Genomic DNA, 208,293 nt, shown 5'->3' on the forward strand with positions numbered 1-208,293 from the left:
ATTGAAAAAAGTAACTTCCAGGTAACTTCACATTACTTATTGCATAATTTTCACCTACATATCTATTACTATTAAAATTCAATTTAATCCGAGACGCTCAAAAATTATTTCAGGTTTGGCAACACTGCGTGTTATTTTTGTGATGACGTCAGTTTGCTTTTATAATAGACAGATTATATGCTTATAGCACCGAAGAATATGCTGAAATAATTTTCATGTACATATGGTTACTGCAATGGCAATAGTCGTCATCAGCACGAGAATATCAAGAAAGGTACCCACATAGGCAACAACCCCATCATAAAATTTTTGCCGGATCCTTCAGAAGATTGCGAGAAACAGGTAATCCAGCTCCAGCAAAAGCTATTCGACCGCATGAAGTTAACGTAGAGAACGAAGAAGCTGTAATTAATTCTGTTATTGACAATCCTGGAATTAGCGCTCGAAAAGTAGCACATAATCTGTATTTAAGTTAAACTTTTGTATAGAGTGTATTGAACCGCGAAGTCTTTCATCCCTATCATCTACAGCCTATTTAGGCTATACATCCAGGAGATGCACAGCAGTGATTAGTATTTTGTCATTGGTTGTTACAGCAGCATGCCCAAAACAATGATTTTATTTCATGTGTTAGCTGGTCTGGTGAATCGAGTTTTACACGAGATGGAATAAACAATTTCGATAATGAGCATGTCTGGACATTACAAAATCCGCATGCGATTAAGCTAAGGAGATTTCAGCAACGTTTCCGCATCAACGTTTGGGGCGGAACTTTTAACAATTTACTAGACTTCCATGTACCCGATAAACTCTTAAATGCAGATTCCCACAGAAATTTTTTGAATAATGCATTTTCATTTACTTGGGAGAATATGCCGCTTAAAATAATTCAAAATATCTAATAGCAGCATGATGGTGCACCACCAGATTATTGGGAAGCGGTAGTTGTCAGGTAGTTGAATATTTTGAAAATAAGTGGATTGGTAACATCGGCTAAGTTTCATAGCCATCGCGATCTCCCGACTTAAATCCTTTGGATTTTTACTTATGGGGTCATATGAAACAAATTTTGTACTAAGAGACAATTAACACGGGAGAATAGTTGTTAGATAGAATACAGCTGCTGTTGCTACAAGAAATCGCCCAGATATGTTGATTTGGATGAAAAATTCATTACTTCACCGTTGTGAACCATATATTCTGAGCAACTGCTATGATATTTTTACTTTTAACTGTAGCATTTGTATAATTTTAGTAATAAATAGGTAATATGCAGAAAACTTGAAGTCCTCTCAATTCTTAAATAACAGAAATCGAACATAAACCTATATGAAGTTTTTTTCTTAAAATGATCTTGCCTTTCATCTGCCTCACTTTGTCGGTAAGTTAAAAAATCGTCTTGTATACACCGAAAAAAGGGTTTTATTAAGATAAAACTAAACCAAATTCGACCTAGAGATTGGCGTCTTTGGATAGGTCCAAAAGATCCTCTTCTCTTACTAGAGAAAAATAAATTTGTTAAAAAATATTATAAATAACTGGATTGAGGAGTGTATTGTTTGATAAGGTCCTATTCTTTTGCGAGAAAGTAAAGTTTCTTTACCAATTTTATGTATAATTAAACCTAATTCGCAAACTTTAAATAAAGAAAATGGAGTATGTGTACGAGGCATTTTTTGAAAAAATGCTTTATTTTCAAAAGTAGACCTGTCCGTTAGTGAGGAAGGTACAACCCTCGCAGTTGGCACAGTTGTATTATCATTTGTTTTCACGAATACTACCTTCGTTTGCTATATGTACTTCTGTAAGAGGTCATGGGAAAAGTTATCGTTTGGAATCGAAAAGGGATGCCTGGTCTGTCATACCTTGATATAAAAGTAGCCCCCCTTCGGTAGTTCTCTATACTTATACTCACTCTATAATAAAGTTTATATAGAGAAGTTAATTTGCCGTGGAACGCTGAAAGTCTAGCAGAACTCCAAGTTAGGTAACTGCGTCAGAAAACGAGCGGATAACTGTTTTAAATTGTTGGAAAATGATCCCAATTGTAATCCCCCCTGCTTTGTTAACTTTCGGAGTTCGCAGCAAAAAAGTAGTTAGCTATGCTTCAAATCGCAGTAAACTTTTAATTGGACACGCGGTAGTTCTCAACTTTGCTTTTTAAGTGGACAAATATGAACATTTTCCTTTACATATGTAAAAGAGTAAAATTATTGAACACATTAGTCCCCAGACAAAACATGACAAGCTTTATGCCTCATAGTTAAATTGAGTAACCTTTTCAACTTTCATATTTATGTACATAAATGATGATAACTTTAATAATTAAGAGCCCTTGCGCCACATAAAGGGCAAATTCCTAATGAAATATGTAGGGTATAACTCAGATTCTTGGGACTCCCAACTGTCATAATAGCACTTATTGTTATCTGTAAAGCACGTTTTACTACCACCGTATAAACAGGACTAAAGCTGGATTTATGTTTGCTTTATAGGGAAATATTAGGAAATCTACATAATGCGGTGAATTTTCCTTCTCATAAATTTTTTTCATTTAACCCATAAGTTATATAATCAATTTTTCAAGGAATGCTACGATTCTCTCTAGGTGAGGTGCTCAATGTGGCATATGTATCTCAAGGAGGACTTGTGGAGCATATACCTGCATTAGCTATGATAATGCATGTGGGAAGAACATTCGTGAAGTCACTTACCGAAACGCGATATGAATTATCAATTTTGCGCTAAGAGGAAAACAATATTTCGCACTGTAAAATGAAATAATTAAGACATTCTTGAGCCTTCGAGGTGTGACGTCATTAATCCCGTAGCGCGGAACTACATACGTTTTTGCTGCGTTTGGAAAACTAAGAGGTCGAAGCATGCGAATCGGTCAATCCGCGACGTGCCGCCGATTTTTCGCTAGAGTGAAATAACACATAGGATTAACTATCTCACGATCTTCATATTTGTCACATCGGGAAAGTATTACACAATGTATCAGAAAAGTTACAATTTGCTCTAAATCAGTCTCAGCGCTTAGGCGCGACAATAAACGAAAAGTCCCGGAAAGTAGTTCAGGTTAAGTGGTGTTCTGGAAGATGTAATCACAGTTGCGGTAAATTGCCATTGTCGGATTTTCTTGTAGCAGATATGGTGGTTTCATTGGGTCTAAGCTTAATTTAGTTCCACATGCATTTACTCGAAAGTTCATAATTTGGTTAGTTGGGACAACCACTTCATGAGTAGTTAACCACCGGCACTGATAAGAAAGTTAGGTCGATTTTTTGTGCTTCGGTAAAGAGAAAGCGGCTTCGCCTATCAGCTCGCTTGAAACCTATACTATAAATGAATTGATCGTATCCAAGAGCCCCCCTAGGAGCAATTTTAAGCCTGTAAATCCGGAACTTTGAGATTTATTTCCAATCTACAGGAAAAAAATCAATCTAAAAACTGCAAAAACCAGTCCAAAAACTAGTTTTTCACGTTGTATTTTTTTTTTTTTTTGAACTTGGAATAATTTAAAATCCACAATACTAAACAATGGGAATATTACGTTTGCAGAGGGCAGTAGGCTGAAGTCATAATTGCTCCTGGATAAATCTCCGTTTTTTCATTACACTTGTTTTCAGCTGCTGCTCCCTTTCATCCAGAGCCACGCAAGGCTCGATCCGAAAATTTGCATCCCTTGCAAATAACTATCAACAACCGCAAAATTACATTGAAATATGTCAAGCGGTTTACCAAAAGTTGATATTATAATTTTTTTTTTTTAATAAAATTATACCATCACTAGTTTTTATATTTCGGAACAGTGCTAAGGGGGAAAATGCTGTTTTGCTAGCTTTACGTCCTGACAGTGGTAGTATTTCCCAACTTAAAAACCGCTCTGTAGTTAGATTGCATGTGAAAATCGATTTCAACTCGTAGCACCAACGAACTTTAAAAAATTATATTTTTGATTGTCGCACAGTTAAAGGCAAAGGTCGCTAATATTTGTAAATGCAGAGCAATATAGGAATAAATTGATTTATAATGCATCACTAAGTCAATATAAATTCCGCCATGAAATTAATTTAATGCCTACCTATAAGCACCGTGTTGGTGAGGTCTTGAAAGCCACATAGCGCTGGATAGAATGCTTTATTAACCATATTAATATTCCGCAGGCATCTTCGACTGGACCTTCGGTTTGACTGAATATCCCTATTGAAAATTCCGGTCATGGCGACTGTATTGGGGCTGCTATTGCTGATAACCCCAGAGAAGCGATGAAAGTAGTTAGCATAATTTTGGGTTTTGGGGCATATTGAAGTAGACAACTTTTCAACTCCGTATTTTTAAGTAATTGTTCAACATATCCTTTTGAAGTTGCAACGTCTCCTTTCTCCATAACTCCATTTAATTGTCTGGAAGCACGTACAAATAATCAGCATCATGTGTTCCCCACTTAAAACGATCGTTAATGGGGGTTTGGATTGACTTTTTTGGAAAAGTCTAAATCACTCAAAGAGACCCCAAACTGAAATTTATAGTTTTACCCTGCTAATTCTTGAAAGAGGTCTAATGAGCTTTTAAGTCCTGGATTAGTTCAGGGCTTTTGCCCACGGTTTGAACGCAATTTTCGGGCGTTTGAAAGTTAAACCGAATGGTGAAAGTCATGCACTTTACATTTTAAATTGCTATATGTAGGAGAATTTTACACATCTACTCCCAGAGATTTTCACTGTTGGCTCAGATGAAAATTAACAATAAAATAAATATGTTTCCATTTTAATTTTAATGGAAATTTGAATTTTTGGAAAGTTAACTGGAAGTTGGAGCTGATGTTTAAAACAGAAAAATAGAACGAATCATAAAAGAGCATATTTACGGGTAATGTTGAACCGGATTTATTTAATTAAAATTTTTAATTACCTTTGTGCGGAAATTAAATTTAACGTTAATGCTGGGATTGTTGCTTATTTAAAAGTGGCCATACACTTTTTTATTTGTTACTTGTAACAGACAATGGCATCAGTAAAGGCAATTTTAACTTGTCTCCTCCATAGAGAAAACCACTATTTTCTGAATATTTCTTTTCTGGTAGGTTGACAATCTTAACAAATTATTTTTCCTGAGGAAGCCTGAAGAATCTGAAAAGTGCGATTTTGAGAAATCCACATTCTGTGACCCATCACTTATTACTGCTTAAACTCTTTGAAGATGATAAAATAAGCTTAATTTTTTAAAATCGATAATTCGAAAACTTTGCCATTAAGTGTGACATTGAGCAAAGTTTTGGATCATGAAATAGGTCTTGCCTTTCACAAAATGATTAAAAACAAATTCAAAAGATAGATACCTAATCAGAGCCCGGCAAGATTGATTAGCAACAACATTACAATATCAGTTACTGTAGTGTTCGACTCACCGGCCACAAATCAAGAAAGGGAAAACAGATCTACCTGAAAAGTATGAAATAAAATGAGGTACGGTAAGAGTAGGGTAGTTTCACTAGTTCTTTCATAAATATCCGAAATACGATATCAGAATCCGAAACAATGGTAGCAAACAAAAAAGTGTGTAAATTAAATAAAGAACTCAGGTGTTTAAGACGAAACAATCAGTAAAACCACAAAAAGGGGGGAGTGGGGGGGAAGGATGCTTAACGCTAGAAGAGAATAGTTCCTTACGCCCTGTAGGTTCTCGCAATCAGTTGGCACATCCCATGATGAAGGCCCTAAAAGATTGGCTGTCTTCCCAATTTGTGCTAGATATCTCATGAACTTTATAAGTTGTAAACAATAAATCAATTTTAAAAAATTTGATATCTTCCTTCTATCCCGAAAATGAAGTTTTTGCGAATTTACATTTTGATGAATTTCTTTTATTACTTTTAGAAGTTTTATGAAGTGTTAAAGTGATGCTAGAAAAAAGTGAAACACCCCGTAAAACCCATATACATATGTATATTCAATACTACAACATAATTTATTTACTTTTGTTCAAGAACTTATCAATTTCATAGATTTTTTAGCTAAAGTACCCAAGAAAATCTATCCCCAAATCGGGAAAAAATCGTTGTATATTACCCAATATTTATTTCTAAAAGCTATACCTCCTAATTTAGGACATGATTCAATGGTTAATGATGATGTTAGGAATTTTTGCAGACTTTTTTACTAAGACATAAAAAAAATCCGCTTTTTTTAAGGAGAACTCAGAATTTGTACTCCTACAGCCGTAGTCGAATAGAGAATTAGAGAATAGAGGTTTATGGTAGCTCTTTACAATTATCATTCCACAATAAATTAGAATGATATCAATCATCATTTCATAATAAACTGATGACAGGTAAGTCTAATAGCATCATTCTGCACTTCTTGTTTTGCAACTTTATTGATATGGTTTAAATTAGGATACTCTGTGTATCAAATATTAATAAATGAAATATAATATACGTATATGAATAAGTTTAGTATTGCATACCTTCTTGATAACAGCAATAATATGTAAGATAAATCTTGGAAATTGCAGAGAGCTTACTAAATTCTCAGCTACTTTATCCGGTTATCGTCCAAACACCCGCTAGCTAGCCTCGACCGGAGAGTGTCGTGGGGTGGTTTCCAAGATATTAAAGATAGGCGCCTCCCCCTTTTCATTGAACGGACGATTTATTTTCTGCGAAAAATAATTTGGAATTTTTAGCATTTATGCAGAAGCAGCTATAATGAATATGAAGTTAGTAATAAAATTATAAAGTGAAAATTTGCAAGCAAATCTACTTTGCTGCCATTCCACTAGTTGGTACAGATAATAGAAGCACAAATAGATAGAGAATATAGAAATAGGTAGAGAATGAAATTCAACATCACTAGCCACAAAATAAAACTGATAATTGAAGGTATGAAGCACTAAATGAGATTTAGCTTTGAAATGGAAGTCGAAATCAACATGTGAAAAAAATGCAAGTAAGTTTCCTATTTTTGCAGAGAGGGATTGCAAAATCACTTTCACCAAGTGCGTAAGTGCGGCAGCTTCGTCACTGTCCTTTTGTCTGAGATTTTTTTAACTTTGATTCATCTTTCCGAACTATCAAAGTTGTCATAGAAAAAATGATGGAAAAAATAGGACAGAAATTAATATGAAGGAAGTAAAAATTCTAAAATAGTAATTTGCAAACTAATCTGTTTTACGTCCCTTACATTGATTGTAATAAAGATAAGATAAGAGAGTATTTGAGAAAAGCACAACTAGAAACAACTACTTCGAGGGCTATTACCCTTACTAACATTGAACTACGACATTATTCACCTCAAGGAGCGAAGAATTTACATCACCTATCAAATGCTATGGTTACCACTATAGAGTTTAAGTAAATAGAAAATGTATTTTTCAAATTTCAACTATTTTTCACAGACAATAAATCTTCTATTCCAGATACATATAACGCTTTCGCTCATTGAGGCAAATAGTGTAGTTGAATGTCGGTGGAGGTATTAGTCCTCGAAGTAGTTACTGTTGTTTGCCTACTTCTCAAATCCTTTTGTGTTTGATCTTTTATTACCCTTCATGGAATTATCGCAAATCAGATTTGTTTGTAAATTACCATTTTTTGATTTTACTTTTTTTAAAAAGTAGTTTTATATTCACTGTTCAAAAACGCGCAAGAACTTCCGCTTTATTTTGTGACTATTTAAACTCAATTTAATTCGCTATCTATTTGTAACAATCAATTACAACCGGTAGAATAGCAGCAAAGCCGATTTACTTGCAAATTTCTATTTTCTACTTTTCCTTCTTACTTCTCATTCATTGTACCTAATTCTGTGTAAACGCTAAAAATTTCTTAAATTAAACTTAAACAATTTTTTGCCGAAAATAAATCTTCTTTTCAATTAAATTCCTAACTTAAATCCTAATTTTAAACCTCTTAGTAAGTGCAATAAATCTACCACGAATTTCTTTAAAGGAAAAAGCGCGAAATTATTTTATAAGGTACACTAATATAGCAAGTCGAGCAACATTTAGGTCACCACACTGGCTTATTAAGACTCGTAAACACAGGAGCAACAAGGAGCAATATTTGTCAAGGCAACATGTCAAGAAATTCTTCGGTGTAGATTCTCTATTTCCAACACTAATAACATGTTTATCCGGACTAAAAATGTCTTAAAAAAATTTGAGATTTCACAGACACTTAATTTCTCATTTCTATACAACATTACTATCTGCTATTGTTCGATTTTCTAATCAGTTCCTCTTAGAATCCTCCCTCCTAGATTCTGAGAACAAAGTTCATATACGTTAACAAAGGTCTTCAGACGAAAACCCTAGTTAACATGTTAACAGTTTCGGGCGAGAACCCTTGTTGCCCTTGGTAGAAGATGAATTTTATTCTCAAATGGTTTTAACTAAGAATAGTATACAATTCCATCACTCCAACAACAATTATACTAAGATGTAATATTGTGTAGGTCCGGAATGATAGTTTCCACAAATGTCTTTTGAACTTTAAGAGTTAGAGAGGAGAACTCTAGAACTATTTTTATAGTTTAACACCTAGTATTTCGAAAGTAAACCATATTTCTAGAGCATTTTTATTCGTATATTTTTATGTAGAATATTTTGAATCCCCTGTATGCACGGTGACTCATAATTAAGTTTAAAGCTTTTAAGGATCGATTCATCGTTTCAAAATATTTTAAAAAATTGTTATAAGCTTTTGCCGAAAAATTAATGAGGAGATAGGGGTTAATTCTTCATATTGACTCACTGAAATTTAAACCCCTGTTTAGAATTTCTCCCAATTATTATAATCAAATAATAGCCTATGCTAACGTGCAAACTATGCCAAAAATGGTTGATGTAGCTTTAAATGTTTTAAAGGGATACAGTATAATTCGGTTTTTGCCGGTCATGTTCAAATGACCGTAACCAAGGCGAGGCATTTTTAGTCCAAAATTTAGAAGAAGTTTTTTTAACGGTGTTTAGTCGAGGAATCGATCCCGAAAGCTTTAAGCCTAATTATGCCTCACTCCGTGTTGTAGATCTTCTACTTAAGTATAAGAAGAAATGCAATATCGTAATTGAAAAAACTGAAATATAAAAATAAATCGCAAATATGAGGGAAATACAACGAATGCCTCCAGTTCAACAAGTTTTAATTTAGAATGCGAATGGGAGAACAATGTTTGATCAGTTTTAGAACATAATTGTTAATTTAATAACACTGGTAAACGAAAATGATTTTTTTTGTAATCTGAATAACACAAGGAGTTTATTATGAAAAACTCGCCGAAAAAGTCGAAAATGGCCTTGAATTTTTTGTATCACTGGTATTTTTTTTGCTCAAGTCATTGTTTTCTACCGAAATATAACGACAGGTGTATTTTACTACCAATTTTAAATGTAGATTAGAATGTAATTTTCGATGTTGTATAGCGATATTTTGTTCCTGAAATGTGTCCCTTAACGATGTCCAGCAATACTCAGCAAGCAAAGTGACTCTCCATTTGCCTTGATATCGTTTTTCCATGGCAGAAATGTCTCGGTGAAACCGTTCCTTTTGCTTGTCACTTACTGCATCCAAATTTTCGGGAAAGAAATCAAGGCGAGAGTCCAGAAAGTGAATTTTGAGAGACATGCTACATTTCATTCCTTTATAAGCAATAAGTAAGTCACTGACATATTGTAATTGTCAGCTTTCACGTTTTCAAAGAAAATTTTTAACAACTGATTTAAAAGCGTCTCAAGCTCGTAATTCAGCTCCATTTAGCATATTATCAGATATTTAATCTTACATTATTTCCCTTATTTGTGAATCCACGAATATGCTCTCTATAGTTTTTGCTTCACTAAGCCTCCGAAATTTTTGTTGTAGATACAAGAATCCTCCCCAATTCCGATCCATTGCTTTAACAAAATTCTTCATGATTCCCAATTTAATATGTAAAGGTGGGAGTAATATCTTTTTGAGATTAACTAGTGGTTCATGTGTAACATTTTTTAGTTCCAGAGTTAGTGCCTCACGTTATAGCCACCCCTTCTGTACATAATGTAATCTTGTGCACGGCTGTCCTATTCGCAAAGGAAATAATAGTATTTGGTATACCCCAATTGCATTCCCAGAAGAAGGGCTGAAGACCCATATTCTTTGTAACAGAAATTTTCTAAAAGAGCTCGCATGTTGTGGTATGGTTCCTTCATATGAACTGAATGAGCTATAGGTACAGATGAATATGTATTACCATTATGAATCAATACCGCCTTTAAACTAAGTTTGGAAGAGTCAATAAATAGATGCCAAACATTTGGATCATGTTTCTATCCTAATGCGTTAAACAAATAGTTGACATTTCAGCAGTAGAGGAAAATCGGTTATATTGGATTATTTTTGTTAAATCTATTTTTTTTCGGAATGATTTAGAACTGGCCAAATTATCCATTACATTAAATAAAATGACAGTTATTAATCAGCATATTTATTAAAGATAAATCAACATAATTATTATATATTTCTCAATAATGAACAAAATTTGAGATCAAAACTTTGTTGCAAATTAGCCGACCAGTTGTATTAATTGGACCACGGGGAGACTAAATTCGATTTTGATATAAGCAAAGAAAAAAAAAGAATGTTTTTTTAAAATATATCTTGAAACAATAGTGGCAGAAAGATAAGTATTAGCGATAGCAAATATTTCGTAAAATTAAGAAAAACAATTATCGCATATGTATGTCGGGATTGCTGATGCAAGTTTCATGATTTCAATCATTGTAACCAACCCATTTTATGTCCTTTTTTGTCAAAATAATTAAGTTTCTTGGGTCTTCTTCTTTTGATCTTCTAACATATAGCTGTCTGCATCATCTAGAACTAAGATTTCTTTTTCGTATTCTGATTCTTCAGTCATGCTTTCCTTCATCATTTTCTTACGCCTCTTTACACGCATTTTTCCAGTATTCTGCGTCCCTTTATTTTCTGTTTACAAATCGATTTGTTTCCTGTATTTTGTTTTTTTTTTCTAGGGTTCCGAGGCTGATTTTATCTTGTTTCATGAAAGCACATTACCAAGCTTTGTCTGTCATTTCTTTTATGTAATTAAAATTGTGAGGAATGAAATTCTTCTCTGCAGTTTGGCAAACTAATCTGCAAACTTCTGCAATTGTTAAGCTGAATTTATATTGTTCCAACTCAACTGTAATATTTTCAAATTCTTTTTTGCAAACAATCGGTCTTTCTTTATTTATTTCCGCCCATTCCCTTGTATCGCCCTTATCCCAATGCCTTTTCAAGGTAGCTTTAGGACCTTTATGCAATCTTGCGCACTCATTGAGTCCAATACCTTCATTTTTATAATCATGTATTGCATTTTTCAAATCTTCAGGTTTCCACTTATAATACTTGTTTCCGTCATCTGTAAAAAAACCGTTTGCATCAATTAAATTGGACTGGTCCCAACTACTTACAGTCCAATTTATCAAAGTATACAATACCAAAATTGAAAAAAAAATTCAACATAACCAATAAAAGCCGATATTTGTGCCCCTGCAGTAAGTTGTTGATAAATAATGAATATAAATTATAAATGCAAACACTGAAAGTTTACCATTAAATTTATTACAGATATACTACCAGTATATTTAAAACAGAATACTAAAAATTACTTTAGAACTTTCGAAATTGGCATTTTACAAACAACGCGCGATGGCGTCATTTTAAGTGAAAAAATAAAAACTAGAATTTGAGATGTAGCAGTGGTCCAATTTAGCAAACGGTCCAATGTACTCGACTTTCCCCTATATTCAGTCCTCGTCTTGAAGAAAGCAATGTGTGAAGTATTTTTTGGCGCTTTTGATAAAAAGTAACGTATACGTCACTGTCGAGAAAGTTACATGGCTTAATCTAGATGCTAAAAGTTCTGACTACGTTTTTTATAGATTTAAAACTTGAATCAAATCATTAAGTGCGCCCTGTGAAATCAGATGCGGCGATGCTGAACAGCCTGGTAATCAAATAAAGAATCGGTTGTCATCACTGAATCACTTGAATCGTTAGTGGATTCGAATTCTTCTTCGTCCAATGTCCAAAATTTGGTTTTGAAACAGGACGTTCATTACTATGTTTGACGGACCATAAAGCTGATTGTAAATTAGAATATTTAACGGTATGCTTAGATTTTGGTCCAATACCATTCATATTCGTGAGGTAAAAATGGCAATTTGTGACATGAGCTTTCGGTTCTCTCCAAACCATCGGTACTGCAAAGGGCATTTTACGCTTTCCACCTTTTAACCAACCTGGTAACAACGTTACACGTGTCTTACAACAGATATGAAGGGCTGATACTTTGTCTTGGTCTCCAACTTTAACTCCGAAATAAAATTCCTAAATTTTCAGCACAAGGGCAGTTAAATTACGTTTTTGCAATTTAAAAGGGACTTCTCCGCACAGTTAACAAAAACTGTCGGCTCTATTTACGTACCACTTAGGCATTGTATTTCAAGTTAGTCGCAGTCACAGTAAATTAAAAAACATAGATCAACGTAGAATTCAAAACGTTTTATTGTTCAACGCATTCAAGAAATAACCGATTCAGAAGCCGGTCTTCTGATAAAGGCAATATGATCGCCAAACGTATAGTGAATGACAAAAATATTCGAACACCCTATATAAAGTTGGTTTTGACGTAACAATGTTCAGTAATGATCTTTGTTAGTTGGTCTTATTGCATAGGGCGTATAACAAAAATTTTCTATAAAATAAAAAATATATATTTATTCATTTATCTTTTATAAAATAAAATGCTTAAAATGACCCTCACAAAAGTATTCGTACGCCAAAATAAATCAAAACTAAGGTTCCAGTATTATAAAACAAAAAATAATTTAATATTTTGTTGGTCCTCCTTCAGCTTCAATAACAGGCATTAGTTTTCTTGACATCAAAAGGACAAGATTTTCCGTGCAACTAGGGGGTATAGAGTTCCAAGCTGTCTTTTTAGACTCTCTTTGTCCTTAATTGTGCTTCTAATAGCAGGAATTCATATTTTCCGCTTAATTCCTCTCATAAATATTCGATTTAGTTTAGATCAGGGGATTGCGGTGGACCATCTAAGATATGGGGTACATTATGCAACAGTCACATCTCCACATTTCGCTCCGTATATTTCAGATTATTGTCCTGTCAAATCCAGTCATTGTTCAGTTGTAAAAGTTGAAGAGATTGTAATAAATTATCGCGCAAAATCTCTAACTTAACATTGTGGTCCATTATCCATGGAAAAAATTTAATTTTCCCACACCAGATGCCGCCAATGCACTCCAAACCATGACACCTCCTCTACCGTGTTTTACTATCGTTGGCAAATTTTTTTCTTCCAATTCAATATTTGCTTTTCTCCAAACTTTTTCTTTAGCACATGATCTAAAAATGTTAAATTTGCGCTCATCTGTGAATGGCACTTTTTTCCAAAATTCCTCACCCTCATTTTAATATTTTTTTGTAAATTCTAAGCGTTTTTGACGATTTTGTGCAAAATTTAATAGTTTGCTGCGTGGAATTGTTCCATTATACCCATGAGAACGCAAAATTCTTCTAATGTTTTCAAGATGAACATTTTTTTTTAATGTCTAAGGCAACTTGAATGACCATTGCACATGCACTTGGGTTGTTTTTCGCTTTATTGATAACGCTTCTCACTTCGCGTGAATTTAATATTTTTGAACAATCAATTCCTTTTTATTTGAATCACTGCCCGTTTTCTCAATTTTGTTTATAATTGATTGAACAGTCTAACAACATTTTCCAATAATATGTGCAATTTCACTGAACTTTTTTGTTCCTTGCGCAATTTTATTATCAAATGTTTTAAATCAGACGAAACTTTTTTACTTTTGAGCCCCATTTTAACAACCGCACTATGAATTTAAATCAATTCAATGGTAAACATTACACATTGTTGTTAAAGATGTGATAAAGAAAATGCCTAACGTATTTTTTTTTGTTTGTCAGAATGTATTTTAAATCGAGGTGTACTAATACTTTTGTGAGATTCATTTTAAGCATTTTATTTTTTAAAAGATAAATGAATATATAGACTGTTTCCTAACTGCGTATAAAAAATTCAAGAGTGTAATCCTAAATGCATTTCAAGTGAAAAATGTGTTATAAACAAAGTCCGCAAATGCTTCGATTTCAAAATGCAGAATGTTAAAATGCAGGGTGTCCCATTTAAAGCTGTGATTGAAGATTACTAAAAAAACGGTACGTTGTATCAAAAAAGTTTCAAATAAAAGTTGTCCGGAAAAGAGGGGACATGTCATGAAAATAGTGATTTCTAGCCAAAACATCATTTTAAGGTTATTTCAAGGGCAATTTTTCTTTTCAAGAGAAAATGTCAAATTGTGACATTTTCTGAAAGTGAACATAGGGTGCCATAATCAAGAATCAGCCATATTTAAAACAATAGAATACTTGACTTATCTATTGACATTTGCGGTTGTCAGAATTTCATAATATAATTGCAGTTGTGTTAAAGTTGCATTTATATTTTTATTATGCCAGCGAATATAAATGATAATCAGCTATTTGAAAACTATGAATATTATGATATTCCTCTAGTTTTTGCAATTTGTTAAGAGAATTCCAGTGGAGCATCTGAACTTTATTTTAACAGGTAAATACTAGTTGACTTAATTGTTAACAACTATTTATATCTTTTAATTGTCTAAAATTAGGTATCCAGAAAGCCAGAAATCCAAAAACCAAATAAAATAATTTTTTTCAAGATTACGGCAAAATTTAATAAACTTTGGATCATTTAAGAAATCTAGAAAAATTTTATACCATAAAGAAAATAGAAATGGTGAAGAAATTAACGTCTTGGCCAGTGTCAATTTTGAAGGAGTAACTTCATGCATGAAAATCGCATTTGAAATTGGAGTCTCAAAAACTAGAGTGCAAAAAATTTTGCGTAAATTGTAAAAACCATACAAATGTAGAATTGTTCAGAATCTGCATCTTGGAAATCGCAAAAAACGCATTAGATTCTGCCGATTTTAATTAGAAAGGACCAATGTTGATCCAAATTTTTGTCTCCAAATTATATGAAGCGATGAATCTTATATATTTAATGCTGGAATATTCAATATTTATAATAACAGACACTGGACACGTTAAAATAATCATGTGATGCTACCTCGAGAGCGACAAGGACAATTTGGATTTAGTGTGACATGCTTCATACTGGGAACAAAGGCCAAATATGAAATCTTTGAAACAACTCTGATTGCAGCACGATATACAGAAATATTACAAGGCATATTACCTGAGTTGTTAGAGGATACCCCATTAGCTTAACGAGATGGTATATTTTATCAGCAAAATGGAGTCTCGCCTCACAACTCAAGGTACACAAAAGCGTTTTTAGATGGACACTTTCCTGAAAAAAAGGATGGGAGCGCATGGACCTGTGCTTTGGCCTCCCAGATCACCTGATCTTTCAGTCTTAGATTTCTTTTTATGGGGGTATTTAAAAAACAGGGTTTACCAAAGACAACACGAAAATATGGATAGTTTACGCTTTGCTACAGAGGAGGCTTTCCAATACCTAAAAAGACACCCACACAAAAATAGTTTTAAACGCCTTTAGCGGAATATCCAAATTACGCAAAAAATGTTTAGATGTGAATGGAAATCAGTTTAAACATTTGATTTAATTTACAACATTATGCAGTTCAAAAAAATGGTGAATTTGTTTTTATTAGTAATATATTCATGTTCTAAAAATAAAATTATATGTTGAGCTCTTTCATAATACACCCTGTTAATTAGATTTTAACTGTTAATATAATTATCGAAAATTGTAATTGTTACCAATTATTTTGTTTTAAATATAGCCGCCTCTAGTAACTATTCTAGCAAAAAGTGTCAATTTGTGACATTATTATTTGAAATATCGAGTTTTATATTTTTGGAATGGAGAAAATTAGGGGAATCAGAATAGGTAAAAAATATACAGGGTGTCCCATTTTAAAAAAATTTAGGTTTGGTCCATATCTCGAAAACTTTGAATTATAAATAAAATCGCCACTAGATTTTACGTAAAAATCTCTATCTGACACCGTTTTTACATTTTCAATAACTTGACGCATAGTCAGACTACAGGGGTGGTCCCAAAATACAATATTTTCAAAATCGCCCTGTAGTGTAAAAACTAAGGTAACTGGATTTATTCTGTCAACGTCATCATTTGTTTAACTAAAAAGTGATACAGGTTCGCAAAAACCGCATCTCTCTATCTTTGTTAACAACCGAGATATCCCACGATTACAACGAAAATGAAACATCCTGTACATCCTAAACAATACGACCAGCTGAAAAAAATGACTAAGCGTTATTATGTCAGAATCAACTCTTTATAGGGTGTATGGATACTTTTGTGATTCACTGTATACTGTTTAGATGTTATCGACAGGTACAGACTTGTCTTAACAGAACATATGGATCACCATGTATGTCACGACAGGATGCAATATAAGAAATTTTACGCATTGTAAATTATAATTATGGCTTTTACGAAATATCTATGGGTGATAGACAAATTCTGTTTTCAGACTTGATTTCAGGGTATTAAAATGCATTAGAAACGTCTAAATGTTTCACAAAACCTGTGCTTACCAGTGTAATTTCGCTAGTACAGTAAAAGTAAGTCACCTGAAATAGTCGTTTACTAGAGGTTATTATTTAGTGCCCTATCTTCTATTTATGCCAGTAATAATTACATAGGGAATGAGAAATACCCGAACTTTAACTTTCAGTAGTTTTAAGTCGAAAATACAATTTGATGAGGTGCTGGTTACTTGCAAAAACTTGTCTAGTTTTAACAACAACTAGCGTCGACATCAACTTCAAAAATAACTTCACTTCCCAGGAAAATGTCAGCTATTTAGCAAAAGTGATATTGGATAAGCAAAGATTGCTTACCATAACTCTGGAAAAAAATTTTAATTCGAAAATTTTGGTTTTTCGAACTAACTTAATACCCAAAAATAACTAGAGACTACTCTCTTGAATGCGCAACTTTTCTCCTATTTAACCAGGTCTATATCTCTTACTGTGTACGAAACCTTTATTGGATATAGTTTGAATATTTGGTCGCAGTTGCGATTTTCCTCAGCAATACACCGAAAATCGACCGCACTGCTCACTTAAGCTGTAGTTCAAAATGGCGCAAACAAAACCCTCAACAACTTCTGAACTTAGATTCGTAGTGGACAAGAGCAAAAGTTAATTGTTTCGTGTCACAAACAGCAGTTATAACAAAGGTCCTTTCATAATTTATAACTAGATAAGGTAATCCATTTTGACAAAATTAAACTACCCGCTAATTTTAATCAGTTGTTCGGCGAGGAAGGTCTCTTGGCCGACCTGACATTTCCCTAAAGTTAGGCAGAGGCTAAATTGTCCCCAGTGTACCCCCGCAATTTGTTAATTTGACGGATGATATAGCAGAACTGATTCCTTAAATGTCTGATGTCGATTCATTTCCTCTTTTGCCTCCAAGGCGCTTTAGTGTCCACCAACATATGTAGACACATTTACCCATAAAGTTAACTCAGATTTCGTAGCAATTACAATTAAGGACATACAACACTCTAACCGAAATTCAATTATAAGATTTATCGATCGCCGCAGCATTACCAATTCAATCGAATCCTTCGCCATATGCCATAACTCTAAGATTATTATTAGAGCAAAGTGCCTAATTATATGCAATTGCATTGTGATTATTCCAGAATATGGCCACCTAATCTGGGCTTACGCAGGAGTCCACTTCTGGCATATTAATCAATAAGCTTATGTTATCTCAGTTTCTATATTACAAATGCATAATCTCAATCTCGTTTTGATTTACTCTGACCAGAGGCGCAATATGCCGAGTCCGAAGGGAGGGTTTTGCCACCAAAGCCGTTTTCATGGTAAATGAGAGGTGTCAGCAGAGACTCTCATGGGAAATCTGCAACTTATAAGCCCGATAGTCTCTTCATAACCAGATAGTGGTCGAGCAAGGTATTTCAATTTTAATTTCGAAATTCTTGCTTGATATGCGGGAAAACTATGACGCCTTGAAATTGAATACGCGTCGATACATCTTGATTCGCATCAGTACCTTGAGAAAAGCAAACACATATATCACGAAATGGCAAAAAGAGCGTTCACCTGGCAGTTCTAAAGTAGTCTGATGATGAGAAATGAGTGTAACGCGGCTTTCGAAAGCCAAAGTTGGACTTTTTCAATAACCCGCAAAGTTTCTAGAAGTTTTTTTGAGATATTTAATCATAAAACTTTCGCGTGCATGCGGGATATGAAACTGTTATTAAACGGATTTTCGGGTGACCGAATGTAAAGGCAAAGGCTTTATACGGTTTCGGAAATGTAAAGTGGAAGTTTCATTCTTGATTGAAATATTAAAACATGAGCTATATTGCAGACAACTTCCCGTTCATAATTGTAAAATAGCTCCCAACTATTACAACGTATTAACACATGAGTAATTGTAACTCCAACATATTTGTTGCCGTAGACAGGATGTCCTAACAGTGTGTAATCGGTCGATATGTGTTTATCATATGAGCTAGAGCAAATAGTTAATTTAGAGAATTGCAGAAAAGTGCGCATATTTTTAAATTATAGGAAAATATACGGTATGACTCGAAAAAGTGTGGCATTTCAAATTGTGGTTTTTAAGGTAGTACAAGCCATGCTTCTGATAATTCCAACGATTTGAAAATTAGTCCGTTAAATAGCAAAAACTAGAAAGTTGATACTAAATTAGATGGAAGGAAAATAGAAATGGAAAATTGATAGAAGATAGAAATAAACACAAGATAATAACAATATTCGCAACATTCCATTCAAAAAACATAATTTAATCCTTTTGATCCCAAGAACATTTTTTCTCGAAAATTTCATTTTTAATCATGAATTTTAGTTAAAAGTATGTTCAAATGTGTAGTCTGAGTTTCAGCTAAAGAAACGTAAGAATAATTTTTTTTAAAAGTGTACTTGAACCAGTACAATGGGAAAGTTAAATATAAAAATTTATTTTTATGAAATAAAAGGAAATAACGTGATTGTAAATACTACTGGGTAGGAAATATTACAAAGCATCCGCGTTCCAAACATAAAGTCGCTTCGCATTTTATACAAGCCCGACGTGCCCTTTGATGACATATTCGGCATCGCAGCTGATTTTGAAGTTTTTTTAGAAAATTCTTTCCTTCCCTGCATACAAATCTTAGGGGAACTGAACCCGATGAGTTTGTCTCAGAGAAGATAGATTTCTGGAAACTTCTGAGATAACGCCGCACTATTTCTCGTTGGAAAGCTAGCAAATCCATTTTTCTAGTTTCACCATCTATAGTTTGTAAACTTCATGCGTTGACAATTGCTGCATTGAGCATATGTATAAATAGAAGCCACCACTATTTTTTTCTTGTACACTAATCCGGTATGCAGATACGGAATGATCAAAAAGATCAACTCCTCCCATTGAGGCATTGTAAGAAGAAATCAGTCTTGTTTGAGAGACATCTATCTATTTCTTGGTATTAGAGCACCACCGTTTTACTTTTGAAAGTGTCGTAATTGGTTGACACGGTGATAACATTATTGTCCTTCTGCTTGACAAATAGTAGACTACTAGAGTTATCGTATCAATATTCAAAATGTTCACGATCCTTCTTCATTTCCTTGCCAGGTATCAAAGGACATAGTTTTATGCGGCTTTCTCTTGCAGCTCCTGTGGCTCCAAAACCTTTCTCTTTTAGAATTTTCATCAAATTGTAACTTCTAAAATATTTGTCAAAGAATATTTCGTAGTCCGCAGGAACGTCAACTACATCCAATATTTTCAAAACCACCTTTAACCACAATGGGAGACCTGAATTCTTTTGAGCACCAGGTATTGCCCTCCAGTACGTATCCAATTTGTAGCAATAGCCACTTGAGCTGCAAAGCAACCAATCTTTGTAGCTGAACATAATTAGTTTTCCCCTTATGAACTGCTTAGCAGAGTGATGTCCAAGACATTTGATCATGGCCTCATCAATGGAGAAACGATTGTGAAATATGCCAAATTGTTGAAATTTTACATTTAGCTCGTTCATAAGAGGTATTATTTTGTGTATTCTATCGCTCTTGTCTATTTGTGAAATATCGGTCAAATGTAGAAACATTTTGATTCCTTGGAAAACTGTTTTTTTTTTCATGCTTTTAGCCATTGAACTTTCATGCAGATCTTCATCTAAACTCCAATAATAGCGCTCCCTTGACAAACGATGGTAGCTACTCAAAAGAAGAATAGCTATAAAGATTTTCACGTCTCCTTTAGTTTCTTGAAATGTATGTTTGTTCTGACTTGAGTGTAAATTTGTTTGTTTGACAATCCATTCAACTATTTCCAATATCTAATTATTTCGTAAGCCAGAAACATCTCAAATATTTCAACAGGCGTTCCTCTTCAATTTGATTTTCACGTTATTCAACTTGTCTATACAGGGTGTAACAAATTACGGTCTATATATGGAGATCTCGGACACGGTAGGAGATGCAAAGTCTGTTAAATGAAGGCAAAGTTGCGTATTTTGGCCCTCAACAATAATCCATTTGCGAATTTTAAAAAATCCGAACACTTTCGGAAATGTCTAATGGAAACTGAAAATTTGGATTTTCGTTTTTTTCAAAATCTCTAAAACCATTATTCAGAAAAAGCTGATAATGAAATGTTATTAGGGCACTTTTTGTCTAGCTTTCTGCTAGTGTGATCGATATTTCTTTCGACGATTGGTTTTTGAGATATCATGAACTACTTTGGAGTTCCTGATGGGCCCCACCTTGGATTTTTACAAAATTGGAATCTACATGAAATTTCCTTTTTAATTATGTATTATGTTCCTGTATTTTAGGGGATTTTATGTGAATAAATGTAAATAAACTTTTTCACGTAAAGAACCTTGATTTATTTTGCCATGCCAAATTAACAAACGCCACATCGCATTTTCTTAATTTATTTATTACTCAGTCCGCTAATGTTATTAAACAATGAAATTTTCAAATGCAGAAAAGGCTGATTCAATTAGAATATTTTATTTTTGTTAATGAAACATGTTTTGTGTAACGGAAGTGTATCTTCAACAGTATTCCGAGAGAAGACAATCACATTTAAGTGCCTTGAAGTAATGGATACATTTTTGAATATTTACCTCATTAAACTGAAAATATTTAATAAAATTAATGGACTGAGTAATAAATAAATTTACAAAATACGATCTGATGTTTGTTGACTTGACATGACAATGCAAATCCAAGTTTCTTAGACGAAAAAGTTGTTCTACTTTTATGTGTATAAAATCGAATGAAATACTGGAGCATAATACCATCAGTAACACCATCATTGGAAGGGAAATTTCATGTATACTCCAGTTTTGTAAAAATCCAAAATGGCGCCCATAAAAAAATCCAAAGTAGTTGATGATATTTCAAAAACCGTTGTCGAATAAAAATATCAGTTGCACCAACAGAAAGTCAGACAAAAAGTGCTCTAACAGTGTTTCATTATCAGGTTTCTCCAAATAATGATTTTAGAGTTTTTTGAGAAAACCGAAAATTCAAATTTTCGATTTTCATTGGATATCTCCGAAAGTGTTCGGATTTTTAAAAATTCGCAAATGGATTACTGTTGAGCACCAAAATACGCAACTCTGCCTCCATTTAGCCGATTTTGTATCTATTACGCGATCTCCTTACATAGAATCGAATTTATTACACCCTGTATAGCCTGCAGTGGCTGGCACGTTGATGTCTAGATTACATTTTGTCTAGAGCGAATCACTATTGGAAGTTATTTTACCTTGCGCAGCCAAGCAACGTTGTCGAATTACAATGAGCGATAAGTTGTCTTCTTTATCTTCACTGCCATGTTCTTCATTTGCATATTGAAGCTCTATCTCGTCGAGTATATCACTTGGAAGGAGGTCAAGCTTTAGATTATCATAGTCAAAATCCTCATTATCAGTTTGATAAGCGACGTCGGGAGGAATTATGACAAGGTCTATATCTTAAATATTTGAATTTATTATTTCATCAGAAGCGAATTCAAAGGTTTCATTAAGCCTTCCATAAAAAGAACTTGGATTTATTGCCTCAAATTCATCGTTGGAATCCATTTTCTGAATGGCTCAAAGTAAGCTTAGCCTATAATGAAACATGCGTGTTGACACCTCATAAACCCCCTGTGCTCATATGAGCACAGACATATTTTTGGAATGTTTCCATTCCTTTTCTCAAATTACGTAATTGTATGTGGGAAAATGTGTTTAGTATTTACTATTGCAACACATAAACACCTTACAATAAAGATTTTTTGGAACAAACATTTGAAATTTCCCTTACAATAATAAGTGTGGTAAGGACCTGCAAGTTTACGGTTATTTACCCGATGCATCCAGTTACAACGCCATTTAATATCAAATGTGTACAAATATGGTAGACTAGGGATTGATAATACCGTAATATTCCTTCTTATTGGAATAAATTGCAACAAATGTTGCCCCAGACTACTTTTCGAACTGTATCCATGATGACAGGATAAAATTGATTAAAGATGTCACACTTTTTTTGGACGTACTGTGTATGTTCTTATAATTTTGAAATATTATGCATTAGTACGCATCTTAGTAAAGGGTGATCATTAAAAAAACCTCTCGAAGGCTTTGAAATATCAGAAGCATTTCTCGGTTAAATAAGCTCTTATCTATTTATCAGATGTTTGATGGTAAGTAGCAAAGGGTTTAATGAACGCTCCACGTTTATATTATAGTTCACGGTCCACTATGAAGTTTCTTTTAATAACCACTCATTATAACTTTCCTATTTTACATGCGAGACCCTGTTTTATGTTTTTTTCAGGCCTTATTTGACGAGATATTTTTTAATTAATAGCACTTCCGCTCTAATTTGGATTTTGCTTCTACTCACCTAAGAAACTGGACAGTTAGAATTTCTATTAGACGTTTCGCCTTAATGTCACCATCTTCAAGTGAATTTTTTAAAATAAAACATAACATTATATGAGTATTACTTCATAACGCACATGTTTCATCCTTTCTCGCTTTCATTAAACCTCCCAAAGATTGTCTTGTCCCACATATGAAAAAAATCAACATAATGCAAAAAAAAATACTGGTGAAAAAAAAATTTAATCCATATTTTTTATGCCCGTTATTTTCATGATGAACTTTCCTTCATGTGACCCATTACCATTTGACAAATATATAAGGACTTTTCATTCGTACATGCCCATGTGTAAAGCAAAATCACACTTGCACTAGCGTTTTCTGTTAATAAAACTAGAACCGAACACGTGCAAAATTTGGGTTCTACTAGAAGTTCATGTGTAGACTCTTAAGTTCTGCTGAAAAACAACTTCAATGCTGACTAATTTTTTGATGGAGAGATGAAGAGTTCGTGCTAGTGCAAAATATAAACAAATGTGGAAGGTATGTTAAAGGGCTGGTCACCATAAAACAACAATAGAGGAAACCCTAAAATGCATGAACTGGGAGTTACTATACTAACAATAACAGTCTTGCTCCTCATAATAAATTTTTTTAGATATCATATTCGTGTTTTTCCTATTTTTGCGTTCATTTATATTAGATTTATAATTTCCAGGTCCGACTACTCCGTTTTAGAACATGAATTATATTATTTACGACTTCTGTCAGGGCGTAATGCAAAAAATTCGTAAATTTATTATGATTTAAATGAACCTTTCTTCGTATTTTTGCGAGTTCTCTGCTGCCCCGCATAGTGTTCAAAATAGACTCTTGGGAATTCTTTCCAAATCTATTAAAGGTTGATGCGATCGCATAAAACGAATTGATATTAAACATTCTTTGCTACAGACAAAACCCTATTAAGCAAAATTTCTACAAACACGCGAAACTCCGATTCATTAAAAAACCTCTCGTTAACTGTTGCCTCTCTCTGATGAAAAAAAATTAGGCACGTAATCCATCCGTTTTATTACTCTTATTTGCCTCGGTTTCCTATTTGCCACCGGTAGGTTCAACCCTTTCATGCCTAGTTAAAATTATTTTTCAAAAGACCGGGAAAAATTATACCGACCCCTTTGAAGTCAAAATTATTCAAAATTAAAAGGGCGGGTACGGTAGGATCTTTTTTGTTTCAAATTGGTTTAAAAAACTTGGGTTTGCTGGGGAATTAGGAGTAATTATTCATTTACATTGGACTGAGGTATTTAATGCACCAGGCAAAATGATGATGAAAGACACAGAGTAAAAATGATCATTTAGAAGAGGCACCTTGTAAGGTTCCTGTTATGTGTCTACGTCGCATATGTGGGTACTTACCAAGATCACTAATACACCATGCATCTATCTTAAAAGGAAATTTTCGGTCTTATTGGAATCTGAATCTGGCCAAGAACGCGAGAATATAATTTTAAATGAGAATGTCATTAAAATAACGAGCATAGAAAAAAAATTGGATTTCTAAAGAACTTTTGCGCATTTCATAGGTTTGCAAAGGGCACTCGGTGGGGCTTGCCATTGGTAGGTTTCGAGTATCAGTCTAATCTGAGGCCCATGGAATTAGATCCAACGACGTCGTAATTCTAAAATACCTCCATCTAATTAACGATGATAAACCCAGAGAAATACGCATATTTTTGTACTCAATATGGCTTTATACGCATATCTTTATAAGTAATACACCTCAACACTACCTTTATATACCCTCGGCCAGATGTCTTTTACAATCGAGGGGCCAGGTTTTAACGTTCCCAAGGACCATTCAAGAAGACAGCCAGTCCCTTTAAAGATTAAAAGGCCAACACGGGTATGCAGATGTCCCTTTAATCCTAACGTACTTTGTCCATCAGGTTAGTTTTACAACTGAACAAGAAATTTGCATGCTGGATAGTGGACCCCCTAAAAGGCTTTCAGCTATTTAGCTATTATCGTGCTCTGAACTGTGCATGCAAACAGAACTCTGATGGAAACAAATTGAATGCGATTGTTATCATAACAGCGCAAGTTGATTATCCTCAATAATGACTGGCACTGTTCCTGCTAATTCACGTGTTTACGTTCCCGGTTATGCTATTCGGCAGTTGGTTGATTTCAGTTTCAAATGGCTAATGCTAATGTCACTAATGATGAAAATTCAGTCCTGTCCTGCTAGCTACCTACAGGGTGTTGCCTAAAAATGCGGCGCAAATTTAAGGACTTTTTGTTGAATTTTTTTCGAGTTAAAATAATAAAGAAATCCTATAAACAAATGACCGGAATCGCTTCATTTCAGTGTTTGAAAACAACCCTGGTGTTTTTGAAAGAGTTCGGTAGCCACCAAAAAGAAGATGAGATCCATGTATAGTCGGTGGTGGTCACTTTAAACCATCTTTTTGCAGATTCTAAAGACTTAAATCGATTTATTTTAATTTTTTGACTTTTATTAATTTTAGTTGAAAAAAATATTTATTTTCTGCTTATTTTGAATTTCAAACTTTTGACATTTACGTTAAAAGTTATTTTTGAAACATTTTCAAAAACTTTACTTGAAATTTCCTTAGAGAAATGACCTCTATCTTAAATTAATCTGTGTTCAGGACTTTCAAATAAAGGTAAATTTTTCTCAATATGGAATCCCCTTCGATATCCACACTTCACCGAACCGAGTTGTTAACTTCTTCACTTTAATAGAGGCTTATTAGCTCTTTCCTGTGTGTAAAAATTCATTACACTTTTATAAAATCGTGCAGAAACTTACCTACTTGAAAATTATATAATATAACGCTTTTACTAGCCCTATACAGTAGTCTCAAAAAACATTTTTTAACTGTTTTAAATCCTAGTACTTAGTCTCAACATATCGTTTTAAATATTCCAAAAATTCTAAGTTTACCTCCTTTCATTTTGAACGTAACAAAGAAAATCTAGAGAAATGTAGGGATAATATGAGTATAAGCATTAGTATACAGAGTTATTCAATCAACCCGTTCATTAAAAGTTTACCATGATCTAAAAGCGACACGAATTTGAAAATGTGGAGTTAACTTAACTTCGACGTGTACTATTTTTTAAAAATATTTTCAACTTCCTTTCACTTTCGGTTTAACCGAAGACAGCATTTAACTTGCTTATTCCAAATGGGAACCCCACTATATTTTTTTCTTTTTATTATCTAATAAATTTTCACTCTTCACGTAGTTGGCCATGAAAAAATAAATAATAATAATAATAATAATAATAATTAATGGCCCACCACGTGAAGAGTAAAAATTTACCAGAATTAATATGTACTACCAGTTTTGCATAAAACTTAATTATTTCCAAAATAGTTTGAAATAGTATAGGTGACCCTTATACAGCTCGATAGATAATTATATTCTCTACTTGATACTACTTAAAGTTACAGGGAGTCCTAATTAAAAAAATAAACTTCTGCAACTTCAAAAATGTGAATATTAAGAGCTGAATTTTGGACACCTGGTATAATACTAAGCCATATAAATAGCAAACGTGTAAACTTAAGATTATGTATTGACATTCTACAAAATATGAAATTTATATCCTTAATAACTGCGGAGATATGCAATTTTAAAATTGGTCATTATGGAGGCATGTTTTTAATTCAAGGTTAAATATTTCAAGCACGCTAAGGACTGAGTATAGGACATTATGGAAAAAATGTGCTTCAAATATTATGTAGAATCCAAAAATAAATAATATTCTGGGATCTCTTTTGAAATAAACAAGTTGACAGCTACTTCCGGTTAAACCGGAAGCGATAGGAAGTTGAAAATATTTTTAAAAAAATTACACATCGAAGTTAACTTTACTCCAAATTTTCAAACTCGTATCATTTTTAGATCCTCGTAAACTTTTAATGCAAGGGTTGGGTGAATAACCCTGTAGAACTAGAATATTCTCAATATACACCAGACAGAAAATACAATAACTAAAACAGTATATTACGTGCTTTTAGATATTCTTGCTTTAAACATGACATACAGTCGAATCAATAACTCCTTGCATGTTCGTCATACAATGCTGAAGACCCCAATAAGAAAGGAATGCAGGAAAATTACAAAAATACCAGGAGCTATGTCTAGAGTTTAATCGAATAGATGATTTATTTTCTGCTAGAAATAGTTTATGTTTCGAATACTTTGAGCGTACGCAGAAGTAGGTGCAATGAATATGAAATAAGTAATAAAATAACAAAATGGAAATTTGCAAGCAAATCTGCAAATTTTTGCCCTACATTTTATTATCATCAATGGAATGGTTGGATGAAATGGAATTTTTCCTTCCTTTAAATTCATTTCTGTCTGTTTTATTACATCGTACCCTATCTCTTTTGGTTTCGTAAAATTTAAAATTCTTATTTTATTATTTGCTCAATTTCTAAAAATTCCAACCTCAAATTATTTTCCTTAGTTGGTTTAGAGATGCGAAAGAGATTTTAAATTTTAAACTCAAAAACAAAGTGACCTGCGAAAGAATGTCAAAGGGTCAAAAAAGGGGAATTTTTAGTTGTTGAATTCGAAATCATTATGAAAATCGCCAAAATCTGCGAGGCACACCCCTGAAAGATGTGAATAAAATCTGATACGTCTAAAACACACTTGATGATATTGTTGTTAATCGACAAAAATGTGAATTAAATCAGCATAACGTTTACAAAAAAAAATGAAAAACCGATTTTTCTTCTCAACTTAACCACTCTATATTTCGAAAATGAAGCAAATCCTGATATATATTTATACGAACAGTTTTTCTTACTTTAACTCAAGGAATATCCCATTAAATTTTAACCGCGTCTTTGCAAAAAAATCTGTATATTAAGGTTTCATATTTTAGATATTTTCTGGGCACCCATTTTTCAACTTTAACCACCACACATTTCGTTCAGATGTTCTCTAATTACATTTGAAGTCTCTGGTGAAACTGAGGATTTTAGAAGAGAAGTTTTTCATTGACCTATCAGGGAATTCCTCTTAATCAACAATAGTTTTACGACTATTGACATCGAGAATATGTTTTATTGCAGAAGTTAAGCTAAAAGGAAAGAATTGAGCACAAAATTAACACTGCTAACCTTTTAAGTGAAGTTAGTCGGCTTTAGATGTTAGGTGAAAATAAATGTTATTAATGTTTCTTATTACTTATAAAACAGTACATTATGAAAATTGGCCTTCGAGATTTATTACTTTCCTTCTTGACGTGCAAAAAAATTAAGCTAAAACTTCTATCTACCGTATTGCAGATATGGGATATGTAAATGATATACAGGGTGTTTTTTTTTGGTGTGCCTACCATTGCTATCTCCGAAACGGTGAGAGCTACAACTTTGATTAAATTAGACTAAATTAATAATAAGGTGTTTCAGAAAAAGTGAGTCCCAAATTCTTCGTTCAATTTGAAACAAAATAAACTCTTGCATAAAATCATCGCACCATCAAAAACATACCACAATTGTGACGCTAAACAGCTTCTATACCTATTCTCCAATTTTAGTGATTTTTTATTTCCTCGTAAGTCGAGTCCTTATTAATCACCACATATTCTTATATTTTTGGCGAAAATCCATTATCATTACCTACCTGGTGAAATAAATATACCATATTGTTTTCAAAATTTTGAAGATGTCTGTGGTGGTGCTCTTTCCCGCATAAAAAAATCATTTTAATACCCGAAAAAAATGATAGTATTTTAGCAAAAATTACATTATATGACGTATATTGACGATTCGAATCAACGACGCTTGTTATACAAAACTGGAAACCTCCAGACATAAAAAGGTGTTCAAAAATACTTTAAAGGATATCCACTCGATTTCGACGCCATAAAGGTGAAGTAAAGGGTTGAAATGGCGCCAGTTTTACTGGCTAGTGTGGGACATTTAAGACTGTAAACTAAAATTTTCGTTCAAATAAATACTGAAGGAAGCGCTACGAGGGACATGGATTTTTAACGATAAATAAAACCATCAAGTAGTTTCTCATGGGTACAATAAAAATCTAGCTGTACCTATTTTTCTAATACAAATAATACATTTTCCGCTCGTTAAACATTTTCAATACTTCCCGAGTGAAAGCGGGCTTTTAACACATTTAATTTATTTCGATAAACTTGATTTAAACCCATTAAAATACCGGTCCATATTAAATGCCATGTGAATTTAAAACATTTATTATTAATATTTGTTGTCACAATAAGTAGATATACGTTTTAGTTTCATAATGGGAAATGTGACCATAAACGTAAACAACATAAGATAACAACTTTCCAGCTTATCTAAGGCTCCGTATAAAAAGAGCCCAAAGAGCAAACCGGGAGGGGGGGGGGGGGAGTTTGAACCCTCCCCTATGCTGTTATTTCGATCTCTCTTATTTTGCTTTTCTGATACTTCTATCGAGTATGCGACACAGGTATTGGCAAAATAATACTGTAAAACTTTGAATTTATATCAACCAAAGTTGGAGAAAAATGTGTTTAGCAGCTCTCCAAGCTTTCAGGCTTTGCCTGCAGCTCTCCTTGGAATCTACTTGGCTCGCCCTGCCAAACTACTTTCCCATCTTGTGACGTAAAAAAATTCTTTCGAATTATGGATTCTTGTTCAAACAAATATACTTGTAGATTATACAAGGTGGCCGAAAATAGCTAGCATACACAGGGTCCTGCGTTAGAGGGTCAGTGTTCGATACTTCGAGAAATTCTAGGCATAGAAATTTTATTAGAGTGTTGATGTATATTTTGCAGGAAGGTCTATCTTAGAAAAAATTTTTTTACATATACAGGATGTCCGATTTATCATGCACATGCGATTTTCTCGAAAACCAAGAATTTAATACAAAAATTTTTCAAATAAAGTTTGTTTGAGGTAAGGGAGCGCTTATTTTAACATAATTTTTTTCCAAAAAAATGTCATTTAGAAGGTCTTCTCAAGGTAAACTACATTTTTTCTAATAGAAAACCTATATATTTTTTAACAAAAATGGATACATCACTAAAAACTGAAGAATATTAGTTTGGAAAATTTTTCAATTAAAAACTTTTTTTGGGTAGTTTATTTAAATAAATAATCAAAAATTAAATAAAGTATGGAGTAACAACATAAAAGTTTTCTAATCCAATAAATTTTCAAAATTCTTTTAATTAACGTTCATAGATTTACAAATTGCCTTTCAAGTTTTTTTGAACAAATTATTTCAATAAAAAATAACCTTCAATAAAATAAATTTATATATTATAAAAAATAAATTTCAAAAAAAGAAAATTTGATGGATAAGGGCTAGTAAATAAATAAATGTTCAAATCATTGTAGCAGGTGAGAAGTGTAGAAGTGTTTTTCGAATTGTTTCTTTGTGATTAACAAATGTAGCAAAAATGGCACATTTTTCATTACAAGAAAAAATTGAAATTATCCTTATTTATGGAGAAAGTGTTTGCGATATTTCAAGAATAATAACAATGTACGCTGAACGATTTCCAAAAAAGGTCGTGAGACAGTTTTAAGAGACTGGGAAATTGATAAACAGAGAAAAACGTAAAAACACCGTAACTAATGAAGACAATGAAATCAATGTCCTCGCTGCTATTGCTTACAATCCAGAAATCAGTATTTGACAAATTGCAGCAAATTTAGGAGTAGCATAGAACAGTGTTTTTCGTATTTTGCATCGTCATAAATTAAAACCGTATCGTATTTGCCTACATCAGGAACTTCACGCTGAAGATTTTCGGAATCGTATGTTGTTTTGTCAATGGGCTCAAAGACAATTTTTTTTTTTAATTGATAACCCAAACTTTTTTATGTCATTTTTGTTCTCTGACAAATCAATTTTTACTAATCGTGATCAAATTAACCGCCACAATATGCATTAGTTGTCTGTAGACAATCCTAGATGGATAAGGCAAGTTGAGCATCAGCATCCATGGTCGATAAAGGTGTGGTATGGAATTATAGGAACAAATTTAATTGGACCATATTTTATTAATGGGATCTTGAACGGGGAAAAATATCAACGACTTCTAAGGCGAAAATTGTCCGTTTTACTTGAAGAGCTGAACTTAGAGTTGCGACGTTCCATATGGTTTCAACACGACGGTTCCTCAGCGCATTTTTTAGGAGTGCTCGACAAATTCTTGATCATGATTATCCAAAACGTTGGATTGGACGCAATGGTCCTATTAACTGGCCAGCAAGATCACCAGACTTGACGTATCCAGATTTTTTTATGGGGGTATTGAAGGATAAAGTTTACAAACATATTCCAAAAACCTCAGAAAATGTGAAACAGTGGATTAGGGAAGCTAATTGGGGAAACTAGTACTCAAACATCATTATGTATTCATGAATCATTTAAAAAACGTATTATAAAGCGTATTGAAGTTGGTGGAAGAAATTTTGAACATTTATTGGATTAGAAATAAACTACTTAAAAAAGCTTTGAATAAAAAAATTTTTTAAACAAGTGTTTTTCAGTTTTTTATGGAGTATCCATTTTTGTTAAAAAAATATAGGGTTTCTATTAGAAAAAATGTGGATGACCTTGAAAAGACCTTCTAAATAACAGTTTTTTAGAAAAAAGAATGTCAAAAAAAGCACTCCTTTACTCTCAACAAACATTATTAAAAAAAAATTGTATTCAATTCTTGGTTCTCGAGAAAATCGCATGTGCATGATAAATCGAACACCCTGTGCTTAGAGGGTGGTCCAAAAATGTAGCTACTCTATATTGTGCTTTTTAATGAGATACTGAACCACAAAAAGTTTCTGTTTGTATTTTGTATACATGAAAAGATCATCCCTAGCAGTATAGTAAAGACTTAGCAGACTAGTGGTGAAGAGTATTAGAGGTTGTGTAGGTAGCATATTGTAGTTCCGCGCGCTTTATTAAAAATGTCTTACTTATTACTGGTTCATAATTGTTCCATAAATATAGGCCTCATAAATAAAGTAGGTACAACATTTTATGGCTTAAAACACGCTAAAAATATTAAATATTTGTTCTGATACACCACTGGTCACTATGTTCTTGAATTTAAGGCGTTTGACCAATTTAGAATATGTGTAGATCGCAATGTATATATTTTTTATTGATGACATTCAGATTCAGTGCGTTTTTTATGTAGCTTTCTAAATACGTGGTAACTGGGGTGAAATTGGGGCGTTTTTTACATATTATTATGAGAAACTCAAAAAGAGATATGAAGAAAATGTAAGATACTAAAAATTTGAAAAAAAAATGCGAATTTGGGAACTAAGTGAACATACCGCAGAAAAAAGAATCGTATCGGAGAAAAGAGTGGGGTGATAAAATGGAGCCTGATCCCAGGAAAAGCACCACCTTGTAGATTTTAATAACGTTTTTTTTTATCCTGGTGGCGTATATATATATATATATATATATATATGTATAAGTCTAGTGCGTATTCAAAATTTAAACCTAATATTTGAAAAACCAAAACAGTTGTGAAGTAAAATCTTAAAAAAGTCTAAAATTTAAACACCCTGCGTTTCATGCATGGCATTCATGGCATAGCATGGCATTTCCGACCTCATTTAAATAGTCATGTTATTTTAACCTAAGGAATTATCTCCTAAACCAGACGTATACAAACACCCTATACATAGTTAAGTAATTTCTCCCAAGTTACTATGTTTATTGGTTATACACTAACAAAACGAATTTCTCGATTAATAGACTACTGTGTACTGCCACTTCACCCATCATAATTTCTTTCTGAGGCATATTTGTGGAAAGAGGTGATGCAATCAACAACAATTACTTTGAAAAATCAACAACAATTACGTTGAAATACTTAACGTCAGCCATTAATAAACGGGGAGCGCACAAACTGAAACGTCAGCGTTATTTGTATTCATTTGGAGCTTGAGCATGTTTTCATCCCGAATTTATGATTCTGGAAATTTGTTACTTGGGTGATTCATCTGGAGCAAGATTTATCGCTCTTAAATATCTCTCAGAGATTTTTGTCGTTAGGCCTCAATATACCTCGGACGGTTCACTATTTTGTTCTAAAGTCAATCAAGCCGATAAAGAGCCTGGAAACTTCTTCGTCGTGAAATTAGCTATATTTCCCCGATATCAAGACATATTAAGCAGAATGAAAAATGGGACTCTACGCCAACGAGAAAATATCAGTCACGCGCCAGGTTTTATTGAAACACATGGGGGTCTTAATTAGACGAAATTGCCTCATATACGGGTGCCACACTCCGGCTTTGAGAGGGTGGGCCGAATCGAATAATTCACCCTCGCCCTGATTCCTTTCGATAGCCCTCAGGTAAAGTTAAAACTGGCTCACAATTGCTTTCCTGCGGGTTAATGGATCGTAATGGGGCATGTATTACATTCTCCAAACCAATTACAGAAATGTTAGTTTAGCCATCGTCAGTCTTTGAATAGATAGATGATTTATATACAGGGCGGGTCGTTTTGAAAGCGACATTTTTCATAGATTCCACGAATTTTTGTTCGGAAATTGGGATGAATAAAGAGGCCATCGCTAGGTAAAAGTTACTAGATTACATAGGTCCGTGGTGGATTCGGTGTCGAATGGATCCAAACTGAACTCAACAGCAGAAACCCCGGAATACCAACAAATTTCATTTGTTTTCGGCTATGTATTGTGAAGGATTAAGTTTTTGAGCGTAACGGAAAGTTTTTATTGCATTTAGTTAAAAAATGATTCGACTTAAAAATGTAAGGTGACTATAAAAAAGCGAAGTTTTAACTTTAAAAAAATAGCAAAGTGAATTTCTCCTTTCTTCCTAATGTGTGCAAGCAAAAATTAATAACAAAAAGTAAGAAGGTTTTCCAAAGAAGTCAAATCGCCTCAAAATGCGTTTGGAAGTAAACTGCTGCAAAGTACCTAAAAATTATTATCGCTATTTTATGAAAAAAAGTAAATAAACAGTGTGGAATTATTTTTCAAATCTGAATAAAAATCGAATCTTATCAATTGTAACAATAATGTAGCAGAAGTAGATTTTCTATACATATTTTTTCCACATTAACTAGTGCGCTGTTTTTTCCGCTATTGTGTTTATATTTGAATACGTTCGTTATGGTAATTCTAACGGTGGTAAGCTAACTAAATCTACGTGTAGCTAAGAAATACTATTTCCGTCGAATAATTATTAACACGTCTTTTTAATGTATACAAAATCATTCATTACACATTGCACGACTTTGTAAATGAATAAATAGGCCAACTTTATTGTTTCCCTCCTAACAATCATAGAGCGATATACAAGGTGTCCGAACATAACGTTAGCATATATTGAGAGATGATTCTAGAGAATAAAATAATAAAGAAAGCTCTTATAAACATACCCCAAAAATTGCTTATTAAGGGGACTAGAACCCCTTAAAGGGGAGCTCTGAAGATGGTTTTTTCGCAATATTTTAGGAAGTTTGCGCTAAAATTATGACATTCAGTATACCGAAAATAAGTCATACTTATTACAATCAATTGGAATGGGAAAACGTTTTTTGGTATTAATAATTGCAGATTTTTGACAGGGGCGTCACATACAGGGGGTCTCTTATGTGATTGTTGCCCTAACTTTTATTTATTAATTTTTGAAATCAAATTGCTGAAACGCAAATATTTTTAAGTAAAAAAGTACTTTTATTTCATTTCGTTAGGATAGATTGTCTTCCATAAAAATGCGTTTCTATAAATCGATGCATGATTAAATGGACATCGCATAATTTTCGTCATAATCAAGACGCTATCTCTAGTCCGCTTAATCTAGATTCACAATTTAAAAATGATATAAAAAACGTCTTTTTTGAGAGTTAACTACATAGGCCATCCAACAACTAATTTTTAATGCCATACTGGGCAGACAAAAAGACACTACCAAAATGCAAAATATTAACCCATGTTATTTAATGGTTTTACTCTATATCTTGAGACATGTTCAGAGGTTTTTTGTTTTTTTTGCCTGCCCGAGAAAAACCGTTACAGGGTATTTTCAAAAAAATCTGTACTTTTTTATTTGTTGCCTTCAAACTGAGCATTTTTTTACAGATTTTAATTTTATTTTAATAAGGCACACTGACTCTAAAAGCTTATTGGATACAAAATCAGTGGCGTAGAGTCATACTTCATAAAACTTACCTTGATCAATACGTAAAACAAATTAATAAAAACTTTCACTGAAATTGGTTACCTTAACTTCTATCAAATATTATTTAATAGGTTTGAAATTCGAACGATTTTGACGAATTTTTGTTTTTGGCCGGAGACGGATGTGATGAACTGATTCTCAAAAAGTTTATACTTCTTGTTCTTTGTGCTGAAGCTCGAAAGTTCAGCACTCTATTTGAATAAGGTCCATTAAATCTCGAACTGTAATGAATCAGTGGCATAAACCTAGACAGTTGGGTTACCAAACAGTTATTTGCAGAATATTATTGAAATGTGAAATTCGAGTTTGCTTGCTAGGGCTGCGTAATTAAGCAACGCGGCAGTCATTGCCGAATGAGATCACAATGTTGTTTGTTATAATAGACGAGCGGTTTCCATGGAAACATGTGTAATTTATATAGTTAGCGGGAATAAAGACTTTATATCCCGCAGATCCCTCATTATTCCCTCTGACGCTATATGACTTGTATATAACTTCAATTAACAAGCTGAATATTGGTCCTTTGTTAAGTGGTAATGGACAAAAATGGTTTTTCATCACATTTCTTCTGGTGGGCATAATCGACGCATTTTTTTTAAATATTTAAACAGCCTATGTTAATGTCGCTAGGGATATTAGATCTCAAAGTAGTGGTTTCTATTTGTCTCCCTCTCAAACTCTTTTTAGAAATGGCAGTCAATTTTCATTTTGTAATTTTACTTCTATCATATTCATGCTGTTCTATTTTTTCCAACTCTTTTTTACAACTTTGAGCGTTCTTAAAAGCGAATGAAAGCCGAACATAATTTAAAATTTAATTACTCAGATTTAGTTAGAGAAAGAACACTGATGAAGCTGACGTCCTTACACATTTGCAGAAAGTGATTTTACAATCACTCTGGCAAAAAATAGATCAAATTTTTACCCATTTATTTCATATGTTGACTGACTCAGCAATTTCTGACACTGACAATCTCATTTTTAGTTTAATTTCTTCTGCTTTGTTTCGTGGTTATTTATGCTTAATATCATTATCTGTCTATCGTTAATAATCAATTGCAAGCAATGGAATCAGCGAACAGCAGATTTGCTTGCAAATTCCATACATCTGCGTAAACATGGAAAGTTTCATATTTAAAATGTTTTTCACAGAAAATAAATCTTTCGTTCAATTAATATTTAACATTTATTTAAAAAAACAATGCGTTTTATTTTCCACTTTATTAATAACGATTAAACAGTAAACGTGTTAACAAGATGGCCAGGCAAAACTAACCACGCGATGGCTGCATTACAACGTTATAAAAAATGCAGGATCTCACTATCCTAAACTGCATTTATTTAAATATTCATTATTACTTACACTTTTAATAGTGCATTTTATTTAGTTCTCACTGAATCGTATCGCCCTTGATTCATATGCAAATAGGCGGCATTTCCAATCCACATTAACTCTCGCACACAGGTGAAAAACCGGGATTTCTCACAGTTGTTTCCCGACTCTCCCCTGTTGTATAATGGAATCAGTGCACACCTGAATGACCCCAAATTCCCCTGCACTGTGTCGCAATTTTCTCACGCTGTTCATGTAATGGAGTTAGTACTTTTGTATTTCTTCTATAGCGTTGCTATTAAGGCAATTTCATTGATATTCAATAATTCAAAGAACTGCACTGTTACCACAATATATCGTTTAAGAGGAATTTAAAAGAGATGGAGGGACACCGGTGGCAATAAGCACGGGAGCTCTAAAATGCCATAGAGCATCAAAACTCCACTCTACTAAACTCTGCTATTTCACTCTTTATTTCAAGTTTTCGTATTTTAGCATATAACAACAATAGAAAGTCGAACTCTAGTTTTCCCAGTTGCCAGGGGGAAATCAGCAATCAGCGCCTTGGCATACTAAAATATGGAAATAGGAAGGTGTTCCAGAAATGCATTCAGTTACGTTCGAAATTCTGTATCCGGAGCGAGCAGAGATATTCTGCCACGTAATTTATTACAGAACGAGGGGTATTACTCGGGATAAATGGGCATTGTTTCAAAGAAAGCGAACTATTACTCCCATATTCCAGGTTTGAAATTGGAAAAGCAGTTGTCAGAAAACTTCACTGATAAAGGAAAAAAAAATCCTCAAGGCCTGCCTCCATTGAAGTGAATTACTAGAAACGGTCCATTATTCAACAAGAGAATAAGAACACTTTCCATTTTACGTTTTAGTATGCAAAGGAGAGCGGCTCTTTACTAATGGAGAGGCGCGAGTTACATTATGGCGTTCTGGCCTTTTGTGTATCTGCAGTCAATTAAAGGATAGTCATTATCAAAGTTTTAAAAGAATAGATTAATCATCGATTAACACCTTATATACAGGGTTGGCCACCCGTTTATTAGAATTTTTTACTTCCCACGATCGTAGCGCAATTGAATTTAGTTTCAAGCTAGAAGTGATAATTCTGAGTCCAAGGAAAATATTTTCAAAATGGCGGCACTTCTGGTTATACCGGAAATAGCTTCCAACTTCGTTATTTTAAATGGAACCCCCTAATTTTTTTATCATTTTCAGATTTCTCGTTAAATTTTAAAGCCAATTTATGTAAAGTGTCTTATATGTAAAATTTATCGTTTCCGAGTTACAAAGGAGACTGAAATTTTTAATAGCTACAAAATCCCACGGAAATCGGTATTGTGAGCTAACCGCTGCGAATTTTGGAATCGGTATTATGAAACTCACAGAAGACCTAACAAACTACATTTTAACGTATTTCAATTTGACAAAAAGTTTTCCACAATCCCCAAAACATACCTCCGAATTTGGAAGACTTTAAACCTCAATAATTTATTTATTTCAAATGAGACACCTTAAATTATTTTCGAGTCTAGAATTTAATTCTATATCACATGTTATATATTGTGTATATATTAAGGTTCACGGGACCGATTCTGGACAGGGGGCCGCATTTAAAATAAGCAAGTTATTGAGATTTGAAGTCAGGCAAGTTCGGAGGCATGTTGCGGGGGTCGTGGAAGACTTTTTGTCAAATTGAAGTACGTCACAATGTAGCTTAATAAGCCATTTTTGAGCCCTAGAAAACCAATTTCAAAATTCGCAGCTGTTGGCACGCATGCCAATTTGCGCGGTCAAAATTTACAAATTTTTTATTTAATTCGGAAACGGTAAATGTTAGATATGAGACACTTTCTATAAACTAGTCTTAAAATTTAAGAAGAAATCCGAAAAAGATTAAAAAAATTAGAGGATTCCATTTAAAATAACGAAGTTGGTAGCTACTTCGGGTATACCCAGAAGTGCCACCATTTTGAAAATATTTTTGTTGAATTCGAAATAGCCGATTCTAGCCTAAAACCAAATTTCATTGGGTTACGATAGTGGAAAGTCGAAAATTTTCTAATAAACAGGTTACGTGGCTAATCCTGTATACAGATTGTGATTAAAGTGGTTCTTCATCCTAATTTACGGTAGATGGTGAATAGAGTTTCAGAGATATTAGGTCCGACTGTGACACTTTTCAGAATACTCTATGATTTTTTAAATACAAAAAGTCTTACGTTTTGTTCCTCACAAAATTCTTGTTATGTACTGACAGATTTTTATCCATTAAGTGAGGTTTTCGCCATAAATACCTAACTTTGACTAGGAATCATTAAAAAAAAACGAAAAGCATTGGAAAGCTCTTTGCGACATTGTTAGATGGTTAAATAACTTACAGAAATTGCTTTAAAGAGTGAGGAAAAAAGTGAAACTTAATGTACGGTGATGTTTTATTCCTACCAAATAAATATCTCGAAGTATCGCTGAAAGTATAAATGAAAAAAGAAAATCGCCAAAAAAATTGAAGTTAAAAGACATTGAAAATGTAATAGAAAATCAATCAAAGAACAATTGTCACAACTTGATATGGTTGAAAGTCATATAAAAAAAAGATTATATAAAATAATAAAGATTTTCTTAACAGTGATGATTATGATGATGGATTAGAAAAAGCTGTTCAATGAGTTAATGAGATAATCAAAGGAAATGTTGAAGACGACAGATAAACATATTAAGTATCCATAATTGCTGCTGAAGGATTTATTGAAGCGACCAGAGAAGCCGAACCTTCATCACCTGTGATGGAATCTATTCCAATTGAATTTTATTGTGTTGATTCTAGAAATCCTTGATAATGTTTAGTTAGGTTAGAAGAGAGAGGTTGAGCTGAACGGGACATTGAAGATAAACAATAAATCTGCATCAAAGAGGATTAAAGTAGTAAAGAAAAATTCCATCATATCCATATAGAATAGTCAAAGAACATGTTGATGGAGAGTATGTAGCAGTCAATAATGCAGATGCTGAATTTAATGAGATAATCGAAGGAGCTTTTCATAACGTAGGAAATTTTATAGCAGCTGACGAGAAAGAGCTTATTTCTGCCACTAAAAAGTTGATTGAAGTATCTATAGTTTTTGAACCCTCAGAAAGTGTCGAATCCACTCCATGGAGTTTGGGTAAGAAATTAGTTAAAAGCTCTGTTAAGTTCTAAGAAAATTAAAATCCTGCATACTGTCGAATTATACAGGGTGTCGCAACTAAAATTCGTATCCCATTAAATCACCGACTTTATCCAAATGTACGAAAAGTCCTAAAATATATAAATTTTAAATTAAGGGAGGACTAAATTTTATCTCGATTTGGAAATAATTTCTGCATTCCTCTAGCTCCTATTCAAAAACTTTAGATGGTAAGTGGAGCCGAGGACACATAATTTTGAAACTGCTTCGGTTCTTTATGCAATCACGTTTTTTTTTCACGTTTGAGTGATTGGTTTTTCAGAACATTGCCTAGATGACTGTGAAAGGAAGGAAAAGTAGTTATACCAAACAATTCAATTTAACGAATAGACTGCTCCAAATGTCCACCACCGACTTCTATACAATAATACAAGCAATTTTGAAAAGCTTTTCCAACGTTTTGCAATATTTCTGGCGTGGTCAAACGGCACTCTGCGACGATTTATTCTCGAAACATTTGTAGAAGTGCAGCAAAAATCATAGACTTTAAGTGGCTTCAGAAAAATAAATCTAGAGGGGTTAAAAATTTCAAAAATTAGTGCAGATAAGGCAACATTTCCTAGTCCATTTTTACCATAAAAAATTGTATGCAATTTGAACGAGAGTGTACTGGATTAACAATGTTGAAAATTTCAATAATTCGTGATTCTGAATAACCAATCGCTCAAAATTGAAAAACAAAACATGACTGCATAGAGAATGGAAGCAGCTTCAAAATGACGTGTCACTCGGTCCCTCTTGCCATTTAAAGTTTTTGAAAGGGGGCTAGAGGGATGAAGTAATTACTTCGAAACCAACATAAATTTTGGTCCCCTCTCTAGACAAAATTGACATATTTTAGCGTTTTTCCCACATTTCGACGAAATCGGATGAACCGCAAATTTTAGTTGGGACACCCTGTATAAAGATTCATCCTAGTGGTATCTACATAAACGAATTGATGATCGCAATTTTGCCTGAATGAATTTTAATAAAAAATATTGTTGTGGAAAATCGAAACGACCATTCGATCCCTATATTATACAGGGAAACTTCCCATTCCCCAAAGGCATGCTGCAAAAAATAAATGGATATTGTGTACATTAAATTGGATAACGAATACATTTTTGGCTCAAATCACAATGTAAATCTCGTTTTTGAATTGTTTTGAATGTTCAATTTGTACAAGATATTGCACAATTTTGAAATACCTATGTCCAATTTTCTGTACACCTTTCATGGAACGAAGAAGTGGGCATTAGTAAACCTTTTAAACAGTAAACAGTTTTAATTACTTTTCATGCTTATTCCCCTTTAAGTATTTTTTCAATATTCACAAGCTCAATACTTCGTCTCAACAAGAGCCAGTTCAAACGTTCAATTTCGTGGCTTAAATTTAAAATTCTAAATATACAAAGTTTTCACACGTGCCAATATTCCAGGTGTTCCTATTGCTTGTAGGGTCAAAAATACAATAGACCAAGGACGAAACCCTATAAGAATAAGATCAAAAGGTCCAATCCCTTTCGTGAAGCCAATATCTTTAGATTCCTTTGAATGAATGATAGTCTGTGCCTTTAGTTGAAAAAACTTCGCCAGTGGCGTAACTGCAAGGAATCTAAGTCAAATTCAGTTTTATTAAGTAGTACACAAAATACTTTCAAAAAGACAACTCGTCCGTGTGTGTCCCCGAACACGGCAGATAGGGCCAACTTATTAATGAACTGTCTCCTTTAACTGCAAGTTCATTTCCATGGAAACGTGGAAATAAACCTCGGATGGACGTCAGGCACTGAGACTCTATGGAAACTAATTTGACATTAACGTTAACAGAACATTAATAATTTGGCCCTAGAGCATTAGTTTAAGGCTTTTTTCCTCTGCTATAAATAATTTTGATAATGATATTTAACTGACCATCAATTCTCCAGGGGAGCAGGAAATAATACATTACATACCGAGGGTATTTCGTTAATATCCAGAGATTTGATAGTTTTCAAAGACGAGGTTCGCCATAACCTCGGGACAGTAAGGAAACTCTCCACCATGGTTATGCATTTACAATTTGGATTAATCCTATAATGATGTTTTCTGACTTTATGTCTGCCACTTAAAAATTCTAGATGGCATGGGTAAATGAACATCACGAATTTAATCAAACCAACTCAAAAGGATCTAATAACGTATTTTGTAGAACAAAGCGAGCAGAAGAAGCCACAAACCTTGTCGGCGATGTATAGTGTGTTAAGAGCAATGCTAGAAATGAATTGAAATAAGCCAGGAAAAGAGGGCGAGAAATGAGGGTGGAAAGTAGAGATAGATAATATGACATTTTCCAACCTGTAATGAGGTTAATAATGTCGACGTTACATTTATAGTTGGATTATTTATGAATAGTCTTTGCTGCAGCATTTTCCATACATAATTTATTTCCATTACAGGAATTCCTGAATATTTTAGAACTTCGTACGTTAATAGCCTGTACAGTCTAAGGATTCGGTTCGTTTTTCATGTCCAATCTGGGAATAAGAAGCAGCTGCTATAAGATATATGGTTGGTGAAAAGAAGGATTATAGAGACAGGATCCCGCTGTGTTTTTCTTGACAAGTGAAGTGTACCACACAGGCCCTACATACAAAAGACGTAAAGTCACTCCGCACGTGGATTGTGGCAGAATGAAAATGAATCTCTCGTGCGCGCCGATGGGAATATCTGCCTGGTCATAGTGAGAATCTATTTACATTTTTAATACCCGATTATCCACGACTCTGCAATTCATTGATTAAGCATACTTCTTTCAAAATTTTCCCTATTGTTTGATAAAATGCGAACCGACCGTTTCATTATGACTCCGGAGAAAAAAGACGGGAGAATAAATGAGATAATGGAGGAAATTGGATTAGGCTTTTTATTTCCGAATTTTTTGGGCTTGACTGTCTATTAGAGACAATCAACCATTAGCTTTCGCTCAGATTCACGCCCGATAACCAGAGTTGACGAAGATCTTTTTCCATTTCAGTGGACTCATTTAGGAGAGCCCAAGTTTCATGGGGACATTACGCATAGGGCCGACCATATAATTAAAAACGCCTACTTATTCCACCGGAATTGAAATATATTAAGAAACTCTGGCAACCTTGTAAAAATCTATTTTCTCAGAATATCTGTGAGAATCCCGAAACTTCCATTTTATCAGAAGTTGGGAGATTCCCCTGTTTTATGAAAATACTAAATTGACCAGTGCATTTCAAGTTCTGATAGAGAGCGGACACTAAACTAAGAACGCTGTTAATTTGCCAGTTGCGCATATCTATTGATGATGATTGCGATTTATATAAGATTTAGATTTTGAGAACTAATTAAATGTATAAAACAAGGGGGAAATCAAAAAGTTGCATATCACAACTTAGAGGATTAATTATCAATTTTAGCCCTTCTGGGATGTCGTATAAGAACATTGTCACAAAGTTAAAATGTTCTGAAACAATGGGTTTTTATGCAATTAAGCATTTTAAAGAACATGGAACTACACAAAACCTACCACGCAAAAAAAGAAATTGCGAAAATCGGATTCTGGAACAGACTTTCTCGTCGAAATCGCATTATAACGGCGGTTAATATCCAGAAACAGATTTTTCCAAAAAATTGTGAAAATAAAAACTCGGCGTTCTCTGTTGGAACAATTAGGCGTCGTTTGAATAAAACCAATTTACATGGACGAGTTGCGCGTAAAAAACCAATGATAAAAAAAATCGCACAGCTAGAACACAGTATGCTAAAGACCATAAGGCATGAGCCTCGTTCCAGTGGACACACGTTCTTTTCTCCAATGAAACAAAAATCAATCGGATAGAATCAGATGGGAGACAGTATATGCGGCATCCTCCAGACCAGAAATACAATTCCGAGGTCACCACAATCACATTGAAACATAGAAATGGATTGATTCAAATTTGGGATTATTTTTCCTACTCCGGGATAAGCCCTTTTCATAGAATTAAGGGGATTATAAAGTAAAATATAATTATATTATAAAGACCGTAATGCTACCGTAACTTACCTGTAATTTGGAAATTTCAACAAGACAACGGTCCGAAGCATACGGCAGCTAATATTTATGCTTGGTTCAAGCGGAATTCTATCTCTCCTAAAATGGCCTTCCTGTAATCCAGATCTTAATCCGATTGAAAATTTGTGGAACGATGTAAAGGAGGCTTTGAGACAACAAAACATTAAAAAATCCATATTTATTCGACGCTATTAAGCAAGTGTGGTAATCTATTTTTAAGGAACTTTGTCAGGCACTAATTAAGTCTATGCCAAATCGTTGTTTGGAAGTAGAGAACAATAAAGGCTACTGGTTCTTTTAAGTTTTCTTTGTTTGTTATTTTAATATTGTTATTTCTTTAAATACATTGTTCTTAATTATACGTCCAAGGAATTTATTGATTTTTTATTAAAAGGTGTTTTTTTTAGTTTTTGATTATTTCAACTTTCTTAAAATTTGCATTGACTTCTCTTATAATCTAATAGAAGTCGTTAAAAAACTCTTGTGATTTTTAAAGTTTACTTCCAAGAAATTATATTTGTATATGTCGTTCTTAATTCTATGGCCTCCACTGTACATACATATATGAACGTTTTCGTGAAACATACGAAACCATACTTTGTTTCAGGCTCATTACGTAGTAGTGAGAATTAAGTGTGTGTGAATTAAGTAGTGGGAATTAAGAGAGATATATACAAAGAACAATTTGTTACCTTTAAAGTTCTATAGTTGTACATTAAGATAAAAGTTTCATGAGACGACACGTATTGGCGCACGAACTCATGTTTGAAAAACGAGAAGCGATGCCACGAGTTGGAAATAGATGAGTGCCTTATGAAACGTGTATCTTGTAGTTTTTTATTAACTGAAAGTTCGATAGACAAGGAGGTTTTTATTATGTTTTTTGATAGATCAATTATAATAAAATCTAAAAATGAATTAAAAATATCATTTCAAGCTTATCGAAGTCATGTTAACAGAAATAGAAGAGTATACTATTTTTTTTTTGCATAATCTATTAGCGTCAAATGAGACAGTACTCACTGAATATTTTTTTAAATGTGAATGAGAAAAGAAATGAAGATTTAGAATTTTTTTTTCAACGGATCTTTTCGGACTGACTTTGATCACTTGAGACTTACGATTGACTGCGAGGCAAGTAGCGACTTTACTTAGATCATTTTATTGCAATTTCACGAGCTACTTGCTGGTAACTTTCATCCTGCATATAGCTCCGAGATTAATTAAAAACAGCCATTAGGACTTCTCTACTCAATAAATCCATCGATGACCACTTGTTTTTATGTTTAATTAATTCTGTTTATACATATATAGACCTAGGTTTAGGCTCGTAATCAAATATGTTTTAAGAGTACGCAGTTTGCGTCAAACGTTTTTAAAATTAATTCGTTTTTATGTTTAGGTTTAGTTTAGACTGAAATCATGCGCCTTTATTTCAAATTCAGCTACTCTGAGAAAATTATTAATTACACTTTTGTGTACGTATGTTAGTTTACACTTAAATTTTAAGCAGATTTCCCTAAGAAGTCAGTAAGTCCGATTTCGGAAGTACTGACGAATCGGAATATTAAACAGGTTAGTTCAGGTTACTTCCACTAGCTACTAATTCATACTTCCTATTAATCATAAAAATGTTTCCAATATTAAAAATTTACTCGCCAAAATTGAAAAAACTGCTAAGGAGTTAAACATCGGAGCCCATGAAACTAAAAGGACACGTAGAAAAGAATGCACATCATGTAGAAAAAAGAACGTTAGAAAACAGACAACCTTCGAATGCACACAATGCCCCGGAAAGCCTGGTTTTGTATGAAGGACTTTGAGAAGCTTCATAACATAGTGTTTTTTTCTATTTCTCGTTATTTGTGTACTTAATTTTTACATTTTTGTAGGTTTATTAAAAAATTTTCGTTTTTTTTGCATTTGTTATACATAGGAAAAATGGGTTGTTTGAGTATTTTTGAATTGTTTCATTTTTCTTTTTCAAACGCACTTTTATTTTACTTACCAAATGACAAAATATTTTTTATTTACCACTGGTTAATTTTTTATTATTTTATTAGATTACATTTTGCGCCAAATAACAAAAATTAAAAGCTATTAAGTAAATTTTTTGGTTTCCTTTAATTTATATATTTAAATTTCCAAAACTCCGATCGGAGTAGTTGGTGTCACGCCAAAACTTTAATAACGGACGTCGGTCACTTCGATCGGTGTGCATGTGCTTTTTTCAATTTTTGACAAAAAAGTTTTGAAAAAATACATTAAATATACAGGGTAAGTCGGGAGGATCATGCCAAACTTCAGGAGCGTATTATGCATTAAAAATAAATGAAAAAAAAACTCATTTGTCTTTATCCGATTTTCATTTGTTTACAAGTTATAACGTAAATATTTTTTTAACTAGCGTTCTATTTACGATAAAACTACCTTTATTATTAATGACACTGTTACTGGTTTAACGTCGGATTGGTCGCAGTGGCGCTATCAGTTGACCTCCAAATCTTCAGACCTCACACCATTAGACTATTGTTCATGGGGCTGGTTTAAAAATGAGGCGTATAGAGTGAAAGTGGACACTCAAGATGCACTAATTGACATGAAACAACCAGAAGTGCAACAAATGCTCTTCAGAAACGAAGTAAAATATTTTTAGAAATCAATGACGACATTTTAAAATATTTATTAAAATAACACTATGATAACCAAAATGTTAATTTGTGAAATTTATTATGGAATGGAAATTAAAATGGAAAATTTATGAATTTTTAAAAATTTTATGTTTTAATTTTATTTACATTAAAAATTATAATCAAATGAAAATCGGATAACATTTTATTTTTCAAGTATAATCCTCTCCTGAGATTTGACGTGATCCTCCTGACTCACCCAGGATAATATGCACAAACATATGAACAATTATAACGAAAAACAGAGAAAAAAGTTTTGCATCCAAGAAGTTTTCAGAAGCAATATCCGACAGACAATTTGTCAGGAAAATATAACATTCACACTAAGCTGGCACATGCGAGCTCCTCACAAAAGTAGTTTTACTCGTGTTTCCTCAACTGACAAATTTCTGATAACAGTTGTATCATGAAGTTCTTAATATCAATAAACTTTAATAAATAATGAAGGTTGTTAATTAATTTGCACGAAACAGTTCTCTGAAACTGTAAACTCCTGAATGTTCCGAACATAAGATAGTCAATCCAAAATCATTCTTGGCTGACGCTTTGTGGAAGTACTACATCTTAATCATCGGGAAAGATCAAACATTTGGTCCTTGAGCCGAATCATATAAATTTAGTCCCTCGAGCCGCACCACACATTTGGTAACTCCACCCTTAAATTACAATTCGTCCTTGCATCCATCGGACTGAAACAGCAAAAGACACAATACCAAGTGTCTGGATTTAAATTTCTGCTTTTGAAATTACGTATTATATATAAAAGACAAAAAACAGATGTGAAACATTTAGTAAAACGATTCCGTGTTCAGGTAGTTTTGAGCAATGTACCTATTCAATTCAAATTGAAATTGTGTAAAAAAGTATGTTTCAAGCACGGTCTACGCAAAAGCGTTGCGTAGACCTAAATAGCATCCACTTAACTGAATTTCATCCAGACAACTAATATTCCCAAATTTGCAGCATCTAACAGCAATAAATATAGATAAGGTGTAATAAGGATAGCTTTCCATCCTTGCCATCAATTCGCCCACAATCTTCCAGCAATAAATCTTCTCTAATGATGTCTTCACGGTTGCAATTTGGTAGTAAATATCTACTTGCTGACACCTTCGCATTTCCATAATTCTGGATGCAAACGAGCGGGCTGCCCGGCATCTTGACGACACCATCAATTGCATTTTCGTACCTGTTTAACACATTTTACATAAAAAGTTTATAATGAGATTACTGCAAGATCTTACATAAAAGTTCTCTCTCTGATAATAGTAAATAACAAAAAATTTTCCAGTCTCGAATATTTAGCTATTCAAAAAATACACAGCTGCCTTTTCTACCGATCCACATGTGCGACATAAGAAGGGGCAAATCTTCTCACGCTATCCCTTCGCCTCACAATAACCAACATTAAAAATAATATCCTTAACAGAAATCCCGCTTCTAGACCCTTCTTGGCCCTTATTACAGCATTCAATTATGCTGGGTGGGGACGCGACTTTCTCATACCTTTACTCTGTAGTCACCAAGGGTTGAATCTGTATATAAGGGAGGCCTCCGTATGGTGAAGTTTCATTCGAGTGCTAAGCTCGTCAGTGCGTTGTTGTAGGGTGGTTCCTTTGGCGGGAATCACCCATCAGTGTTAAATTTTTGTTATTGTTGTTGTTTTGTTAAGTTTTGCATTGAGTTTGATCAAACCAATCAAACTATAAGAGACGTGATACATGATGTAAGTAAAAAGTAAATCCGAATTTCTTCTATTAACTTATGTATGTCTTATTGTTGGAGCTATTTCATTGATTCTATATATCGAAATTGTTACTTACCAGTGGGTTTTATTTATTACAGTTCTTGTTCGACAAGTTATTGCTACTAAACTACTAAGCCAAAATTCGTCTACAAAATGTAGCATAAATCCAGACATGGACAACAAATTTGAAGCAGATGAAGGTATTGTTACTTCCTTAACTATTCCATTTGATGGGATTTAACATGAATCGTAACATAATAGTAACAATTTTCTGTGAAGAATGCATCTATTAAAAGCTATTTAATATCTTACTGCAAAAAAAATAGTATGGACATCTGACTAACCCCTGAAGGACCCTCTTATTATCATTATTGTTATGCATTGTTTAGATCGTTATTTTTTTTAACAAACCTCCCTCTTAAAAAGACCGATCCTCTTAACATTCCAAATTCCCCAAAAATCTCAGTTTGTTTATTGTTACCTTGCCTATATTTGCGTTGTTCCTGTTACGTTTCAGTTACCTAATTAATTATTTTTTTAATTTGTTGTTTCAATTATTTTGTTATTTGTTATAAATTGTTATTAGCTTTAACAGTTATGTAATTATTCTCTCACTGCAACACCAAAAATTACACAATAGTTACTCTTGGAAATTTTCTGGATTACAAATTTTCATACCTGCTTTCTTTGGAAGTATATGATAATTTTTAAATTATCTTTTTTTAACCTCGAAATTTGTTTCTGTGTCGTTGATCAAGCATTTGTTTCTGTTTCGTTAAGTTTTACACCCAATTTTTGAACAGTGTGCTCGACCAAAGGCTCATAAATTTCCCTGCTTGTGTCCACCATGGTTTTTCTTGCAAGTTTTGATGTAATAGGTAGTTTTGGTGCATACCGTTCAATTGAAGTTATGATTTCTCTTAACTCAAGGTTTCCTTTTCTTTTTTCTGCTGCCTTTTTACCTGTTTATTCTTATTTCAAGTTAAACAATCCACTAAATATGTGTCTAGCAATATCAAAATGATCGAACCGTTTTTCCAAAATTTCCATTTTTTTTTCACTTCCTTTGTTTTGCATTTTAATCCTATTGTCTTTTCTTATATTTTTGTTGCAATTTGTTCACTAATTTTTATTTCGAGAAACGCACTACCTAGATAATTCAATGCGTGCCAAACAATTTAAAATATATGTATTTTTATATTTTCATATTCTACCACATTGCATCCTTATTTTGTTTTTCACTATTTTTATAAATCTTCTAAGTAATTCAATGCGTGCATACGTAAAAGTTAAACATTTATTTCACTTTTTTATTTTCCTTGGTTTTGCATTTTTATTTTATTTTTTCTTGGTTTCCACCTTTTGTTGTAATTTTATGCACAAATTTTTATTTGCAGAAATCTAGGAGAAATCTAATAGTTCAATTACCAACATAAATTTTTACAAAATTCTAAAAATGTGTTTCTACATTGTTTATTCATATTTACTTATTTATTTCTATTTCTACTCCTTTTAATTTCTTCAACAATAGTTAGATTTTTAAAAATAATTTTCATGGCCTATTTATTTTTCTCCTATTAGCATCTTCGCATATTTCATACTTCAGATCTAATTTATTCCAAAAACGCTGTTTCAGTAAAGACATGTATCCCTGGATTCATTGTATCATTATTCTTTCCTTTTCGTAATACCAATATAGTCGTACTCCTATAGAAATGTTTTTGTCTAGAGTTTATAATTTGCCTTTGGTCGAATGCCGTTGTTATGTTTACCTGTTATTTTTTGTTAGTTTAATGAACGAAGCGGTCTTTCTATTAAATAATTAATGCCAAAAAACATGCAGCACTGTATTTTTCCATACTTGTTTCTTCTGCAAATCTTTGATATACATATTCTACAAATCTGCTGAAGTTTCTAGGCTCGCAAATAGAGCAATTCGTTAACTTTGTTAAATTTTTGTTATCACTTGTTAATCTCTTGTTGAATTTACGTTTTTGTTTGAGTAATTGAAATTGCAGGATAAGTTTTTAGTTTTGTTTTAATTTTTTATTTCTCTTTGATTTCTTAACTTTTATTTGGATTTTTATTTTCAATTAAGTTTGTGTTTTCCTTGGTTTTTTAAATTTTAATTCATTTATTCTCTCTTTGGAGTGTAATTGAATTAGATGATTTTTTTTAATGTTTTATGTTTTGTGTGCATTTTTTCATAAGAACCAAAATAAAAAAAAAACTAAAAAAAATTCTATTTGCATTAGTATAATAATATCAACAATGGGAGTATAATACTTCCGGAAAATGTTCGCAAGCCTATAATAAACGAGTTAAGATGAGTTAATTAGCGCAAAAATATCTTTATTCCTTTGGAAAGAAAATCTGAAAACATTCTCCAAGATACATATAAAAATCATTCCAGAAAATCCCATAATTTTGAAGTTTATTACATAAGTTTTAGTTGTACGTATATAGTCCTTAAGGTTTTTTTTGGTGTATGTGTGCCTTATATTTTGTTATACTATAGTTTATATTCAATTTTTTCCGATTTTCTATGCTATTTTTGAAGCAAGGACTATATGATCTTTTTGCATTATATTTAGCCTTATTCAGAACTTCGGAAGAAATTGAGCTTATACTTAGCGTGTTAGAATTTAAGTTTTTTCATACTTTGCACAGAGCAGTTGAAGTACAAAAATCCATATAAAACTAAATGAAATCATTGCTGAGTTAAAAAGAAGTATGTACTCGTATGTAAAATAACATAATTCCTATAAGTCATTGCATTGGGTAACCTAGGAAGTACCCATTTCCTTCGATATTCTGCACTTTTAATTGTCTTTTGGAAGTTTATGAATGTTTCATTAGTTTTTAGAACATATATTTTTTATAACTAATTATTTGTCTTCACAGTTTTTGAAATAAACAAAAATAATTAAATTTCTTTTCGTTTTTGTTCTTGAAACCCATCCTTTATTGGATTTGTAAGAACTCAACCGGGACTCTTCACTTATCCTTCTGTTTTTTGTTAATTTTCTGTATGGTTGTAAGATAATGGGGTCTTATCAAATCATCTCCAAAAATTATCACTAAAGATTATTTTATGAGTTACCAATCTTGTGCTAGAAATCTCTTTTTATTCTAAAATAAAATCTGCATTAAGTACGATTTATTTTCAGCGTTTAGGTTCGCCACCAAAAAAAAATGCATAAAGTTACTAAAAAAGTGTTAAATGTAGTTGCAGAAAAGTGCATTAAAAGTTTCTGCATGGTATTAAGGTACAAAATATTCAATTTAATAATAAACAAAGATTTATTAGAAAAAGTCAAATTTTAGATTTTTTGAAAATCAGGTCTAAAATTCCCTTTAGAAAAGTGTTGAAAACGTGTTATTTTATGCGCCCACATTACTTCAAAGTAAAAAAGATAAGGATAGAGATTTATACATCTAGGTATAATAATCATAACGATTAGCAAATTCAAAAATTCGAAAACGAACGTCATGCCCGTTCAAAATCCTCAAAAACCGATACACAAAGCAAGTTATATTATAGGAATTTTCTTGGTGGCTGATAACATATAAAAACTAGTTTTGCAGTACTTATAGAGAATCGTGTGAAAACCTTCCTTTAAATGAATTAGAAAATATTGAAAAGGATTGAGGAGTGCTAAAAAATTATAAAAATTAAAAACTAGCTTTTATTCGTAATTAGTGCACTTTGTGAACATATCTAAACTGGAAGATACAGTAGTTAGCACTATTAGCCTTAAATGTTAATATGCTTGTACTTATTAAAGCAGGACTAATATTCCGACACGAAAATGAACAAAAAAAACTTTATTTCTTTGAATATTTCGAAAATGATTCGTAATGATCCCTTTTCGTCTCATAAAAGAAATCCAATTTCTCTAAAAAAGAAAAAATCTCTTAAATTCTCAATTTTGCGCCATTGATAACATATGTAAGGTTTACAGAAAACATTGATTATCGGAAGAAATAGCGCTAAAACTATAAAATGTCGCAGTTAGCATGCTCAAAATTGACTGACAATTTACCAGGCAAATTTAAATTTGTGAGCAAGAAAAATATTTCCTTTTTTTAATTTTTCCTGTGCGAATGTTGAGCGAAAGTCTTAAAACTGAATATCGAATAGTAAAATAAATTAAACTTAGAAAATTAAATTAAAAAAGTTTATTAATTAGATTTTAGAATAGAATTTCAAAGATAACCATTGTTCTGCCATCTATTAAATACCAATCCATCATATTTTAATTACAAATTGGTCCTACAAATTTACAGATTTCTTCTAATCTAACCAGACAAATGCAATGCACCGACACGAGATGGCGATTGCTAAATAATGGTCGAATTTTAATCCATTACACATAGGCGTAGAGACAGGGCCATGAAGTGAGCAGATTAACACATGAAGCATAGGGAGAGATAAAATAAAAAGTAGGCTTGAAAGCCTTTAGTAACGATAAAAACATCTAAATTTCAAATAATTTCGCATTGTTTAAGGAGAGAGTTTTACCACATTAACGCTTGGAACGTTATTTTCGGTTAGCTGGCTCTTGTCTGATATGAAACAATGTTTTTTGTTGGTTTCAATACAGATAATGCGGATCGATTTATAGCAAATCTGGCATTTACATGGGATTTTGATGAACTGTACTAAGTTGTGCATTTGTATGATGCGAAAACTCATTCCTGCTTTCATTTACATTATCTCAATTTTCCGGCTTAGATGTCTATTTTCATCTCTATGAAACTTTTCGATGTTTGCATGTATACATCGGTTGCCTCATTACACATTCCTCAATCGTTCCTTTCACAATATATATATTGAATCGAGTAAATAGTTCTTTCAAACTTTCTGAAACAAAAAAAAACTTTTAAATATAATTCCAAACAAATCCTGACCCACCCCTTGCTTGCGTGTCCATTTCCATTAAGCTTGAATGCACTTTCCCCCGGTTCGCATGACCCTGCAACAACCCTGCTGGAAATCAGCTGCTTTCCTACTTATCGATTTCCTCACTTTATTATCAGCATGGCTTCTCTGTACCTAACAAATAATAAAAAACATTTCCTTTTCATTTGAAGTGATACCAATTCTTCTTTAATGTGAAATGCGGGGATTTAGAAGTGCTGTAGTGGCAAGTGGTGATAGTGAGGTAAGCGCATTTAGTAAAGAATTAAGCTAAAGAAGTGGAATTATATTGGCAAAGTGAGGTGAGTTTATGTTTATGATTTCAACTGGAGCTCAATGCAGTTTTGTTTAAATTAAAAGTTGACAACGAGAATCGGTAGCTTTTAATAACATCAGCTGAACGAGATTTTCAATGTTTTCCCGAATATAACAGTTCGATAACGCCAATTGGATTCATATAAGAGGCTAATAATAAACCAATCTCCAGAATTTAAAACACTTTTTCTAATAATATGGATGCTATCATCTTTTAACTACGAAGTGTATCTAGTTCACCGTTTTTATTCTGGACCTGGATCCCTGACTACTCTCGATTTCTGATAAACGCTTTAAATACCAGTTCTCAAAAGATTGTGTACTGCGTTTGATGTATTAAAGTCGAACACATACCTGTATACTCTTGAGCTGTAAATTAGGATGCTTATAAAAATGCGTCAGAAGTCTCATCGCTCTGAAATCTGAAATTTGGCGATTTTACAGTACAGTCTGTCCAAGGTGAGGGTGTCCAGCATGGACATCTCGTAAACGGTCATAGATACAGACTTGGTTAAATAGGAGAAAAAAATGCAGATTTAACTCTACAGGAGGCGCACGCTGTCTTACAGACCGACGCATTATTTATTTTAATCTATTTTAGTAATATTTGTCCATATTTTTTTCTGCGCTGTAGCTGCCTATTTTAACCATTTAAATTTATTATGCTGTAAACATCCAGTGGAAGTGCATGTGGTACTTTGTTTTTCCAAACTTTTGGTGCGTGAGACCGCCGCTCCCCTTAATATTTAAATATTTCTAACTATTCTGCAACAAAAAGGTAGAATATGTTTTTGTATTTTGTTATGTTTTTTATTTGTTATGTATTCTGAAATAGATATCATGGGGATGATGTTAACTTATCATTTTAGCAGTTTTAATGATAATATTTTGAGGCTCCTCTTGTTCGTTTGATACAGGACGCCTCGTCAGGCGAGCGACGGTACGAATGAAAGTAATAATGAAACTGAAGAAGAGATTCTAATAATAAAAATGAGTGTTCAAATGCTGATAACAAACTTTTGTTTATTGGAAAAAATAAATTATCTCAATGATCAAAACAAGTTTTCAAAAGGTCCACTCGAGCTCATGCCGAAAATAAGATAGTACGTCTCCTACTTCTAAACTGTTAGGATCATTAAAATGGCGGAATCGCGAGACTTGCCACATTCAAAGGGAAAACCAAAATCCAAGGAATGAAGAAGAAATAGGCAGATATTCTAAGTACAACTTCACATTGAATAGAAAAATGCGATAGTTCTATTGTGAATGCTCACAGTTCCTCTGTTAATAATACCTATCTGTGAAGATTGCTAACGCATGGCACAAAAAACAAAATCAATTATATGTTGTTGAAGTTGGGACTTTATTTATTTATTAAAGAAAATTCACTTTTAGTTTTGTTCAATAGATTTGAGTTGTCGTTTTAAATTAAAAAAAAAATCAATCTACAATTTCTGCTTTAAAAACTTAGACATTAATTGTGAATAATTATTGCTATTAACCTTTAAAGGATTTTTCAGCATTTCCAGGTCGGTGCATGAGACCGACGAGCTTCCTAATGTAAAAATTTTTCGTGCGCTCCTTATAGGATTAAAGGGGTAATTTGGCGATGCAAACGAATCTACAAAATTAGTTTTGGTTTTTCAGTTATTACGAAAATACCGAAATTTTGAAAATTAAAAAAATCCTAATTTACGGTAACCGATTATTTTTCCCTTGTAATTTTTATAAGCATCAACATAACCGGCTTGGTTTCATTCAATGATATTTCGTTTGTCAAGAAGGATGGTCAACTTTTTTTAATACGGCCCTGGTTGATTTTTTCACTGATTTATCAAACTTAGCAAATCTACGCAATGTTTGAGTACTTCTTCTTCCACCTCAAATGTCGAAAAACATTATTTTTGATGTATATTCTGAGTGAGTGCCTATCCATCTTCCGGGAAATCTATGTGGTATTTCTGCACAACTCTTGCGTTATGTGCGGCACGTCATCCTATTGGAACTGACAGTTATGTGTTAAATCTCTCTCAAGTAAAATGAGAAATGGCTACAAAAAAAAATTATTCGAGTGCCAAATATTCCAACATATATGTCAAATCCAAAACGATGGTGACGATGGGCAATCCTATAGACAAGAGGGTTCTCCCTGGACTAGTGAAGCAAATTTTTCTATTGAAAATTCTCTAATTTCTCACTTGACTCTCATCTGACCAAACATTTTTGTGTAGAATATTTTGATGATCTATGCACTTCATCGATAGGTACCATTCGCAAAATGTTCTTCGCTAACGACAACAACGGGTCAAAGTGTCTGTTCATGATTTTGAGATACTTGTGAGAAAGCAAAGCGATATTTCGGAATTTTTAGTAACCGATAACACTACATGCTCTTCTTGCTCACAGTCACAACATTTGTTGTGGCTTTTCATCGGTTTTTTGCATGATATTGATCATTAAGAATGTTGATGTATTGAATGAATGAATGAATGAATATTGATTCCTTAAGAATTCAGCCCAAAGCTGTATTTTTTCGGAGTAAATACCTTCAAACAAGTTCTGATTCAACTGTAGTATTATGATACAAAAAGTAACATTTTACCGCATAGGATTTTTCTCTAGATGGAAAGGCTTAGACCGCTTTATGATACTGGAAGATGTTAAATGCTGCCGAGATTTTCACAGGTTTAATTGCAATGTTTCTCTTAGAAAAATAATAAAAAAGGTAATAAAAAACCAAAACATTGCAGGTATTACTAAGTGTGACACGTCAATGAATTTGTAATAAAATGTTCTCTTAAAATTGACAAAAATATAAAATTGTTCAATCCATATCCAGCCTTTCCCGAGGAACATCCTCTACCTAGATTCTTCCCCATTTCACGCAAGGGTTGGAAAAATATCAGGATGTGTCCTAGTTTTCTCCTTAGTCCTTTGACATTTCGCTTCAGGATATACGCTTTCCATTGAGGGTATATTAACCAGGATAGGGAGAGGGGACCTTTCAGCTTTACGACTGCTTTCATTAAAAGGCTTCGTAAATATTGCAGGTGCGCTTTTCTTTACGTTTCCAGGGATGTATTTTTCTTGTCGCGATCCAACTGCATATTTAATCTCAGTTCTTTTAGGAAGTACTTTTCTGTTTATCTTAAAGATTCACAATCAAGAGCAACCTCATTTCGGCCTTCTAATTCTAGCTTTATTCAAACATCAAAGGTTTATTAAGCTTATAAACGATATGGGTTCTGTAATTATGGTTAATATACCCATTTAAAAAATCAACAAATTGTTTACCTACACATGTGCTGGTAAAATAAACATATCTCAAGGAACAGACTCTCGCTTTTGCCGCGGATTCAGTCGCTCAAAAGTAAAGGTGCGTCGGCACTATTTGCGCGATCGCGGAGTCTTTAAAAGCGCTTCGGGGAAGGAAAATTTGTGAAAATGTGTTATTTATTGGATAAAATTGGCGAATAAATATTTATCCAATAGTTAAAAGTTTTAAATGAGATTGTGGTGTGCGATTTACAGCCGCTGCTTCATTCAGGTTGGTGCAGTTACTTTGAATTTTATTGTGTTTTTGACTCACTTTGATCGTAAATTTAATGTAATAACTCTGAGCTAAAACAGTTTGAAACAAAATACAGGAATTGTTGATTCGCTTTCAGTGCCCTTTAGGGGATGATATATTTGCGATAGGAAATATGTGGCTGCATCACAAATTAGAGAAACAGACATCGGCTAGATACGAAGTTATTTTTCTAAGAACCTGTTGCCGCATACATTTGTACATCGTTAGCATTTTAAAGTAATTTATGCAAAGGACACTGAATGTATTAAATCCTTAAAAGGAGCAGCATTTTTATGATTCAAGAATTCCTCCAAAGACTTAATTTGAAGTATATCATTACCGCAACAAGCGCAATTTCTGCATAGGCGACCGCCCTTAAAGCTCCGCATCGGCATAATATAAATCCTAATAATTACCGAAGTAAACAGTACAGCAATAAAAAATATTTTGAGACCCAACTTCAAAATTGCTACATCAAATATGTTTAAGTGTTTATCGCCTTTTTCCATTAGTCTAAAACGACTCACTCAGTATTCAAAACACTACTATGCGTATTGTTCTTTTAAGGTTATTCGAACGTTTGGTATGTGTGTTCTCTCCGAAGAACGACTTTCATTCACCATTCATCATTCATAGGTGAGCACCTATGAATTATCTCATAAACAGAAATAAGTGGTGTAAATGCTACTTCAAGCAAGAGAGAGTGAGTTAAATATTTGCATGAGGTCTTCCTTGAAAGGCCGCCCAGTATCAAGCAGAAAAGTGGTCGTGCTTCTTTTTATATTATAGGGTTATTGAAATTAAATATGAAATTATTTGGAAAGTGTTTATTAAGGCAGGGCCGCCAGGAGATTTCCATTATCGCATTAGGGTTAAGCAAACCATTCACCCCAATCGGCTCATGATTGAAGCGACGTCATTTTCTGCGCTACTGCTAACAAATAATTATTTTCCTCTGACAAAAAACTTGATATATTGACAACACTTTACAGCCTGTTTTGTGATAATAATCGCTTTTCACATTGCTTTTCTAGTCACTTGAAGGAAAATTGATTTATTCAGTACCGATCGGAGGAGACAAAATTATGTGTTGCACTCGGCGAAATCGCAAATTTACTGCCTTAGCTTAATTCGTACGAATATCGCTTCGGCAGTAAATTTGTTGCTTTTTCGCCTTGCCAGGAGCGAAAAGTAGTACTGCCGCCGCATTTTTCAAAGCCCAGAGGAAGACAATGCCTTGAAAGAGTATTACATAATAGAGCTTAATAGCTATTTAACCAACAAGTGTAGTAATGACGGCGATGATAGGGACGGATTAGCATGTGAGCGAAGCGATTGTGTTAATAGAGTTGAAATAATTAATTGTCCATTAACACACCAGTTAGTTGCAGTGCTTTTCCGCCCATTGGGTGGTCAGAAGTCCTGGAACAAATAGGCTATGTTGATAGTTTTTTTAATTTTTCATTAATGAAGAATTATGTGGATCACTAACCAAAGATGAATGGATAATTTTTCATAAATACCGTAAAGAACCTCTTAATAGTTGGTAACCGGAAAACAGTTTTTTTCTCCAATTATTGCCTATCAAATTCAGTTTAATTTTATAATTAAAATGTGTAGTTTAATTTGCATTGTTACAGGTTCCATCAACCATATAAATAACCATATAAAAATCACCAGTAAAAAAACAGGATTATCTAAACGATTATAATTTAAATTCTATAAGCAAGAAATTCAGAAAGAAGCAACTCACAAACATAATAACAAGCAAATAGCTGAGGTCTCAAACAATCAACATAATACTACCAAGTTTAGGAGAGAAAAAGAATTTCGCTGATCTAGCAATCTCTATTAAACAGTGTAATTTTAACTTTTGAATGGTTTCAAACTCTCAATAGACTCGTTAATATTGACTCAAGAGGTAAAGTACTTCTAGCCGGTACAAGAACACATTAACGAACGTTAGTTTTAATATATCGGTACGTAACTGCAAGTAATTTTGATCTAACGTGAATGGTTGCAGTTAAGCCTAAAGTGGAACTTTTGAATTTTTTTCTTCAAATTTTACAATTTTTGAAAAATGAAAGTTTGTAAAATCTTGATTTTTTTTATTGCAATTTCCCGGAAGTGTCTGATTTTACATATGGATAAACTTAAAGCAACAACAGTTACTGAAGTAATCTAGGGTAATATCCAAAAGCTTCCTCAAATACAGCTTGTCCTTCAAGGATGCTGAGATATTACTGGTTTTGATTGGTGCTTTTTTAATGGAACACCCTGTAAATTATTACTTCCATAAATGAGAGTTTTCATTCTGATTTAAAAAATATGGGTTTTAATAATATTACCTTTATTAATTTTCAAATTTTAAATGAAGAATTTCTGTTACAGGTGCATTACTCTTATAGGGCAAAAATTTTAAAATCTTCATTCACGTGAAAACTATTAAAAATAACATCAATAAACATCAAAATCAGAATGAAGAGCCTCATTTATAGAAACAATGATATACAGGGTGTTCCACAAAAAAAAATAATTTTTAGCCACATGTCGAAAAGGCAGTGTCAATTTTTTTACTCCTTGCAAAGGTTTTGTGCAACTTTTGGATACAAAACATTTTTCAGGTATTTAAACAAAAAATTAAAGAGGGTGTGCACTTTCATGTGAAGATCCTTTATGTACACCCAGTATAATATGAAAATCTACGAAAGTCAAGACGCACTATTTCGTAATGACATTGAAAACCTATAGATTTTTATGCAGTTCGGCCCTGTCTTCAAATACTTATTTAATAAAAAACACAAAAACGTGGATCATTGTTGGCCTATTTCTGCTGATGAACTCGTTTAAAGTAAATTTATTTCTGCACGTTTACAATTAGTGAGAAAAAATAGTACGAGAGCAAGTGTTGAATAAGTAGGTAACTAAAGTGGTGATAAATACCTGCCTAGTACGGTGGACTTTATGAATTACGTTAATTACTGCTGTACTAATCATTCCAATCATTGAGATACAAAATGTTCTCTCTACAATTGTGGAGATTTATCATTTAAGATCATTTTCACTTTTTTCTTGAAAACTGAGAATTTAATTTAACTTTTACATCGGAATCAAGCCTTCAGAAGGGTATAATTATATATTTCTCGTTCAAGGCTCAGAGATTCATGATAATTAAAAGCGTAAAAAAAACTACATCTGATAACTTTTCTCAGTCACTTTAGTAGCAACTCTTGGACATCTAGATAATGTCAGTTTTCCGTACTTTTGTATGATGTTTCCTCCTGAAAAAATTCGAGAATACCGAATTTTAACAAAATCCTGTGAAACATTTCATAATTATCGATAAAAAAGTATTTTCAAGCATTCTAGCGAGAAAAACAAGTATTTTCATACGTATACCTTAAATACTAGGTTATCGAATTTTTTCAATCAACGTTTCAGCTTCCAGCAATCATCATCAGTTTCGTTGTTTTTAATACAACCCCGAATATGTATTGGTCTTTATTATATGTTTATTCATTGTATATAAGATATCTCTGGACATAGTGCCATAAATTCAACTACAATATGCCAAAATATGACAAAAACTTCATATAAATATATAGCGAAAGACGCTTCATTTTCGATATACAGAGTGTGAAAAATTGGTTCTTCAGAATGATTTTTTATTAATATTTTCTAAAAGCTTCGAGATAAATTAATTAAATTTTGTACCTTATTATAATCTTTTATACTGTTTTTAAATCTCCATAAAGAAATTGAAACGTTTTTCCAGCGGTGGTAATACACGAAGATGGTGCTTAAAAAATACCTAAATTTTTTGGTACTTTTTAAGCATCACTCTCTGTATTACCTGCCCCTGAAAAAATTTGGCAATTTATTAGTAAAGGATCAGAAAAAGCACAAAAAGTTATAGAAAAGTACAAAATTTCAAGAATTTATCTCGAAATGTTTCGAAAATATTAATAAGACACCATCCTTAGGCACCAGCATTTTACACTCTGTATGTCGAAAATGAAGCACCTTTCGATAAATGTTTATATGAAGTTTTCCTTATATTTCAGGACCTAGAATACGTGGTTGAATTCATGGTATTATATTCAGAGACACCTAGTATATTCAAGCAGTCCTATATTATTCGAGATAATATTAAAATTCTATTTAGAACAAAGCCAATATCCCCCCAAAATGTATTCAATAGATGGTTTTCCCATAAGTACCCATGTCAACTAGGCTGACCACTCTGATTTAACTGACCTGGTGTATATTAAATTAATGTTGAATAGCCTGAAAGTTTTTGACCCTTATTTCAGATTTGTCACGAAAATTTCATGAGCAACCTGAATTAAATTAAAATTAACTTGAAGTGATTCTAAGAAGCCTGAAGCAACTCGACAGAATCCAGGTGCTTTCCATCTTATTTCTGATGCGGCGCCAAGTCCTGCGGTGATCCTAAATGCCCTGCGTAACCTGAAATGAATTAAATTAACGTAAATTTTCATGAGAGTGAATCTGAAAGAATCATGGATCTAAATATTACCCATTAAGATTGTCTAAAAAAGATCATTATTTAGCATAAATACCGTACTGGAGACATGATGAGGGGCTTGTCCTACCAAATAAGGAAGGACAGACCTAAGATTCAGGTCTCAACAGCGAAATTGTCTCGATTTTGACAGTGAACATTATATTTTCACCTCCAGACCCACCTATAAAACTCCCAAAGAATAATCAACATTAAAATAACAGCTCTGCTCAATTTCTAACATCCGAACATGTTACGTTTCGTAACATCAAAACATCATTAAGCCATGACCACGCACGTACAAAACTCGGAGAATTAATGATTTTCCGCTTGTATTTTTCTTTTTGGAGATACATTCGCATCCAGACTAAATCCTCTGTTCCAGTTGGCGCTTATCCAGCAACCCAAAGTACTGCGAAAAATCGGCGAAAATAGGCGAAAAGTCGCGAAAATCGGGATATGACACACCGCGAAGTGACTTTGGATGGTGGAGTACCGTGGGGATTTCGCATGCATGGTGGTGCCGACCTCAGTATACCGTTAAGAGTTTCAAGGGTAAGTTCGGTTTTTGTTGGTTTTAATATTTTTTGAAAAAAAAAAATTTGCCATTCAACAAGCAAGTGCCTATATGTGTATAGTACTTCGTCACCCAATCGGATTATAAAACACGGGTACTTAACCTATACAAACAGTCTAGATGGTACCATGAGGCTTATTTAATTATCCTTGAAAGCCTTTTCCGTGTAATTGACCACGTGAAGATTCTTCAAAATTTATCCAAAAATATGCCATCGTTGCATTAAACTACAGTCATATGCCTCTAAACAATGAAATGACTCAAGTGTCTGCGAACTATTTGGATTGATTCCCATTTCCTTAGCCAAATTAGTTTCTAGTAATTAATGTTGGTGTTGTGATGCACTCTTTGAAGTTCCAAATAACATTAGTAGAGTGGTTTAATTCTGCACCATGAAATCTTTACTAAAATACACCTTTTAGAGGCTTTCACTATTCAGAATTTGCGTTCACTATGACCTTTCCGATGAACTCTTATAAAACCTCTTGACTCGTTAATGATTTCAATTAGATAGGGTCCATTGAAAATCATTGCTGTTTGGGTGCAGTTCGTATAAACGTTTCCATGTGGGATGATTTTATTGGTTTAACCTTTGGATAAGTTAATAATTCAGTTTGGTAGGTGCTAGTATGTTAAAACATGAATTGCTTTTCTGCATTAAATACTAGTCCATTAGAGAAATTTATGTTTCGTGGAATGCTTTGTTTCTGTTCGGTTCTGCTTTCGTAGTATTTCAGTATCATTTTTAGCAGCAGCAGCTAATTTTATCTTAAATCTGTCAGATTAGGCCGGTGGGTTCATAAGATTGCTGACGTAACGGTGTACCCCTATTTTAGGAGAGCAGCAAGAATTTGAGGATTCGATGAAATTGTCCAAATGGAGCAGTTCACTATTAAAGAAAGAATAGAGAACACCATTTATCGTTCCATTTTTGGGTGCTCAATTTGTATGACGCTCTATCCGATATATGATACTGATTATCCTCGCTGTCCTTCTCTTGAGCACAGCGACAGTAATCATCATCGGATTTGGGGCGATACACAAAAATTTGTTTTTTCTTCTATGCGACTTAGAGCCATCAAATCCATAACCTTGCAACTTTCCCTGGAAGATAAGTTCCATGGAAACCGGCAAATTGACCAACGTCTTACTTTACCGAGAGGATAATATCCGTGGAAACGTTGAAATACAAGCACGATGTTGGTCAGCTTGGTGGTTTCCACGGAGATTATCCTCCAGTTCTCCGTCGTATTCTCGTTCAATTTCCAGCTTTCAATCCGTTAGAATCTGCCGAAAAGTAGGTAGATAAAACTCTTCCTAATTTTAAAGTCATTTGAATATGTTACTGAAGAAAAGTCTTATTGAGTTTACATATTTACACATTAAGTACGTACTGGTCCTCTAGACATAGCCTAAATATGCTAATAGGAAATTTTCAATTTATCGTCATGATCTTCTGAGGAATCTAACCCTGATTTAAGCTGAAGAAATAGTTAATTAAACCGTTTTTCATTAACTCAAAAATACTTCCATTCGTTAAAAACCTCTAAATTGCCAACATTATCCGCTGTAATATATCCAATTACCTCTTCAGTCGAACACAGGTACTTATTCTTTGCCATTGTTAAATTAAGGGGAAACTAGAAAGTTCTTTGTTCAACGTTGCAGTTGTAAAATGAGGAAGAAAAAAAATGAAAAATGGAAAAGCTCGACTATACAAGGTGTTTCAGGTTTTAACCGGGATAATTTAACAGACGATAGAACTCGGGAAAATAATGAGAAAAGTTCATATAAACATGTACATTTATACGAGGGCCGTTTGATAAGTCTGTGACTTTTTGGATTTCTCGCGTAATGACTTTAAGTGCAACACTACTCCCGTCAACTGTCACCTGTTAGTTGACAGTCGTCAAGTTGACAGTTGACAATTTCGAGCAAGCTATGTCACTTAGTTTCTGTTTAACAGTAATTGAAAGCAGACGACCTCGTGAATTTCGACGAAAATGGAAAAAAGTGAATTTCGTGTGCGGATCAAGCATTATTTTTTACGAAAAAAAATCACCGAAACCAAGGAAAAACTTGATAAACCCTATGGGGGAATCTGCACCATCAATTTCAATGGTTAAGAAGTGATTTACTGAGTTTCGTTGTGGTCGTACCAGCACAAGTGACGCAGAACGTTCAGGTCGTCCAAAATAGGTCCTCACGCCAGAAATAGTCAATGAAATGCATGGAACAATATTGGACGATCAGAGAATGAAAGTGCGTAAGTTGACTGAGGTTGTTGGCATCTCAACTGAGCGGGTACATCACATTTTACATGAATATTTGGATATGATAAAGCTATCCGCGCGATGGGTGCCGCGATTGCTAACAGTCGACCATAAGCGCTCCCGTGTGACCATTTCAAAAGAGTGTTTAGCGATGTTCAATCGCAATTTGAAAGAATTTTTGCGTCATTCCGTAACCGCTGACGAAACGTGGATCAATCACAATACACCAGAGACCAAGGAAAAATCGAAACAGTAGGCTTCTCCAGGTGAACGTGCACCAAAGAAAGCTAAGATAAGTCTGTTGGCCAATAAGATGATGGCCACAGCTTTTTGTAATGCACGCGGTTTCATTCACAGCGATTACCTTGAAAAGAGTAAAACGATCACTTGTGAATATTATTTAAAGTTTTTGGACATATTCGATGTTAAATTGAAGCAAAAACAACCGCATTTAGCGAAAAAAAGTGCTGTTCTATCGATACAATGCACGGGTCCACACGTGTGTAGTTGCCATGGCAAAAATCCATAAATTAGGCTATGATCTGCTACCCCATCCAGCATATTCTCCAGATTTAGCCCCCTGCGACTGTTTCCTGTTTCCAAACCTGAAGAAATGGGTGGGCGGTAAAAGATTTGGGTGAAATGAAGAGGTCATCATTGAAACAAACGTCTATTTTGAGGATCTTAATTAAAATTATTTTTTGGAAGGGATAAAAAATTGAAAAAACGCTGTACTAAATGTATCGAGCTAAAAGGAGACTATGTTGAGAAATAAAACGTTGTTTGCTAAAGAAAAATATCTTTCATTCAAAAAGTCACTGACTTATCAAACGGCCCTCGTAGCTTCGTTGCCGAAATACAGAGCGTTAGTTTCAGATTTTTTAAATTTTGTTTCACAGCTTCCTACGTTTTTCAAATATCTTGAAATTTTGCTGGTGCGCTATTATTTAGAATCTACACGACTTGACTTAACAAGTTGCTGTGAAAATTTACAGGGTGCTACTTTTTCGAGGGTCAAGCCTCATTTTACTATCCCAAATTTTTTGTGGAGCGCCTCTGACCTTTGGTGGCATACATTTTGAATTCATTGTTCAATTTAGAAACTTTTTTGCTTCTTGATTAAAATCTAAAACACCTTATGCGAAAGTACTGGGCAAAAATAATGTGTTAAAAAGCAAAGGTCTGTAAACGACTCAGTGGCAACACTGAACTCCGGGGAAATACTGGACAAGTACTGTTAAAGTAAGGAAGACAAGTTTTGGAAGTGGTTTGAAATGAAGAATTGAATTTTGATTGATGAGCAAGCAAGATTCATGAATAGTCTAAGGGTGTAGCTTAACTTCTGGGAGGTACTTATTAACAAAAACTCTCAAACTAGAGAACATTGATATCTGTATAATCTGTCCTAACCTAACGCAACCTAGGGAGGATCAAATATTTAATATTAATATTTTGTGAACAGCATTAGTAACTTAAAGTAACCCGGTGGGTAGGTATGAACTTTTATTCTGGGCAGTATAAAATTTCATGAATAATTTCAATAAGTAAAATAATTGAAAAATTCAAATAAATTGACGAGGTTCCTTTGGTCCTTTATGGTGGGAAGTAACATCACGTAACTTGAAGGTTATACATGGACTTTCCTTTCTATTTCGGTTTCCTCACGAATTTTCTCAGAAGTTCTCTTCTACTTTGATGTTAACCTCTAACTATTTGCATGCACCTTTTGTATGCCTGAATTTGAAGTACCTGCCTAATTACCCTCGCCAGGTACAACTTAATTATTTAGTTAACCACATTATTGATCGATGATCATCATCGCACTCCCATTCTATAAGCCAGATTAAATGAAATTTAATTTAGTTCGTCTTATTATAGAGTCGGAGTTAGATTGATATTGATCACTTGAGCGCCCAAATCTAAATTGAATGTGATGTTAAGCCTTTAGCCAATTACGAAGTTATTCCCTTAATGATGGTTACAACACCTGGTATTCATAAGAAGGCGTGTCGAATAACTATTAAACCTAGCGTTCCGCTTATAATTGGTCGCAAATCTTGGAACATATTTTTCCATCCTTCAAAATCTTCGCTTGAACTGAACAAGTTTAATTTATCTCATGGCGATATCATTTTTTTTAAATTTCACTGAACACTGAGTCTTAATGTGAAGTTAACTTCGGAGTAGCTACAATAATGGTGCTATTATGCGATTAACATAACAGGACTCTTGTTGCTAAATAATTAATTGCCTCGATCATATCGTCACCAGGTGTCTGGTAGGGTTGTCGTTTTTACATATTGTGGTTATTCCATGAATATATGAATGACAATAGTTGTGTTGTACAGTTGATTGAAACTGATATTTGTTAATGCTGGAGCGTAAGACGAAGTTGAGTGTAGGGGGCCGTGAGCACATAATTATGAATTAAATCCATTATTTATCAAACAACGTATTTTTTATTTCCACTTGCAGAACCGTAATTGTTGATTTATTTTTGCGGCACTTCCTGCCTCTTCTCTGTAGACGCAATTGCATTCTTCCTTTGTATGTAGTATTAACCGGTCACCTGCTCCCAGGCTATCTTAGCGAGATCAGACCGAACATTACATAGGGATGTTTTCATGAATGTGGGAGGATTCGTAAGTAAATTTGAGGTCCCAGTAACGAAAAATGTAAAGTGAGACCTCAGATTTCAACTTATGTACGGCCAGTCACAGGAGCATTTTTACTTCATTGTCTACTTTAAACGGCAGATATTCGGTTATTAATTACTATTAGAATAACTAGTTAATAGGAATGTGTAATAGAATTACAACCCTATAAACTCATCCAAATTTTATTACCAATACTAATATTGCAAAAGTATAATTTCATGATAATAACATCATAAACATTTGATAGTAACATAATTAACAGAATGAGGCCCACAAGAGAATTCGTACGTAGGCAAATTGAGGTAAAAAACATTTAATATACAGGGCGTTTAAAAAAGATGCGGCAATATTTAAGGGGATGATTGCTCAGATCATTTTATATAAAAAAGCTCCTATAAAAACGGGTCCGCAAACGCTTCGTTATCGATCTACAAGGTGTTTCATCACTGGTATTGCAAAATTGCCGATTTGCTAAAATTGAATCATGGGTCAAGTGACACCTCAAATTTGTTGATGATCTTTTTAAACAGACCGTCCAGTGATGTGACAGTAAAAATGAAATTGTAGGCGTCATTATTAAACCTTTATTTCTACTACTAACGGTCGTTACAAAAACCCGACAGACGATGGACTAACTCTAGATTTTAAGACTAATAATAATATTATTAGACTTAAAATTAAAATTTTAATATAAATTATAATAATTTAATAAAATTCTAAGCCAGAAAAGGGGAAAAAACACTGACCTAAGCAATAATCATATTTAGGCCGATCGCTCTTTACGGCATTGATAGCATCTGTGGAATAGGAATGCGCTTTTGAACTGAATATTTCAACAAAATTAAAGGTCTTTCAAAATTACATTTAATGATGTCTCGCGATTCAAAATCTATCGATTAGTTTTTGAGAAATATAGCAATAAATTTGGTAAAAAATGCAATAAAAAAGTTCATAAACAATGAAAAAACTTATTTGTTCATAGGAAATTGGTTTGTTTTCGATTTTATGCTCACGAACTTTGATTATTTGTTTTTATTTATTTATTATTTGCTTTAATCAAAGATAATTGCCTCCACTTAATTGTGCGTCCATCTAAATGAACTAAATTAAAATTGCTCTCGTTTGAAAATGTTACTCGTTTTCAAAAGTTAACATTCATGTTAACATATTTTTTGCGAATTTTAACCGCTTGTGTTATGAACTGCACTACATCCAATAAGTTAACGCAGGTTTAGTTCCTGATTACTCTGATTTGAAAAATAACAGCAATTTGCCTACGTACGAATATTCTTGTGAGCCTGATTCTGTTGCTACCACAAAATTATATTTTTGTAATATTAGTATATTTATTGGTAATAAAATTTATATGAGTTTAAAGGGTCGTAATTCTAATACACATTCCACAATCCTTTGTTGGATTTCTGGTAAGAATCAATCATGTCCAAAATTCAACGGTCTTTATGTCTTCTTCTAATTTACTGTCTGGAAGAGTCAAGTTTATTAAATTTATGACTCTTTCTCTATTATACAAAAGAAGTGAACAACGTTCTTTCTTTATTTTTGACCACTCGAAAATTTATCTTTTTCTCATGTGAAAACCAGATGGCCGAGGTGATAAATGAAAGGGCGCCTGCAGTATTGGTCTTTAAGTATAGATAGGTGGTTTTACTAATCACATATATAATTCGTTAGAAGTCTCTGTAACGTTAACACAGACGTGCCTTCTGACTGCGATTACATAAAAGCTAGATTAAATTGAAATATCTCGTGTGAAATCATTTCGAAACCCCATACCCAATACTATTAATAATTAATAAACGAATATCTACCATTTAAAGCAGACGATTAATGAGGTACGAAGTCTCCTGTGACTGACTTACATATACAGGGTGATTCACAACTTATCTTTAAAGTTTTAGAGGTAGGTGTGTCATGAAAAACTAAGTCGATTTTGTAAGAGCATTTTTTGGAAAATGCTTAAAAATTTTTAGGAAAAATTTGTTAAAGTTTAACCATTGTGTAACTAAACGACTGTAATGTTCCAGTTTTTCTACAGAATCCCTTTTAGGTTCATCAACTTTACGTATCATTTATAGTTGGGTCTCCCACGTGTCAATGGTTGGGAGCTGAAGACATGGGTGATCCGACTTAAGGATACTTTTGTTTCACCAGAAATAAAAGAAGCGAGCTTACATGTGTAAGCAATTTCCACATCATAAATTGTTGCCCTCAAGTTGGATCGCCCATGTCTTCGGCTCCCAACCACTGACACGTGGGAGACCTAATTATAAATTATACGTGAGGTTGATGAGCCTAAAAGGGATTCCGCAGAAAAACGTAAATATTACAGTCGTCCAGTTATGCAATGGTTGAGCTTTAACAATTTTTTCCGCGGAAATTTTCAAGGATTTTCCAAAAAATTTCCTTACAAAATCGACTAAGCTTTTCATGACACACCTACCCCTAAAATTTTATAGATAAGTTATGAACCACCCTGTATGTATACACATATCCAAAACAACACGAGAACTATAAATACCTTGCTGGGTACCCATATCAAAAAGTGAAACCTGATACGCACCCGAGTCGCTTTAATAACTTAATAATTAACTGTCAACATCTAAACAAACACATGTTGCTTTTAATAGCTCAAAGGAAATAAAGCGACAACTATTTCAATGGGAAAGCACTACTTAAAGACGTAGTTTATTTTTGTGTCCGAGGTTATGATGGTGATAAGTATTATTGGGCTTGGCTGAATGCAGCACTCATTCACAAAACATTGTTGCGGGACTCTGACTCATAAACATTTTTGTGGGTCGCTTTCCACAGAAGTGTTTGTTAGGATGTCTGTCAATTGCAATATCGTAAGCAACCTCAGATGGTTATGGTACATAAAAATGATTTAAGTAGATACAAGGTGTTTCGCTTCTCGCGCTTTTGTAAGGTTTAAAAATTTGAATGGTGGGCTTTAAGGGAACTCCTAGCTAGTGCTTGACTTGGAATTTGTAGGGTTTACTTAGAAAACGAGATTTTTCATCTCAGTCATTTTTTTTGCTTTAAAATTGCATATAATCTCAATGCCAAAACTGTCGTATTTTATTCGATTTATCATCATTTATCAAATTATTTCCAACCTTTTCTTTGTGATGCGGATAAGGTGGATGCGTTGAGCACCAACCGGGGCCTTTGATGTTGCTGCTGTTGCTCGCTACCTGAGTCTGAGAAGTATACCCAGGGGGAACCCAAAGAATACCCACTGAACACCCTTCCTACTCTTCACTCCGTTTCCATTCTGGGATCGCCGTCAGACATTATTCTAGATAAAAAGTAGTTTATACGGGGTGAGTCAACTTTTAGTAGCAGGACTTTAACAATTGGTGGAGGAATGGACCTTAATGCGAAAATGTCATGTAAATATATCTTTCAAACAGCTTAACTTTTGAAATACAGAGTGTTTAAGTTTTATTAAAAAGTGATTTTTTTAATATTTCCTAAAAAGTTTATAATATTTTTGTTGGATTTCTGGTAAAAAATCAATCATGTCCAAAATTCAACAGTCTTTACGTCTTTTTCTAATTTACTAACTGGAAGAGTCAAGTTTGTTAGATTTATGCCTCTTTCTCTATTGTACAGAAAGAAGTGTAAAATGATCTTTTCTATTACTTTTGACCACTTGAAAATGCATTTTTTTCTTATGTGAAAACCAGATGGCCGACGTGATAAATCAAAGAGCACCTGCAATATTGGTCCCTAATTACAGAGTGGTGGCAAACTTACTAATCTTTTCTATAGTTAGTTCTTAAGGAGCTTTTAGAACGAAAATACGGGCATGCCTTCTGACTGCAATTAATAAAAGCAGAACTGAAGTATCTTGAGTGAGATTATTTCTAAACCCTATACCTAATAATTTTAAAAATTAAATTTTGTACGTTTTAAATGTTCACAATGTCGTATTTTTTGGTGTAAAATTATTTTTGTTCAAGTTTTCCAGTGGCGCGCTACATCCTTCAACTTAAAAAAATTATATGCCACTAATTTTTCTTTAAATAAAAATTATTTTTCAATTCTCTGTTCGATTTAAAAGAAAAAAGGTCTCTTGACTTTTTTTTATCAAACACACTGTTTTCGAGAAAAAAAACACTATTTGAATGCAATAATCAATATTTCAATCAAAAGCAAAAATCAATTTTCTCTTGAAATACCAATCAGTTATGATTGTAAAAATTCGAACTCAGTTTCAATTACTAATACTAATTTAAATGCGTTACAGGGTATAACAATAATGTTTATTTATTTCAAATGTAATTAAATTTATTAAATTAATTTAAATTAAACGAAATTAAACTTTTTGGACTAGGTAAAAATAAATTAAAAACACTTAGCTGTTTTAGTAAATAAATGATAATTTTAATAACTTAGAATTAACATAGCAAATAACTGTCAACCAAACAATAAAAACAAAAATTAAAGCAGTTGCTTAAAATGCGAATCATTTTGTTCGAGACAAAATTCACATCGACGTTTAATAGAACGTATTACAGTAATTAAATTTTGACTTCAAAATACTTCACAGGGATTTCTAATTCTGTTAATTATATCGTCCCCTGTTTCTACAAGGGTCACATAAACTTCCTCTTTTAAATATCCCCACACAAAAAAGTCTACTGGAGTGAGATCCGGGGATCTTGGTGGCCACGCAACAAGTGTCAGTTAATCCATCTTTTAGGAAAATTGCAATTTAACCAGGTCTTCACATTTTTTTAAAAACGTACAAGACGCCCATCTAATTGAAACTAGGCCCTGTTTCTTAAGTCAAGAGAAATTTCATTTCACATATTGGCATACTTTTTTTGCTAAAATTCTAAGAAATTATCTTCGTTTACATATGGTGACAAAAAAAGACCCAAACAAATGTATATTGTAAATAGCAAACCAAACATTTATGCTACTAATTCACTCTAACAAGTTCTTAGATGAATTGCATGCAGATTCTCATGTGACCAAACGTGTTGGTTGCAAAAATTTACATCACCCCAACGAGTGAGACATGATTCATTAGTCCACAGTACATTCAACAAAAAATGTCTATTATTCTGAACCGCGTTAAGAACTTATCGATAAAAATGTTATTTGTTCTTCGTTCCTCGACGCCTTCTTGTAAACTATGTGCTGGTCTCAAAGATAAGCGAGCCTGTGACCTTATTTTAAAACACGCACAATTTTAGCTTTGGAGGCGTAAAGAGTAACGGTCACTCTTCGCGTACTGGTCTTCGGATCCTCATCAAACTCACGTAAAATTGGGCAGTAATTTCTAGCTCGTCGATCGTTATTTTGTTCATATCTATCATTATGTGTATGTTTTAATCCTTGCTTTACGAACCTAGTGTGAATCTTCACAAATCCTTCTTGATTCAAAAAATTAAATGGCATTACCCTAATTAAACCTCAAATTGTAAGACACGTAATTCCGTCTCAACAAATTTTGACACTTGATTTGACAATTTTGTCAATAAATGTCTTATTCACTTCAATGTCATAAAAAATTTGACAGTTGCTGTCTTAATTTGCGTAATACATGTTCCATTCCTGCATTCAAATGGTTTTTATTTTTTTACTCGAAACTAGTGCGTCGGACAAAAAAAGTCAAGAGACGTTTTTTTATTCTAAATTGAACAGGAAATTCAAAAATAATTTTTATTTAAAGAAAAATCAGTGTGAAAAATATTTCTTTCTTAAAAAATTGAGTGATGTGCCCGTACACACGCCACAGGAAAATTTGAACAAAAATATTTTTACACCAAAAAGTGCGCCAACGTGCACTGTTAAAACGTGTAAAATATTATTTTAAAAATATTGATTGTTTAGGAAACATTAACAAATTTATAACTTTTTATAAAACCATAACACCCTGTATCTTACTAACCAAGCCATTTGAAAGATATATTTATACAGTGTGACCCACTTAAGAGCGGGACACCCCTGTAAAATTTTTATTTGTGGTTCGATTTTGATCATTTTTTTATATGTTGTAGGGCATCAAAAACTCTATTTTGTGACAAGTTCTTGTTACGCTCGCTTAAAATCTAAGGTCTACTTTGCCCCTTTCTTATGACGAAATTTTAAGAAAAGACATTAGGGAATTTTTTATTTTAAATTTAGCTTCAGTAATAACTTTAGAATTATTCAAAATGGCTGTATTTCAAATTTCGTTAAAAAATGTTTATCCATAAAAAAGTTGTAGAACAATTAAATTTTATTTAATTTAAATTAATTAATGATTCAATGTGAAAAAAAAATTGTAACGAAAAGAGATTTAATTCATTTTAAAAAACACTTGCTTCGATTAAGCTACCGTTCAACTGGATACATTTCTCGTATCTTCTTCTAGTATTACTCATTACTTTTCTGAGAGATAAGGGAGTAATTTCTTCACAGGCGCGTCTCAACCTTATGCATAGTTCTTCTCTATTTCTGGGGCGGTTTTTATATACTTTTTGCCCAAGAGTACCCCACAAAAAGAAATCTAAAGGGGTCAGGTCCGGTGATCTGGGTGGCCATTGTATTAATGGACTATTCCGTCCGATCCATTGATTGGGAAAGTTTGTATTTAGCCACTGCCGAACAATTTTCGCGTTATGTATAGGACTTCCATCAAGTTGAAAGTACATGTTACTTGTGTATAATAGTGGAAGATTGTCAATCGCATTGGATAATTCATTTCTCAATAGTTCTAAAAAACTTGCAGAATTCATATTGCCCTCAAGAAAAAATGGACCGATAAGTTTGTCATAGATTATTCCACACCAAACATTTACTTTTTGGGAATATTGACTTTTGCAGTTGATAATCCAGCGTGGATTTTCATGAGACCAAAATCTACAATTCTGTGAAGAAACTATCCCGTTAGTAGTAAATGTAGCTTCGTCACTAAATAGAATACATTTTAGAAAATTGTTGTTATCTTGATACTCCCCTTGCGCCCACAAACAAAATTCCAATCTTCTGTTCTTGTCTCCTTCCTCCAAAGTATGCAGAAATTTTGGTTTAAATGGCTTAATTTTATTCTTTTTCAGGCATCGACGAATCTTTTCCCTCGGTACATTTAAATCTAAACTTGCTATTCTTAATGTAGCATGTGGGTTATTAGTAAAATAATTTAAAATTGCGATTTCTGTATCACCTTCATTTCTATTTCCAGGACGGTTGTTTTTTAACAAATATCTATCAACGGCTCCAGTTTCATTAAATGTACGATTTATTCGATTCACTGTACTTTTAGTAATCGGACGTCGATTAGGATATCTTGTGTTAAATATTCTAGTCACTTCCCTTACACTTCTGTCATTGTCACCAGAAAGACGCACTATTTCAATTTTTTCCCTTAAAGTTAATTGATTATTCATATCTGAACTTTTTCTTCAATCAAAAACAGTTAAATTTTCTTCTAAACCACCAAGAACTGGTTTATTTATTTACAAAAAGACAATTGCATTGTATTTAATGACAAGGATAAAACAAGTGACTTAACTATGTTTATTGGATCCGTACTCAGCCAACTTGACCAAAAATTATTACATCCAGATGGTTCAATAAATTTAAAATTGGATTGCTCTACAACTTTTTTATGGATAAACATTTTTTAACGAAATTTGAAATACAGCCATTTTGAATAATTCTAAAGTTATTACTGAAGTTAAATTTAAAATAAAAAATTCCCTAATGTCTTTTCTTAAAATTTCGTCATAAGAAAGGGGCAAAGTAGACCTTAGATTTTAAGCGAGCGTAACAAGAACTTGTCACAAAATAGAGTTTTTGATGCCCTACAACATATAAAAAAATGATCAAAATCGAACCACAAATAAAAATTTTACAGGGGTGTCCCGCTCTTAAGTGGGTCACACTGTATGTTGTTTTCATCTTAAAACAAGGTCCTCCATCGATTGTTAAAGTCCTGATACTAAAAGTTGTATCCTGTATATCTTTTTTTGTTTCTCAGGATCTCCGCTGCTCTTGGCAAATCCGTACTCCATCTTCATCTTTATCGTTGCCTCCAGGTATCTCCAATTATATCCCAGTATTTCTCTGGCTTAATTAGGAATTTCGCGCAGATTTTCTTGTTAAACTACTCCAAGCAAATTTTACTGAGTTCTTTTGTCAAACAGGCAAATTTTTGGCATCCGAATATGGTGCATTCCGGATTATTCGATTTCCCACAGAACCAGCATTTGTCAGTCTACGACTTAGCAGCCCTCTTCAAGTACGAATAGAAAACGCTGTGAGTGCCTGGCTTAGGTAGTAACCCACCTTGAGCTCTAACCATGCCCCAACTCCGGAATGAAAACCTTGAACCTGCCCTGGTACTCCGTCCATCTCTCCCCTTATGCGTCCATTAGTTTCCCTCTGGCTTCCTGCTTCCATTTACTATCGTGTCCATCCATGTCGGAGCGCTCTTTTACCAGGACATTAATTGGTGGCAATCCTGCCAGAGCCTCCAGTGCAATTAACAGTTTCTTTCGATAAGCGCTTGGAAAGCTTAAGACTAGTTTTCTGTTCACTTTTTCCAGCATTTTCCTGTATCGTTGGAACCGCATCGCCCCCTTCCATATTGGAGCCCCGTAGGACACGATTGATATAGTGATGCTGCACATCAATCGCCTCTTACTGAATTTGGGTCCGCCTATCTTAGGACTCGGTTTAATAAAATTGTTTCTCGCAGAGACTGCCCTCATACAGATTTTCGACAAATGCGTGATCATTTGTTTTTAACATTAAATTTCCGCCCAGATACATTCCGAGGTACTTTACTATTTCTTGACTCTCCATTGACTCTCCATTGACCATCCATCACACAACATATTCAGTAGTTTCCGTCCACCATATAGGATAAACACCGTTGTCTTCTTCACAGCCACTTTTAGCTCCATGTCTTCTAGTGCTTTTACAATTCTGACCACACCATAGGAGGTCTTTTCTTCCAGAACCAATTATTTCCAGCCTTTTTTTTCACAAGGAAAATCTTCAACAGGCATCCGACCTGGTGTTTTGTCAGCCGAATAGTTTGAGGTTCACTGAAGTGCTTATCTACTAAAATCCTCAGGATTTCTGTAATCCTATCCTTTTTCGATTAGGAACTGCCCCTGTGGGATATATTATCGGAATTGCGAGGTGTCCATGGTTCGACCTGCTAATTGTCGCATCCTTGTATCAGACTAATATCCCTTTGTTCCGCTCTTAATTTTTTCTCACATTATAGAGCTCTGCTTGATGGAGAATTTTTCTATTCCTTCCTTGCTTTTTTAGTACCGCTCTTTATAAATATCTTTTACTCATCTTGTACGGTATGTTCCGTCCTTCCTTTTTCTTTTACCATTGCGAAAATAGCGTCACTGTGACTGTCCCATTTTATCTTGGTCTCCAGCATCTCGTTGTCCTAGATTCAGAAGTTAAGATTTCCACATACACGATTAGCTCTCCTTTTTGTTCTTGAAAAATTGGCCACTGGAATATGCAATGTTTTGAGGTGCCGGTGATTCCGCAACTCCTGCAATCCGATCCTGTTTTTTCTAAGCGAAGTATGAAGTGTCGAAAGGTTCCGTGGTCGCTGCAACTTCATCTTATGTAGTAACTTAGATCTGTATGTCGGCACGAAGTCCAGGGTTCTAAGTCAGGAATTAATCGCTTAATCCACTGACCCTTATCCTCCAGATTCATCCAACGTTCTTACCATTTTCGAATGATCGTTTTTCTTGCTTCTCTTCTGATTTGACCCGTAATCCCCGAAAATTGTCTTAATTCAGACCTTTTCTCAATAAATAAGTCAATAGGGGGAGTTTCTGCCAGTATTTGCACCGTCTCGCGCAGTATGGACATATTATCCATATGAGGGCCTTTCTTAGCGCTCTTGCCATCATCTGAGCATATTTCTTTATTTGTCACATTCATCTCTATATGAGGCAACACGTACGAGTGTAGATTTTACCACTCCGTAGAGCAGTAGCCTTATTTGCGTGAATGATCCCTGAATCGCGGACGTGATCCTTTGCAAGTGTCCCCATTTCTTGCTAGCTTTACTGCACAGGCACAGGTTTGAGTCAAATTGGATGACCACATATCTGATGGATTTCTTGGGTTCTATTCTTAAATCGCCGGCTAAGAAATGTGTCCTATCCCTTTTCCTTTTCCCATTTAAAATGATTGCCTCTGTTTTCTCCAGGGTCGGTCTAAGCGAGTGTTGGGTAAGTCATCGCTCGCACCGGCTTATGGCCAATTATTTCCACCCCGGCCTAATCTGTCCTACTTAAACTAAGACGATCTAGTTCTAGAGAAAATTAAGTACGAAGGCCTGAAATCCAAAAGTTTGACCCGGGGTTTTCCCTAATGGACATACGAGGATAGACCCAAAAGTACCCGACCTGAAATATAGAGGGCGATTTTTTTGTTAAAAATTTGCCTACATTACAAAGACCTAACTTTAAAAAGCTTACGTCTAAATATTGAGGGTGCTACGTTGATTTGTGTTTGTTTTGGGACCGTTTTAGCGAGCGCTTTTAGAGGTTTTGAGAACACAGAAAAAATGGGCCATCAATGCGTAATTCAATACTTTCATTTGAAAGGTCTTAGTCCATCGAACATCAAAGCGGAGTTAGATTCTACTCTGGGGGAATCTGGTTCTTCATTAATAATTGCAAAATATTGGGTGACGGAGTTTAAACGCGGTCATATGAACTGTCAAGAGGAAGTGGTCAAGCAATGGCCGAATTAATGAGGTGACCACTCCAGAAATTGTGATGAAAATCCACAAAACTGTACTGGAAGACTATTGACTAAATTTGCGCGAGTTAACAGACATGATAGACATTTCAAAAGGTACTTTACATCGCATTTTGACCGAACAATTGGATATGAGAAAGCTGTGCGCAAGATGGGTGCTGCAATTACTCACAATTCAACAAAAAGGGAGTGTTTGGCAAAGTTTCGCAACAATAAAACCGAGTTTTTGCGTCGATTCATAACCATGGATGAAACATGGATCCATCATTTCACACCTGAAACGAAAGAACAATGAAAACAATGGACTCAAAGCAGAGAATTGACTCCAAAGAAGGCGAAAATCTTTCCATCTGCAGGAAAGGTGATGGCGTCAGTTTTTTAAAATGCACGTGGAGAAATTGTTATTAACTATCTCCCTAAAGGTAAAACAATAAATGGAAAATATTATACAAATTTATTGCAGCGTTTAAGCGAAGAAATTAGGAAAAAGCGACCGCATTTGGCAAAAAAGAAAGTCTCGTTTCCTCAAGGCAACGCACCAGTCCACACTTCCATTATCACGATGGCAAAAATCAATCAACTTGGTTTCGAATTTTTTCTTCATCCACCCTATTCGCCAGATTTAGCCCCCTCAGATAACTTTCTATTTCTAAACTTGAAAAAATGGCTCGGTAGAAAAAGATTTGCCAATAAGAAGGAGGTGGAGTTCGAGGTTGATGCTTATTTTGAAACACTCGAAGCTTCTTACTATTAACAGGGTATAGAAGCCAATAGAAAATATCGTTGAGAAAAGTGTGGTAATCTCAAAGAAGACCATGTTGATAAATAATGTAATATTTTCAAATTTTTTTCCTTTAAGTGTTAGGTCGGATACTTCTGGGACTATCCTCCTACTTGTTCATCAAGCCATCGCATATAGTAGGAGCCTAGAAATCTTCCTGAGAATGTTAACCATCACAAGATCAGCTTCACACACACAGCTTCAGATCATCTTTCAACGACATTTTTATCGGATAAATAAATCAGGAAGTGCGCCTAATAGACGTCAATCGGAAATGTCCGTAATTTCGATCGTCAAAAAAATCCTAATTTTAGCTTTCCAGGGTGACGCATTTATTTTCGTTCATCCTAACTTAATTCCAAGATAAATATTTAGACAATCCCTTCAGACGCTAATTACCTCTAAATTCCAGATAAAAGAACCAGGATTTGCTGAAATGTAAATGTTTGGCTTTTTTAAATAGTTTGAAGCACCCTTTAGGAAAGAATTTGTTCTTGTAAGAGCGAGCATTGAAAGCCTCCCATGTTGGTTACCAGTCACTGCAATCGCCGTAATCCAATATCACCAAAAAATGGGCGTAAGAGTATTGATTCATGTTTATTTTACTGAATACGTCCATTTATGTGTAGACTGTAGACTCCATCACATAGCACTTAAGTGACTGAACGTTTAAATAATTCATCTGGTCTGAATTTTAATCATGTGCGTTTATGCTTGAAATACCAAATCGGAGTGTCCATTTTTATGGAAAATTGCTTAAAATATTTACCGTGAGTTCCAAACATGTGGGGCATTTTTATTTCAGTGTAAATGAGTAATTTGAATCAGTGAATCAGTGGCGGAATTTGAGCGAGCAAGTACCTTGTCACAGCAAGCGCCCCTCAGAAACTGGAAGAAAATGATACCTTATTATTTCGGATTATGTTTGAATAACTAAGTCATTATACAATATCTAGTAAGTCGCCATAAACACATAAAGTAGGCATTAATGAGGTCGTTGGTGAAGCAATGAGTACCTAAAAATAAATAATGCTGATGGAGTGGACATGGTGCAAAATTCTTTACACTCGATTGCCCATATGGGATGTTCTTTACGACTGTCAAGTTAGTTCAGGTTAGTTCATTCAGTGAATTGTCACCGACTCAAAAATGATATCCAAAAAGCCTCAGTTTCCTTATATTTTCATTTCATGTGGGTTGCGCGCGCAACAGTAAGGAAATGAACTTATTTCTCACAACTTCATCCCTATGTCCAAGCAACGAGGCAAAATAGATCAGCACAGATCAACTGTCCCACATTTTAGGGACAGCTATAGCGGGTTTTAAAGTTTTAGGCAGTAAACTTTGATTTTTTGCAATTTCGTGTACTGCAGAAAATAGTAGTAGTATAATATATTTTACGAAATGCTATTTGTTTATTACTACTTATCGCTATTACTTACTGCACTTAGGTAGATCAAAATCATCGTCAGGTAAAAATTCTGGGCTTGCCACTGAATTGAGCTGCAGCATCATTGGAAGAGAGCTTCGAAATCAGGGTCACTCTAAAGTTCTATTCTTTAACAAGTTTTGAGGCTTCTGGTCAAGCTGCAAAATCTACAGGCTGTCTCTATAAGATCTGTTTGAAATTCTTCCACAGATTTCTGAAGCGAGAATATGACAATTTAACCCAATTTACGTTAGTTTAAAAGTCGACGATTTTCAAAATACGGGACGTCAAAATAATGATTAAAAAAAGGAAAAAAATTGATTACTTCGTTTGTAATGCTACGATCTGAACAAAATATCGCATCAGGGAGTTTTAGAAGCGAGAAAGCAGAATCCATTTACATTTTTGATGCACATTGCAGAGAGCGTTGTCAGAGCTGGGTGAACTCTCTTTAAAGAGACATAACTTTTTTATCACCCGGTATAAAATTTATTTATGCCTACATTTGTGTTTTCCAATATGTTTTACGAAACAAAGGCATCTTGATACAAATCCCTACGGGCTTCCCTTCTTGAGATATTTGAAATTTAAAGCTCGCTGCATGTCTTAAAAAATAACTTTAAAGTTCATATTTATTTGTATAGTTGGAATAAAAAAATCAAAACATTCAATGAATCTTCAATTCTTATTATTTTTTAAAAATCTTCACGTTTTTATTTGACTGTACAAATTGTTTATTAAATATTTATTTTACTGTATTGTAAAAATAAATATGTCCTTGAAAACTATTTTTCAAGAGATTCAGCGAACTTAAAATTCAAATATCTCAAGAAGGAATACCCGTGGGGACTTCTATAAAATATATTCTATTTTTTATAAAAGATATAAAAAAACACTAATTTAGTCATATAAACATTTTATATCGGATGATAACAAAGTTATACCCCTTTAAAAAGATTTAACCTATCGCTGATAGTGCCCTCGATATGGTGCATTAAAAATGTAGAGGGATTCCGATTTCTCGCCTCTAAAAACACCTCGATTCCAGATTTTTTTCAGATAGCAACGTTACAAACGAAGTAATCAATTTGTTTCCTTTTTCTATTCTTCACTAACGCCCTGTATTTTGAAATCCGTTCATTCTCGGACTGACGTAAATTAAATTAAATTATCATGTTTTCACCTCAGAAATCAGTAGTAAAATGTTGTACAGAACTTTTTGGCGACACCTTATATAGAGGCACAACTTTGCCCTGCAATTTTACCATCAATTTTCTAGATTTTTTAGTCTGCAATCAAGTATGGAACAAGTTAAATAAAATCTGTACAATTGAGAGAAAAAAAATTGCTTGGACACGTTAACCTTAATTTATAAATGCGCAAATTTTGATATAAAAAGATTTCTCATGACGTCATTAATGCCCTAGATATGACGTCATATCCCTTTTTTTTAATTGCAACCTCAATTTTCGATATTGTTATTTCAAAGGTCTAGCAACTCTGCATAGAGGATGATTAAATTTCAAAAAGGTTACATAACGCTTTTTTTAGAAAAAAAATCTATTATTCCCTACAGCAAAGAAATTTAACTGCAACGTATAGACGTATCGGCATATTATTCGTTTTTATGTCGAATTTTTCTTTAACAAAGAGTAAAAAGTCAATTCAAAGTTGATTTTGTGTTACTATCGTGATAAATCTTAAGTTTGATAGTCGACAAACTTTAATTGTAGTATTTTGATTGTATTACAAAAAAAACTGCGTTTAAATCAAGCCTAAAGGATTTAAATCCTAATTATGACCGGTTGTGGAGATAGGACCCAAAGACAAGAAGAAGTTTCTGAATTGTTTAACAATAAGTACCCCTATTACTACTTGAGTCATATAAGAGATCAGTTTAAATTAAGTCGTCCGGCAGTCTCAGAAGAAAAGAAATTGGATGTTTTATTAACAGTAGAAGAAAATCCGTTTTTATCAAGCCGTCAGATCACCTTGATCCCATCAAGAGGTAAGTCGCTCTTGGGTTTTAAAATTCCGAAAGTAGAATGAATGGAATCCATACAAAGTTCATTTGGTGTAAAAACTTAATAAGGACGATTTTAACTGAAAGGATGAATTTTATAAAACAATGATGGCGCGATGTCATAACGGTTCGCAATTTTCAAGTTGCATAATTTTCTCGGGCGAAGCAACTTTCTGCTTGAATCGCTGTCAATAGGCAGAAGTACAGATATTGGACACCTGAAAATCCACACTGGATGGTGGAAAGACACCCCCCCCCCCCCCTCGCTCTCTCTCTTCCCGCATACACAACGCCACCGTTTTGTAAGCATTGTGTATGCGCTTTTATGGGCAGGGATTTTTTGGTACTTCAGGACCTTTTTTTAATGAAAGTGCGCTAAATCCTGCGAATTATTTAGAACTCCGGCAGCACAACATAATACCGGTAATTGCTGGGCTCTATCCGAATGCGGAGCATCTCCTCATGCCGGATAATGTTCTATAGTTTCAGCAGGACGGTGCACTGCCAAATTATTCACAATATATTCGAAATTATTTAAATATCATTTTTCCAAACAAACAGATGGGAAAAGATTGATTATATGGCCTGCCAGATCTCCCTACCTAACTCCGTTCGAGTTTTTTGTAGGACTACTTAAAATCTAAAGTTTACGTCAACCAATCAAATAATATTGAAGATTAGAATCCCGGAAAAAATCAGACTAATCATTCCTCAAGTGTCGACTAACGTTATAAAAGAATTTGAAAATCGTCTTGCTTATTGTCAGGAAGTAAATGGTGGCCAGTTTGAACACTTACTTTAACTTTTTCTCTTTCTCTTTGTATTTTTTACATCTAACAATAAGTTGAATTCCTTTACTGAAGTGGATAGTAGAATTTTTTTTCCTAAAAAAATAGTTATGTAACCTGTTTGAAATTTAATCGTCTTCTATGCAGAACTGCTAGATCTTTCAAAAGGCGATATCAACAATTGGGGTTGCAATTCAAAAAAACGAAGTGTTAATTACTTTGAGCAATTAAAAATTAAAAAATTAAACTGTAGCATGTAACTTTTTAAGAGGAAAACTTCATTCTCTATTACCATTCCGTGAATTATCGGCCACGTCGCTCTATCAGCGTTATTGCTTGATCTGAACTGATTACGCCAAAAAAAAACTCAGATCGGATTTTTTTCTTTCTCCATCTGCATATTCAGCATATCGCGTCGACGATACATTTGCTTACGCTAAGAAGCGATGTTACCACGCTAAATATCCAACCAAGGACACCCATATAAGAGGTGTCAATAACTATTACTTAAAATATAAAAAGCGGAGTATGACGTCCTATCTACAACATTAATGACGTCATAAAAAATCTTTTTATATCAAAATTTGCGCATTTATAAATTAAGGGCTACGTGTCCAAGTAATTTTTTTCTCATCGGTATAGATTTTATTTAATATGTTCCATACTTTACATTCACACTGCAGAATGCACGTCTAAAGCCCTCCTCCTCCCAAAACTTCGCAACCAAATTGTCTATTAACTCAAATCTGACCAGCACAATTTCAGTAATTTAAAACACCCTCTCTTAGAAAAGGGTAATTGCTAAAACCATGAAAATTTAGCAAATTATTGAGAGCTTTTTGACCTTCGAATTCACATTATTAAAATGCCATAGTAGACGTGGAAGAGTAGGGGGGAGGGGTGCATTTCGATACGCATTATAGAGAAGTTATAAAACTATCACTGACAATTTTACATAAAAAAATCATCGATTACCATTTAAGAACATTCTTAAACGAGTATTTTTTTCACCATATTCTTTGTTTAACTCCCCCTTCTACGCCATTGTCACGCACCACGCCGACATAGAAAGTTAAATATGCGTCCCTTTAGACTTTAGAAATAAAGCAGCCGTTTTCAAGTCATGTCTCCGCTCTTCGGCGTAGTTCTTAGAACTTGACAGGCCTTCACAATGCCTTTTCACATTACATGCTTAAACAGTATTAATTGAAATGTGCACTGCGCCAGGGTTACACGCCTGCTTACATATTAGTTTCAGTGAGATAATATTAAATTACAAGAATCGAGCGTTATTGGGATATTTCTACTAAATATGCTCAAATTTTGTTCACCATATGGGAAGAGAAGACACATTTTGGTTAGTACTTGTATTTACTTTAAGATAGCTGAGAAATTGGTGAGTTGATAAAAATCACTTGCAGGTAAATCCGGGCAGCAAGGCGGCTCTGAGAGGTGTTAGAGAAGGGGACCTGATAACATCGATAAATGGCGAAAGCACAGATAATCTGACTAACAACGAGGCGTACGATTTATTGAAGAACTCTGGAAGTATTCTCAAGTTAGGCCTTAACGAGTAAGTCCTTGTCGATGTAATGCACAATAGCGAAACAACAACAATAAATAGTTAAAGATAAATAATGCGGCATTATGCAACATCAATAAAATTGAACAATAATCGGGAGAGTATGTTTATTTACCCACAGTGGCGCTTCGTGCTAAATTTAAATGGTTTTAGTAGATCAATATGGATTAGCTTTTAAAAAGGCACTGCACTGACATTGAGTAGGTGTATAGTACTAATGAGGATTTCTGCTTGACATAATAATGCCGGTATTCATCGAAACGAAAGGGTGAGGCCGAATAAAACACCAAAGCTGCATTCAACCGTTTCAACCTTAAACATTTGGCATTGCATGAAATTAACCATATACACACTATGTGGCACATGTTTTGATACAGGCTGGTAGTGCTCTATTATTGGTAAGCAGGATCTCACCAAATTTCCCAATAAATTATATCACATTTTTCTTTAAGTTTATAGTGTTATTTATTAGGTGTCAAAGAATGGCACGCCGATCATAAAGGTCGGATTGGTTTATTTTCGCTTTGAAAATAGACAATTTGTGAAAAAAATTAAAAATAGATGTGCATATTGGTTTCGGCTTCGCAGGAGAACGTGTCACGATAGCAAGCTTAGTGTCATAACACAATCTACTAGCGGTGGTTTTGTGCGAAAAAACTCATCTTTCTAGTAAGTTTTTAATTCCTGTATTCAATTTTATGGCCTAAAACTCAACTTTCGTTAAGACTTCTCTCAATTACTTATAATTTCTTGAATTGAGCTGCAATTGGTGAATTTGCTTTTTTGAATTTTTGCCAATCAGGTCAATGGGAACCTCAGTTATGGATAGTCACGAACATTGTTTTAGAGATTTTTTTAATCATAAATGCATCTTTCAGTATTAAATTATAAATCATTAAAATATTATTCATATGTATGATAAACTCCTTTTCTCCCCTGTTACCTTCCGAACCGCTTGGAATATCACAAACACATTTTATGGGTTTATTACGATAAAAAAAAAGTCAATTTTCGATTGAAAAATATTGAGTAATTGAAAATTTGTTGTGCTCAAAAAGCATTTGAAAGATAAGTTTTCCTTTTATCTAGGGTAAGTACCTAATTAACAGTACTGCCACCATTCATTTGGCATTTTTATAATTTTAACATCAAATAACGTAGCAATATCCAATAACGAAATAACTACCGATTAGAAGGTTAGACCAAACTACTATAATGTTAACTTTTGAATATTCAATATATGATGCAATTGATGAGCAAATGGCGAAAATCTAATAATATGCAAAACTTAATCAAAATGGAATTTAGTCACCGTTTCAAAGCTGGTACCGGTTAATTTCAATCCAATAATTCCTATCCTGTTATTTTTACTTTGCACACACTTCCATGTCCAACGAGAGCAAATGGTACCAATACAAAAAAATTATAATTATTATACGATTTTTTAAAATTTTGAAATTGAACTGCACATCGTTGGCGTTTGTTAAAACTTACAAAGTGAAATGTCGAGTTTCTCTATGAAAAACGCTTCTTCATTCTCTCATCCGTCCCTTTTCGTAACTAGACTTGATAAACTATTAAAACCCCTGAAAGGTAAAATCATATCGAAATACTCACACTAAAATCGCAACCGAAAATCTGTCATTCTAATATCAATTATTAAAGAAATATGTAGAGGGTAGTCGACGTAAGATGGTTCACTACCTTATCTCAAAAATTGTAAGGCTGAGAAAAAAAGTTATTCAGTTTTTCATTAAATTTTATTTTTTAATATTGTCGAAGTTACAGGGCGGTTCAGAAAATCGTAGCGTAACAAAAAAAAATTTTTTTAATGTAATATTGTACATTTTGTTACAAGTACTAATTCTACTTGTAACTATAAGTACTTTTTGTTATTATAAAATATGAATAATTATTAGTAGTTTTTAAGTCAATTCAATTTAAAGTAAACATCGATGAAAAAATAACTTTTTTAAAATTCTCAGTAAATTCATATAGTGTTAATTGAATCGCTGGAAAACTTGACCAGTTAAGAATAAACGGTCGTTCTATTAGAGTATGTTTGTAATTTTCGAACATTTTTATACAGGGTGTGAAAAAAATTCAAAGTTTTCACATTTCAAATGCCTCAAACTGGATTTTTTTAAATGGGACACCCTAGATTTTTTTGGAAATGAATTATTTTAATTCACTTTCAAATAATATGTGTATGTATATACTATTTTATATACCTAAACTGAAGAGATCTTACTTATTTAATTGATTAATATTATTAATCGCCATTTTTTTCTGTTTAAATTACTAATTACATATTTATTATTAAATTAACTTACAATTATAGAATTATATTCTTTAACTATATTCTAGATTAATACATTACCTAATAAGTTAGATAAAAATAATGCTGAAAGTGTTATTTCTTAAAACTGCTAAAAAAATTTCATATTTTGTAATAACAAAAAATACTTATAATTGCAAACAGAATTAATGTCCGTAATAAAAATATGAGGTATCCCATTTAAAAAAATGCATTTTTGTCAGGCCACAGTTTTTTGGACCACTCTGTAATTTCCAAAACATTAAAAAATAAAAATTCATGAAAAAGTGAATAACTTTTATATTAAACTTTTCTTTCTAAACCTTACTATTTTTGAGATAAGTTAGTGGACCATCTTACGCGGACCCTGTACATTTATAGGACTATTGGGTATATATATAGGACCCAATAGTCCTATAAATGTACTGTTTGTTTCGAGATACAGGAAAAGCGCCTCCTCATTAGCTACTTGAGCTGAAATATTCCTGTGCCTCCCCTGGTTAAAAAACTGCTCTGTTGTAGTACTTCATTTCAGTTAGGAATCCTACAAACCTATTTTCCGTGAGTTTTCAGTTATCTGGGTTTGACTTGAGAGTTAACTTTGTGTCTGGCCATTTTTATCACTTCGAACTTTATCGTAATAGATTTGAGAGAAAAAATGACTTTCTGAACCATGGGAAAGACAATACCGTTGAAGATGCAGCGTAGGCACTTAAGTTTAATAAGGGCATATTGTATCGAAAGTTGTTTGCGCTTTATCTTATATCTGCCATGATTTAACATTATAAGTCAACGTGTTTGTCGTCATAGTAAGTAATAAGAAACACTTACTACAGAAACACCAGAATAGATAACAGATAACTTTAGAATCCATTGTTCCCAATTAGGTGATTAACATTATTGAAATCTCAAATTGTCATTAATTGTTTTCTACAGTTTATTTGATTGTTCTAATATTCATTATCAAGAATTATTTACACGGTTTAATTCAATGTACAACTTTGAATTTCTGTAGAGGCAGTGAATATACCCGCAACCGAAGACAATACCGCACTGTGCATCAAGAAACTCACCAAGAAACTGTAAAAAGTAAGCACAGTTCATTTTAACGATGATTTTACAACGCATATTTTTGCTCATCAGAAACTGAATTTCAGGATCCAGTGTTACTTATTCATTGAAGGAAACCGTGGAAACCTATCCATCGAGGAATCGTAAGCAGTTTGAAGCCTTCAAATCTCACAAAGAGTACCTTAATGGTCAAGGTAAGATTTACTCTAATTTTATGAATTTTTCGATTGTCTTTGAGGCCTCAAATTCAATACACATCAATACAGTGATTCATTTGCAACTAGTTTTTAAAAAAATTTAATAATTACCACTTTATAACGGAAAGTAATTAATAAAATGATTAATTTTTTTTTAAATTTTGCTCCTGAGATTTTTTTCCTCTGATCACCCTTAATTGTTATGAAAATTTTACTCGAACGTGTGTCTTGGCAGTTATTAGCAGGCTCTTTTTAAACACACAGTATACACACTCCTAACAAACTTTTACGGGAGTGTCTCACCTTAGACACAAATCAAATTTGTTCCGCTAAATTTGAGATGGGTGTGTCCCTATTACTAGACCCATATGGACCTAGAACCTTCTTGTGGAGATTTAGTTAAGTAGAGTTTGGAGTCGTTGCTTGTTTCTTTGCATCTGCGCCCCAAGTCTGGTGTTATTATGAAATTACCGTGGTCGTTTTGTGTTAGACGAAAACTGGAAGAAAGTGAGGACCCAGTTAGGGAAAGGCCCACTAAACGCAGATGGAAAAAGATGTTGACGAAAATCGGGATTAGAAGAAAATCTTCTATTAAAGGTAGTGTTTGGGGTTTATTCATGGCCTAATGTGAATACTTCATTGTCATCACTAAAAACATGTACAAAAACTTCGAAGTTTTATAGATCTTCTAATGACTATTCACTGCTTTTTCTCACCATTGATACGCGCAAGATAATAACCGTAGGTCAGGTCATATACAGGACGTTTGCGAAATATGAATGTGAATAAAATTAATGAAAAATCTTTGAAAATAAGCGTACTTAATTAATAAACTAATTTTCGCAAATCTGTAATTTTCGAGATAAGTTTAAGTGTAGTAAGAGTGTTAAAGTTAGAAACGAAACAGAATTTTTTTTCTTTATCTCTATATCGTTATACACATAGTTCTCAAACTCCTCCAAGATCGGAGGAATAACTTTGGTTTTCAGGAGAATTATACTATTTTTTTAAGTACCTCGATTGGTATTGTTGGGCGCGGCATTGATGGAACTAAAATTAAAATGTACACTGCAAACACATCGCTTTTGATAGAAATAAATGCCCAGAAAGTTTCTTATAAAAAATTAAACAGCGGTTTCGATTTTTTTTGCATTTCTTATTTTTCATTAAACTTTAACACCCTATTTATCTCGAAAACTCCAGATTTGGGTACAACGTTTGACCATAAATTCCTTAACCAAAGAAAAATAAGGCGGTTTAGGCAAACTACAGGGCACCAAAGTTCTGAAATTAATACGATTTTTTCAAAATAATTGCTAAACGCTTTTATCGATTTTAACTAATTTTAGACTAAAAGTTACTACATAAATTGGAATGTTTTGACGTAAGTAGGATCTTTTTTTAATGCGTGCAAATACACTCACTTTCACATGAAATGCACCACCCAGTAATAATAATAATTAAGTCTTGTAATTTTGGCAAAATAATACTTCATAATAGAGTATCAAATGATCAGACTTTCAGTAAAAAAGAAAGAATGCTGGTGGTTTTTTTGTCATCAACCTATTAGATTTTTTATTCAATTGCAAATAAATAAAATAATATTTTTATGGAAATATCAGTTTATTTTGTTGTTGAACTGTGAACAAGACATCTCAAAATGCCCCCAGTGAGACAGCGTCGAAATTGTTCCCACGTTTCGGATTTCGATAGAGGGCGAATGATCGGCATGAAGGAGGGTGGACTTTCTTTTCGTGAGATTGCCCGAAGAATGAATCGGAACCACACCACGATTGCAAGAATATGGTCTTCGTGGTCTGAAGAAAGGGTTCAACGACATCGTCCAGCTGGACGTCCTCCCCGTAGCAGCAACGCACGTGAAGATCGACTTCTTAGACGGATGGCCATTGGTGATCGATTTCAAACAACAATGTCTGTTGCAGTAGATTGGATGGGAGCTCTAAATCGTCGGGTGTCGATGGCAACAGTTTACAGAAGAATTTCGTCTTTTGGCCTGCATTCATACCGCTCAAATCTACGACTGCCACTAACCGCTCAACACCAAGCTTCCAGATTGGCCTGGTGTCAAGAACGAATTGATTGGAATCATGAGTGGAACAATATCGTCTTCAGTGACGAGTCGCGATTTTGTTTATGGATCAATGATGGTCGTAGAAGAGTCAGACGATACCGAGGTGAAAGAAGAAATTTGCAATTTTCTGAAAGGCGCCACACAGCTTTAACACCTAGTGTTATGGTCTGGGGTGCGATATGTGTTGGCCGAAGATCTTCTCTTGTGTTCGTTCCAGGCACCCTAAACGCACGTCGCTACATTGACAATGTTCTGAGGCCAGTATTAGTACCTTTCATGCAAACTTTACCAAATGGCATTTTCCAACAGGATAATGCAAGACCACATAGTGCGAACATTACTCGACGATACCTGGAAGAAGCACAATTGGAAATACTGCCTTGGCCTGCAGGGTCACCGGACCTATCGCCCATCGAACATCTTTGGGATATGATGAGTCGCCGTCTTCGAAATTTACCGAGGCCTCCAAACAATGTGGATGACCTACGACATCATCTTGAGGTAGCATGGAATGAGATACCCCAGGAAGATATTGATCATTTGTTGCAAAGCATGCCGCGAAGAGTACGTGCTTGCATTGCCGTACGAGGCGATTTCACTTATTATTAATTTTTTCATTATCAAATGTTGTATCTTTTAACTGAAAGTCTGATCATTTGATACTCTATTATGAAGCATTATTTTGCCAAAATTACAAGACTTAATTATTATTATTACTGGGTGGTGCATTTCATGTGAAAGTGAGTGTATTAAAAATTACTCGTGGTCCTTAAATAAAAGTTTCTATTTTTGTTATTTTCTGTAAGAATGACTAATTTTTTCTCTGCCACTAGCTGACTTCATTTTGAAACTTTTTGTCCCTTGTAAAACTTTCGCCAGACAGTTTATCTACAAAAAAACAGTATTTATGATACCTTGCAATTCATCATTTTTGTGAAAACAATGTTAAAAACGCCCGACACGATGCCCAAAGTAAAAATTCGTTTTTTAAAACGAAATTATTTATGTATTCAGTAAAGCGATCAAAATTTAGAGCATTTGTTATAAGAATTAAACTAAGCTGGTCGTTATTTACGATTAAAACTTTTTTCATGTTTTCGTTCTGACTAAACAACAACAGTTCAGCAATTATTTCGAATAAACAATATTAATTTGACAACTTTGTCGCCCTGTAACTGCAAAACGAAGCTATATTGGATATAAGTAAGTTTACCTAAAACGCCTTATTTTTGGTCAAGTGTACAGACATTTCAGGAACACTCTGTATATCTCTCATTTCATTTTTGGTACTGCATGTCACAAACACCCTGTATAAATATCAGTCAATCCCTTTTTGGTACCGCTAGTAATAATTCCATTTTCTAAACCACTCATCATTATAATTGTGTACCACATAAAGCAACTTGGAAGGAGAACTACCCACCGTCTGGACCTGGGAACTAAGGGCGTTATTCTCGTCTTGTGTGAGAATCGGCCAGTAGAATATGTATTATTAATTACCCACAATAACTCATAGAATTTTGTCTCGCCTAGTTTAGATCAAGTGTAATTGATTTCAAGTTAGAATATAGAGGATATGCGAGTAGAAAGTTAATGTAGATTTTGATGATGCCTATGCCATATTTAAGATTCTCCTATGAGACTTGAGAACCAGAAACTAGAATGAGATAATGATTACTCGGCTCATGACTAGAAAAAGGAGAATTATTGGTCAAATGGTTCCATGCTGTTGGTACTGTATCAATTCCCTTTCAGTTTTCCTCCAAGGGCAATTTAGACACATCCTATGTTGTCCATAGAAATTGAACGAAACGGTTTAACTGAGTTAAATCGGTTGTTTATTAAATCGGGTTAAGTGAGGTGAATTTATTAATCGCCGTTAATACACGAGATAGTTACAGTATTTTTCCTTCAAATGTAGATATTCGTGGTTCTTGAAGAAAATCTAACGTTGATGATGGTTCCAGCAAACCGAAATCTTGTCTTGAAATTTCGACTTCATTTTAGCGTACCACTCCAAAAGTTTCTTAAAAGAAATGTTTAAAATTAAGGACTTACTGGGACTATTTCAAAATGCGCCATTAGTCATCTAAAAACCTGACCAGTTACGGTCATTTTGCATCTTTTATATTTTTGATATCTCCGTATTTGTCAGAAGGTCTTAGACATATTATACAAGATGTTTCTAAATAAGTGAAAAAATTTTAAGCAGTTATTGCTGAGGTATTTTTGTAAAAAATAGTTCGCATACATTGTATGTATATGTAGGTCCGAACACGCTTCGTTTCCGAGATACAGAGTGTTCAATTTCTTTCTTCTTTGATATATTTTTAAATATTTCAAAAACGTTTTCAAATATCGACACGAAATTTGCGACACGCTATAGTAGGATAAATGTGCATTTTCACTTACACCAGTGACGTCCGTGTGCCCATCCAATGACATATATTTAATGAAAAAATGACACACTTTTCTCATGTGTTATATTTTTTTATACTTTTTAACAAACATAGCTTAACAATTAACTCTTGAAAATGGTTGCATTTTGGAACTTGTAATAAATATTTATACCGTTGGTACAGGAATCAAAAATTATTTTTTATGTTGAAAACGGCTTCTTGAGGGGCAAAATACCAAGAGTATTTTTTGTTAAGAATTGATGGACCATTTAAAAAAATATTGGTATGAGAAACAATTATTGGCGTACAATTTTTTTCATCAAAAATATGTCATTGGATGGGCGCACGGACGCCACCGGGGTAAGTGGAAGTGTTTGTCCTATTTCAAAAAACGCAGATTTATCCTGCTATAGTGTGTTGCAAATTTGGTGTTGATATTTCAAAGTATTTTTGAAATTTATGAAAATATGAAAAAAAAAAATTGAACACTCTATCTTGGAAACGAAGCGTGTTGGGACCTATGTTTATATGAACTTTTTTTACAAAAATACCTAAGCAATCACCCTTTAGAATTTTTAACACTTATTCGGAACCACCCTGTGTACGTACATATTATAACAAAAAAATTGATTTAATTGAATTTTTTAAAGAAAATTTAAATAATTTTTCATGTGTTGGTTAGCGACAGTGACGACCTATAAACGGAACTCTGCAACACATACAATTACTCATAAGTTTTTGTGCGCATTACGCAATACTTTGTAGTATTGTGCAGTAGCCCATTATGCCCAATTATTCGTGGTTCTTTCATTATAAATTAGTTGAAGCATCATTTGCCTCGGATGACCCGCACTTTGGAGGACAACACCAATCAAAATACGTAAATCACATCCTTTCATTCAAGCTACACGCTCTGTGTACATACATATGCTTAATTCCTATAGGTACTCAAATACGTAATATAGATAACTTTATGCTGGGTGGATTATCATTCAATAATGACCCATTTTGATAGGATAGCTTCCACGGTTATTTGAAAGTGCCTTAAAATATGTGTGACCATTTTGCATTGTCCATTGTAGTGGACTCATTACGAAATTGATTCAATGGGCTCATTTCACCTTGTCCGAATTGCACATCAATACGATCGTGTATCGGTAATAAACAATATTAAACGATTATATAATGATAATGGGAGTGTAACAGTAATAAGCCGTGTGATTCGTCTTATGTAGGTACTGAATTCTGGTCCTCTTATGGTCTTTGGAAAATATTTTCACTGCTAACCCATAGAACTGACTTATACTTGACCAGGATTCATAAAAGAGGCCTTGGCAGAATAAATCACGGCAATAACCGCATGCAGGGGAGTATAATGCAATAGTCGAATTTTTTAAGGTGCGGCCACTCTATAAAATGGGATAACAGTGCGGAGACACTCCCACAAAAAACGGATACGGAAGTATGCTTCAGCCCATCATGGTACATCCCATTTCGCTTAGACAATCGTTCAGTTGCGGTCGTACCGGAGCAGTCCTGCTAAAATCCGCCGGACGTTTACGTACTTCTCAAAAAAAGAAGCGATCGTTCATTTTTCATTGTGTTACCTAGTGTGTTATATCGTCTAACGTGTAGTAAAAGGTAGAATAATGTTAATACCAAATAATATTGTCGCTAGTTATACTGAATATTACTTACTGGACATCCTACACATGACTTGCATCTATGCCCCCAAGGCAGAAAAGTCTACTTATTTTTAAACGAGTACCCGGCGCTCGGCGATTTCCATATAGTCAGATAGGATAGTAATTTTATATGGTAATTGGGCTGTAATAATGCAGTATAAGCCGAACTTCGATCGTTAATTATTTGTTTAGAAGGAACACTCAAATCCTTAAAAGCAAAATTGCTCTAAATCGCAGGGAATAAACATAATTTAAAAAAATTATATCATTAAACAAATTTATTATTCTACCTTTGTGGACATTAAAGTGCCTCATAACCAGTTTTCCTTCGGCGGATTTTCAGATGTTCAAGTTCGCAGTATTAAATCCTGCAAAAATAAGATATTATCTCGGGGATCCAACGATGAAGTTTGTCACGAGGCCACATTATATGAATTAACGAGAATGTTCATAACCGCTTTATTGTTTTTGTTAATTTGTTAAATTGAGTATCACAGAATTTCGTGCTTTTCAGACACTAAACAATCCAGTAGTAATGATGTTACGGTGATCAGCAACATTCCAGTATCGCAAATCTCTTCGTCATCTTCTACTTCCACATCTGGCACCTTAGTAGCTGAAGGTAAGTTTCGTTTCCCGAGTTATTAGAGTTATGAATAATAAAGCTCGACTAAGTCGTTTTGTTTATTACTTTAATGCCATGAATTGCGTCACTTTTCTATTGAGTAAGGGTCAATAAAAAAGGGGAATGGTTTCCCAATTTTGCTGACATTTTAGCCTACATCATGCTTTCCCCAGGGAAAAATGGAATATATAGTAAAGACGCAAAGGTTGGAATAAATTCAATAAAATTTGTACAGGGAGAAGGAAAAAATCGCTCAGACTAAAAGCAGTGTTTGAATGTGCACAATCTAACAAAGCAAAATATTTGCGATTTCATTATTGTTGCAGATGTTACGTCAATTTTGTTTAAACGATAATCCCAATTTTTGATAGCACACTCGAAAAACAAAAAAAAGGAAAAGACTTTTGAGAAAAATAGCTATATGTTAACCTGAATTAACCAGCCGGAGAACGCATAACTTTAGGTAATAGTGACAGTGGTAATAAAGACACCACGGAAAGCAGGGAAAAAAAGTGTTTTTTGTGGTACTGTGATTAATTCGAGTGATCATTTAAAACAAAACAAAATAGTGAGCATCTATTAAAGCTTGCTCTAAAAATCTTATATTGGTCGAAATGTCGAAGGAATTGGGAACCTAATCACCTAGGCTAATCTCCTCCCAATATCCTAGCCCATCCTCCTTTAATAAAAAAAAAAAACACCAAAATTCATAATAAAATTTTTGTTAATTAAAAAAAAAATGCTCTAGAGCAAAATTTGCTCTAAAACTGTATTTCTAATCATAAATCCTATTTTATCTTGAGCAGTAGATCAAAAAAGGCAAGAGACAAACTTAGGCACTGAGATATTTAACCATGTTTTATGGTTGTTTTTCAATTTTTAGATAATATTGTTGATATTTTTAAGAGTCAATTATACTCTCGTCAAAGCAAAAGATAAATTCCTTCACCATTCTCTCCAGAAAAACAATCATATCTGATTAAACTAAATTTAGATTTGTTTGTATACAAAGTGTTCTAGAAATAAGTATCGTAAATACAGAGGCAAAATAGGCTTTGAAGCAATACAAGACGGCAAAAAACTTTCTAAATCGAACAGGGCCATCTAGTTAAGGAAAGAATGCAGTCATTAGCGTGCGTTAACCGAATAAATTTTCTTATATCCTCAGCAAAAATTATTCTAACAGACTAATTTAATTATTAATAATAATAAAATTAGTCTGTTTATAGACCTCTTCGCTTCTAACACAACTTCACTTTCTATGTTTATGTTTTCTCCATCTTTTGTTATCTTACTTTCTTCCTGAAAACCCTTCTTTTTTTACGAGGAAGGTGTTCCTCTTCACAACCAAGCAACTTGGTGTTCCAAACTAGATAAAATACATACGACCCTGTGAGGAGAGTTACGCATTAGATGGAATCATTTTATACCATGTGTTAGGGATTACTATCGTAATTAATATCTACCTTAACGATAATGCTCTATACTTACAAAACAGTCTTATTTGGTTTTAGGGAAAAACTTCTCATCAGACCACGCAGTTGCATCCAGACAATCCTCCTATTCAAATTGCAGTTCCATACCAGACGAAGGTAAACTTGTTGAGTTTTAGACTACCTTTTGCTGCATAAAGAATACAAATGTTACACTACTTACCAATCCAGATCAATGATTGTTTGGAAATTCTTATCATCAAATCGTACGCCTTTGGGTAGACGTAAGCAACAATAATTTGAAAGCAAACACATACCAAATTCGCACGCCAATGAAACAAAATCCATTACACACACTTACGCGCGAATTATCTCTAAATATACCTTTAGACTAATAAACAATTACGCTTTTTAACACTAACAATGCTCGCAGAACCAGTGCGAAAACGTAGGAAGTGCTTGTGTTCTATTAGTGTTTGGTGTTTTCCTGTGAAGCGGTGTCGAGCTAATATCTTAACGGCTACAATGGAAAAGAGTTGAAAACATTTCGATGTGATGTAAGGAAAGTGCTGCAAACTTAATCAATGTTACGTTTATCGTAGACGCAATGTCAGCAAACAGATATAGGTTTTGTTTATTTTGAATCGGCAACACTCTTCTACATTGTCATCCTCAAGTACAATAGCTTAAGTATTTTTTCTTTTTTTTGGTGTTGAGGACACTTAATCAAATACCGAGAAAATTTCGTGTGATGTAGGACTATCGGAGTGGGAAGACTTTCAAGAAATGAACAATGGACAAGATCGAATATCGAAAAGCAAGAAACGAAGGCAACGGAGGAAAAATTTGCTCAACCGCACAGTTTCACAAGAAAACCAAAAGACTCTGGATGTAGGCATCCACAAGACTGATAGCGCTAGTAGTGACACTAACAACGATGCCAATATTGTAAACCTTGAACCTACAACTGCTAAACTTGATGTGCTGAGACTAAAAAGAATCGAACACAAGTATAAGGTGGAATCGCCCAAGGAACTTGTGCTTAAGAATGCCAGAAAGTTAAAAGCGAAGAGCAAGAGCTTAGATGAGGAGGATTTCCTCAAGATCCAAGAACTTTCAGAAGCCAGCGAATCGGAAGACACAAAGTTTCAACCTAACGTTGTGATATCGGAGGCTTCTTCAGACGAGAACTTACTCGACGAATCGGACAGCGAGCCATGTCCAGTCTCCCTGCTACTAAACGACGACAACCAAATAGAAGTATCTCATATTAGCCCGCAAGATGAGCGAGCTTTGAGAAGCTTCTTAGACGGTCTAAAACTGGTCAGCTCTCCAGAGGAATCTGCCCAAGACCTTTATGAAAAGACTCAGTTGGACCCCAAAGCCAAGAAACAGCAAAAGAGAAAGCAACTAGAGGAGTATTTTACACCTATTGCCGAGAACCCTAGGTATTTGGATGCCATCTCTGAAGAAGCCAGCAGTGACTTAAGTGATAGGGAATCCGTGCAAAATGCTAAGACCACGGAAAGGAAAGTTGTAGTGGAAACAGTGGGGGAGGGAATTATATCGCCGAGTGCAGAATTGCCTGAAGTGGTTTATTTGCAGGATTCAAGTGATGATTTCGAAGATGCTCAAGATGACATTGAGAATGAAAATGAGGAAGTGAAGAACGTGGGCGTGGAAGGTGATAAATTGCGCTTGGCAGAGGATAAAGATGAAGTGGAGGATTCGTTGTGTACTGTAGCAGATGTGAATGCCAATAATATAACCAGCATTAATAATACAAAGGAGAAGAGTTTTGATAACAAGGATTTATCCTCAAATGCTGTTAAAACGAAGAAAATTTTGACGGCAAATTCGTGTGAGCATTTAAAACAAAACGCAAATGAAAATTTAAATTACTTTCCAAGTTTAGACATAATTACTGCTGTGCCTACAAGAGTCAATGGAGCCAACAAAAATGATAAAGGAACAGTAGCTGCAGAAAAAGAAAATGAAAAACATAGAGAAGGGACAGATAATATTGAACCCATTGAAGTTACTAAAGGCAAAGAATCGGACAGTGAAGTTGAAAATTCTTCAGAAACGAAGGAAATCACTAATAAGCAATATACTGAAAATAAGGAATGTGACAAAAATTTGAAACTAATTAAAATAAACAAAAGCAATGGGGTGATAAAACTGGATATCGGTAAGGACAAGGTGGGTAATGGGGTGAACATATCTCTTAGTGAATCACTTACCAACGAAATTGCTGATGATTCAACTAAGAATGTGGCAAATACTAGCAAATATAATAAAATATCATCCTATGAACAGGACCAAAGAAATGGCACAACTCTAGAGCAAATTAATAATTATAGTATTGATAAACATCAAACTAAAACACTAGACTTGCAAACAAGGGCTGAGGAAAGCTTATCAACAGTCCTGTCAACTCAAACTAAATCTAGTACTAAAGTTTTGCCACCTTCAACTGATTCACATATTGTCTTAACTGCAGCCCAACTCACTCCTCCAGCAACTCCTGAAGAAGTTGCATCCAAACCAACTCCACCTCCTACTAAAGCTGTCTTTGACTATACAAGAATTCCTAACGTTTTAACGGCCAAAGAGCCAGACAATCTAGACCGTGTACCAAAAATCACGGAATCTAGAACCACATCTGCAATTCACCTGTCCCAGAAAACTGAGAATGGCCAAATGAATAGTACAGAGTTTAGAAAGATTAAAATTGATGAATCTTTGAAACACGAGGATGCTAAGGTGGTAAAAGATTTTGAATACACTGTACAACCATCTCTTCAGAATGGGTCAAATTTCAAACAGGAAGCCATTCTAAAGCATGTAATCATGACGTCGCATGACTCCAACAAAACCGACATCCAGAAGTTGAGAGATTTTGAAAATATTCTTAAAGTTAATAGTGAAATCAAGGATAAGATTAACAAGCAGGAGCTTATTGGATCTATTTTCAAAAAATCCAAAACGTCTTCGATTGGGAACAGATGTGTGAATGACACAATTCCTGAAGCTGTAGCAATGTGTTGTGAGGAGGATACTCCGGGAAGAAGTTTCGTGCAAAAAAGGGTGATGGAATTTACGGAACAACAGTGTGAAGAAGTTGAAAATTCTCTTGAGAATACTGCGAAAGGACATGATTTGGTAAAGTCTCGTATCGAAGCATTTTCTACAAGTAACTCTAGTAAAGACTTAAATAATGAGATTGTCAAGAAGTCTGAAAAGGTGAAAGAGGAGGGTAGTGTCTTGAGGAAAATTTTGAATGGTGATGATAAACATGAAGAACATGTAATTCCTATAAAAATTGAAGAATCCAAGACAGTCTTGATCCCAATAAACATCGAAAACTCTGCTCAACCCAAACCCGAACCAAAAAAAGAGACAATAATTCCAATTATACCGGAAACCGAGGAACTTTTCACATCAGAACAAATTAAAAACCTTAGCCAGGCATTGAAAAATATTGCAGACAAACAGATAATAAATAAAGAATCAGTAATACCACCCATGTTTAGGGAGATACCTCCTGTAAAACACCATATTCAAATATTAAGGGACCCACCACCGCCACCGCCACCTGATCCCATAGAACCTTCTGTATGTAAAGAACCACCAGTTCCACCCTTACCCAAAACATCTCAAGTACTACAACCACTGCCATTCCGGGAAGTACCTCTCTTATCACACCAGAGTTATGTACTAAGAGATCCACTACCTCCACCTGAGCCTAGTGAACCTCTTGTACCTAGAGCACCTATAGTACCACCTTTACCCAAGAAGTCCCAAGTACTATCACCACCACCAATACCAAAAAAACCCAAGTTCGTACCTATCCTAAGAGAATCTCTAGTACCGCCGGTACCCAACAAAATACCAGAATCACCACCTGTGCCGCCACCTCGTAGATCCAAGGCACGCCTTCTTGAAAAGAAGCAGCCTTTGGAGCCAGAACCCTGTGAGGCAAACAGATCCTCAAACGCAGTTACCCCTCCACGCCCACCCTCTGTAGGTAGTGACAGTACGGAAAGTGAAGAAAGTTCCAGATGTACTGCCAAGTACAATCCAAGTTCTTCCTTAGCGGATGTAGCATCTTTGGCAAAAGACGAGCAAACCTTCGAGCCAATGTCGTTAAGAGATATTGTTTTGAATGTTCTTATGACTTTGCCTTTCGGCGAGGCCATTTTGAAAGAACTGGCCGAGGTGTCCAAGACTATAGACCAGCTTACTAACAAGCTTCCTTTCAGGATAGAAGACATGTCCACTCAATGGACACAAAGAGACATAGCAAGGGCCGTCTATGAAGATGAACGGAAAAAGATTTTGGAGTTGCACCAAAAGTTTTTGACTCGTAGAAGCTATGGCGACAGTTTTGAGTTATCTAAGAACCTCTTTGGTGACAGAGTTAGTATAACAGCTCTTAGTCCTGCAAATCGTCTTCTGACGATAATCCGAGAGGAAGCCAGTGATTCCGATCCTGGAACCCAATATCCTGGAGACAACTCCAAAGAACGGCTGAAAGCTAAAAACTTAGGTGAATGGCTAACTTTGGCCAGACATAAAAGCAAGAGTACGTCCAACCTCGACTGCATTAGCGTACCTATAAATAACTTACGGCGAACTTTCTCGAATACAGAAAATGAGCACGCGAAAATTGTAAGCAATCGTCGGCGCTCTTTGCCGCAAGAAATTTATGAAAAACAGCTAATACACATCATGGAAAAAGAGAGAGAAATCCAACGTGAATTGGAGCAGTTAGAGGAAGAGAAGAGGAAGTTACGCGCAGAAATGGCTCCCAGCAACGACTTCCAAGTGGACGATTTCTTCGTTTCCAAAAAAGGAGATTTTGCTGAGAGGAAGGAGCGACCTGTCTCCATGCCAGTGTTTCCTACCGAGTATTTTCGACAGCAAATGTATGAGGAGTACATGGACAAATTCTCAGAACGCGAAGAACGAAAACAACAGAAAGTGATCAAAATCTCCTCCAGCAACGATTTGGATCAAGATTCAGGCGAGTCCCAGCTGAGGTCGAGAGAAATCATACACCCTATAGAAATAGAGCAAGAATTTATGGACAAAGTGAAACAGAAACTGCGGAAAACTGACGGTGAAGTAAAAGAAATCAAAAAAGAGAATGTGGCAACATCGAAAGAGGAGGACGCGCCTCCAGTGATCGTGCTGGATGGAAACCAAGTGAAAGGAGTCGACACCTTGCCAAGGCACTTGCAGGAATTCGTAGACGAGTTGGCAACGCAGCAGGAGGAGGAAAGTTGTAAGTGAATTTAGTGTGGTTTGAGTGTGTCTATACTAACAAATTGTTTTTATTTACCCATGCTTTAAAGTTGTGTTTTGGCTGCATCTTACAACATTTCGTCGCTTTTTCCAGGAATCAGGACAATTTTGTGGGAGAGATAAAAAAAACTCTTAAAATTAAAACTGTTCATCGTTCGTTCAAAAGAAATTAATTTACTACTTAAAATGTTAGAGAAAAGTTCAAAATAACACAAAAACTAGAATCTTGAGATGTAACTTAATCTATATCAGCGTTTAAACTACAAACTAAGAAATATAGCGATATGTGTTAACCAGTGGAAGGTTTTTGGCTCCTGCAGTATGAGGCAGCGCACAATTCACAGGTCGTGACTTACAAAACTTACGAAAAGCTATAAACGACCAAAATGACTGATGTTATGTTTTCGACATTAATAAACCGAGAACGTCGATTTCAAATGATCAAATTATTTCAAATATCTCTGCGAGAAAAATTTTCATTTCATTTTAGAAACTCTTGATTGCAGTAAGAAATTCGTCCTATAAAATTTTGTATGAATGTTAATGGATTTCGGATTAATTTAACGTTCCACGAGTATATTATTCAAATCGTTTATTACAGCTGGGAATGTTTACAGTTATTGCAGCTGAGAAAAAAATTTGCCACATTGCTATAGCAGATTGGTCTTTTCGATTTCACTTTTTCACTGCGTCTGTTCACATTATCTAGGGTGGTCGATTAGCAGTTCAAAAGTGTTCAAAATTGTCAAACTGTTCCTGAAGCTCTGTTAGTTTTCGGAATAATTTCCTAAAATTTTGATATAAGGATACTTATTCAAATTTACTCCGCCACTCACACTTTTTGACAACAGCCCGCCTTTTTTTTGGTACGCTACTGACCATTTCTTCCCAAAAATATTAATTTTCTATTAAACGTAAAAAGTTTTGTCTCCTCTGCATCTTACTGCGTTGCTGACACCATTTTAGATTTATTTAGAAAAACACGCGTTATCTAGCACTTCGGCAATTGAATGAAAAGTTGCAAAACACGTGAAAATCCGTAAATGAAAAAACAAAAAAAAAATCAGAAAGATAAATGTTCTGATGCGCGACAAAAAAGTAGGCCCCTCTCTACTTCTCTTTCCCTCTATGGATTTACCCTCTTCCCCCCTCTCCCTCCCACTTCTCCTTTCCAAGAGTCTTTCCAAATCAGTTTTTCAAAAATTTTAGGCAAGATCGTTGCTCTCTTTAATTTTTCCATCAACCCATTTGTTTTCTTTGAAGTCCAACAAGTGGTTTTTGGCTATCATTTGAAATAAAAAGTATTTGAAACCTTCTAAAAGGTGTCTCATGACTCATCCATCAGATCGTCCACGTTCTAGGCGACACTTAATATGGGCTATTAAAAGCCAATTAAGCGGGGTAAGGAAAACAACAATGCCGGACAAACTTTTGCAACCGACTGTACCGGTTGGTCGTATTAACCTAAATTTAAAATTTTAAAATTAGAACTCGAGCAGCCTTCGAAAAATACACCGTTTGATACGATACGTCACATGATTAATTTTAGTTCTCCATATATTCTAAACGAAAACCACATGTCGATCCCATTGAGAGAAATATGCAACAAAGTATGCAGTGATTAATATTCCTTCATTTCCTGTATTGTTTTAATATTTAATTGTGTTTTCGTTTTGTTCGTGTAGGGATTATAAATGGATATTTTCACTCAAAATATCTATCTTTTTGGAATTTTCTTGTTATTTTTAACGGATCGCTTAGATTAAATATGGAAACGGTGAATTTTCGAATAAAATAAAAGTTTTAAAAGGTTCTTCCCTAACATAAGGTTTGGTGTTACGGATCACTCACAACGTGATGGTAAAGCAAATTTCTAATTTTTCCTTTCTGTTTTAATGAGACACCCTGTATTTTATTCAATAATTTAACATAACCAGATTTAATAATTTTGCGAATTACACCAAAAAATTGTTTTAATAAATGGACATTTCATACAGGGCAAAATTTAAGCCTGAATATACGATTTTTGTTTAGAATTTCGAGGATAATTGAATAAAATACAGGGTGATTAGAAGGAAAGAAATTTCGTCCACCGTAATTTTTGGGACTGAATTTTTAGTTTAACAAAATATATTGACAAAAACCTTTCGTCACCTAAAAGCAACCTTGTCTATTCCAACTCTACAGCGTTAAATTCCATTTTAGCTCACTGCTTCTCTTCGTCGTTATACAAATCAATACATGTTCTTGTGGAATCTATCAAACTTTACTTTGGGGTAATTGCATAATTTTGTCGAAAATTAGGTTCCCGACAAATAACCCTTACCCAGTGTGACAAAAAATGCTGCAAGGAAGCTCGCAGAGTATACAGAGCGTTGGCAAACAACAAGCGAAGCAAGAGCTACAGCCTTTTGCATGAGATTGATGCTTCTCTAACGTTGGCCAAAGGCTTTTTGCTAGGCAAAAGAGGTTCGTTTAGTGTTTTTGTGACTAAACCAGGCAGTTCAGTCATACTGTGTCTCATATTTTTGTTCACTAAATAATTTAAGAATTTAATTAAATGATTACACATTTTGTAATTTTTAAATGAAAAATTTGGATATTTTATAGAACTCATTATACTTCTAGGAGTAGCTTTTCTCGAACCCTACTTAAATAAATTGATTACGTAATAAGTGAGAATAGGATGAAATTTAAAAAAAATGAAATCCTGTATTTTCACGAAATTCATTAAAATTTGAAAGCTCCAGGTCATGAGAGGATATGAATGGTCATGTGACAATTAAATCGAATAGAAACAAACCCATGTATGTAAATGTATATTCTTTTATTTCACTTTATTTTTATAGTACCTCTGAACATAGTGCCATAAATTCACTCACATATTCTAGGTTCCAAAATATGATGAAAACTTTATATAGCCCTATATGGGACGACACTTCAATTTCGATATACAAGGGTGTAAAAAATCGGTTCCTGAAGATGATTTTTTATTAATTTTCGAAATGTTTCGAAATAAATTAATAAGATTTTGTACTTTATTATAAATTTTTGTACTCTGTTTGGGTCTTTATAAAGGAATTGCCATATTTTTCCAGGGGTGGGTAACACGGGGTAGTCCATAATAAGTACCTAACTTATTTGTACTTAAGTTTATTAACGATTTTATAGGAAAAATATTAAATTTGAAGATTTTTACATAAAAAAGGTACTCTTCTTGAAAGTCGAAATCTCCAAGAGCTTTCGAGAAAATTGAGATTTAACAAATCGGTGAATGGTATGTTTTATCAAATAAATATCAAATTTAAAATCCTTTTTTTATTAATTTTCTTAAACAATAATTGTAATTAAACACATGACAATGAAAAACCACCATACTTTATTATTAAATGCTGTTATACATATACGGAAATATTGAAGAAATGTTAAAAGTAGTTTTTTGTTTTATTGTTGTTAATTTTTAAATCTGACCTTTATTTAATAAAATATATAATAGTATCCACCGATTTATTAAATCACATTTTTCTCTAAAACTATTAGAGATCGATTTTCAACAAGAATACCTTTTTCATATAAAAATTTTCGAGTTTAATATTTTTCCTATAAAATCATCAATAAAGTTAAGTACAAAAAAGTGTATGTAGTTTTTAAGAACTACCAACTACCCCCCTATATTACCCGCCCCTGAAAAAATGGGCCAATTCCTTCATAGAGACTCAAAAAGAGCACAAAAAGTTACAATAAAATACAAAAAGTTTCGAAAATATGAATAAAAAACTATTCTCCAGAAGCAACTCTTCACCTATCGTATATCGTATATCGAAAACGAAGCGCCTTTCGATATATACATGTTTATATGAAGTTTTCGCCATATTTTGGTACCTAGAATAGTGATTAAACTTATGGCACTATGTTCAGAGACACCAGTTTTAAATAAGCATTAATTTACATGCCAGGTCATGTTAAAAGAATAGGTTTATTGTCCCTTAGATAGCTCCACAATAGCACTGCAACTACAGTAAGTACTGTAATTAAAGTTAAACTCATCACGTTATTAGAATAATGGGTTCAAAAAATAACAAGGGCCGAGGGGTTTTATTTACGATGATACTACAGAAGAAAGTGAAAGCTGAATCTGGAAATTATGGCATATCTTGTAACATCCATTGCTGTTCGTCTGTGAATTTTGGATTAATACCAAAATCTATATTAAAATCCATTCGATTTGAAACCATATAGGCGCTATAAATTCTCCTAGAGCGATTATGTCACAAATTGAAGCCATTTAAATGATATATAGCCATAATACCGTTAGTACCTGTGGGCGGAGGAAGGTTGCCGCCGCCTACGTCCTTAGAGTTGAAAAAAATTGGTCAATTATAGAAATAAAAGACTATTGATTGCCTTGCAGAGTTATACTGAAGGTTTAATATTTTAGTCTTAAGTCGACATTTGAAAATGTCCGATCCAAGGTTAGATTTATCTTGTGAAAATTGCGAGATGATATCGTAACGTTTAAGCCGTTTTTTCTTTTACACTTCGAATTGTGGAAATACATTTTGGTAAGCGCGCCACTGATTTGCTTGATTGTGCTTTGGCAATAAAAATTCTTTACATATTAAGGCAGTAGGTAATAATTTATTTTGGCCTGTCGATATAACAACGTTCTCATGCCAACTTCATTACGTTATGACGCAGCCAAATCGTAAACTGTTTACGTGGTTTTCGGATTGGTTTGGCTAATCTGGTTTTGTTGAAAGCTTTCCAGTCAGTTAACCATTTAATTGGACGAATTTTCATTTTTTTATGTATTCCTGCCCTGGAAACAATTTTTTTCAAACTCCTGTGAGGAGATACTTTTAAAATAGTGTAACTTCTAGACGAACGATGGGCCGAATGCGTCACTACGTCTATTTTCTAGTCCCATGATTAATTTTCTCTTTCATTAATAGGATATTTTTCAGCAAGACCAGCCACTGAAAAACAGCTGAACATTACTTTTAAATGGTTTTGCCTTCAGAGGTGTCAATCTCAGTAGCTAGTCAATGTTTTAATGCATCAACGCATTAGTAATTTAAAATTTTGATGAAAGGTTATATAATTTTTCATCTTTCCATCGTTATACTCACGTGTGATTCACGTACTCAGTCAACTGTGCATTTCAAAAGGTTTTTTCGCGCTCGTATTAATCACTAAGTGAATACTACCTCCAAGGTACCATTGCACCATCCCACACTACTCGCAGATACTGTAATATAAACATATAATATAAATCATGTAATGAAACATAAAACTTTCACCTTAAGTCAGAAGTGAAGATCTCAATTAGCGATGATGAACTCGCAAGAAGTCGAAAAGGTCTTGTTGCGCATCTATCTACTACGCACCAGGCGCTTTGAAGAAGGATTTAGGAATTTATTCCACTTGATTATGATTACTCCCAACCCATGGCTGCAGGTTTCTTCAAAGCAGCCGCTTTATTTCTCAAAATATAGAAGAGTTTCCTGGTCCTCCTACGCACCAAAGAAAATTATTAATGAATTAGCTACCTTGAAATGCAGGCTGCATGTAACTTGGTTCTGAGTAGGATTTTGCCTTACAGAAATATTTGAATGAGGGGCGAGAAAAAAACGAAAAGGGTCCATCATTGTTGGTTGATTTTTTTGTATGATATGAGCTTTTATGAAACTAAAGACTAATAAATGAAACACTAATACTTCCGTGCACTACTATCGATGCCATTGCATCCAGAGACAGCCCAAAGTTCATGAAAGTCTTGGTCTCCACTGATCAGAAGAAAGCCAGGTAGATTCCATGTCTCTTCAGAAAAAGAGTTTACAGTGGTCACGATGTTCGGTCTAATCTGTTGCATCTCTTCGATGGTATGATTTGTGCTGATTGTATTGTAAAATCATGAACTTCTTGTCTGTTTCCACTTGAATAATTCATGCTTTCAACGCAAAAATCAACATCTGATAGATAGTTATGTGTAAATTAACCCGTTTTGTTTACCTGTTTGATAAATCAGCGCTTCAGCACGTTGTTTTATACAAATTGCATCGCATACCAAAAGTGTTCCTCCTTAAACTGTTTCTGATTAGCTTCAAAGTCTCAAGATAAGTTTTCAAATTTTCTTCTCTGAGAATGGAAAATGGGAGTGGTAGGTTACCTTTCACGCCCTTTCTCAACTTCTTCTGAGGGAGTTTGAAGATCGATTCCTTCCTTTCTTTGTCCTTTGTTTCACCTTTTCATCGTGTGTGTAATTTACCTTTAAGCCACGATTTATTTGGCATTTGAGGGAAAGGGAAGTTTGTGTTGTAATCATTAAATCTTCTCCCCTTGCCTTAATTTCTGAGCACCGGACTGGCTCAAAGAAAAATATATAATTTTGATCCTACAGCTGCGGCTAAGATTTTCAAGGGTCAAGTTCAAGTCTGTTGCTCATGGAACCTCATTTGAAAACAATTTTTATCTTTCACTATATGGCTCAGTTTTTGTCCCAGTTTATTTGCCACCTGTGCTTCGATACCAGAATTTAGGACCACCGTGTCCAAATTGGCCCTGCAAATAATCAAATTGAAATACAAACCTTTGTTTGACTTGATAAAATAAATCTATTGGCGCCAAATGCATTAGATTTGAAGCCTATCAATTTTGATGCGCTGACATTTGTGTACTTAAGTGGTAACCCCGGGTCTTATCAATGTTTCGGCACAAAACAAACACAATTCCCAAGCTCCCGTATCCTGAGCTCACGATAGCAAAGCCAAGATCGAAATCTAAATCGGTACGTCACCGACGTCGTTTCCTCAACGGGCGTCCCGACGCAATCGTGGCGTCTCAATATTTTTCGCTGTCAGTTTTCCTATTGGCGGGCGACGCGACGCGTCTTTTTTGCTTTTTACCGGCGCTTATGTTCCGTGGAAAATGAATTTTTGAGTGATTGTTCTTGGACTAACATGAAGGCACCTACGCCCAGGTTTAAGGCCACTGCATCCTCACCCAGTAGGTGATATTTATTTTCTTCAATTCGGTTAAAGTTCTTATAGTGGCGTTTAAAATTGCAATTTTCCATAGGTGCTTAATTAACCGTATTAAATTATTAAATTTGATCTTGTAAATACGTCAGTGCAGTATTTGTCTAAATGGTTATAGCGGCCTCCAATATCTATCAGGCAATGGTTGACCAAATCCTGTATATGTAACTAGTTATTGTGACGAAATCACGTTTTTTTCCAGCTTCCAGTCCGTCAATGCTAACTTAATAGAAGGCAAATAGTTTGGGTTAATTCTCATCTAACGAAGTGAAATTCAGTTGCAAAAAAATGTTTAACTTCAGACTTTTATTTATGACAGAAGGTCACAAAATTACGAGGTTTATGACTCGTTACGTATATGTTTGCAGGAGATTATTGAGCATAATCTCATAAATTAGAATGTTTATAACCTTGATTTTTTCGGAAATTTGGATTAATTTTAGAAGATTTACAATTGAGCCTACGCATAACATCCGGTGCAAAAATCCTCAAAATGTAAATTTTTACTCCTCCGAATTAAATGCAAAATGTGTGTTTTATGCAGGCAATGCATAAGCTTTCTTATGTAATTATCAAAAATTTTAATAGAAAACAACAATAACGGGGCAAGACCCTCATACCTGTTTAATTTTTCAAATAGACTACAATGCGATTGACACCTGAATCGGTGCCAAAAGTTAATTCCTGACGGATGTTTTTCTAATGTTTAATTTTTTTAATCTTTGGCTCTTTTTGCAATTAAGTCCAATTTATAGAAACATTATAAATTGTGATATGCAATGAGGATCAGAGTCCAGGAAACAACATACGAAGGTTCACCATCAATCTGCTGGGAAATAAAGGATGAATGGGACAATGTTTGAGTGTTTAAGTAGGTTCAAAAAGTTAAGATATCCAGATTCTATTTCGGTTTCAGTAGATTTGTGAGTCACTAGTGACAAAAATACATTTTGTGTGATCTTGTTTATTCTGCAGGTAAACGGTTCGACACTGTAATTTCTACAAGAACAGGGACGGCCTTAGAGCCTAATTTTTCTTTCATAAAGGAACCATGATTTCATTCGGCAATAATCTAAAAATATTGGTTAGTTAAGTCATTTCTGTAGGTTGTTTCCATCCTTTTAGAAAAAAATCTTTCCAATAAAAGTTTTATGGGTCATAAAAATTTGATCCAGGTTTTAAATTCAATATCAAGCGTCACACTTTCCGGTGCACATTCGATAGAGGCTAAAGCTGCCTGTTATCAGTTACGAACTATAAACATAACAGAGACTACCTACTGCAGTGCTGACACGGGTTTCCAATTACCCAATCGACCCTATTCTCGACACGTTATATTACGTAATATCGCAAAAAGGGAAAATAAAGCAGTAATATTTATTCAGCCAATGACACAAGCATAATCAATAGGCAAAGACTGCTCCAATAATAACTTTCCGAAAATATAAAAATCAAACTTTGTTATCGCATTGTTGATTAATCAGGATTCTTGATGATTGACCTTCCAGACCTCATTAATCAGCACCTGAATGCATATTTGATCCTTTCTCATTTTAAGGGTTTTCGTATTCTACTTCGTGATTCTTCATATATATTTGATATCAGCCTGGCGCGTTGATAAAGGGAAAAGGTCATGTATGTAGAGCATGCTTCCTCCACTCTTGATGGAATTAAACTATACCAAAATATATGGTCACATAGGGAATTGACACCTCCCCTTCAGTTATTCCATGGGAGCAATTTCGTCCACAGGGTCACATAATTCCTAGAAAAATTGAAATACCCCCTTCCCCCCCGCCCTGGTAGTATTCCTGTGATTGATTTATTGGACTTTCGTCACCATGCAAGGTGCCAAATAGTACAATAAATAGAGACAACTTGACGTCATTCACATCACTAAAATGGCATCATGAAGGCGGAATTTCAGTTTGCTCTGTTCAGTCAAATTTCATCTGAATAATGAACCGTCAATTTATTCATGAACATTTCATGCACCACCTGTTCTACACTAAAAATTAGGTATTTCAATGTTAAGTAGTTGTTTTTTTTGTATTTGTAATTGTAACAAGAGTGATAGATACTGACACAAAATTTCAAGTAAAAAATTCTATAAAAATCTCAAAAATACGAAACATTTCATTTGTGAAGTTCTCCGAACATAACTTGAGCATGGAAAGTTCTAGATAATTTTCAAAGCAGTTGTTAAATGCGAAATATTTCAATCAGTTGGAGCCTTAGTGGCGGACACATTCTCCTTCATTCAAAGGGGTAAAATTACTCTTGTTTTAATAATTATTATTAAATTCGGCATTTAATTTTAAAAAATTTCTTGTATACCAAAATAAATTTAGTGCTGCTTACACCCATACCTCAGTCTTCCTATCACTATCACTGTCCTAAAAAATCAAAATATATTAGAGATCACTTTCCTTCTTGGCTTGGACTATGGTTATTGAACATATATTTATCATAGAAAGTTCAGTTAGCCGCGGCACCTTGATCTACTCCGATCAAAGCAGCGCCGACAGAACTGGAAAAAGTTAGTGTATTCACAATTCCATCTCTTATTTGGCTTAATCTTATCATCCCCTTACATGCTGAAGGAAATAAAGTGGCCGTTTTCGTTAAGTTCCAAGTAAAGTTATAGCGTACAGGGGATGGAAAGGTGCAGTAATTCAATCATTAGTGCAATGTTATCGTGCTATGCAACATTATCAACATTGTCTAAGAATATCATTTTGCTCTTATAACTTCAAAAATTTACTACTGTTGCTTAATATCAAAACACCTTAAGGACATCCTTCAACGTGTGTTCCAGAAAACTTATTTTTTTACGGTAATAAGGAAAAAGTTGGCATTCAGATCTATGCCAGCAAATTAAACCTACATTATTGCTAACGGAAACTATGATGTATTTTTAGTTTTACCTAGTCCACCGTGTTTTGTAACAAAACCGTAATTTATAAAGGCGTTTCCAATTTGTAGCTATTTTTAAAGCTAAATAATCCCATAAATACCAATTCCTTTTTAGTTTTAACGAAATGCTAAATCTATTAGCCCATTTTTTGTGTTTGAAACTAACTTTTGTGTAATCATTCCATTTTATCAGTGTTATCCTGTGGTTTGTCGGTGTTATCAACATTTTTTTTTGTCAAAATTCAATGAAACTACTTCCTGGATAAATCCAGACTCTTAAGCCCAAATTACTAACGCGCTGCTACCTTTGACTGCTTCCATAGATACGCCGAAATAGAGTCTTAGTATTGGTTAAACTTTTTGTTTCTATGGAAATTAGCTTCATATTAAAGTTAACAGCACTTTTGAACCTAAGGGCCACTATATCAATATCTTGGTAACTTTATCAAAAAGAACACATTAGCCATCTCCGCTTTAATTTCATCATTTTTGTGGAACTTATCTGTTACATATTTGATGTCAAAATTAACGGCACTTAATGATTTGGCCGTAATTGAATTATCCAGTCTTATGCAACTAGAATTTTTCTACTGACAAACCACCCGTACTGCATTTGATACCTATTAGTCTGCACTATCTTCATGTCATAGGTATATGGTCACCGGGTCAATCTCGCCGTCCTCCTACACCACCGAACAAACATTACCAAAGAATCGAGTCTTTAAACTTAGAAAGTCACAATGATCCAGTTTCGCCCATATGGACGCCCAAGAGTGCCAGCTCTAGTCCCATCGTCGAGAGGAAGGAGTTCCGACCGGTTAACTTCCAATCGCCAGTACTAAGCAGGAGAAATCGCACACGATCTGAGGTAAGTTGATGAATTTTTGCTACCCGAGAATTGGATTTAAAGATCTCGGAGTGAGTTGTAGGTACCATAAAATATATTATTATAAAGGTTGGTAACGATAGAAAAGTACTGGGAACAGGGTTTGTTTGGTACCAAACTTCCTGGGATGGTACCCCCAAAGATTTTATAATCGGCCGCTTCTGTACACCGATATAGTGGCTACTGACGTAGAGTGGTCTGCTGATGGTTACTTCTTGGTGGAAATTTAGTCTTCAGATGGTTTGCCAGTACTAAAATCAATTAATAGCCCTTCGAAAAATACAGGATCCGTTGATAGTTCTGGAAGTTCCTAGCAGATTCTAAGTCATGGATCTAGTTTGAAATACACGATCAGCTGGTATCGATCTAGAAGTACTTGGCTATTTGATGGATCCCGTGCGTGATATTTTATGCGACGCCAGACACGAAACTAAGAAGGAGCTAGAAGTATTCCTTTTGACCTCACATGTATGAAGAAATTAAGCACAACATCGAAAACCACCTAGGATTAAATCTCTGATATCTTAGTTTTGTGGATACCGGACAGTGGCGTCACATTCACAACTACTGTTGGTGCGTCCTTAAGCGTAATCTCATGGCATCAGGTTGAAAGACCAGAGAACTCTTTATTTCCTGCGTTTTTATCATTTAACTTGAAAAACTTGAATTATGATATTCTCCTCTGAAACGTGATTTAATATACTATTCTGCTTATATACTAAATTCAGACGGTACCTACTCCGGATTCAGTAACCTCAGAACCACCCTGGAAGCTGCCTGAAGGTAGTAGTGATACAGCTTTAAACCTGTCATATAGTTTGGATAAGAGGTTGCCAACTAGTCAGTCATCGCCTGGCTTAGGAGGCTTTCCAACTAGCCCCAGGTTACCTAGGGCACAGAATCCTACGATAACGCTATTGCAGAAGGCGAGAGGTGAGTTTCATTTATTTACAATCTCTTTTTCAATTATATATATATTATATTTATATTTTATATTTCTGTATATCATGCGCGGTTACATCGTTTTTCGTAGAAGGCCAGTTGCCCAGGGGTGCCCAGTACCTTGATCAAGACCGGAGACCTCCAAACGACAGACCTCCAATCAAGTATCCTGGAGAAGTATGTAAGTAATTCCACTGATTTGATTACTGATGGTACTATTTCTTTGAACTTCTTCTAGTGTATCATATTAAAAACGAATATACGAGCGAGTCAGATAGCGATAGACCGAGAAAAATGGCCGATTTGACGCCGAGAAAATTTGAAGGCATAGGGCCCACGACCAGAGATGGAATGCCCTTAATATTAAGATCTGTAAGTGAATATAGTTTAGCACATATTAATCGATAAGCTGTTGACATCATCGGAAGGTTAATCTTATCTCTGCGTATACAATATTAAAGTATGTTAATCCTCATTACCATCGCTAACAGTCACTAAAAACTGCTGATATGTTTGATGCAGTACACGATTTTTGATGGTTCACAATACTAATATGGGTTCTCTTTGGCAGGAAATCAAAAATGAAGATCAGTCAAGATGGTACAAGAGAATGTATGACACCATTCACAAGCAGAAACCGCACAGGGGTGAGATTTTTTTGATATTTATTTCTATCTACCCGCGTAAAAAAATTAAATTTACGGCCACAAATTTCTCCTTATAATCAGGTTCCAAATTCATCAAATCAAGTAGATTCCCTGTTAAGTAAAACTACATCACCCTGTATTAATGATCATTTTGTTTCAGATGAATTCGTGACTGTAAAATACAAGCAGAAAAGAGGTACGTAGTAATAGGGCCGATAGGACTTACTGTCTTCAACTTTTGGTTCAATCCGAAATAGTCTCAGAGCATCTATACTCATATATGTATATACAAAATTTTTCATCGAAAACTTTCCATCACAGTTATTTTGGGTAATTGCAAAAATATCGTAAAACGCAAAGACACATCGATTCCGTGTCCAAGAGGGACATGTGATGATGCGGATTTTAAATTTATTGAAACATCTCCCTCTGTGGGGGTGCAATCAGCTATGGAATTTCAAATGGGACTATGGGAGGAGTGATCCCTCATCAAATCAACATAAATAAAACTCTCTTTAGCATAATACTCATTTTTTTAAATTTTTGACTGTCAGTTGTGAGAAAAACAACGCTTAAAGTACCTATCCAAATGTTTAGATAAAATTAAGTAATTTTATAAATAAATATAGTATAGTAAATAAAGTAAATTTTCAGAATTGAAGAAAGAAGACAGCAAAATAAACGTTGTTTTATGTTTCTTCCAACATTTCCAAGAAATTCAGGGGTGATTAGGCGACACTCTTCAGCTATTCGTCTTCTTAATTTTTCCAGGGAATCCGGGTGGGTTTGATAAATTTTTGATTTTAAGTGGCCTCACAAAAAAATCGAAGGGTGTTAAATCGGGTGACCTGGGTGGCCACTCAATGGATCCTTGACTACCTAATGTTTTGATCATTTTCGATGGCCTCCATAATCATTGGGTAGATGTGAATTTCCAGAAGATTTAAATACAATTCCCCATTTAGATTTTCCGGACGAAAAACTGGTCCGATTATTTAGTCACCGAGAATTCCAGCCCCAACGTTTAGTTTTTGAGTATACTGAGTGCATTCCTCTTTGAAAAGCCTCGGATTAGAATCACTTCAACATCGATAGTCAGGGCGATTACCCAATCCATTTACGACAAAGGTACATTCGTCCGAAAAGCAAATCTAATAAAATAAATTGGAATTAACCACAAGTCTATCAGTCAATACTTCACAAAACTAAAGGCGATGATCGGAATCGTCCTCGTCAAGTTCATGGACCAATTTAATCTTATAGAGGTTGTACTTGTAAGCTTTCAAAGTACGCCAGCAATTCGTCGCAGAAACACCTGAAACTTCTGATAGTTTGCGTACACTCAAGACGTGATCTGCTTTCATTTAGCCAACTACAGCGATTTCCGTGGCTTCATTTCTGACCGGATTTTCAGATTGCCGCTTTTTATTATGTACAGACACTGTTTCTCGTAATTTTCATACCACAGAAATTATGCAAACATTGGAAGTGCAATTCTCCGGATGCCTTTGATTGAAAATGTGTGGTGTTATTCGAACGCAGTAATTGTTCTTTAAATACAGCGAAATTAGTTCAATCCTTTCCATTGTACATTTTCAGATATACAATAATAATGCACAATTCACTTAAAGTTTTTGGGTGCTAACTCAAAGGAAAGAACAAGTATTAAATAAATTTTAAACTGCTGAGCGAAATGTAAATATTTTAATTGATTGCGTGGATTCCTTTAGTAAAGTAAAAATTGTTGACATGATAATGAAAAAAGTTTGTTTATTTGAGTTCGTCAAAGGAATTTTGCGAATATTTCGTCGCATCTTCTGCATACTTTGAACGTTATTTTCCTGTGAACTACTGGCCACAAATAAAAAAATTAGGTATTTCGTTAAAGAGAATTTTATTATCTTTAAAATTAGGGGTCACTTGATCCATGGTCCTATTTGAAATTTCAAAACTGATTGCACTCCCACAGAAGGGGTTATTTCAATAAATTTAAAATCCGCACCATCGCGTGTCCCCCTCGAAAACAGAATCGGCGTGTCTTGGCGTTTTACGATATTTTTTCAATTATCCAAAATAACTGTGGTGGAAGGTTTTCGATAGACCATCCTGTATATATAGCATGCCCCGAAATTGATGTGCAATAGTTTAGCAGTATATTATGCCAACACCTTAATGCACTAGTTAGTTAATGCACTATTAGTCCTGCACCTTAGTAACGAAACGTTTGCAGATCAATGTTCATGTAAATTTTTTATCGCACTTTTTGACATGAAATTACTGATAAAATCTTTTTCACTAATTTTGGAACACTCTGTATATCTCTTAAAGAATATCAAATATATACACACTTTCAAAGGTAAACGATTCTACATATAATCGCAAAATGAACTTGACTTAATACGTACAGGGTCAAAAAGATGAAGGGGATTTTTGTAAACTTCATTTGCGATAAAGGAAATATTATATAAGTAAATAGATCAATCTCATAGATTAACCGAATGCCAGGCTGGTTCTTGCAATTAAAAGCAGAAATGAATCGGGTAGCTACCAACGCAATATTGAGATTTATGGAAATAAGTTGTATTAAAAAATGTATTGTTGTTTGTCCTATGACCTTAAAGTATCTGACATCGTAATGCTGTTAATTAACAACTTCACTGGACTCTAATTAGGGATCTATCAGTATTACAGTTACCACTCTAAAACTCGTGGTACTCGAGTACTTATGAACATTTTGGGTTACCAAAAACTTGTACTGTATCAAGTCATTTACTGAACTTGTGATGTAAATAAATATTTAATGCGTCTAATCCGAACCTCGCGCGTGCGCGAATACATGCACGCCTGAACATATGAAGAACAGTTCGATAATTCTATGTTTATGTCACTAGTTTTCTTTCAATTTTCTTTTAAAGGTCTCTATCTCGTATATTTTGAAGCAAATGATTACTTTCTGTAGTGTGATCTCGTCGCGAAGATCGCTATAGAATGAGACCGACCTTAACATCCAAGCCACTTTAAATTTTAAATTTAGGCAGAAGCAGTTCAAATATATTGCATTAGTCTGAAGTAATAGTTATGTAGTTAACAAGTGTTTTACTGCACGCGGGTGGTCAGCATTCGAGTGCGATAAAGACGCTTTTGTACGTATTAGGTACATTTTTCTTATGAGCGTCTGTATGTTAACTTTATTGTTCAATAAAACTGTATTTAATGTTTGTGTAAAACTTTTTACCACACATGTATGGCAAAATGCTACTTTCAGCTAGCAAAGATGTGAGATGAAGTCACTTCGCCAGTAGCCGCAGCCACTGTTTTTTGTTATTATTTTGGTTCTCACATTAAAAATCGAATCAATATCACTCTAAACTCGTTCAGATGCGACAAATTTAGACAACCAACTATTTCGACACCAAATCAAAATCGAGTCCAAACTGTACTTGAAAATTAGGTGTAAGAATGCGATAAAAGAGGCCAGTCTTGATACTGCAGGCAACAAACATAACTTGTAAATTTTTGTCTAAATTTCATTTAAAACGTGCTTATCAGTTGTTCTTATCGCGTTTCTAACGCAATTTTTATGTAAAATCATTTTACGCTCGAAACTTTACAATAAACAGTGCATGATTTATATAAGTGTGGTTTGTTTATATATCAATCAGTTAATGTACCTAAAAAAAACTGTGAAAATTGCAGGCGCATGTCTAAACTGCCTTCAATATATGTACTATGAACCTCATACAGTAACACTAGATTTTACTTAGAGGAATATCTTACCGAGGTGTGTTTTCAGCACAATATCCTTATACGTCAGGATATCTATCGGAACCAGAACCAGGAGCATATGACAGTGATTTCACCGAGTACAAGTACCAAACTCTGGATCGAAGACGAACGCCCCAAACGCAACATTACCTAAACAATAACTCAACAATGCCAAGTGTACCTGACAAGTAAGTGCCACCTTACAAGTCTCTACTTCGTCATTTTGAACGTATCCGTATTTTTAGTAGATCATACTCATCCTCAGATATAGTACGAAATTCTCATGAAAAATACTACAATCAACCTCGTAAAATTGAAAACTATCGCCCTGGGCACTCATCTATTTCTGAGAAAGAAGCTAGAAGGGTGAGTCTGATGTTTACATAATTTTATGTGGGTATGATAAGAATGAACGGCATGGGGATCTTCGAAACGGTAAGAGATACAAGATTGGTTAATTGGGAGAAAGATTGTGCATTTTAGCAGTTTTTTCACACACCTCTAGGAGTTGTTGAGGCGGTGGAATTGCACCCTATTCTGAGTTAAAACTGAGAATAATATTTACCCTATATACCCTTTGCTGAGCCTTCTGATGACCACCCTTGTTAACGTTTCGGTGGTAAATTTGTCATCACCTTAGGAACCTAGGAAAAAGCATAGAAAACACGAAAATAAACGGTAAACTAAACTATACTATTTAAAATTTGTGAAACGCTCTGAAATTCTTCTTTTTAATCGTTAAGAAGTAAACAATTCGCCTTAAATATTTAAAACATATTTTTAACAGTTTTTCTTTTCGAAAAAAATCGGAATTTTGCACCATGCTTACTAAGATTCGCAACTTTTCTCCCATTTAAACACATCAGTATCTATTACCGGGTACCATATCCCAAGCTGAACATCCTTATTCTGGGCACTCTGTATAACCTAAGGGTTTGTTCACACATTGTAATAACTTCACATACACAAATATGTAAGTTAAATAGCTGTAAATGAATGTGAATGAACCTAATTAGAGTTGAATCAGTGACATAATTGCGCCATTATTTTTCTTTTAGTGGTGGGACGAAGTTATGGATATTTTTGATGGGGTATGATCATCAGCTTTACATTATCAACTAACTCACTCAAGGTTTTCTTTTCTAATTTACACAAAGGCAAAACTAACTTAAAAACCTTACTTTTTTTGCACTAAATGCCGTTCTTTTTACACTAATATCTTCTGTCTACGTATGTGTGGAAATGTAACTAACACTTGTCTCTCCATTGAAGTGGCTAGATGAGAACGCTGAATTGCCCAGATATGACGTCATGCTTTCCAGAGCTATGGCTAAATGCGTAAGCTGGTGATGCCTTAAGCATGCGCGGTTGTGCAACCACAGTACTTCATTGTACCATCTTTTTTAAATTGGTGACACACCATCCCATCTTGTGCAATAAACTGTGTGCATCGATCGTTTTTGCCCCGTGCGAGTTGTGTGCGTATGTTTGTGCTTATGATTTTTTTTTTTGGCAATGTGGTGCACGTCCGACCGAAATTACTTCAAAGTTGTGAATCTACGCATTGAATTATTAATTTTTTTAAGTTTCACCTCTTTTGCGAGAAAAAAACTCAGGAAGAGATCCTGAATACCAATATACACAAGAAATTAACGCTAGAGTCCAAAATTACGGAGTAATATGTTATAGGGGGTTCAAAATGTACAATACTTGAATCCTAAACTTAAAAATACTGCCGGAGTTTAAAACCATAAAAAGTGGATCTCAAATACTCATATAAATCGTGTCGTTGTGGTGTCAAAGAAAGTAACAATTTAAAACGGTTTTTTTTAATTTTAAATCTGAAGATAGGGGAACGTTGCCGATGTTGGACTGCCGCCTTGGTTGGACCACCATCGTTACTTTAAAACTACATAGTAAATTATTCTAAAAATAAAAAATATACGTTGCATAGTCCCTACAGAAGGTAATATCGTTATTTCAACGGAGTTGTGTATGCAACAAAGCGACCAGTGGCAATTTTGTATTTACAAACTATTTTTTTAATAAATTTACGTGTATTCCAAAGCTTGGTGAGGTAGTAAAAAAATAGGATTTTAGAACTATGCAAAAGTATGCATAAGATCCATACTAAAATGTACTAAAAACTGAACTCCACGAGTATCTTGAACTTGAATTTGGACTCACTATTTACTACTCACTCTATTTTCAAGAAAACTGTAGTTGCCCATTAAATAACACGTGTTTACCTCAAAAAGCACCAACCGAAGCATGAATTTTTTTAGCATGTTTTACATTGGAAATATTCTTGTAACTACTTCCTCCTCAGAGCTAACATGGCTTTGGTTTCTATTAGCATCGTAACTCGACAGTCCATAAAGCCTTAAATAATAGTGTTTCTATTTTAAGCATCTCAAACAACAAAGCAGAGCTCCTCCACAAAAGCCTCGGAGCTTTATCAATCAGTAAGTAAACGTAACTCATTAACAGGACAAAAACATAATTCCCTCCCATTTACAGAGCCCTGAAAGAATCTGGCTATGAAAGTGACTCAACTCTGGTCTTCAAAAGGAAAGAAGAGACAGCAGCTAGTCAAATAAGTCCCAAAGAGCAGCGAGAGGCTTACAAATCGATCCAGAGAGGAGGAGATGTACCTTTTCAAGGTTTGAGGAAGCTTGCCCCGGAGAGACCTAAAGGTACTATTTAATTGAAAGTCCTCAGTAATTAACCAAAAATCCCGTTATCCACTAAAACAATGTTTTTCTGTGCATGAGGTTTTTAGCTTCTTACTCAATCCTGTACTAAAGGTGGTGGGCTCAGGCTGCAAGAAGGTTTGATCTTCTTTCTACTATGGCATTATTTAATGAGTTTAGATAGGCTTCACACTCAACGCATACAACACGAGATCAAATCAAAATTTCCTCACACGTATTTAGGTTACCAAAGGGCACCAAACTAGTTTACATGTTAACCTCCTCCTATGTTCCATATTGTTTTCGCAGAAACGGACCTGGTGGAGTTCTTCCCGATATCTCCTACTTTGACGAAGATTCGCATTCATAAGAGTTTAGTACCTCCTCAAAAGCTCGTTATACCTCCACAGGAGTACTTCTGCTACCCTGCCACGGTACATCACAGGACTTTCGCTAAGTTTAAGCGCACAGCACCCTCTTCTGCAAATATTGGTAATGCCTCATCGGAAATACGTCCTCCTTCGCCTCCCAAAAGAAAATCTTCGAGAAACAATACAACTTTGAGGCTAATTAGTACTATGAAAGTAAAAACTGAGAAAAGTCCCACGTGCAAAAGGCATGAAACTTGCTTTAGCCCAGGCCCTAGTGTTGATAGAAGTAAGGTCAATTATTTGAAAGATAAAATAACCTGCAAGCTTTCTCCAGGGAATAGGAAAAAGCTCAGTGTCGTGAAGAAAATAAGCACTTCTCCTGACATGAAGTCTAAAGTCAGCTCCACTCTGACTACTTCGAAAGACTCTAAGAACTCTACGAGGAGGGTGCAAAGCACCACCAAATTCCAGTCGAAAGGACTCTACAAAAGCGGATCTGTAGGAAGCATTAGCAGCAAGAAGAGTTCGACTGAAAGTCTAAATTCCAGGACCTCAACTCCTATTAAAACTTTCGGAAGTGAGAAACGAAAGTTTGAACTTACGCTTCCGAAGCTTAACCCGAAAACACGGGGAAAAACGGATGAGCTTTTATCACCCACAGAAGTTAAGAAAGGCATTAGGAACATTTCTGCCCAATACAAAGAATCTCAGACAAAGCTTTCTTCATCTGACACCAAAAGAATACCTATTAAAGTCGGAATTACTGAGAAAGGAAAGAGTATATTACGAACTAACAGGAGTAATGCCAAACTAAGGACATCTGCAGAGTCTTTAAATGCTAAAAAATCTACAAATTTGAAAGTTAAGTCAAAGACGCAACCACAGAAATCTAAGTCAAACTTGACCAATGGGTTAGCCAAACAGGATCAAACCCAATGCTTGAGCAAAGCAACTGGGGCTGATATTGCAAGGCAGCTAGACCAACTTCATGTAGTTGACTCAAATCACTTCTTCCGAAATCTCTTCCTCCGAAATCGAAGCATTAAATACTCTCTTCCGAAAAAACCTTGGTTAGTGGAAAAAACCAACCAGCTAACCAGGAGGAGAGCCTCTGTGTCAGAGCCTAGTGTAGGAGCAATGAAAATCTACCTCAATCATACGCGACCAGTTAGTGACTCAAAGTTCAAAAACTTGGATATCATTCGCTCCAGAAGCGTCAGCCCCAAATCCGTGACTTTCAGTGACAACGTCGGATCAAGCAAGAGAAGCAAGAGTCTTCCGAGTAAACTCATGGTGTTCTCACAGACCTCCAGGCCAGTATCGCCAGCAATGCCAAAAAGAAAAAATCAGTTGGTCACTATAGCGCGCAGCCCCAGTCCTCCTAAAAAGTTGGTGTTCACTGAGACTTCCAGACCTGTGTCACCTGTAATAATCCGTAGGGCACGCTCCCCGCCAAAGCAAGATACCACTGTCGCTGATATTCGAAGCCCTAGTCCTAGAACAAAATTTTTCTTTTCCGAAACTAGCCGTCCCGTTTCACCAGACGTAAGAAGAAAAGCAAAACTACTTCAATCCCCTCCGGTATCTCCAACAATGCCGCCAAGATCTCCTTCGTGCAGAAGAATAATGCAAATCAAACAACAAAAACCTCAGGAATTATCTATCTATACATGTCCTGAGCTAAATCACAGCACCACATCTCTCGATTCCTTTAGGAGTGAGGACTACCAAATTTATCTGAAGGATTTGGTCTTCGGAGAAAAAAGTGAAAAATTCAAAGATTTAAACCACTTTTACACGAATATTGAGAAAGTCGGGAAGTTGGAGAAAAAATTTTCATTGAAGCCTCGAAAAAGAAATGAAGACGAGATTATTGATTACGATAGATGGATGGAGGTGCGCACTAGAGAAAAAGCCGAACATGAACTTAGACATCTCTACAATCACTTGAAGAGTCATGAAAAGGAGAAAGGTTTCTTATTCTTGCCTAAAGACGTTGAAAAGTTTAAGTGGAGGCGTGAACTTGATAGAGGGTTGCGGATAAAAGAGAAGTCAGTAGAGAACATAAAGGAAGAATTCGAGAGGTTGAAATGTGAAGAAAGCGAGTTGGAAAGTGCTAAAAGGCGTGATCTCGCATTAAGAAAGGATGTTTACAAACCTTTGTGGAGAGGAGTATCCGTATTGAACGCAGCCCACAGCCTTTCAGAAAGGCGCAGTCAATCTGAGGGCAGAGTGAAGACAACTAAAGAGAAATTGCTTTTAAATACAGACAGCTTCCTTACGCGAAGAATCGGTTCGAGAATATGGAGCAGTCTCTCCATGGAACAAGTCAATAATTTAAAAAGGCAATTGCAGGAAATATATGGAGATGAAATAGAGTCTCCCAAAGGGAGTAAGGAATTCGTGGTAGAAGTCCCTCAGAAGGTGGAACGACATTATATGCCACAATTAACTGTTCGAAGGAACTCTGAAAGTTCCAAACATGACTTTATAAGCGAAGACCAAAAGAAAGTGCTTTCCCAAAGCATTAGCAAAGAAGTTTTGGCAAAGATGACCCAGAAGCGCAAAGAAGATAAATTAGCGCTTCCTCTTGTTGTAGGTAAAGAAGTCTTGGGAGCTGTAGCTAGCCATGAGGCCACATTTAAAGTTTCAAAACAAGAAGAGCCACAAAAACCTTTAATTAAAACGAACGCCGTTGCACCATTGACCAATAAGCAAAGCTCTGTCAGTGAAACTGAATCAGCAAGCACTGACGACTCAACTAAGACTGTAATTAACTTGCAAGACGTGCAGAAGAAAGTAGAATATTTTGAGAAAGCCAAAGATCAGGACACTTTCGTGCCCACTGTGTACAAAGCAGCTGAGGAAGGTAGCAGTGAAGAAGCTTCAGAAGCTACCAGCCCCACTGAACCGCCTAGAATCCCTCATTCGAAGTCTTATCAAAGCTTCAAAGAGTACTTTGGAGAAACTGAGCTCGTGAAATTCGCCACCCTTCCTTTAGCCGCAACGAAAAAATCCGACTACAAATACACAAAAAAACCCTATTTAAGGGCGTTAGACATCAGTCCCATCCGCACGATTTCAGAGGCTAACTCATTTGATAGTCTCACTAGAAGTCGATCAGCCTCTCCTTACTGCGAGGAAGCGCAAGCATTAGCCAAGAAAGGGGAGGTGAAGAAGTTAAGAAGGCAGTTTGAGTTTTTCGAAGACTTCTTCGGCGAGAAGAAGTTGAAGAGATCTCGCAGCGAAAATGACTTGAAAGCATACGGTCACGTGGATGATCTGCGCAGAAAATACGAGTATCCAGTACATTCTGGAAGAGGTAGATCACGAGTGAAAAGAGGAGGGATGGTTTCGCCAGTGTGGCTTAGGGCAGAAGATCGATATATGCCCCATATAAACATTATTAGCAAAATTGCATCGTTATATTCGTTTTCCAAAAATAGAAGAGATAAAGCGGCTACGAGCAGAAGCATGGAGGAGTTGGCTGAAATTCTCGGATGCCCTGTAGGGGAGGTTAGTGAATGAATTATTTTGTAAATGTGACAATTTCTAATATTTCAAAACTTCAGGTGGAAAGAATGAAAGAAAAATTCGACAAAATGCGGGATCATGAAATATCTTTAATGGGCCACATGTACACCTCCTCCCCGAACATTAAAGAACTCAGGGATATCACTCCCTACCTCACAGCCAATTGGATAGCACACAGATTTCCACGTTCAGAAGACAATACGCGATCATTATCGTCCCCGGAAACTTCTGTAGCTTCCAGAGACACAACTCTAGTAAGGAGGGATAGAAATAGGTCAAAAAGTTCATCCCCGTTTAGAAAAGAAGGTGCTACTTTGAACGAGGCGTGCAAAAGGAGGAGCAGCCAAAGGTTCGAGTCATCTTCAAGGTATACTAAAGGTGGGGCATTGCGGATGTTAGATAAGACAGTCAGAGTTTACGTGCACCGAGGTTGAGGGAAACTAAACTAAGAGCACTAAGAATTTAAGATGAAGCACCATTTTTCAGTTATCCAATAACACGATCGTCTAATTTAAGTGAGGCGCTCATGGTACACCCTGTAGATGGAGATCGTGTTTAGCCTTTCTAGGTTGGTTTGTAATAGTTAGAAGAAAGAGTACGAGAGTATAATCTTCAAAATGTCAATACCATAAATTGGACGTTCAATAATATTATTAATATTTATAATGTTAATAATATCCAATAATATTAGTGTTATTAAAATTTAATTATTGTGTTACCCCCTTAGACATTTGATACGAAACGAAAGTTGTCCCAGAAACTTATAACTAATGATTGCTTTATAATATTGGTTACTTTCCTTCCATCTTTAATTAAAACATGTATAATCGTCTAATTAACTGAATGCACAGCCGTATCATAACCAGCAATCTGAAGATAATCTTTAAAGTCGAAGACTCTAAAGATAAAATTTTCACTCGCATACAATTTTTTAGAGATCATTTGAGAATTAGAGATCAATTGAAAACCGCGAATAAAAAAAATTCAAATCCGATTTTAAAGTGTTCATTTAGAAATAACCTAAAGAGAGAACAACAATTTATGAATATTAAAATGTACACCATAAAAGTTTAATATGGCAAAGTGCTTTTCGTTCTCTTGATACCTTTACTAGGAAATCATACAATCTTAAAATCGTAAAAAACTTACTCAAATTAGACAGACTTGTATGAACATATGTTGTTTTCCTCAAATGAGCCGTAGGCAAAATCACCTTACAGATATAGTCATTATGTGTGAAGATAATTTAAGTGAAAATTTTCAATTGATATTACTTATGAGGCCGTAACAGGAACGTTCAATAAAATTTATATTTTCTTCACATTTGTCTTGAAACCCTTAATAAAATCTTCAATGAATTTTTTATTAAGGGTCAAACTTCATTAAGGGTTTCAGCTTTAAAAAATCACCACGTAATTACACCTTCGTTAACAATGACTATACCTATTGAAGGTAATTTACCCGATGTCTCATTTCAGAACAGCGAAATATATTATATTGAAATCGATTTGGTTCACTTAAAAAATCGCCCTGTGTAAATGTAGACAATGAATAAGTAAAGTTTACTACATTTGTTTAACAAAAAACACATAAATCTTGGTAGGCAAATCAAACAATAACATTACACCTGTCCAAATACATATAAAACACTGCATGAGCGCTTTCAGAAAATTTCAATCAGTATCTGACAATTATGTCACTACAAGTTAATTCATCACTCTACTACCAATTTTACCAAGCATCCAGGTGTCATGATACAAAGAATGTTCTTCGTTTCGAGGCCCATCTTCGAATTCGTCGTTTCCATGGAAACTGTTTGCGACGCCAAGTTACTAAGACATTCCTTGTTTGACACGGACCAATTAGAGAAACTAATCCAAGAAAAAGGCATAATTGTCAGATATTAAGCTTGGGTTTATTTGCTACAAGATGCCATTAAATACTAGAAAAGGCTGTTCTTTTTGAGTAGAGCCAGAATTGCCTCCGCCCCCACCACCTCCAAAAAGTCAGGGAGGAGTAAGGAGCCAAGAACAAGGTAAGAAACATTTTAGTTTAAGGTATTTTTTAAAGTTGACGCAAGAGCAATATACATAAACCTCAGCTAATGAATAGTTTCAGCTACCGATTCCTTGAACTTACACAAAGTTGGTCGATATGATTCTAAAATCGACTGGAAATTATAAATAAGTCCTGTCTGTGCCATGTTCATGTTCCATAATGTAAACATTAGGAATAGCGTGGGATTTGGCTAACTTTAGACTTTGATACGGTTTTCCAGCACACAAACATTAGTCGCTTTAGTTAGATCTTATGTAAAGGGTGAATAAGTTATTTCGTTGCCAATTTCCTTTAGGTAAGCGACTTTTAACGACGTTTGAAGTTTACTTGTCGGTTTTATACCTCCCACACCCGCACAAACAATCCGAGAGATAAAATTACCATAATCGGACTAAGATCATCTTTTATTAATAAAGCATTGTGTTGACGTTTGCACGCCTGAAGAATAAACGATTATGATCTTGAATACCGCTCTTGCACACTTACGAACTTGGCCTTAAAAATGTAAATTCCTCGTCAAGTTAGTCAGATTTCAACAGGTTTCCGCCCAGGCAGGCGCGAAGAAGTTTTTTGTGACGTTTCTTCAATTTAAAGTACTTTAGTCATGCAACTTTGTGTCAAATGAAAGGACGTTAGTATTTTGTTATTGTAGTTGTCATTGCTGTGACAATTCGCGCGCGCACCCAAAACACCCCCACAGTGTTGCCGCAGTGTCAAATAAGAAACTGTCTAAGGGTTGACCTAGTGCGTGTTATTTAATCGATGTACATTACGAATTGCATAAAAGTTGACCTTACAAGCTCGAGGACGTTCAAAATCAATAGATAGAAATAACGCGAGGTTTGGATAATTATTCAACGTCCTCACTATGCGTGAAAACATTGGATGTACCTAATATCGGTACTTAATTTTGCAATATGTTCCCATCCGTTTGCGTGTATATCTAATCTTAGTGTAAATATAATTAAACAAAGTGGAGTTTTTGCAAAAGTAAAGTTAAATTAGATCGTAAATTGATATTTCCTCGAGCCGTATTTAACCAACTGGATCAACTTAGGGGCTATTTTTCAGTTACTGGTTCATAGTCTTCCTGTAATTGTGCGAATTCAACTTAAAAAGTGCCAAATTATTAATGTGTTGTCAAGCAATCTAATTTCCATAGATATGTTGAAATAGAGCCTAGGATTAGTGACATTTTTTGATTTTCATCAAAACTAGCTTGGTGTTAACAACACATCATTAGTTTGGCCCTTATTGCTTGACTAAACAAAGTCCGTTATTCCCTTTGAGTTCATCATTAGTCATCACTGACACGATTTGAGGCCGCATTCTTGAAATCTCAATTTGATTTCGAAAGTCATTTTACCAAGTTTAATGGTCTTTTTTAAAAAAAATCGGCAAAGAATTTTTCAGATCTTCGCAAAAATCTTTAGTACCTGGAGAGATCTTGAAATTTCTTTGCCAAATATTGACAAAAATTAATTAATTAAGCAATTAAACTGGATAAAATGAAAATTAGAATTGAGATTTCAAGAATCTTCTCTGTCTTTTCGTTTAATAATCGATCAAAAATTTGATTGAACAAAGAACTGATTTAACGAATCAGTTTCCATTACAACTAATCTCTATTAATTGGTTTAGAAGATTATTACCTGATAAAAACCACAATATGTCAATACCTTGTAACTTTTCACTATTAATGTGAAAACTATCTAGTGCTGAATATGTGCTCAAAAGTGCTTAAGTGTCTACTGAAATCATTGAAATTATTTGGTTGCTGAATCCGATCGACGATGGAAAGTTCGTTTTTGAGGACAAAATCTCCACTCCAAGAAGAACGTAGGAAGGAGTTCGCTTCCTATAGGAATACAGTCTCCCATTTTCCGTTGATTTACGGACCAGTACCGTACAGTAGGTTCCCTCAGATTTTCCTATTCTACTGTAGATAAATTAAGTTGATTTTACAATGTCGGTTAAATGGCAGAAAAGTTGAACATTTTGAGCTTACTAAAATGCTGTTTCAAAATTTGGAAAATCTCAACTGTACCAGAAAATATTGGAAAAATCTAAATTTTGCTAAACCTCTTCCCTACTTTATTTATTTAAGGAGGTATTTCAAAATATTGACACTTCTAGCTTCTATTTTCTTCTTCACTCCTGTTTCTATTTATTCTAGATTCTAATCTTCCTTTTGCTCCAAATTCACTGAAATGTGACAGTTGAGATTTTTGTTAGAGTCTAAAATACATCTATTTTTTTCAATTTAACGGACTTTGTATGTCATACGATTTCCATGATCTCCATATTCTTCATTTTTACACAGAATATTTTGTATAGAAGGTCGCTGATAAGTCTGGAAACGATCGATTATCAGGAAAAATATACAAGGTATCAAAAAAAATGTTATACAAAAGTTTCAGGGTTCTTCAATGTTTGCTAGGCAGTAATAATTTTAATTATACAGGGTTGGTCATAGAGGCGTGGCATACCAAAATTGAATTTTTTAAAATGGAACACCCTGTATATTATTCGATATTTCAATCCTTCTCTCAATTTTAAGAAAAATTTGTAAGAAGCATAATGTACCTAACTTCAATCGTTTCTGTGTTATCGAGTTTTAAAAATAAACGCTACTGTTTTAAAATCTATTGAATGAAGAAGTGGGAAAAAATATTTGTTATGATTGTTTAGAATCATAATAAATATTTTATAAAATGCTCAAAGCGTTCACCATTGGCCTCCTGATAATAATGAATTCGCTGAACAAAATTTTGCACTGTATTTAGAAGAGCGTTTTGAGGAATATTATTAATTTCATGCACTATTCTTACTTGCAACTCTTCGTTACTTTGCGGTCTATTTTTGTAAATAAAATTTTATTTTTTTATTGTTATTATTATTGTTATTTTATATTTTTTTATAGAATTTCGTTTTGAGCATTTTATAAAATATAATTCCAAACAAACATTTTTTCCCACTTTTCCATTCAATAGATTTTAAAACAATAGCGTTTATTTTCAAAACTCGATAACACGGAAACGATTGAAGTTAAGTACATTATGCTCCTTACAAATTTTGCTTAAAATTGAGAGAAGGATCGAAATATCGCATAATATACAGGGTGTTCCGTTTAAAAAAAAGCAATTTTGGTGTGCCACGCCTTTATGGCCAACCCTGTATAATTAAAATCATTACTGCCTAGTAGACATTGAAGAACCTTAAAATTTTTGTATAAAACCTTTTTCGATACCTCTTGTATATTTTCCCCGATAACCGACCGTTACTAGACTTATCAGCGACCTTGTATAAACGAAGGATGCAGAACTTGACGATATTCTTTTTTGATTTCACACTTTCAAAATCTGAGAAAGACTTTATAGAGACCTATATAGCATAATCTCGGTAACAGTGATTTTATGTATATTTGCAATTTCCTTAACAATTGCAAAAAACTAGAATTCTCACCGGGCACCTGTTTATTAGCTTATTAATCGAAACCCAAATAGTAAAAGCGTATCGCCCTAAGGCTGTTTAGGCGTGATTTCACTGACGTTACTTTTACTATCCCAAGATACTATCTGGCACATGCATACGTACACTATTTACTATTTACATTATTAATTTATGACATTATGAAGTACCGGTGAAATTCTCCCAACGATAAATGAATAATAATAATTCCAGTCTTGCACATCTCGAAAACCGAAAGTGGTCTTATTGATTTAGCATCACTCATATGTATTATCATAAATCATTAGCATGTACGCACCTATTAATGAAATTGCATTTCTCTAACTGCCTACTATTACGATTTTTCAGTAAAATCGTTTTGCAGCTATTTAACCGCAGAAGAATCCAAATCAACTTCAAACACTTTGAATAACGTTTCAAAATGCTTCGATTTAAATTTGAAGTGTATTGCATCGCAATTGCGGTTAGTTCAGTTTTCAATTAAGTAACAGAGAACTTAATCAAGCTAAATTAAATCATTGTGCAGTTGGTTATATTGAAATTCCTTTGCAGTCAGTATGATTTGCTATAGTCCAGAGACCAGTTAAATGTGCATAGAATACGTCAATTTGGTCCAAACAAGGTAAAACCTGCATAGTATTTTCGTTATTAAATGCTGGAACATTGTGGGACGACTACTGCTACAACGTTTTAAAATATCTGCAAATGATATACAGGGTGTCCGGAAATTAGAGGTAAATATTTTAAGGGATGATTATATGACCAAAAATATATAGAAAACCTCATATAAACGTAGGTCGACAAATGGACCCTAAGGGAGCTAGACCCTTTTAAAAGGTGAACCCTGAATATCATTTTTTATCGATATATTCGAAACGGTTTGAGGTAAAGTTATGAAATTTGGACTGTTAACTCAGATTTTTATGATAAATTAAAACACTTAAACGAAATTTAAAAATCTTATTTAGATGTGTGTTAAACAGGGCCGGCTTAGGCCATTTTAAGCCCTAACTTTTTTTATTGTAATTTTTCCTACATTTTGACTACATAAATTGAAAAAGCATGGTTTTCTAGATTAAAAAGGTACTTTTTGTCGACTTCGAAATAAGGCCTCGTTTTCGAGAAATATCGATTTTAAATAGTATGTGCAATGTGTCGTGTAACGTGAAAAATTAATTAATTAAATTAATTAAGTAAATAATAATTTATTTATTTATTTTATTTTATAAAAATGTCTCAAAATGATCTCCTTCTAGTTCCAAACATAAATTAATTCTTTTTAAAAAGTTTTTTTTTCACGTTACATGACACTTTGCATATGCTATTTAAAATCGATATTACTCGAAAACGAGGCCTTATTTCGAAGTCGACAAAAAGTACCTTTTTAATCTAGAAAACCATTCTTTTTCAGTTCATGTAGTTAAAATGTAGGAAAAGTTAGAATCACAAAAGTTAGGGCTTAAAATAGCTTAAGCCGGCCCTGTTTAACACACATCTAAACAAGATTTTTAAATTTCGTTTAAGGTTTTTAATTTACTATAAATACCTGAGTTAACTTTCAAAATTTCATAACTTTACTTCAAACTGTTTAGAATATGTCGATAAAAAACCATTTTCAGGCTTCACCTTTTAAAAGGGTCTAGCTCTCTTAGGGTCCATTTGCCGACCTATGCTTATATGAGGTTTCCTACATATTTTTGGTCATACAATCATCCCTTGAAATATTTACCTCTAATTTCCGGACACCCTGTATATTAAATAGGTGTATCTCATTTTCTGTAGGAATTGATATTAAGATTTTTCTAGTTTCAAAGATGGTTTTACACGTTCTTGTGCGAATGCCGTTTTATTAGCCACCTGTTAGAAAAATAAGTCGGCATGACCAATTTGGCCACTAAGTAGGTTTATGTAGTCATTAAGACATATTTTTGCATTCATTACGACATCTGGGCAACGTGAAGTGGCGTCGTTAACATCGTTCAAGCTAATGGATGTTATATTTTACAGTCGTATATTTGCTTTTGTCCTCTTACTAAAGAATGTCACATTTTACTACACTTCCTTTGTTATCCCGATTATAAAAATATTCCTTAGCGGTAACGTCAGTTCGTTACTTCATTGTTGTAATACAAGGTCGGTTTTTTTATAGTTAGCGAAAGGATCTCGGAAACTATCACTATTACAAAGTTGCTTAAATACGGAAAGACCTGCAGCTTTAAAGGGTCGTTTCAAAGACCAAAGTAAGGGCTTTTTTTGACAACAAACAGCAGCTGACTAAAAATTTAAACCGAAACCAAATTTTGCAGATTTATTTTTATCGACCTAGCTGTGTTAAATACAACAGTTTTAGACTAATGAAATTTATCCTGTCAAATTGTAATTTTTATGTTATGGCATAAGTTTATGCGATATCACAAGCATCAAAACTAATTTACCTGGAACTATCGTCAACTCAGAAACTTAAACGGACGAAGTTTATTTTAAAATATTTAAAAAGCTGTTTTAAACAAATATTCTTAATTCAAGTCGCACAACAACCATTCTGACTCCCTGGGTGGTCAGAAGAGGATGTTTTCCGAACCATTTTCTTTATAAGAAAAGTACATTCGCTAATAGGCTTATCGTAGTTAGAGTGTTTGCTAATTTATTGCCAGAAGAGTATTCGCCTCTGTGTACTTATCATTCTAACTGAAGCATGAACATCAAAAACGTTTAGTTGCAGTTTAAACCCTTTTCGCAGCACCTCCTATGTTAGAACCACACCTAAGTCGGAAAATTCTACTTGAAATTATATACTTCGTAGAGTCCTTTCTTTCTTTTGTGCTCGAAGCTTTAAGCACAATACTGTTAATATGCACACTGTGTCCGTAATATAGCTGTACATAGTTCATGGTCACTTAAATTTCTCTGTACTTACAATTTAGCAGACGTGACACGATTTGACGGTTCTTTTGTTATTTACCTGGGTCGAAGTAAACCCACATTTATGCGAATGTCCCCAATACCTAACCCTCATTCTAGTTCAATAAAAATACTCCTGAAAGCCCCTCTAACGCTAGATTCTCTAACACCTCAACAAAATATTAAAAATTACATGTAAGTCGTCTAGTTCTTGAACGAACTTTTAAAGTACCCGTGGTACCATTAGTGAGATATAACTGTCTTCTTTCTGCATGTTGGTTGGTAAATTAGTACCGTGTAAAAGGAACTGGCATAGACAGTGATAGTTGCAATAGCGTATTGGCGGGAAACTGAAAATATTAATTTCTTCAAGGATTGTCAAGGTACCAATGGTATGGGACACTTTCTTCAGTTGAGTAGCGACGCGAAGAAAGCGAAGATATTTTCTTCGCTTGCGGTTGGTATTGTTGACTAAAGTTAAAGTGATACTTCTTGAGAATCTGAAGTGCAATGTTTGATATCATTTTCGGTATAATATGTGAAATTTATAATGGTTCAATTCGCTAATTCTACATACAATGACAGAATCTCCAAGGAAGTACGTAGAAAACGAAGTGACCATCCACTACAAAACTCCAGTGCGTACGGAAATCAAGGACTATGTGCCGGAAGACGAGCTGGCCTATCGACAGGCCGAAGCCATGAAAAAAATCTACGAAGAAGAAAGAAAGAGAAAGTGCCTCCAGGTTAGCGACAGCTCACAAGTAAGTTTCGTTTTTATCAGTGAGATGCCTGGTGTGTTCTTTGCAGTTTGCATATTCCTGATCCATGGCTAATTTTAACAGAGAGTGGTTTGATATGCTTTACTTTCAATACATTCGAGTTCCTGCCTTCATATGACTCTAATCAAACACATCCAGCTCAGGCTTGCTGACGATTTACGAAACTCCCTGGCTATCAAATAATCTTAATTATGAACAAAACTAACCAGAATTTTGCTAATACAGGAACTTCAAGACATGAAATCCCGGAGGCACACCGACAACTTCATCCCTTCCCAGAAATCTCCCATTTCACTCAATAGATACGACGATTTTGATGACCTTTCTGTTCCAGCTAAACCAAAAGCACGGTATGGGAATTTCATTAAATTATTGCTGGGTCTGACGTTATTCCAAATTGATTTGAGTTTAGATCACCTGAACCCAGATTAGTTGCTAAAGCTCTCTACAACTTTGTCGGACAAACGGCCAAAGAGCTGACTTTCCGGAAAGGTGACCTCGTATATGTGCGCAGACAGGTCGACAAAAACTGGTACGAGGGTGAACTAAACGCAATGATTGGGCTGTTCCCTGTGAATTATGTCGAGGTGAGTTTAGATAAGTCTTTAAGTAGAGCTATCGAAAATAAGTGAAATAAGAAATTCGTTTTTGCGAATTAAACAGTTTTTTTGTTCTTTTTTTGTTCCTGCTAAATTAGGTAAAGGCCACGTATAAAACACGCATTAAGTAAATTTACAGAAAAATTCAGTGAAGCTTTGCTTCAAAGACACAATTGGTTATCGATATCATTTCGTGCAATTGCTACTTGCCCAAAGCAAATAGACACTACTGGCAAATAATGAAGTCCAATCGTCACGTAGATTGAGAATTTCACTGAAAAGCGACGTGTTTAGATCATATTCCGACTTATCCGATATAGCATTTGGTGCATAGCGTCTCCCACTGGTGAAAATGAATATTGGGTGCTAGAGGGTAACAAAATAGAATAATTCAGCTAAACTTGGGGAACTACATTGGGAATAAATATTATAGTTTTTAATTTATAGAGTTGAAATTGCTCCTAGGAGGGTCTTTTCGGTATGATAAATTCATTAAAAATATTTGTTTCAAACTATGTATACAGAGTGTTCCTTAATGTCGTGCTAATATTTCGGGGTGTGATTCCTCAGGTCATTTTATGAAGAAAAATTTATGTAAACATATGTCCGCAACGGCCTAAATTTTTAGCCACAATGTATGGAAACTTTTATTTTCAAATCGTCATTTTTTAATTTCTCTGAAAGTGCTTTAGATATTGCTTTCAGTTTTGCTTTATGTTAATAAGACATAAAACCCTACATTTTAACAAAAAAAGTTCTATTACTAAACCACTGGTGTCCCTGCATACGTGTCTTCCGATATTATTTACGAAAAAAATGGTACGCCACTAATATTTTTTCACGGGAATATGTTTTCTGATTAAGTTGGTCAATAATACATAAAAAAGATCTCTTACGCTTTTCTCGTTAGACGAGTTGTTCTTGCTTAAAACAGTGAAAATCGTCTTAATTAATTTGTTTATTTTGAGAATTAACCATACGTTATTATTTTATATTAAACATTATATATTTTATAATTTATTATAAGAGACCTTTTTCATGTAGAATTGACCCGACTAATAAAAAAAATTCCTGCCAAATATTAGTGGCGTACCACTTTTTTCGTAAATAACATTGTTGTGACATATGTGAATAGGTGCCACTAGTTGAGCGATAGAATTACTTTCCTTATTATAATACGAAGTTTTATGTCCTGTTAACATACACCAAAAGTGAAAGCAATGTAAGTAAAGTACTTTCTGAGAAATTTAAAAATAATAATTTGAAAAGAAAAATTTCAACACACTGTGCCTAAAAATTTGGGCTGTTGCGGACATATGTTCATATGAACTTTTTTCCATAAAATGACCTAAGTACATATTTTATCAGCGCCTATAACTTCAATATTTTTACAACATCGAATACCCTGAACTCGTTTACGTCAAGCAGGTATTTTATTTAAAAAAGTGATTTTGAGATTCCTAATGAAATAATTAAAGAAATTTTAGTAAGTGAATTAAGTCAATATTTTTTCATCGCCAAAAGCAAATAAATCATGCAAAACTGCTTAAAAAATTGTACCTGTTAATACATATACCTCTCCTTGTAACTGTTGGCTTGTCGGTAAACAATACTCTATTAAAGAACAAAAGGAATTATGTTTGTGGAGTAACAAATTGCAGAAATCAATTCTGGGTTATAAAGACGTATATGGCATGGAGATAGTCTCTCTTTCCATAGAAGTCTAGAAATCGATGATCGCTTCAGAGATATGTCTGGTACCACTAATCTCTGGACGTTTCAGTATTCAGGCAAAGATTTCTTGTTCTTTATCTACAGTAAGAATTTTTGGTCTTGTGTTGTCCGGTTTCGACCGAAATGAACTAGTCTCACTCAGTTTGTCGTAGCGTCGTTTTAAAGAAAAAAATTCGATGATCTGGTTATCTATTATTGGAATAAAGTTCCAGGTACTTTCCAGCAGTACGACGACTTCTATTTGTTCACTCATAAACACAAACCACATTTCTCATCGCAATATTAATGAATGAATTGTGTGATGTTCGTGAAAGTATTAAAAAAAATAGCACAAAGCGTTTCAAAATTATTGAAGAAAAACGCACTTTTGAAATTAACTTTGAAGTCCTCTACCGCGAAAACGAAGCAATTTCGCACATAAGTAGGTAAATTGAGCGAAATTGACCTATTTTCATCTCAGGAATTAGTGGTATCCTCTTGGTCGTCTAATGCTAGGATATCCTGTATGTAGGTATAGAATGGATATTGGGCTTGGGAAAAAGTTCGTGGCATTTTTTAAGTAAAATTCAACTGGTTTTCTTATAATGTGAAAATAAATTTATTTAAATGAAATATGCTCCATTATTATCGATAATGTTTCGCTATTTTTCGGATAGAGCCATGATACCATCGGAAAAGAACTTCTGTGGTTTCTGGTTGAAAAACTAATCAAGTGGTTTTCACAGGCTTCTTTTGAAAGCGGCTTAACTCCATTAAGAGAGTTCTGCAGAGATCGGAACAAATGATAGTCAAAAGGTGCTATGTCTGGATTACACGGTGGACGCATCAAAACTTCCCAACCAAGCTTTTGCAATTTTTGACATCAAAGAAGTGTGTGGTCGAACGTTGTCATGATGGAAGACAACACCTTTCCTATTAATCCATTCGGGCCGTTTTCTTTCAATTGCCTGACGTAATCTCTCTAGTTGTCCACAGTAGAGTTGAGAACCAATCGTCTGACCAACCGGAAGTAGCTCATGGTGGATAATTCCCTTCCAGTCCCACCACACACAAAGCATCACCTTTTTCGGCGTTAATCCTGGCTTCGTAGACGTATGTGATGGCTCATCATCCCTTGTCCACAATCTTTGACGCTTTCGATTGTCGGACGTGATCCATTTTTCATCACCGGTTATGATACGTTTCATAAATGACTCGATTTCATTGCGTTTCAGCAGCGCATCGCAGATATTAATTTAGTCTATCATGTTTTTCGCGCTCAACTCATGAGAAACCTATATATTAAGTTTCTTTTTGTGTCCAGCTTTGTGTAAATGGTTCAAAATAGTTTTGTGGTCAATGCCTCGCTCCATACCAATATCGACACTACTGATATGCTTATCTTACTGGACTTTTTCAAGAATTTCATCAGCTTTGTCAGTGATTGGTTGACTGGAGAGCGGCTCATCTTTCACATCAAAATTACCAGAACGAAAGCAAGCGAACCATTTCTGCGCAGCAGATTCTGATATCACACATTTTTTTACAAGCCTGCACAACGTTCTTCCCTTTGTCGTAATAATATTGCAAAATATAGTGCAATTTTTCATTACTTTTCTCCCTTTTCAAACGCAAACAACTTTCCAACCACGTCATCAATTTCGATGTTTAAACATTCAAAATGACGCTCAAAGTGTCATCTTTTCAGTGAGCGTTAGTGGTATCGCTGAGATTTGTGTTTCCTGAGTTATTCGCAATTGATGCCATTTATCAGGAAAAACGTCCCGAATTTTTTCCCACGCCAATATATCGAGTTGCAAAAGTGTAAATATGAAATAGGACATTGTTGAGCTCTAATCTACAATTTTTGTGGCCAATTCGAATTGAATTCCAATTATTGATTATTAACTGTATTCTGAAAAGCTAAGAGATTAGGAGCGGGAAAGGAATATGCTAAACAGGATCATTTTAAATTGGAAATTTCCTTCTACCAATAAACAAAACTAAAATAATTCGCATTTCTTCCATTGACATGTTTTCCGAAAATTACTTTTTTGCTTTGAAAATCTCCAATGGCTCGTTCTAAAATATGCTCTCTCTGTAGCGATCAACATAAAATTCCGTTCAAATATCTCATGCGGTTTCACACCGCAACTACCACTTAGTTGAAACGTTGAACTGCGATTTTCTCAAATCTAAAAGTAATTATTAAGATATGGCCGTTTTCTGTAGAATCGTAATAGAAAAATCACTTATCAGATATTTTTTAGTGACCTTTATTTAGTAAAATCGTAGGTCACATTCCTCAGTAAAATCAATAAATATTTCTTCATTAATTGAACATGATGAAGCAGATTTTCGTAAAATAGTATACTATGTCTACACAAAGCTTATCAATAGATGTAAGAATACCAAGTAAATCATCTGCTGGTCTCAGCAACTTTAATCGGGCATTTTTAAGGTCAATGTAGGTTAACCCTTAACAAATGAAACATTTAATAATAAACGTAGTTCAGTCGTTTACGGTTTTTACACTTTGTATGGAAATTTCTTAGATTTTATTTTTAAATTGGTTGCGGCCTCAAGAAGGACAAGTTCTAATTTTAAAAAAGCATAACTATCCAGTTGATGCAATTTTTGCAATAATTTGCAATCGTCTTTATTCTTATCAATCATGTATGTAAGTGGTCATATGTCATATGTATATAAAAAACTAGTAACCTCGGGATAAAGGCGTTGAATAGAAATTATTGTAACTACTAAGAAACGAAAAGAAAAAAAACAACCCACATACTAAAATATATTTTAAAAAACCTCGTAGAAGTTTGTATTGAGAGGTGTTTTCATTAGGAAGGATAAGTTTCAAGTACACTTACCTACATCTTCCTTACCGCAACTGCGAATGGATATACTTACATAACAGGTTTTCTGAATAAATATTTTCATTCTAGATCGTCCCATATGAAAGTAGCAAAATCGCAACTCCCAGGAAAGCACACGAAGGCCAAGCCAGGGCCAAGTTCAACTTCTTAGCCAAAAGCCATTTGGAGTTATCACTTGCGAAAGGCGAACTAGTAACCATCACCCGAAAGGTCGACGATAACTGGTTTGAGGGCAAGATTGGAGGACGAAAGGGCATCTTTCCGGTAGCGTATGTTGATGTAAGCATCCTTCACATTTCTGGAATCAAATCTGAAATTGAACCTCTTAATAATTATCAAACATAGTTGTAGAGAATAAAACAGAGAAGTTAATAGTTTGAGTCTCTCCTATGCCTGTAAATTCAGTAAAACCCAGCAATAACGTATATCTAATAATTTTATTCCATTCCAAAGGTTCTAATAGACCCTACTGAACCACCGCCACCCAGCACTAAACCAGTAGCGTCGCCAGCGGCACACTCTTTGCTTTTGAACGGATCAGCTCAAGGCAAAGAATCTATGGGTAATAAGTATTTTTAATGCAATGAAACTATATTTTAAAATGGTAATTTAATCTTCAGGAAGCCACCTTTATACCCCAAACGTCCCAAACCCAATTATGACCAGAGATAAGGACAACGGGTACCACCACGCCAAAGCTGTGCAATTATCTGGGACGGGAACCTATTCAACTCTACCAAAGACAACTAAGAGTCCCACCGATCAGGCTTTGCATATTGAGACACAATCTGATCCTGTACCGTAAGTATTTACAAAGTTAAACATGCAGTTTAATAACTACAAAAATACGAAATTACATGGCCACCATGGTTTATAACATTTTAGTTTTTATAAAAACAAAATATAAAATATAAAAGTTAGTTATACAGTATAATAATAGCGCCATGATGCGTCTAATGTGCAGCTGTTAGCTGCACAATATCTGGCAAACCGGCGTGTTTGCCACAATTTAGTTTAAACGTTAAACCCAAATTTGACAAAAGTTAATTGTTTGTCCTCAATCGAGCAACAACTCATTATTTAGTCTCTTTCATGACTTTTGCTATATGTGTAATGCGCTTTGACAACTGAACATAAAATATTTATCACTACGCTTTTAACATTGTTACTGACGTCATTTGACGTGATGGTGTCTCGCATAGATGTCATATGACATGTCTTTGTATGGAACCAGTTTTATGTCAGTTATTTCAGTCTAGTCAGACGGTGTCAATGGCTTCTTGACAACGAATCTGTCAGTTGTCAAAGCAGTTTACCAATATATTTGAAATTTTTCTCGACGATTGACACCATTTTGAAAAAGGTTTAACGTCCTAAATAAATTTCCTGTAACCTAATTATGACAATGTTTACTTACTCTAGAGTTTTTTGCTTGCAGATATCGCGCGCTCTACAAGTATACCCCTCAAAACGACGACGAATTAGAATTGCTAGAGGGCGATACAGTTTACGTCTTAGAAAAGTGCGATGATGGGTGGTATGTGGGTTCCAGCGAGCGAACGGGAGCTTTCGGTACTTTCCCCGGCAATTATGTGGATAAAATATAGCACAGAATCTACTATTTAGGTAGAGTTTAGCTTCAGTCTACTGAATAAACTGCCACAAATGAAAAAGGAAAATTAAGCAACGATACTGAAACATAGTGAACGTAACCGAGCTAACAATAGAAACATTGCCAATGAAGTTACCTATGTTGACTTTCATGACGTAGGTATCAAATTTTAATTTTAAAAATGAAAATTGTTGAATTGTTGGATACGAAACTGAACATTTTTCTGCTCTCCTGTTTAGGGGTCACCCCAAGTTTAGTCAACAGAGTTGCTCTAATTTTCATTGAAAAAAAATCACCCTCGTATATAGTGTGTTGTAGAGACGTCTACTAATTGGATAGGCCCAGTATACTAATAATTAAAAGAAATCTAGTTTTAAATAATCTAGTCAGCTGTAGCCCAAAACAGAGAATTATTACGTCGACACCAAAGTAGTTCCATAAGTTATAGAGAACTTGTTTAATGGATAATTATGTGTAGTTTTATATACATAAATAGAAATTATTTATTTACCAAAATATGTATCTAGCTATATCTGTATGATGAGTATAATAAAGCAACAGTTCTTCCATTTTAAAATAGGCATGATCTACGAAAATATGTTATATCTACAAAGAGGCAAACCGAAAAATGGCAAATTAACGACAAAATCCGAAAATAGAGATAAGTCGTAAAAATCGAGGACAAGTCCATTTTGCTTAATACGCAGTACTTTTAGCGTTATGCCAGTAATAAGACTTATTTATTGATTGTAGATGAGTGCCTTTCAAATTACAATACACTTTATCTCTGTTATAATATTGTATGTTAATAACAAACACTTTTTTCTAGATATTTAGAGTTGTATCTAATTTTTTAAAAGTAAGAATAAGAGCGTTGTTATTTAGTTTTGTACTAATATTATAGATTTAGAAGATGTAGTTGAAGGCTTTAGCATTATAGAAGCGTTTTTAATTCACCAGTAGCAAAAAGTTTTAACAGTCGAATAATTGCTTATTACTCAATAGGGACGAAATGATTCAGGCCTAGGATTCTGTTGTATCTATCATTGTGTTTGACTTCAGTTTTCATTTTTGTTAATTGTTTTATGAATGACAAAGCAATATCGTATGATTTGTTTAAAATAAACTGTAATTTTACCAAAACGCACTGTATTTCCATTTTAGTTCTCATCAAAAACGAGCATGGAAAGTTGCAATTTAAAATAATATATGAATCGGCCGTGATGGCAAAAAGCTATTTTCTAAAGGAAATTTCTTATTTCGAGTCATGAGTATCATTACAAGGCAAGTTCTCTCTCAAACATCTGTGAATAATTAAAATGGTAATCAGCTTTCAATCCGACTTGTGAACATCTTTTACTCGGTACTACATTGTCTTCCAATCAAGAATGTACTAAATTACGTTTCAGGTCGATAAGAAACCCATGCTTAATAAACATTGCAGTCTTACCGGATTTAAAATGAGGGTTTGAATTAATAGCATGAATTAATGTTCCACCATCTCACCCTGCACCCCTTTCGCCTACTATTAAAAATAATTAGTTGAAGTTAAGTCGAATTTTTTTAACTGAAAGTGGTTTAGGGTGAAATGACTCAAACCTTAAATTTTCTATGTAATTATCCACCCCATGGCTGTATTCTCGAGTTTCGATATAATATTGTCATCACTGTCTATTTCATTCACAATACTCTTGTCTATTAACACCGTCAACCGTGTTCATCAAAATAAGTGGATGAGAACCGAGACTGTGAATTGTATGCAATTTGTATGTTTTAATTATTTTTTATTATGCTATCAGTTATTTACTCGCTGATGCCCAATATGTTCATGGTCGTTTAAGAGTTTTCTTTTAGTTTTCATTTGTGTTTTCATTTCATATCTAGTAGTTATTTGCAATAAGTCTGATATTTTTCGCTGTGTCAACAGGTTCATGGAGACTGCAAATCAAAACAATATCCTCGGCCTAATTACAACATGTTTCCCATTTATAGGCTGATGATTTACTCTCCCGATTTCTTGAAAACTTCCTTCTCTAAACTTTTTTGTTGATATAAGAAGTAGAAGAATACATATGGAGATATGCGAACATTGATAGGCAACTACAGATTACACCTTTTACACTTTATTGCGAACATGTTTTAACATGTGAAATGCCTTTTGATAATGAAGGAATCGTGGAATACAAACTGCTGGACGAAGTAGAGGGAACAAAACATATGTTTGCATAATTTTTTGACAGACATATTAATAAAATGAAGCAAAATTTAAAAAATTGCAGATTTGGAGAATCCCTTACAACGACGTAGACCTTTAATTAAGACCATTTCTTCCTAAAAATCTGAATGATTTGTTCAATTTAGAACCTTTTCCTTTCTTATATGTTATACTTATTTGTTACTATTTTTCAATTATTTGCAAAATTAACTATTTTTTCTTCATAAAAAGCGGTGCGTGCTGTCCCTATACGTTGCCGTTCCCACCTTCAAAAACATAATAATAAACTATGGTAAAATTAGAATGTTTAAAAAAAGAAATGGTTTAATTCTCTTGCTAATTACTAAAAAGGGGTAACAAATGCAGAAACAATGCAACAGGCGAAAAAGTTCTTAAATTGAACAAAGAGTTTGGCATACTTTAGGAAGAAACGCTCAGTGGCATGTTACAAAAAAGTTCGAGTAGGGGAAAGTTGGCACATCAAACGCGTCTATTTTCAATTGAAGCGAATTACCTCACAAAAACTCTAGGAGCCATAAAGGAAAAATAAAGAAAATTTTGACAACCTCTATCTTGAAAACAAGTTCGCTGATCTATATATGAATATGTTTCCTTATTTTTGATGGTATTCTACCACACCTATACTCCAGCTGTTAAAATTAGGCAACCCTTTTTGAGGGCACCCTGTATATTAATAAGTTATCGATAAGTATTTTAAAGTTATTTATGTCTTCAGCTATCAGGATATGTACGAGAACAAAGTCCAGGTTCTACGGTGACCAGCACAATCGCCGACCTTCAATTTCACCCTCCCCATCAATAATCGTTGTGAAATGACAGTTTCTATCATGGAGAAGCTCATTAAGGAAAAATGTCGTCAAGAAATTTTCCTTTCTTGATAATACTTTTCATCAAGGTTCATCAGGTGTTCATCAAGTATACATGACAAGAATACTTGCTGATCAAGTGTTCATCAAGTGTACACCAAATTCATCAAGGGTTCATCAGGCTCATCAAGTGTCATTAAAAAATGACAGTGTTTTTGATGGCAGAAACTGTCATCTCTCTGTAATGAGAGGAGCAGTTTCGGAATGTTTCATACAACTTAAATAATCACTTCTCGTATTTTTTCGTTCACCGCATATTTTCGTTTTTACTACTCTTTTTTCTTAAATTCTGAAGACGGTTACAGATTTGTCACCGAAACGTTAGCAAGGGCCTTCTTACCTTAGTAAAGGGCGAATCTTATTCTTACTTAGTTTTAACTGAGAATAGTGTACAATTCCATCGCAACATCTATCTGTACTGGTATGTGAGGAGCTAATACCAAAACTAAAAAAATGAATAAGTAGCTTAAGTGCTACCGACAAATTTTGCAGACCCTGATCATCAATTTACATGACTTGAAAATAAATTGCTTTATCACTTGGACTGGGCAACGCCTGGAATTTATTTTCGGACCCAACGACAATGAAAATGTTCAACAAAAAACACGATGTCAGCTAAATCTGATAGTGGCAAATACACCTTTGAAAGCGACAGACAACGTCTTAACCTTCTGTGATAAGAGATCATTTTGCTGTTTTAGATGTCAAGGCAGTAACACACGCGATGACCACCGGGTGATATTGAAAACTGAAATACGCTGAGAGATTCATATGGTAATCGTCAGGTCGAACAAAGAGGTTTATTGAAAAAGAGAAATATTATACATGCACATAAATAAATAATAATCACATTCTCAATGCATCATAGACGCCGGCTGTTGCATCATTTTTCAACATAAAGAGAATACAAAAAGTATAATTATTTTTTAAGTAAATGGTGGGAATAATTAAAGAGATGTTCTTCACTTAAACACAAACTTTTGAAATTATTGATGTTGTAAATAAACATAGAAAAATATAATTGTGTAACTAGTATAATGCATGCGGATTCTGACTTTATTCTTACACAAAATACTCTCAGATAAGACTTGGGTGTCGTAAGGCGGTATATATAAAAAGAAAACTTTCAAAATCAACTAATCAGTTCTACATGGGCGGCGATTTTGTGTCAGTGTGATAAGCTGCTATTATTGTATTAGAAGTACTTGAGTACGAAAAGTGAACATAAGCCTTAGGCATCTTTGTGCTCCTCTAGAATTTAGTTGTTTCTTTGAAGTGCTTCCGAGGAGTAAGTCATTAAATGATTATCTTTGCTTAGGTACATAAATTACTTCATATTAATCAGCAAGAACTAAGAACCGGCACTGATATTCAAAAAACTATGCAGGTATATGAAAAAATTGAGTATAAGCGAAAGGATTGAAAAAAATATAAATTCTAGTAAAAGATATTATATATATATACTATATATGAAAAAATACTAGTATTGTTCTACCTTGGTATGATCCTATATCTGATGTGCGTAACAAAAAGCAACGTGCCCATAGCTTATACTTTCGATGATCTACACCAAAGTTCAATCAGTGATCAAGTCTTTCACATGTAAAAAATTACAGATTTAGGTCAAAAAATAGAGAATATGGAAAGCCATTAACTAAGTGGGTAAATATAAAAATTTATAGTAGACTTATTTAGATAAATCTTGTTTAAATATTTTATTTTCCAAAACAGACAAGAATGGCCTCGATTACAGATTAGGGTCAAAAGGACCATTTCATTGTTTTCATTATGCCTTTGATTTGTTAGGGGTATCTCGTTCCCAATAAAATTCAAATTACGTTTCAAAGACATATTTTTTTACAACTTTCATGTATTTTTAATGGATGTGTCTTGTTACTATGTTATGATTTCGGGGATGTGATGTATAGCTGTAAACGTTAAACGTTAAATCATATTACATAAGATGTAACTATCTTATGCACCACCTACCTTTTTAGCTTTCATAAATTTACGTCAACATTACAGCAATCCATCCCTTACATGATAGGTGAAAATTACAGAATCATGACATAAAGATAGAAAACATAGAAAGATATTAAGTAAGTACACATAACAATTGTACCTACTAGACTTACTTAGATATATAAGTCTTGTTTTAATATTTTGTTTTCCTAAGTAGACAAGAATGCTTTTAGTTAAAAGGTTGTAAATTGGGGTCAAAAAGGCAATTTCATTAATTTTGTTCTGAGTTTGTTTAATCGTAGATATTTTTAAAATAATACCAAATAAAATTGCATTTGAAAAACCCCAATTTTCCCAATTCTTCTGTATCTTTAATGCTGCGACCCTCCAACTACATATCGACATTCGATGTGCCGGAAAGTAGGTATTTAATTACGTAAGACATAAAAAAATTATACCTATAATTACACTTTCACTACATCTTAGTGTCTTATTTCCATTTTAAATCATGTTTTACCTCTATAGCAAACGTATCTAAATTTATCCCAATTTCCCAAATAATTTTCTTAAAATTATCCCATTAATCCCAAAATATTTCTTCACTATCGCCATCACCCTCTGGGTTTCATATCATCTTGTAATTTGGCAAGAAAACCCTACATTAAAAAACTTAAATATCTGACAATTTTGCCCACTTTATCGATGATACATGTCCTAATTTCGGTCAAATGATTTATTAATTAATTAGTTTTCAACTTAAGTTGTTTTTAACTCATAAAGGCAATTAAATTGCACGGAAGAACGTGATTACAAAATAAATAATTTTCAAGCGTTATCGAACATGGTTCCTGAAGCAACACATTGAATTGTCGATAACCCTTTGATACAGTTTATCCACCCGAAAATATCTTCAAAAATAACCAGTATTATGAAAGATTGTTTTGGACGAGCATGATTTTGCAAATTATCATTCGATTTGGCCATGAAACTGCGATGAACAGTTTATAGAGGTAAGAGATATTGTTGTGAAACGTTTCATTGATATGGAGGCACTGGAATCTTGTTTAATTTTTAATGTCTTTAATCAGTTTTATTCCACTTTGAACTAGTTCTCTGGGATTAATGCCTTCATTTGTCATCATCAATATTTAAACAACTTAGATGCTTTTTCTAAAATAATTTTAAATCTATAAAACTCTATTTTAAAAAACTTCATTTGAAAATCATTTCACCACGAGAGATCATTTGAAACAATTTCAAGGCATTACAAATACTACTTTTCTTATGAGAAAAAATTTACAAGAGTATTTCAACTACATTATAGGAGGATAGCCCCAGAAGTATCCGACCTGATACATAGATGGCGACTTTTTGTTAAAAATTTGCCGATATTACAAAAACCTAACCTTAAAAAGCTCATATTTAAAGTTTGAGGGTGCTACGTTGATCTGTGTTTGTTTTGGGGCCGTTTTTAGTTAATGCTTTTAGAGATTTTGTGAACATGGAAAAAATTGGTCATCGATGCGTGATTCAATATTTTCATTTCAAATGTCTTAGTCCATCCAATGCGAAAACGGAGTTAGATTCTACTTTGGAGAAATCTGGTCCTTCGTTAACAACTATAAAATATTGGGTGGCAGAGTTTAAATGCGCTCGTACGAGTTGCCAAGAGGAAGTGGTCAAGCAGTGGTCGACCCCATGAGTTGACCATTCCAGAAATTGTGATGAAAATCCACAAAACTGTACTGGAAGACCGTCGACTAAATTTGCGCGAGCTAACAGACATGATAAACATTTCAAAAAGTATTGTACATCGCATTTTGACTAAACAATTAGATATAAAAAAGCTGTGCACCAGATGGGTGACGCGATTACTCACAATTGAACAAAAAAGAAGTGTTTAGCAAATTTTTGCAGCAATAAAGCCAAGTTTTTGCATCGATTCAGAACCATGGATGAAACATGAGTCTAACATTTCACATCTGAAATGAAAGAGTAGTGAAAACAATGGACTCAAAGGGGAGAATCGGCTCCAAAGAAGACGAAAACCGTTACATCTGCAAGAAAGGTGATGGCGTCAGTTTTTTTAGATGCATGTGGGATAATTGTTATTAACTATCTCCCTAATAGATAAACAATAAATGGAGAATATTATACAAATTTATTTCTGAGTTTGAGTGAAGAAATTAGGAAAAAGCGACCGCATTTGCTGAAAAAGGTCTTGTTTCATCAAGACAACACACCACTCTACATTTGCATCATCGCGATAGCCAAAATCAATCAACTTGGTTTCGATTTTTTCTTCACCCATCCTATTCGCCAGATTTAGCATCCTCAGATTATTGTTTATTTTCAAATTTAAAACAATGGCTCGGGGAAAAGAAATTTGCCAATAATGAAGAGGTGAAGTCCGAAGTTAATGTCTATTTTGAAACATTCGAAACTTCTTACTATAAACAGGGTATATGAGCCGTAGAACATCGCCGAGAAAAATATGTCAATCTCAAAGGAGACTATCCGGGACTATCCTCCTACTTTGCGTAAGAAATGATGGTAGGTAAGTACATCCCAACACTTCATGTCGCAAAGCGTATAACTTTATAAGAACTTCCATTTAGTCAAATATTTCTACACTACTTATATCTCTTTAAAATGTTGAAATAGATTTTTAAAAATCGTATGCGATTGCAGTTTAAGGTCTCTTTATTTTATTCAGTTTATTATACAGGGCGTTCTAATTATGACTGAACAACCCTTTGATTAGAATCGCCTTCTATTCATTTCTTTATGTGGAATGTTTAGATGGAAATAGTCGTTTTACACACTATTCTTCGTAGATCTTAAAAATGTCGTCAAAAAAATGATTCGATATAAAACAAAAGTACTTTGATGCAATATCTTGTTTTTTGTAACGAAACACTCTATATATTATTACTTTATTTCATTTTATTAGACGTGCTTCTTATTGCTGATTTCAAAAATATAAGATATGGATTATAGAAGGGTTTCCCACTTAAAATAAGACAATTGAAGCCACGCTTTTTTGCACATTCTGTACTCGTAAACGTTTTACGGCTCTAAAGAAACCTTGCTTCTTTATTCAAACAGCTAAGATTTTTTTAATAAAAAAATTGGCATTTTAAATTAAATATCTGTAAATAATTGAAACACTAGTAGTATTACAAATGACAATTTGATTTAACAAGCGGAGGTTAATTTGATCTTGTGAAAATTGAAAACTCAAATTTTCAGCTTTCCAGTGCAATACGTTTTACTGCTTTAAAGTCAATGGTACAACGAATCGCAACCGCTACAATAAAGCCCTGTAGTGCTGCTGTTCAGGGAACTCTGACTCAGCTCAAAAAAATCAAAACTTCAAATTTAGTTACTTGCTTTGTCCGTAAAATACTCTTTTACTTCTCAATCGCGTTTTCTTTTCACTTACGATTTAGGATCAAATCACGTTATTATTTAAAAATCGCGTGATTCATAACTCAGAACGTGTTTTTATCCGAGATCACCAGTTCAAAAAGAGCCGCTTGTTATTATTGATAGTTTATTAATCGCTTACTTTGCGTTCACCATCTAATCAAGAATTTCGTTTCATTTTTACCTAAAATACATTGCGTGAAAGGAGGGAAAGAATAAAAGGAGATTTTCTTCTTGTTTGATCATCCGTTATCATTAATTTAAAAATTAATTTTAATCATATTTTCTAAGTTGTCTCATGATGGAAAATTTTAAAAAATTCATTCAAAAATGTAAAAATCCAAGATAAAAAAACTAAGTTGATGATGGTTGTCAAAAATCGAAACATCGGATTTTCAAATATGGCATCGCCACGTTGTAGGAGACGAAAGATTACAATAACGAAGTATCAATCATTTTGAATTATCGCATTAAATAATTTAAGGCAAAAATAAAACGTTTTCCCAAAATCACATTTTTTTCCGTATACCTCCGAAAGTCGTTAAAGTTCTGCAAATTTTGAAACGGTTTTTCTTTTGAAATTTTAAACTTCGCCCCAATTTAACCAACCTTGTAACATTTATGGTTATAAAGATCCCCATAGTTCAGTTCCAGAAACTTACACCCTGTATATGGACAATAAAAATTAAATTAATTCAATTTTAATTATTAAAAGATATATATTTATTAGTCACTTTCATCACCATAATTTCATCTGTGCCAACGAAAAAATTCAAATATGGTGAAAGTTTACTTGCGAAAATCTAAGGAAACGAAGTATACCAACAACGAAGAAAGACAATTTTTTTTTTTAACGTACCAACATTATTTTCACCTCTCCTCTATGCCCTGTCATTTATGACATGACCTTCCTTACCTTATACGTATATAGAATACCTTATACAAGGTGATTTTTTAGTTTACAGACAAAGTGAGGCGGATGAAAGGTAAGATCATTTTAAGAAAAAAATTTCCTATAGACTTATGTTCGATTTCTATTATTTAAGAATATATAGGACCTAAAAGTTTTCTTCATATTACCTACATTACTAAAAATTATACAGTTAAAGTACAGCGACAGTTAAAAGTAAAAATATCATAGCAGTTGCTCAAAATACATGATTCACAATGACGAAGTAATATATTTTTCACCCGAATCAACATATCTAGGGAATTTTTTATACCAGCAACAGCCATCTATATTCCATTTAACAGCTGCTCTCTCGTGTTAATTGTCCCTTGATACATAATTTATTTCATATGGCCCTATAAGTAGAAATCCAAAGGATTTAAGTCGGGGGATCGCAGTGGCCATGAAACTGGACTGGCATTACCAATCCAATTATTTCCAAAGATGTTCGTTTAACCACCTGAACTACCTCTCCCCGATGAGGTAGTGCACTATTGTGCTGATACCAGACATTTTGAATTACATTAAGTGGAATAGCCTCGTCAAGTAAACCAAAAAGTGCATTATCCAAACAATTTCTATAGAAATCTGCATTTAAGCGTTCATCGAGTACATGCAAGTCTAGTAAAAGCTTTGAAGTTCCTCTAAATCGTTAAATAATTGAAATCGGACATATGTATGTCTATACGAATTTTTTTTCTTAAAATAACCTCACCTTTCATCTGCCTCACTTTATCGGTGGGGTAAAAAATCACTTTGTGCATAAGGTTCTCTTAATATCCTCATTCGAATCACAGGAACTGACTTATTCCTCATAAATAAATAATTACTAATAAACTGATTAACAAAGTTGTCTTTGTTTCAGATTTCAGATAACTGTTTGGGATAAATATTTGAGAAAGAATCGACCACGCAAGACGACCATTTTTCTATTGGCACTATTGGCAGTGACGCACAAATACGGTACCGGCGCTATACACCGCGGCGTCACGTGACATAGCGGAAATATAAAAGCACATTACACGATCGCCTCGTTCTCTTTTCCCATAACGAATTCGTATCGGCGCGGAGAGTTGTCACAGTTTCAAGTCAAAAACGCGTGTTTTAGAGAAGTGATTTCTTGCTGAATATTTGCTGGAAAACCTTACATAGCACAAATCATCATGCCAGACACCACTACTAATGGATACACAAATGGAAACGGACACATGCAATACGACATGGAGGACGGGTCAAATTTTCTGTTTACCTCCGAATCTGTGGGAGAGGGCCATCCAGGTAGGTCTCCACATGTTCTTGACTGTATTTTTGTTTTGATTCAGGTCTAAACATCAATTCACGTTAATGATCGTATTTTATTTAATTTAAAGGATTTCAATTATAACTTGTAAGGTAAAAAAAAATGGGTTTAGTAACGTTAAGCAAAATTTTACTGGGCTGCTAGAATAAAAAAATACACGTGCTTTGAAGGTCTTATTGGCCCAAAACTGAAATTCCTGATATATTGCGTAAAAATTGATGTAATTACTGCATGTGTGTTTGAAGGTTAGGAACATCCATACTACTTTAAACTTAAATTTAACTGCACTGTTAGTGTTTCTGAAAATAAACTTCTTTAATAATGTCATAATTTTAGATAAAATGTGTGACCAGATAAGCGATGCTGTACTAGATGCTCACTTGGAACAAGACCCCAACGCTAAAGTTGCCTGTGGTAAGTACCAACATTGTGATGCAATCATTTGCTATTCTCAGTTAAAAAAATCACTAATGGCTGACATTCAGAAAATTTTGTAAGCAGCTTGAGTGACATGCAAGTAGATTCATGGATTCAAGAAAGGAAAGAAAACTGACCAGAAATCTAAGTGTCAGATTTAATGCAGTAAAGTACTGTTTATTAGTCAAAGTCACTATTTTGACATGTTAATCACCTTAGAACCCTATTCATGGGTTCTCACGGTGGGTTAAAAAAACCATAGATAATGTTGTCACTTTCCGTTATTGTTCTGAACTTATAAGAAAATGTTTTAACAAATATTTTGATAATGTAAGAAAAGCACAATAGTAGTTTCTGAAAAGCATAAGTTATGTCTCAGTTGTTGTATTTGGGACACCCCATATACTTGTATTAAATGAGACAATGATATCAAATAATTTAAAGTTTTCTTGAATATCTTCATAACATCTCACAAAAGTTTTAGTTGGTTTTCAGAGTACTATAAATAATTTTAAGGGAGTTTAGCTGAGTTCAGTATTTTTAGAAACAAAAATACACATATATATATATATAGAAAGAGAAAGTTTGTTAAATACAGGTAAACAAGTGTTTAAAGCATAGTGAATTAGTTTAATGCTCAAAAATACTAGGAAAAAAAATTTGCAGCATCAGTTTTACCTACTTTAATATTGTGTAAAGAAATAATTTTATAAAAATTCAATTATTTTTTGTAGTAAGCATACCATTTTAACATATCTTCTGGGTATGTATGAAAAGGACATTGATAGAGTCATACTATTTTAGAAAAACAACGTTGGAATTTTTCCAAAAACTGCACAAACATATGCTTCAATAATATACCCTGCTCAGTCCATGACCTAACTCTTCCTGGGTAGCATAAACATCAAATAATGGAAGACTATTAATAGACAAAAGGTGAAAACATAGGAAAACGCGATTTTTGTTTCTCTCCCATTTGGCACTTTTGGCAGTTTACAGTATTTCCTCACCTGATTTTTTGGTATTTTTACAAACCTTCATATCCCATTTTTAAATTAAATATATATCTAAGACTGGCATGATATACAAGATGTTTAATCATATAAAAGCATAAAGGTTAGTGGTGGTGCGTTAAGTTCTTAAGGTTGTATATGTGAGCATTCCTCGCTTATGTTAAGACCATCAAGTAATACCATGTGAGAATGACATGGGGGTTAGCCGTAAATTACTTCTAAGATAAGCGTGAGAAAACGATAGAGGGTTGTTTATGAATTCCTTAACATAGGCGAGAGAAAAATTGATGATGGGTCAGGGAATCGTGGGAAAAGGCCTGGAATGTGGCTTATCAATGCCCTTAAAAAAAGGAGAGGGGTGCTCTCGGGGGTGGATAAGGCATGTGTATCGGGGACTCGGTTTGGGATTCTTGACAAGTAAAGAAGTACCTCAAAACTTGCTTTTGTTTTATTTTTTTTCTTTCCATAACGATACCGAAATCTTACATCAGAAGTGGGATAAAATCCTAATCAGTGCCATAGTCGTGTCCTAATCAGTGCCTTAATTGTGTGCGAATAAGTGCTTTGGTCGTGCTTCAATAGCGCCGAGTAGTTACACGGAAGTTTTTTTTCCCTTCTTCTTCAAAATCGCGAGTGTGACTAAACTGGAACATGGAGGCTTTGGTCCAAGTCCTAGCTGAAACTCTCCAACAAATGAGGGAAAACGCAGCGCAACCGAACTCTTCAAGGAATGTAGTCACCTCGATCCAAATACCACTCTTCAATCCAACAAGTGACGACTTGGGGGCAGCGAGATGGGTAACCGAGATCGAAAAGCTCCGAGAAACCTTCCATTGGACCGATTTCGAGACTCTATCACGGGCGGCTAGTGGATTGATGGGCGACGCCAAAGAATGGTTCAACGCTTGGCAGCCTTCCGAGAAAACTTGGGAAAACTTCAAGGCGGAACTGTCGGACCTATACCCGCCGAAAAACAACTTGAGTGAGCGGTTTCGCCAGGCCAGCAAATACACCAGCAACGACGCTAAAGAGTACTGTGAGTATGCTAGAAAGAAAATTTCCTTACTTAAGGCCTTGAACTTTAATTTATCGGAGTCTCAGTTGGTAGAACTCGTAATGGGTGACGTTAGAGACGCAACGGTACGAACCGCAATGTTTAATAGTGGAGTCACCACTGTGGCTGCGTTGTTATCTCTCTTTAATAATTTCAAAATGGTAGATAATAATAGACAAGCCACCCCTATTCGAACGAAACGCCAATATCCGTTCGGGAAAGATGATCGCCCTAAATTATGCTATCTTTGTGACAGTCCAGGACACTTAGTACGAAACTGCCCCAATTCGGGAAAGGAACCTGGACTGGAAACAAGGCCTGCCCGCGTAACTTGTAGTTTTTGCCGCAAACAGGGTCATGACGAATCGAAATGCTTCAAAAAAAAAACAAGCGAACAAGGGAATCTGATAATAAAATAGCAAAGATTCATTTCTTCACTGTCAAATTAAATAATGAGTTTTGTACAAAGTTTTCAATTCGGGGCGATACTGTTTCAAGAGCATTTAGATAGGACGACAAGAGTAGTTTCGTATTTTTCCAAGCGTACCACAGATGCAGAAAGTCGATATCATTCATACGAATTGGAAACTCTAGCGGTATATACAGCCGTTAAACACTTTAGGGTATATTTGCTAGGCATAAACTTCAAGCTAGTGACCGATTGTAACGCCTTAAAATTAACCCAAAACAAAAAGGACTTGGTTCCGAGAGTCGCGCGCTGGTGGCTGTACTTACAATCATTTAACTTTACAATCGAATATCGAAAAGGCAAGTATATTCAGCACGTAGACTATTTAAGTCGAAATCCGATAGAGAAACCCCGCGCGTTGCAAATAAATATCATTACAACCGATAACTGGCTAAAAATCAGTCAAAAAAAAGACCCAGTTACACGAGAAATTAAATCCAAATTAGAAGAAGGGAAATTAACGCATGAATATTTTTGTCAAAAAGATATTTTGTTCCGAAAAATCAACCCGGGACAAAACCCCCCTATCTATCGTGCTTATGTCCCGAAAGGCAGCCGATTTGGTCTGTTAAAGTTATTTCATGACGAACAGAACCACATCGGAATAGATAAAACATTTGCAATGATAAATCATTACTTCTGGTTCCCCAGAATGGCCCGATTTGTCAGGAAATACTGTAATCATTGCTTAACGTGCATAGCGAGTAAAAAACATACTGGCCCAAAACAAGGAACCCTACATCCCATCAAAAAGGTACCAATTCCGTTTCACACCTTACACGCCGATTGTGTCGGTCCTTTTCCCGAAACTAAGGAAGGATTTAAACATCTTTTAATCTTAATAGATTCCTTTACTAAATTTGTTTTTTTGATTCCCATAAAAACCCTAACGGGAACAGAAACCTGTGATAAATTAAGAATTTATTTGAACATCTTAGGAAACACAAAAAGACTAATTTCCGACCGCGGGACAAATTTTACCGACAAATTAGTTACAAAATATCTATCAGACCTAAATATTGAGCAGCACTGCGTAGCCAAAAGTGCCCCTAGAGGTAATGGCCAAGTCGAGAGGTATGTTTCTACGGTACTAGATTTGTTGAGAACAACAATCAAAGATAAGTCAGAATGGACGAGTAGCGCGGAAAAGTTACAGGGTACACTAAACACAACGGTTCAAAAAACTACAGGATTCGCACCTATTTATCTTCTAACGGGTCGACACCTAGCCAGCCAAAACATTGAGTCTCTAACGTCTGCTATTCCTCGCACCATAACTGATACTCTAGAAAAAGATCGCCTACTAGCATACGAACGTACCCTTGGGCATGGAGAGTACATGAAATCTAAATATGATAAAACGCATAGAATTAACAAAAACTTTAATGTAGGAGATATCGTTTTCCATCCATCGGGAAACTCTCACTTGGCAAAATTGGACAGAAGGTACGACGGTCCTTTTGAAATCACAAAACTCGTTCCGAATGATCGAGTGGAACTGCTAAACTTAATAACAAATCGCAAAAGGATAGTCGCAACTGATATGTTACGAATATGGCCTGGAGAGTTCCAGATGGAAGATGACTAGTTATTTACTTATTGTTATAGTTATTAGGCTCGTGTGAGCATTGACCAATTCAAAAAATATATTAAAAAAAAAAAAAAAAAAAAATTTGTTGATGTTGGAAGCCGTAACGCTTCGCATCTTAGAGCTTGATGTTGGAAGCCGTAACGCTTCGCATCTTAGAGCTTGATGTTGGAAGCCGTAACGCTTCGCATCTTAGAATTTGATGTTGGAAGCCGTAACGCTTCGCATCTTAAAGCTTGATGTTGGAAGCCGTAACGCTTCGCATTTTAGAGCTTGATGTTGGAAGCCGTAACGCTTCGCATCTTAGAGCTTGATGTTGGAAGCCGTAACGCTTCGCATCTTAGAATTTGATGTTGGAAGCCGTAACGCTTCGCATCTTAAAGCTTGATGTTGGAAGCCGTAACGCTTCGCATCTTAGAATTTGATGTTGGAAGCCGTAACGCTTCGCATCTTAAAGCTTGATGTTGGAAGCCGTAACGCTTCGCATTTTAGAGCTTGATGTTGGAAGCCGCAGCGCTTCGCACAAAAAAAAAAAAAAAAAAAAAAAAAAAAATTTGTTGATGTTGGAAGCCGTAACGCTTCACACCTTGAAAATTCTTTTATTGTTAAAAACTTAGACTTAATTTATTAAGTATGTTTTTGTCGAAAACTTAGATTTAATTCATTGAGTATGTTTTTGTTAAAACTTAGATTTAGTTCATCGAGTATATTTTTGTTAAGACTTAGATTAATTCATTAAGTATGCTTTATTTGTCAATAATTGTTAGAGGCAAATTCGAGAGCGAATTTAGTGTCAGAATTGGCCGTGTGAGCATTCCTCGCTTATGTTAAGACCATCAAGTAATACCATGTGAGAATGACATGGGGGTTAGCCGTAAATTACTTCTAAGATAAGCGTGAGAAAACGATAGAGGGTTGTTTATGAATTCCTTAACATAGGCGAGAGAAAAATTGATGATGGGTCAGGGAATCGTGGGAAAAGGCCTGGAATGTGGCTTATCAATGCCCTTAAAAAAAGGAGAGGGGTGCTCTCGGGGGTGGATAAGGCATGTGTATCGGGGACTCGGTTTGGGATTCTTGACAAGTAAAGAAGTACCTCAAAACTTGCTTTTGTTTTATTTTTTTTCTTTCCATAACGATACCGAAATCTTACATATATATGTAAGAGGCACTTAAAAAAACTACCTTAGTGCGTCTACTGCTTTCTTCCCAAGAGTTTTGGAGATATTTGGTTTAAATTTAAAATAAGTATTGCACTTAATGATTTTGATTATTTTGCAAGAAATTTGCTTCATTGTATACATGTATTATTTAGAACCAATAAAATACTTGAACAATAATATGAAAACGATCTAACTATGATGACCACTTTACTTTAGTTATTTTGTTAGTATAATTAGTAGCAAATCAAAGTTCTGATCGCTATCTATTTGATATATGAATTTTCTAAGTAAACTGTCTGGAATTAACACATTTTTAATAACCTTTATATTCTTAGAATATAATTTACTTCCTTAATTTCCAGAAACTGTAACCAAAACCGGAATGATTTTGCTTTGCGGCGAAATCACGTCAAAAGCAAACATCGATTACCAAAAAGTCGTTAGAGAGACCGTAAAACATATTGGCTACGACGATTCATCAAAAGGTAAGCAATTTTCCTTACGAATAAACAACACTGATATACTTTTTTATCTTGATTATTGCGGACGATTTTTCATTGCATCATGACGTTTTCAAGACATTCACCATCTGATCTATACTTGAACATATTTTATTCAAAATTAACTTGGAAATTTGCATTCACCCTGAAACAGGGTTAGATTTTCGCACACTGAACCTCCTAGTAGCGCTAGAGGAACAATCGCCGAATATAGCTGAAGGGGTACACAGAGACAGACAAGAAGTAGAACTTGGTGCAGGGGATCAGGTAGAGATGAAGGCATTGGAATTAAGGATCTAGAAATGTCCAATATGATAATAAATCATAGAATTGCCATCAATGACCTGATTTGAATAGAGCATATATAGCCTTCATACCATTTTTAAAATGAGTTCCATTAACCCAGTTTTTTATTATTTGCAAAGTAAGCCATGAAAAATTTACAATTTTTACGTATCCTCTTGACATACTCAAAAGAAATACGAATGAAGAAGAAAAAACGAAAATTCCACGACCTTCCGCTTTACAAATAAAAAGTACGTCTAATATTTCAAATTGAGGTCACTTCCTGACTAACATGGGAAAGTGCTCTATCCAATTTAGAATATTGATTGCAGAATTTATAAAATCTCCTAATTTTATTCGCTTTATTATTACATGGTATTTCTAGATCGTACTGTGGTATATGGAGCTAAAGAATATGGGAAAGATTTTTGACTGGTTAACCTACTGTTGCTTGTGTTTGCCGTGAACTTGAACTTACCTTCAAGAAATCCCTTGCTTGTACCAACTGCTCGTTCACTTTAAAACTTTGTTTATGCATCAACTGATAAAAGCTGGAACAAGTTGGGTTAATTAACATCAAAACGAAGAGTGACTTGGCTTATTCGGTGCTTCTGCGTTAAAACTTTAAACATTTGAGGTTTCATGAAGAGTCGGGGCATGACATTTAGGGTAACAATTCATTTTTAAATAAAAGAGAATCAATTAAAATGAAAAATCATCCATCGGACCGTCACTGTTTTGTCGGAAAAATCGTGGGTTCATTCTGTCATTCTACCTATCTACCGTAGGGTTCGATTACAAGACGTGCAGTGTGATGTTGGCACTAGATGCGCAATCTCCTAATATTGCCGCAGGGGTACATGAACACCGAAATGAGGAAGAAATTGGGGCTGGCGATCAGGTCAGAATCCTGTTAAATGACCAAAGGGGGGCTAAAATCCTTGGAGATTTCATTGAATTCAGTTCTTGCTAAAGAATATTGAGCTATTTGGTTTTGGTACTGAGTGAGTGAAATCTTAAAGGAGTTGGTAGTGTTTTTATTTATGAGAGACGTTATGTCCTCGTTACACCACTGATCCTTCAAGAGGAAGGCGACCCTAAGCATAAGAGCATGGCTAAATTCCCATTCAGTAACCCCCATCTTACATTTTGAATGCATTTGTATGTTTGCTTTTAATTTTTAAATTGGGTTAGGAAGATAAGTCTGGTTATTGAAAGAATCTCTGGACTGTTTTGGCTGAAATTTTAGGCTGTTTAGAAGAAAGGTCTTTACTAAAATTGAATTGGTCTTTTTGCAACGTATGTGAAAGGGAATTGAATAATCAGGACAGGATATATATAGCTCTAGCCACATTAGCCAGGTAATTCAAAAATCGATGCTCGTTATCATCTTATTGTGGCGTCCATGGCAGGCTGTGTTGCCACCCTATATGTTCATTTTCCGGGATAAAAGCAACGATAAAATAAATACATACTTTTTCCATCCAACATGGTGAACTAAAATAGTTAGAGCCAAATCGTTTTATGTGTTACTATTAACATAATTGCTTAGAACTTTCCTCATTATGTTGACTTCATAACTCTTATAGTTTTCAAGATCCTTATAAGACTTGTTTATTATAAGAAATGCGAAAATTGTCACTATTGAGGGCTAGCTGGTTAAAAAGTATAAATTTAGTATTATTTGACCTGATAGTACCCAATATTAATAACTTTTATGCTTCTTATAGATTGAAAAGTTATACAAGATAAGTATGTAATTTATCTGGTACCAGGAAATATGGTGACGAAATTTAACCTATAAATTTTACCAAAACTTCCTGTATGTACTATGTGGTAAATACAGTGTTATTTTGTCAATACGTAATTTTTTGCCCGAAATTTTGATCAGAACCAGTCCAGCTATTCTTTTTAGTGACCAGCATTGAACATGTGGTAATAAATTGTTGGCCTATACAGGGCCTTATGTTTGGATATGCCACAGATGAAACTGAAGAATGCATGCCGTTGACAGTGGTCTTTGCTCACAAGCTAAATGAGAAAATTGCAGATTTAAGACGATCCGGAGAATTTTGGTGGGCCAGACCCGATTCCAAAACACAAGTAAGTGATTAGCAAGGGAGTCGATAAAATTTTAAATAACTCATTTTTATTACAAGAAAAATATTGGTACATTACCTCAAACTGTAGTAATAAGTAGCTTATATACTAATTTCAGGTTTTCTAAATTCAAACTGAAAATATTAATATCTATGTTTATATGTTTATTTGTTGACTTTTATCTGTCGTATAAAATCAAGACAATTATTCCCATAGGTCACAGCAGAATATACATTCGATCATGGAGCCTGCATACCCCAAAGGGTACACACCATCGTGGTGTCCTTGCAGCACAGTGAGAAAATCAGCCTAGACGAATTAAGAGATGCAATCAGAGATAAGGTGATAAAAGAAGTAATTCCCGCTAAATACATCGATGCAAACACCGTAGTTCACATTAATCCTTGCGGATTGTTCATCATTGGCGGGCCACAGGTTGGTACAATTATTTTAAATCTCTAAGTGTGTGTATATAAGCATTGCTACGCAGTAAGCAGTAAGAATTGCAGTAAGAAATTTATTAAGCGCGCATTTTTCTGAATGGTATAATATGCAGAGCGTCAAGTATTATCAACACAGATAAAAAGTTGCTTACTTTATTTAGTATTATTTAACGAATGTTTGTATAATAATCAAAAACGTGAGGGTCGATCATTGCTCGGGTTTAAAAAATCAATAAACAAGACAAACATTTATTTCCTACAATGTACGAACGGTTTTCCAAGTTGTCGTTTTTTATAATAGATGTCTTGTTTTTTTTTACAGAGTGACGCAGGATTAACAGGCAGGAAGATCATCGTAGACACGTATGGAGGTTGGGGTGCACATGGTGGGGGAGCCTTTTCAGGCAAAGATTTCACTAAAGTAGATAGGTTAGTTCCGATATACATTGCGTACTGATTGCTAGTGGAGAAAAACCGACAGGCCTAATACTGACTTAAAAGTGTCACATTAAAGTTGACAAAAATTTGTTATAATGAAATGGTTTCGATTTTTTTTTAGCCCCCATTAATATGTTAAACACAATTGTAAGAATGAACAATTAAAGAAACCGATAGGGTGTCTTCAAAAATATAGCCAACCAAAACAACACACATTGATCCAAAATGGGATGATTCTCAATTTAATCAACTTTGATACTGAATAGTAAAATTTTTCAGTTTAAAATTTCCCATATAAAATATATTCTGACAAATCTGTCAACGCATTGGTGATAGTTGACTGCAATATATTTTGGTATATGGATAAGTTTCATCTACACTTAAGTTAAACGGGATTCTGTGCGTATAGACCTAAAATAGCTAAGCTTGACTGTTATCTAAAATTCCTCTGTATTTTAGATCTGCAGCATATGCAGCTCGGTGGGTGGCCAAATCCTTGGTAAAAGCTAGCGTGTGCCGCCGCTGCCTCGTCCAAGTCTCATATGCTATTGGGTTGGCCGAACCACTTTCCATTTCAGTATTCGACTACGGCACCTCTAAACTCAAACAGAAAGAGCTGCTTGACATTGTACATAGCAACTTCGATTTGAGGCCCGGAAAAATTGTCAAGTAAGACTATTTTTGTTTAGTATTTTAGAGAAATAGTAGAAATCAAGGTAACCAAGTATCATAAAAGGTGCTATTAAATGTTATCTCCTGGCATGTTTCTAGGTTATAACGTGTAATTTACATAAATTATTATTAAAATAACTATTTGGATGTTTCTATTTTTTTACAGCTTGCATATATTGTTTATATTTTTCAGGGAGTTGAATTTGCGCCAACCCATTTACCAGAAAACCAGCACCTACGGTCACTTTGGTCGCAACGGCTTTTCTTGGGAACAACCGAAGCCCCTTAAGCTCGGCAAGTATTCAGGGATGATTTGATCGCTCTCCATGAGTAATATTTGTTAGATCCAATGGATAAGACCAGTTTTTTAAGGTATACCTTTTTTGTATGTGTATCTATACAATTCTTAGTTATAGTTTTGTGTTTATACACATACAACATACATAGGTTAAGATTTTATGGGCCTGTCATTGAACCTGTGATAGCCCCAAATAGAATACAACACGCGTTAAGTATTTCCTAATTATATAAAACTTCCAGTGGAAACTCGATTTTTTTACAGCTGAACCACAGCTATGTCGGTGGGAATTTTTGATATCTGAACTGTGATTTCTTTCGGAAATTTATTAATATACACATTATTACAAGGCTTCTAGTCATGTTTTTGCCCTCATGCAAGATAACCCGATTATCTGGTAACCTTGTGACCCAGTACACACATTTGACTGATAACGCCGTACCCAAAGGTCAGATTTTAGTATCAATTTCTAAAATAAATTTCTAAAAGCCCCTCCGTTTACATAGTTGTAATCCGCCGATCCAATACCGTTTTTGTTTAGGTAGTTTCACATAAGTGGTTTTTCCTCTCAGTGTGTGGTTTTTATAGTAGATTAAAAAAAAACGGGTTGGTGAATCGGTACGATTATGTTGTGTTGATGACCAAAAACGGGAAAAGAGCGTGTCGTTTGCACACCGGGTCTAGCTGGAAAAGGGCGAGTTTTCCCTGTCGAAATTTATTTTTTAGCCTATTTTTTGACATTGATTTTAGATAGGACGCAAATAATATTAATTAATCAGCCAAAAGTCACGACCCGTGTAGTTCTATCAATAAGAATAATTTATTGACACATTACTAGTTAGGTGGCATTTAGCAAAACTGCCAATTGATTGATGAGACAAGTGATCTCCGAAACGAAAGTGCTTTGATACTACTTGCGTAGTATCCAATCACTTCTGTCTCCGGGATCGTCTTTGTCGGCGCTTTCCAAGTACAATTTTTTACATTGTTCTGATTTTAAATCGATGTGTTATATTTGCATCAAATGTTAAATTGAAAGTGTGTATGTAGTTGGATTTTTATTTAATTGTATGTTGAACCCTAATTAAAAATAGCAAATATTTGTATTAACAACGTGTAACTCTCTTTTGGACAAGAAATAAAAATAGCCATAAAATGTTTTGTTTTATTTAACTTTCAATAACTTGAGCGAAAGACTATAATCATGTGTTGTAAATTGCGGATCTATTCTTTCTTTTTGTCATTTTTTTTTTTCAATTAAAACATTAGGAACTGCTAATAATTTGACTTTTTTTCATTTAAACATAACCCTTCAATGAAGGAGATTTGCTGATGAACGATTAATATGATTGCTATTGTAGATATGACCTTACACATACATATTCTCCGTAAAACCACTAGTTGAACTTGAGTCTAAGTATGGCTTTAATTGACAATTTCATATACGAAAGTATTAATTTAAGCCACGCTTTAGACTTAAGCTAGTCTTGTGGACATATGAAGAATATAGGGAAATGAGTAAAAGTTCTGTTGCCAGTGCGGATTTTGATCATGTAGTACAGTCGCTTTTTCGTAACTCGTGACTATGAAAATTAGATTTTCTCGTTTTCGAGATAGTAATAGTGTCGCATGACATTTGAAACACCCTGTATATACAAAAGTCGCAAACTTTAAGGGTAAAGTGAAGTTAATAATATAGCAAAACAAACACCTTCTATATTAAATAGAAATAAGACCTTATTTTTACTAGTATAATTAACATGTTCACTCCACATTCTATGTAGAGCGTCAACGTCATTGTGCTTGGGTCATACATTTTAGAGTGACACCGATCTCGACTGTCACATAAAACTGTCGTTTCAACGACTTAAAACGCCTGATATCAAAATGATATAAGTTGACAGATTTTTATTGTCATTCTGTACTATATATCCAGGGATGTGATTTATTATGTAACATCAAAAATCTTTGGGATACAGCGATATTAGTAGAATCGTCGAACACATTGATTTAGTTTTTGTTTTGTGCACATTTGAAAACTGTTTCCAAGTTTTAAGCCTACCAACCAGTTTTTTTTCTAATTGCATACTATGTACGATTCTAGATATTGTTTATATAGCATCACCTATATTTTCGTTTTTTTTTAAAAGTTTAGTTGATAGTTTTCGAAATGCTTAAATATGAAACGATTTATTTAAGTCATATTTTGTCATGGCTACGCAAATGATGTTTTTTGTGTTGTAAAGTGTTTAATTACAACCATTTTCGACTACTGGAGCCATGGTGCCATAAAATGAATGGCAGTCTCTAAATTGGAACCCATTAGTTTTTTGTCTTTGAGATTATATTAAGGATAGAGTGCTAAAACAAAACTAGTTCTAACCAAATACCTTAAACGCATAACATATTTTTAATCACATATTTAAATTAATAAATGTGAAGGTAATAAAGGGACCCATATTAATGATTTTATATTTGAACATTGCAAAAACTATCAACTTTAGCTATAGGTAATGCATATCATTCGAATTGAAAACAAAAATTGGGTAGTTCTGATAATTGCATAATTTGTTTTACTTCCTATATAATTTGAAATAGTTTTAAAATGTGCATAAACAAAGACTCAATCGACCTCTCCAAACAATTTGATTAAAATCGCATAATTCCGAATATTTTTTGTATTCCATTATATTATTTTTATATTCCATAATCAATGACAAACCACATATTACCCTGCATTAATTAAGGAAATAAGCAATTTCCTAGACTTTTTAAATTTTCATAAAAGACCATCTAATGTTCGATCTAACACTGACAGGGCTGCTCCTATCAGATGAATCGAGCCCGTAACCAGCACGTTAAACCGCTTACCTTCTTGACTTTCCAGATATTTTAAGGCTTTGGAAAACGAGGGAAGCACTTTAGATTCACTGCAATTGGAGTAATCAGCACTGTTCCAAGTATCTTTATGCTTAAAGCAGCGTTCTAACTGTCGTTGTAGTGGCTGAATTTGATCTGCTGTATCTAAAAAGAGACATTTGACCATACGTATAATATCGTCCTTTAGAGCTACAAGATAGAAATTAATTTGAATCATTAAAATTGCTGGTAACGCACTATAAAAATAATATATTCCTTATTCAATAAATTTTGGCTTATAGCAAGTAAATTATCATGACTTGTTTGAAACAAAATTTAAAGTCATTCCTCCTTCTATTTGACAGGTTAAAGCAAAACGTCAAACGGCAAAGTTGTTCACAGCGAATCAATGTTTCCACATTGATTTTTTTTAACCTTTACTAGATATATTCGTGAGAAAAGGTAAATGTTTTATGTTGAAAAGCAAATTGAACAGTGGACCTAGTAATTTGAAAATGTACCATTGCCCTGTCCTGCCTTTTAATAGTATTATAAGGATTTGTAAACTTTTTTTAATGGAAATTTGCTAACTTAGAAAAAGTTTGTAAGGAACACATTGAACAGATAAAACCAACAGGGACAAGAGGAATTTTAATACATGAGAATGTAAGAAATATTTACCTGAATTGTCACTATCATCCCCAACATTTGGTATAAATATTGCCACATCAAATTGACAATTATTCAACAGTATTTTCATTAAATTATTGGAACTTCTTTCCCCAGTAACATTAAATATCAATACTCGTAGTCTGTTGTCTTGTGCATTAGAACTGAACCACTTTGAACAGACCTCCATACTTCCTGTGGTGTGAGCCCCATCAAGAAAAAACCTGAAAGACACAAAGTTAATCATTTCAATTGAGTAGAAGATTTCTTTCCTGTGATAAATAATGTGAAATTTCTAGCGCTTATACCAAAGTAGGTACCATAAATATTAAATAAGCAATAAAATAATAAAATGGAAATTTGCACGCAAATCTTCTTATTCATTGTACCCATTTCTGTGTAAATACTCAAAATTCCAAACTTCAATTTGTAAAACAAACATGATTATTCTAATAAAAACATACATGGAATTGCTTCGTTGAATGATTTGATATCGTCCAGGCCATTTAGCTGATTTTATAGCCTCTCTAGCCACTTTTAAACTGAAAAGCTGCTGATTATTTCTTGGGCCTGAAAGAAATCGTCAAAACATACAGAATACCAGTTCATAACAGGTGATCGAAAAATTACAGTAGATGATGAACCGTAAACGTATAATGTTGATTAACCATTTATTATTTATCATAAAAACTGACAGATAATAGATAGCAGATGAATTTACTTAATTAATTTAATCAAAACATGCCTCTGGTAATTTAACACGTACTGGAGTTCCTTTTTTACTATCACCCGTTATTTTGTCTGGTGTCTACAAAGTTTATTACGACAGATGTCAAAAATACAAAAAATTTAAATTATTTAAGACTTATCCAAATTAAACAATAAATAAATGATTGATAGAAAGTAACGAAAATGACAACCATTTGATTTTTAATTAAAATTTGCCTTGTTTTTTATGTAAAAATTGCCGTATGGCGTATTAACATGACATTAATCAACACCCTGTATCTGTCATTATAAAATTGATAGATCACAAGAGTAGAAATTATTTTCAGAAATAAATCCTTACGAATTTTCATAAAAGCTTCACTAATGGAGAGTGCTAAGCTTGCATTGGTCTGCTGCACATGAAGTGGAATACATGAGTTTATTTGATCCACATATAGATCATTCACTACATGAATATTGCACTGCAAATATTGACTAAGTTGCAAAAAGTCAAAAAAAAATCAGAGAAATTATAATTATACTTGTCGCTCATGACTTCTCTCATTCAAAACTTTCATTGCAGCCTCAGGTTGTACTGAAGTGAAAACTTCAGCTCCGGGTTTCATTATTCCTCCCTTATTCCAGGCAATAGATTCCAATGTATTACCCAGTAGGGCAGTATGGTCAATGTCCAGAGGAGTTATACCCGCTACCAAAGTTTTTCTTAATTATTTATGAGTTAAACACTTTATCTAACGTACACAACTAAACTTACCGGACCACGTTAGTGCAATCGTATTCTCCCCCAATTCCCACTTCTAAAATTGCAGCATCTACTTTCTCAGCTATGAAGATATGTAATGCCAATATTGTGAGAAACCGGAAATAAAGAGGCATGTCGTAAGCAGCGCTCTAAAACATTTAATTGCGTTATACAAAATAATGCCGATATTATCACATGGCATCACAAGCTACCAAACTAACTTTTTGCTTGTCCAGCCTGGTATACACTTTCCAGAAATGCTCAGCAAACTTGGCTTGTGATATTGGTACTCCATTCAACCTTATTCTTTCTCTCACTTCTAGTAGATGCGGAGAAGAGTAGAAGCCTGTTTTATATCCATGACAGCCAAGGATATTTTCGCAATAAGAACTAGTGGTGCCTTTGCCTTTTGTGCCAGCTATGTGGATTATTGAGAGGCTATCCAATTGTTCAAATGATATACCAGCTCTAATGGAAGCGAAAAATTAAATAGAAGAGTATTTTTTAACCAATTGTTTAAAATTACAAAAGGATCATTTAATGAAGATATCTACATAATTTGACTTTAAAAGAAATATAATGCTGCGGGTCAGAATTTCGAGAACTTGCAATATGATCATAATTGGTATCTACTTTCCAAAAGGCAGTAATGTCTGAAAAATTGAAAGATTTAAGAGAAAAAACAAGAAAATACACTTTCCATTTTTTCTAATACCATCTTAGTTAGACAAGCTCTATCACCTCTCAAAGTTCACCCACACATTTCAATAACACTTTGTATATAACTATTTTTATTTAGACTAGTTTCATCCCTAGAATCACATCTAATGTGCCAGTCAAGTATATGCTTTGATTGAACATAAATAAAATGGAATTTGAAGAGCATGTTAATAGAATGCAAGATATAGACATGCACGTAACTGGATGTTGTATTCACAGATATGTAAGTATCAATTTGTTTTTTCAATAATTTACAGAATGGATATGAGGGGGGCATGCAATGTAAAATCAGGTTTTGCACTGACTTGAGTGCTCCCATAAAAATAATGTCCCTGTTATAAAGGAAACTAATATAACACCAATATATTCCTTATAGAAGAGCTCAAGTCAGCTAAAGCTTAAGCCTCATTTGTACAAGTGGAACTTAGTGTATCTAGTGTTTTGTTAAACCACATTATTTTCACTGATCCAATGCATACTCAATTCAAATACTATTGACATTGTGAAGATATCATAAGCAATATGAGAAGCATCCTCTCAATTACAGATTATCTGAGATTGCATTTTCTGCTAACACTATATTCTTAATTAGACCTAAGAAGATTTAAAGTTGACAGGATGTGTTCTAACTTACCTGTTTAGAAATTTGGCCATTTCTTGCATGTTATGCTCTTGATTGTTCTTAATCTTTGTTCGCTTAATATACTCTGCGTTGCTTTGCAGCTTATTAAGAGCGTCAATAGCGTCCTTACGAGATAAATTTTATCATTGAAAATCAGTAATGATTCTTGAATGAACAAGTTCTTACCTTGTAGTTCCTAGACATAGTAACTGCTGCTTTATCTGCAGTAGATGTAGTTAATTGAGAAAATTGGTTATAGCACCTTCTAACCCAGATTGAACAGAGATCCAACATAACCCTAGTTTATTGAAAAAGAATGTTTTAAAAAACTGATTTGTCACTTCTCTTCGTGGTATATCTAATGGGGCAATATCGATAATGAGGTTGTGAATCATCAATTTCACATTCAATTTATCACATTTGTGATAACCTGAACGAATGGGTTTATCATAAACCGTTATGGAATTTTTCAATACGTTTACATCGTCTTGCTCTGCGACTCTTTCACAATAACTACGATACAACATACTACGAAAAACGCTTTATGTTAAGCAAAACTCCAAATAAACAGAATACAAAATATAAAAATAGTTATTTATAGGAAACTTGTGTGTACTAATTTAAATTTCCCGGTAAACAGTAGGATAGCAGCGCCTTCTATCCTGACGTGAGAAATGATTGTAACCATAACAACAACAAAAACAAACCCCACGTTCCACATTTTTTTTCCCTATCAAAGCAACCCTTGATGCCTTTGAGTGGTGGTAGAATGTAGAGGAATGTGTAGTATATGTGTATTATGTAGAATTGAGTAAAATCTCACACTCGAATAAAGAAATTAATATTCCCTTTGACTTTTATGGTGATTATGGCCTTAAAAGTTACCCATTAAAAAACAACTCAGCCAAGTCACGGACAGGTGAGATATGGAAACATTAAATTTACATTGTTTGACCGTAACTTGACAGTGCGCGCCAATGGGAATAAACAATACAAAATGTATGACACAATAACGGACCTGACCGATGAAATGACAGTTCTATGATGAGCATGCTTTGACACATTTGACGTTTATTACTTTTCCTGTTGTTTATGTTCATCTAGTTTAATAATTGATATTTGTTTATAATTATGTTGTTAATCGAGTCTTAAAACATAAAATTTTTAATAAACTATCAATAGAAACTTTTAAAAATGGCAGCAGATGAAACTTTCGAGACGGTATGATTTTTTTCCAATAGAGCCCTTTTTTGCCCTTATCTCTTTTTCTTTAACGATTTTATTAAATAATTCCAGTTTGAAGAAGACGATGCAACAGATACCACAGTGGCCCTCAGCACGGCAGGCCGTAAAAGACTCTTCAGTAAAGAACTCAGATGCATGATGTATGGTTTTGGTGATGATCAGAATCCATATACAGAGAGTGTCGACATTATTGAAGATTTAGTTATCGAGTTTATTACAGAAATGACCCAGAGGTAAGTTAAATTACCCTATCAGGCTACTTTAGCTGTGAACAATGAGGCCATTTTTTATTACGAATCTGGAATATTTCAAATATTGAAATTTTGTTTTATGAGATGAACTTTATACGGGGTGATACAGGAATTATATTTTATGTCCACAGATAGAGGACTAATGGACAAAAAATGTCGTTTTTCGACAAAGTCATTCTTGATAAAAGTAACTGAACTAAACTGACTAAATAATCAGTATACTAGTAGTAAGATTGAATAAGAATATTTAATATGAGACCTCAATTACATGTATAGCTTAAAAATTCATCCATTGAATAAAAAGCATTATTTAGCAAAATACTTTTCTTTTTTGAGTAAAACTGAAGTGCTAAGGATTAGTTTTAAACAATTCTAAGTGGTGAGTAAAAGATATAGGTAGAAGAGGATAAGTAGGAGATATAGAGATGGCACAGGCATGGTTCCATCTGAAATGAATGTTAGAAGACCGGCGTGTTTTATAGATTGTGCATAATGCAAATTGTGTGTTTTTTTACATCACTAACACCTTTTGCAAAGCTGAAGATACACTCCATAAGACACTTCGACATCATAGTCTAAACCTGTTAGAAAACTACACGGTTTCTAACATGTTTTAACTAGTAGGCTTAAGACGGTTCATAGCAATTCTTGGTACATGTTTTATTTGGTCCTTCCAGTTTAGAGATAATTCAATGCATAGCCCAAAATCTTGAAGAATGCCACCTGTTTAATTGTTTTTCCGTTGAGAGCAACGTATTGGCTTTTTTGATAATGGGCCTCATAAGGATGAAATTGTATTGTGTACATTTAATTAGGTTCCATTGGATTTGATTGTGCGCTTGTAAATCTTGGGATATTTGGTTACACACTTCCTTGTGATTGCATATTAAATATTCTTTCTCCAGTATCTAGTTTGTATTGTTTCATTTCGTCTTTGGACCATGTAGATGTATATTTTTCTTTTTATCCCATAAATTCGTTGAAAATAACGACTTTTGATTGGGTTTACACAAGATATATGGCATGGTTATGCCATGCTATAATACAAGGGGCAAGACTTGGTAATTCATGTCTTGTGTTATACTATCCTAAACTTATGTATTTCTAAATTTGCCCCCATACTTTGCATGTTTCAAGTTTTGTATGTTATACTTTAGTTGTGCTATTTCAATCTATAAACCTGACTTAACTACAATGGTAATTAAATTATTCAACATCTACAACAAGAAATAGATACCTTGTAGGTATAATTTAACCTTCTGTCAGGGCTATGGAGATTGGACGGACAGGAAGAGTGCAAGTAGAAGACATAGTATTTCTTGTAAGGAAAGACCTTAGGAAATATGCCAGGGTTAAGGACCTTTTAACCATGAATGAAGAACTTAAGAGGGCTAGGAAAGCCTTTGATGAAATTAAGTTTGCAGGTAAGCCACCTGAACAGCAGTAGTTGCAGTTGCTTCAAAGCTAGACTCACGTAATTAAGTAATTAAGATTCAATTGTATTTGGTAGAAATACTAGGGGTTATAGCAATAGTTATTCTAGGCCAGTGCATGATTTCTCCTAACTACATATTACATTGTTGGATTTGTGCATGCTACTCACCTTAAGCATACACATAATTAAATGTGTTTCTGCAACTTAAAGTTGTGTTTCTTTTACAGGCAAAGATGCCGTTGTCAATACATAATGCAATTAATGTTCCATTAATAAATCTTTAATAAGTTTGATATAAAGTTAAGACGAAATCATGTATGTACTGTAATATATAGATAAATAAACTTTTATGCAATTTCATAATAATGAGTTTTATTTAGTATCCTGAAGTCCATCAACTGCATCTTTTGCAGACAAAATTACTTCATTTACACTGACACCATGGTATGAAGCACCACATAAAGACAAAGGCAATTTGTTTTGGGTGATGAAACTAATAATATCACTTAAATTCTTTTCATGACCGACAACATACTGTGGTAGACAATCCCTTAAAACATTCACCTTATAATGCAAAGGACTATCCTTAATATGTAATATGGACTTAACATTATCACAGGCCACCTTTAATAAGGTCTCTTCAGACGGATTTTCACCAAATAAGTCTTTAAACCAGTACCCACCCATCATCACAGTTAGAACTGTCTTATCACTGTACTCCTGACTACAGGAGTCATAAATAACCCCAAGAATAGGCAGTTTTTCTTTTGGCGGCACAAGGAAACCAAAAGCTGGTTGTGGTATAAAATTTCCTTTATAAAATAAGTTAACTACTGCAACTGTAACAGATTTAATACTAAATAAATGACCTGCTAGTTGAGGATGTTGTAGTTGAACCAAGGGAGCTAAACTTGTGGCTGGTATTGAGCTAAAAATGTGATCACCAACAAAATGTTTGGAACCATTTAATTTTACTGAAACACTATCAGAGCTCTTAAATGATATTTCAGTACATCTTGTATTGAGATGAATATCCACATTTTTCATGCCTTGAAGAGCACAATGCAATGCAATTGGCAGAGTTTCTAACCCATTTTTTAACCTGTAGATACTCCACTTCTCAGTTTTTGAGCGAGTGGCAAGCAACCCTCTTTGTGGAAGTTTCTCTTTTTTGCCAAAGATCAATCTCTGTATAGCACCTTTTAAAACACTACCATATTTTTGCTCGTCAAGGAACATATTTTTCATAAGGAAATTTACACTGACCTCCCGAGAATTCCCAGCACAAATTCCACACACTATCGTGTCAATAAGGTAATCAGCTACTTCTGGGCCAAATCGACGATTAGTAAATTCATAAATTGAATCATCTAGCATAAATTTAGGTTTACTTGCAAAATCTTGAAGCAGGCAGTACAAAAGAGGTTTCGAAAATGGCTTCTGTGTTGTGAATATACTGAAAAGGGAAGTCGGCAGTAAATGCAGTTGTCCATTTGCATAAATTAGCCTATTCTTAGCAGCAGCATTGCTTGTAATTATAGGCTTAACTTCTGAATTCAAGCCAAGTCCTCCAAGTAAGTTTAAAGTGTTTATACCAGCAGCTCCTCTTGGTCGAATAGTTCTTGCAGCCTGTTCAAATATCACTTCCTTATCCACTCGTTCAGACTTTATCCAACCTCCTAGACGGTTCGTCCCTTCTAGAAGAATCACTTTCTCCTTAGGACTCCGCTTTCCAAGGTAATAAGCAGCGGACAGGCCTGAAAGGCCCCCTCCTAGGATTATTTTGGTCATATTTGTGATGCAACAAAGCAAAGTCAATGCATTTTAGTCAACATATTAAGGTAATTTCTGATCAAGTAAAATATGATTCTTCTCTATTGCTTTTAATCTTGACAAACTTTGCACTTTGGACGAACATGTTTATTTCTTATTGGTATGACAAATTTTTACACGTGTTTAGTCCTGTCAAATTTGCGATAAAAAACAACCGAATTGTCTTACACTTGCTCCGGTGCAGCAAGTGCAGAACAGTTCAACAAAATCTGCAATAAAAACATACCTATTACCTTTGCCTTAAATTTTTGTGCAATTGTTGATTCTTCGGCAACTAGAGTCTTGATGATCTCTGCATCTTGAACGAATATGTTTGTTTTTTATTGCTAGACCAAATTTTTGCACGCATTTAGTTCTGTCAAATTTGCGGTAAAGAACGACTGAACTGTTTTGCACTTGCTCCGGTGCAACAAGTGTAAGCCCGTTCAACGAGTTCAGTAATAAAGAACACACCTATCGTCGTTGCCTCGAATTTCTGTACAATCTTAGATTTGCTATTGAATCTTGGTGAACTTTGCACTTTGAATGAATATATTTGTTGGACTTCAGGAAAATGCATTTTCAATATTTCCAAATCGGGTGAATGAACTCGACTGTAGCGTATTGATGCGCCGATTGGGCCCTGTCCCGATTTCATCACCATCGCCGTAGTTTTCGGCGTTCGGAACGTTTCACATCACCTTGAGACTATGTTATTTCATTTTTACTAGATTCTTTCCTTCCCGAAGTCCCATAATAAATTTCATTACCAGCCCACAGAGACATCTTCAAATTGTATCTCATCTACAACGCGAATAGGGCTATGTGATAATAATTCTGCTCGATAACTCAACGGCGTCTCGCCAACAAAACTGATAAACTTGTCCATTGTTTTATTAGCGGCAATTAAAAGTTTGTAGAAAATGAGAAATTTAATTCTGGACTAAAATCTTTACATTTAAAAGAAAATGGAATGCTAATTAAGTGTTTATTTTCTAGGGCGAACACAATGCAAATGCGGAGAAGCTCTTGATGGAGTGGTCAAGGAAAAATTACGATGATAGCAAGTGGAAATGTACAGGGTGGGTTTTTTAAAAGTGTAAATGCCAATATCTTGAAAATCACGCCGGCAATGAAGAAAGTCAAAAACGCGTCTACCATAATATGATGGGGGAGATGATTGAGGGTATGATGAACTTGTTAGATGGTACAAGGTTTCAAGAATAACGCCACACAGATATTTAAGGGTGGTTATAATTTCGATATACAGTATGTTCACAGATAGAGGGCCCAAGAGGACAAATGGACAAAAAATGTCGTTTTTCGACAAAAAGTAATTCTTGATAAGCCTCTGCTTCTTGAAAAAATACGATTTACAAAGATAACTTTGAACTTTTTATACAGGGTGCCCAAGAACTACGAACACATGAAATACTATCTAGAGTAAACTAGCTTTATTTCTCATTTTGGAACAAAATGGTAAATAAAAAACGTATTTCAAATCTTATGCAAAGTTTACATACAAAATTTTAACTAAGTATTCCAAGTTTTATTTCTATTTTAAATTCAAACAATTTCTAATTTTACCCTTTTCGCCTCATTTCACGTATTTACAGCAAGCATGACAACAAATATCACAATATTAAATTTAAAAAGTGCGTCGAATACGGGGGAGGTGTGTTTGAATAAGTAATATCTACTAACTTTTATTTTGAATTATTTATAAACTATTTTGGAATAATGGAATTTTGTATCTAAACTTTGGATAGGATTTGAAATCTGTTTTTTATTTACCATTTTGTTCCAAAATGATAAATAAAGCTAGCTTACTCTTGATAGTATTTCATGTTCGTAGTTCTTGGGCACCCTGTATAGAAAAGTTCAAAGTTATCTTCATAAATCGTATTTTTGCAAGAAGCAGAGACTTTTATCAAGAATTACTTTTTGTCGAAAAACGACATTTTTTGTCCATTTGTCCTCTTGGGCCCTCTATCTGTGGACATACTATATGTATATAAAAAGAGGGACACAAGTTAAATAAGTAAAAGAGAGACTAAACCAACGGTTCTAAGTCTTTGAACTTTAAAAAACTACCACAGCTCTTTTTCAAAGCCTGGCCCTGGTGACATTCCCGATAATATGTACTGAGTCATCATAATGATATCGGAAATGCGTTATTGCTGTTGTGCACCACTAAAGATGTTGATAATCCAACAGAACTCACTACTTGCTACCAAATGCATCCCGGCCATCCCAAGTCGCTTTTTTAAATAGCGTCGAAAAGCATTTTCAATAAGCTGTAATGTACCCTTAGGCTACCCCAATGTATTCCACTACTTTAATGATATGCTCAGGCTGGCCCAGGTTGGGAACCCATTATCTTCCAATAAGGGTTACTGTTGAGGTTCCTTCGATAAACGAAAACCACGAAAACAACAATTTGGTTTACGAAAGTGGACTGTATTAAATTTCACTTATATAAATAATGGTAAAGTATTGGTCTAAGTATGAAGTGGGAGTTTGCTTAGTTGGGAAGATTACGAGTTACGTTTACGATCACATGTCTAGAGCGAGCACTGGTCAAAAAGAGAGCAAAATTACTGCGATCATCCCTTAAGTACTAAACCCGAGGAACTCCACCCAGGGGCGCACCAATACCAGACGCCATTGCGGGCAATGGTCGCGCCTAAGGTTATAAAATCGCCGCCATCTGGCAAATACCTATACAAGTCGCTTTCATTGAAGTATTGCGATCCGCCGAATTGCGGATCGCGGCAAAGGTCCAATTTAGAAAGCTTCCTTTGACTAGTAGCGTATTTCCCAGCCATAAAGAGCCCTTCGATATGGCCTGATGGGTACGATGGTCTGGCGCCCAGATGGAATCCTTCAAATACGTATCGATGCCCATGGGCGTAACTTAAGGGATGAAAGTACAAAACAAATTGACTAAGCAAACTACGCCAAGAAGCAATAACCTAAAGTCCTTAACAGTTACCCTGCATAAAAAATTTTCACTCCTTTTCCTTGTCAAGGCAAAAGTCTAAAACATCCAAGTTTAGCCAAAATCAGTATAGCTGCAACACCCCTGTAAATCATCATTTCTTGCCATTCCCTTAACGTTACGGTTCAAAGATTTAGAAAGTTACCATCTGTGAATTGTCTTGTTAATTGCCTAAACCGGAGTACACCTATAGGTACTGACCTCCAGATTTGGTACTTACGACACCCCGAAGCTTATAAGAAACCATTATAATAATATAACTCGACGCTCCCGGAATTTTGTTACCTCCTTCATAACTCTTGGCCCTCTCTATTGAAATATCACTTTAATCCCAAAATTTTGAGTTTTGCAAACGATTAAGGGTTGTGTGTGTCATAACGAGTGGAATAAAAATCTGCCAAAAATGTTCCCGAGTTTGTTTCGCAAAGTCCCATTGTAAAGCTTTTCAATGGTACCAAAGCTTCTGGAATTCCGCCCTCAAACGTATTCGATAATGCCTAAAATGCAAAATCCATGAGCAAGACACCTAGGCGTAGAATTAAATGGTTTTCAATTAGGAATGAGTAATAGAACTGATAATTAATTCAAAATTTTATTATAATTAAATCAAAGCGTAAGATTTGCTGCTCGATATCAATAATTTTTTATATTAGGTGTTCGTTATTTTCTATAGAAGCGCACAAAGGATATTCATGTTCTCGACGCACATTGTTATCAAAGAATTAATAATAATGTTAAATGTAAACAATGAGGTATTTTTCTTTTATCGGTATTTGTGAACGTTTTTCTACTCAATGAATCGTCGAATCCTGTTTATTATCTGGGCTTCGTGCTTCTCGCAAATTTTCAATCGAAACATGGTTTATTCAATTACGGAACAGGTTGAAATCGTTTTTATTTACGGTGCCGAGTTACGTTATCTTTTCAGATCCACAGGAATATTTCGCCAGCGACATCCTGGAACGAACATTAACCCCTCCTACGTTAGGAAATTAATACAGAAATTTGAAGAAACCAGTTCTGTAGCCAATAAAACAAGGAATCGACCTAGGATATTGGATCAACTTACTCAAATCGAAGGTCTCAGACAATTTACCCAAAATCCATCACTGTCCATCGGTCAAGCATCTACTTTGGCTGGACTATCAATAGCATCGCTCCGAAAAGTTCTAAAGTTACACACATTACATTTCATCCATACAAAATTTAACTTCATCAGGAATTGAATGAAAATGATCCAAACCAACGAAATGAATATTGAAAGGTGATGAAAGCTTTGATTACCAATCAGTCCCGATTGTTGCTAGACGTTGGCTTCGGTGCACATTTTACTTAAATGATTCTCTCAATAAGCACTATCGTAGAATCTGGAGTGATTCCAACCCTCATATTATGAGAGAAGGAGGCATTCAATAACCACAAAAACCGACTGTTTGGGCCGGGACCCTGGGAGATGCTATTATAGGCTTTGTTTATTAACGGTAATTTGAATGATGAAATTTACCGCAACCTTTCAGAAAATGCTATCGAACCATTGATAATCTATGAGCTAGAAAATCAGCAGGACGAAAATGACGAATTACAACTGGACGAAAATTTACTAAGATTTTAACAGGATAGGGCCCGCCACATTTTGTTTTACTCGTTAGGCAGTAGTTGGATAACAATTACTTCGGAAAATGGATTGGGAAGCGAGGAGCGATATAACGGACTCCTAGGTCTCCCGATCTCATGCCCTTAGATTTCTTCTTGTGGAGGCATCTGAAATCTGTAGTGTTCAAGCGAAGTTAAGACAGAATTATTACTGAACGTCGTATAATTCCTAAGGAAAATTTTGTCAATGTGCGTCAAGAATATGAACATAATTTGTACGCTTGCATGGAAAATATCGGATAATATTTCGAACACCTATTATTAAAACTTATTAATATTGAGCGGCAAATCTTACGCTTTGATTTAATTACAATAAAATTTTGAATTAATTATCAATTCTATTACTTATTCCTGATTGAAAACCATTTAATTTTACGCCTAGGTGTCTTATTCATGGATTTTGCATTTTAAGTATTATCGGATATATTTGATGGCGGAATTCTAGAAACTTGGCACCATTAAAAAGCTTATTGAAAATACTTTCTAACGATATGTCGTAACTATATCCGTGCTATTAAAAAAAAATTACTTGGGGTGACTGGAGTGCATTTGGTAGAGGATAGTGAGTTCATCATACCCTCAATCATCCTCCCCCATCATAGTATGATAGATGTGTTTTCGGATTTTTCCATTGCCAACATAATTTTCAAGATATTGGCATTTATACTTTTAAAACCCCCACCCTGCACGTATATAACTATAGGCTGCGAATCAGATTTAACGCTTGTAACAAAGCCTGTACAAAAAATTCAAAAGGAACATAAAAGAGTATATTCCTCGGCGTCACCGGGCCTCGGTAGCAGTCCCGGAATACAAAGGCTACTGAGAACATTATCAATAATGCACGAGTGGAGGGGTAGGTGTGGACCAAATTCATCAAAGCTAACAAATAAAAAAGAAATAAGATAAATCCCAATGCAAAAAAGATAAAAGAGTGCTTAAGAAGTCTGCAAAATACCGCAGCCAGATCTTCTATGTCGACCTGTGAACATTTTCCTGACATCAGTTGAAAATTGTAATAAAGCCAACAATCGTGTGCGATTACTATGCAGCCAGGCAACAAATATGATACTCTTAATTGAGGATCTTCCGAAGAAGAAGTCGCAAATCTTATCAGGTGAGCATGCAATATGTGGAATTTTACTAGATTACACCGAAAAAGGGATTTAATGGGTACCCAAAATAAAAAGTTCCAAGCAACAAAAAATGTCCCAGATAAGAATGAACAGCATGGGGATCTCGGAAACGCTAAGATAGATATAAAATTGTTTAAATTCCAAAAAATTGCCCAATTTAAAACAAATTAATAATCTGATTTCATATCGGCTAAATTCCGAATGGTACGTAGATATCCGAAAAAAAAACGAATTTGATGATTTTCGTTTTTTGTAAAAAGCTCTTATACAGTTACAGTTAGAGGAATGAAAGTTTTACTTTTTTAAGATACTTTTTTGAGAACGTCTTAGCAGTATTGCCAGTTTTCTTGTGAAGTCCTTTCTTTCGGAGATTAATTGTTAAACTTTTGATTTTCGTAGGCGCAACATTGAACATTTCCATTTTTTAAATTGCCATTAATTTACCCGTTTCGTCCATGTATTACATTTGGTATTTTTCTCAGAAACTCTATGAGTTATAGCCATTAAAACGTTTTTTGATATGTCCACCATAATTTTGATTTATAGCAATGGTACCCGATAAGTAAACGAACGCCATAGAAGCGTCAAAAATATTTAAAATTTGTAAAATTTTAACTTTGTTTGACGTGTGCATAATTATATTTATTTATATGTATTTCTAAAATCAACATAAAATAAGAAAAAAGTTCATTTAATTAAAATATGTATTTAATAACACAATACGGTTAAATTTGAATCGAATAGAAATTGCAAATTATAACAAATATTTAAATAAACCATCATAAATATGCTCTTTTCACCGTCCAATCTAAAACTCTGTTTTGCATTTCTGGGATAATCGTGTTGAATGCCTCTATTACACATATTTGTAATTGTTTTTCATTTTCAAGACTTTAAGTGTACGCTTTGTGTTTTACGTTTACGTTACGTTTACGAAAAAATCCAATGGAATCATATCCGGAGATCGAGCTGGCCACAAAATGTCATTATGAGTTCCAATACATCTTTCTGGAAACTGCCCAGTAAGATAATCCCTCACGATTATCTCATTATCTGCCACGACCCCATCTTGCTGAAGCCAACAGTCACGAATTTCCACTAATGATAAATGATCGAATTCATCTTCAAAATTATGTTGCAGTACGTTGAGATATCTGTCTGAAGTGAGAGAGTTGTAATAGAAAACTATAATTCTACTTCCAAATATTCCACATAACGTATTAAACCAAAGGCGATGTTGGTATAGAAATCAGTGCGAGGGAGGTCCAGTTTGATTCAGGTGAAAAGGCGAAATCTTCTGAAAATTCACATTTTCTAGCATCGAAATACTAAAATATTGTCCCGCCTCTCACAATATAGTTCATTCTCACACATTTTCAGTTGAGGAGAGTACTGGACTCTACCAATCGAAGGGATCTTGTTAAATTAGGGTTTTATGACACCCCAGATCCCTTTTTCTCACATTCGTAAAATAAATTATTCAAATCAGGCTAACTAAAAAGTGAATAGGAAATACAAAACAGAAGTGATTTCTCAGAAAGATAATTAAATTTCCGTTAGGATATGATATATTATGAGATAGAGTTGAAATAGTCTTATAAGGAATTTCTAAGAAACTTGCTACATGATTTGATTATTTCGATACCTGGCATGAAACTATAGTCATTCTGTATTAAATTTAAAAATCTTTCTTTTACCATAATGATATTTGCAATTGCATTAACAATATTCAAATAATTGTCTTTATGGTTCAATTATCCGATTGTTCCCATTATTCCCGTTGCTTCTGATGTTCCAGTTTTTCCCGCTGATATTCTTGTTGGGTTTTAATGACATCGAAAACCATATCGCAACTGGAGCATCACCCTGAAATATCTTTCTATTAACAGTGGAATCCGGTGATTGTCGAAGTTGAAGATGGTATTCAAAATCGAAACGTCTTTTTTTTAACGTTGTAACCGTTTATAGCTCTGGGAAAGATGATGTAATAAATTCGTCTTGGTTTTTTTATATCTTCAAAAATAGAATCGGGAAAAAATTTACAAATCTCTATCTCTTTTGGTTCTCGAGATCCATATGTTAGAATTTGGCATACCTTATAGATGCAATCGAAAGTTCTCGAACAGCTTACCCTAAAGTTATCTTTACAGTAGTACCGTACCAAAAGCACTTACAGCTTGGGCTTTACTTCTTTAGTTTAATGCTAATTAGTGCGATTTATACCCAATATCAGTAAAATATGTTGCACTGTCAAGTTTCGTAGGTTTATACATATACAGGTATATATAAGTTTTTACTATTTATTTATTTATTTATTTATTTATTTATTTATTTATATATATATATATATATATATATATATATATAGGTTTTATTTGAAAGACACTGAATTACGTGAAAAAATACTTTTTTTTTGAATTATCTGTTTTACTAGGAAAAGAAGTGTGAACGTTATTTATCGATGCCAGAAAGACCAAACCTCTAGGATCGTTCGTTAAAGTTTTCTTCATCTAAAATTATTTTCAATAAACGCCGACTTCGAATTTCAAGCTGTGGGAATCAAAACGTGCCCGAAAGTCCTGAAGGGTAGCTTTTCAGTGTTTGCTCGGGGTGTTTTGATAAATCTAACGTACTTACCCCTTTTTGATTGCTCTGATGACCCTTTTTTATTTTCGAAATTGATGAGATCGGAAAATTGTCGCATAAAAACCCATAAATATTGGTTCAATATAGATTTTATTAATTATTTTTTCCCAAAGGATCCATTGTTACTTGAGCTCGATCACTCGACGGCCAATCAAAGAAAATTTAGAAATCCAAGGTGCGTAACATCTATTGGTATTTCGTGATGGAAAATTGCGATTCACCCCTCGGGTAAACATATGTCTGTATAGGCATGCGGAAAAATCTTGCGAGGCGCTTTCCCATTTTCATGTTTTACTTTTTGTGCTTTTTTAACCTGGCTGGCTCTGCAGTACACAAAGTAAAAATAACAGCGATAACAACGCACGAGATGGTTTTTCTACGCCCTAAGGCGCTCTTTTCGTATAATTGTTTGCACAAGGTAATTCGAGCCAGACTCGAGCAGTGGCAGATGAAGACCCCTCTCAAGGTACGAATGTCCCAACTATAATAAAAAAAAAAGAAGAATATTCGAGATGTCAATTGAAGAGAGGACAAGTTGATGATTTTCGTCTGTTCAGACACAGCAGTGAAAGATCTGATGAAGCAACAAAATTGACGTATGAATGTAAATGGAACAGCATATCGAGATAGAGCGTTGAGGTAGAGCTGGTGCCTCGCTAACTCCGTCTATGGTTTGAAGTCGTTTTATTTTTTCGTTTTATTGCCATGGTTTATTATTGCTTTTTCATTAGCGACGATCCACCTTTTATATCCGCCGTTTACCTAGGGCGCCGTCCCGAAATTAAAATCTCTACTGGAAACGTAGGAAAAGCGAGTCATACAGACACAAAAAGAGCGTTTTTCCTCTTTTTAGCGAGGACGCAACTGGTTAAATTCGTTTTATGGACGTGTATAAACAATACACTTGTTACTTCTCATCGTTTCACTTTCCTGAATTAATTAGGGAAGCGACCCAATGAAAATTAAATATTAATTTCTGAGCGGTAAGTGGCCTAATCTCTGTGTAAACGCACCCTCGCGAAGTGACGCTACGCAACCCTTTTGCCTCGCTCGCGGCTTTTCGGGATTAATAACTTATTGCAAACGGCTTTAAGTTATTATACGAAAGGGTTGCTGAAGGGCTGTAGGATAATTTTAGGCCTCTTTGCTCTAGTTGTACTTCGAGATTCGATCATTTGGCAGTCGAAAGGAAAGATAGCGAAAAAAGAAGGCGCGATATTTTAAAAATACATTAAAATTCAGCGGCACTATTTTCGTCTCTGCTGAGAAATTATAAATGTCTCGTGCAGCTTACGCGCCTTGTGGCATTACTTTACCGAAAACAATCACTGGTTACGCCTTATTTTGAAAGTTCTCGTGATGGTGTTTTTCTCGGGGGGGTCACTGTTAAAATGAAAGCAACAACAGTATGTCCTTGATTTTAAAATTGGCCAGAATCCAGTGCGTAAATTTACTCGTTCATAAAAATTAATGTTTTCCTGCTCGTGACGTTCATATGATTTTTGACTGCAAGAAAAATGAAGATGTGCGCCGAAAATTTCTTCAAGTTAACGCCTACGCAACTTTCTCGACGATCAACTTTGGAAAACGATCAGCGACGATTAACTTTGTGAGTAAATATTTAGATGAACATAAGTGACTCTTCCACCACTGGAAAGAAGTTCCTAGGAGTTCCAGGGAACACCCCAGGAATACAGACAAGTTTTATTGCAATTATAACGTGCCACTATCACCTTCAAAATAAATGAACGCGTCACTAATTTCATTACCTTAAGATTTCGTAATCTACGCTGGGTACCGAAGAACCTTGCTCGATCCTCAACGAACAGTGACTCGATCCCGACTTAAAAAATTCGCAGCTGATTAAAGTTAGCAATTGCACGCTCGTTTTACGACCCTGTTACTCTCTATTTGGTGTGCTCCCACGCGCCTCCAGACATTCAATTTTACACTTAAGGGAGCTACGCTCAAGGTCGTGTTCCCACGCGCGGCACCTAAACTTTCACCTTACAATTCCGAGTTCAACCCCGCATATCTATAATTAATTCGTCGTGTTAATTTTCTGTGATCAGCCGATAAATTTTTCTAAAATGCGAGTGTAGAATATTTCGGTGCATTGCCTCCCATTGTGATAATACGCTTTTTCGTAGTGGATCATTTTAGCCGACAGATAAACAGTCGACAACGGCCTATTACAAGAATTAATTTTACAAATGCTGCAAAATGTAAAATTTCGCTCTCTCCGCTTCTTCGTCCAAGTTGTTGCTACTGGTAATCTAAAGAACATGCAAGGCATATATGAGGGCTATATGAGGGCGGTAAAATTACGGAGGAGACGTTTCTGAAGAAACTGATGAATGAGTGCATTCGCCCGAAGTCATGTAGGCAGGAAAGAACATTCCAGCAACTGTATTCATCAGGTGTAATATCTCCACTTTGCTGGTTCTTTTCAATCAAATTTCGTCCCGCGGACCTCTCGGGACGTTGAAAATAGCTTTAGTTAGCTTAATTAGGCCAGTGAGGAGTTTGTATAAAATAATTGAAAATTATAGCTCTCGTAATTAAAGCAAAATACCCTTTTTCATGAAAATTCCCCAACAAAATCGTTAATCGGCCGTGCAAATTTGTCCCCAGCCAACAAAAATATAAGCCGCCCGTACTAACATAACATCGCAATGTAAATTTTCGACTATATCGACAATGTTTATCATAGATTATCACGGGACGGGTCAATTTTTCAGCCCCAGGGACAGATCAGGAGATAATCCCGTGTACGTGTCACAGCCGATGACCTGGGCCCCATTGGGCGGCTGCTTTGTCACGTGGTCCCCTAGTCTAGTAAACAACTCGGGATCACGCGTGTGATTTTCCGGGTAGTTGAACCGGGAAAACATCATTTCCTGCTTTGTTGAGTTGTTGCATGTTTGCTTTTTGCTGCTACGGGCAATTCATTGTGTCTATAGGGTGGGTTAATATATTTGCTGTATGGGGCCTGTGAATTAAGGCAGAATTCTATAAATTCGATTTCTGATAGAATCCTTTCACGGTAACTTGAGCTAGGGTCAGTAAGCTTTGAAACTAACGTTAAAGGAATAATTTACGGGGGTGTGTAACCAAACCAAAAAGGCGGGGAAAGTTTAGAAACCAAAGTTTCTAAACTTTCCCTGCAAAAGCAAGTGAAATTGGGAGTGGAGTCTTCATCATTAGGAACTGAGGTGGATCAGATTAGTAGAGAGAATCGTGTGGAACATCGAAAAAACGACACGTCGGGCAATGAGATGCCTCCTTTAGCCTCTCAATACCGTCTCGTCATAAGAGAAAACGATAAATTTAATAGCCGCAGAAGTTTGATAGAACTTTATCGGAATGATTGAAAAGCGTACTATTTGTTAGAAATTCTTTCGTATGAAATAACGAATCGCCGCAACGAAAAAGGGGCTTATCATATTCCCTTCTGACAAAGGCGGCTCCGCATTTAAATAATGACGTCTCGTCGCGTAAAGTGTCACTTTCCTGTCGCTTAATGGAACGCCCGCAGATCCAGGAGGAAAGGCTGCGACTAAGTGCCGCATTTGCCTCTGCCAACAACGCACTAAATGGGGGAGCACGATTTTTAGGAAGAGAGTATGTATGCCATTCTTACGAGGAATATTTTCAGAAATTTCCACGTTATTTCTTGCGCTTTAAGGTGAATGAGTCAAATCGGATCGTAAGGAATATAGATATTTTTCCTCCGTGTAACTTATGGGCATGGCTCGAACTGGACAAATGACGGAAGTCCAAATGTCATATTTAAGTAGGGTTCAAAAGTGGGTTATTTAAGTCAAGCGATACGCCACCTCGTGAGAATACTTGAAACTATTATACTACAAAGCGGACAAAATACTTATATCCCGCATTTTTATTAGCATTCAGTTTTCTGTTGCTATCTAAAGAGCTGCAGCATTTTTTTTCACATTTACTTAAATTTCATTCATTATAGATTAATTATCATTTGTGGATCACGAGTAATTAATAGAGTTCGATTTTAGAGAAAGTCGGGGGCAAAAATAGAAATTAGTTGCGGTCTCGATTGCCAGGTCTCCTTAAAAAAACCATGTCCTAAGATGGACCCTGTCACCCAGGTCACAAAGGGGGCATCGATCGGCCAGATTCAAAACGGGGACTCCTGTCGTCCAAGTTCAAAAGACGTTTTTCCGTTTTTCCCATTTATTCCGTATATTTATTTTGACAGATATTTCAAAACCAAATTCTCATTTTTTCTTAATTTGCTTTACTTTGTGAACGTTTACACTCGGATTCTTGCAACCAATAAACTGGCCGCAAACTAGACTTACTTGAAAGATTCTATTTAGTAATTTTATCACTTCATATTTATTGCGCCTACTGCTGCGCCTACTGCTGCGTAACGCTAAAAATTCCGAACTTAAACTGACTTTGGTTCATTTTTTCTGAAAACGGTTTTATCTCTACGGACACGAATGATGGAACGATCACCGAAGCCACGAGGGTCTCATGAACGTTACTCTTCGGAGTGCCTCCGTCTAAAAACTAAATAAAACTGTTCACAGTTTGTATGTAATTTAAGCGAGATAACCAAAAAATCTTCAAACTTGGCTTGAATTGAGAAAATTATGATAAAGAAAAAATAAGGGATGCCTGCTAAGTTGTTTTCGAGATTGTCCACCACGAATCCTATAAAAACACAAACCCATTTCTTTCTGATGGTTAAGTCGCTGTGAGCGATGAAGAAATTTCAGTGATACGTTGAACTTTCCTCTTATTTTGTGCTTTCCAACGTTTCAAATATGATTTTTATATGCAGACAAATGTTTAAGCGGTTTTGACTCAGCACTAAAATGGCCAGGATGATATAATCTACTATGTATCTAGAACTCTTATAAGAGCAAAATAACTCCAGGACAGTGTCTTTCTGTTCTGTGGACATTGAGCGTTCTGTGGTGTTGAGAAATTGAATTGTTAAGTCGAACTTTCTAAGTTTTATTGTTTAGGTTCCTGTGGTACTTTTACGCGCCACCTTTTTGTTGGAAAAATTGAGATTTGATAGATACTTTCCAATTATATTTGTTTTTTAGGCACATTCATTATAAAATTTTTCAAAAAACCCCAATTTATTATTTTATTATTGACATTGGGACGGCGTGGGCTAATTAAGGTATGCAAATTACCATGTTGTAATATATGCAAATTTTGTGTGCCAAACATCCGGAATTATTCTGATAATCAAGTGAAAATTCCACTTTTCGTACCTTTAACAAAAAAGCGTTCCAGGTTGTTAGTCTAAATATTTAGACATATAGGTCTGTGTAGCTAACACGTATAACATCGATGGGAGTGTTCATTGTGCTAGAAAGAGCAATTTAACGATGTCTCCCGGATTACTCCGGACCATACACCAAGCAATATAGGTATAAGAGGTTCGCGTCTCACTTCAGGTGACAAATGAACACTCCTAACTTTTCAATGGAAAGCAGGCTTTTCTCGGATGAGTTATTTTCCCTGGAAATGCTGACTAATGTACCTTAATTTAGTCGTTATTGTGTCTTTCTCTTCCGCTAATGATTGTATTATTTTATCGTCCTGACAAGACGGATGAGTAATGAGTTGTGGTGTAATTGCTCGAGCTAAAATTATTAATAACATGTAGGGCTGTACTGCAGTTATTTATCACCTATCGCGCAACGTTTCATTAAAAATAGAATTTTGAAGTAAAACGAAATGCAAAAATAAATATTTCATTTCGACTAGCAATTATTCGGTGCATCACTCAAACCATCGGACACAAGTGCTTGTAAGCCGTGGGGCTTTAACAGCGTTAAGACCTTTAGGCAATTTTGCGACACATTCATCGGCCACGTTCTGTTTGATCTACATAGAAACATACATGGAGCCGTGCATTCAAATAGGGGATTTCAATGTAAATTCACCGACTAAAAAATGAATAAAAAATTTTGAAAGATCTCTATATCAAATCGCTATTTAGCAGGAAACTAACATGCTGGAATTTTGGTCATTCATATTACTCCTCGTTTACGGTTCAGTTGTGTAATTGGAATTTATGAAATTGCTTCCCGCCACAAAATTTTATTAATCGTATTTTAAAATGGGAATTTGATTTTTTTTTTTGTAGTAACATATTCGGGTTTTGATGCATTTATGTGACTGTTCCTGACAACTTCAGTTTTTGGGTAAAATGCAAAAAACAGATTAACTTGGCAAAACTACAAGAATTGCTTACAAAGAGTCTTGCTTCTATGTCCCTAGACTTAGTCAGAATTTAGTAAGTTAAATTCTTGACTAACTATGACGCACACCAAAAAATTCTATTAGCCCGAAACTATTCGTAAGGTGACGGAGACAAATAGCCTCGTAGACCATAATTGTACTGTGAAAAAGACAACCAGAAAAAACTACTTCGAGGACTAACACCCCTACTGGCATTCACTTACAGTGTTTTTCCGATGATTTCATGGTTTATTTCTGACAGCAGTGTGATGAGCGCCGAATAGTACGAAACCAGCAACTGTCTAGAATTCATAAAGTTCTTTGTCCTCTATAATGTGGAATATTTCCGAACGTCAGAGTGTATTTTCTTGTGATAATTGGTGGGGTTTGTCAAATTCTTTTTATTTTAAATAATTCGCCTACGGGGTAGTCAGAAAACATCAATAAAACAGTAATCATAAATGATGATTTTATAAAATCGCAATTTTATGTTTTATTACTCATATTTTGAGAACCCCGGTATATCTCCTTTATTTCACAATATTTCTGCTTGTCATCTAAAATAACACACAGACGTTGAAAACAGGTTGATAACGCATCGTAAATGGCTCTTTATTTACCTAGCCAGCTACTCAGCCACAAAGCCATCATCCCCATCCCTATTTTATTACAGTCGCCCTGGGAATGAATATGAAATGAAACAATGATTCATGACGTTTTTATTGTAGTTTTATTTAATCCAGTTAAATCCAATAGCAGAAAAAATTCATTACTCGTTGAATACATGTCTTAAAAAACGATTTAGCAGAACGTGGATATTTAATGGAGCATGCGATGGAACAGGCAATTATGAATCCTCGCGGATGATCCTTCTTGCGCAAAGGCCGATAATCGATTGCAGGTGCATGGTCAGAATTGGTTACAAATCAACCACCCTGTATACTTATACATGAACAATGGAACAATGCTCTTTAACACCGAGTAGGCAGATCTCTGGTTGTCAAACAATATTTTATTTACACTAGAGACACGAATCTTTCATGCCACTAGTTTTGTTGTCAAAATTTACAATATAACTGCATGCAAATTCTCTGCTCAGCCCATGAAATCCTCCCAGATTTTTCGGTTATAGAATTGAACTGGTCTCTGGGGATCCTTCGACATGAAACAAATAGGCAGCCAACCCCTTTTGTTGCCCAATGTAATAAAAGCCATTGCAACTATGAAAGAACGCACTGGATCCACCCAAAGGCAGATTATTGGGCATGTAAGTTTGATCAAAAGCAGGGATTAGAATAGCGATTCAACAGATATCGCAATCATTAAAAAGGACTGTTGAAACGAATCTCTTCTATCACAACCCAACAGATATCCCAACAGCTGGCCAGTAAAAACACCTCCAAAAATATAGCTTTCAAAGTGCGTAGAGCGTTGAAGTACGGTCTATGGTCGGGGTTGATCAAGCAAATGCCTGGCAAATACTTTTTGGCTCTCAATAAGCGCAACGACGCGATTTGTAGGAATTTCATCGACCCCAATGGTAAATCTCTTGTATTTTCATCAAATGCGTCTATTGAAAAACTGTTCCAGACTGTAACGCTTCCAGCAGACGAGGAAGACGCAGAAAAAGAAGGAGGAGGCGCAGTAAAAGACGTAGAAACAAAAAAAGGGCTCACTATTTTTATCGTAGAAGTCTATCTAATGAAAATGGTGTAACTGAGAATACTGAGTCGAACAGAGGCACGACGGCAACTTCGGAGCCTCTGGCTAAGAGTAGAAAAAGAAGAGGCAAAAGAAGGACTAAGCGCTATAGGAAAGAACGGAGTTGTTTCGCTGCTGATGACGCCAACAGTCGCACACCTGAAGTTGATTGCAAGAACTCGAAAACCGAAATCCTTCCGGAGAAGAAATACTTAGACCAAGAGAAACCTGGTAACGAACTAATTCATCAACCTAAAACAGCAATCTCAGGAAACTTTATTTTGTAGAATATCAAACCAAAAAAGATGATGACAACAACGAAAGGAACAATCAAGAGGGTACTCAGAACCAGGATGATGATAGATATTGTGGAAATCCTCATTGTCTTTGCAGTATTAAACAGGAAGACGGCTGTCTAAGATGCGTGTCTAAGGAGAATGAAACATCCTACAACGCCTCATCTCTAAAATGACCAATCTAATGGCATTTTTGAAGTCATCCCTTATTTTGACAAAATATTCGTCTATAGTATATTGTATTTTTTTATGCATGTTCTCATAATGTACCAACGTGAATATATATTTGATGCTTGATGATAATTCTGTATAGAATATAATTTCCAATTTCTTGAAAGCTTCACTTCGTATCAGTATGACGGTAGATTTTCTGAATCAGGAAAAAGAATGACTAGGCTGATTTCAGCACTTAAAAGTTATATTAAACGAATGAGTGTTTTTTGGTACTGCATATAATCATACTGATGTAAAGAGAAGTCAGAAAAATTGTCAGATTTCCAAATGGAGAAGCCTTCTTGCTGTGTTTCATCATCATGGAGAGCGCTCTTCTGATTTGAGGTCTGAGTTGGTCTAATCTATTTCGTAGAAGACGTCTCCAGAACCATAATTCTATAACATTTCAAATATAATTAAATTATATTTTAATTAAAATTGCGGCATAAAAATATTTCAGTATCGTTAGTTTTTGCGGCTATTAATGTTGAAGTTGTTTCGGCAAAATGTATTTACTGCCAACAGCAAAGAGCAATATGGAAAACGTTTAATTCCACTGCTATTTTGACGGCAATACACTGCGGTGAAGCTGTGATTATGACTGAGAAACAGGACATAACTATAATTGAAATCCTATAATTACGGTTTTGGAGACGTTTCCTACGAGGTAAAGTATACCGATAGCAATTCTCTTATATAAAAATGCTCACCATGATCGAGGAACGCAGTAAAAGGCCTCTTCGTGTGAGGGGCTATAAGTTTTATAACCTCTTTTAGTTTTATACTCCTCAGTTTAATTTTATACAGCACTTACAATACTCATTCACTTTATATAACTCTCAGGTTCTGCGATCAACATGGGTCACTACAAGATGGGTAGATTGATCGCAGCACACCACTCATCTTTGGCTCTGATCCAAAGACTCTGCAATTACACCGATTTGGTTTGAAAGTTTCAGGAAGTTGAAAAAATGGGAAATTATATTATACACAGTATTCAAGTAATCAAGCAAAATGTATATTCACATTGGTACATTACATAATTTATTGTAATTTTGGGAAAACAATAGGTGACTTGGAAGATGTCCTTAAGTTGGTCAATTTAAGTATGAATCATTGTATTATGCTGTATTTTCTCTAGAAATGCACCTTGGACACCCGTCTTTCTGTTTAATATTGCAAAAGCAGTAAGAACTTCCGTATTCTCTATCATAGTTTTGGTCCTAAATCCTCTCTTTATTGTTTCTTTTCCAGTTGTTACCACCTTTTTTGAATTGGTATTCCATTGAAGAAAGTTTCAGGAGATTTATGTTATCGACTGAAGGGTTAGTTCGTTACCAGTTTTCTCCTGGTCTGAGTATTTCTTTTCTGGAGGAAATGCAGCTTTCCATCCCCTGTAATCAACATCAGATGTGCCGCTGTAGGCGTCATCAGCCATGAAGCGACTCTTTCCTCTTTTATAGCACCTAGTTCTCCTCTTCCTCCTGCGTTTCTTGCCTCTCCTCCTTCTACTCTTATCCAGAGACTTCGGAGTGTCCGTTATGCTTCTGTTAGACTCCGTGTCCTCAGCTACATCAACTTCAATAGATAAACGAGGATAGCGAGACCTTATTTTGCTTCTACGTCTTTTACTGCGACTCCTTCTTCTTCTGCGTTATTCTTCGTTTTTTGGAAGCATTGCTGTCTGAAACAGATTTTCGATAGACGCATTCGATTAGAAACAGATGAGTTTTACCAGAATTGGAATCAGTGAACTTCCTACGAGTCGCGAAATCATGCTTATTGAGACCTAAAAAGTATTTCTCTCGCATATATTTGATTAACCCCGACTGCAGACCATACTCCAAGGTTTTACGCACTTTCATAGCCATATTCTTGGAGGTATTTGTGCTGGTCAGCTATTGAGATATCTGTTGGGTTATGATATAAGAAGTTCGTTGCAACAGTCCTCCTTAACGATTGCGATATCTGTTGGATCGCTAGCCTAACTCTTGATTCTTATAAAACTTACATGACCAATAATCCCCTTTTGAGTGGATCCAGTACGTTCTTTTATACTTGCGATGACCTCCATCACATTGAGTAGCAGTCAGGGTTCGTTGCGCATTTGCTCTATGTTGGAGCATCCCCAGGGGCAAGCTCTATTCTACAATACAAGAATCTGGGAAGGTTTCATGCGATGAGCAAGAAATTTCCAGCAGTTATATTGGAAATTTCGATGTCGAATCTACTAGTATGAAAAATTTGTGTCACTGATGTAAATAAAATTTTGTTGTCAACCAGAGATCTGCCTACTCAGCGTTGAAACTCAGCATTGTTCTATTGTTCATATACAGGGTGTATACAGGGTGACGAATTCATAACCAACACAGAGCATATACCTATAATCGATTAGTGGCCTTTACACGAGAGGGATTACCCGCGCGAATTCACAAACGCTTGTTCAATCGCACGCTACATTAAATATGCACGTTCTGCTAAATCGTTTTTTTTTAAGACAGGATTGAACGTTTTATAAAATTATAATAAATTTACCTAAATTTGGCATAATTTGAACATGAAACACAAAAATAGGCATTGAGGTCCATGGCAAGTACTATGTCATAGTCCTTTCCAATATGACAATTGAATTCTTCTATCATGCTGTTTTTGAGACCACATAATCTATAATAAGTTCTAATCATATATCATCTCAAAAACCTCCACACTTCCCATATTATGTTCTTAAGCTGTACCTCATTCCTTATTTGATTTTTTTATGCTTATATTAATAAAATATTAATAAAAAAAAATATTAATAAAATAAATAAAATATATTAAAAAAATAAGGATAATCTATGACGGAAATCAGCAATAACCGATAAGTGTGTGTAAAGATGCTTTACCCTGTGAGTGAGAATATGCCATTAGTTAACTGAAACTAGGGGTATATCTTTATCTGGATTTTTCTTGGTATTATTTGCCAAAATTGACGCTATTTAAAATCCTCTCTACAAAAATTTTAGAAAACATAACTTATAGTTGTATGACACTCATTTCATTATCAACCGATAGACTCATCTTCAAAAGTTACGGCGGCATGTATTTGCTTTATTTGTGCTTTTAGTATTCGATTTCTCGGAGAATTAGTTTGTATTAGAGACATTTTGGCAACCAAAACAATGGATATTGGAGGTCTCATTTCACTGGCTTCAAGCCTATCAGCCTAACTTTAAGCCCACTGATATGTAGCCGAACTAACCAAATCCATATTTTTACAAATAATCATGAAATTAAGCTGTTTTCTAAGGCACCAAGAATAGATTGGATTTTTGTTTAACGTGCATAATTTTCTAAAATTCTATCGTCTTCCGAAAAAAGGTAAATATTTGAATGCGCTAAAAATATGTCTCCGCACCACTATCGCCACAACTTACACTATTTTCTATAACACGTATTAAATGAGGGCTTGAAAAATTACTAATATCCTTCAACTAACCGTTAGAGAGTCATAATCATAGCTCTCAACTAGTCAGAAAGCAGTAAATTTTATAACATGCCACCCCTGAAAACAAACATTCAGCGAAAGGTTAAACGCATCAGGATTCAATGGCTTCAATGTTACATTTTTAATGTAATGACACTGTTTTCGATTCCCAGTCTGACTGTTCTTTTATTTCTCTTATTTATATTTTTTGGTCATGGTAAAAATAATGTATGGGGTGTTCCCAGTTAGACGCAAAACTCTCTTTTTGACACTTACCTATTTAAATTAAAAAAATCCATATGACCATTTGATATACTTATAGAGGTAGAAAGAGCTATTCTGGTATGACCTGCGCAATTTCAATAGTTTAATTAATTAAATATTGTTGTATTAAAAAATGTTATTGGGTTATTCACACTAAACTGTACGGAATATTGTGACCAAATACGAGGCTTTAAAAAATTTTTACTTTTAAACTATAAGGTTTTTTTTTCGCGTGTTTATAGAATACGCTAAGTAATTGTTCTTTGCACTATTTGGTATTTTTTGATTAAAATTCTAAATTACACATTACCCATATCATAGAACAAAAACAAAATATTTATAATAGATGTACGAAATGTTAACCGTTCATTTCCAAACATTTACAATTTTTTTCTTAATCACTGTTAACTCTCAACAACATTTACGGGGTAAGAGTTCCACACGCATTTTTTATGCATATTTTTATATCGTGTGGAGTTGTCGGAGGTGTATTGTAAACAAGTCCTTTTATGTATCTTGACATGAAGAAATCTAACGGAGTTAAGTCCGGATATCTGGGGGGTCAATTTTAAAATCCATTTCTTCTAACCCATCTGTTTTGAAAGTTGGTATTTAAAAATTGTCGAACCTTTTTTATAACTGACACTTCCTGTTTCTTGAAACGGTGTAATAATCTCTCAAAAATTGATGTTTTTTTTCTTGGAAACTTTTGAGCATAAACTCGAGAAGCCAATAAACAATTCATATGACATTCCCCAAGAATAAAAATCATGTTTATATGCTCTTCTTTTGGGTAAATCTTTATTTTGACTATGTAACACCACAGCAATATCACATAATAACGATCTAAACGTTCACAACTACAAAAAATAATACTACTCTAGCTAAAGTAGGCTTTGCAGACTAAACTGTTAGGTTAAATGAATTATTTGACATTTTTCTAAGACGATAGGTAACTAAATACATTGGAATTTTTAATTAAAAAACACTAAATTGTGCAAAAAAACAATAATTTAGCGTATTCTATGCAAACGCGAAAACTTAGCTGTGAACACCCCAATACCCTTTGATAGGTAACTAAAAATTACATTTCCTGGTGAGTTAAAAAATATAATATATAACTACGTTTACATTACTTAAATACTTCTTAAGCATTCATAACATGAAAATTAGGTTAAATTTTCAAAAAATTGAAATTATTTAAAATACCTCAAATTTTTGGATATTATAAACCTTACTTAAACAGATACTTATTTTGATCGGAGAAACCAAAAATGTAATGATATAGAGGGTTCCATTAAAAAAAAACATCACTTTAACACTTTCAGGGATTTTAGGATTCTGTATAATATGAAAATAATTTTAAAAAATAATCATAATAAACCCCCATATAGCTCAAAGGTAAAACTTTTCGAAAGCCTAGTATTTTGACTACAATATTCTGTACCGTATAGTGTGAGTAACCCTGTATAGTAATCATCACTACTTATATGTATAATAATGTATAATTAATGTAGGTTTTCTACTTTCATATTAGTTTATTCATAGTATAGGCATAGTATATATATATATATACTATATATATACTGTATATACTATATATATACTATATATATACTATATATATACTATACATATAGTATGTATACTATGTGACAAAAAAAGCGCATTACCCAGTAAAAATGTAAATTGCTTAACGAAACGTGTCTTTATGTTATGGAAAGAAACGTGTGATAAAAAAATACCTTAAAAATATGGATACTTATATTGTTTTGCTCTTTTAAAAAATTCTTTCATTTTATTCTCGGCTATTTCAACCATTTTGTTGTTATTATTTGGTTCAAACAGTTGTAGACTAAAGTGCTAAAATGCCTAGAGTTCGAAGACGAGCGAATTATCATCAACTGAGTGATTTTGAAAGGGGTCGTATAATTGGACTACATGATGCTGGAATTAGTTTTCGCAAAATCGGTAGACGAATGCAAAGGAATGTTGCAACAATAATTCGTTGCTAGAGAAGTGGGTTCGAAAATGGTAGATAACATCACAGAAGAGGCTCTGGGCGATCTAGAGTAACGACAGAGCGAGAAGAAGGGAGAACGAGACTGCTTACGCTTAGGGCTCGACACAGTACATTCAGATCGATAGGAAACACTTTTTCGAGAGAAATAGGCCATAAAATCACAATGCGTTCCATATATCGCTATACTCGTCCCTATGAACTAATTTCGTATCGCCCGAGATTAATACTCCCTGTAACCAACCGTCATTGTGCCCTGAGATTGGAATATTGTAATGCACGGGCATATTGAAACGGAAAATAGAACAGTGTTATGTTTTCTAACGAATCTAGATTTTGCCTATGGACTCATGATGGTCGGAAACCAGTCAGGCATCGAAGAGGGGAAAAGCGGCTTTTGAAGTTCACCGCAGAACATGACACAGCCTAGGCAGTACAATTTTTTTAGTATTTCTCCAACGCCAGTTGAATGTTCACAGGTCCATTTATGAAGTTCTGAAACCGTTTGCTATACCGTACATTCAAGGGTTAAACAATGTCATGTTCCAACAAGATAACGCTCGCCCTCATGTTGCCGCGGTTACATTACAGTTCCTGCAAGAGGCCTACATCAATATTCTCTCATGGCCCGCGCGTTCGCCCGACCTTTCACCCATCGAATATATCTGCGATATGATGAGTTGAAAGTTGGGAATGCTTCCTAACCCTCCAATGAACTTACAACAGCTGCGTGATGGGTTTCAAGTTGCTTGAGATGAAATACCTCAGGACGCCATAAATCACTTCATTAGAAGCATGCTCAGGCGAAGGGCAGAAGGTATTCGTTTAAATGGAGAGGCAGCCGATTACTAAACGTGGATTGCACAGGATACGGTTTTTCCAATGAAAATATTATCAACCGTTATTGTTAACGCCATAAATATTTGCAGATTTGATTAAAAAATATGTCTCTACTTTTACTGGGTGATACGTTTTTTTTTGTCGTACAGTATAGTTTATTCATAGTTCGGTCTTTAAAAAATTCTCCGCCATATGTCATCTAACGAGCGCTAAATCGACAACACGGCTCTGCCAAGTGACCCGTGGTTGTAAAGTGTGGGAACGAGCCACGTGGGCGGAACGTTCCATGGAGGGTTGCGAATGAAGGGGCGGGACCAGCCCCCCTATTCGACCAATAGCGTTACGGCGTCCTATCGACTCCCGTCACAGTCACCCGACTTTCGACGTCCCGACGTCTGATGGTGGCTACGATGCTGAGGGGAAAAGGGGGCACGAAGAACGAACGGTGGTGAGGAGGTTAAGGTGGCAAGACCGGATAAGTTAATTGAATCTTTAATTGATTTTGGGGATTTCGCAGGTTGATGGAAGGATCGGAACTGCTGCTACTGAAGACGAATACATATACTCAATCCTGAGTGTATTGATTATCCTTTGTTTAAATGTTGCCATATTTTCGACTGACAAGAGAACAGCTGTATGAATTGAGGGGTTGGTAATTTGATTAATTTTTCTTATCGACGGGGGATGTAGGGCAGAGGTCGTAGACAAGATTAAACAAAAAGACAGAGGTGGGGAATGACATATCGGTGCTAGGGGGTGGTGACAAAATGGCCTGCCGAACATCGCCAGCAGGCCACTCCGTTTTACTTTTACTGCTTCCGCAGCCACCGGATCAGTTGACGCGAAAACCCCAACGTTGGCGGATGCGCATCGTCGAAGTCCATATTCTAATTGTCAGAACTTCCGTTTGACAATTTTCAGTTTTTACTGAATTAATCATTGATTTGAACGTTGAATATTATCTCGGTTTTGTGACTTGTGAGTGGCGACGTTTTCAAAATTGAGTCCTCTATCTGGGACAAAGTCAGGCCGCCTGCAGGCCGAAGGATGGGCACGGGTAATTTATTAATGATTATATCTGCAATCTGGATACCTGAATATTAGTGAAAAGCCTGAAGCGTCTTCTATGTATTATAACAAATGCCGTGAAAGTAATTGATTAATTTTAGAGCAATGTGCATGAACGCGATTTGGTATAAAAAATCACGAGTGCGTGTAGTGTACAATTGCTTTTTCCTTCTCAAGATTGCGCAAATGGTGTAAAACTATTTAGAGTTTTCCACGCACGAGTCACATTAGGAGGAGAATTTCATGAGCCAAATGCTACGTATTTTGCGACATTTTTGTCAAATTTTTGACTCGTACACATTGACAGGAATTTTATCGCGATAAAATTCACTTACAGAAATTTTCTGCCGGCCTCTATTACTGTCTAGGTTAGTGTATCGAGTTTAATTAAAATGACGTAAGGCATTTTACAATTATTCAAGAAAAATCCCTTTTTTAATTCAACTTTGAAGCCCTCTACCACGAAAACGGACCAATTTCGCAGATAGAAAAATTGAACTAAATTGCCTATTTTCTCATCCGGAGTTAGCGAGTTGTCGAGGCTATTCCGGGACAACCTGTATTTGTTTGGTTTTTGCCTTAAATTTCTTACCTTTAGCAAACAATTTCAGCTTACAGAACAGAATTTGTTATCCACCGATTTCATTTTAATTTCACATCCAGATTGCGAAAAGCATTAGAGTAGATGGTTAGGTTTACGTTCTCTGGATAATTGAACTAAACATATATTTTTCAATATCGAAGTTATTTTGCTGATGAAGTCTGACCCACTTAAAAGCAGAACACCCCCACAAAAATCATAATAATTATTGTCTGAGTTTGACTGCATTTTTTTGGCTTATCGAGCTTAAAGCGCTCCACATGAATAGATTTAAGTTGAGTTAACTGTCACCAATTTAAATTTTTGTATATCTTTCTCTCATTGAGGCAAACAGTGTAATTCAATGCCGGTAGGCATATTAGCCCTCGAATTAGTTGTTTCTGTTCGAATCCCCATTATTTTTTGTCCTGCCATTCATTATAATCAATAGAATGACTGCAAATTTTGCTTGCAGTCATTTTACTGCAGAAAGAAATTTTACGGCCACTCTGCCAAAAATGGTAACATTTTTTATACACTTATCTATATCTTGGCTGACTCACATTTCAAAACCAAATCTAATTTTTTGTTTAATTTTTTCAATTATCTGACTTATTTTGCAGCTATTTATGTTCAATTTCATCCTCCATCCCTCTGTAATAATGAATAACAGCCAGAGGAGTGATCGCAAACACATCTTTTTTTCAAAAATTTTCGCTTGGTAATTTTATTACCAAATTCGTTATATTTAATTCTGCGTAATCGCCAAAAATTCCAAATTTATAGAAATAGGTCCGTGTTCCACAAAGCAACCTTTTAACTTTAATAAAGCATTTGCCGAAGCATTGGGATCACTTCAGACTTTATGCTACTTAGCAAACTGTTACAGAACTAAACTAAAGAAATTTCTAGGTGATCGCCTATTGGACATACCTTGTAAAGTGTGCGGAGACCGCAGCTCTGGAAAGCATTACGGAATTTATAGCTGTGATGGTAAGTTTAAATTTATTTTTTATTCGACGTGAAAAAAGAATACTAATTTGATACATAAATTATGTTTAAAAATGTTTGGGTACCCAGATCCAGGTGGTAAATGATTTGGTTATTCAAAGGTTTTTTTTTAGTTTATACAATAATTTGTAAACAAAAAATTACAGATTAAACCGGCTTACTCCAATGGAGTCTACATAAAAATCCATTTTAACTTTTTAACTCCATACCAAAGCAAAGGAAGTACTTGCGTGGGCTGAAAGTGTAACCCAGCTTTCTTTAAGAATGGCAATTTTTAAGTGAATGATCTGATTACCGCCTGCGCCTTATTAACTATTTCTTACACATCACCCTTTCAGTCGCTATTGAAAATTTTAAATTGGTCAAAATAATTATTTGTTTAGTACCCGCAAAATAACTTAAAGCGAAAAGTTGTTTTGTCTAAACAGAAGTCGGCTGCTCTCGATTACAGACTTGAGAACCTCATATCAGCGCTGAATATGCTGCAGTTTTGTGTGCGTCTTTCCTTGATTCAGTACCATTTTCTTTCTTTTGTCTCCATTTCAACCCTTTAGGTTAGTTCAGGTTAGTTCAGGTTAGTTCTGGTTAGTTCTGGTTAGTTCAGGTAATAAACATGTGATATTAATTACTATTATGTCTTGCGAGTAATAAAATAGCCTCAAGGCAACAATTTGAGTATCTTTTACACAAATTTAATTTATCCCAGTTTTATTCTATAAAATCTTCCTATAAAAATTCTCGATATACTTATGTATATGGTAAAATACCTTGAGTGAACTTTACATATACATATAGTTCATGCGACTATAATATATATAAAATATATAAAATAAAAAATATAAAATATAATATATATATGTAATATAATATAATATTAAAAAATATATAAAATAAAAAATATAAAATTAAAAAAATATATAAAATATATAAAAATACTAATAAAGGCTGTTTTACAAGTTTCACAAAAATCGGCTACACGTTTTGTGAAAAAGGTATTTACCCATACTTTGTATTAAGACATTTCATGACAATATAGAAATCTTATGAAAGTTTATGATACATTGCATCATAAACTCTCTGAATGAAGTCCTCAGTTATCACTAAAATCAATGGCTACGCCAAAGAGCCGCATTATTATATAATTAATACACAATATATTTTACATCATAAAAAAGAAAAAAAGAAAAGAGTTTCTACCGTACCTTTCAACCCCGTTAGCAAATGTAGGCCATATTTCCATGTACTCCTTAGCCGTTTCATCTTACGTTTAAAAAATTCCTCCTAATTCGGGTTCAGTTTCGACTTCTCGAAAATCTATTATGTCTCTACCTTTTTTGCTGCAACAATAATTACTGGAAAGTAATTTTCATCTACTCGCAACTTTTGTACATTAAGTGTTTTTGCCACCAGTAGGGCCGATAAGTCTTCTCGAAAATTCGTCAGGAACCGCTTACTAATACAACTTAATTTGGAAAATAATATAGGATAGAGAGTGTTCTTCTTTGTGATAATGTCTATTTTGTGACATTGCTAGAATAATTTATGATTCTGACGTCCCTCTCATACGCCCCTATTCTCTATTTGAGTATCTCACCTTTATTAAATACACCTATGGTTATATTTTCAATTTTTCCTTAATTGTCTCTATTTTGTACACTCTTTTGCTCTCTCTGGTTGTTTCTGAACTGCTTCGTTGAGGTTGTTTTCTGTGATTGGAGAAACTTATAAGAAATTAAAGGTTCTTTTTAGATATGCTATAAAAACTCAACTAGGAGTGTGATTTTTCGGACATCGGACATTTAATATCAAATACATGAGAGTGTTTTATCAATCCAACCAAGATTACGAACACGATAGGCTATAATGTAACAAGGGTTTTTCTCGAATTAATTTTGTTGTATAAGGTAATCTGAACTAATTTGAATTAAATATTGTATTTATTTTACGATGCAATATTTAAGGTTTAGCGTAAATAATTACCATCGGAAATTTACGGATTAAGCCATTTTCAGGGGTATTTTTTTGTTACTTCAGGATGTTCGGGTTTCTTCAAACGAAGCATCCACAGGAACCGAGTATACACCTGCAAAGCCACGGGAGAGCTAAAAGGCCGATGTCCCGTAGATAAAACTCACAGGAATCAATGCAGGGCATGCAGACTCTCCAAATGTTTCCAAGCCAGCATGAACAAAGATGGTAAGTTTTCATGAGAAAACTCTTTATCAAACGTGCTCTGTTGGTGGAAAATTGAAAATCTATTTCCCCATTTTCGGGTCAAATTATCACGATAAATCGGCGTCCCGTGGGCTCAAAAAATTGTGGACAACACCGGAGTGTCCGATAGCGCCCAGGGAGGCAATTGGATTTGCTCCAGGCCTACAAAAGATTCGATTTCAGTTTAAACGGTACACGGTGAAAATGGGCAAAATAACGACCGATCCGCGGAAAACGTATTGTTAATTTGCAGCGCCCTTAGGGGGTACAAAGGGTAAATAGAAAGGGCCACTCGATTTGATGGTGTTTTGTACTTTGTGACGAATTGTTATTGGATTGCCAGTATGGTTTCTTTGTTCTTGAAATTGAGAATTGAATTTTCGTCTCTTCCGCAATATATTTATCTAATCAATATAAGTGTATCGCTTATAGCAAATGTATAAATTGAAATTATGTTACCCTTTATAAGTACGTGGAAATATACAAATGTTCTCGCTTTCCGTTCTGTTCCTGATTTTGAAATCAGATGGTTTGCTGATTGGACCATTATGCACTGAATATGTTCAACCTATACGTGCTTTCCTGCATTAATGAGTTAAGGTGCATATACACAGGCGACAATCGGCCAGCTCTGAATACTGAAATATCGGTGAAATATTTATGTGGCCCCTGTTGATTCGGCATATTTTACCGACTTTTGATACCAGGAAAAACAAATATTTTTCTAGAGCGACCCACCTACAGTAGTTGGTCTTTTCAGAATTAGCTCGTTATTCCGGATTCGCCGAATGTCGAATATATGTGTACTCTTTTAGCATTCATGTGCTGTTTTCGTAGTTTTCACTATGTGTTTTTTTATTTTCATCACGGAAATTTAAAACTAATAGTATAAAAAACTACGAAATTGATACTTACTTACTTTCATTAGGGAACTGCTGCATCTTCATTATTTTTCTAAAAATAATAATAATATATACATTGTTATTAACAGTCGAATGTCGTCACTAAGTGACTTCTAAGCATTTACATTAATATTCATCTTACTTTTCTACTCATAACTCGAAAAAAATACACGGTGTGCGGTTTAAAATGCCATACAAGTTACTGAACATAGAAAATAACATCTGGAGCATAAAAGTCAATGTGAGAATCTTATCTATTCAAAGAAGTTTTTGTCCATTAGCTAAATGCCCGGTAGATACCAATCAAATGTTTAAATGTAAAACAAACATTAAATTTTGACAATAATTTTTAAAGATGTCTCGCTTTCAGGCCAAAATCATGCAAAATTTCAAAAGAAATTTATTATTAATCTCTAAGATCTAATAATCGATTTAAACCAGAAATAGTGCAAAAATATTCTAATTCTTTCAAGAAGCTTCCAAAAAAACTCAGTTTCTTGAACAGGACCAAAAGTTAAAAAACTACAGCAATGACTTCACAGAAGTATTTAAAACCTATCAAATCACATAATAATCTAACAAAATATCCCATAGAAAATCGCCAAGTACTTAATACATACAAAACGGCATGAATATTTAACAGCGATGAGGGCTAAGAGTTATCGAATAATATTTCTATATTTGTCGAAAATATTGAAATTTGTCTTATATATGAGTAAATATCTATTATCGTTAAATTCTTAATGCGATTTCAGTATTTAGAAAATAGAACTCGGCTTTTAGTGATTTTTTCTAAATTCAGTAAATTATAAGAAATATCTATTATTCCTTACATTACATTCGAGTTGTATGTAGAAATACACCAACCAATGTTGTTCTTGCTCCCATGTGTTAACTAAATTATGAAATGAAGGCGCACCTGCTTTATTTGTGCAACTAGTTGAACAATGAAACCCATTTAATCACCGACTTCAACTGCAAAAACTGTGTGTCAAAATTTGAGAAAAAATATGTGCGAGAAGGTAACCCTGCGTTTCCTAACTATTACATTCACTCAAACTAACCAGTGATAGCTGTGATTTCAATTTCACTACAGTTACTTTTTGAAATATGGCGTCTTTAAAATTTATTGAAAGCTGAAAAACAGCGGTGCCATCAGCAAAAAAATTTAGTTTTCAAAAAATACATTCGGCATTACCATTTGTAATCTGAAGATCAAATTGTGAAAGTGACACCGAGAGTCGCCAATTTCTTCAGTTTTAGTTTACGGTTAGTCTTCAAATTTTAAATAGTAATTAAACAATTTATTAACTAGCTATGTCGCAAGACTACTAAGTGGGCTGTTATACCCCACACCTCAAAATAACCTATTTGGCACTTATTCCCAACCCATATTCACTTTACCCCCAGGTACCTACCTAGCCCCCAATCACTGCCAGAAACCCACCGCACTAATCTTTTCGTCTCACCCAAACCATTGGAAAAATTTTTAAGCAAAGGCATCAAATGCTGGCCACAAAATGCTGTCCGCCGGTGCGGACAGCATTTTGTGGCACCAAGCACGTAAACGATGATACACGAAGCAAAACTGTCCCGGCACCCAAAGTCGAATCGAGTTTGCAAAATGAAGTTCGTTTATAAGTTTTCGATTTCAATTGCGAATCGCAGAATAAAAACGGAACGGTTTTTCTCGTGTGTTTTCGATTCCGCATAGGTTCGCGTTTGGGGGGCACCGTTACATTTGGTTACATTCAGTTGCCTACATTAGAGAAACAATTTTCTACGGATGCCGAAGGCATTTCGGCATCCTATTAGGACTCTTCGAGTCGGTTTTAACGGGTGCAAAGCGCCCTATAGGATGCCGAGGGCATCCGTATAACAAAAGATGCACCTAAACGTCTTCCTCCAACTCGTCATATGTTGTCAAAAGTAACTTTTTTGGGGAAATAAATCAAAATTTTGGAATAAATTTCTTTAATTTTCCCCAGGTAGGCACCTGGGGATTTGAGAATGTTTTTGATGCCTTTGCTTAAAAGTTTTTCAAGTGGTTTGGGTGAGACGAAGAGATTAGTGCGGTGAGTTCTTGGCGGTGATTGGGGGCTAGGTAGGTACCTGGGAGTAAAATGAATATGGGTCGGGAATAGGTGCCAAATGGATTATTTTGGGGTATGGGGTAAGCCCACTTAGTAGTCGCAAGTGTGTTGTGTCGCTTATTCTTAAAATTGTATTCTCCAATTTTGCTGAAGCAATATCGTACCACAGCAGCTATGAACATTGAGTTACATACAGGATAATTTTTGTTAATGTGATCCTTGGAAAATTGTCACACAGCACAATTCTGACCTAAGAAGGATCTCTAATAAGGATTTGTGAGAAAGCTATCATGTTTTGAAGTTATTTAAAGTGTTTCTGCAAATCTTAACATCATTTCAGAAATCCCTCGTTTAACCGAAATACCAATCTCGACAACCTAAAACCTCATCACTCAACCGACTAATACACAAAAAGACCCGAACCATCCCCGCTGTTTTGCAATAATTACTGGAGAAAAGCTACCCCGGAAAAATTAGTTACTTGACAAACGTGCGAACTACACCGGATGTTCCGTTTGCGGCGGGCGTTCGAGGGTGAGAATTCACGATATCGCTCCGGGAGCTTCGCGGATTTAACATCCTACCGCAATGGCGTATCACATTATTTTCGAGATTTCGTCAAGAATTCTGCATTCTAAGATTTTAAAGTTATCTCTGCTAAAAATTGAGTATGTCTTCAAATACATATGACTTACCTAATGTCTCTTGTATCTGTCACTAACGTTTAAGAAGGTTTAGAAGATAACGGCAAGCCAAGACAAGGCACGCCTCTGAAGCCCCCGCATGAATATATCTCTGCTCAGCTAATGGGGATTGGCGGCTCCGCAAATAGAGCGACATTGAGCCGATTGAGCTCGATCCACGACGTGATGAGTCTTCTCTCGGATCACCGCTTTTTGTTTTTATACCGGGGATGGATTTTATTTTTGCCAAGTGTAAGAGAGGGATTACCTCTTGCGGAATAAACAACAAGGCCTCGAAAATGCGGGAAATTTCTTTGGAATGCCTCTGTATACAGGGCATCCCAGAAGCAATAGTACAAATGAGTATTGGGTGCTAGGCAGCAAAAAAATAGAGCAATTCTGCTAACCCTGCCTTATATAATACAAGAGCTTATTTTTATTCTACAAGATGTCAAAATATTTTAATATTTTTTATTCTGTAAATATACAAAAATTAATTAATCTCAATTTTCGGCGAACGTCTACCTCAACATACTTTTGAAGGCTTAAACTAAAATTTTGTCGCACCTTGAGCAGAGTTTGGTTATTGTTTCTGATCGTAGTTATAGCCTCTTGAATATTATGCCATAACTTCTCTCTGCTATTCAATACGGATTTGTATAATAATGAGTTAAAAAAATTAAAAAAAGCAAATCTAATGAGTTTAAATCGGGATTTCGTGGTGGCCACTGATGTTCATTACCCTCACTAGTCCATTTGATGTGAAAAATGCATATTCAATAACTTCTTTACATTCCATACACTAGTGCCACCTTACATAAATCAAAAAGGCCGTCAAAAATTAAAAGTGAGTTGTTTCTCAAGAAGTTTGAGTACCATTTTCCATTCAGTTTTACCGGAAATTCAACTGATCCTAAAACAATATCTCCCAAAATCCCCCACCTCATTAAATGAGGAAGTTCTGTATTGTAAGAATTGCTGTTTCTCCAGTTAAATATATCTTTGTGAATGTTCTTTAGTCGGTGTACAACATTTTATTAAAGAATGAAGGGTCATGATGTTGCTTTTGGATCAATTGCAAAAATAAGTTCTGAGTTGAAAATTCCTTGGTAACAAATTCTAAACAGGTACAAAATAGAATGGAAACAGTTTGTCTTTCCCTCCTGTACAGATAAATATAGTAAACGCAAGAAAAAAGTTATTGAAGTTCTGCTCAAGACGAGGGAAATAGTACGAATCACAAAGGGGAATGATGAGGGACTGATATGTACTCCGGTGATGGTTCTAACTTTATAAGGGCGAATAACCCCTTTCGAGATTTACATATTTTAATGAATGATCGATCGCATTTTAATATCGTTGCTGAATTTCTAATATTTGATCAGATTAGGAAGCATTTCCTACCACAGATATGACAGGATTGAGAGAAATTCCTGCCAACTCAACCATATTTTATCTTCGCTGCATCTTCGATGAATCGTCAGTAACTTATAAAGAGATGTATACTTTATTGGTAAAACTCGAAGTTCTTAATTCGCATTCGCTACTGCCAGTCTCCAACTATATAAGTGACTGTTTACCATTCACTTTGGCACACATCCTTATTAGTGACTCTCTGGTAAGTTTACCTCAATGCGATGTTCGGAATATTGCTATGTCCCGTTTATCGCATTGTCTGCGATTCAATACCAATTTTGGAATAGCTGATCCAAGGATTATTTGACTAACCCACAACCATGCTGTAAATGAAACTGGCCGATTGATAACCACATAGCCGATGGATCCCTGGTACTGCTGATAGAAGACAACACTCCGCAGCTTTGATGGCTTTTAGTTTGAGTTGTCCAGCTCCATTATAGGGCAGATTATGTAACACGTGTAGTATGCTTGCCGAAGGGAACTAAAACGTGTCAAAAATACGTCCATTGCCCTTAGACAGTGATTGGCTTCGCCAGTAAATTTAAAAAGTAGAGACCCTTTAACGGGACCTTTAACGAAGCCGGCGTACAACATCCCTTATTAGTGTGTGAGATATCATTCCTTAAAAAAAAATGAGAAAGGTATATGTAGCTGAATCGTTCTATTCTCTTGTCCTCTGGCACGCTATACTCATTTGTATCAATGTGTCTGGGACACCCTGTATAACTTTAAAAAAGAGTTCCAAACAATACAAGCAACTTTGAGCAGGGTACATGCCCGGGAGTTGAGAGGGCGTAATGTTTCGCCAACTGGCGACAACTTTCTGCATCGTCGACCCGCAAAACACGACACCATCATATCTTCAACCCTTTAAGCGAGCTTAAGCCTCCCCGAGGTTTCCGAGGAAACTTTCTTCTTGGAAGTTGAGGGTTCGATTATGGGCGACCTGATTTTGAAATTAAATAGATAAAAGTTTTAAACTTTCGTCGCTTAATTCGGAAGTTTGATGTTGGACTTTTCGCGTATTTGAGGTTTGATTTGCCCGATCTCCACTTTACAATGTTTTATACGGCCACTTAACGCAAGTGTTCGGACTTAGCAGAATCCCATAATAAAATTCCACCACCCTCATACATATCAATAGATTGCAAAGGGCCGGAGGCTGCGTGAACCCCTGAGCGTGACAGAATGACATGACACAACCGTATTATGTCGGATTACCTGGGTTTAGTCGAGTCCTACACAACATGTGACGGTTCACATGGACATTCGGGACCGCTCTGCTCGGTCATATGTACCTATTTTCCTGCATGACATGACGAATTGATCTCATTTCGTCTCCCCTTTCTAGCTTAACGCCATGTACAAAATAATAGGAATTTAAAACAATCATATTGTAGCTCGATTGATTTAGAACGAGTGATCGTTAAATAAAAACCTCGCAGCACGCGGCAAACCGTAAACGTATTTCGGTGATTAAGTCACTTCTTATCTGGCGTCAAACATCTGACTGCCGCCTGATAACAAACTAATTTACCTAAGACATGCCTCTGATGTCATACTTCAACGCCTACCTGAGATTTTTTTAATGATTACTCTTTATTATAGTGCGTTAGTGTAAGATCGTAGTATATCGCACTCATATAAGTGCGAAAAGTGGACTTTTAACACTTATATGAGTGTGAGGTTTATTGGAGGTTCGGACCACAAGAACCGTTTAAGGCGCTTCTGGACCCGACAAATCGGCATGGAAATCGATCATTGTTATCATTATAAGTTGAAGTTTTGTTATTTATACGTTTTATGTAATATTTCCAGCGTCAATGTACGTCCAAAAAATTCTACTTGGCTGAACAATTCGAGACGTACGTGGGAGGATCTTTTCACACAATTCGACACGGAACATTTCGGAGCTTACTTACTTATTGCTCGGAAGGTTTTTGTGCAAAAGAAACGGAGCCTCAAATAAGTTGGCAAGAAAAGCGCCAGTAAAAAGCTTATTGAATCACATCACGAAAATCTGCTTCAGTTGCGGTAAATAAGAGCGCTAAATTGCCGTAAGGCTGGGAACGAAGGGCAAAAAATACAGATGTTCCTTTTGCGATGAGGATCCG

The 208,293-nt window shown here is 34.6% G+C and overlaps 6 protein-coding genes and 1 long non-coding RNA gene across 22 annotated transcripts in view; 4 read left to right on the forward strand and 3 right to left on the reverse strand.

The window, feature by feature from the left end:
* Positions 1 to 53,376: 53,376 nt before the first annotated feature.
* Positions 53,377 to 141,604, forward strand: LOC136420057 (uncharacterized). 14 transcript variants are annotated; one of them, XM_066406775.1, is made up of 30 exons: positions 53,377 to 53,473; positions 62,026 to 62,195; positions 84,363 to 84,514; positions 87,856 to 87,929; positions 87,998 to 88,105; positions 94,799 to 94,906; positions 96,424 to 96,501; positions 97,100 to 101,632; positions 112,256 to 112,473; positions 113,220 to 113,424; positions 113,525 to 113,614; positions 113,672 to 113,805; positions 114,005 to 114,080; positions 114,241 to 114,276; positions 117,874 to 118,033; positions 118,091 to 118,211; positions 118,904 to 118,936; positions 119,118 to 119,183; positions 120,255 to 120,310; positions 120,366 to 120,541; positions 120,848 to 124,425; positions 124,482 to 124,821; positions 126,413 to 126,478; positions 133,459 to 133,637; positions 133,881 to 134,005; positions 134,068 to 134,242; positions 138,919 to 139,128; positions 139,303 to 139,411; positions 139,470 to 139,650; positions 140,288 to 141,604. In XM_066406775.1, the coding sequence occupies exons 2-30, from the start codon at positions 62,100 to 62,102 to the stop codon at positions 140,454 to 140,456; spliced, it is 11,652 nt and encodes a 3,883-aa protein (XP_066262872.1). In that variant the 5' UTR covers positions 53,377 to 53,473; positions 62,026 to 62,099; the 3' UTR covers positions 140,457 to 141,604. The 14 variants fall into 14 exon arrangements, with proteins under 14 accessions (XP_066262872.1, XP_066262883.1, XP_066262884.1 ...); XM_066406774.1 differs by lacking the exon at positions 53,377 to 53,473 and adding an exon at positions 56,939 to 57,091; XM_066406778.1 differs by lacking the exon at positions 53,377 to 53,473 and adding an exon at positions 56,939 to 57,091 and having other exon boundaries at positions 133,459 to 133,619.
* Positions 106,777 to 107,806, reverse strand: LOC136420106 (uncharacterized). The gene is made up of 3 exons (XR_010753158.1): positions 107,720 to 107,806; positions 106,953 to 107,664; positions 106,777 to 106,900 (listed from the first exon to the last, which is right to left on the reverse strand). It is a non-coding gene; the product is annotated as an uncharacterized lncRNA (long non-coding RNA).
* Fpgs1 (Folylpolyglutamate synthase 1) lies at positions 139,071 to 168,721 on the reverse strand. 2 transcript variants are annotated; one of them, XM_066406844.1, is made up of 10 exons: positions 168,171 to 168,721; positions 167,997 to 168,109; positions 166,864 to 167,110; positions 166,655 to 166,791; positions 166,422 to 166,602; positions 166,241 to 166,361; positions 165,636 to 165,741; positions 165,184 to 165,395; positions 164,515 to 164,667; positions 139,071 to 139,159 (listed from the first exon to the last, which is right to left on the reverse strand). In XM_066406844.1, exons 1-10 carry the CDS (start codon positions 168,276 to 168,278, stop codon positions 139,140 to 139,142), a joined length of 1,398 nt encoding a protein of 465 aa, XP_066262941.1. In that variant the 5' UTR covers positions 168,279 to 168,721; the 3' UTR covers positions 139,071 to 139,139. The 2 variants fall into 2 exon arrangements, with proteins under 2 accessions (XP_066262941.1, XP_066262940.1); XM_066406843.1 differs by lacking the exon at positions 139,071 to 139,159 and having other exon boundaries at positions 162,304 to 164,667; positions 168,171 to 168,720.
* Positions 150,810 to 162,799, forward strand: Sam-S (S-adenosylmethionine Synthetase). 2 transcript variants are annotated; one of them, XM_066406849.1, is made up of 9 exons: positions 150,810 to 151,181; positions 151,540 to 151,617; positions 157,270 to 157,392; positions 157,562 to 157,674; positions 159,652 to 159,795; positions 160,009 to 160,227; positions 160,558 to 160,664; positions 161,133 to 161,342; positions 161,539 to 162,799. In XM_066406849.1, exons 1-9 carry the CDS (start codon positions 151,067 to 151,069, stop codon positions 161,660 to 161,662), a joined length of 1,233 nt encoding a protein of 410 aa, XP_066262946.1. In that variant the 5' UTR covers positions 150,810 to 151,066; the 3' UTR covers positions 161,663 to 162,799. The 2 variants fall into 2 exon arrangements, with proteins under 2 accessions (XP_066262946.1, XP_066262945.1); XM_066406848.1 differs by lacking the exon at positions 157,562 to 157,674 and adding an exon at positions 158,481 to 158,593 and having other exon boundaries at positions 150,813 to 151,181.
* Positions 168,722 to 169,029: 308 nt separating the features above from the next.
* On the forward strand, positions 169,030 to 171,275 carry Taf13 (TATA-box binding protein associated factor 13). The gene is made up of 4 exons (XM_066406866.1): positions 169,030 to 169,205; positions 169,281 to 169,462; positions 170,747 to 170,904; positions 171,143 to 171,275. The coding sequence occupies exons 1-4, from the start codon at positions 169,179 to 169,181 to the stop codon at positions 171,166 to 171,168; spliced, it is 393 nt and encodes a 130-aa protein (XP_066262963.1). The 5' UTR covers positions 169,030 to 169,178; the 3' UTR covers positions 171,169 to 171,275.
* Positions 171,269 to 172,821, reverse strand: Ppox (protoporphyrinogen oxidase). Its single transcript, XM_066406845.1, has one exon. It carries the CDS (start codon positions 172,704 to 172,706, stop codon positions 171,288 to 171,290), a length of 1,419 nt encoding a protein of 472 aa, XP_066262942.1. The 5' UTR covers positions 172,707 to 172,821; the 3' UTR covers positions 171,269 to 171,287.
* Positions 172,822 to 197,063: 24,242 nt separating this feature from the next.
* dsf (dissatisfaction) overlaps positions 197,064 to 208,293 on the forward strand; it is a 17,569-nt gene continuing 6,339 nt past the window's right edge. Inside the window, exons 1-3 of the mRNA XM_066406847.1 lie at positions 197,064 to 197,266; positions 198,770 to 198,850; positions 200,903 to 201,064. Coding sequence (XP_066262944.1) covers positions 197,257 to 197,266; positions 198,770 to 198,850; positions 200,903 to 201,064 — 253 coding nt within the window. The 5' untranslated portion in view covers positions 197,064 to 197,256. The remainder of the gene's footprint in view (positions 197,267 to 198,769; positions 198,851 to 200,902; positions 201,065 to 208,293) is intronic.

This window comes from Euwallacea similis, chromosome 3 (assembly GCF_039881205.1).
Source record: "Euwallacea similis isolate ESF13 chromosome 3, ESF131.1, whole genome shotgun sequence".
Lineage (NCBI taxonomy): Eukaryota > Metazoa > Arthropoda > Insecta > Coleoptera > Curculionidae > Euwallacea > Euwallacea similis.

Bases quoted from the DNA above. Each gene is read 5' to 3' on its own strand.
- LOC136420057 (XM_066406775.1), top strand. From the start codon at position 62,100: ATGACACACCGCGAAGTGACTTTGGATGGTGGAGTACCGTGGGGATTT. The intron at 84,515-87,855 runs GTAAGTCCTTGT...GAATTTCTGTAG, and splicing joins CTCAAGTTAGGCCTTAACGA to AGGCAGTGAATATACCCGCA. The intron at 139,129-139,302 runs GTAAGCATCCTT...TCCATTCCAAAG, and splicing joins TTCCGGTAGCGTATGTTGAT to GTTCTAATAGACCCTACTGA.
- Sam-S (XM_066406849.1), top strand. From the start codon at position 151,067: ATGCCAGACACCACTACTAATGGATACACAAATGGAAACGGACACATG. The intron at 157,393-157,561 runs GTAAGCAATTTT...ACCCTGAAACAG, and splicing joins CTACGACGATTCATCAAAAG to GGTTAGATTTTCGCACACTG. The intron at 161,343-161,538 runs GTAAGACTATTT...TATATTTTTCAG, and splicing joins AGGCCCGGAAAAATTGTCAA to GGAGTTGAATTTGCGCCAAC.
- Fpgs1 (XM_066406843.1), bottom strand. From the start codon at position 168,278: ATGTTGGATCTCTGTTCAATCTGGGTTAGAAGGTGCTATAACCAATTT. The intron at 167,111-167,996 runs GTAAGTTAGAAC...CGCTTCCATTAG, and splicing joins ATGGCCAAATTTCTAAACAG to AGCTGGTATATCATTTGAAC. The intron at 166,362-166,421 runs GTATAATTATAA...CAATATTTGCAG, and splicing joins AGAGAAGTCATGAGCGACAA to TGCAATATTCATGTAGTGAA.
- Taf13 (XM_066406866.1), top strand. From the start codon at position 169,179: ATGGCAGCAGATGAAACTTTCGAGACG. The intron at 169,206-169,280 runs GTATGATTTTTT...AAATAATTCCAG, and splicing joins CAGATGAAACTTTCGAGACG to TTTGAAGAAGACGATGCAAC. The intron at 169,463-170,746 runs GTAAGTTAAATT...ACCTTCTGTCAG, and splicing joins ATTACAGAAATGACCCAGAG to GGCTATGGAGATTGGACGGA.
- Ppox (XM_066406845.1), bottom strand. From the start codon at position 172,706: ATGACCAAAATAATCCTAGGAGGGGGCCTTTCAGGCCTGTCCGCTGCT.